Source organism: Dermacentor andersoni, chromosome 7, assembly GCF_023375885.2.
Source record: "Dermacentor andersoni chromosome 7, qqDerAnde1_hic_scaffold, whole genome shotgun sequence".
NCBI lineage: Eukaryota > Metazoa > Arthropoda > Arachnida > Ixodida > Ixodidae > Dermacentor > Dermacentor andersoni.
In genome coordinates this window covers 64465555-64706177 of record NC_092820.1, presented here as the reverse complement: position 1 = coordinate 64706177, position 240623 = coordinate 64465555, and the positions used below count along the sequence as shown (strand labels likewise).

The 240623-nt window shown below is 45.1% G+C and overlaps 2 protein-coding genes and 1 long non-coding RNA gene across 3 annotated transcripts; 1 reads left to right on the top strand and 2 right to left on the bottom strand.

Moving 5' to 3' along the window:
* Positions 1 to 17595: 17595 nt before the first annotated feature.
* On the bottom strand, positions 17596 to 77211 carry LOC126534381 (uncharacterized). The gene is made up of 5 exons (XR_011895425.1): positions 77036 to 77211; positions 33753 to 33904; positions 28874 to 28947; positions 22424 to 22501; positions 17596 to 17838 (listed from the first exon to the last, which is right to left on the bottom strand). It is a non-coding gene; the product is annotated as an uncharacterized lncRNA (long non-coding RNA).
* Positions 77212 to 98028: 20817 nt separating this feature from the next.
* LOC126534376 (uncharacterized) lies at positions 98029 to 151572 on the bottom strand. Its single transcript, XM_055072126.2, has 5 exons — positions 151510 to 151572; positions 136596 to 136744; positions 127460 to 127539; positions 106238 to 106376; positions 98029 to 98235 (listed from the first exon to the last, which is right to left on the bottom strand). Exons 1-5 carry the CDS (start codon positions 151564 to 151566, stop codon positions 98211 to 98213), a joined length of 450 nt encoding a protein of 149 aa, XP_054928101.2. The 5' UTR covers positions 151567 to 151572; the 3' UTR covers positions 98029 to 98210.
* A 61156-nt stretch (positions 151573 to 212728) lies between these two features.
* Positions 212729 to 236800, top strand: LOC126534375 (AB hydrolase superfamily protein YfhM-like). The gene is made up of 7 exons (XM_050181648.3): positions 212729 to 212917; positions 226450 to 226680; positions 227658 to 227788; positions 228974 to 229086; positions 233355 to 233532; positions 233980 to 234116; positions 236305 to 236800. Exons 2-7 carry the CDS (start codon positions 226492 to 226494, stop codon positions 236721 to 236723), a joined length of 1167 nt encoding a protein of 388 aa, XP_050037605.2. The 5' UTR covers positions 212729 to 212917; positions 226450 to 226491; the 3' UTR covers positions 236724 to 236800.
* Positions 236801 to 240623: the final 3823 nt, after the last annotated feature.

The following is a 240623-nucleotide window of genomic DNA, read 5'->3' as shown; positions in this document are numbered from 1 at the left end:
TAACAAGGCAATGTTCGTTAACGAACACCTGACTCGAGCGAATAAGCAGTTGGTCAGTGCGTCCATTCTCCGTGTGAAAGTAGCAGGTTAGAAGTCCATGTGGACAAGCAATGGCAATATTCTTGCAAGGCAAAGTGAATCGTCAATGTTTCTATGCACAACTTCAGTGCATGAGTCGGACCTGATGACGCCTGGTAGTGATCAAGACTCCACTTGAGGGCAGTTGGGTGACAACTATTCAAAACTTCAAAAAGCACAAATATGCCTGATCGAGTCATTGCTGTAGACCTAAAAAATCATCTTGGAGTTACATATGCCTCCAACGCAACCTTGAAATGTTTCGTAGTAATGCCCGGTCTCTTGGCAATAAATTTGATGATTTTACTACCCTGCTGTAAAATTTTGGCTTCGACTTTGATGTGCTCATGATATCTGAGACTTAGTATGTGAACGATTGAGATTCACGCTGCCCTCGTATGAGATATTTTTTCTTCAAGATCATCAAAACGGAGGGAAAGGTGGGGGCGTGTCCTTGCTCACCAGCCAATCTATGAAATATGAATTTCTGCATGAACTAAGCTTCATTACTGATTGTTGTGAAGTCTTGACAGTTCTCTGCAACTGTACTACTTTTTCAGATTTATACCATCCACCTAATAGTGATGATAATGGTTTTCTAGAGTCCTTGGATGCCTTATTTCAGTTCATTAATGACAAGAAGTATAATAATATATGAAGCGGTGACTTTAACATTTATATGCTGTGTAATAATGCTACTAAGAATAATTTTAATATTGTTCTTGCCTCAAATGGCTGCTCAAGTGTAATAAGAGAGCCGACTCGCATTACTGCCACCACGGCAACATTACTTGGTCTTTTTATTACTAGTTTGGATGTAGCACACAATAAAACAGGTGTGATCTGCTGTGATATCAGTGACCGTATAGAACTTTATATATGCATAGAAAAGCATCATGCAAAGAATCGCCTGATCAAGCTTATTATCGTCAAGTAATCACGGAGAATAGACTTGAGAATTTCCACAGTGCAGTAGAAAATGAGTTATGGGTCCACATATGTTGCACAATGTGTCCTAACAACGCATATGACACTTTGTTAGACAAGTTTACGGCGCTGTATAAGAATAGCTTTGGCTATACGAAGGTAAGAAAACGAAGAATTCGAAAGTCATGGATTTCAGTTTCATCGCTGCATCGTAGAGAGGAAAAAAAACAGCCTTGACGGGACATTTATTAAAACGAGAGAGCCCGATCACTGGATAGAGCAAAACGTTTATGGCAACAAATTAAATAGTGATATTAGAAATGCTGAGGAGAGATACTACACTGACATTTTTTAGAGTAGTTGTGTCTGTAATAATATCATATGGAAACAGCTGTCCATCATCATTAACCTTTCTAGCGCGTCGAAAGCTCCTGATAATTTAACGATTAGTGGTTTTGAATTAAGTAAGTCGGACTTAACTAATGCAATTTATGACTCGTTCGTTGATAACTCGCCGTCACCATATAACTCGAAAGCGACTGAATATCTTGATCCTAACAACTCTCACTGTGCATTCCTCGCTCCAGTTGACAACGCGGAAATTCAATCAGTTTTTATGGGATTACACAATAGTACCTCGAGTGATGCGAATGGACTTCAGATTGCACCTGTTAAGTGTGTTGTAGATGTAATTTCATCTCCGTTGAATCACACCTTTAACCTTTGCCTCAAAAGGAATATTTTTCCCCCGGAAATGCAACTAGCTAGAGTAGTACCAGTGTTTAAAAAAGATGATCGCGATAACATCGCCAACTATAAGCCAATATCCCTTTTACCAGTTTTTTTCCAGTGGACTTGAGAAACTAATCACTAAACGCCTACACCCGTTTTTGCGATCACCATAGTATTATCACCCGTTCTCAACACGGCTTTCAAAAACAATTTTGCGCTGAAACTGCATTAGTAGCCCAGAAAGAACTTATTTTACAAAACTTTGAAGCGAAAAGGATTGTACTTGGTGTCTTCATAGATTTTCAAAAGGCTTTTGACAGCATTAGCTATGACAACCTTTTTGCGAAAATTCAGATATATGGTATCAGAGGTCACTTTCTGGAGCTAATTCGCTCTTATTTATCACACAGATATCAGTACGCCAATATCCATGGCAGTTTCTGCGCATGACAGAAATTAAGGCTGGCGTCCCGCAAGGAAGTATTTTGGGTCCAGTTTTATTTCATTCATACATTGATGATACCATTAATATTAATCAGAATGCGTGCTTTATAATATGTGGACGACACGAGCATTTTCTTTAGCGGGGACAGCCGAGATGACCTCATTACCAGTGCAAATTAGACTCTTTCAGTCCTTGCCCACTAGGTAAAATGTAAAGCATTAAAATAAACACTTCAAAAACGAAAGCTATGTTCTTTCGACTGAAAGGAAAGTTACTAAGCTTCTCCACAAAACTTTGCTATGCCTTGAGTCAATAGAGATCGTTAAGAATTTTAAATCTTTACGAATCGGGTTTACGGAAAAAGTGCTCTGGCCTACCCATGTAGATCATGTATGTCTTAAGGTTGCTCATGTGGTCGGCATACTCTCTCGGTATCGTCATTTTCTCCCGCCTAAAATTAAACTGCTTCTGTTTCAAACCTTTTTCATTTCGCATCTCCATTACTTTAAGGTAGTGTGGGGAACTTCTCCGTCCACCACCCTTCAAAAAGGGGGAGGGGGCGTCACAGCGTGTGTATACATGACAGGAGTGAGACAGAGAGGAAAGGCGACGCTAGAAACTCGTTTTCACCTCACCGCGTAGAATGTGCAAAGTGCCCTCTGGAGCTCCATGGCCGTCGCCACATTAGCCTCTTGACAGCTGTAATTATCCGCGACTCTCTTCAGAAGCATTGTAGAAATTGCAGCGCTTCCCTTTCTACTAAGGTGCGAATCCAGAGGGGACGTAGATAGAACTGCAGGGAGGAAGGAGGAGAAGAGGCAGTTCCCATACAAAAAAGGGGGGGGGGGAGCTAACGGGAGAAGACAAGCAAATCCTACTACTTTAGGACGGCAGTTCCGCAGAAACTGCATAAGCTGACGTCAAAGTACAGTGCAATGCATTGCTGCTATTTCCGAAAAATAAACACCATGCCAATATGTCAAGCGGACAAACTACGCAGGGCGTGCAAAAGCAGAGCCGCTATAATGATAGCGCTCCGCAGAATCAAGGCGACACCACCGGAGCGGTCGACCGTCAAATCAACGCTTCTGTGCCCGCCGCGTTAGCTTTGCGGCTATGGCACTGCTAGAGGTCGTGGATTTGATCCCAACCACGGCAGCCGAGTTCCAAGGGGGCGAAATAGAAAAAAAAAAAAACACATGCACTTACATTTTGCGGCACGTTAAAGAACATAGCGGTGTCAAAAACTACGGTGTACCTCATAATCCGGTCCCTGTTTTGGCACGTAGAGCGCCATAATACAATTCAAGTTTAATACTTCTGCCACAATGCGATGCGCCATGTGAGGCAATGACTATGCTCAACCCTTTCCGAGGTTATGAAATATGGCGGACCTCAACGCCTCAAGCAAACACCTCTCCCTGTGTGTTCTGTGTACTACGCAGACAAACGGTGGTGGTGCCCGCAAGGTAACGTTTAAAATCAACTCACCACTCTCCTCTTAGACTGAGCGTTGAAGATATTAAGCTTTAGCTGTCATCATCCCCGCTAATTATTGTCAATCAAAGCATCCAGCACGGAACGCTTCGCTTACATCGCATTTCGCAGTGCGTGGAATCTGCATATTCTTTTTACCTTTATTTCGTCAATCTTTCTTTCCTGGCTACAAAAACTTCAGATACTGTTGCAGGAAAGAAATGTGTTTAGAATTACATCAACATTGCTATTATTTCTCCTGGTTTCTTTCTTGCTGCCGGCAAAGATTACGATGCTCTTGTCTTCTCAGTAAATAAAATAGCAATCATTGCTAAAGTAACTTAGGTAAATAGAAACCATTTAGATGTCATATGAAGAGTATTGAAAAAGAAAGATGATTCACGCATTCTTTATTACAAATTGGACCATGAGACGGATGGAACAGCAAACAATAAAGACAATGTATATTCCAATGCCAGTCGAGATGAGTTCTGCAATAAAATTAGGGCAACCCAGATTGGTGAACCAGATCTCTTGCAATAACAAAAAATTCTGACGAAAATTGCACCTAGCAATCATAGAACAGCACTGTAATCCATACCGACCCCAGCTGACTATCATTGGAGATTGCACCAGTCTCTTGAATTTTCAGTTATCACTGAACCAAATGTCAAATGCTTTAGTTTTGAATGCCTGTACTCATCGCCAATTATCGCGTCTAGATCTGCGTCAAGAATATTATTGCGTTGCGCGCTCTCTGGAAGTAACAGCAGAGCCCTTCCTTGTTTCCTGATTAAGCCATGTTACACATTTGATAAGTAAACACAGCTGCATAATAAGCAATATTCCCCACTAAAATGCTAATTTTGCTACGAGAAGCTTATGCGGGCATGCTCAAAATATTGTTTGACTCTTCGCTGCAAGCCTTTTTGTTTCTGGAGGCTCCAAGATATAGCACATACATTTCTTGAACTACATCGGGTATGGCTCCGATAAATACCCAGCTTACTTTGTAAAGTACACTATCGCAGCGTTTCGAAGAATAAAGCGCTACTCACAAAACTTTTACAATATATTTACACTGGGAAAAGATCGTCTAACACTAAAAATCAAGAAAATGTAACTGGCAGAGTTTTCTTGGGCCTTAATGAATTAAACACTTACGCGAACAGGATGAAGAGCTATGGAAAAGCTATAAGCAAGAGTCATAAGAAATCTTTCACTGCCCGATCCAAAGCCGAAAATGCGGTGATGCTCATGCGTCTCTACTGTCCTGCTACAACCTCGTTCGTCCGCATATAACGTGCGGTTCTTCGCATCACAAATTAAATCGTTTCAATGGCAGCGGAGCGCAACGTGATACGGTTGAGAAAACTGTCTATCTTTGAATCAATTAACAAGATGACATGACCTCTTTGTGAGAACACCACATATTTGCTACGCGTCAGAAGCATTGGTTGGCTTTGAGTGCAAATCCATTTAGCGTATTTTGTAAGCGCTAAAATAGCAATGTAGGTGCCTAGAACAAGAAACACATTTTCTTCAAAACAGTGCAACTCGACGTCTAGTTTCATCTACTCAATGCACCGAAATACTTTTTCCGATGCTTGCTTTCTTCGGCACAAATCGAAAGAAATGTGGCGTCTCGACAGCTGATTAGAAAGGCAACGCGGATCAAAATGATGACTGCGCCACCACCATGTGCGCCAAGAATAGAACATCTAGCCGCAGCTGCCTGATAACAGTTATCTCGCTTCAGGATAGTCAACACCTGAAAGGGAGTCAACGAGGTAGGTCGATGCAGACAGGCATGGGGGAAACCTGGCGTGTGCGAAATATGGCCTACTTGTGACCATGCGAAGCATTGTTGCTTCATCAGCTCCTGACAGAAGCATGTTATGGATGGAGGAAAAATATAGAAGGCAGCATGACATCACGGAGCCAGCCTTCCTCCCCCTTCCTCTTCTCTCACTTCATCTTCTTCGATGCGCCGCACGAGCACGATTTCAAACATCCTCCGCGGCCAACAATGTCACTTGCACAGTTCCAGAGGAGAAAGAAGTTGAACCAGTCTTGTGAGCTCTGTGTTGTCTGCTAGTCGAATTTCGCTTGCTCTGACGTACCCATCGCTCACTTTAACGGTTTTAACAGCTTTACCTAATTTCCAAAACGTAATGGGTACTTTGTTATCTCTAATAATGACAAGATCATCATTCTTTAAACAACATCCAAGCTTCTGTGACCTGCTGTGCGTGCTTCTTATTGTCAATATGTATTCTTTATACCAGAGCTGCCAGAAGTCGTTTAGTTTTTGTTGTCTACATCTCCTGGCGTGCAGTGTGTCTCTCCGGCCTCCCGAGTTCTCGTTAACTTGCGCTTGTGGAAGGGCAGTGAGATGTCTACCTGAGAACAAGTGCGAAGGAGTTAGTACTTCCGCTTTGGTAGCATCATCAGAAATGTATGTGAGTGGTCTAGAATTTGTCACTGCTTTGACCTCTGTTAGTAAAGTGTGGAGCTGTTCGAAGCGGAATCATCCTTTTCCTAGTGTTTTCCTGAGGCAGTTCTTAACTGTTCATATCATTCTTTCCCAAAATCCTCCCCACCATGAAGCACGCTCAGCAATGAACTTCCATGTGATGTTACTAGGTACACAAAAGTTCTGCACCTGGACATCACGTAGAACTCCTTAGGTCAGCTTAAGTTTGCGACTGGTGCCCTTAAACGTTTAATCATTGTCAGAATAAATTACACATGGCAAACCACGGTGCGAAAAAAATCGACGAAAGGCCAATAAAAAGGAATTCACAGTCATGTCACTGAAAAGTTCTAAGTGAACAGCTCGCACTACAGCACAGGTAAATACTATGATGAATGTTTTTACAGAGCCGTTTCCCTTTACAATCACTGGGCCAGCGAAGTCGACGCCCGTGACTTGAAATGGATGAGACCTCGAGATTCTGTCGATCAGAAGCAGGGCTGTAGGAGCTGAAGCCGCTTCAAGACGGTACCTCGTGCAGCCCCGCACTGGCCAAGCACCTTTTTGTCACACTGGCAACCGCGCACTACCGAAAGCATCTCAAGCAGCTTGGTGAGTGTAACACTGACACCACTGTGAAGAAGGCGTCGATGTTCGCTGTTCACGATGAGGTGCGTACAGCGATAATCTACGGGTAGAAGTACGGGTCATTTTACGTTGTCTGAAGCAGCTACGTTGTCAAGGCGAGTCTTGATCCTGATAATGCCCGTGGCATCCGTGAACAGGTGAAACTCTCGTATGGTCGACGTCTTGTCGGAAGCTTTATCCGTTGTTAGTGCAACAATCTAATTTCGAAACCTTTGTGCTTGTAAAATCCTCAGCCACGTATCTTCGCTTTCTGGAATCTCCTGAGCGGAAATTGAACACCCTCTTCTAGTATTAAAAGTTGGTTGGCAATTGTGAATGAACCTCTTCACCCAAGTCGGAATTCTAAGGACCGTCTTCCAGCGACAATTTTTGGTGACATCTAATATAGGCTCAGGAGTCCTACTCTGGGCCATCAGAACCACTTCTGCTGGTTTTCTTTCGTCGTGTAACACCTCAGGTGAGTTCTCTCATCTCTCTTCTTGTTTTCTCCATGTTTCTTGGGACGTAATTAGCCATTCGTGGTCAAGCCGCCATAAAGAATTTGTGCAAAGGCTCTGGGCTGACGCACCTCTTGTTAGTAAATCGGCTGGATTGGTTTTCCCAGTGCAGTGACCCTAGCGAACGTGGTCGGTGCGGTCTTGAATTTTCATTACTCGATTGCAAACAAAGGTTTACACTTAGTGGGTGATGACCGAATCCAGCATAAGCAAACGTTCGAATCGGTCCAGCAGATGTATTCGTCACATCTTGGTAGTGTCTCTCGTAGGAATGTCGCGATCCGTGCGCCCAGGCAAGCGCTGACGAATTGAAGACGCGGTAACGTCAGTCTCTTGACGAGAGTGACCCGAGCTTACGAGAGCAGTTGCTGGACATAGGTGTTGCCTGATCTATCTTCAACCCTTAGGGACGTATAGACACCGTATGCTTGAGGGCTCGCGTCAGTGAAGACATGTAGCTGTGAGTGAGCTCCGTCCGTGTTGACTTAGGTGAATGAGCTCCACTTCAGGGACATACCTCTTATCTCTTCACAGCGAACTTGTTCCAATCATCTTCGACAGCCTTCGGTAGTGACACATCCCAATCTTATCCTTGCTTCCACATCTCTTGAAAGAGTATTTTGGCTCTGACGGTGAATAGCAACAAAAAAACACAATGGGTCAAAAATTCTTGATGTGGCTTGGAGTACTGTTCACTTTGTGCTGTTTCCTTTGTTAATAATCTCTAGAAGTGAGTCAAGGTTCCCCCGAAATGTGTCTTCTTCGTTATTGCAGTATAGACCGAGTACCTTCGTTAGTATATGTTCCCTCGTTGATGTTTCTTCCTTTTTCCGCAGAGTCTGTTGCAGCATGTTGTCGTTAGTTGGCCATTTCTGCATATTCATCCCTGCTAGTTTCATGATCTGGGTTGTTTATTTGTACAAGTGGGGTATCTCCTCTAGTGTAGAAGTGCCAAATACTAAACCGTCCACATAGAAGCTTTCCTTGAGCTGAGCAGCTGTTTCTTGGTATTTTGAATCTACGTGGTTGAAGTGATACTGAATCGTAGCCGATAGGAGAAACGGAGTCGAAGTGGTTACGAAAGGCACCCGCGTCATACTGATCTCCTCGAGCCGTGGAAGCAGTTTGTTCTTGGTGACAACTTCCTCAAACAACAAGAAGCGAAGCGCATCCCTGTCTTCTTCCTTGATGGGTATCTGAAGGAACGCCTTTTGTACATCCGCGGCAAGTCCAAATTCGTGCAAACGAAACCTGATCATCGTCTTGAGAAGGTCAGCGTTCAAGTTAGGTCCCTTTTCAAGTCTTTCATTTAGACTGCATGATCATTTTCCGTGCGATGATGCGTCGAAAACAACGCGCAGTCTTGTAGTAGTAGACGTCTCGCGAATGTGTTCATGATGGGGCATGTAATACACGTTTTCTCGTGCTGTTTGGATGTCCTGGACCTTCTGCGCATGGCCATCCTTCTCGTACTGTCTGACTGCTCTGTCATACGCTTCCAAGGTTTCATCGTGTAACGAAAGCCTTCGAACCGACGAATACAATCGCGAAAGCGCAACTTTGCGATTGTCTGTCTTATCAGGTCCAGTTGATTTCCATGGGGGTGATACTTCATATGCGACCATCTCGAAATTTGATGGTTTCATTAAGCTTCGTCCAAACTACTCCTTCCTGTTGGGATGATGGCATATCCACCATACCAATTGCTTCGATTTCCTAGAATCGTTGCAACGGGAAGGAAAACTCTTCCTTCTCGTATGCTTCTACACGTAAAACACATATCTGACTGCTTGTTTGCCGACTAGCTTTCTTTGTGAAGGCCAAGGGCCCTTGAATAGTTCATCCGATATTCGTATCGATCGCAACCACAGGTCCGTTTTTGGTATCCCATTTCACCTAACTTGAATTCGGCATGAGATTCCAAGTCTGGTCGGAACCAATCAAAAACCTCATTCCGGGTTCACCTGTTACGCCAGGGAAAGCCATCGCGTATGCTAGTGGCTTGTCCTCCGTGACGATGGCACGGAACAACTGGTTACCTGGCGGAACTTAGATCATGGCTTCATAGATGAAAGGCAAGACGATTGCTTCTATCTGTACTGATACATTTTGTGCAAGCTCCGAAGTGTTATGCTGACAACCTTAACCCGTTGAGCATGCTGTGACCGAACTCCTCCGAACATGCTAAGCGCCAGGTCCATATCTGGTATGGGAGATAAATTGAGCTTCTTACAGACATCTTCCCGCAGCAATGTTCTTTGACTGCAATTGTCCAAAACACTGCGGACGTAACAGCAGTGGGTTGGAGTCATCAGTCAGGCACGGAACGTCTGTAGCAGAATCTCCGTAGTGAGTATAGGCTGTGTACAGTTCGTTGCAACGTGCATGGCAACGTCCGACGTCTTTTGTGGTGCTGAAGTAGGCGATGTTTTGTTAACGCCAGCGTTGCACATGGTGGAAGCATGACGACGCTTGCATGCGGTACATTGGATCCTGCGACGACGGTCTCGCGCAAGGTGGCCCCTCGTCGTGCACTTGAAGCATCGACCATCTTTTCTGAGTATGCGGTGTTTGTCTTCGAGGCCAACGCCACTGGTGCATCTTCGGTCCCGTGTTCTTTGGCTGAACAAAAAAACATGGTTCTATTATTACGTCTGCCTTGTTGTGAAGAACCCTTGCAGCAGGAGCATGCGACACATTGAAGCTGGGACTGTGTTTAGGACGTGTTTAGTTCAGCCTTGGTGTTCTAATCTGAGCTCACCTCTCTCTACATTCGACTTCTAGCTGAATAAATTTCAGCAAGCGCTCTAACTACTTTTCCGGTGAGTGCTCACAATCGCTTGAGCCTACCGATGACATAGTGGACTCACTGCTCTCACGCTTGTAATACTCTACTACCATATCTTGATGTATAGCTTCCAGAACTATTTCAACTAGCATCGAAGCTTAAGATGAAGCGCTCACCCCAAGGTTTGCGAGTCGTCGTCGGTTTAGTTGTGTGTCTTCGAGCGATTTCCGCAAGGCTGTAACGTTGTTCGAAGATGACACCGATCCGAGCATTCGTAGGTTTTCCAAGAGCTTCTGCTCGATCAACTTGTGGTTGCCGTAGCGCTGCTTCAATATTCCAAGTGCATCGCTGTAGCTTGATTCCGTCACTTGGAATCCGGCGACCGCTTGAGCAGCCGCTCCGTCAAGTAGCGAAATCAGGTAATGGAAGCGATCAGTTTCGGAGAGCCGCGGGTTCTCGTAAACAGAATGAAGAAACATATCCCAGAAAGGCAGTTATCGACAGATCGTTCCGTCGAAACGTACGAGTTCTAACTTCGGTAACCTAGCGCCAAACTCACGCTGTAAACGAGTCGTGTTCGTCGAGGAAGCAGATGCTTGGTTCCCGTCGGATGCAGTCGGTGGCTGAGTTGTCGGAGGCGAGGAGTAAACCTTCAGCACGTCGATATTGTGCTGGAGCAAGGCCAAAGCGCTGGTAGCAGCGTCTTCATATTCCATGACGGAATTATAATGTGTTGTTGCTTGCTCGACGGTCATGCATGTTTCCATACTCGGCGTTCAGTACGGATAACTCCGACTTCGTCGCCTTTACCCATCTATGCAGGACGCGAAGGGCAGAAAGGTCGAACTGTCGTGATTGAATGATCTCGTTCACCTTGGTAGTAATCCTCCTGATCTGCGCTCGGCAAGAAGTCCGCTTGTTCTCGATGCGCTCCATGACGGTCTGGCTGCAGAGGTCTCTCCCAGACGAAGCCGCAAGTTGCAAAGGCGCTGGCTGGCTTCCCGGGTTTCGGCATGAAATACGATGTGGGAAAAGTCACTTGTGCCAAGTTTATTGTTGCAGAGCGTTAAGCCCTCCTAACATGGCATACTCAAGGTGAAAAGCCTAACATCAGCATACTACCGGTCGCAAGCCCATCTCCCCCTTCCTCTTCTTCGATGCGCCGCGCGAGCACGATTTCCAATAAGGCTACAGTGGTCACTAAGACGAGACCTCTTGCATCGACCTCATGAACCAAGAATCGATAATCGTTAGGGCGTTTGGTTCGCAGTAGCTATGCCACTAATTTTTATTCAGTGCGCGCTTGTTCAGCTGCCCTGCTATGGCTCTGCCTGGAGAGCCTGAACACTAAAACAAACCGCGCAATTTGACGTGCTTGGCCACAACGTTTCGCTTCAATCGCGTTGTAGTATGCTCCCTCGTATCTTCTAACGCGACAGCATTAAGGCCTCAGTGTCGCAGAAAATCCCGTGTTTGCGTCCAGCGTCGGACGTCATTTCGACAAAAAGAGAGACCCAGACCCACCATGTGGAGCAAGGACGCTACTGAATTTTTCAAGCTAAAATGCGCAATAAATGGTAAAGTACGACTTACATACAAACTACCAATATGATAGCGTAAGATTGTAATTTGAATATCCGAGAAAACATAATTCTGTTCCGTGAAAACTAAAAAAAAAAACTCTTTTTCAGCGTTTCTACTATGCATATACCGGCCACGGCACGGTCATTTACGCGATCTGGCGCACGAATACCTCAGAGGCGACGAAGTTTCCTTATATTTCCAGATGGTGCTCACCTCCACCGCATAGCGGCCTACGGAAGAGGCCGCGTTTCTACCAGAAAGGCCGACTTCGTGCATGGCGTTCACCGCGAGCGTTTCCGTTCTTAACATTACAGTTACATACGCTGCAGTTGCCGGAAAGCGTCAGAAGCAGTCGGGGATCTTTGCATGCTACAGTGTTCCCCTCTTAAAGGCGAACCTTAAACTCCCTCCAAATTGTTTCCTTCCTGCATGCATGTTATACAAAAAGTCATCTTCATGAGCACTTGTGACAGCTTCATTCACATGGATGTGACTGGTAACTCACCGACGGCCTAAAATCCACTCAAAAGTGGCATCGTGTCCTCTTTTCCCAAGTTCAATATATTCACGTAATATTTAAAGCATTGACCGGCCTTGGGATCGAAGCAGGACGGATTGCAAATTACAGAAATTCGAAGTGTGCTACAAAAAGCAGCAACCTGTGCAGCAGCCAAATTTGCCCACTGAAATGTTTCAAACTACATGATTGTATTTTGCAGCGAAGGCTACCAGTTTGTCATACTCGCCAACACTGCTCGCGCCACCAGTGTAATTTGAAAGACGAGTCTAATTAGAAACATTTGCTTATAAATTTGCAGCGATAGTCCTGCTTGTCCCAAATTGCTGGCACTTAAAGTGGAACCAGTCTTGGCAGCAAACATCTAGAAGGTGCAATGATTTTCTGCAGAAGCAGTTATATTGTAGCGATTATGCCTCAATAGACCGATATCTTCTGATTAAGATAGGTAGAGGACTGTTCTTGTGGGTGCTAGGGAGGGTGGTGGGAAGCAAAGCAGGCACGTGGTCCAATGTGTGCTTCTAGTACTCACAGTATAATGCTAGTTGTGACTGTACAATACTGACGAATCACAGCTGTCTTTGTTGTATACCGTGGTGATGCTAGACAAGCACTGAAGGTGGTCGCCTGAACTCTTCTAGTTGTACCTATGTTACTTACGAATTTATTTGCCAGTAGCAGTCAGTTGTGCCGCAGGTGACAGCAACAAATTCAGTACCAAGATCTCAGGTACTGACATAGCGCACATTCTTCTCAGAAGGAATTTGCATTAGTGTTGCTGGTAGCTCGGTTTACAAGAGGAAAGCAATACAGCTTGAGAACGAAGAGTCGAATGGCTTTATTCCAAAGTAAAAGCAGGTTTGCCGAGTGTCTGCCGAATCAAAAGTGTTTGCCGAGTAAAAGCAGGTTTGCCGAGGCCGCCCAATCAGGCAGGCGCCTCCGTTCCAAGAAAGAACAGTAGGAAATGACCCCCGCGGCAAACAAAACTGGTCTTCCGGAGCAAGGGGCAATGACCTCCCTCCCCTTTCCCCGGCAAGGTACAGCAATGCGACGGAAAGTCGCTACAGTGGCTATGCACCCCCTAAAATGCCGCAGACTTAGGTGTGGATGGCGGAAGGAATGAAAGGGCAATATTCAAGATGGGCTGGTTAGACGCGGTCGCAAGAAATTGTCTTCTTTGCCGCGAACGTCAATCTTCAAGGTTTTCTCTTCACGCGAAACTACAGGAAAGGGGCCTCCGTATGATGGAATGGTGGTGTGATAGAGTCACACCACAGAAGGACCTCCGTGGTTGTGTCCATTGTCGACAAACTATGCACAGGCTGCCCGCGGGCGATACGTGGGGTTGTAGATCGAAGGTGGTCGAACCAGAAATGTAGTCTAAGCGCTTCGCAACTACTGCCGGAGTGCCGAAAAACTAGACTGGAATACGGATTTCTGACCCATAGGGCACCTCGGCTGCGCTGACTCCAAGGTCATCTTTGATTGTTGTTCACAGCCCCAGTAGTACTAGTAGCCTTTCCACCCAGTGCTGTCTGCCGAGCGTGGTGGTGAATGACGCCGTCAGTTTTCGGTGGAGACGCTCAATCATGCCGTTGCTCTGTGGATGGGAAGCGGTGGTGTTATGAAGGCGTGTGCCGATCAGTTTCGCCAGGGCAGAAAAAAGCGAGCTTTGAAATTGACGGCCCCTGTCAATTGTTATCCGCAAAGGGTAAACGTACCACGATACTCATGTAGCAACAAACGCTTCCTCCACTGTTTCGGCCGTGATGTCTTGTAGAGGCGTCGGCTCAGGCCACATTCAGTGTCGGTCAACACACGTGACGATGTACTTGTAACTTTGGCAAGACGAAACGGCTTTCTGGTGGTTCAAACGGCTGCACCGGTGAACGCATATGCCAGGTAACTTTCAAGGCTTGACAAGCTTCGAAGCTTCTTGCCCAGCTTTGAACGCCATTGTTCTCCCCAGTTTTAGAGGGTCCTTCCCAGTCTTTGACTATGGGACCTCCTAGAGATACTTTTTCTGTACAAAATTTCAATCGCATCAATAAACTGCCACTGAAAAATGGAAAACAAGACTGATCCCTAGCCATACGAAGCGGTCTGCGATAAACCTGTGTCACGCTGATGCCGGGGTGGCTTAGCCCGTGCAGTGAATTGATTATTGGGCGGCAAAACTGATGGGGCACGAGCGGGCAAGAAACTGACTGCGATGTGTGGCGTGTAACCAACGTTATTTAATGTAGCGGCACCTCTGCAAGCTGGAGTGATGAGCCTTGAGCTCGTCGCTTGGAAGAGCTTGAAAACCCATAGGGCCAGACGGCACAGCGCCGATCCGTGAGAGTGCGCTAGCTGCCTGATTTTCGCTTCCAGAGATATGGCGGATGTCCATAGAAAATTCGTAGATGGTGAGAGTTGCCGACGCTCACGTTCTGAGTACGATGAACTGTTGTTCTAGAAAATGAAGGCTTGACGAAGGTCAATGGCTTGTGGTCGGTCAGAATGTAAAAGCTACAGTCTTCAAGAATAAAATGGAAATGCTTTGAGAAGAAGACCAGTGGACTCCAGTCTGTGCCATCCTGCTGCTGCATTATTGCACGGCGCCGTGGCCGACGGGTCTACCCTTATGCGAGTTGGCGCATTGGGCAACGGATGAACCAGCAACACTGCAGTCGCCAACCGCGTGTTGTGTTCATAGTTGGAGTGTTCGTGCTCGGACGCCCAAAGGGACAAAGCAGCACATCAGTAAGCGGCTGAAGAAATCGCACACATGATGGTATGAAGCGCCGGTGAAAATATATGTGTGCCTCAGAACCTCGCCCAATTTTCGGAAGGAAATTGTGGAAGGGAAGTCCTCGATTGCCCGCACCAGCGATCCTAGCGGCTTGATCACTTGCAGTGAAATTAATTGGCCGACAAAATACAGGGCTTCAAAATTTATTTCTGGGGCTTCAGGAGTAGGCCGTACTCAACGAGTCGCACAAATAGAAGAAGTTTCTCTTTCTGACCTTCGTCCGTGCGACTTCCAACGAGAATGTCATCAATGTAGACAAAATGTATGGTAATCCACGGGTAAGCTCATCCACGAATTCTTGAAAAGTTTGCACCGCATTCTTCAAACTGCAAGGCATACGGCCATAGTAAAATAGGTCAAATGGAGTAGTGGTTGTTGTCTTCAGTGCGACGCTGGGTTCGACAGGAATTTGGTGGTGCGCGCTGATCGAAGCGATCTTGCTGCATATTTTGGTTCCTGCGAGACGGGCACCCAAGTCATGTATGTGGGGAAGGGGATGTTGACCCGCAGAAGTGACGGCATTCAAAGCTTGGTAATCACTACAAGGCCGCCAGTCGCCACTGCCCTGCTTTTGGAGCCAGATTGAGAGGCTAAGACCAATTGCTAGAAGAAAGACGAATAATGCTTAGCTGAAGTATGCGTGTGAAGTATGTGGGTGACTCCCAACCTTCGTTCCAGGAGCCCCCGTGGCTGTGCAGCAACACGTAGGCCGTTGGTGGTGATACCATGCGTCACCTTGTGCTTCACGGGCGGCGCATTGTTTCCGGGCTTCGTAAGTTGCAGGTGCTCAGCAAATATATTTTCGTACGTTGAGACCGATGGTAACATACGAATAACAGATGAAATTGGGTTGCACTGCTGGCCAAGTAGAATGAGGGACCTGATATTACCCTTCCGGCGCACATCTCGAACACTCACATCTAGGTTCAAATGACTGATGCAGTAAGCTACCAGTATGGAAAAGCTGATGTCAGCGATCACAAACATTCATCAGTGCATACGGTGGAGTCCGATGTCTAGCGCTACTGACCAAAGTCCATAGGACGGGATGGCAGTGGTGCTCTTTGCGCGGAGTGTGGATGTGGACTTGCCGCGTCGGCGATGTGCGGCCGTGGCGGGAAGAACAGACAGCTCGACTCCGGTGTCGACGATGAGGTGGGTGCCGGTGATTCGGTCGACTACGAAGAATAGGCGGCATGCTCGAGAGCCAATGTCATATGCCGCCATTAACGACTGGCCCCGTTCACGAACAGGGCTGAGTGCAGCGACTTGCCTTTTCGCGAAAGCGGTGGTGGTACCAGCACAACTGCCGCGTCGCGTCTCTAGGTGCGCTGGGATACCGTGAAGGCGAATGGTTGCTCAGAAGGTGGTCGCCATTGTTGCCACCCATCGTCAGCTTCTCGAGTGTACTGGTAAATTGGGCGACTGTTTCCTCCAGGCGCGAGAGCCGGTCTTCTGGCTCTGAGGCTCTCGCAGCGGCGATAGGTAGCTGTGCCGCAGACGAGCACTCGCAAAGAGACACGTCGTTGCTGCGGTTTTTATAGACTGTTGAGGCCTGTCAAATCGTCGTCAAGTGCGGCTTTCCTCTAATCAGCCGAAATCTATTTAAAAACTAAAACTGGGTTTTTCATTGATGGATTCAGTTATTTATTCCTATGGCCATTGCGCACTCTTTTAGGTAAGCTACATGCACATACCAGCGTACATGTCTTTTAATGATGACACCTAAGAAATAGCTCGTCATGGCGCAAGAATGTTTTCTTTATTGATGCAATTACTCTTTCGGTAGGTTACCTGCGCATTCCAGCATATTAGTTTATTAATTATCGTGCTTAAGAACTGGCTCGTCACGGTGTAATAATGTTCTCCCAATTGATGCTACCACTACGGAGCGACCTCGCTTGAATATTCCCTCAATAATTTGCCTTACGAACATGTTATTACTGTGGATGCATTATATATTCTATTATGCGAAATTATGGCGTCGTCGGCAGCATGTCTGAGTGAGGGTACTAAAAAAGGGCCGATGGCGCAAAGAGTAAAAACACGTAAAGAAAGAGCGCTCGCATTGACATCAGATTTGTCAGGGAGTTTTCTGTAATGAAAGTAAATTAATGGCTCTGAAAGTAAACTTTCTTGCATTTGGCCTGGGTGGAAATTGAACCCGTGACTTCAGGGCGCGAGACGAGCATGCTTCCCCGACACCACGGAGGCTCCACAGTACTGGCTGACTAAAGGTGTGCCGAATGCTTGCGTCATTACACGCGTCACGCCGCAGCCATGTGGCTGACCAAAGGTGTAGTCTGGTGCGTGCATTGTTGGTCACGTGACGGCGCAGGAAAAGAGGAGTAGGTGACGTCACGACATGACTGTATAAAGTAAGCACATTTCAACAAAGGGACTTTCATTAGTTCGCATTCCCACACAGTAGCAGTCGTGAGTGTGTCTGCCGATATTTTTCTTGCTTGGCCGTGTTTAGGCAGCAACTTTGCACTCGCATTGAACTACGGTGGACTGATGCAGGAACCCATTGTCTGGTTTACGCGCTCTTTTCCGAGTAATTATTTGGTATGTATTCAACGGAAAACTAACAGGGATGTCTAGCACGTTGGGATGAAAATGGTCAAAGAGAATAATAAGAAAACCTGACATTTATTTTAACATAAATGGCAGTTCATTACGTCTGTTGCTTATGTAGTAACGCTATAACTTAACCCACCAAAGGAGATTTGCTGGAATCATTGATTACGGGTTTCCGCACTGCGATGTGTAAACAGTGTATTGTACGCTGCAGTGACGCTTATAGGCTAAATAACACTGGGGCACCTGTCCTCGAACATGGTCACCCCACACCCACATCTCGCATTCATTCTTCCCTAAAAGAAAAAGAAAATATTATTACATCACTGTACACCTAGATCACTTTTCAGATGTAATAAAGGTTTAGAACACAGGACGATACAAGTACAGCACTGTCACAAACATGTCATTTCCTGTCAGGAGCCTATGCATTTTTACTGTGACTTATGATACACCGCTTGGCAAAAAACAATGTCAGGCCAGGAAAGTAAGTCTTTCACACCCACTATTACACTGTGCTGCGTACATTAGTACCGCATGTGACTAAGATTAACTTCAGCTGTTAAACTCCAGTAGGCTAACACCCTGATACGAAAAAGCGAAGCAACCAAGCAGGATGATAAGAACCGAGTGACTCTAAGATTCGTTACACATCATGAAAAAAAGCAGCCACAATTCTAATTTAACCGCAGCCATGGGTATGGTCTTGTATGAATAATCACACATGAGGGTTACATTTAGGGAAAACTGATACCCTTAATAAAGGTCTTGAATGGTGTGAATAAATTTTGTGAAACCAGAGTTTACTATTAAAAAAAGTTTAGGAAAACTAACGCAATGAAAAGATAACTTGCTGCTGCAAGGACCTCCAACCTTAGCATCTAAGTAGCATAAACTATGTATGTACTAATGATCTACAAACCCTTCTTTTAAAACCAGTGGATTGACTTTGTGACTTTTCTCTGTACATTTTCGGCTGACTTCACATTGTTAGGGAGTCTTGTCCTTGAACGCGGTTGCAGTTTCAGGTGTTTTAGCGGCAAGGATGTTTTTTTTTTGTTTTTATCGCAGCAAAATCTTCTGTTCGGCCAATCCTTTTGGTGATCTTACAAATGTATTTTCTGTGTACTTTTGTTTTTTTCTATCGCAAGTCCCCACACCTACATTAGGTCGAGGTGCGAGGAAATGAACGCCGCCTAACATCACGCCCTAGGGTTGGTTACTTCAATGTCTCTGTATTTCAGACGAGCGGCGTACCACTCTGCAATGTGTACATCAATGATCACTATTCCTGTTTCCTGATTTCTTCTTTGTTCCTGTTTTCTTATTTCTCCTTTTTGTTTTAAATACTTACTTAGTGTCAAAAGAACTGTTTCCTTGCACTAAATTTCAGTGTTTTGCATCGTAAAACCATTGCATCGTTGTGCATTGCATAACACGAAACTAACGTAAGTTGGCCTTACAGTATTTTTTAGAGCGTGAATTTCTTCCGCTTTTTTTAACCTTGTATATTGTTGTCACCTGTTATATGTTACCTTCGGCAATATTTCACATCCCCCCAATGTAATACCCTATAACGGAGGACCTTTAGGGTATACTAAATAAATATTTCATAATTCTCGTAAACAGGAATGCTCTCTTGTCTGGATAATGCCGACAGTTATTACTGTCTGCCCATTATCATCCCGAAATCACCTCAAGCACTGGGAACCGACACGTAAGCTGATGACTGTCGTTTGCACCCCAAACGGATGGCCAAAAAGTGGTCAGAGAACCCTGAGGACCTCCCCGCTCTCAAATACAAAATTAATAGCTTTCCACAATGAAGTAGGAAATATTCTAAACAGTTATCCGGTAACATCCACTCATAAAATGTTTAGCTACATTGGAATTAGCTCCTGCAAGCTTCTTTATCTGAAAAGGCTAACAGCACTGCCTCTGTCTGCTTGCTCAATTGACGTCATCTCATCTCGATCACCATCCTAAAGTTTGAAGCGCTCATAGAATAGAAACGGCCTTGCAAAGACTTGGAAATGATGTAAAGATAAGTATCTGTATAAAACACGCTATCAAAACAAAACAAGTTAGGTAAGGGCAGAATGTTTCGATTATCGCTTAATTGCCATTTAATATTTGTGAATACAAACAAACCAACGATTACTCAAGGACTGGAGTAACCGCTTTGTCAGATGCCTTTGCAAATGCCAGAATATTGATTGGGGCAGCATGCGTGTCGTTTCCCTTAGGACACCATGGCCAATTTATGTTTCGCCACCAAAGTCGTCGAACTAACTTCGCCGATTCTTCTTTACTATATCAGATTTACTTCATATCAGCGCCAAGCCTCCTTAAAGGGACACTAAAGCGAAACAATAAATCAGTTTAGACTAATGAAGCATTGTTTGAGAACCCTGTAGGCAGTCATTTCAAAAAAAAAAAATAGTTTGATTATTAGATGAGAAAATGGAGGTCCAAGTATGAGTATTTGAATTTCGCGCCAGAGCCCCAGTGCCGGCACGTCAGCGTGACGTCAGGGATTCCAAAGTATGTTTTAGCATTTGGTCCGCGTTGGCTGAATAAAGGTTCCCGAAACTTTCCATGTCTAATATTTGGTTTCTTTAGAACACAATGTAGTCAATCTGTGCCGCTATATATAATTAGTAGGCCCTAGAAGATGCCATCAAAGTCCAAGACGTCACAGCCCCCAGGTGCGGGAACTTAAGTAGGCGTCGCCACCCGTATTTCGTTCTTGCGCTTTTTCTGGTTTACCAAACGTCTTATTGTTGTAAGAGTGGTGTTTTTGGTGTTGTAGGACGGTAATTTACTGATACAGAAGAAATCATTTTTCACCTTAGTGTCCCTTTAATATGGCACTTCGCGGCTCTTAATAAAGTGTCTCGGTTCTGGAGAGCTATGCACAGGCATGGGAAAAAGAAGGAAGCATGTTTACAAGATATGTACAGCGTTATGAAACAGCACGGCAGAATAGCTGATCTTACAGCCTTCCTCGAAACCTTGACATCGCAATGGAATACACGGATCAACAGTCTATGAATTCATGCAGAAGCACCTAGTAATCATTTCATGAACGATGGAAGACTCTGGATAAATGAAACTCGCTTGAACGGAAACGCCGAATATATGAAAAGATGTGGCAATAACTTTGTTTGGCCACCCATGGAGTGGTATAAATTTGCCAAACTTGGCTTAAACTGAACTCACCTTTTTGTGAATGCACTCTAAAGGAACTTTAACCGCAACTCCCACTTTATACCTTATTGGCGTACTGAAGAACAAAAATACAGCAAAAAGGTCGCAGGGTTGCAGTAACTTGCAGCAACCACAACCCAACTTCCAGAGAGTAGTTGAATTTTTAGAGTAGCTGAAATAATAACTTCAGTTGCCTGTAAATAAATAACATACTTTCAGCGCTTTCAAAGCCTTTCGATGCCTGCCAACCTTCCAGTTTCCTTTGTTTGCTGTTAATATCAAATATCCCCCATTTGTAGGCTCTGCGAGGCAAATCAAGTTCCTGCTTAGATTTTTCTAAAACCGTGCTCTAAGTTTGCCGAAAACGAGGGTTTCATATGTTTTATTTGCCACCTAACTGGAGCGTACACTTGGCGCATAGCCGCTAACAATTACCACATCTCCTTGGAAAATAAATTTCCTGAATTATCTACATTTGAGTTTTGAAATACCGCAGAAAACGGCACATTACATTTTCGAGTGCTGTGAATCTGATTATCATGTTCAGTGTAGAAAAATCAGGTGATTGTGTTATATAAAATGAAAGAAGTCCATCACGTCAGGTGATTGCGGGAAAGTTATGATAAAGTAAGATTTCGAAGTAGCAACGGTGCTTTTATCACAAGAACTTCGCTAAGATGTCAATCTCAGCGCAGGAATAAAGAAGTATGAAGGAGGTAAATCTTGCACTCAGGAAGCCCCTATTGATTCGTTCACATGGCCAGTAATAAGAGACCGTAGGTAGTGTCCACATTACTTATTTTGAGGAGGCTGTTCAATATATTATCGGGGATGTTAGTCGTGTAGATATAATTATATTGACGAAGAAATTATAGTACTGCTCTAGTTCGTGTCCCTCTTTCACGCAAGATCGCAAGAGATGTAGTTGGAAGTGTACAGCGCAACTTTGGACATTAGGACTACACATAATTAACCAAAATATTTTTGCACACAAAGACAACCTTAGTCAACATAAGCTAATATATTAGAAGCAGTTGTAGGCCTACTATATTTCATAATATATGCTACACGCATGTGGTATTTGATCGTTTGAACGAGGCGCGTGGGCACTATCACTCTAAAAAAGAAGAGGAAGAACGAACTGTGCTCGGCGCTGTGAATCTAACCGGTGAGCGCTGGAACCGCTATTTAAATATAACCTGTAAATACTTGCTCGCCTTACTGACTCGTCCTTCGCGTAACATTGTGGTGGTGGTACAATTAATAAAGGGAAAATGAGACTTCCACCGAGTCGTAGCAATTGCTACAAAGGAAACAACTACGGGTTCCTCTAAAGATAAAGCCTCACATTTGAAGAAAAATTCTCCAGTTGGGTGGCAACTAAAACATCTGAAGCCCTCGGTTTCAGCGAACTTGATTTACCTCGCAGAGCCCACAAATGGCGGAGATATTATATTAACAGGAAATGAGGGTTATATCAACAGGAAATGAGTTCGAAGGTTGGCATGCACCGAAAGGCTTTGTTTCCCTTTATTTCTCATTTTCTCTGTATTAATTAATTAATTATCTCCATCTTGCGATTTCCGCAGAACTATTACAGCAATATATAAACAAGTACAAGTATACTAAAGGTAAATATATGAAAGCGTAGCATATTGGAAAATGTCTAACCTTCATATGGCCGATGGAAAACTGCACAGTGTTCCACCGGGTGCCAAAAGAGCAAGGTGTATTCAATGCCACGCGTTCCTGAAAAAAATAAACAGTGGCGGAGTTCACAATAACATAAGGATGCAGCGTTTCATAAAGTAAGATGTAACTTTTTGTTCCAGGATAAATTTCGGACACATGTTCTTATAATTTTAAGCTGCTAGTATTAAGCTGCTAGTAATTAAGCTGCTAGTAATCTTAAGCTGCACTGTGTCGGCTAGATTATTAACGTAAAACATGTAAAAGGGCGGGTGCTGATTAAAATAAACGGGAACCTAAACTGAAGCGCGCATTATCAAACATTTGCCGACGATGACGCTTCTTTCTAAAGCAACCTTTGAGCGCAGCTGCTGCCTTATTTCAACAAGAGGCAGCCGCGTACAGAACACGCACTGCCGAACGGAGGTGGTTTTGCTTTTCGGATTGGGCAGCGCACACCGCGATCTGCCGCTATCGAGTCGGCGCGGCGGCGACGCGCCGTCGTGCCATCGTATAGTGGGTCACCGCCGGGGAGAGGGGGGAGAGATTAGCAATTATTATTTCATGTTCCTTCTGAGGTGGGATGTGCAAACGGGTGGAGAACAGGGGTACTGAGTAGACCTCACAAACTCATCCGATTGCAGACGTGCCTCAATGTGGCCGCACAAGGTTGGGGGAGGTAGAAGTAAGGGGACGAAACGCTATAACGGTCTTTCGATTCACAGCAACGGAACTGCGCCGGGTGAGGGGAGGTGTATGGCAAGAGTGGAGGCGCGAAAAGGACAGCCAGTCGCAAACACTGCCAGAGGCGACAAATGCCACTGATGAAAGCATCCCGCAAACGGGGAAGCGAAAGACACGGCTGAGAACCGTACAGCCACGTGACGCCGAGACGGAGGAGCGGAGAGCCGTGTGTTTCACTCGCGAGATGGCAAGGAGCACCCGCCGCTGGCACCGCGGCAGCACCACGACAGCGGGAGCAGAGACGGCGAGGGCGGAGTGGACGGTAGCGGCGAGAGTCACCGCAACCGCGCTGCGTGGAGCAAAGGGGCGACAGGATAGGCGAGAACATTGTTATCCGGCTTTGGAGGACAAGGGGAGAGCAAGACTCGCGCCGCGCGCGAAAGATGGCAGCAGGAGCGCGCGCATCTAGAGAAACATGCGGATGATGGCCTTGGTTACGGCGAGGCCGACGGCGGCGCGAAACGCGGGAACGGAAGCCAGAGAGCTGCGCTCTAAAAACACGCATCGTGCCCCTTCACATTTATTATCGTGCATATTGCGCTTAATATGAGGAGCTTACGGAAAATATTTGAAGCATATAGAATCATATATTTGAAGGTTATTTGCCATGACATTTTTTTATGTTCACGTAGAAACTAAGGGGTTTCTCGAAACCCCTAGAAGCCCTGGTGGGAATTCGGCGCGCCTCGCCAGTGAGCTTACCACCAATCTGAAATCCTCAGGAAGCCCAATAGTCTGCCGTTATATGGGCGATGTTGAGGCGCTCTTGTCGAGCTCTTAGGCACGCGTAGGCGAAATTATGGAAACCGTTTACAAGGTGTTCTACTCAGCCATTTTCGCATTTAGCTCACAACCAAGTGGCCATTCAACTTCGAGCTTGAATTCCTGGACATTACGTTAAGGTTTCAGCGGCAGCACACCCTCTGGTGCCCCCTACTGAGGTGAGAGGAACGCCTGCTGCCATTCGCATGCGTCGGCCTACTCGAAGTTAGTTACGCGTCACATCGCGATTGCAGCCCTCCGATACAGTTGATCGTTTGTGCCCGCATCAAGTAAGACACACGATCCGCGCTCAAGTAAAGACACTTTTAGAAGTCGAATTACCCGAACCGCTCCTTCGCTGCCTCGCGCATACGCTTCTGGAAGAAAAAGCTTGGAACCAGGTCAAGAAAGCTGAAGTCATGCCAACGTTGGCGCTTCCATATGTGCACAAGCTGTCCCATGGGCTCAAAAGAATCGCAGGCCGTGTCGGCATGTTCAAGGTTGTCTCAGGCTTATAAGTTCAGACTGGCTAAAGCTTTCTCGTTGATTAGGTAGGCACGTACAAAGTGCGACATCTGCACCGCTGACGTTTTCATGACATTCACCAGAAGTGAGGCGGGTCCTACATTGGACTAATCGGTCCCTGTTTTAACTACCGGCCGCTGGAACATGCGAGTTTTTGAAGAATTTGAAGCGACAATAACCTCGTTCTACATTTTAAATAATGGGGTTACTTTGCAGATCTGAGTGATACGGCCATTCTAAAAAGTATCAATCGAAAGAACAAGCGAACTGTGTGAAACATAGAGAGAGTAAACAAAATGTGGGGATCTCATGCCATGCGGGAATCGGTTTCCATCCATCCATCCATCCATCCATCCATCCATCCATCCATCCATCCATCCATCCATCCATCCATCCATCCATCCATCCATCCATCCATCCGTCCGTCCGTCCGTCCGTCCGTCCGTCCATCCATCCATCCATCCATCCATCCATCCATCCATCCATCCATCCATCCATCCATCCATCCATCCATCCATCCATCCATCCATCCATCCATCCATCCATCCATCCATCCATCCATCAGGTGGAATGCAGGTGGAAATGCGCCTGAGTTTTCAGAGCCAACACTGAATAGTCGTCCGTATGGTACTTCGTGTCGAATCTTCCTGCGTGCAAGACTTACTGCACGCATGAAAAAGGTAGAAAATTGTGGTGCAAGATGGCTTAGAGAGACGTGGGAACAACATAATAGATCTTGGTCACACTAATGCTTATAAGACAATGTCTTTCCGCTAAATAATTATATTGAGAGTATAATGAGTAAACGAGACCATTATTCGTAGTATTCGTAGATACTAAGAAAGATTACGATCAAGTAAGCAGGAAGTTCCTAGGTACTATTCTCAAGAGAGAAGCCGTAGAATCTGTTTTATAGGAGCCGTTCAGTGAGATATGTTGGGAACACTTCGAAAGATCACCTAGAAAAGAAAGATACAAAGTAGTAGTTGAAATTGACCAAAGAATAGAGCAGTTGTTCTTTCTGTCTAGGTTGTTGTTCACGCTATATGTACATGGAATTAAACAAGCGTTGAAAAATTGTAAATAAGGTTTTAATTTCTATCTCATGCGTAAGATAAGCAGCGGACAACGGACTGTCAACGAGTTAAAGCAGGTGGACATGTTAGCGGCTTAATCAAGTATGCAACTTCGGTCACTGTACTAGGTTAGATACATACGGCAAAGTGGGTGAAGTTGTCAAAGAATGCTAATCGCAAGAGTATCAAAAATAGCAATCGTACTAGCAGTAACGTTTAGGAACGTGCTTCTTCTCTTCAAATATTGGTACAATAAGGTGTCTTCAATAGCAAAACTGGTATTTGGTTTCGTTTGGAGACCTGAAGACAAAAGCGAAAAAATGCGAATATTCGTATCAAAATAACGATTGCGAGTGTTACAGGAAAAGGCTTGAGACAACTTGCACGTTTTAATGGAATGCTAGCTTATTCACTGATCCAGAAGAATGGTTAATGTCCACATTTCAGAGGCCCTGGTGTTCAAATCTGCTAGAAATGCGCTGGTGTTGCAATCTAGAAGTCGGGTCCTGTTGTCTGGACGAGTTGCCCTGAATTTAGATTTTGAAATTCTTCCCAAGAAGATATCGCCACTTCATGGTTCACATACCATGTCCTCTCCGACTCTTCTGAAGCGAAGTACACGTTGCGAAGTTTCCGTGCTTTGTCCCACCCGATGAAATCGACCACTCACTCGAAGTGTTCTAAGCAGTCTTCCACATCTTCGAGCGTATCGCCGTGAAAGGCCTCAGGTATACGTGGAGGGTACACGATGAGCAGGGACGATGCCACCCGACTGGTTATGGTTGTGCCGTCAGTGGTAGCTGTTGCATGCACTGCTGCAGCAACACGAAGCGATGCGCACTCAGGCGCGTCTCCTCGTATGCAGCGGCTTGTGCGCTGGTGCACCTGAGTCTGTTCTCCGGGCTCCGACCACTAAGGGCCGTGGCTTCACTCTCTTGCATACTGGGCACTTCCAATCATACCCCGAATTTCCAATAGAAATGTAGCACTTTTCAGCAAAGCACCCTGAACAAACAGGTTTATTTTGTGTGAACTTCAGACTAAAACACTTTCGCACACTTTGCAAGCAGAGTTAACTGGGGCCTATTCAAAAGTCAACCACTGAACACTCTCTCACGCGGCCCGAAAACCAAGATGTGCTGTGATTTCTCATTGGACCGGGTAATCGGGCGCTGTCGCGTGCATGTGCACAAGAGACATGCGCCTAACCTAATCATAGGCAAGGCGTTTGTGACGCTCTTCTAATGGCGATTCAATGAGACGCTTGGAAGGGCACCTCGCAAGAGTGCTCGTAACTGGCATCTGGAGACAGTTCTCTGCGGCAATATCAGCTCTGAGCGAAAGATATACGCAAGAGGTATTTATTGTATTGCCGGAAAGAAAAGTGAGAAACACGTTGCCGGGATAGTCAGCGCCGTAGGTAACATTAGGTAACAAAACAGGTGGGCAGTGGTAGCGCCAGGTGGTATAGTACCTAAGTAACCTATAACCGTGATATGACTATATCTTGCCGCATTAATTCAAGGAGGATGTGATTTGAAATGCTCCTCAATCAATAGTGATAGGCTTAATATACAACAGATGTTGGCAAAAATTGTTCGCGGAATGCACGATAGCAGAATGTCTGCATAGCCGAGTCACCTAGGGGCAATTGAATTCACGGCGTCGTCAAAAGAAAGAGGGAATTTGATTGCCTAGTTGATGTCCTATTTTAAGGCTAAGATTTCTTTTAATTGAATTGTTTTCTTGTGTTTTACGTGCCAAAACCACGATTTGATTATGAGGCACGCCGTAGTGGGGGACTACAGATTAATTTTGAGCACCCGGAGATCTTAAGCATGCCCTCAATTCACCGGACATGGGCGTTGCTGCATATCGCTGCCATGCAAATGCGGCTGCCGCGGCCGGGATTTGATCCCCTGACCTCCTGCTTAGCACGCAACACCATATCACCCTAAGCCACCGGGGCTGGTTCGGCTTTCTTTGCCTACCGTTTCATGGTGTCTCGTGGGTCGGCGGGTCGCTGATGGGGTTCTCGTTGAGAAGAGTAGCATTCACTTGAAAAAATGTTGGAGGCGACCCTAATCTATGAATAAGGTGTCTCTTAGTGGCACTAGCGCCTCGGCGTTGGTGTTCTTACATTAACTATAAGCGAAAACAACGCACGAACCAAACCGGAGGCAACTGTTTCCCATTATTTGCCGTGTAAATATCATGCCACATTCTTGTGCGTGCCGTCATTAGGGTCACCATTACTTCCGCTTTCCATTTCCAGGTGTCCAGAAATTTCGCTGAAGTCATGCTCAAGTGTTATGTCTCGAAAGTCCACGATTATTTGCTTTCATGTGCCGTAAACAGTGATTTCTACTTAATTCTATTTATTCCAGACACTTCAGTAGCTCAACTTGTAACTAAACCTATGATCTTATATCATATCTACACTGACACTCGTGAATATTTTACTGCACTATTTTTTCTATTTTTTCTCATTTCTTTTGAATTTCATCCCTGGTCGTCTCAGTGATTCCTAAATAATTTAAATTATTCCAGACAGCTCAGTAACTCAACTTGTAACTAAACCTATGATCTGATATCATATGTATAAAGAAACCCGTATATATTATATTGTAATATTTTTCGCTTGTTTATTTTGTTCCTGGACGTCTCAGCGATTTTTGATTCATTCTATATATTCCACACACTTCAATAACTCACCTTGTAAATAAACTTATGCTCTGATATCATATCTATAAGGAAACTCATGAAATTTGTATTATACTATGTTTTCTTTCTGATTTACTTGAATATGGTCACCCGTCATGTGATTAATTTCTAATTATTTATAATTAATCCAGTCATTCCAGTAACTCAACTTTTAAGTAAAGATATGATCTGATATCACATCTCTAATGAAACCCATGAATTGTGTACTGTACTATTTTCTTCTCTTTTTTTCTGATTCATATTGAATTTCCTTCCCGGCATTCTCAGGAGCGGAACAGGAAGTGGCGGCGCAAGAAACCAGAGTGTCGCTCGAATCTCGTGCCACTAAAAATGAAGTGCATCCCGCGGCGCAATTTGAACCTCTGCCGCGAAGTGCAGCAGCCACATGTTCTAACGATTAGGCCACGATGCACTTTTTTTTTAATGCATGCTTTTTATAGTTTGACAGGTCACTGTTAACGTTACTGGTTCTTTCCTTGTTCTAACAGTGTGATTTACTGATTTTCACAAATTCTTTCTCCGTAATGTCTCTTTAGGATGTCAGTGTTTCCGCTACCTTTTGATGCAAGCATAACGTAAAAGGCGCATTGCTCAATACTACCTTGCTTCTGGCTGAGTCGCATTATGGGTCCACGTCGTCTTTCATACAGCAATGCGTGGGCTTCCTGGCTTCTCCTGAAATGTGCATTCATATCAGACTGACCCACGCAAAGCGTTTTAAAATAAAGTGCAAGTTAGGTTATGCAAGAAAAGATATGTTTTAAATGAGTCTCTACGTCCGCCAAGCAGAGCACATCTACCGCAAGCATAGTTGAAGCAGGAGAAGAAAAAGAATAACTGGTAGCAGAGCAACCCAAGCCCCTAACCCTTGCAGTATAGTTGCCCGAGCTACAACAAAGCCAATGTTCTCGGGTAGTGAATTAAGCCGAACTAAACGTGAACTGCAAAAAGAAAGTATGGAAGTTAATGGTTACAAAGAAAATGGTTGTGCATATCAGCCTGACTGCAAAATACGTTTGCAATGCTTCAAGCTTATTTGCTTCACTCAGCACACTCCTCTATAAGAATATTCAGCTCTCTGAGCACGTTATAACTCGGTATATGAATAGACGCTGCCTTCATGCTGGTGAGCTCATCTGGCAAGAGACGCCGCTCATTTCTACTCCAGAATGCTAGCTGAACTGTGCAAATAAAAAGCTGTTCGGCAAGCGTCCATTGAATCACCGCCGCTGTTGATTGTCACAGTCCGGCAGTTTAGTAAAGCTATAAAAGCACCAAAACTAAAAAATATGTTATCAGGAGCCATGATATCAGGAACACATCAGGAGACATGATAAACAAAAAAATATGCAGATCCCACGCACCGTGAGAATCGATGTAAGCGAAGCTTTCCGTGCTGGATACTTTGATTGACGGTAATTAGCGGTGATGTTGACGGCTAAAGCCTAATTTCTTCAGCGTTTAAGCTAACCCGATAGTGGTGAGTTGATGTTAAACGTTACCTTGCGTGCACCACTGCTGTTTGTCTGCGTAGTATTTAATAACCTGTATAATTATTATAACCTCTACAGACATAATTTTCTCACATGATACTTCGCACTGTGGCAGAAGTATTAAACTTGAATGGCATTATGGGGCTGTACGTGTCGAAAGCACACTCGGATTATGAGGCAAGCAATAGTGGTGGACTCCGGAATAATTTTCACACCATGGCGTTCTTTAACGTGTCCCAAAATATAAGTACACGTTCGTTTTCTATTTCACCCCGTAGAAATTCGGCTGCTGCAACTGGAATCAAATCCAAGACCTCTATCAATGCCATAGCCACAAAGCTAACGCGGCGGGGCAGAAGTATTGATTTAACGGTCAACTGCTTCCGTACTGTCTCCTGGATCCTGCGGTGCGCTTTAATTATTGCCGATCTGCCCAACGGACAGATGCGCAACGGCAAGTCCTGAGATATCCTGAAGCACCGTCTCGACGAAAGCGGCTCAAAGTCAGATCAGAAGCATACGTTGGCCCAGGTCCATCGCGAAGTCACCAGGTCTTACACACTTGATGAACTCGTCTCAACACTCATACACAAATACCTGCCCGTCCGACGCGACGGGGATCCGGTGACCCAACTCCAGAACTACCGAGGCCCTCGTCGTCCTGAGTGGGACGAAGTCTTTTCCGCTGCCGAGTTTAGAAGAGCACTTCCTGTTATGTCGTCTCGGGAGCGTGATTATTCGCACTTTGTTTCCGCATTTTGATAACATGGCGCGTTTGACTATGCAAATGGATCATGGTGCCCAAGGATCTCGTACAATGCTTAGTAGAGTGGCCCAGGTTCCACCTGAGGTGGCCCACCATCTTTATGTACGACCGTCAGCTGGTGATGTGAAGGCGGTATTATCTTCCAGAAGCATGGCTTGGCTCCAGGCCCAGACGGGTTGCCTGTTCAGTTTTAGCTAGCCTTCTGAGAAGATATTGGTGGCACTTGCATGTCTGGTATTAGCGCTTTCTTTGAGAAACTTAAATTCCTGGTTAGGTATTGTGGTGGTCTCATTGGGCTGATACCTAGGCACGATCCATCATCAGTTCCTCCAGAAGAACGGAGGCCCACCAGGTATCTCGGCATTCACAACAATACTTTGACAGCTTTTACTCGAAGCTTGGGAAGCCTGACGCCTTCCTTAATACTACACCATCAGGCATTCTGGGTCATTCTCAGGTCATTGTCACATTGTATCTCGTGCGTGACTAGGGACAGAATTACTAGACGTACAAGCTAGAGAGTTGAGAAAGTGGTCTTCTAGTTTCACTACATCAGGAAAAAAACATGTTTGTGAAATTTTAATGAATCTATTAGGCATGGCTATTCAAATATCCGAAGTACATTGTTGATGGTGGCGAAAGTGCATCGTTTCCTGTTAGCCCCGATGTTCGTCAAATGTGCCCTCTATACCCAGCACTGCTTGTGCTCAGCCTTGAACCATTTCTGTGCTCAGTACTTAGAGACCCATACGTGCGCGGTTTCCCAGTCCTGGTAGCAGTGTTGTGAAGGTGACAACCTTCGCCGATGACATAACATTATTTATCGGCACCGAAGATAGCCTATCCTATTGGCTTCCAATTTTCACTGAGTACGAAAATATTTCAGGTATGGCGCAAACTTCTTGCCCATTGCCCGTAGGTTCCCCACTGACAAACCCAATTCCCTTTTACCTGCTCAAAAAGTATTTCTGTTCTTATTTTAGGCCTTGATTACAGCTATGATGGTATATCACACTGTGTGGCTTGCAATTCATGAAGATGTAAGGTGAAATATTCAGGTTGCTCAAGGGCAAAATTTCCCCTATTAGAAAGATCGTTCCTCGCAGAGTCTGTATTTGCGGCCAAGTATGGCACCTTTGCCACGTTGTACAGCCACTATTACGTGTTACAAGGTAACGGCAGTCCCTTCATATTTTTTCTGGTCGGGCTGAACGAAACTAGTCTGCAGCGCGGCGCTCGGGCAACCCCGCTCTCAAGCTTGCATTCCTATCAGTGTCTTTGGCTGCCGGCTGCTTGCTTTGTGATTTCTGCTCCACCTCTTACAGTGTGAGAAGTATCCTGTGCCTGAAGTCGCCTGCTACTTCCTTGGCACAATATGCGTTACCAGTTAACGGGAGGACGCTTGAATTGCGGGCCGCACGCGTTAAAGGCACCAGCATTTTACTCTACCGCCGTCGCATTTTGTTTGCACGTACAGCAGGTATGTCCTCACGTATACGTCGTCCAAAACCATGTGGATACACTGTCAACATTACTGCTTCCTCTGTATCCCACAGCACTATGTCGTAGAGTGTCGTGGGGTGCGACAAGGCATTCAAACGTTATTTCTGTCTGGCAATTTGATGTGGTGTCTAGGTTGGCATGTGCTCCCAACTCGTGACAAACTAGAGTGGTAGGGCATAGCCCCATCTTCGCTGTGTCCTAACTGCCCCCTTCAAGAATGTAACAAGCATTCGTTGCTGCAATGCATCGTTGCTAGGGTATTTTGGAGAGCCGCGCATGCGGGTTTCCGTGGCTTTCGAATTATGCGCTTTATCACATCTGGTCGTTGCTCACGTGGTCGCTTCGTGCAACCTTTAGTTGCTGCGGCGGCCTTTTATCAATAGCGTAACCCGTGCAAGCCGGTTGCCGTGGGACATCGTCCCAATGCTCTGTTTCAACTTCTGGCAAGGTTCTACTCTGAGATACTGTCGTTTCTCTCAGAGGAGTTGTTCTTTGGGGGATAGGAGTTTGTTCGATTGTGGTCATGCCATTTACTATAGGCGGCTGATAGATGCGCTTAATCTTCGACCAGCCTAGTTGAAGCAAGGCAATCAAAAGTATTCATTGAATGGATATGATAGTAGGTGCCCGTGATTTCTGCGTGTGCGTGCTCTCATATGCATGACACTTTCAGTGTATACACATCTGCTGGCATCACTACAAAACTATGTAAAAGGCCTCGGTCACATCATCATTGTACATAACTATAGTGTACATCGTATGTACTTGACTTCATGTTATATAATGTTCCAATTAGTTTTTGTACAACTGTGCAGTTCTGTGGCTTTATCTGGCTATATGTTGGTGAAGCCATGCGGCCGGGACATTTCTTTGAAAACATGCCCTGTATACAATGCTCAGCACGTTGTATATGTTAACGCCCTGGTGGATATGTGCTGTCGTTGTGATTGAAACTGTTCGTATCGTTTTTATCGAATATTTTTTTGTAAACACTATGGTCGGCAAAATATGGGAAGGTTCCCACAGAAAGCTTCCTCTTAAAATACTTCACTGGAGCCCACGGCACATTTCAGCTATCTCGGCGAGGTCTGGAAACCTGTAAAAAATCGTTCTTCATTTTCCATTTCTTGTGGAGCACTTTCATCTTGAATGAATTATTTTAGATGAGAGCTCTATTTGAATCAACTATTTCGACAGTAACTTTGGTAACTATACCTTAGCGCTATTGAACTCGAAGTATCTATTTGGATCCCAGCCAAGGTGGCCGAATTTTCATGAACCAAAATACAAAATAACACTCGTGTACTTAGGGGCACATTAAGGAACCGCAGGTGGTCGAAAGTATTCGCAGCTTCTCTACTACGGTCTGCCTCATGTTCATATAGTTGATTTGGCGATGAGAGCCCATTATTATATTGAGGCGACAACACATGAGCTTGCGTTTGCATCTGAAATTCGTTTCCTTTAGAGTGTGCTGTCTTCATTGCAGATATTTTAAATCGTAATAGATTGATACGGGGGCTAAATAGTTGCAATGAAGTAATCTGAGCCAGGTGACTCTAATTCATGGTTACGCTCGCTGCGACAGTCAAGTAGGACTCAGAAAGTAACGTGCAACGATAGCTTTGATATTACATGTGCTATGCTTTGCTATACGACTGAATATAAACTTTTATACCGGGGAGTGTCTCTTCAATAAAGAAGATGAGAACACTTACCATCTCCAATCAACCTCATAATGCTGGATAAATAAATAAGACATCGGTCGCAGGCTACGTATTTCATTATATATGCAGGTGTGCTTATGCCCAGAAGTGTGCCTTTCAAAACTCCGGTAACGAATCCAAACTTTCTGAGGAGTATGAAGAGCCTAAAATAGAAATGATAGATACATTATTGAACGTGCGGTATTAATAAATAGTCCGACAAAAAACGAGCGTTATACTACTTGCGACATGAGCAAAGTTCATATTAGCGCTCATTCACACCGGCGACTTGAGGACGTCGCGCGACCAAATGCGACTGATGTTCACACCGGCAAGCCCGGCTGAGCACGACCCGCAAGTCGCAATCCCGGAGATTATCGCTCTCAACGAGAACTCTCGGAATCTGCGCGGGATTTGCCGCGACGCAGGAGGAGGCCGGATATAGACATATGAAAGATCACTTCTGGTGCGCCGCTGATTGGTTTATCAGTTCTCCGACCACGGTTGCGCGACTGGGCCAAAATGGTCGCTTTTAGAGAAAAGTGACCGTTTGCGACCATTTGCGACTGGTCGCTTTGTTTTCGACCAGTCGCAAATGGTCGGCTGTGTGAATGAGCCGCCTGCAGTCGGCTCATGGCTGCAGTCGGCTCAGACCGCCAGTCGGCGGTGTGAATGAGCCCTTACTGCAGCTGTATCGCTGTTTCAGGCATGTGATGACCGTAAACTGACGCCGCTCTGCAAACCGCACCACCAACAGTGTAATCACCTTAAAGCTGTTATTTATACTTCGACGTTGCAAATTTAAAGGGACCCTAAAGGTTACTATAAAGTCAAGTTAAACTGATAAAGCAATGCTCTAGAACGTCTAAGGCGTCAATATAATTGCGAACACAGCTTTAGTAACCGAGAAATTGAGGTAAATGCATGACACGATTTGAGACCCCCCCGCGACATTTCGGTACCAGCCCGATGATGAAGGCACTCCTCATCATAAGTTATGTCACTAGTACTCAACTACTCGCATTAAAAAGATCATTTCATTAGATTATAAGACGGAAGAAAATGCTACTTGTCTGCTTCTGTTCGATTCTAAGAAAAAATGACATTTTGACGTTACCATCCAGTAGCGTGGGTGGTCGAAAGGTTTCGTTTTCGCTCGACTTTGCGCGCCCTACTCTGCGCCGCGCGCGCTTTGGAGTTTCAGTTGTTTCGTTATCGCGTCGTGCTGCGCTGGTTCTGCTGGCTTGCGAAACTTGCATTTGGAACAAGCAGCGAAAATGCTACGCCCATGTGATGTCGTGGGATGCGCGAACGGTCGGCGGAACTTGGCCAAGGGCAGTTGCAGCGGCGAATCCAAAGTTACTTATCACTGTGTGCAACGAGTGAACCTCTCCGTTCGAAGTGGTTAAGTGTCGTACCTCTGCCAGAGCGCATTGACAAAGAGCCAAAAAAAAAAAAATCGCATAGTGCGTTCGCTGCACTTTCGTCCAGAGGATTGCGAGTTCAATGCCGACTAAATGAAGTCGTGTGGAGTGTCTTTCAAAGCAATGCTTTCCCGTCGCGCTGTTCCGTCGGCCTTGCCTGCATTCTCCGAAGCGCTAGAACAACTGAAGGTCGAAGGGCGGCATTTGGTTTTCACGAAGGAAAAGCTACAAATGTGCGAATGTGTACAGCAGTGACATACAGTTGCCGTCGTAGTAGTACGCAACGACGCCGGCAGCGTGAGCCCTCAGGAGCAGGTCGCGCTCATCAGTGCTTAAATCGCTGAAGTCGAGCACAGCATCGCGAGCCACTGTGTCGTTGTCAGGGTCGTCCATTGCACCGAACGTCAAAGTTGGCGTCATAAAATAAAGAACGAGCTCATCGTCGCGCGCTTTCCCTTCCGCTTGCTACCATAGTTCCGCTTTCGCACTGCTGTCGGCTCTGTCTTAGCTGTGTTCCTGGCCGCGCCTATGCCTTTTGTGCAGAAAAGCCGTAGCGCCGTCTGCGGGCGCCGTTTTACTCACCGACGGCGCAACGTCACTATGAGACCATGACGTCACCACTCCTCGATCGGAGGGCAAGGAAGTTGAACTACGCTAGAGGAACGCGGACGCTTCAGAACACTTTTTCTCTTAAAATAAGTATCTTCTTCGCATGAAACAAGCGTTTAGAGGCTTCTGGGATGGTATTTCAACAGTCCACATTGACTTAATATTAACCTTTAGAGTCCATTTAATGTTGTGTGGCATGGCACGCCTGAGGGAGTTGAAGAAGCATGAATTGTCTCAGTGACATGCGACATGCAGGTTTTACAGAAAGGCAGATTCAATCTTTACTGCATGGTTTAAAAAAGTTTGTTAAATATAACAAAATCCGGTGCAGTTCACAGATCTTCATGCATCGCCGATCTGCCATGCAGATGTATCCTGGTGATAGAGGCCTTTTTGTTCACTGCAGAAAAAGAAAAGCTTGTATGCTCTTCTTAAAACCTTCTGTCACCGCTAAATGAGTTGTTTCTCGCCGCAGCAACTTGCCTAATAAAGTTTAGAGAGCGAAAAGCTTACGTTATGCTTATAAGAAATGTATGTTTTAATGAGAAAAAATCATCATCATCATCATCATCAGCCTGGTTACGCCCACTGCAGGGCAAAGGCCTCTCCCATACTTCTCCAACAACCCCGGTCATGTACTAATTGCGGCCATGCCGTCCCTGCAAACTTCTTAATCTCATCCGCCCACCTAACTTTCTGCCGCCCCCTGCTACGCTTCCCTTCCCTTGGGATCCAGTCCGTAACCCTTAATGACCATCGGTTATCTTCCCTCCTCATTACATGTCCTGCCCATGCCCATTTCTTTTTCTTGATTTCAACTAAGATGTCATTAACTCGCGTTTGTTCCCTCACCCAATCTGCTCTTTTCTTATCCCTTAACGTTACACCTATCATTCTTCTTTCCATAGCTCGTTGCGTCGTCCTCATTTTGAGTAGAACCCTTTTCGTAAGCCTCCAGGTTTCTGCCCCGTAGGTGAGTACTGGTAAGACACAGCTATTATACACTTTTCTCTTGAGGGATAATGGCAACCTGCTGTTCATGATCTGAGAATGCCTGCCAAACGCACCCCAGCCCATTCTTATTCTTCTGATTATTTCCGTCTCATGATCCGGATCCGCCGTCACTACCTGCCCTAAGTAGATGTATTCCCTTACGACTTCCAGTGCCTCGCTGCCTATTGTAAATTGCTGTTCTCTTCCGAGACTGTTAAACATTACTTTAGTTTTCTGCAGATTAATTTTTAGACCCACTCTTCTGCTTTGCCTCTCCAGGTCAGTGAGCATGCATTGCAATTGGTCCCCTGAGTTACTAAGCAAGGCAATATCATCAGCGAATCGCAAGTTACTAAGGTATTCTCCATTAATTTTTATCCCCAATTCTTCCCAATCCAGGTCTCTGAATACCTCCTGTAAACACGCTGTGAATAGCATTGGAGAGATCGTATCTCCCTGCCTGACGCCTTTCTTTATTGGGATTTTGTTGCTTTCTTTATGGAGGACTACGGTGGCTGTGGAGCCGCTATAGATATTTTTCAGTATTTTTACATACGGCTCGTCTACACCCTGATTCCTTAATGCCTCCATGACTGCTGAGGTTTCGACAGAATCAAACGCTTTCTCATAATCAATGAAAGCTATATATAAGGGTTGGTTATATTCCGCACATTTCTCTATCACCTGATTGATAGTGTGAATATGATCTATTGTTGAGTAGCCTTTACGGAATCCTGCCTGGTCCTTTGCTTGACAGAAGTCTAAGGTGTTCCTGATTCTATTTGCGATTACCTTAGTAAATATTTTGTAGGCAACGGACAGTAAGCTGATCGGTCTATAATTTTTCAAGTCTTTGGCGTCCCCTTTCTTATGGATTAGGATTATGTTAGCGTTCTTCCAAGATTCCGGTACGCTCGACGTCATGAGGCATTGCGTATACAGGGTGGCCAGTTTCTCTAGAACAATCTGCCCACCATCCTTCAACAAATCTGCTGTTACCTGATCCTCCCCAGCTGCCTTCCCCCTTTGCATTTCTCCCAAGGCTTTCTTTACTTCTTCCGGCGTTACCTTTGGGACTTCGAATTCCTCTAGACTATTTTCTCTTCCATTATCGTCGTGGGTGCCACTGGTACTGTATAAATCTCTATAGAACTCCTCAGCCACTTGAACTATCTCATCCATATTAGTAATGATATTGCCGGCTTTGTCTCTTAACGCATACATCTGATTCTTGCCAATTCCTAGTTTCTTCTTCACTGTTTTTAGGCTTCCGCCGTTCCTGAGAGCATGTTCAATTCTATCCATATTATACTTCCTTATGTCAGCTGTCTTACGCTTGTTGATTAACTTCGAAAGTTCTGCCAGTTCTATTCTAGCTGTAGGGTTAGAGGCTTTCATACATTGGCGTTTCTTGATCAGATCTTTCGTCGCCTGCGATAGTTTACTGGTATCCTGCCTAATCGAGTTACCACCGACTTCCATTGCACACTTCTTAATGATGCCCACAAGATTGTCGTTCATTGCTTCAACACTAAGGTCCTCTTCCTGAGTTAAAGCCGAATACCTGTTCTGTAGCTTGATCTGGAATTCCTCTATTTTCCCTCTTACCGCTAACTCATTGATCGGCTTCTTATGTACCAGTTTCTTCCGTTCCCTCCTCAGGTCTAGGCTAATTCGAGTTCTTACCATCCTGTGGTCACTGCAGCGCACCTTGCCGAGCACGTCCACATCTTGTATGATGCCAGGGTTAGCGCAGAGTATGAGGTCTATTTCATTTCTAGTCTCGCCGTTCGGGCTCCTCCACGTCCACTTTCGGCTATCCCGCTTGCGGAAGAAAGTATTCATTATCCTCATATTATTCTGTTCCGCAAACTCGACTAATAACTCCCCCCTGCTATTCCTAGTGCCTATGCCATATTCCCCCACTGCCTTGTCTCCAGCCTGCTTCTTGCCTACCTTGGCATTAAAGTCGCCCATTAGTATAGTGTATTTGGTTTTCACTCTACCCATCGCCGATTCCACGTCTTCATAGAAGCATTCGACTTCCTGGTCATCATGACTGGATGTAGGGGCGTAGACCTGTACAATCTTCATTTTGTACCTCTTATTAAGTTTAACAACAAGACCTGCCACCCTCTCGTTAATGCTATAGAATTCCTGTATGTTACCAGCTATATTCTTATTAATCAGGAATCCGACTCCTAGTTCTCTTCTTTCCTCTAGGCCGCGGTAGCACAGGACGTGCCCGCTTTTTAGCACTGTATATGCTTCTTTTGGCCTCCTAACTTCACTGAGCCCTATTATATCCCATTTACTGCCCTCTAATTCCTCCAATAGCACTGCTAGACTCGCCTCACTAGATAACGTTCTAGCGTTAAACGTTGCCAGGTTCATATTCCAATGGCGGCCTGTCCGGAGCCAGTGATTCTTAGCACCCTCTGCAGCGTCGCACGTCTGACCGCCGCCGTGGTCAGTAGCTTCGCAGCTGCTGGGGACTGAGGGCCGGGGTTTGATTGTTGTGTTCATATAGGAGGTTGTGGCCAAGTACTGCACCAGGGTGGCCAATCCTGCTCTGGTGAGGGAGTGCGTTACCGGTTCTGGTCACCGGGATCAGGCCACACTCCAGGCCTGTTTGTGCAATTTTATCAACACGCGGATTTTTTTTTTTTTTTTTTTTTTAATCCGGTGGAAAATTGCCGGCACCGGGATTCGAACCACGGACCTCTTGCACGCGAGGCGGGTGTTCTACCTCTACGCCACCGCTGCACCACCCAATGAGAAAAAATATAACTCTCGTAAAGTGCGACAAGTCACGAAAACCCGCCGTGGTTGTTCAGTGGCTGTGGTGTTAGGCTGCTGAGCACGAGGCCGCGGGATCGTATCCCGGCCACGGCGGCCGCATTTCGATGAGGGCGGAATGCGAAAACACCCGTCTACTTAGATTTAGGTGCACGTGAAAAAACCCCAGGTGGTCCAAATTTCCGGAGTCCTCACTACGTCGTGCCTCATAATCAGAAAGTGGTTTTGGCACGTAAAACCCCATAATTAAATTAATTAAATGAAGAAAGCACGTATAGCCAAAATCAGCATTAAATTTTTTTGTTATACTAGCAACCCCGTGGTGAAGACAAGCGTCTTCCAGCGCCTTCCAGTCAAACTAGCGCGTTTTTGGACACTGGCGACTCTGGCACACGCTGGGATTCACAGCGACACCGGTGAGGTTCCTGGAAAAGGTTGGACGAGATGCTGGTTTCACTGTTAGTTCGCTGCGGCACCATTGCACGTTCTGTAACCATACTGGTCCTCGCTGGAGTATGCTGGTACATACTAAAAACTACGTTCATTACGTTTCTACTGCACTGGTTGCACCTGGGGGGGGGGGGGGGGGAGCAAGCACTGCTGAATAACAAATTTTTGAAACAATTTTACCACGACATAGTGCCTTTCTGTCCTAAATAACGCAATATGTTGAAATTACTTGTGCCTATTTTTTTAACACCTTGAACCAAAGGTGCGCTAGCTGCCCCCACCCTTCCAGTGCATTGTGCTCAACAGAACACCGCGCGCTTCGTCCCCGTATTGGTCACTAACGCGCTCGAGCTTGCGCCACCATCGTCGTGTCTCCCTTGCGCGCTTTCACTCTTATATGTAGCATACGGTGCGTGACGACGATGTTATCGCCGTGGACTTTATATGTAACATCATGGCGACGGCAACGTCAAAAATTCGCCTTTAGTGGCCACGTAATTACAGTTGCAATAAAGTAAGAGCAAAAACCTTATGAAGCTCAAATGCACACATTCTATCTTTTGCCAGGCACATTCGCCATGATCGTTTCCTTCTACGAAAGTAATGCATAGTGTACCGGCTGAGTTCATAAACACAAGATTAGCCTGTCGCTGCTCGAGATGAAACGTCTCACGAGGAACATCTCTCTCGCGCCGCTGTGATACTGAAATGCCATCTGCCACTACCTCATAGTCGAGTTAAAATTTCTTTCTGGGCGAGTTGGTGCATATTTGAAATAAAAATTGTAACAGCGCAAACACATGCAACCACAAAGTACCAAGGACGAGACACAAGCGCTGACTGTCAACTAAATTTTATTGACGGAATACGGGTACCTTATATAAGGGGAAAGGCAGAAGTGAAGGGGGGAGGGAGTGATATAATCGGGGAAAATGACATTGCGCATCGATGAACGAACGTGCCGGCAGATAACGGAATCAGGCGCAGGAAAACAACAAAAATAGAAAAAAAAAACAGAAAAAGTAAAAAAGTTAAAAAAAAGGCGATGGATACTAAGATACAATCAAATCAGTAAGCGGTCGCTTTCAAAAACTGAAGCTCTGCAGCAAAAAGCGATACAGAGGGGGTGCTTACGCACTTGCTGCCATATTTTTCTATGTGAAACACTTCCAAACTGACCCGCGCCTTGTGCTTGTGTCTCGTCCTTGCTACTTTGTGGTTGCATGTGTTTGCGCAGTTACAATATTTATGTCGTAGTCGACTGCGCCAATAGTTTGGATCATCTTGTAGGGTCCAAAATTGCGGCGTAAAAGTTGCTCGCTTAGTCCTCGTCGGCGTATTGGGGTCCAAATCCGAACGCGATCGTCGGGATGGTGCTCAACGTAGCGGCGACGAAGGTTGTAGTGCAGGATGGCGGTCCTCCGCTGGTTGTTATCCGCAGGCGGGCGAGCTGTCGGTCTTCTTCGGCGCGCTGGAAATACGTGGCGACGTCAAGATTCTGTTCGTCGGTGACGCGCGGCAGCATGGTATCGAGAGTCATCGTCGGGTTCCTGCCGTAAACCAGCTTGAACGGCTTGGCCTGTGTTGTTTCATGGACCGTATTCTAAGGGAAGGATACGTACTGCAGGACGTCAACCCAAGTCTTGTGTTCGATGGGGACATACATTGCTAGCATGTCGGCGAGGATCTTATTGTGGCGGTCCGTAAGACTATTCGTCTATGGGCGGTAAGCTCTTGTCCTGTGGCTTGTCTGGCTGTATTGCAGGATTGCTTGGGTGAGCTGCCATGTAAAGGCCGTTCTCCGGTCGGTGATAAATTCTGGGACACCATGCCGCAGCAAGATTTTCTCGACAAAAAAATTCGTCACTTATGCTGCAATCATCATCATCATCATCACCACCACCACCGTCATCGGCCTATTATACCCAGTGAAGGCCATCGCCCTTCATCCAGTGAACTGCGTCGCCCCACCTAGTCTTCTGCCTTCCTCGACTGCGATTCTCTTTTCTTGGCACCCAGTCTGTCACCTTAACCGTCCACTGGTTATCTAACCTGCGCAGTACATGACCTGCCCCGTTCCATGTTTTTAAAATCTTAAACTCAATTAGAATATCGGCTATACCCATTTGCTCTCTGATCCAAACCGCTGTTTTTCTGACACTTAGCGGTATGGATAGCATTCTTCGTTCCAACGCTCAATACGCGGTCCTTAATTTGTTCTCAAGCTTCTTTCTCAGTCCCCAACATTCTGCCCCATATTCCAGCCCTGGTGAAATGCACTCATTGCACACGTTCTTTTTCAATGATAATGATAGTATTCCAGTCAGGAGCTGAGAGTGTCTGCCGTATGCGCTCCGACCCATTCTTATTCTTTTGTGAACTTCCTTCTCATGGTCAGGGTTCCCTGTGTGTAATTTACCTAGGTGAACGCACTCCTTCACAGACTCTAGAGGCTGACTCGCGATCCTGAGCTCTTTTTTCCTTGCCCGGCTATTCATGATTATCTTTATCTTCTGCATATTAATCTTCAACCCCACTTTTACACTCTTTCTGTTAACGTCTTCAATCATTTCTTGTAACTGGTCTCCTGTGTTGCTCAGCAGGACAATGTCATCTGCAAACCGAAAATTGTTGAGGTGTTCGCCGTCGATCCTTACTCCTAAGCCTTCCCTTTCACACCTTGAAAACTTCTTCCAAGTACGCAGTGAATAGCATTGGAGAGATTGTGTCTCCTTGTCTTGCTCCTTTCTTTATAGGTATCTTCTTACTTTTCTTGTGTAGAATTAAGGTAGCTGCGGAATCTCCAGATATTTTCCCAGGCATTTACGTAAGTAGCCTGTATTCCTTGACTACGTAATGCCTCTTTAACTGCTGGTATCTCTGCTGAGTCAAATACCTTTCGTAAGCCATATAGAGAGGTTGATTGTACTTGCATCCTGCACTGTGCTGGGATCAGCAGAAAGTGTGAAGTCAATTTCATTTCTTGTTTCACCATCAGAGATTTTTCCAGGTGCACCTTCTTTTACTTCACTTCCTGAAGAAGGTGTTCATTTTTCACAGCTTATTACTTTCCACTAATTATACGAAGATCTCTTTTCTAGCGTTCTTAGAGTCGACGCCATAATTACCAGTTGCTGGTTCACCAGTCTGCTTTTCCCCACTTTTGCATTGAAGTCGCCCATTACTACAGTATACGGAGTTTGGACTTTTCTCATCGCTAATCCTGCATCTTCATAAAGCTGATCTACTTCATCATAATCGTGAGTGGATGTTTGAGGGTAGGCTTGTACTACCTTTGATCTATACCTCTGATTAGGTTTCATTACGACTGCTGCTACACTCTGAATAATCCTGTAGAATTTTTCAATGTTCCCCGCAATGTACTTATGTATTAGGAATCCTACCCCGTATTGCTTCCTATCTGGGAGACCTCCATAGCAGAGGACATGGCCGTAAGTCAGCACTGTATAAGCCTCTCCAGTTCTTCTAATCTAAGGCCGATTATATTTCAATGTCTGATAGTTCTTCAGAGTCCTGCTAAGCTAGCCTCATTCAACAGAGTCCGGGCTTGCCTCTCACTCGACAGAGTTCAGCGCCTGTGCCTCGTTCTTTTTATTTTGTGGATGCATCTGTTAGCGCTGTTATATTTGTCAATTCAAGTACGAATCAACTCACCCAGAACAAAGCTTTCGAGTGTTAAAAGTTGACAGGATAAGTTTTTATTGGCGACCTGTCCAGACCCAGAGGATCTTAGCACCTTCTGCTGCATTACAGGTCTCACTACCTCCTTGGAAGGGGATCCGCAGCTGCTGGGCACTGAGAGCCATGGATAACAGCCGGCGGCAGAGCTTTAGTTTAAGCGAAGTGGGTGAGGTAGACCATCGTCACGACTTATTTACGCATGTTGTCGTCGGATAGGATGCAAACAAATCCGTCCCGATCTGCTGCAATGGTCGGTAAGGACGCTCAATTGGCTGTAGTGATCCTGCTGGCCTCGTCGACGGTGTCTTGCGTGGGTAACAGTCTCGCCACGCCAAGAAAATTACCGTGACCCTCGTCATCTTGCGGTGGCGGGCCCATGACGGCGCGTAATAGAAAATAGGCATTACTGCTTTTATCTGGACTTTTAGGTTACAGTGATCTAGTATTCTTGCCGTCTGAGGTTCCATCACGCCAGGCGTCCTGAAGGGTCCCTTAAGTTCGCTAGCCAACACAACGTGTGATGGTCGCTGACTACTTTGAACGGACGGCTATATAAGAGCGGAATTTTACTGTAGCCCAAATGATGGCGAGGGATTTCTTTTTGATCGTAGAATACTTGCCTTCCGCTTTTGGCAGCAACTGGCTAGCGTAAGCTATCACCCGTTCAAGTCCGCCTTTCCTCTGGGCTAGGACGGCCCCGAGGCATAGGCTACTCGCGTCAGTGTGGATTTCTAGGTCGGCGTCCTTGTGGAAGTGGGCGAGTGCCGGTGGCGACTGCGTGCGTCGTTTGAGTTCTTGAAATGCGTCGGCCTGTGGCATTTTCCACTTGAACTCAACGTCGGATTTAGTTAGATGTGTCAGCGGCTCAGCTTTGCTTGAAAAGTCCTCGTGAAACGCCTGTAGCAGGCAAACATGTCAATGAATGGGCTGCTGGGGCTTCGGGGTGGCAGCTGTCTTCTGGGGGTCAGGGCGTACTCCTGATTTGCTGATAACGGGGCCCAGGTACAACAGTTCGTTGTAAGCGAAGCGACACTTTTCCGGCTTCAGAGAGCCCTCATGAGTCGATGACCTCTAGTACTGTCGCAAGCCGCCTAAGGCGATCGTCGAAATTCCCGGCGAAGATGACAACGTCATCCAAGTAGACATATCTGCCACTTCAACCATACTAACACCGTGTCCATGACGCGCTGGAATGTTGGAGGCGCCGAGCACATTCCGAATGACATGACCATGAGCTCATGGAGGCTGTCCGGCATGATGAAGGCGGTCTTTTCGCAATCCTTCTCGTCGACTTCTGTTTGCCATTAGCCAATCTTGCGATCCCTCGACGAGCAGTATTTGGCGTTGAAGAGCCAATCTAATGCATCGTCTATCCGTGGAAGGGGGTTACGCCCTTCTTCCTGATCTTATTCAGTCGACGATTAGATGCGGGAACTCAGAGTTCCGTCCTTTTCCTTCACCAAGACTATAGGAGATGCCCACGGGCTTAACGACGGCTAGATGATTTCATGGCGCAGCGTTTTGCCGACTTGTTGCCTTACAGCTTCGCGTTCTCGTGATCAAAACTGGGTAAAGGCTCTGCCGGAGTGGTCGAGCGTACTGTTCGGTTATTATGCGATGCTTTGCAATTGCTGTTCGTCGAATCCTCGATGAATGACTCCGAAAAGCAGTGTTTCTATCGACGGAGAAGATATCTGAGCTGTTACTGCTTACTCACGTGGAGACTTGGCTTTATGTCGAAGTCTGACTCGGGAGCTATGGTCTTCGTGGTACAGAAAACGGAATCGGAGACGACAAACACATTTGCTGGTTTCTTCAATTTCCTCGATGTATGCAATCGCCGTGCCCTTATTGACGTGCTTGAACTCCTTTCTGATGTTGCTCAGCGTCATTTTCGATTTTCCTCCATCCAGTCACGATTGAGCATAAGATATTGATGGCCCTCGATGAAGCCTTCTACGGCTGTGGATGTTTCTGTGCTGACGGAATTAACAATCGTGGAGTCAGGCGGGATGCACTCTTGACCTTCGAGCACACTCGAGGCTTGGTGACTACGACAGCTCCGGTAGTATCGCTTGGTCTTCCGACAGCGTTATCAACTTCGAGTTCAGGTCGATGATTGCGCCGTGCCGGTTCCGGAAGTCAATGCCGAGAATGACGTCTCGTGAACACTGTTGGCAGATAACGAAGGTGGCAGGGTAGGTTCAGTCATGAACCGTAATTCTTGCCATACAGACTCCAGTTGGTGTTATTACGTGTCCTCGATGTGTCCGGATTTGAGGGCCTTCCCATGTAGTCTTAGCTTTCTTCAACTGGATGGTGATGGGAAGACTCATCAAGGAGCAGTCGGCTCCTGTGTTCACTAAGGCGGTGGCTGCGTGGCTGTCGAGAAGCACGTCGAGGTCGGTGGTTCTTTGTTTTGCGTTGCAGTTAGGTCTTGGCGTCGGATCCCGGCTGCATCGCGTTGACGTGTGGCTGGTACATAGCGTCATCAAGTCTTTGATCGGTGCATTCTTTGCTTGCAGGCTTCGTTGCGACGATGGCGTGCCGTTGTTATGTCGCAGACATAGTGTCTTCGGCGGCGGTGGAGGAGCTCCGTTAGTATGACGATCAGAAACTACACCTACATCGGTTAATGATTCTAGTTTTCCGGATATGGGCTGCACCTGAGAAACTCCAAGTGATCCATGTAATTTATTATTGACCATGTCAGCGACCGATGCCACCTGGGGTTGCGACGAAGGCAAGATCTTGCGCAGTACTTGGCGCGGAATGGTCCTGATAGTCTCTTGAAAGTCATCGGAACCCAGTGCTTGGATGGCATACTGCGGCATGAGAACTTGGCGAATATATTGCCTAGTGCGGATTTCCAGAGTTTTCTGCATCGTCGATGTCTCTAGAAAACTCAGCTAGGGCCTTCGGCGGGCTGTGCATCAGTCCGGTGAACAGTTCTTGCTTGACGCCCCACATCACGAAGCGGTCTTTTTCTACTCCTACATTTCCGGGTCGGCGTGCCGGAAAAGATAGAGCATCCCCTCCGTGAAGATATATATATTCTCATCGGGCAGCTGTACTCGGGTTTCTAGTAGAGCTTGGGCTCGCTCTTTGCGCACGACGCTTCTGAAAGCACGCAGGAAGCCGCTACGGAACAGGTCCTCCATTGTCAGTGTCGACTCCCGGTTCTCAAACCACGTTCTGGCGGCTTCTTCTAAGGCGAAGTATAGGTGCCGTAACTTGTCGCCGGAGTACCAGTAGTTGAAATTCACCATTCTTTAATTGGTCTCTGGCCAGGTTTCTGGGTTTTCAGGCGAAGATCCACGGAAGGTCGGTGGCTCCCGAGGTTGTTGCTTGGCGCTGCGACAGAATGCTCGCGGCGCACGTTGCTTATATGGCCTTCGCTTGAAATCGACTGGAAGGCGGTTGGCGGAGATATTGTAGAGGCTTCGCGCGATGACTCCAAGACAACCGGAAGTAGACGACACGATGTCCTATCATGACGTAGAGGCAGTGAAGTTGGAGCTGAGCCACGATCACTGTGCGAACGAGTCGAGGAGACAACGCAAGGCTACGGAGGAGGATAACATGTAATCGTCGATAGCTCTCCTAATATGAGAAGCTTCACACAACTTGGAGTGCGAATAATTTACTGCAGCTGTAACCTAGGCGTCTACTAAATTTGTGTGAAATGCAATCTGTGCGTAGTGCACATTTATGCTGCAAGAATAGAAGAATCCCCCCCCCTTTTGAGGATACTACAGGACCTGAGTAACACGGGGAAAATCTTTTGGCATAAGTAGACGAATTCGTAGAACGGTCATTACCGTAATGAAATTTGGAGATGTGCGCATTGCATGCTTATACTGCGGACATGGAAGGAAGCCCTCTTGTCAAGATACAATTTACCTAACAGTTATATGAGAAAAGACTTTGGGTATAACAGCCCAATTCGCATGGGACGGTTGAAACCTCTGTAGAAGTTAACAAAGGCAGTAGGGCTACTAGAAGACATAAGTCTTAAACCGTACTTAAGGTTGTCCAAGTCGTGTAGACCTCTCGAACACTTGTTCTGCTTATAGAGTAGGACCATAAGCATCATTCCTAGGAGATGAGCTGACATTCATAGGATCACTGTCGTGAGGTCCTTAAGGAGGGGTATGCTGCTATGGAAGCTCAGCAGATTCTTCCGCAGAGGATGAACCCAGTTGCGAGGCTAAATAGGAGGTATAAATGGAGTCTGTGCAGCAAAGCCTGTACCAGTAGGAACTGGAAGAAAAGGTGGAAAACCATCATCAAAGGATGGGTAGTCACTCAAATGACCCTCTTCATTTAAGCTCTCAAGAGCGTTTTGACGTGCCCAATATTTTACCAGTTTGGAAGCATTCCAGAGCTTGCCAATGTACTCTGCCATATCTGTCGTCACATTATAAAAGGGCGCAAATACTTGGGACCTCTCTTCCTTGAGTTTCGCACCTCGACAAGCTCACCTGGTTGCAGCTTGGGGCGCTTCGTTGCTCGGTGTTGGTCTACACAAACCTTAGTCTTGTGCTTCTTTTGTATTCCTCACTCTCTAACTTCCGGCCGAAGCTCTGAGGAAGCAAACTCTGGATGGATGGGAGCCATTTGTGCCACATCTCACCCTAGTTCGAGGTTGACGACTATGCAGTAGCATGGCTAGAGACACACCTGTCGGCATGTGTGCTAAAAATCTGTAAATAGTTAGGTAATTCAGAACGGCTGAAGTAAGCTCACTACTCTTGAAAAGGGATACTTGGATTTATTCCTTGAGCACATGATTGAATATTTCTACCTGGCCATTTTCCTGTGGGTAGTACAGTGAACACAGGAGGTGCTTGATTCTTTTTTTTTCAGAGTTTCAAAATTTGTGTGGCACAAATTGAGAACAATTGCCGGACACAGTGACATCACGAAACTCTTCAAGACTGAAAACTGAGAGGACGAAGCGCATAACAGGATCAGAAGTGACTGAAGACATGAATCCAATTTGAGTCCACTTGGAGTAACAATCAACAATGACTAAAGCAAAACGTTCATGCTGTGGAGCACGATCAAGAGCACCTAATATGTGTTTGGCTAATTTTTCCCAGGGGCTTAATGACCACTGGAGAGTTTGAAGTGGAGATTTATCTGCTTCTTGACAAACAAAGCAATTGCTCACAACTTTCTCAACACTTCTACCCATGTGAGGTCGCTAGTAGATGCCTGTAAGTCTCATATTTCTTTTAGTGATGCTTAATTGACCTTCATGAGCAATATACTAGAGTTTCTAATGTAAGGACGTAGGAGAAATCATACGTTCTCCTTGGAGAAGCAGATTATCCACGTGTTACAGTTTTGACAGTATGGAAGCATACGCCTTTAATTTTGGTGGAAGATCGGCAGAATTTCTCTAAAGCTGATTATTTTGTTTCTTTTAACGTTTGGCAAAGTGAACGAGCCTGTGTAGCTGCTTGGAACTGTTCATTCAATGCTGAGACCAGAAGCTATATCCTGATTTCGCGCTGGTTCAGGTTTGGAAGGAACAGGTATGCGCGATAATGTATCAACTATGACAGTTTCGTCAGCCTTGCAGCACTCAGTGCTGATATTGTAACACAATACTCTTGCACTTCACCTTGAAACCCATAATGGGCACTGCCTTTTGAAGACAGTAATATAAGATCAGTTCGTAGCGCGAACTGTGTGCCCGACAAGTAACCAACCTTCACAAGCAAAACGTTCACAAGCAATAAGACATGTAAATGTCTTTCATTCCTCCGCGGAGTACTGTCGTTGATCAGGAATGAACGTTCGAGATTAAAAAGTCAGTCTAAGGACCTCATTTACGGATTTTCGTTGAAGGACGGCTCCTAAGCCAACGTCTGAAACATCAACTCTTAACAACAGGAATATGAGGTTGAAACATGCGCACCACTGAACGCGAACCAAGTACTTCCTTAATAGATGGAAAGCTGTATTCAGTTTCCTGATCCCCGACAAAGACCTGTTCTTGCTTTAGAAGTTCCCTTAGCGGTTTCACCAAGTCAGCATAGTAAGGGATCAAATTGGCGTTATATTCTATGACGCCCACGAACGAATGTAGAGCCTCTCTGTCGCTTTGTGAATTAAATTAAATTCAGTCTTAATTTTCTCTTAGACAGAGAAGGAGACAGGAATAAAAGATCGCAATCTAGACAGGGGTGCTGGCCCCTTTATCAACTTTTCAGTACAGTACACCCGGCTGTGGAGCCTCCCCAATTGCATGGATTTTGTTATCCATCGGCGAAATGCCATTCGCCGAAATTTTGTGTCCTGCATGCCTGCATTAGTTATTCTTTACAAGAGAGTTTGCAAGTTCCTGTCTAGGTCACGTTCAGTGTTACCCCTAACTAGAACGTCATCAAGGTAGCAGAAGGTACCTGGACATTCTTAAAACAGAAGACATAATTTGTTGAAAGTGGAATTTAAAACACCAATCCGAAACACACGCTTCAAGTGAAAGAAACCATCATGAGTGATTAGCGTAGTAAGCTCGTGGCTTTTCGCAGACAATAAGACCTGATAATAAGCGGACTGTAACTCATCATCATCATCAGCAGCCTGGATATGCCCACTGCAGGGCAAAGGCCTCTCCCATACTTCTCCAACTACCCCGGTCATGTACTAATTGTGGCCATGTTGTCCCTGCAAACTTCTTAATCTCATCCGCCCACCTAACTTTCTGCCGCCCTCTGCTACGCTTTCCTTCCCTTGGAATCCATTCCGTAAGTCTTAATGACCATCGGTTATCTTCCCTCCTCATTACGTGTCCTGCCCATGCCCACTTCTTTTTCTTGATTTCAACTAAGATATCATTAACTCGCGTTAGTTCCCTCACCCAATCTGCTCTTTTCTTATCCCTTAACGTTATACCAATCATTCTTCTTTCCATAGCTCGTTGCGTCGTCCTCAATTTAAGTAGAACCCTTTTCGTAAGCCTCCAGGTTTCTGCGCCGTACGTGAGTACTGGTAAGACACAGCTGTTATAAACTTTTCTCTTGAGGGATAATGGCAACCTGCTGTTCATGACCTGAGAATGCCTGCCAAGCGCACCCCAGCCCATTCTTATTCTTCTGATTATTTCAGTCTCATGATCCGGATCCGCAGTCACTACCTGTCCTAAGTATATGTATTCCCTTACCACTTCCAGTGCCTCACTACCTATTGTAAACTGCTGTTCCCTTCCGAGACTGTTAAACCATTACTTTAGTTTTCTGCAGATTAATTTTTAGACCCACCCTTCGGCTCTGCCTCTCCAGGTCAGTGAGCATGCATTGCAGTTGGTCCCCTGAGTTACTAAGCAAGGCAATATCATCAGCGAATCGCAAGTTAGTAAGGTATTCTCCATTAACTCTTATCCTCAATTCTTCCCAATCTAGGTCTCTGAATACCTCCTGTAAACACGCTGTGAATAGCAACGGAGAGATCGTATCTCCCTGCCTGACGCCTTTCTTTATTGGGATTTTGTTGCTTTCTTTATGGAGGACTACGGTGGCTGTGGAGCCGCTATAGATATCTTTCAGTATTTTTACATACGGCTTGTCTACACCCTGATTACGCAATGCCTCCATGACTGCTGAGGTTTCGACTGAATCAAACGTTTTCTCGTAATCAATGAAAGCTATATATAAGGGGTGGTTATATTCCGCACATTTTTCTATCACCTGATTGATAGTGTGAATATGGTCAATTGTTTAGTAGCCTTTACGGAATCCTGCCTGGTCCTTTGGTTGACGGAAGTCTAAGGTGTTCCTGATTCTATTTCCAATTACCTTAGTAAATACTTTGTAGGCAACGGACAGTAAACTGATCCGTCTATAATTTTTCAAGTCTTTGGCGTCCCCTTTCTTATGGATTAGGATTATGTTAGCGTTTTTCCAAGATTCCGGTACGCTCGAAGTCATGAGGCATTGCGTATACAGGGTGGCCAGTTTCTCTAGAACAATCTGCCCATCATCCCTCAACAAATCTGCTGTTACCTGATCCTCCCCAGCTGCTTTCCCCCTTTGCATAGCTCCCAAGGCTTTCTTTACTTCTTCCGGTGTTAGCTATGGGATTTCGAATTCCTCTAGACTATTCTCTCTTCCATTATCGTCGTGGGTGCCACTGGTACTGTATAAATCTCTATAGAACTCCTCAGCCACTTCGACTATCTCATCCATATTAGTAATGATATTGCCGGCTTTGTCTCTTAACGCATACATCTGATTCTTGCCAATTCCTAGGTTCTTCTTCATTGCTTTTAGGCTTCCTCCGTTCCTGAGAGCATGTTCAATTCTATCCATATTATACTTCCTTATGTCAGCTGTCTTACACTTGTTGATTAACTTCGAAAGTTCTGCCAGTTCTATTCTAGCTGTAGGGTTAGAGGCTTTCATACATTGGCGTTTCTTGATCAGATCTTTCGTCTCCTGCGATAGCTTACTGGTATCCTGTCTAACGGAGTTACCACCGACTTCTATTGCACACTCCTTAATGATGCCCACAAGATTGCCGTTCATTGCTTCAACACTAAGGTCCTCCTCCTGAGTTAAAGCCGGATACCTGTTCTGTAGCTTGATCTGGAATTCCTCTATTTTCCCTCTTACCGCTAACTCATTGATCGACTTCTTATGTACCAGTTTCTTCCGTTCCCTCCTCAGGTCTAGGCTTATTCGAGTTCTTACCATCCTATGGTCACTGCAGCGTACCTTGCTGAGCACTTCCACATCTTGTATGATGCCAGGGTTAGCGCAGAGTTTGAAGTCTATTTCATTTCTAGTCTCGCCGTTCGGGCTCCTCCACGTCCACTTTCGGCTATCTCGCTTGCGGAAGAAGGTATTCATTATCCGCATATTATTCTGTTCCGCAAACTCTACTAATAACTTTCCCCTGCTATTCCTAGTGCCTATGCCATATTCCCCCACTGCCTTGTCTCCAGCCTGCTTCTTGCCTACCTTCGCATAGAAGTCGCCCATCAGTATACTGTATTTTGTTTTGACTTTACCCAACGCCGATTGCACATCTTCATAGAAGCTTTCGACTTCCTGGTCCTCATGACTGGATGTAGGGGCGTAGACCTGTACAAACTTCATTTTGTACCTCTTATTAAGCTTCACAACAAGACCTGCCACTCTCTCGTTAATGCTATGGAATTCCTGTATGTTACCAGCTATTTTCTTATTAATCAGGAATCCGACTCCTAGTTCTCGTCTCTCCGCTAAGCCCCGGTAGCACAGGACGTGCCCGCTTTTTAGCACCGTATATGCTTCTTTTGGCCTCCTAACTTCACTGAGCCCTATTAAATCCCATTTACTGCCCTCTAATTCCTCCAATAGCACTGCTAGACTCGCCTCACTAGATAACGTTCTAGCGTTAAACGTTGCCAGGTTCATATTCCAATGGCGGCCTGTCCGGACTGTAACTCGAACTTACTGAAAACAGTAGCATCAGCAAGTCGACGCAACAATTTGTCAGCCCTCGGTACCGGAAAGGCGTTGATAACGATGGCCTTGTTGTTTTCTTGATTCCAATGGCATTGTTCTTTTTTTCGAACTACGACGAGCTGGGAAATGCACTCGGACGATGACATCCGTTCGATGGTACCAGCTCATTTCAAACCATGCAGTTCGGCGGATCCTTGCTCGCGTAGAGCCAGAGGTAGAGCAGGTAGTTTCGCGGAGACTGGTTGCAGTGCACTCCAACGCGGACGTCATGGATGAAGCCTTTTACAAGTCCCAATTGTGCTGAAAACAGATAAGAGAATTCCGTTTGTGCGGTAGAGAAGAAGGCCGGACATTTGGGTCAGCAGGAATTCTTGACACTTGCTGACAAGTGAGTGAAGATCCTTGAATGTTGATGACCAGGGCTTTAATGGCGTCTAGGCCCAGAAGAGGAGGACCCTAGTTTGTGATGTGGAATGGCACTACTGTAGCCTTATTGTGGTACTTGATAACCACGGAGAAATGTCCTGAATGCAATATTTCTTGCTATAGATAATTTTTGAGTCGGATACTCAAAGGATACAAGGCAAAAATCTTGAAATGAGCTTCCTAAGTGGTGCTGTTGATGAGAGAAACTGTAGTTCATGTATCAACGAGCAGCTTGAACGAAGTGTTTGCAATGACGACTTCGGCGTAAATTATTCTCGGGCGGGACTTCTGGGCTTAAATTGCTATCACGGATGAGACTTTACTTGCTGATTCTGTTTCAGCAGTAGACGAAACGATCTGAGTTCCTGCCGTAGACGCTCGATGCTTTCAGTTCCTCGAACGGCAAACTTTAGCGTAATATCCCACTTTTTTTAATGCACGGCAGCTAACGTGCTTAGCCGTAAAGCCAAGATCGGAAGCTAGATGATTAGTGGCTCGACACCATTAGCAATGGACTGCGGCGTATCGACTGGCTACGTGAAATTCTGGCCATGTGCCATGTTGACCGGCTTCCCCAGATCGCGGCTTTTCGCCAAGTTGCTGGGCCCATTTTGAACCCGTTCGGTCAAGGAAGAATGATGGTGAGGACCGCCATCTCGCGTACCCTGGCGATGAAGGCGACGGTTGGCGACGCCATCGTGATGCTGCATCGAGACGCGATGCACAGGCGAACCTTTGAAGTTCATTGCGAAATTGTTCTACGCCTCTTTCGATTTCCTCGGCCTTCTTGAGGCTTAATAAAGGTCCTTTGTAACGTAGCCTTTCCCGGGTCTTTGCCGACACGACGCCTTGCAAAATTTGGTCGCGGAGGAACCCGTCATGCCAAAACCTGAACGCTCAAGCAGGCGCCAACCTGTGTAGCGCGGTGACGAAGTCTTGTATGGTTTGTCCTAGCTGATCTCTTCTGTCTCCGAAAATGATACGGTTGGTGCTATCCTCATTATATCTGTCGAAAAGACCTGTATATCTTCGAATGTTGCAGCAGCAGGTTCCGCTTGCGACAAAAGGTCATAATACAAAGGTTGCCCCTCGAAAGCCAAGTTATTCAGCAAATTGACCTTCTTCCTCTCCTCTGGTTGTGCCTCGCATGCGGTCGCCTGAAGAAACGCTGAAAGGAAGGTTTCCATGTTAACCATGGTACAGTAGGAATACCGGACAATTCAAGGAAAGGCGGCGGCGGAGGTGCGACTGCATTGATCAGGAGCAGTGGTCGGGAAGACCGGTGCCGAGGCAGTCTTTATTATTTTTTTTCGGTGGATAATTGCGCGGCACCGGGATTCGAACCAAGGTCCTCTTGCACGCGAGTCGGATGCTCTCCCTCTACGCCACCGCTGCACTACTTTAATAATATTTGCCGTAATTAATACTAACCATCGCGAGTGCAACTCCTAGCTAAGGTTGTGGGTTCGAGTGTCTTAATTACCTATATCTTAATTACCTGTAGCTTAGAAACATGCGCCTTGATTAAACCCACTAGTCTCTCCAACCCATGCCCAAGTCGTGGGTTGGAGAGACTTACTTAACACGAAAGGTTGTGGGTTCAAGTGTCTTAATTAACTATATATATCTTAATAACTCTGCCCTAATTCGTCTGAACACCAATGATTGTGGGTTCGAGGACGTTAATTAACTTTGTCTTATCACGACAGGTCGTGGTCTCACTCCCACCAAAGGTTGCTTCGAGTGCCTTAATTAACATTCCCCTAATTAACACCAGTGATCATGGGTTCGACCATCAGTGGTGGCACTATCAATTTTGGTGCCATGGAATTTTGGTCCCACCAAAGCTTGAGGGTTTACTTCCCATCAAAGGTCGTGGGCTCGAGCGCCTTAATTTCCCCAATCTTAATTACCTGAGCCTTGTTTACCTTCGCCCTAATAACACCAAAGGACATGGGTTCGACAATCAATGGGGACATGATCAATATGGTGCCATTGAATTTTGATCTCAACAAAGCTCGACGGTTTCACTCCCACCGAAGGTCGTGGGTTCGAGTGCCTTAATTATTATAAAAGGTCGTGGATTGGGCTCCCACCGATGGTCGTGAGTTCGACTGCCACCAAAGGTCCTGGGTTCGAGTCCTACCAATGGTCCTGGGTGGCACCATCAATTTTGGTGCCAGTGAATATGGGTGCCATAACAGCAAACAGTCAAGTTTCGGCAATGACGGACAGCGGACTTTTTGATGCATCAGCCATTTAAGGCTCTCGCCTTAAAAATAAAGCTGGGCAAGTCATGTGCGTAAGGCAGATAAGCAGCGGATCATTCAAGTTGCAGAAAAATTGCCAAGGGAAGGAAAGCGCAGTCGAGGATGGCAGAAAATGAGGTGAGGGATGAAATTAGGAAATTCGCAGGCGCAAGTAGGTATTTGCTTGCGCAAGACAGGGGCAATTGAAGATACGCCGTGAGACGCCTTCGTACTCCAGTGGACATAAAAGAAAAATAGGTTGACAATGAGGGTGTGTCGATCCCCTTAGTTCATCCCGTTTTTGTCTCTAGGAACAAGTCCTTGTACTTAGTTGCTGCTTCGTGTCGCAACGTGATCTCCCCCTGCGTCTGTGAGCGCGAGTCAGCGTTTACCGCATACTTATTCGCAATATACTGCCACTTCCCTATTGCAAAACCCAGTGCCACTAGGACCCAGTGCGCCGGATTATGGGCCCAGTGCAGCGCGCTGGATGCTGGGGCGCTGGGAAGGTGCAGCGTGGTGGGAGGCACTGGGTACTCGCGCGAAAAAGAGCTCTAGCACGTTAAATATGTGGTGCCTGGACGCCGCATATATTTTTTGAATACAGAAAGCAACAAAGAGCGTTTTAGTACAATAAAAAAAAACGTAAAAAGAAATCTGCTCCGACCAGGATTTGATCGTCCGCCCTTCAGATCCCAAGCCCGGCACTCTACCGCTACGCTACGCCAGCAGACAGATATGCATGGATAATTTGCCATGTCAAAGCCGAGAAGCAGTTTGTTTCGCAAAGCTACGTCTCGTACAAGCATGGTTGATGCGCTATCGCCCAGCAACTAAAACTCACGCCTGTACCAGAAAAAAAAAGTTGCTGTCCGTATTCAGCAGCATGCTTGGAAGTGCCACAACATCGATTTTCACTTGCGATTGCTATTTTAACTTCGAAAAAAAGTCCTAAATGAACCGCCGACCCGGGACGGTGTATGAGCTGTTACTGCCGATTTCGATAGCCGTTTCTTGTTCTTCACGCAAAGGATATGCAACGTTTCCTTATTTCAGTGATGCCTTTCAGTCAACACGCCTGTCTAGTCATATATCTTTGTCAGAGAAGCGCAGGCTAGTGCCAGGAGGGAGTCTGCGGCGATAGCACATATACCTGTGTTTATGACGCGTCACATCGGCGGTCTTTGCTTTTTGTGCTGGCACTGTAGACATGAAAAAATTGTTTATTTAAGGACACCGATGCGAAAGCTGAAATATAGAGTGATTTATTCTTGTTAGAGTTCTTGATTCCTAAGCCTAGACGCGCCGATAGCGTGAGGACAGACTCGGCGGATACGCTAGGCCTAAGCTTCGGTGGGGACCGATCTCGGCGCGGGTATATATAGCTGGCGAAAGCTAAAATGTGTGTATTTGAGCCTCAGAACTTTTTGTTAGTACAATAGGGAAAGTGGAAGCGCACGAATCACCTCAGCTTTGTTTTCGGTGCGATAATATCAGTTAGAGATAGGCTTCGAACTCGGTGTCCGTTCGCGCGCGTCTGAACGACTTCGGCATTTCTTGTCCATTCCACAACACTGCGACAACGGCGACAGCTCCCAGTCATACGTTACGTGCGAACTACTAAAATACGCGGCGTCCTCTACGTTTACGTGGTTTCATTCAAGAATTTAGCTATCCGCCCAGTCAAAAGGGAAACTGAAAAAAAAAACGAAAGCGATTTTCAGTTTCAAATGTGCATGAATAAACAGGGCAGCTCACGCACCTTTATTCCAAGCTGTGACACGAAATAGGATTTTATAACCCCACGGTATAGCGGTATTTAGGACAAGATACTAGTATCAAGCGATGAAACTGTATAAAGCATTTAATATTCAGCAGCGCTCGTCCTTGCGTACTGGAACCAGCGTGGCACAAACACAACCAGCGCAGTTTTCAGTGCGAACCAGTGAACTGCAGCGAGAACCAGCGCCTGTACAGCACAAACCAGTGTTCCCCAGCGTCATGGCAGTGGAACCAGCGTCTCTTCCAGTGTGACCCAGCTCTTATCCAGCGTTCTCACGGGTGTCCCAGTGAGTCCAGCGAGTGCCAGCGTACCCAGTGCGACCCAGCGCCAAAAAGCGCGCTGGTTTCACACTGCAAGACGCTGGTTTTTGCAATAGGGTTTGTTTTAAAAGAAAAGTAATGCAACGATTTGTATGCAATAATTACGCGGGCTTACATTTCCGAAAAACGTTAAAGGTCACTAAGAGGCGTAAAATTAAAGTGACTGTAAATCAAGGTTCTCCCTCAAGCCATAAATGATAGAGTAAAAGGTTACTCTCAAGTAGCAGCTTGCACTGTAATGCGAGCACCGTTCCTACCAAAGCGGCCACTAAATCTGGCCATTACTATGCTAATCTATCGAAGTCACCAAGATTCCTAGAATCAATGCAGCATTTTCCTAAACATAGCAATGCACTGAGTGCCAAATCCGGGGTACTGTGGTCACAAAGGTGCTAAAATAGTAGATGTAGTCAAGATTGGAGAAATCATCTTTGCGTTGTGCTGCTCAGCATCAAGTGCTCAGTAGCAAAGCCGGCGCCGTCCGGTTTGAGAATGTTGATAATTGTGGAACAATGCATGCTGGCATCAAATAATCAAGAGAAAAAATGGCCAGGCTTAGCTTGGTTAAGCCAAGAATGCGTTGCATATTTGGGAGTTGGGAGGAGCGGGAGTCAGGTGGTGGCTGCGGCCGCGCGCGACCGCGTGAGTTGGGGCCCAGCTTTTCCTCCGTGACGTCACGCGCCGGCGCAGCGCCCCTAGCGGGAGGAGTGGGAGTCAGGTGGTGGCGGCGGCCGCGCGCGACCGCGCGAGTTGGGGCCCAGCTTTTCCTCCGGCTGTCGTGACGTCACGTCACGTGGTTGCGCTAAAGGTCAATGGTGGCTGCCCGGCCGCGCCCAAGGGCTGAACTGAGTGATTGCAATATGCAACGCATAAAAGCAAAAGCACACAGGACACCGGCGAGACTTACCTAGTCTTAACTACGCAATGATTCCCGTAAGTATAAGGAACAGCCATAGCGCGAGAAGCGACATAACAATTTGCATTAAGGGAAAAGTTCGCCATGCCCATATAAACTAGGCAACAATTGTTGAATAGATCTTGCGTCTTTCATCTTATTTTAATTATAACAACAGTTCAGGCACACGGCTGACGTCAATGTCACCTGCATCGATTATAGAATTTTATACGACTGTCTTCGAGACACAGCATTTTCACCTTTGTTGCAAACGTCCCACTATGGCTTGTGCCAGGGACTAGCGGAGAACGCCGACACAGTTGAATCCTTTAGGAAGCAGAGCAATCCGCAATGGTAGATATGCGTGGTGTAATAGAATAAGGTTGTACACACACCACGCGCACACACATACATACACACGCACGTCCATGCATATATATATATATATATATATATATATATATATATATATATATAGAGAGAGAGAGAGAGAGAGAGAGAGGGAGAGAGAAGAGAGAGGGAGAGAGAGATACCCTTCTCGCACCAATCCCGTAGGCGCTGCCATGTTTGATCATGTGGTGAAGCGTCCATTGCCTGCCTCAACTGTCTCCGTTGCCTACGCATTTACAATGGGTGTGTATGACACCGGCGCGGCATAGCAAACCTCTGTTTCGGGAGATATCGTAGACGGTTGCTGGATGGACGACACGAAGCTATGGCCACTGCTTTAGAGAACATGCAAAAGCGCTTTGCAAGCTCTTCAAGCTATCTCCAAGTGGCACCAGCACCATGTAGGGCGATTGTTTTAAAAGCGAGGCTAAGTCTATTGCAAGCTATCCAAAGTTTCTGCTCATGAATTCAATCAGGATTAGCGTGCTTCCCTCTTCGTTCTGTATTAGGCAAATATTTTGAAGCAGCCGCTTGTCACATTTCTGACTCAGTAAATTTACTTGGGGCAGGCATTGTTTGATTATTTCAGCCTAATCGCTGGCGGGTGTGCCCAGTTCCAATATATTTGTTCTTGCTGCGCGGAAGGCTCAAAATATAGCCCTTTTGTACATTGAATACCTTGCAGCAAAGATGTATTATCAAATAATTTGCTTACTCTTGTGGAACTTCACGACACACACAGCTTCGACCATTCGTGCGCTATCGGTGTAGTCCGTCATTAACATGCGTATATAGTGAGCATACATTCAGTTGTGCGCCCAGTCACTTATTTACATGTTGATAGAATAGGCGTAAGCTTCTGTGGCAGTTGGAGTAAATGTGTGTAGTACTGTGTGCGAAACGTACTATGACGGGAAGCGGTGCTACTGCCTTTCTTTACCGAACCATACTCACTCTTGCTGACGTTCCGCGGCTGGAGCATTTTGAAGGTTAGTGATAAAATCCTAAAAAAATTAAATTATGGGGTTTTACCTGCCAAAACCACTATCTGATTATGAGGCACGCCGTAGTGGAGGACTCCGGAAATTTTCACGACCTGGGGTTCATTAACGTGCACATTAATCCAAGTACACGGGTGTTTTCGCATTTCGCCCCCATCGAAATGCGGCCACCGTGGCCGGGATTGGATCCCGCGACCTCGTACTCAGCAGCCCAACACCATAACCACTGAGCAACCACAGTGGGTGATAAAATTCTCGTGGATAAGCAAATTTCTGTAACCTCGAAGAAAACCGTGCATCTCGAAGTGCCCGAAACACGTACGTAATACCACCGTAATGATTCGCGAAGTTGGTTTCACCGACTAATTTCATTCCTTGAATGAGTAAAGGCAAGGCGCAGAAGACCAGGACTGAAGAAAGACACAAACGACAGGACCAGCACCGGTCCTTCGTTGGTCCTGGTCTTTTGTGCCTTGCCTTTACTCATTCAGGCAGGAACCAACTAGCCCAAGCAAGAGTTTTACTTGATCATTTCATTCCTTAATATGCCAATCACTGTTTTGCAGCGAACTACTGCAAACGTCTTCAATCGACATGATTCAATACGGCATGATTGGAGTACAGTGCGTTAGCGAAAGCTAAGTTGCATTTCCGACAGCTTATTGCACATAAGCAACGTGGAAGCGGTAATAGTTTAGTATTCGTGAGCTGGTCGCTGAGGCGACGTGCGGCGCGCCGTTGAAAGCACCGCCTCGTTTCTTCTAGAACAAACTGCTTCGCGAAAAGGGTCCAATATAAGAAATTTTAGCTATATAAAATGATGCGTCCATTTCGTTAGCGAAAGCTGAGGTTTTGTTTTAAGAACACTGCAACCTAGTTTTAATCATTTAGCGTAATATCCACGTATCGAATGAATTCCTGAAATTTCCTCAGCGCATCATTGCTTAGTCGGACTATTTAAACTTGGTGCTGCCTCCTACTATTTCGACTGGCGTAATTTTGTTTCCAGTATGTCATGTTCCATAATACCAGAAACCAACTAGCGAATGCTTATTTATTATTTACCATAATTCGTGATATATTCAGAAACAGTAAATAACAGGGAGATTTGCGCACGTGCTTCATAAATTTGCACTATTGGATTGCTGGCAAACAGTTTCAAACACACGCAAACCACAACCGTAAAATAAAAATTGAGTGCATATTTATGAATAACAGGGCCTGGATTAATTTGAAGCACGACTGGGCTGGTTGTGCATTTTTGTAAGATAGGATTTCTTTCAGTGAATTATCGGACAGGCAAGCAGGCATTCTGGCTCACGTTCGTTTTCTCGCCCTAAAGAGTGAATTGATGTATGTTCTTTGGTATGACCTGTAATAATTTCTCCTGGCCCACCACTGACGCTCTGTACTTCATGTAAGTTACACAGTAGGCTTGTAATCTAGCTCTGTTGCAGTATAATATGCTACTGCTTTTACTTGTCCTGAATTGTTTGGCGCTAGCAACTAGGGAGCTGTTGCACACTTCAACTTTACCTCTTCTCTTCAAGTCTCATCATCATCATCATCAGCCTATTTTATTACCACTGCAGGACGAAGGCCTCTCCCTGCGATCTCTAATTACCCCTGTCCTGAGCTCATTGATTCGAACTAGCACCTGCGAATTTTCTCATTTCTTCGCCCGACTTAGCCTTGTACCGTCCTCGACTGCGCTTCCCTTTCCTTGGTGTCCGTTCTGTAACCCTAATGGTCCAGCGGTTATCTAACCTGCCCATTACATGAGCTGCCCAGCTCCATTTCTTTCTCTTATTGTCAATTAGAATATCGGCTATACCCGTTCTCTCTCTGATTGATTCCGCTCTCTTTTGTCTGGTAATGTTATGCCTAGCGTTCTTCATTCCATCGCTCTTTGCGCGGTCGCTAACCTGCTCTCAAGCTTCTTTGTCCCTCTCCAAGTCTCTGCCCTATATGTCAGCACCGGTAAAGTGCACTGATTGTACACCTTTCTTTTCAATGATAATGGTAAGCTTCCCGTCAGGACCTGACAATGCCTGCCATATGCGATGTAACTGACTTTTTTTCTTCTATGAATTTCCTTCTCATGATCACGGTTGCCTGTTAACAATTGGCCTAGGTAAACGTACTCCTTCACAGAATCTAGAGGCGGACTGGCGATCCTGAACTCTTGTTCCATTGCCTTCTCAGTTTAATAGCTTGAACACTTGTTCCAAGCATGCAGTAAATAGCGTTGGAGAGATTGTGTCTCTTTGTTTGACCCCTTTGTTTATAGGTGTCTTCCTACTTTTCTTGTGTTGAATTAAGGTAGCTGTGGAATCTCTACAAATAGTTTCCAAGATATTTGCGTAAGCGGTCTGTACTCATTGATTACGTAATGTCTCTACGACCGCTCTATCTCTACTGAATCAAACACCTTTTCTTCCAGTCTATTCTGTATTGAATATGATGATCATGATTGTGAAGAGTGTACCTCCCGTAAGGAACACGTTGTTTAACTTTACCGACACCATGGCGGCAAAATTTAGGAACGTGCATATTCTAAACAGGAGCATGCTTTGACCCTTCCGCTTAATTCGTAGGTAATGTTTTCCGGATAAATGAAAATGCGTCACTGCATATGAGGCACAGGGGACCGGACCGAATAGACAACTTGGGTCAATGGGCATCTGATACTAGGTACGTTCCAAGTTCTGCAAATTCTAGAAGCTATATCCAGCCCTGCGCATGCGCGGCCGAAGTAAAACAGCTAGTCAAGAAGTTCAAATGTCGAGAAAAGAAAACTGAGTTCGGGTACGGTGAAATCCAGGTGTGGGCAGCAATAAACGCCGATTGTGGGAAAAGGAGTGAAAAAGTAAAACATTTCCGTGATCGCTTAAAATTTCAAAAATATCGAATTGCGTTTGCTTAGATTTGCTAAATTTACATGTGCATGCTTTCTTGCGGGATTTTCCATCGTCAGCGTCACGTTGGCAAACATCTCTTATATTTGGCCACAAATGAAGAAACGCGATGCGATATATCAGTATGTATGTATTTTTCCACTACCTCTGAAAAGAATCCTTGCCTTGAATAGAAGAAATCAATAAGGTAACTTACCGATCTTTCTGTAACAAAGAATGTTAATTAATAAAAGAATGTCGGTTAAGCAAAGACCAATGTGCGAGGCTTTTGCTAGACAATTGTTTTTAAAGGTGCCATCAAGAAATTACCATGAAAGGTTGAGAAACATTCCAGAAATACGGTATTTCGTAGGTAATTTGGCCTTCTCTCAAGAACGGACAATATGCTGAAACCAGTATCCTACTACGCTCCCATTAATTCCGCCCTCGACTAGTCAATGGTACTAACTACTGCGCTCACTAGTGAGGCTACGTATTGCAACCTTCCGGATATTGCCGCACTAGCTAAAGTATGACTTGCTTAGGAGTTGGCGCAACAGACCATTGGAAAGCGGATCCGAGATAGAACCTCTAGCCGGGAAGTCTCACCTGTCGACTGCAGTAGCACCAGTGGTTTAACCGCCGCGGTAGCTTGTGAATTTCGCATTGGGCTGCTAAGCTGGTTGACCCGGGATTGATCACAGCGTCGTTGGTAACATTTCTCGAGATGCGAAACGAAAAAAAAAATCTCGTGTACATAGATGTAAATGTTGAAGTAACCCAAGGGAAGTCGACGTAGTGGCCACTCCTTATCTTATTTTCTGCTGTAAGAATTACGGTGCTACTAATGTGACGGGAGAAATCTGAGAGATTCTGTTTATCAAATCACGTGCAGGCCAGCTTACTTTCCTCATGCCCAAACAAGCCTGGGATGGGCTGTAGGCGCTGTAGGCACAGCAGATGCGGGAGGCAATCTGCAGTATGTGCTAATGGCTGAAAATGTGAGCCACCAAGTGCACAAGCATGGTCGGCAAAAGATTTGTATTGCTTCCACAAATGAATAGTGGGAGAGGGGTGTAGGATATTGACTATGTCTGCAGAGTAGCTACAATTTGTTTAGTGCGCTTCGAAGTTGATGGTGCTCTGAGATTCGTCAGGAACAAAAATAAATGTGGCGATAGCGAAATTAAGGCAATAGTTTGATTCTAACACTGTACCTGTGTTCGCCAAACTTGGCGTTAGTGTTGTGTGTCTCGACGCCGTAGTTCGAGGTCAGGAAGGCGTTATCTGACTGCCACGTTGTGGTACTAAGCGTTCTTGGGTACAAACGCAATGCTTTTTCTGTTGTGTTCTTTTTCTTTCAGTTCCGCCAAACTGCGTTGGGTGTTTAGCAAATTTACGTTAATCATTGTCGTCACACCAGTTTATTCATACAGCTTTATGTACACCTCTGTGTTACACAGGGCATGCATTCTTGAATCCTAGTACATGCCGTTAATTTCACATGGCAGGAACATTTTTGAACTTGTGAACTGTAGGCCGGATATGCTCGTCATTTGTAACGGGATTGAAAATGTTCCAAAGACTGGCTGGCGGGCTAGTTGGTTCTACGATATATCTTGCATATATGCTTCCTGCACTGGCAGAATTATGGCTCATGCTGCATTATTATAGCATATTTTTTGCGTCGGCAGAAACGAGGTTCAAGAATACAGTTTAAACTTGATAGTTTATGGGTTATAACTAAAGGTATGTGCTTAGAAAGCCATGCATGCCTCGACAATTCGATTACCTGAAGGGAGCTTGAAACCTTGTTTGTCTTATGAGAAATCCCAACTTAAAATATCAGTCAGAACACAGCTACGTCCCTCACTGTAACTTGACCAGCAGTTCAGATATTCACTGTTTATCATCAAGGATGTCACTAAATTTATTACAGCACCAGTTGATTCCAGGGTTTTTAGACCACCTTTAAATCATTGAAAACCCTTGAAATTCGAACAATATTCTGACAGGGCGTTACATACATGAAAGCGAAGCACGGTTATAAGCAGAGCGATCAAAGCAGAAAGCTGGGCTAGTTGGTGTGTCATGATTATTCAAAAGAATAGCGCAAAGTAGCAGGGACAAAGACAGAGAATACGACAGGACGAGCGCTCGTCCTGTCGTATTCTCTGTCTTTGTCCCTGCTACTTCGCGCTATTCTTTTGAATACTTATAAGCTGAGACTGTGTACAGGCATGGCCAAGATGGCTGAACACGCGCAACCTCCTTGGCATTATGGTCTTCTTCATTGGTCCAAGGAGGTAGCTCGTAAAATCCAACCTCCCAGGAGGGCGGAGCGCTGTTTCTACACAAGCTAATTACAAAAGGAAGTGGCGTAAAAGTATGGCTTCAATTGGGATACGTGCACTACGCCACGAGATGGCAGGGTAGATGGTAAAGAACTCTCTAGTGGTACGATATCATAGTTAACGTCACTGAGTTGCCCTAAAGCATATTAAGTCGGGTATAATGCCATAAAGACTTTTTGAAAAGACCTACACGAGAAAATAGGGTCCAGAGATGTAAAAGAGATCAGGAGGAAAGCAGAGGTGTTAGTGCTTGTGGTCATAGCGGTCTTTCTCAAATGATTGCGAGTCGCATAGTCGATTATGAGCAATCGGACGTGCCAGATGTGTTCCTGCGGGAGCATCGAGGGCATAATCTGTGTTTGTAACACACCAAGGGGGTAACATTTCGAAAGGCATGCTGGGCAGCGGCCAAACTCTAAGCGAAATGGTGAAAAACAGGCGGTTTCATGTCGGTTTGAGTTCTACGCGTACGTTACGTATGGCAAAGTGCGTCCCAGTCCCGGTGATCGTCAGACACGTAAATCACCAGCATATCAGATAAGGTGTGATTGAGCCTCTCAGTGATCCCGTTGGGCTGCGGGTGGTATACAGTATTGAGTTTGTGCTCTACAGACCAGGAACGAAGGAGGTCATGAGAAAACTTTGGACAAGAAGTAGCAGCCCCATTCTGTAAACAGTTGTCTAGAGGCAACATGATGAGGGATCCCCTCATGAAATAGAAAATCAGCGACCTCAGTGGCCCAACTAGTCGGCGAAGCTCGCGTGATGGCATACCGCGTACAACTACGACACTCTTGTTCCCTAAAGCAGACGTAGAGAATGGGCCGCGGAGGTCAAGACCGATTAGGTAGAACGGCTCTTTTTGCGTGTAACGGTCTGTAGAAGGCCAACAGGTAACGCAGAAGGCGGTTTACGTCGCGTGTAAAGGTCACACGCGGCAACGTGGCGCCCAAGTGATTGGTACAGACCAGGGCAGGAAAACGGGCGCCGCACGTGGTCGTATGTGCGGGATGCTCCAAGATGTGCAGTGGACGAAGCATTGTGGAGTTCTTCGAGAACAGTGGCATGAAGTTTCTTGCGCAGAAGAAGCAGAATCTCTGGGTCATCGGTATTGGTACTACGTAGGCAAAGAATGTCGCCGTGGTGCTCACACAGACCTGGCGATTGGTCGCGTTGACGAGAAGGCAGGCGGTTTATTACAGATCGTAACGCGATGTTTATTTTCTGTTCAGCGCGACTGTTGGCCAGATATGAAATAGCCATGACGAAGTCACCGGTATCACGCTCGGCGCTGTCGGGAGGGTCCACATCGTAGTATGATAAACAGCCAGCATCTTGGTGCATGCGACCAGACTTGTACACAACGTCAAAGGTGTACTCCTGTAACCATAAAGCGTAGCGATCAAGCCTTCCTATAGGATATTTCAGTGAAGAGAGCCAGCAAAGGGCGTGGTGGTCCGTGACGACCAAAAGCGCGCGGCCTTATAAGTTAGGGCGGAATTATCGCTCAATTATCGAAAAATTCCGCTCTGACGACGAAAGAAGGCGGCTGGCACAGGCAATGAAACGTTCCTCGTCGTTCTGACGCTGGACGAGCACTTCACCTACGCCATGACCACTAGCGTCAGTGCTAAGTTTTCTAAGGGCCGAGCGGTCAAAATGTACCAAAATGGGCGGTGATGTAAGTGAACTCACCAGGCTGGCGAATGCGGTAGCTTGCTCACGACCCTAAGAAGAAGTCTGTCTTGTTAGATCAGTAACCAGCCGTGAAATGTCGGCAAAATTCCTGACGAAGCGGTGGAAGTAAGAGCACAAGCTCGCAAAGCTCCGGACACATCTGTCTAAGCGAAGAACAGGAAAGTCTTGGACGGCACGCAATGTATCTGGTTCAGTTTGGACCCCAGTAGCACTAAGAAGGTCACCAAGAAAGGTGATGTGACGTCGAGCCAAGCGACACTTTGTGTCGTTTGGCTTTGTGTCGTTTGACACTTTGTGTCGTTTGACAGTTATGTTGCAGAGCCGCGCGGCGAAACACATCAGGAATGGCCGACACGCGTATCAGGTGTTTCTTAAAAGTAGGCGAAAAGAAAATCACATGATCTAGATAGCAAATACAAGTAGAGCACTTCTAATAGACCACTATATGGAGAGAATCTATCATTCACTCGAAGGTTGCCGGGGCATTACACATTCCAAAAGGCATAACCTTTAACTGGTAAAGTCCATCTGGTGTGACGAACGAAGTCTTCACGCGTTCCATGGCATCAACGGTAATTTGCCAGTACCCGGAACACAGGTCGATGGAGGAAAGGTACGTGGCTCCGTATAGGCACTCAAGGCGTCATCGATTCGGAGCCGTGGGTAGACGTCCTTGCGCATGATTTTATTTAAGTGTCGGTAGTCAACGCTAAAGGGCCAGCTGCCGTCTTTCTTCTTGTATAGCATCACAGGGGACGCCCATAAATTGTAAGGAGGTTCGATAACCCTTTGTGAGCATTTTGTCAACTTCGTATTATCACCCGACGTTCGGCGAGGGAGACACGATAGGGACGGCGGCGGATAGGAGTCGCGTCCTCTGTGTTGATTCGGTGCTGGACAATAGAAGTTTGACTCAAAGAACGACCGTTTAAGTCGAAAATGTCTCCGGGATCTCTGGTACTTCTCTGGTCACCCGTTCGCCGTGTGGGCCTTTCCGAAAAGCTGCTGTCGCGCTACACTGGCCCTTACCGTGTGGTACGACAAGTGACCGATGTCACGCATGAAATAATCCCCGCCGATCTGTCAGTGTCATCATCAGCTGCAAGTGACATCGTTCACGTGGCAAGACTAAAACCATACCACACAACTTTCACCGCGGATGTGTAGATTAAGCACCGAGACGGTGCTTCTACAGCCGGGGATGATGCTACGGAACAGCCGCCACAGTGTGGCTGCACTGAGGAGGACGAAGACACCGTGTGTGCCGGTTTGATATAGCGTCGCCATTTTGGCTCCGTGAGCTTACCTGTAAATATATTGTAAATAGTATTCGGCTTCAGCTTCACGTAACAATATGATTCCAGGATGTGGCGAAGGTCGGTAGCTTGAGCAGGAGAAAGGTCAGAAGGGATCATTTTGAGAGCGGCATCGCGCAGGTAACTGATTGTGGAACAAATGAATGATAAACTGACGGGACTGGTAGGATCCAACAAGCAAATTTCGCAGTCTTCGACTGCAGTGATGGCGGCGAGCGAATGGCAGCTGGAATCAGTTGAGGAGAGGTGCGGAAGTTTAAAGCGTGAATGCAGATGCGACTGTCGGTTAGCCACGAGAGTGTTAGGCACGGCGATATTTCTGGCGAGCAGAACATATTTTACGGGGGAGAGCACGTAATTGCCAGCAGCTACCGGAGGGATTGAGATCATGGAGATAGACATGGGGGCTTGGAGGGGGGGGGGGGGAGGCTACTTGGACGGGCCGAAGGCGTGCTTGCAGCATCAGCTAGGTGAGGTAGTTTCTGCTGCAGGAGGCTAGTCGCGCAGTTTAACTGCAGAATAAGTTGTTAGGCAAACCATTCCAAGTATAATGCAATAAAGACATTGCTCAAGAACACCAAATAAAGTAGAAGTTTGGTGATAGGCGATGGTGATGCGGGCGGTGCACGTTCAAAGGACGGCGTCAGTTCCTAATTCGGCCACTCTTACAACGCGAGATACAGCAGGTGTGACCACCTTCTTTAGACGACGGCGAAGTCCAGATCTCCGGAGAAATAGGAACCCCGGTGTCGAGAAGTGTAGAGATGGTCACGCCATCAGCCTCAACGTCCCGCATACATCGTCGAGTCGGCAGAGTAACTAGGTTATTTTTGGGCGGAGTCGTGCATGCAGTGTTACCTCCGCGCGCTCAATCGTCTAGTTTTTCGGGGTGAAGGAGCCACAGTGGCCTGACGACGTCGCACGGCGAGGTGGCGGGGGGCTGGAGGACGGACGGAGGAAAAGTGCGAACGCGAGTAGTGGTGACCTCTAGGTGAGGGCGAGTGGCTGGGCCATTCGTAGGAGCGTCATGATTCTAAGGATGCACCGCAGATGGTGGCTCAAAAGGGCCGGTATGAGGAAAAGATAGAGCATGGGGAAAGGATGGAGTACATTGCGGAAAAGACCAGCGGTTGTTACAGTAGCAAGCAACGTGCCCGACACGGTGGCAGTTAAATCAGATAGATCGACTCGCCTCCAGTTCCCCATCCAGCAGGTTTCTGAGATCGTGGAGCGTACCTTTGATAACGAAAGAAAGATGTACGATTATTTGGACAAATGAAACCGCTGGTCCGTTCGAGTCGCCGGCGTTGGAGTTAGCAAAGAGGCCAGCTGGAGCCCTCGCTTCGATCTCGCGGCGGACAATCCTAGTCAAGTCGGCCAATGGTGGTGAAAAGTGAGATGGCGGCCGCTCTGCACACGAAGACGTCGTGGCGCTGCTAGGAAGCCGGGCGAATGGTCGTTCAATACGACGGCTCTTGGCGGCTGGAAGCGCTGGCACTCTTCGATCACGGCATCGACTGTAACACACTTTCTTCACAAAAAACAGATTGAATGCGTCGTCCACTATCCGCTTCAAGACGTGACCAACGGTGCCAGACACTAGCGTGTGACTGTCAGCTTTATGGCACAGCGCCAGTCCATCCTGTATGCACGACAGGTACCGTCCCATAGACGTTTGGTCTCGAGTTGACAACCGTTTCCTCGCAAAAATTTTGCAACTTGAGGCCTTACCGAACACTTCACAGAGTCCGCTTTTGCCTAAATGAATCCCAGCTCCCAAGTTCCACCTCATGATTGTTCTACCACAACTTTGCCGTACCGCTCAGATAAAAGGCCACATTCGGCAGCATGAGCGTCAGGTCGCAGTGATTGTGATCGCTCACCCGCTCGTGTTGTCTCAGCAATTTTTCTATGTCGGTGTCATCGGTTCCGTTGAACCTTTCAGGGTTTCGGGGGTGGGCTAAAACAGTCATGGTCCGCGGCGAAGACGCAGATTCCGGCTGGTCTGCCATGGTGGTCGCACCACACCACCGACCCCTTCGGAGCTCCGTCGTGTGGGTTGAGTACCCTGCGGCTCCAGCAAAGTGTGAGGGGACGTCAAATAGATGATAAAAATCAGAGACTATTTACAGCAATGGACAAGATGGCTGAACACACGAAACGTCCCGGCCAACATCGTCTTCTTCATTAGTCCGAGGAACTGGCTCGCGACAATATATTCAAAGGCCCTTAGAACTCATTGAAAGTTCTTGAACACAATGAATTCCATCAAAATTTGACTTTTTGCCTAGTTTTTGACATGCAATGTAGCAAATTCTCTTTAGGCACTATGCAGTGAGCACGTTCTATCAGCCGGTTATAGATCATAGTAAATTTTTATAGCTGTCGTTAGACAATATGAATGTCACATGTCTACAGGCAGCAACGACATGTTAGTTCAAATCACCATTACCGTTGTAGAGCTGGACAAACCCAAATCAAGCGACCAGGCAGTGCCACTATTTTGTTATTCTGCTAGTTGGTTCAGACCACAGCCACCAGTGCTCATATGTTTAGCAATCGGCTCTATATATGTCTTAAGAAAAATAAGCATCAACCTATTGGCAATAGCACCACCAGTATCTCTGGCCTAATTCGGACATTATTAAGCAACATGCCAGAAGGCGATTGGCATTATTGCGATCGGCAATTCAACTTAGGAAAGGGACTTCAATAGCTTGAAGCATGTGCCCAATGGAGCAGCTGCTTAGCAGCAAGAAATAGCAGCTAAGAAGAGGAGATTGCAGTTTTTTTGTGTGTATATATATGTTGGAATAGAGTTTTTTCCCGCTCCTTGAATTTTCGCCTTCGGCATCCTTGAAGTACTTGCATTGTTCCTGAGCTTTGAGTCAGATGTTATGTACGTATCCGGTGTTCCTATTTTACCTTTGAAGCTTGGGCCTCTGTATGGGCATTGTTCACGTTTATCGGTATCGCTATGCAAGACCTGAAATATGACCATATTTCTAGCTATTCCGCAATTTTAAAAATGTAGTCTTCAGGTTTACATCATATTTGGTTTTTTTTTTCCTTCTAGACCATTCCTTGGGGAAGAATAGCGTCAAGGCACAATATCAAAAGCAGTACCAATAGGCAACGAAATGTGCAAAAGATTGAGCATAAGATCACAGAAAGGTATGAACATTTTGGGGCGAAATATTTTTGTCCTCAACCAGATACCCGTGAATATGTGCTGTCACATTGTGCGAGCCCACTGCGCAAAAAATCTTTATGCTCGAAAGCTTATACTCTCTCTTCAATTTCGTAAGCATCCTGCTCTTTTTCTGCGTAGTATATATCAATACTCAAACTATAACCCCAAATGCATTTTTGTTCAGCAGTGCTAGCAAACTGTTTTGTGCAACCAGTTAGTCCTTATCTTGTCACATATTCAGCATATTAGCTTATGCCACCATCGTTCGGCTTGACATGCAAACTTTATTATTTTGTTTTCAAATGTTTTGCACGTTAACTTCTTTAGACTGATACCCATCTTTCTGTCTTGAACTAGAAATGCTTCTAATATACAACAAAGCCGGGCTTGTATATTTTTTACGTGCGCATCAACTGTTGCTTTGCTTTTTGTGCCAACCATCTTTGTAAAGGCAGCATGTTGTCAATTTTTCTTGTTGCATACATAATCTATACCTGGTGAACTGAAAGGTAACTAGTAAAGCGGTAAGTGTCTACAGGTAATAGAGAACAGTTTTGTATGACAAAGATACTGCAATGACGAAGAATGCTAGGTGTAAGAGGCTCCTTCATTAAAAGACACCTTTCGAGAATTTACAGCAAATATTTTAAATTTACGGCAAACATGAGAGCGCATTTGCGAGCTGCCGTCGAGTGAAATTACAGACTTCTGCATTTTTATTGGATTTTCTCCTAACTCTGAGGGGCCGTTATTACAGAACTAAGTCAAACTACGAACTTGTGAATGTTTTACGGCAACTAGTTGGCAATCGATGCTGGCGGCAAAACTCAATCAAAGGCGACTTATTTTCTGAGCGCCGCTCCTAGGCACCCGTTCCTGCGGCAAGCCTGTTCAGTAAAGGGAGCAAAAAAGTATGCGGTGCTGCATGAGGTGGAAGGTTGAGGGGGGTTATCTCGGCTGGCTAACATCCGTAAGATTGACAAAAAGATGCTGGCGCTGCGTGGTCTCATAGGGGGTGTATCTGTGCTGGCTAGCGTCCGTAAAGTGAACAAAAATATTGTGGCGCGAGTACCGAGTAGGGGAGAACGAAAGACAGCACGGCGGTGAGGAAAGAAAGGAAACGCCATTTCACTGCGCGTGGCCACCTGCGTCGCAGCTGCGCTGGCCGCCGTTGCTGCCGGCTGCGTGTGCTGTCGACTGCCCCCAATACAACGGCGGCGGGGAAGTTGTGGCACAAAAGCATGTGCGTGTGCACCGTGCTTGCCGCCGCGGTGTGTAAGAACCTGATTGTGCATTGCAGAGGCGAGGGTCTAACCGTCAGTGTCGAGCGCAAGCTACCGACCAATGAATTTCGCACACTGGAGGCCGCTCGTACACGTCAGACTGGGTCGTTCGACTCTGCGACCATGCGGTAGAAGCACAAATTGCCATTTCCTCAGAGTTTCACCAGGGCGAATTCTAAATTCAAGTGAATGTTTATGCACGGCGAGTTTGTTTATAGTTGCTTGGTCTATGATCGACAGCTTCGTTGGCTAGTCCCCCACGAAAGGAATGGCTCAGCCTGAATTTTCTTTGTTTCGCCTGTGACCTCCACAAAAAAAGCCATGTTTGAAAGTTAGGTCTCATGAAACTGTCAGGACTTCGCGCCCGTCTCCCTTGACCTACCATACCAATAATAGCAGTAAGCCGCCTCGAGACCTTTCGAACTCCGCGGGTCTCCTACAAGATAATCGAAAATCGATTTTATACAGGGATTTTCCAATTGCATAGTGATTCCGTTCTTTAACAAATATGTGATAGCTCACGAAGGCATTGCGATGTATATCTGCTGCTGTTCGGTAGTTACAAGTCATACCGAAGTAGAAGAATTATACGCAGTCGTTCCAGTAAGCCTATGAAAATGTTTCTAATCACCCTAAATCTCGCATAAATATGACCATAACCAATGGCATGCCGCTATGATTTATTTTAGGTTAAATCAAGTCTTCTGATAAGGGCAAGAAGAACAGAGCAGATTTCTAAATTTTGCATTGAATATGACCGCCCTAAATATGTCTCGAAGAAGGATGCACGAGGCGAGGTGTGGGACCTTCTTTGCAAGGATAAGTAGTTTTGGTCATAGGATAACGCGTTTTGCTTTGATGAAACTGGATAACAGGCGTCAAAAAGAGCAGCGTTAATTAAGACGACACGTCTGTACCAATACAAAGTTATGCGAATGACGTTTCCTTCCACATCTACGGCGTGAAGTCCACTATGAAAAGCTTGTGCTCAGGCGCATGCAGACCTCTATCGCTTACATGGAAAGCAAACGCCAGAGAAGGGCGTAGTTCGAATGATGTAGTTCTGCGACTCTGTTTTGTTTGAATTGGCCTGAACCAAACAATGACGAGTGAGCTCAAGCTTCTACTATACATAGTGGACACTTTGTATGGGGCTAGCCATTGCTAAGTATTTATTCTCGATGAATGTCAGCGCTCAATATTGAGATATATAAATCGACATGAAGGTCCAAGACCACTTTTATCCATCGAAGAGTTCGTCGGATTCCGCGTGATGGAATTCGGATATAATTTTCCAAAAGGAACGAATCAGCGCATCATGGGCACATGCTTCACTGGCTTCAAGAAATCAAGCAGATTATTTTTCCGTGGGTGACGTCGCCACATTTGCCGCTTGCTTCGAAAACCACATGTGTTGATTCGCCACAGTTCCGGAGGCAATCAAGTTACGTGAATTCCCACAGAAACTATAATTAGTTAAACCTTAAGAAGGCAGTGACATTTGCACCTCAAAGGCAAACGCACACCAGCCTCCTCCAACGGGCACGCACTCTAGACTGAGGTCATCAGTCGCACGGCTGGTGACGCGGCCGACGGAGAACTTCGCGTCTCGCGTGTCGAGCTGCGCTGAGTCGGATTAGTGGGACTATTTCTGTAGCCGCGGACGCGTTGGCATGCCGCGCTTCGATCATCTGGGCAGGGCATCTCCTGCCTTCTTAAGGTGTACCCGACTATTGCAAAGTGACCGTCCTTTTAGACGAAGCTGCTGCGGTTCTGCCGTAGCTGTTGCCGCGGTTGCAAAATATGATCAAATTGCGAGCTTCTACTTGCCAAAACCATAATCATATTATGAGGAACGCCGTTCTGGAGGACTTTGGATTCTGTAGGGCAACTATAAGCTTATCACAACAAGCAGGCCAAATTAGAGCTTATTTGGTACCGTGAAACTTTATATGTAATGTGTCATTTGTAATTGTACCGTACAGCAGTCTGGCGGATGCGACAGGTGACCAAATGGTCGCTTTTGTATGGCCAACGTGCGTGGTTTACACGTAGCTTCCTTCTCACCTGTTAACCTCGGGGATGAAACTGAGTTGTTTCATGCAGAGTTATGCAATTAAAATTTGAATTATGACGTTTTACGAGACAAAATTACGACCTGATATTGAGGCTCGCCATAGTGGAAGACTCTAGAAATTTAGGCCACCTGGAGTTGTTTAACATGCACCAAAATTGATACACGGGTGTTTTCGGACTTCACCCCCATCGAAATGCGACCACTTTTGCAGGAATTTGATCCCGCGAAGCAGCCAAGGTGCGTCAAGTTATAGAATTTTGCACGCAATGTGTCGACGACGCTCTTGCGGTTGCGTTGGGTGCCAAAGTGCCCGGAGTCCAACGCGATGCATCAGTTGTTTTGGATTTTTGGAGCAGGTGACATGCTAGTGCTCGCGTGTAATTTTAAGCTTCGCACCTGCTACGATAGATTGACCTTAAAACTTTTGCGCGCAAACAAACAGGGACGAAGAAAAGGGCAACACAAGGACAAGCCCTTGTCTTCGTCCCTGTTTGTTTGCGCGCAAAAGTTTTAAGATGAATCTGTTCCAACTAGGCCGACTCGCTGTTATGATAAATTGACGGTCATTGTTGGGGGGAAGAGTTTACATGCAGCGGTATGAATATAAATTTCTAGTTAAAATGTAGGATGAACGTTAGCCCCTATACTTCAAATTAAGATAATAAGATTTCTCTATAGTTGGATGGTCATATCATTGAGCCTTTAGCTTTTCATGATCTGTACCCTAGATCAGGATAGCTGAAGAAAAGTCCAGTGAGCAATCGGAAATGCATCAAAAAATGTCGGCTGCCGAAGGTAACAGATCTAAATAAACAAAACCTTTACCGTCCACTATCGCGCTATGCTTGTGGCTCGCTACATATTACAATAATTTTGATAAAGTGATTCGTTTCTCAGGTCCCTAAAGTTGGTGTCATCAAGGTTCTACTATATAATCACGCCTGCTTACACATGGGCCTTACACCTAGTTTTGTGGTACTTCTATATGCTATTCGCGTAACTGTGAATGTCGGGTAAGAAAATATCGTATAGAATAGTCGATCCCCATGAAAGCAAACATTAGCACTGAAATTGTATTGCAGGATGTATGTTTCTGATCAAGTTTCCGAGTATAAACAATACACCTTTTCCACCCTTTCTTTTGGTTGACAGCGCTGAATGCTGTCCTCTCAGTGAAGAGCTCAAGAAAACAGTTAAACTTCTCCTATTCTATATGAGAACGTCTAACCATCTGACCATATATAGTCTGGTGGTGTCAATGGCTAGTGTCACTGTGGCCATGCGCGTGCTTTACTTTGCTGCAAGCTAAACATTTGGAGGACGCTTAAGCTTCGCATGCGCTCCATATTTCACGTGAAAAAGCTACCCGTTCAACCCCCCTAAAAATGAAAGGAGACATTGCCTGGCATCGCCCCTAACTGCAGAAGAAAGGCTTCGCAATAGATCTCCAATTACCACTGCAGCGCATACCGTCATTTATTGCTTGTTATTTCTTTATATTTGCTGAACAATTCTGAGGCTCTCTGCGTTCTTTAGAGGCGATAACAAAGATTATTAATGCAACATATGTACGGAACCTGATACAGGTAGATAAGCTAAACGTTAACTTTTCTATTACGCTTTTGGTTATGTTGAAATCGAACTCACTTTTTAAAACATTATTTTCTCCCACAGAATATTAGAAACTGTATCGTCATATTGAAATTTCGAAGAATTTCGGATGATACCTCATTTGTGCGTAAGATCAACACATATACCACAGATTGCGCAGGAAACCATTTTTTTTACTTTTCTAATTAGTTGATATTTAATTTAAAGAGCGCGTCAGATTCCTTTTACGTCTAAAATAAGCCCATCTTTTTGAGGTCATCTCTGAACGCATAGAACATTTCAAATGCACAGAAGATGAACTTAGTATAAACATTTAAATAATTTTCTACGACACTTACTTGGACACATCAAAAACAACACTTACACTTTTGAGGTCTTGAAGGGTGACTGCGTTAATTGCAACCACCATACCTATCAACACGACCAGTTTGGAAGGACGCATGTCTCGTGCGTACGTGTAATAGAGCCAACAATGCGCGAGCGTTGGATTTCCCAGAGGGCTAACATTTCATTTCAAATGATATTATATAACCTTACAACAAGCTTTTCCACCCACCTCGGTTACATGAACACTTGTGTGCCCCAACACTGCGTCCGCAGCTGCACAATGAAACATACCCAAGTAAAACAACATAGAATGCTTTCGCCACAATGAAGCCCTCTTCGTTTATCCTACATAGTCGTTCGGTCTACTCCATAAAAGTATCACCGTTTCAGCTCTGACTTTACCTATAGCACAATGCCAAGCTACGTGTCATATATCTCTACTTTTTGCGCACACTGCAGCCATGGCTTCCAGGTAGCATACAATATTTATTTTCATTATCTGGTAATTAAAAGCGGAGAACGATGCAATTTTTAATTTTAGTTTGCTAAGAAATCTTTTATTTTTAAGCGTAGCTCTTTTGTGATTTTCTTACTATTGCGGTATTATTAGGCGCGATGACGACTGCAGCATTACCAAGATGACGGGGTGGGGAAGCAATAAGGAAAGCGTGATGACGGTACCGGTATGACGACACCGGAAAGAAGACTGCGTAAAAGCAATGCAATAACAATGCCAGCGGGCGCCGCTTTCCTATCTGCTTGTTTAGTCCATGGTGGCCAGATGCTTGTCGCACCATTTTTTTTTTAAGTTGTGCCTATCCCGCAATTACGCGAGCCTGTCCAAGTGAAGCTGCGGCTAAATTGCGCTTTTCAGCGAGAACCACATTGTGGTATACGCTGACGAACGTGGCCAAAGAATTCGTACCTTCAGATGTCACAAGTTTCTCGCGCAACAGCACAATAGCTTTTCCTTGGGCGAGTCGGTGCTTTCTGAAGGGCGTTACATTGTAGCGCAAAAGTACCGAAAAGGAAGGTTAACAAAGTAACAGCGACAGAGAGAGTAAGACGGCGCTACACTGAACTGCGTATGAGACACAAAGCTTGCAATATATATATATATATATATATATATCACACACTCTTAACTCGAGGACGCGCAGCAAAGAGCAAACGGCAAGCAATCGATGTAACTCTCTAGAGTGATACTGAAGGGAACGGACGGACCGAGTTAAAATTTCTGGTCAGCGCAGGCAGCAGCGCTCAATCAATAAGCTTCTTATTTGATTTTTGCCTAAATCTAAGTACAAAAGTGTTTTCGCATTACGATGGGGGCTAATTGTGGGAACACCCATTTAATTGCATTTAGGTGCACGTTAAGTAACCTCAAATGGTCTAAATTTCCAGAATCCCGCACTACGGCGTAGCTCATAAGCAGATCGTTGTTTCGCCACGTACAGCGCAATATTCATTTCTTTCTCATTTACGTTCACTATATTCTTAAAACCGCTATGTGAACCATGAAATCTATATACATTTTTTTCTTGCCTTTCACTTTTTTTGTCTGCTCTGTTAGGTATTGTCACATGGCAGTGACGGTTCAGAAGGCAGCAAAACTCTGATTAACGAAACGAGCGCTTTATTGGATGAACTTGTGCCCTCAAAAACAGGCTGCACTCAAAGAACAACAGATTAATGTTGTAGTCTGGTTCGGGAACCATGGTCGTCGGGGTAGGGATGGCGGAATCCGAGAGGACAAACGCATTACTGGTTTCCAGAATTTCCTCGATGTACGCGATCGTCGTGCCCTTGTTGATGTGCTTGAACTCCTGGCTGAAGTTTGTCAGCAACACTTCAGTTTTCCCTCCGTGCAGTCGAGCGATCCTTCATGCGACTCAAATTTCATGGTCGAGTAGTAGACGTTGGTCACCCTCGATGACGCCTTCTACGTCGGTCGGTGTTTTGGTGCAGACGGAAACGACAATGCTGGAGCGACTTGACTTTCGAGCACGCTTAAGGCATGGTGACTACGAGAGCTCTCCGGCGATATCGCCCCATCTCCCGACAGCGTTATCGACTTCGATTTCAGGTCGATGATTGCGCCGTATTGGTTCAGAAAGTCCATGGTGAGAATGACGTCTCGTGAACACTGTTGGAATATAACGAAGGTGGCAGGGTAAGTCCGGTCTTGCCGTGCAGATTCCAGTCGGCGTGATGAGGTGTCCTCCAGCGGTCCGAATTTGAGGGCCTTCCCATGCAGTTTTTACTTTCTTCAACTGGGCGGCGATGTGTCCACTCATGACGGAGTAATCAGCCCCTGTGTCGACTAAGGCGGCGACAGCATGGCCGTCGAGAAGCACGTCGAGATCGGTGGTTCTTTGTCTTGCATTACAGTTCGGTCTTGGCGTGGGATCACAGCTGCGTCGCTTTCACCTGTGGCTGGTATGTGACGTCGTCAGGTCGTCTTTCATCGTCGTATTCTTTGCTTCCACACTTCGTCGGGACGGCGGCGTGTCGTTATGTCGTCGAGGTAGTTTCTTCGGCGTCCTCGTCGGCGGCGGAGGATATTCGTCAGTTCGACAAACAGCAACCGCACCTCCATCGGTTGCTACTTTTAGTTTTCCGGATACGGGCTCGCTGACCGGTCCTGGGCTGGGCCAGTGTATGGTCGGCACTGCGGCGACAGGTAGCGGCCTGGTGACGGCGAACGGGACGGTCATCGAGCGCTCCACTGAGTGGCGGCGAGGTAGTCTGCGATATCGCGAGGAGATTCGCCAAGCTGTGGTCGCGGTGCGTTAACGGCGAACCCTCGCAGTCCCATTTCCCGGTATGGGCATCGGTGGTACACATGGCCGGCTTCTCCGCAATGGTAGCAGAGCGGCCGGTGGTCAGGAGCGCGGTAAATGTCCGTCTTCCTCGCGTAGCGGCGCTGGGCGACGGGTGGGCGTGCTGACGGCGGCGGTGGTGGACGACGTAATTGTAGCGTTAAAGGGCCCTGGCGAAGTCGTGCACGGGGGCCTTGACGGCGGGCGACCACGGCGTAGGTCATCGCTTCCAGCTGGGGCTGCGGTGATTCTGGTTGCACCTCAGGAACTCCAAGCGATCGGTGCACCTCTTCTTTCACGATGTCGGCGATCGAGGCCACTTGAGGCTGCGACGAAGGCAAGACCTTGCGCAGTTCTTCGCGCACAATGGCCCTGATGGTCTGCGTTCCTGCGTTGTGGGTAGAGTTTGTACGGCAGTTGAATTGCCGGTTCCGCATTTCGAGTGTTTCCGCGATGCTGGTAGCCTCGCGAAGGAACTCATCTACGGTCTTCGGTGGGCTTCGTATCATTGCGCCGAAAAGTTCTTCATTCACACCACGCATGAGAAGGCGGACTTTCTTCTCCTCGGGTATATCTGGGTCGGCGTGGCGGAACAGACGGTTCATGTCTTCCGTAAAGATGGCAATGTTCTCGTTAGATAGCTGCACTCGGGCGTCCAGCATGGCTTCGGCCCTTTCCTTGCGCACGACGCTAGTAAAGGTGTGCAGGATGCCGCTACGGAAACGATCCCATGTTGTCAAGGTCGACTCCCCGTTCTCAAACCACGTTCTGGCGACATCTTCTAAGGCAAAGTATAGATGCCGCAGCTTGTCGTCGGAGTCCCAGTTTTTAAAAGTCGCGATTCGTTCTCAGGTCTCCAGCCAGGATTCCGGGTCTTCAGTCGCTGCTCCATGGAAGGTCGGTGGGTCCCGAGGTTGTTGTAGGATAACGGGGGACGCTGGGTCAGCCATTGGGGTTGTTTTGACCACGATCGTCTTCGTCGACTCAGGTAGAATCCGTGCTCTGGGGGCAGTCCTTGCAGTCTGCGGCTAGCACGCTGGTCTTGGGTGATGTTGGTTTTGTCCTCAGGCTTCGGGCTTGGATCGCGGCTTTGCGGGGGCGTTCGGTACATGAACGCACTAGCACCTCCACCAGATGTCACGTGGTAGTGACGGTTAAGAAGGCAGCAAAACTGTGATTAACGAAACGAGCGTTTTATTGGGCGAACTTGTGCCCTCAAAAACAGGCTACACTCAAAGAGCAACGGTAACGGCGAACACACTCGGCGATCGTCGAAAATCTCATCAGCGGGTCAAGCGTGTCGGCTTTTATACAGCAGTCGTCCTATGTTCCAGACTAATCGTTGGGACCCGCGTGCCTTCCCCGAAGTTCTACACCATTCGCCTCTGGCGATGAAATCAGATAACACAATGTTCGGTGACAACAGACAGCGGATGGAAGCATCGATAACTTCCCAGAAACTTCGGATACATGTAAGCGCGTCGCGCACTGTGCGATAACATTTGTTAGGTGGCGAAACGTGGTCGCCCGATAACGATAAGTACAGGTGTCAATATAATTAGGTAATGAATAATTGTATTTCTGCTTCTAGAAGAGTTGCTTTTGCAATATGGCTTCTTAGTACCAGGTGATGAACAGTACTAGGAGGAACCCGCGTGTGCATTGCAACGCGCTAGAGTAAACGGTGTTTGAGTCAGTACGCGCAGCAATTGGGACAGTTTTTACCTCTAGCATGTGTGGGCTAGTATCGCGACTAGACCGTCCAGGGCAGGAGAAGGATAAGCTAGCTAAGCGGGTTGGAAAGTTAGAAAAGGAACTCAAGCGCCAGCAGAATCAGACGAAAGTAGTAGACAATAAGCTAGCCAAGGTAGCAATGAGGTTGAGGGCTGCTATTCCAGCAAATCTATGCCTAACACTTCGATGTGAGCAAGGCGGATGGGGCTGGCACTGAAGAGAGAGCAGATAAGGAAACCGAAACCACCACGACCGAAAGCAGTGGTGGACACGCCTGTGATTGTCACGAAGGGGCTACCACTCACGTGCCGACCCCTAAAGACATCAAAGCGAACAGTGTGGATGGTGCAGGGGGAGGATGGCACGACAGCCCCAGGTGCAGTTTTCGGCGGCAAAAAGGAGAAGCATTGAGTTGTCTTTGTTCAGGATTTAAACATGCGAAAATTAGAACCGGCGATAATTAAGAGGGTATATGCAGGCGAGCGAGTCCAGGCAAGTCGATTATGGAAGTGCCAGTGAAAGCAAAGCAACACGTGTGCGACACAGTGGAGAAGTGCCTAGTGGCTATAATGGGCGAAGTGATTGACGCACTTCAAGCGGGAGAAGAGTCATCGCGAAGAACATAGCTGAAGGGGTTACCCACCTGCAGACGAAGAGGTTACCGACCAGCGGAATGTTTCAAAGGAAGTGCAAATCGCTGTGTGCACGGCGCCAGAGGTTGAAAGACAGGGGTTTCGAAACAGGGAGATTTGACGCTAGCTAAGGCAATGTATACGGTGGTCATTGGCGTCAACCGAAATATGGACAGAGTAGGCCACAAAGGCGTTTGTCTGCATGCCGGATACATTTTAGCGATAGCACAGCATCACCGGTCGTACGTCGATTCGCGAAATCGGCTTTACCTTTTTGAGGCGGACTCCAAGCAATCAGGCCGGAAGACTGAGTATTGAATGCAGCGACACACCAGTAAAGGTCACAATTAGACCACAAGGAGTTAAAAAAAGACGCACAAAGGATGAAAATAGAGAGGGTAAAATTGCTACACAAACTTGCAGGGTGGTCGCAAGCAGGAAAAAATCGTCGTAAATTCAGACGCAGCTGTTTGACGAAGCTGCAAGCTTGTATGCCTTGACCGAAACGCATCCATCAGATCTGGAGCACCCGCCTCTTATTGAAATATTTCTATGGTGGGGGGAGGGGGGGACTGCAACAGGCTGACTGAGTCAAGGAAAGATGGACACCTAGGAATGCTAATTAACAGAGGTAAAGAGCAAAGGAAGGCATGTAAGGATCATTTGTTGATTAGCGACACATGGGAAGGCAAGAAAGCCGTGGCTTCGGGTAGCTCACCTATAGTCAAGTTGCGATATCAGTGATAAATATACAGAATCTATTGATGCCATTAGAAGCGATGATAATAAGTTCAAGAAACGGGAAGAGGTGATATTATTGGGAGATATGAATGCGCACAAGGGGTGTTAGGCGGATGTACTGAATATAAGAGTTTCTAGTGCTTGATCTGTACTATGAACAGAACCTTAGTGTAGTTACCAGGGAGGATAATGTCATGGACAGGTAACATGTCAATGCGGAAATAGTCACGTATCGAGTGGGTCTTAGTCTCGGAACTGGGGTGCTATGCAGGATGCGCCGAGTTTGGCGAAACTCGGGATCTTCACGAGCTCTGGCGACACCCCAAGGTGAAAGCACAAATGGTACCGAGACACAGTTTATCTTTCGACAAGCCTCCAGTTTCATTGGTTTATCTAGATTCACTCTGGGTGGCTATCATTCCTGGAGCGTTGCCTTCTGGGCGGTCGACAAACTGGGGCTCACGTGATCATCCGTCGGTGCATGGTCGTGCCTTCGTTCACTTGTTTGTCGTTCCACCGAGTGCATTATATGCACAAGCGAGTTATAAAACAAATGCATTTAGTACAATATTATTAGTTAGTTTAACATGGTTTAAAAGCATTTTAAAGCTTACAAGATGTACACTGAATGTGTATTCTTCTAATTTGTAATTTAGCATGCTTCGCAATATACCACGAGGGAACGTTGTGGTGGCGTCATCACATACATTCATCGGGCGAGCATGGCGGCTAAACATCGAAGAGGCCCAGTGTAAACAAACTCGCACAACGAGCTTGCAGTGCGCGACGTAGTAATCAGGCTCGACGATGACCACTATTTCTTGGTTCCTCCGTGAGCAATCTTTCTGTGCACCCCGAAAGACTGCCAATAGCTTCGGTGATTTTACAGATCGCAACGCGCACCTACTGTTCACGGCACAATCCTGAACAACACCCTTATCCGGTGCTGCTTCTGTGAGTACGCTGAGTTCCTCCACTCTGCGTGACTGCGAGCGTCGCGAATATTGCATAGCGTGTGCAAAAGGAAGACAGCCGACATAGCAACGATGCGACAAGGAGGTGGTGCCGACGATGGATCTCGCAACCAACACAGTGAAGGAGACATCGAGAAGCTGCAGATAAGTATATTTCTACAGTTTCATATTTAGCATAATAATAGTGCACGGATTAAGTCACTTTCGTAGTAACGAACTGAATGTCAAGCAGTTTAAAAAAGGCATTGAGAACCAATGAGTGTTCGTGCTTTTACATGCACGTGGGCACGCGAAAATATGGAAAAGATAAAGGTAACCTTGACTAAGTTGGTGAGATAACAGAAATTCATCAGTGACATTCAGCCCGCAGAATCTATGGAAGAGTATCTTTATCCAGGTGAAATATCAATAGCAGGTACTGATATAAAGCAGGAAACTTAAAAAAAATTTCACGGGTTGAACAGCACATGGGAGGCTTTACCGAATCGTGATCGCCACGTTACCGATATCCTTGAAAAATGTTTGGAATCATTGCATTCTACCGGTTATGCAATATGGGACATGAACCTGGAGCTTAACAAAGAAACATGAGAAGTCGAGGACTGTGCAGAAAGCGAAGTAACAAAAATTGTTGGAGATAGCATTAAGGCAGGAAGACAGTGGCCTAGTAAACCGTGGCAACTGATATGCTAGTTGAAATTAAGAAAAAGAAATGGAATCGGCGGGCAGGCCATGCACATCTTCAATCACTTGTTGCTCATTCATAACGGGTGGTTACATAAGCGTGACAGAATGGATGTCAAGGAGAGAGAACTGCATCCCAGTATGGTAGAAAATTGCGTAATGGAATAAAAATATGATGTTTGTAGGCATAGGATGCAATCAGCTCGCATAAGACGGGATTGTAGGGAGCGGCATTGGTTTTGCAGTGAGCAAAAATAGGTTTGTGGTGTTGAAAGTAGAGACTCTTGAAGGTGCGAGGACACCTCAGCTGCTGGCACACTAATAAACATTACAATTGGCTCTGAAAAAAAACAACCCGTTATGAAAAATAAAGCAACGTTATCCCGACAAATTGTTTTATTATGCATACACTAAAGGCTTCCACAGTTAAGGGCATTAGTACCAATAGTGCAACGAGCATTTTCCTTTGTAAATAATGGTTTATATGCGGCTGATTCATTCCAACAATCCACTTTTTTTGCAGCAAAACATTCTGCTGCTGGAGGCACTCAATCACCTGGTGGCAGCAGGCGAGCGCTAGGCACGTGCTCTTGAAAGTGTGGCAAGGTGCACAGGGCTGCTCTGCAACAGTAGCATCAGTGCCCTCATTGCTCTCCAGTCGAGCCCCCAGAACACACCTTATAAAGGAGCTTTCAGTTGATTATTTTGTTTATTATTCAAGAGCATGAATAAAATTATTGCAGTAAACATTGTGCTGTGCATATTGGGCCACTTGTAACATGCGCTTGATGTCTCTTCAAAATGGGCAAAAACGTAAGACAACCTGTAACACTCTTGGACTGTGTAAATGAAAAAGACACTAATGCAGCATACATGTCATTGTGCTGTTTGTTCTATCTATGTGCAAGAATACAGTGGGTGTTGATTATCCACAAGATGAACGGTGTGTGTATTCCACAATGAAAAGACAGGAAATGGCATGAGCTTAATAATGCTTTCACTTATAGACTGTGCATATGAATGCAACACTCCCCGATTTAAACGTGCGATTACATGCATGTTCGATACCACATATTCTTTAACAATGTTAACAATGTCATATATTTGCATGTACTAATTTTCACACAGCTTAAGCCCATGCATAGCTCACTTGTGACGTATCCATTTCATAGGCCAAATAATTGTACACTTTGCCCTTTTGTGTTGTATGTAAAGCGGCATCCTCAAGTCGGATACAACTTCCGAAAACAGGAGAGGCCCCGCCCAGATGACCAAAGCGCTGCAGCCGATGGTCTCCACGTCTAAAGAAATAGTCCCTCTCCAATGAGCGGGTATTAGTGCGTCCGGTGGCACGACGTCAGTGTAGAGTGTGTGCCCATTGGTGCAGGCTCGTGTTCACCTGCCGTTGAAGTGCAGATTCTGCGGCCTCCTAAAGTTGTATCCTACTATAGAATCAGGCAATGCCTTGCACTGGTTGCATAGACTTTAGCATCTTGATAGCACACAATGATCAGGAACAGAAATCTATAAAGGCACCCAAGCAAAGCTGGCTGGCCCCAATTCCAATATGAGAGGCTGTAAGAAGGTCTCGCCAAATATTCCAATGACATCCTCGAAAAAGAGGTGGTGTTTGGCACTTCTTTATAATCAAAAACAGATTACAGTGAATGTTGTGTACCACGTTAAAACAAACTGAGCTTGGTTATCTGCAGAGCATGTAATGGAAGCTTGTGCTTCACATAGAAAACAAACTGCTCTTTCCAGTACAATTGTCGAGTTCGGTGTGGCACCTATTATGTCATTAGTGTCAACATACAAATTACACTTTTCAAAGGCTATTCATTTTACCATTATTTATGTATGATGGTTCTTTCAATCAGTGCTTGTATTACGTGAGCAGGTGGATTTGAAAGCAAAGCTTTGTTTGCAAACCTTCAGACTTCCATAATTGTGTGGCAAGGCACTGGCATGGTGTCTAATAGCTCACACTTCCTCGGTCCTGCACCAAAGAACAAAGAAGCCCAATGCTCTATTTGAAATTGCATCACGCAACAATTCGATGGCACACAAAGAAGAGTAACACACACAGCACAGCGTTCTGCTGTGTGTATTTCTCTTCTTTGTGTCCCGTCGAATTGTTGTACAATTCAACTTCAAGCTTCTATAGCAATACAACCAGTCTTCAACCTCACCAATTCTCTAGTTATTAAGCCACAATGGCGCACATCTTTGAAATGTCCCAACACGAATTAGCTCTCGAACAAATCACCACAAGTGTAAAATTTTGCTGCACAGGTGTATGCACATGCCATATTCTGTATCACTATACTCGCAGGAATCAAAGGGGCAAGCTTTAACCAGCCTTACTGCTGCCGTTACCATCATCATCATGACACCAATGGAAAGGGAGTGCTGCGATTCAGTAAAGGGAGTACCGGAGGGAAAGGCGTGACAGCGAGGCTTACAATAAATATAGCAGTTACAAGACATGTTCAATACCAAAATATGCTGCATATCGCTCATCCTACTTTGGCATTGCGGCAAGCTTTTACACGTTTTAGCATGTCACGGTTTGTGTAATCATTGCTCTAAAGCTGTACAACAGGTCTATTCACTCTGCAATCATTGTTTTTATCGTGGCGGGTTAAAGACCCACTTTTCATTGGCATCTGCACCACATTTCTCCCTATATGTAATTTTGCCTTGGTGGTTCATGACATCTTCACGCACACCGAGTTCTGCAGAGCATTGGATCTGCATTGTTCTACTGCTGAAGAATTAGAGCCCCATTGTGAGACGAATATACGATTTGTCCATACAGAATAAAGCTGCCCCCCCCCCAAAAGAAAATACACTGAACCACTGGCACATGCACCAACAGTGAACACAGCAAACACTCTGAAGTATTTTCGTCATGCAAGCCAGCACACTAAGATTCTCAATGCATTTTCATTTCGCCATAAATGAATAGGCACAACCGGCTTGGCGCGACATCCGCATCTCGCACTGCAACGAATTGTGCAATGCCTTGCTGTTTCATAGTGCGGCCCATAGATGACGCATGACCAAAATTCAGCATTATGCATACTAAGTAACTTGTAATAAGTAATCTCATAAAAAAACCCAATTTCTTTATGAGATTAGCTTTCACAAGGCACTTCACACAATTTGTGATGTCCATTTGTCTATTTATACTTCATTAACCTCTTTCCTAGAAAGTGAGCCATTTGGAAGGCACCCTGATAGACAAGTAGAACAATCGGTAAAAAGTCAGCAAACAGCGAAAAAGTCAGTATCATAGGCTGCCACATGTGTGACGTCGGTAACACAAGATTTAAGTCGGCTACACAGAAGTGACAAATTTGGCAATATGGTGCGTCTAGACATTGCTTCAATGCTAATCACAGTAACGCTCACATTGAAGGCGCCTTAATTCTTACGCACGTTCCGTCGACATACCAGGCTACGTTCGTAAAGTTCCCGCGAAGTAGGAAGCATTCTTATATATATGCCCGCTCAGCCGCAGTCTTCGGGAAAGTTAGCCACCGCTTCCGCACTGCCACATCAATAAGGGCATCAGACACATCTCTGACACAGAGCCTCACAGTAATTTGATGACATCCAAAGTAACGCTCGGCGCCGACGCTTCCCTGAAACCTCCCAGTCCCGTAGAAACGGAGGGCGCAGTGGACTTGCTCTTCGACGGTGAGCGAATGAAGCCCGCCACGCCGTCTCCACGGACGAGAGTCTTCGCCTAGCTCGTCACACAGCCAGCGCACTGATGTCTTCGACAGGCCAAAATGACGCTGAAACTCCACGGCGGTCATGTACGTGAACGGGCCCAGGCGGTCATACTGACGCTTGCTGCCGTTGGACGCAATAACACAGGCTGCTGCTGCCGCCGCCATGTTCCCGAGTTGAACTCGGAAGGGGTTTCGCGATGTACGAGTTTAGCACGAGTTCGCCTGTCAATCAAAACCAGAGGTCACGCCCCGCGCGAGGCATGTAACTCTTCTGCGCGCACCCACCACGGTTGGGCCACGCCCAACTTATCTTTCGGCAACAGCGACGCGGTGCCGAACTGAGAGGCATCAACAATATTCACCACCGACATAAAACACGCACAACGCACTGTCATCGGTGATGTACTGCGCACTACTATCAAAAACAAAGCGTTGACTGTCGCTGGCTTATGCATATATCTTCTCGGTCTGAGATGGCCCCACAGCACGGTTTCATTGCCTGCACTGTTGCGACGTAGCGCACAGTATATAATTATCGGCACGTCACTGTAGCTGCTTGCAAGGCGTCGATGCGCCGAGGGTGACGACGATGCTGAGGAGTGCGTATCGCAGCAGTCGTTTGAGATGGTTGCTCTGTCATCGGTGATGTATCGGAGCCACAACGTCGTAAACGCGATCAGCGTCCGAGAATCACTCGCTCTTCTAGACCCAGTGCAATGGCATTTCTTCATCCCAAGCACTGCGCACTCAACAGTTCCAACACCTTCGTCAGTTCGAAGTCTCAATTCATAACCACACACAAGAGCCCTCAGCTGCCAAAGTGCGATTGCTGCGGTGTCGTTACGATATCCTACTGCGATCGCTGCTGGCTCCAGCATAAGTAATCCGCAAACACCTTGGTGCGCACAAAACACTGAAATACTGCGTACATGCGTTCAGAGGCACTTTCACTGGGCAAGCGATAAATTGTGTCTCTGGGAAGCACGCACTTTATCGCAATGCATCACCGAGGCTTCGCGCACAAAAATAAACTGGTAAATTTTCACCGAAATTCGTCACTATGGGCACTACGGACCGCCATTTTGCAGCGACAGCCGTTGCTCCCGTGTTTATGACTAGTGTGCCGTTTTTGGTTGGTAAAGCGGGGACCTTAAAGCGCCTGCAATGAACAGCCGTACCGCGGCGCTGCGTTTCTATTTCCCTAATAGAGAAGGAGTGGCGATGACTGACTTTATTGAGAATAGCACTGTAGGGCCCCTAGGCGACTTCTCACCGTATGAACTGCCTCGTGCGTGCGACCCGCTTCAATCTATCCGCTTCTAAGCTTTCGCCTCATTGTCGCCACTCGCAGCAAGACTTGCAAAATTTAATAAGTTGCTCGATCTCCGTTTGTCATCCGAAATTTCTATCATTCAAAACAAAAAACAGACACTTAAAGAAATAAAAATGTTTGTTATTTTATTTGTTGTATTTTAACGTATTCGTTTGAGCGAAAGCGTAGGTGCAAGAATACGCCGAATGCACCCTGTTCGCATTCGGTGGAGGCTAGAAAGATAGTGCCCGAAAGAGGAGGCACGCCCTTGACGCGTCCGGGAAAGGCGTGGCAAGCGGCTCACGGCAACTGTGCAGACAGACAGCGGGACAGTCACGGTGTTGCTAAGTTGCGATAATCCGTTCATAACAATACGCGGCGCTGGCGCGTTTCGTTGTGCAGCCGTCTACGCTTGAAACGTGGAAGCAGAGTGCCGCGCAGGGTGCGCTCATGTTGTCATACGCGGCTTTTTATCTACATATTTTTTCCCTGCAGCCTTTGCGCGTTCCACGCTATCTCCGTTCACTGACTGCCGTCGAGCAAACTCGGGTAAAACTCGGGTGAACGAGAAACTCGGCGCATCCGGCATAGCACCCCTGGTCTACGAACGACTACAACAAACGATCAGAGATGAACATAGAAAATGTTGACTGCGTAGCGATAATAACGTCGAACCTTAAAATTCTGGATATTTATTAACGCATCAGACGAAGCAATAGCATTATAATTTCTAAAAATTAATGAAAAACATATAAGAGATCACAAAAGAGATAAAGAGTAGAACGGAGGCGTTTCGTACAATCGTCTGGAATTATAAGGAGCTGGAAAGAGGAAACCACGAAAGTTGTGGAACAAGAAAATAAGTCAATGTATAGAAGAGATGAGTAGGCGTCTAGAGATCATCGTGAAGCTAGAAAGTTAGGACTACACAAAGATGACGTGCTCCTTACCTGGAACAAATGCTGAGAAAAAAAAGAGTGGCAGTTGAGCTTGCACAAAAGAAACTTAAATGCACAAGCGAAGATTGGCGGCATAACATTCGCAAAAGAGACAAAGGTGCACCAAAATGATTATGGGATAAAAACGCTAACAACTTCGAAGCTGACGTGACTCCCTTAGCAACGAAAATAAAAGAAAGGAAGTGGTAATTTTTTTCTTTTCCACAAGAACGAACATTGTTCAGCGTTAAAAAAAAAATATACAAAAAAACATTATTCAATTCATTTATTACAAACACTAGTACAACTCTCAATACATTTAACGCAATAGCGCTAATGCAAGGGGTGACTCTTTCTACCTGGGCGGCTACATTATCTTGTATCCTCGTGAATTATAATATATATATATATATATATATGTATATATATATATATATATATATATATATATATATATATATATATATATATATATATATAATATATATATATGTTTCTGTGCTAACTGATGTCATACGACGACATTGTGCGATCAAGGTACAAGCATGCACACCAGTGGAAAACTAACAGCACAGGCCCGGGCTTGCTATCAAAGACCTGAAAGACCTGTGCTGGGCTCAGGCTTTAAAAAGCGGGCCCGGGACGAAAAATTAGGCCCGTGCCGTGCTCTGGTTCAGATCCGTCAGACCCCAACAGGCCCCTGAAGGCCCCTCACAATTTCCAGCAGCACTGCGAATGGGCAAGCGTTTTTCTTCTTTTTTAAAATTCTTTACAGATTCATTTCATCCTCTTGCCAGGTTTTTAAAAGAAGGCGCATAGCCCGTCGAGTTGTTCATTGTTGAGTGGTCATGGTTGTAGTGATGTTGCTACAGGCGGGTTAGCCTGGCATATTTGGAGACCTGGCCTGCAATTTCTAGACCTGAGTGTCGCTTTCTGTACGGAATCTATAACCATGTGCCCATCAGTCCAGTCTCTCGCACAAATGTGAGAAGAATGTGTGGCACTTACGCAGTGTCTCCTGTATTTCCGGGAAGCCCTACGGCCCCACACGTTCACGAGAGAATCGTGTTCCACTGCTGCTGTCCAGAAGACTCCTCCTATTGGACAGACGGGCTGGCACTACCAGATGTGTTCTATGTCGCCCACTTCACTGCACTAGTGAGAGATGCAGAACCAGTGCCGCTGACATTTAAAATCCATATAGAAGTGTAGGCCGATCCTGCTCTTACTCTGAATTGAAGGGCGGCTTTTGGCTGGCTAAGTTTTTTTTTTTACGATGCAGGGCTCATATAACAGTTTCTAAAGCGAACAAAAGTGGCAAAGAACTGCCTCTTTAGGAAGTGTCTGATTCACAGGAGCTCTTACTGTTGGTTGCGCTGAAACGCGAAGGCATCTGCCCTCTGCTTTTAAGTTATACTTGTTAGTGGTGATAAATCTGTTTTCAGTGAAATCACTAGTTTCTGATTTGATGATTTAGAGTTTGATGCTACGACAGCTTTGTGCTCCGGTCCGCTCTTCAGTCTGCGAAGAAACAGTACCAGCAGCCATGCCCACTGCTTTAGTCAAAGAGATTAGGCAGTCCCAACGGCCAGACCAGGCTATACCGAGACACGACTGCCAAAATGCGGCCACAGTGCTACAATAATCCTCGCTTACCGATCTACAAGTGTAGACGTGGAAGAAGTTCGCAAAGTTTGCCTGCGACGTCTGGAGCCCCACACAGCGGACCTCGATGAAAGTTGGGCTGCAAGCCAGAAATTATAAGGTTGCAAATGACTTCCGCAAGCAACCTGGATACATCAGTTTGTTGCGTCGGTTTTGCACTTTTCACAACGATATATACGAGGCCCAGGCTCCACCGCTAGAGCCCCTAGCCTCCCAAGTGCAGCTATGCAACCTTTTCAACCTGGGCGAGCCTTCTCAAAAGACTGAGCACTCGGCATCGATGCCACTTGTATGCTGCTCTGAATACCTTAGTTGCCTTCATTGTATGTTCATAGTGGGTTGCAATCGAAACGAAACCTCTGGAATTTATCGTGATGCGTTTTAGATTGCCACAAGCCTGTGCTTGACGCCGTGACTGACACGTTCCGTTAGGCTTGTCTGAGCACGGTACCTGATCATACCGCTGCCCCAAATGTCAAGTACATGAAACAAGTCAAAAAGTGCCTTCGCATGAAACAGTTGCACTGTCCATTGTCAGCTATACCTGAAAGCCAAAGCTGTTTGAATCATCCGTCAATGCCTCCATCATCACTTGTATTGGCAGCTTTTACATACTGCGATTTGGCGTGGTGCCTGGGTATGGATAAGCTGAAATATGCGATGTGGTCGTCGGCCTTGCTATTGCACGCTTTGTGACATGTCACACCAGCAGGCGTAGTGAATAACGCGCCGTTTGAAGGAATCCTTTGTAGCAAAGCTATGCACCTTCAGTTTAGGGTATGTCGCAGGACCCGTGATGAAAGAAGTCATAAAATTGAGTGTTTATTATAATCTATGTGTGATTCACGATGTTTTTAGCATATGGAGGTGATGTATTATTAATCGGAACGCTTAACCCCATAACTCTCACTTAATGCTTATTTTGTTGAGAACATGAAACTATATTAGATGTCTGTAAAGGGACACTAAAGGCAAATACGAAGTCGACATACCTTTCCAGAAACCTCGCAACGCTTATTTCGTGCCAAGAAAAAATTAGTTTATGAGAAAATTGTATCTGGAGGGTCCGAATACCTTTTTTCAAAATTCAAATCTCCCGCCACCCAAATGGGGGAGTGGTGACGTCGCATACGCCATCACCTCGCTTTGTTGCCGTCGGTGAGTAAAACGGCGCCCGACAGACGGTGGCACCGAGCCACAACAGTGCGGCCTATTCGTCAATGCAAATGCTTTTTGGTCAAGTAGCGTTCCCCGTTCGGGCATCTCACGACTTCAAAAAGAAATTTAATTCTCTGCTACTTGCAGTTAGTGCGAGTTTCGCGAGCCAGCAAAATCAGCGCAGCACTACGCGATCAGGAAAGTACCAAAACGTGAAAGCGAAGGCGGCGCAGAGTCGAGCGAAAACAAAACCTTTCGACCGCCAGCGTCGTTGTCAACGGTCATTTCAATGACTTCCTTTTTCTAAACATGAAATAGAACTGGAGAAGTAGCATTTTATTTCATCTTATATTACAATACGAGGATGCTTTTTTTTTAATCGAGCAGTCGAGTACTAGTGACATAATTTAACTGAGGAGAGCTTTCGTCATCGGGTAAGTGCTTGGATGTCCCACGGGAGTCTCTAAATCATGTCCTGCGTTTACCTCGATTTCTTGATTATTAAGGCTCTGGTCGCGATAATATTGACGCCATTTCATTTACTACCTTTGGAAGACGAAAGCTTGTGGCCTTGAAGAAATGAATGTTATCAAGAACACTGAAGCCTACAGCTATGTTGAATGTGGCAAGGTAGGCTGCTTGCTTTAGCACAAGGACATGACCAAGCACTCCCTTTATGTCAAAGGAGAAGTCAAAAGGTCTCAGGCATTAGATCCACTCTGGCTCAAACCTTGAGTCTGCCTTCAGCACATCGGACGTGTCGTCACAGTGTACCACTGTTGCATGACAGGTACAGCATATGCTTACAGCCACATTGGTAGGCTATTTTACGTGCTACCACCTCCTGCATTACAAAGCTATGCAATTTTGCTGCATGACGTATGCACATAGATGTGACCAGCTGCCATTTCCCTAAATGAGCGTAAAGTATCTTGTATTTTTATAGATCGCAGTAGTGCAAAAAATTTAAAGGCGTGTCTCTTATGAAGTAATGATGGGTGCACATTTTGTTTCAAGAGCCTTTTGGAAGATAGTGTTTCCTGTCAGACTTGGCTTGACCGGCACAGCATGCGCGTAAAAGAGTGCCTAATAGAATCGTAGAACAGGGAAAAATGTAGTTCGAAGAGAAATATTTCAAGGCATGGATTTCAGGTTAAGAAGGCAAACCTTGACTGCGAAACCTGTCACGAGGTCACATGACCCTCAGTTTGAGTATCTAGGTACCATATTTCGCTTTTCCAAAGCTTTGTTACTGTTCCTTTGAAAGGTCTTAGATCAGTACCGGTCACAATTTTAAATTTTACACTAAATGCACCCCCTGCAGAAACCACAGAAATCCTTGCATCCCGTAGTTTTTCGTCATGTCACAATGATGTTGCACCTGACTACTGGCAGTGCTGTACTGATTCATACAAAAGTACGTGGTAATACTCTAGATGCACAGGTTGGATTAGCCAAAAGAACTGTACAGCAATATTGCAGTGTGTGGGAGGGCAGTAAAAAGGCCAGAATAAAAGCTTCAGTCACGTCAAAAATACCAAAGCGCAAACAAAACTTTACCAGAAAAATCACTTACTTGCCTACGACGTCTAGCGCTAGAGGTAACAAGGCAACTATGCGTGGAAAACAGTGTGAACCTCTCGCCAGGTAGGTATTTGCACAAAACCTGGCCTACAAGTGGCAAAATGGGAACTGTAATATCGCAAAGCAAACCGTGCCTACCTGCAAGCCCAGACTGTGCCAACAAGCCTGGATGGGCTTGTTTGCACCGTCTACATTTCCGAAATTGAGTGCCTTTACACAAAAGACTGCTCCTCTGTTGGACAGCGGAAAATATGAAACAAGGAAAGAAGACGATGAGAATTCTTTTTCTCAATCAGACAGGCGATACACTACAGTAAAGTACAATTCAGTATGTATTGTTGCCAAAGGGAGCGTTGCCACACTTTATTGTGGACAAGCTGGCGAATTGTTCTGGCTAAGGGCGAACTATGACCCAGCATGCTTAAGCTCAAACCTTGCAGCAGTGTGCAACTTTTACTTTTTTTGTACGTTCCAGCCTTGGTAGACAACTGTCTCGCTGAAAGCTCGGCAGCACCTAAACCATGAGCCGTGTTTTAGGTACTGCTTAATAAATAATGACACCATGACGAAAGTGTTAATTTGCAGCACATTGTGTACTTATTTTAAATAAAAGAAGGTACATTGTTCTACAGCTCCTTAAACGAAACAGCAAGACTAGAGCTCTTTTTTCTTTCAAACTCGGTGTTTGCCCTGACAAAAAACAAGTGACACATCTTGCAGGTGCATACCGACCTTGTTCTCTTTACTAAATCTGGCAGAGATCTGGCGTAGGGACCATATATCCCGGCTGCTAGTGTTGCAATTGGTGGCATTACATTCAAAGCAGACAATGTAACAGTATGTATAAAATTTTTGGATACAGAAAGAAATAAATTTGTCCACAGATGTCAGCTTTGGAACCCAAATACCCGCTATATTTAATGATTCATCAATATAACATGGTTTCAAGACCTCTAAGTGACGACTTCTGCTTTTATATACTGTGAAATATTTTTTTTCGTTGAAAAGGAGAAGGTAGTGTTTGGCGACTTACCTTGATTCCTCTTTGTTAAAATCTATGAGAACAACATGCAATATTGTTCCAAATCACATGAGCGCTTGTTCGACGTGGCGTTACATGTACACTAGAAGATTGCAGTGATTAAAACAAAGCTGTATTGTTATGTGCAAAAAATTTCCATACGCATTAAGACAACTGGAAAATACAGCATCTTGCATGCTTTCCTCCTGGCATACCTTTGACTCAATCCACTGGAATACATCTTGGACTACAGAATCAAATCTTCCGCAACAAGAAAAAAGAGAAGGTTGTCGTGCTCTTTGTGAGAACCTATGGGAACATAATGCTACAATATTCTTCCAAATTACATGAGCACGTGTGCTATGGCCTTACATGCACACTTGCCAGAAAAGAAAACGTGCCCCAAGAAGCCATGAAGCCGCTATTTTTGATAATAATAATGCAACAAAGCTTTGTTTGTTTCTATACAGGAAGGAATGTTAGGTAAATATAAATTGTTCGTACTCTCGCCAACGGATTAGATGTTTTGAAGTATAATACTACGTAAAAGTGTGAAACAAAATTATCCTTGCTAACAGTGCACTACCGTTTTCTGCAGTGTTTAGAAATTTATGAGTTTTAAATTATAGACACGCTACACGGAGTGATTTTTTAACAAGGTGTTTTTATAGCCCCTGTTTCAGATAACATAAGAAGCCAACAAACATTGACACAAAGAACAATATAGGGGAAATTACTTGTGCTTAATAAATGAAATAAAGAAACGATGAATAATAGAAATGAGAGTGAATGAAAAAACAACTTGGCGCCGGTAGGGAACGATACCACAACCTTCCCATTTCGCGTGCGATGCTCTACCAATTCAGCTACCGCGGCGCCGTTTCCCCCTCTAGTTTCTTGGGTATTTATGTTTCCTAATAGAACCCTGGTAGTGTAAGCCAGTGCCACTACTCGCAGACCTTGGCGGCGGACGTGGAATGTCCTTTCTGCCGCAGGCGTCACGAGAACGTGATCTTTTTGGGGTGAAGGCGATTGGTCAATAAACCCACACATGATGTGGGAAGGTGGCGGTATCGTTGCTCACCTGCGGCAAGTTGTTTTTTCATCAACTTTCATTTCCATTATTTATCATTTCTTTATTTGATTTATTACGCACAAGTAATTTCGCCTATCTTGTACTTGGTGTCAGTGTTCGTTGGCTTCTTATGATATGACAAATAAAAATCGGGCCCCTCGATTAATCCCTCTTCTTCTCTTTCAGATAAGATAATTCTAGTTATTGAGCTGGATTACACAGACAGGGGTATAGTGCTTGCGCGAGAAATCAAATGCATATTCTACGAATTCACAAATCTAGCGCAAGTCGAAGCTACTCGTTTCTTTGTATGTGTTTATTAAGCCCATGCTGCAAACATGAATGGAGATTCCAGCAAGTAGTTAGCCCGCCTCGTCACAATGAGAATTAAGGAAAGTTCACTAAAACTTTTCAAGTATCAACTTTACGGCACATATTGCAATTTACGCATGCTAGTCGTGGGGTTCGCAAGGTGAACTCTCTGGAAAAAGGTTTCAGGATGACACCAGTTATGAGATAATCATTCTCAAAATATGTGACAAGATACACGCACATTTCTTTACTTTAGCGCTTAAATGGATAAATGGTTGTGTAATAAAAAAGATAGTGGAACAATATTGAACTTGGACCGCAACATTAACGCATAATATATGGAAAACCGTGATAATTTTATGTAGTGCGAAGTACATATGTCTTGCAGTCTCACCGGCTACAATTGCAATTTCTGCCAAAAAATAATTACCTAAAAAGGTAATACGTGAAATTTGTTGGATGAAGAATTTATGCTATTTGATTTCTACAGCAATTAATGAGTGTCGCTTCGAGTAATCTAGCTGAACGACTATGACTACGTAATCTGCCATATGCCATTTTTAACAATTCTATATGGCCGAAACGGAGCAGTCGGGAGAGCACTCATGAGCTTAGTGAAATCACGTTTATTGAGGCATAGAACAGGTTCGTCTGTTGGTTATAAGCAGCATACCAAAAATATAAGTTGACAACTATTGCTCAGCTTTATTGCGGCAGAGTAATATATTTTATTTCAACATATCAGTTTCATATGAATTATAAGCCATCCATAAAAACCATTTATTAATTACAGCTTGTCCCTATTTATTTGAAGCTTTTAGGTTATGACGCCTCCTTGCCACCTGTAAAAAGCAAAAAAAAAATTCATATTGAACATAGCTTTATTCTGTATAGTCAATGGTTTGGTAGTGGCTGTGTTGTACTTTTGCTATTTATCTTGCAGCAGTACTATTACCGTCAATTAGTGGTAACGTTTTTCTTTCAACATAGGGGTGTCGTACGTATTGAGAGAACCATGGGTACTAGCTTTGATGACAATCTTGCGTTAACGTGTGAAATGAGAAATTCATTTGATAGAAGACTCGTGAATATTTTATCGCGGAGAAATAATAATCACAGGATAAATTTCCAAGGGAAGTTTACCAATGCTGTATAAATTGCTTCCTAGTATATAAACACAAGTGATAACAACAGAACCTTCGCCGTGCTCGTCGAAGCATCCACCTGAAATTTGTCCGCATTTACTTATAATAAATTAGGGCACAAAGGCAATAACTGCTCCGAAAAGCCTTGGGAAGCAAGTGTCGCCAAAAGCACTGAAAGCTTGTAAAGATAATATCGTGGACTTTCTTGAGCCCGTGAATGCCGTATGCAATGTGACGAATTTAGGAAACTGTATTGTACAACAGTCAAATAGGATCATCAGGATTGATCCATTGGTTGTTGAGCAAGTCAATTATGCGATTATGACCCGAATATTCGGGAGAAAACATTCGCTCTCTCGTGCCTTAAAATTCACATTAAAAAAAAAGAACACATATTTCTAAAACTAAGTCAACATACCTAAAAATACGTCCAAAATAAGGACGGTGGTTTAGTACTGAGGTATGGACCGATTCATCCTTCGTGATTTCTTTCAAACGGCCAGGCTACGACGTGGTAATAGAGGAGAATTATGGTGGATCAATCTAGTTCAATGGCGTTTTTTCATTTTCATATACATTACGTACCTTTTTGTACAGGGCTACACCTAACTGTAATTTAAAGCGAAGCCTTCTTTGCGATTTTCCCTGCACATCTCTTGCTAAACCTGGCTACTTCCTGCTGCTGCTGCTGTCTCGCCGGATAGCTTACACGTAGCTGCGGAACGGTGCCCCTGTCAAGGAGCAATGGCTCCCACTACTTCACCTGCAGCAGTGGAAAGTACCGGGGGGAAGCCGGCCTGCGAGGGGGCTACGACGCTGAGAGCCGCGATGAGACGGGATTCATTGCGTTGCGCAGCCTGGCAACGGCGTGCACGTTCACATGTGCGCCTCCAAGCGGAGATCGCGTACCCCTACAGGACGGCGCAGAAAACCAGCTCGCCTTTTTCTGCCCCTCTAACGCTGCTTGTCATCAAAGGTGCATTGCATTGCAGAGCACTTCATTCGGATTATAATGGAACCGGATGAGAAGGTCCCCGTGAACACTGCTTCGTAATATCCGCCCTATACATATTCCAGTAGGACACGTTGAAACTGCTGCATTTTATATCGGCTGACCTTCCTAATGATATATTGCTGTTAGCTTTTGTAATTCCCAGGACGAAATGGAATTTAGGGGAGGAACTGGCTAAAAAACAAAACCAAATGAAACGCGGAGCCGTGCTAACTCTGACAACCACGGCTTCTTTATCGTGATCAGTAGAGGTACACTCACACATTTTTTTTTTTATTTGAGTCCGCAACCATCTGAATGTAGCCAGGGAGCAGAGAATATAACGCCTTAAGAAGTATTCAAACCAGGTTTGGAACTCATTAAGCAGGGCACTTTTTCCGCTCGGCCACTATTGTGGGCGCGGCTGAACTAGAGTAAATGACGAAGTCGAGAGTATGACAGAAGCCCGTCTGATCAAAATGATGCATACTTAGAACGGAGAGGTCAGGACACCGACCAAAATGATTTAAGATGAAGTATATACGAAAAAGTAAATATATATTTCATTTAAACCATTTTCGTCGGTATCCGGACCTCTCCCTTTTTAGAGTAAATGATGTAAGAAACTACACAAAACTCCATAAGTAGGCTGCGCTCGAAGCAATATTATTTTACTTTACCAACCATACTTTCGCAAATAAGGCATAGAGCCGCTTGCTGATGCAAGTAACAAAATTGGACGATAGGTGTAAGGCAAGTGATTTAGAAAACAACCACCCCATTTTAAGACTGACAATTTCAGATAGTTACACATAAGCAGCACCTAGCACCGGACTATATCGTTGAGCGTGATATGTAAAGTCCGCACCAATGTTGTGAGATATACCCGGCAGGAACAAGTTATAATTAATTGCTGCATTCTTTATCCCATTCTAGATCACCAGAAAGAAAATGAACTTATCAATAGCGAACACGGCAGTTTTCAGGAAGTACACCTCGCTGAAAATGATGAAACTTGCATGCACGAATGCGGTACGAATCTTCAATAGCAATGCCAGTTGAAATTCTACTCTGCTGTGTTTGATGTAGTTACGGAGCAACACCGTTTGTGCTGAGGCATTTCTAAATATTGATACGAAACAAGCCGCACCACAGCGGGGCTACATTTGGAACGATGACAAGGACAAACTGGTGCCAATTCTAGTTGATCAATACCTTGGTCGCTTTTGGAGTACCGCGTAAATATGCCTTGTGCATAATGTTGTACAAAATTTACACAATTTTACTGGCGCAGGCGCGCGTTTCCCGTAGCGGTCATGGGGTTTCACAGCGGTCGCACGCCGACAATCCAGCTTGGCTTCTGGTAAACGGAGCTGCGGCTGATACCTATGTCACAATTTCACATACTGCTCGTTCTGGTTTATTTTTCGGCATTCGCTACGGTGAGTGGGCCCTTCATAATAGTCTACGCAGTATTTTCACGAGCCTCTTCATTGATGAATTCCGAGGGTCCCTGATGGGCACACAGTTTTCCTAAGCACTGGATGGGGGAAGGGGGGGAGGTGGGCGTCTCAGTGGAGTGCACCGTAACATTACAACGCATCATTGTTAATTGTTCTGTGGCCACTAAAATGACATTTACATAAGGGCCCTATGCCCCTCTTCTTTGGCTATCCAACGGGTCGCTTCGATAATGTTCATGGAGGCAGAGTTTATTGACAGTTTAGAGGATAACTATGTGTCCAAGCCGTCGATTGCTTTACCTTCGAAGGAATTACGATACTTTCGCCGTCACTAATTGTTTTGCTAGCGTCGCTTGCGTGATGTTCGGCCAGAAAGTACTTTCATATTAGGCGCTTCACGGTTCTCTGTAAATTGTTAGTGGGTTAGCGCTCGCGTGTCTCAGTTTTGGTTCACCATCCTCGTCTGGTTGGGTCATGATTTTAAACCGTTCACACGCTTTCGAGAAATGAGGGTCATACCTTAGTGCGGGCGAGAAAAGAACGTATGACAAGTAGTTATTTGCCGTTATTAATTTTAGCAATAGCGACAAATACTAGGATATTTTTCAGTCAGCCACATTGCAACCTTTAGGTGCCGAGAGCTTTGCCAGTGCTGCGATCAAGCGAACAGCACCTACTGGTAGGCATTCATTTAGCTATAACTTTAGCTAAATTTAAAGCTAAAAGCTATATCTTTAGATATGCATGCTGCATATATTCACATCTACCTTGTAGTTGAACTCTTTGAAAAAAAGTTTCAGCAAAGCCTTTAGTGCGACTACAACAGCTGCTCGTAAAAGTTCTATGCGTGCTTTCATACTGTCCTCAACGAACTTTATTTTTGATGGAGTGTATATTTTAGGAAATTATGGACATCTTGGAAGTGATGCCTTCAGATGAGTGGGATAGAAGTGAGACTACAAATACTTGAGCTAGTTATTGACTAACTGAAAGTTTCTAAAGCATAATTTCTTGAGTTATATGCGTTACATCAAACACTTTCGATGTTTGCGTCGCTGCCTGATAGCACCGAAGGTGTTAGCAACTTTATACTTGTAGATAATTGTCCGATGTTACGGGCTATATATTCTGACAGTTCAGTGAAGTTTGTCGGGGTAACTCTGCGCTTTGGAGGGGGGGGGGAGGGCAGGAGTCATTGAATATTTTTTTTTTTTTTTGCGCGCGCTAGATGTTCTCCATATTTGTTTTTTCCGGTCTCCTCTAGGAATTCACGAACGCATGTTATTTAGATTTTTCTTACATATAAAACATTTTTACGCCAATGCACGACAAAACTTAAACCATTCTGGCGTTCCAGTGATTTATATGCGTAATTCAAAGCCCACGTAAGCAGCTTGCGTAATGTCATGGCTTAACTCAAATTTCGAGATAAAAGGGGGTATTTATAGCCATTCTGTGTGCAAAGCTTCGGAATAGTCACCTACTAAGTAGGAGTTTCGCCAAAAATTTCTTGGTGACGTGTTGGAGGGTCGTTATTAGCAAAGTCTATCATAGTCGTACTAGAACAGTTGAAGCTGCTGAGTTCACTCTTCCTGAAAACCGCAGCAATGAGAAGCAAAATGTGTTGAGAAAGTTTACTATTACATGCCGAAATTTTTTATATAGTTACTGAAACCCTGATTTATCCTTATTTTTCAAGCGTTAAACGATGTTTACAGAAGGTTTCCCCAGGGTGTTTGGGCAATTAAAAAAGCACATTGTTTAAATTGCTCCATAAATAGCTCCATAAGAATCTAGAGTGCAAATACGCTGGACAGAAATTTTAATATGCAGGCGAAGATCGAAGTATATGATTCACTTAAGGGCTGCCCCGGTAAAATACGTATGCAAGAACTACGGAGCAATAGAAGAACGTTTCCATATCAGCGCAGTATTTGCCCCATTTTGCTAAAATAAACATATCTGTCATCGAGAACAAATTTAAATAATACCGGGAGAACAATATGGGAGCTTGGTATGCGAACTTAAAAGAGCGAGAATAATTAAGAGCATTTGTAAAAATTTGCTTCTTGAAGTACTCGAAAGTGTTGTATCCCCACTATCTGCTGTGTATCCTATAGTCCAGAATGAACTATTCCTCTCACCAAGTGAACATATTTTGAAAATAGACGGTATGTTAGGTCTATTGTTTGAGCAAACTATAATGTTTCTGGCTTCTGTGTGCACTCTGTAAATTTTGACTGTATTATCGTTTTCTTCATACATAGATGCATTACATAAAGTCAGTGGTAGCTTTCTCCATTGTTTTCTATGAACAACGCAGTGACCTTTATTTGTACTAGCGGAAAATCAGGCACAGGTTATGCGCGATTCGCGAGTAAAATTAGAAGCATGTGAATTATTCACCACATTGGCAGTAACACTCCCGAGCATTTCAGCCTGTCTTGAGAATGGCGCAAACCGAAAATAACTGCAATCGCCACCACTGTGAAAACTAATGAGAATGACGGCAATAACATGGCCACAGTACCGTCGAAGCTATTGTATGTGAATAAATGACATTGGTTGAAAAAGTTTTTTGCATCAAGTGGTTCAAAACCTGATGTGCCAATATCCGTTCTATTTCCGATTGTCCGTTGTCAAATGAGGGCCAAAGCAAGTTGCCTTCGTTTAACCGAAGAAGTGGACGATTGCATGTGTTATGTGTGCCGAGATTTCTACATATCTCGCCTAAATATCAGCACGCGAAAAATTTATTGAGTCATCGCTTTCTCATCTTTAGGCGTTTCAGGTGCAGTTGGTTTCTGAACTATTACCTTTGTCATTATCCTATTTATCCTATTACTTGTGATAGAATGGGAAACTTTGAAGCATGTGGCCCAATTGCGTTACTTGCAGTAGATACCGTACTTCAGCGCTCCGCAACGTTTAAAAAGGCCGACAACCAATTTTCAGGACACCGATTTCTTTCTAATGCAATGAAAAGCCTGTCGGTCAGAATGTCTAATTATGAAGTTGTAACGCACCAAGCGCTATGTATTCTTTTTTATCAGAGTTTTTAATTTGCATTGAGAATGTATTGGTGCACGGGAAGCATGTTGAAAACAGCGAGAAGTAAGCGCGATAGCGATTATCCGCCGGGATTAGTGGGAGGCAGACGACAAGTGGTGGCCGTTACTGTGAGCAAGTATTACTTTATCAACCACGATAAAACAGCGATTCATGTTTTACAAAGTCTTAAACTATTTCTGCGATAATATCTCTGTGTTTTCGTAATTTCCTGTCGAACAGCTTTGGTATTTAACCAGTCAAAACGAAAACAATCGAATCGAAAACGGAACGACGCTTATAAATGGGATACGCAGTTCTGTTGCTGTAGCGACGCAGGCACTTTTTATTTCCAAAGCCTAGAATAAAGCGCATGTGTCTAATAATATAGGAACTAAAATTTTCAGCAATAATTATGTTGCACTAAATAACAGCCAACTTATGTACAGTAATCTCATTGAGAACATGAAGTACAGTTACTCGTTTTTGAGATTTTCTTCGCCGATTAGAAAATATAATTCTTACTTAGATCGCAAACAGCGTGCTAGGTTAAATCACTATTAATCTCACAACACATACTGACCAGCTGTCAGTCCCTTTAAGTGTGCTTTACGAATGACGATAATGGTATCCTGCATTCCTGCGAACTGTGAACGGTGTCGAGGTGGAATTTACCGAAAATTGGAAAAGTATAATAGGCGATAAGCACGCGAAAGTAAGTCTGCGGGTCAAAAATAGCATTTGAAAAAAACAATTCACTGGCGAAACGTTAGAAGGCGTTATACGAACGGTATTTCCGACAATTATCTTTTTAAGGAGAGAATGGGCAAAAGTCAGTGGAGGAAGAGGGGGGCATTATCGATGCAGTACATGAGAAAGTTTGACGTCTCTTCTCGAATTATGAAAATTGGGAATAAATGCGTTCTGCTCTCTTTCCCTCTTTTTTATGCGTTAAGCGGGGTGGCAGCGCTATCCTCGCCCAACTGAATAGTTGTCACCTAGTACAAATCTCGTGGAAAAAGCGGTAGATTATAAGTGAATTAACGCCAAAATTGTTAAACATATGGGTTCCTTACGGCGCTTGAAGTACATCGCAATGTAAGAGTTTCAGAGCGCTAATATACCTAAATAGTTGCGCAAGATTTATGTAGCTTCACAGGAAAAAGTATAATAGAAAGCGAAATAAGACTTGTTGAAAACATAAGAACTCCTGGGCTGATATGTTACCGAAGTAATTGTTTATGGGCGACGTATGGCTTTTGACGAAAATTCTTAATCCAGTGATTAAAGCGGTTATATGCCTGCAACGCCATTTATACGTGCATTTTAACTATAGAGACTGGAAATGCTTTAAGACTACTTCCATGGAAACAGCGTAGCTTGAAATTGCGCTGTGAATACGCGAGGCCGCACGAGTCTCCTGTTCATTTTTTTTTTGTCTATTTCAGTACACCATCTCAACAAAATGCCTATCTTTGGATAGAAACGTGAAACAAAGCTCAGACGAGAAATCTGGCCAGCTGGCGCTTGAAGGAAACAGCGTTAGAGACCTGCATCCACTAGGGCCTTCTGTCGATGGCTGGAGGTCGTAGAATAGATGCCATAATTCTGAGATTGCTTTTTTGGTATTTTCGTGATTTCCCTCCACAAAGCTGTCAGAATTTTTGAAGCGTCGCGATAATGTAGTTCACTACAAAATTTTGCCGAAACAACAGTATATGTCCTCTCCAAAACAAATTCCTTCATGTAGCTGTCATAGATAGCCTGTTTCACATAATTATGGTTATACCGACAAAGAGTTTGTGTTGCGTATCTACAGTGTTGCTATGCCCTTTGTGTCCATCAACAACTTCCTTCGTCGAATTCAATGGAACTACCAAAGTATTTCTTCGTTATAAGATTGGTAGAACCGGCAAACATCAAATAAATGTTTAGACGCAACCCTGTAACCCAAATTGCAATGGGCAAATTCAACTTTCGTGCCTAAGTGGAGTTCATAATTGGCATATTTCTTGCAACTAGATGCCCAGCTGTATTTATTAACGATTCAATATTGTCAAATCTATAGATAAAACATGAAAATAGATGGCCTGCTTTCTCAAGTCTGACATTTTAGTTTCGAAAAGTAGTGGGTCATCCCAACAACGCACCGTATGTGTACCCCAAATTTTAAGGTTAATCACCAAAAATAACTTACCTTTTCCATGCTGGGAGGCAGGTACGATTGTATATATTGTACTTTTTGTACCCACACAGCTTATCATAGGCCTTATCACAAGTGGGATTTTCTTTCTCAACACGATCGTCCCAAACAAACATATCACATAAGGTCTGGTCTAGAAGAAATCGAAATTTGCGTTTTTAACGAACAAATGGCAAGCTTTCGCCATAAAGGCATTTTAGGTAGCTTTAGGGTATCGCATGTTCCCTTTATCAGATGAGCAAACAGGTGATGTTTAGAGGAACATCAGTCTGAGTGTGACCACACTAGAAAAACACTTTGTCATTGAAGGGGGTATTTGGTTGTTGGCAAGTGTTGCGTCGCTGCTGTCGGCTTCAACGCGCAGTGCACGCCGACGCAAAAGAGAACGAAGGGAAGCTCGTGTTCTGTATGCATATTGAATCAGCTTCTCAATGATACGCGGTACGCCGGCGCCGCTCCGACGCCTCCCAATAAATGCAGCCACGGGAGAAATTAGCGTGTATCTGCACATATAGGTGACCTTAGATCTTAATTAACAAGGCTGTTTTAAACCGTTACTACGGAGACATCCCGTAAGTGACAATTCTATCGTTACCAGCCCTCTACAAGAAGAAACCCATCGTGGTTTGCTTCTTGCAGCTGGAGCTGTATTTTATCAATGTTCGCCTTACGCACCTGCTGGGTTTGACGGAGCCCGATGACGGGCCACATGGCCGGCTCGATATTTATTCTTAGTGAACAAGTACGTATGGGTGTACCATTAGGCCACCAGCGCAAGAATATCGCGCGCCGAAAGCATCATCCCACGACGAAAAAAACTCTCATCGCCACTGTATTTTATCGTCGCCTACACCGATGAGCTAAAAGAAAAAGCAGTTTTTATTTAAAATCCTTGGTGTGCACTGGCTTAGGATGGCCAAACATAAACACAGATCCACTGCCAACACAGACTCTATAAAGTATTCTACTTTGTTACAGGGCCTGTAGTACGACCGGGACACCGAAATACACATTAAACAAACACTTAGCGCTAAGTTTCAACAAATGGTTCTTTTACAGTTTTCGCAGCAGCACTTATAGGTCATAGAACACCGGGGAAGGCATGTGCAGATACCTCTGTTGCCAGAATGATTGTTAGAAAGCTTAGGTTACTGATATTACGGTATGTTACTGATGTTAGGTTACGATGGCGTACTGACCCATGTGTCACTAAACAATCAAGTTTATCCCCGATAATTTAGCTGGAATATCGTTGTTTGTGTTGAAAAGATACCCTTCGAACAATTGGAGTGGTTACAAAGGTGTCTGCGTGTGCTTTCCCCGGTTTTGTATACGCTTACAGAGCAATGCGCGTGTGCCCGGCTGCATTTAGAGGAGTACAGTAACCTGACGAGAACCGTAAATAAGCCTGTTGTTTTGTGCTATGTTCTTGTGTAGTCTGCCTTTCCGTGTCCCTGTCTTTGTGCGAGCGCTACAGCAATGTAGATAAGTCGATAAATTGCAGTAATAATTCGCCTAATAATACAATTAACAACCATGGTGTCATGCCCACAAACGCAAGCGTTAACAATTATCACTCGTTGTCACAACTCTGTCGTGATTAAAAGCGCCTGCAGCGGCCAGCCAACGCATCGCGCAGCTTCGGGCTTCTCAGCATTTCCGAAACTTCAGAGCACGGGACCTCCAACACTGCGCGCGAGGTAGATGGCGCGCTATTCGCCACCAGCCCTTAGGCTGTGCTTTCTTTTAACCCGGTGCGCATTACGTCCAAGATACAGCGTAGGGGCAGCGCATGCGCCAGTTGCGCGGGTAGCCACGCACAGCCGGAACCACGCTAGAAGAGTACAAGGTTGTTTTCCTCCCCTACTACGCGCATAAAACAGTGAATTCCAACATTGAGCTCCCGGAAACGGTCCCGCATCAAGCTACCATCCTCCCTGGCTCAACCGCACATAATTTACCTCGCATCTACACAATACCGCACGCGCACCGCTACCTCATCGCATTGAGGTAATATGCAGAACATCACCGTGACAGCCCCGACGACAGTGAAAATGTGCGTTGAGTGTTCATATGAACGGGTCTCACCAGAAAAGTTGGTTTCATTAAAATTTAACGGCCGATAAGTTTCGCATATGATTACCTACACTCAAAGCTGCGGCAAAATTTTTTAAAATAAACTTTAGTTCTTAGTCTTACTTAATTGACATTATTAGAGACAACGTATGAGCGCCTCACCTGGAAACTTCTATGCAAAAACGCCATTCTCGCTGAACTCACAGCGTTTTATAAAACCTGTACACTATGTCTACGGCAAACTCTGAATAAATCTCGCTGAACTCGATTTCACAGAAGATCTGTACAAAAGCAGTTCATTCTGGTTCCATATCAACTCTGTCATTTTCCCGCGAGAGCATAAGCATTGTCTCTATATTCGTACAGACAAGTGTATTATGAGCTATAACACGGTGACCAAGGCGCCCCAGCACGGTGCTTAAAGAATACACTAAAAATTTGTTTTATATATACCATTTCGCAAATAAAACTGTCCTATCGTAACACCGGCTTGTAGTATTCGGCGTTCTACAACCACGGCCACAATGTTTCATCTCATTTAGAACGCGACTGTATATGCAATCAATTAGAATCTTTATGTCGCATAATATCTTACCGATAGTCATAATGGCGCAGTGTTCTGTGGGCTCCCAGAATATCAGTTCGTAGGTATAGTCTCGGAAAACTAGAAAAAAATTATTGTAAATATTATTACACTTTCTGCCTTCAGCTAGTGGAGCAAAGCTAGGCATAAATTACAATATTTCAGTAATGATCTCGTACGGGTGTGTCAAACTACTGCCAATGACTTTTACTTTTATAACGGTAGCAACTTACTGGCCTTAGGTACGCACGCATGCTATAAATAAATGAAGTATTTACATAAACGAAAGAAGGGAAACCGAGTGGCTGGAGTTTTGTTAATCGTGACCATATAAGGCCCAAAAAAAAACAAGCCAATAAAAGGATCGGTGAAATTAACTGGGACTGAAATTGAAAATTAAATAATACTGAAAAACAATGGGGAAAGGAAAGTGGACCAAAAGGTAATGTGTCACTGGGGCGAGCCGAAGAAACAATCTTCGCATTACGCGTGGGTTGCACTGCAATTTCAGCAGCTGCGACGGCTATCGCTCCATCCACCAACTTAGATGTATATCTTTGCTAGGTCTTGAAAAGGCCTTGCGTTAGCCAGCACCATTCAGAGCAATGGGGGGCGGGTGTTGAACAATCTTTTTTGCCCGATGGCGCCACGTAAGACATCAACTTAGTAGAGCAGGCACGTGGATAAAAGCATCTTGCAGGCTACTTCAAAAGTGAGAAGAAAACTTTGCATATGCCAAGGTATGATGTATGCTTCGAAGGACAAGCAGGGGAATGTCACCAGAAATTTTGATGATATAATAAAACCGGATGAACAATTCCATACTGACCTGTAAGGTACTCAGAGCAGCCACGCTGCTTAATTCGAAGTAGTGATGAACATTGCACAGAGGCTCCTTCTATAACTATCGATGGAGCTAGAAGCTAGATGGAGCACGTCGGCTGGCCTCCTGTCAACATGAGGCTAAGTCCGTTCCTGTTCTTCATGCAGTTCCTTCTTGGCTGTACAGTGACGGTCGGCGCATTACAAGATGGAGCACAGCCGTTTATCATCGCTACCGGCCCTGCTCAAAATTACGCACATGACTGGCAGCACTACAACGACACCTGGGCGTCATCGCGCCGTGGACTATCGACTTCACCCGCAGCTATAAAGAGCCCGCCTTGGTCACGACAGTTCAGTGGGCACGTCGGCTGGCCTCCTGTCAACATGAGGCTAAATCCGTTCCTGTTCTTCATGCAGGTTAGTAACGAAGCTTGTACTGTGAAATCGGACAACCCGTGCTTTTTCCAGCTGACGTGCCCACACTGTTTTTCCATTCTCTGTTTGAATGTTCGAAATGTACTGTCGCTACTGATAAGTGGGGACGTGGAACCGAATCCTGGTCCCACGGTAGACCAACAACTCACTGAGTTACTTAAAGGGCAAAAAAGCATCCAAAACAGACTCGACGAAATTGAATCCAAGCTTAATATTGTTGAGGCAGCCACATTAGCTATCACAGAAGTTAAAACTGAGGTGCTTAGGCTTGAAGGGACTATTCGAGCTATGGAAAGTAAGCTGATAGAACTAGAAGACCGATCCAGGAGAAATAACATTATTGTGTTCGGTGTAAGAGCAAGATGATGAAACGACAGATGATTTGACTGAAAAAGTGGTTAACGGTGTTTTTAGCGAGACCCTAGACGTGACTGTTTCTTCGGTCGAACGGATTCACAGGATAGGCCGCAAGCAACTCAACAAACGCCGTCCCGTGATAATAAAACTGATGGACCACCGTGAAAAGATGGCCATTTTGAAAAATTGTCGCAGGCTGAAAGGGAAAGAGGTCTCGATTTCGGAAGATTTCTCAGCCCCAACCAGACTGAAACGTCAGAAACCCTGGAAGAGCACCTCAAAATTAAGAAAAGCAGGCGGAAAAACCCAGTTGGTCTACGACAACATTAAAGTTAATGACGAACTGTTCGAATGGGATGCTACAGAAAATAAAAGCGTTCCTGTTAGAAAGCCTGACGTCAGTAAGAAGCAATGACCTGAAACTGGCAATAAACAACCATTTTGTTGCCTGAACCTTAATGCTCGTAGCATTATGAATAAGTCCGAAGAAACAGAAAGCATCATTCTGGCGTAAAAACCAAATTTAATAATAATAACCGAGACTTGGCTGCACAGTGAAATCAGCCACGATGAGGTAACGCCACCGGGCTATCAAATTCACCGCACGAATAGGGATTCCCGAGGCGGTGGTGTCGCAATTATCTTCCAAGAAACGCTACACGTGGAGAAGCTTCCTGGCGTACCTGGTATCGAGAACGTAATCTTAAAAGTCTTTCTTGATGACCTTAGTCTCGTAGTAGCAGGATTTTACAGGCCGCCTAACTCAGGTAATTCCTTTTTTGAGAAACTTAATGAGTTTTTATGCGCTAGCAAAAGTTATTCTTGGAATTTGATTCTCGGTAGCGATTTCAACGTACCGTCCATAAACTGGAGCAGCAAATTCCCAGACCCCTTATGCAGCTCTGCCGAGCCTTTTGTTGATATTATTCTTTTCCAGGACCTAACACAACTAGTTACTGAACCAACACAGATACAAGGGGAAACCATGTCTATTTTAGATCTTTTTTTTGTCAGCAATAGCATCCTTAATCGCAGCCCGAAAACGTATGTTCTTGCCGGTATATCCGATCATAAGATGGTAAGCTTATATGTAGATTTCATTGTATAAAGAAAATCAAGAAACAGGCATCTATGGTACCAATTTTTGCACGTTCTGATGATGTGAGTATATTGGACAAGCCTGATGTCTCGCTTTCGCAATTTGCTGTCCTCTCTGAGTCTTGGGAAATTTCCGTTGATGATTTGTGGCTTTTCTTCAACAACCTTGTTTTAAGGTGCATAAAAGATTTCGTACCATTCCGAGTGGTGTGTGTGCAACGCTCAAACCCATGGGTGACCAAAGACATTGTACGCTTGGGACGAAAGACTAAAAAGATCCGAAAGAAACTTCGTCGTAGTCCCTCCTAAGATACCGCGCAAAAACTTTCCGACATGCGCAGACAGTTAAAACATACTATCCAAAATGCTAAGTTATATTATGACAGTGTAACTATGAAAAACTTTCTTCTTTCGACCCCGGCAATATTTTGGCATCATTTCAAACAAAAAAAAGAGTACGATATCGAATATATGTATTCATGGTAGACCTGTTACGGATCCATTTGCCATTGCGAGTTCATTCAATGATTACTTCTGTTCAGTGTTCACGAAAGATGACGGAAATCAGCCACACTTCACATTACCTCACGAATGCCCTGCTATAGGTGACGTATCAATAACTGAGGAAGGCGTTCTCTCGCTTCTTTTGAAAGTGGACAGCAAGAAATCCCCTGGAATAGACGGCATACCGAATACCTTCCTCATTAGGTATGCCGAATGCTGCTCGAAATATTTAACCATAATATTTAAAGAATCCTTACGGCGAGCGGAACTTCCACATGATTGGAAGTATGGAAGAATCGTCCCCGTTCCTAAATCACAAAATCCATCACATATTGCGATATACTGGCCGATCTCCATTTTATGCACATGTGTGAAGACACTTGAACATGTCATTTTTAAACATATATCGGAGTTTCTTGAAAATAACAACCTGATCGATTCCAGACAGCATGGTTTTCGTAAGAACCTGTGAACGGTAACACAACTGCTCGAAACCGTTCATGATTTTGCCGAATCATTAGATAAGCAAAGCCAGGTAGACATTATATTCTTAGATTTCGAGAAAGCCTTCGATCGCGTGTCCCATCTTAAACTGCTTATCAAAATGAAATCAATATTCAAGAACACTACATTAATATCCTGGATAGAACATATCTTTCATTGCGACAGCAGAGTGTTTCCATCGACAGCATTAGTTCCAGTCCGGCCCCAGTTTTGTCAGGCATACCGCAGGGATCCATCCTGGGACCACTGTTCTTTTTAATTTTTATTAATGACATTACTCAAGACATACCAGTGAAAACTAAGTTGTTTGCTGACGATTGTATATTGTATAATGTAATTCAGTATCCGAATGACCAGGCTCTTCTAAATTCATCTCTATCTAAAATAGACCGTTGGTGTTCTGAGTGGCAAATGAAGGTAAATGAGAAGGAAACCGTATCAATGACAATAACAAGAAAACGGATTCCCCTACACTTCCAATATTCAATAAATAGCCGCAGTCTTTCTTCAGTAGAGAGCTTTAAATACTTGGGTGTCATGATCACGCCTGATCTCAGGTGGAACACACATATCAACTACATACAAAAAATGGCCATGCAGAAGCTTGGGTATCTGAAACGTTCCCTACGTCAGTCGACAGAAGAAATAAAGTTACTGGCATATAAAACAATTATTCGGCCGATTCTTGAATATGCTTCCGTCTTATGGGCCCCATTTACTGAATTAAATATAAGTAAACTCGAAAGTATCCAAAGAAAATCAATAAGATTTGTCTTTAATTCATACAGCTGGCGCACATCTCCGACTCAGCTGCTAGAAAAAGCTAATTTAGCAACACTTCAACTAAGACGTCATCGTGATAGGTTGAAATATATGTATTTAATATATCATGATAATTTGCGTATCAATAAGGAATTGTACATTCAACAGGTGACTCGTCGTTCCACACGAGGAAATCACTCGAAAACGGTTAAAGAATTCGCCTGCAGAACCGAGTGCTTCAGTAATTCATTTTTTCCTCGAACTATTCGAGAATGGAACCGTCTCAGTGCGCGCAGTGTCGAGAAACCCACCATGCAGTCATTCTTAAGTGCTTTATAATTCCATCAGCCTTCGATTTTCAGCAACACTTATCATCTCGCGACATATGCTATGGTTCTCCCGCAAAATGCTTCGATAAGTGATGAATTACAGCAGTTTGTCATATCGAGCGACGCGCATGCGCAGCTTGAATGGTCCGTGTTCTGATTCAATCTTTCCTTGTCAAGCACTCTGTCAATATATCATTGTACAATTTTTATATCTGTAGCACGTGTTTGTATGCAAGCGACGTGCAAACTATCGGTCTTTCGCTACTTTTCAGTACGTAGTGCGAGCCTTGTGTAATGTGTTCTTGTCTTGTTATTTTTGATCATTTTTTCATATGTACTGTCCACTCCTGCTGACGGCCTTCTCTGAAGGCTGTCAGTGTTTCTCAAATAAATAAAATAAATAAAGACGACACCCGGGAAAAAGTGTCAGAAGATGGAATAACGGTCGATTTGGTCAACAATGGAGAAAATACACTGCTTGAAAAGCTTGCGGCCTTTTATAGGCAATGCCTCTACACATAGAGAGTGCCAGAGAAATGGAATAATGCCAACATTATACTAATACATAAGAAAACAGACCTTAAGGAATTGAAGAATGATAAGCCTTATAACTTGCTTAGTTTTGTATATAATATTCACCAAGACATTTTCCAATATAATGAGGGCTACACTTGACTTCAATAAACCAAGAGTTTAGCTTCAGGAAGGAATGTTCTACAACGAATCACCTTCGTGTCACCCATCTCGTAATTGAGAAATTTGCGGAGCGCGACCAAATACTTTATATGGCTTTCACAGTTTAGGACAATGCATTTGATTCAGTAGAGATACCAGCAGTCATATCTTTGCAGGTAGATAAAGAATCTTTGTACATATTTTCCAAGATATTCGCGTAAGCTGCGAATGTCTTGGAAAATATCTACAATGATCAGAGCAAGCCTACTTTTCCATAACAAAAGTAGGAAGTTACCTGTAAGGATACGCTCCAGAAAAACAGACGCAATTTCTACAATGCTATTAACTGCATGCTTAGAAGTATACGAGCTATTATATTGCGAAGGCTTGAGAGTGAGCATCAATGACGATTATCTAAGCAACATTTTGTTCGTAGACGATTGTGCTGTTCACCAATGCTGAGAAAAAATTACAGCAAACGACTGAGGGCGCTAACGAAGAAATTGTAAAAGTGCGGTCGAAGATAATACGTACAAGGCAAAGGCAAGGTTGAACAGCCTGGCAACACAACAGCAATTCATGATCGCCAGTCAGCCTCTAGAGTGTGTGCGGGAGTACATTTATGCAAGTGAAATATTCACGTAGACTCAGATCACGAGGGAAAATTTAAAAGAATACGGATGGTTTGGAGTGCACACGGCAGGCATTACCAAATCTTCACTGCGAGAATAGCATTGTTGTTGAAGAAAAAAGTGCGCATTCATTGCATTCTACCGGTGCTCACATATTGGGCAGAAACTTAGACGTCAACACAGATTCTCGAAAAGAAGTTGAGAACAGCGCAAAGAGCCATGCAGCGAAAATGTTAAGGGTAACGTTAAAAGACGGGAAAAGAGCGCTTTTAGATCAGGCAGCGAACGGGGATAGCTGGTATTGTCACGAAAAGACAATGGGAGATGTGCCTGGCGTCGGCGAGGCAGACAGTTGTACAAGATGGTGTGCAATAAATTCAAGCCGGCATCCTCAGGTTCTACTTCTACTCCAGCGCCCGTCTCTTGCTGAGCGCGCGTTCCAGTCCCAACTTCTTTTTCCAGTCCCAACTCCCCGCTTCTTTTCCTCGGACACGGTTGGGTCCACCCCGACGGAAAAGGCGCGTCATATCCTCGACGTACGACGTCACGCTCTCGTTCGGCAGATGAATGCGGGAGTGGAGCGCCCGTTCGGCTCGTTCGCGGCGATCAGCATTTGTGTAGGTCTCCAGCAAGGCACGACGGAACTCGAGCCACGATTTGATGAGCCCTTCTCGGTTGTCGTACCAAGTGCGGGCACCATCCTCCAAGCTGAAGTAGACGTTCCTTAACTTCGCCGCGTCCCTCCATTCGTTTATCTCGGCAACGCGCTCAAACTGGACTAATCAGTCTTCTACATCGTCGAAGATATCCCCGTGGAACACTTTCGGCACTCGGAGATTCTGCAGCAGATACTGAGCTGCCGTTGTGGCCGTACCATGCCTAATGGTCGGTAGGGACGTCGATGTTTCTTCCATACCGGTGTGTGGGGGCGTCGATGTTGTTGCGGAGAGATGATCAAGCTCCCGAGGCAATCCTCGGATTCTCCTGCTAGCACGGTGAACAGGGGTGTCCACTAGTATAGGGCTGGTACTCCTGCTACCAGGAGAGGTTTGTGACATCGGATGAACCGTACCCCGCACCTCCACCAGTTTTGTCACGAAAAGACAATGTAAGATGTGCCTGGCGTCGGCGAGGCAGACAGTTGTACAAGATGACATGCAATAAATTCAAGCCGGCGTCCTCAGCTTCTACTTCTACTCCAGCGCCCGTCTCTTGCTGAGCGCGTGTTCCAGTCCCAACTTCTTTTTCAGCGCTGGCTCGTGACACCTAGCGGCAATATTATATTTGACATTCAGAGGAAAGAATGGAGCTCGGTGGGCCGAGTATGCACAAAGTAGACAACCGCTGCACCATTTGAGTTACATGGTTGGTGCCAAGGCAAGGAAAGCGCAGTCGAGGATAGCAGAAAATTTGGTGACATAAACAAATTATAAAATTCCCAGGCACACGTTGGAATGAACTGGCGCAAGAAAGGGGTAATTGTAGTTTGCAGGCCTGCAGTGAACATAAAAATTGGTCGATGATGGGGATTATACCTAATGACATCAAGGGTGCCAGGCTCGAGACCCTCGTGGTGAATGAAGGAGAAGAGAAGGAAAACTGATGGGATCAATTTTAGGTAATCGTTACCCTATAATGCTGATAGACAATGAAGAAAAGGAAGACATCGTGTAAATTAGCTGCGAGTCAGAAATTGAACTGTGTAAAATCACAAAGAAAATGAAAATGAGAGTGCATGAAAGATTATGCGTCGTCGGTTGCAGCCCAATCCAAAACTTCCACATTACCCGGGCGTTGCACTAACACTTGCGCTACGGCGGCGCACATGAATCCGTCCACTAACTCGGCAATGTATTATTACTAGGTCTAACCTTGGGAGTGTTAACCAGCGCCACTCAGAGCCATGGTCGGTGGATGGGGAACATGCTTGTTTGCCCACTGGCATGATGTAACACGATCAGCAGGCACGTGGCTCAAAGACCTTCGTATGCTACCTAATGAAATCACAGCTACCAGATTAGAGACTATCACTATGAATGAACGAGAGAAGAAAGGAAACCGAAGTGCTCGGCTTTTGTAAATTACGACCAGATAAAGCCAACAGGAAATGAAGCCAAGGAAAGAGTAGTCTCAGCAATCTGTGGTTGAAGTTAAATTATGGAGGAAAAGTGAAAATGAAATTGGACCTAGATGTAATTCGTCAATGATAGGACTCAAACTCTAAACGTTCCCATTGCGATTACGCGTGCCTTGCACTGCTAAAAGTGCTACACAGGCTCCCATTGACTACTTTACCAACTTTTATACTTGTACTATGTCTAGGGCTGAGAGTGTCAGCCAGTGCCACGCAGAGCTTTGGCGGGCGGAAGTGGTACATTCTTTTTTTGCCATATGGTGTCGCTTATTAGGAAGCTTTAGCTATGGTGCTCCTGTCTAAATACATGTAAAATGAGAATTCGTTTTTCTCAGCAACCACTCCACCAAATTTGGCGAGATGTGTTGCATTTAAAAGAAAAACTTAAAAGTTAGTGACTGCTGGTTTCCGATTTTTGAGTTACGCTCTCAATTTGTATGTAAAGATTGTCAAAAATGGCAAATTTTCAGAAAACCAAACTATGAAGTTTGCAAATCTGTAACACAGCAATGAAAAATTTTGGCGCAGTTATATGAATGGCATCTAATAGTACATATAAAGCGGACAAAATCGATATGTTACACATGATTATTAAAAAAAAATGTAGTAATATGGAACTGCATATTTCGCAGAACCCTTGTACACAGCCTTACAAACTCACGTAAAATATGAAATGACAAATAAAATGTGTGCGTTTTCTTTGATCTAGTGGTTGCCGTTCACAAAACCGCGATACCTGTATTTAACGCATAGATAATAATTTGTAACCTTCGTGCTTCTATTTTCTTCAACCTTTCAAATTTTTGAATATCTTTTTAACAAAATCCAGGAATAAATAAAGATTTCGCTTTTGACAGTCACTAGAACTCTCTAAAATGCAAGACATTTTATTAAAAGTGGCCAAGGGTTTATTTAATAAAAACGTTTTTGCGTTTTAAATGTATTTGAATAGGCCGCGTCAGAGTTGCTCCCGAGCTCGAGCTTTCTCTTAACATGTGAACTTGGTCAGCAGTCGCGTAGCTAATAAACCCTTGTACGCTACGTATTTACATCAAAGCTGCCCGATTCGAGACCCTATCTAAAAGCTGAACGCGAACAAAGTTATAAGAGGGGCTCGATTTCTGTTCATCCCGAACAAGAGGAACGTGCCGCCATAGGTGTGAAAAACCATTCAGGAGTTAAAATAATTTTTACATGTTATCATTCGTCCTGTTCGAATAGCGAAGTGGCTGCAGTGACACACACACACACACATATATATACATATATATATATATATATATATATATATATATATATATATATATATATATATATATATATATATATATATATATATATATATATATATATATATATATGTGTGTGTGTGTGTGTGCGTGTACTGTGAAAATAGAAGTATAATAATGTTGGCGATACATACGGCTCCGCGTGTACCTTTTGTCCTCCTGTTTTGTACGCTGCTTGTAGCAAACTATGCTGGCCAAGTGTACACCACGTACACAGCGCGAGGAGAGGAACGACTGAGCGATATCTGCCGTCGTAAGAGCGTGAGTGCTCCCAAAAAAGAAACAAATATGAGTACGCGGCCAGAAGCTACGATTTTGGCGGCCACTTTTGGTGGCGCTGTTCCGGATCGGATACAGCCCATTGCGTCCTCTGAAGGCGTAGGCAGCCTACACGCCTCGTTGTTTCCCTCGCACCGATTGTGGACTCCTAACCCTAGCCGCCCAGTTATGAAAATTAACATGAATCTACTATCCCCATCTATTGTTATAAAGATATGGTTGTCGTCTCACTACATTGACATCCGCTCTAAAGGAAAGCTTACTAGCAAGGCTGATGAGCGCAGAATCCACCAGTGTAGGTGCTAGCACGCTACTTTGGTGAACACAATGAGCAAGGTGATGATTGCTTGGCTCGCCATCACTCGCAGCCACGAAATATGCATGGCCGTAGAGGTAGCTTACCCGCCATATACAACACGGTGCCGATGCTTCAGAATTCAAGGGAATTAAAGGGACACTAAAAAGAAAAATGATTTCTGCTACATCAGTAAATTACCTTTCTATGACACCAAAACATCACTCTTACCACGATAATACGCTTAATTAACCGGAAAAAGCGCAAGAAGGAAAGACGGGTGGCGACGCCTCCTTGAAGTTCCTACACCTCGTCGTTGTGACGTCATGGATTTTGATGGCATCTTCCAGGGCCTACTTAATTATAAAGTGGTACAGATCGACTACATTGTGGTCTAGAGGAACGAAATATTAAACATGGCAAGTTTTGGGAAGCTTTACTCAGCCAAGGCGGCCCTAAGGCGAAAACATACTTTGGAATACCTGACGTCACACGGACGTCCCGGCATCGTGGTTTCACCGCGAAATTCAAATACTGATACTTCGGCCTTCATTTACTCATCTAATAATCAAAGTATTATTTAGAAATGGCTGCCTGCAGGCTTCTAAAACAATGTTTTATTAGTCTCAACTGATTTATGGTTTCACTTTAGTGTCCATTTAAATTTAGCTTCTTGGACGGGGTCATTACACTAGACCACTCTTATAAGTCACAAGCACTTTATTTTCATGCATAATGTTGGATGCCATATGATACAAACCTTGTTCAGATGCATATCTTCCTTCCTTAGAATGAACTAAAGTCACAACGCGGGGCATCTACTCCATCGTCTTTCCTCCGCCTCTCGGTAATGCAACTGCACGGTAGGAAAATAGCTGGTAGGTAGACTTTTTAGACTTCAAGGTACCTATTAGGTTGTTCGTTTTCAAGTGTTGAACAGTGCCTGAGGTCCCCTCAGCATTAGAAAATACCAATAATGTCTTCTGAGCATTTGTGCAAATATGAGTGAATACGGCACAGGAGATTCACTCTGAGCCATAAGCGGATCATCGCTTTTAACTTGCGAGAAGAGCTTCCAAGTCTCACATACCAATAGGGACGTCTAGACGGTCATAGGTAAATTTATGTGCCTATCTTTCTTGTATTAGAAATGCTGGAAGTTGACGTTGAGATCTCCTCATATGCGTTCAAAGCTATCCGGCAGTGTAGAAGTGTTAGTGCTCTAACAGCGTGGCTTTAGACTACACAAAGTGGTTTCTGCCAAACTGAAGTCGAACAACTCGTTGTACAGGATTCCCGCCCAAAGTTTTTTTGATGTCCTTTGCATGGCGTTTTTTCTGGGCGGCACACCGTGAAGGCTGTAAGCCTTGCTAAGTTAAGCTCTTGGACGAGAAAGCGATCCATGATCTTCAATAAGTACAGCGTACGGAAACACAAGGCGCAAAGAAAGAAGACCAGCCGTATACAGTGCTGATTCATAAAGCGTTGTCAGGCCTCGCTGTGCGTAGGATATCTGAATACCATTGATTTCTTACACATTTCCCTCTATGAGCTTCGGTGAATTGTTTGACACCTTTGATAGCGAGCGCCAGTGGGCGATTTTGAAATGGCTTTGCTTAGAAATGTCATGCGCCACAATGAAGATGCCATAATGTCTTCCAGTTACTGATATTCCCGTAAATATGCTTGAAGGGTGCTTTCTTCAGTAGGAAAGTCAATATATTTTACACCAGATGAAGCATAAAGGCGGCTAATTTCAGCTCTGGCTATGTAGAATAGTAGCACGTATGCAATGGCAATTATCCGGTGACCCAAATTGGCGTGAAAGGAGTTCATTGTAAAGAGGCACGTACGCAGTTGCGCCCACGTACCGTCATTCGTTTTCAGATGAAACCCAGTAGTTCCCTATTGATGCTCCCCGAACAAAATTTAAGAAGTTCGGTGCACCACGAATGTCACCCTTTTGTAAAGGATAATAATAAATGGAAATGTTCCAAACTAATGAATGCTGCCCAGTTTTTGTGAGCAGGTAAACCAAATATATTGTGATATTTTTTTCTATATAAATATCACATGCCTCATCCTCGCTTGATACTGGATAAGAAAACTGCCATATGTAAAGGTATACTATGTTCAGTGAACGGAATGTTCGTGTTTTTTAATTAGCCGTTTTAAAGTAAATACTATATTGGCGCATTACATTGCATTTTCTGGACGTCGCCTAAGGCAAATCGTAGTTATTTGCTTGAAAACAAATTACCATAGCGGTAACGTTGCTGTGCCTTGTGAACGGTAGATGTGACGATCAGACGATGTTTCCCTAACTACTAAAATTTTGTGACTGATTTTTGTAAATGGTATTCCGTGAATTTTGTCCCAAGAGAGTGTACTGGTATTCGGTATAATGGCAACAAACAAGGGCGAAGACACCGGCAGGTGCCCCTCCCCCCTCCCTCTTTGCCAATACACGATCGTGTGTGTGATTTTGCTTGTGTAATAGAGCGTGTGTCAAAAAGAAGACCGTTATTTATAATTTTAACACCTAATCAGAAAAATCTCTACCTTTCCACTGCCGGGTAACAAACCTGCAATTTCGGTGGTTTTTGTGGCATACAGCAAGATACCCGATTTCTCCCCCTATTTCCCTCATTAAAGTAGCACCTTTTAATTAAAAAATGCCGGAAGATGCCACTCCTTGTGGAAACGGATGTTATGCGAACCAGTGTGCGGGGTGCCTACCAAGTTAACCAAACGACCACGAGAGCAACAATATGTAGGCAGCTGTTTCATTACCTACATGGCACGCATGTCATGGCCTATCCTTTATGTTCTTCATAGACTCTTGTCATATTATACCAATTTTGCTACACACGAAGTTAACGAAACGACCATGAGAGTACCAACAAGTAGGCGGCTGTTTCATGACCTACATAACACACATATCACGACATTGATGTCATGACCTATTATTTATGTTGATCATACACTTTTCTCATACTATGCAAATTGTGGTACATACCAAGTTAACGAAATGACCATGAGAGCACCAAGATCTAGGCGGATGGTTCATCACTTACATGACACACAATTGGTGATCACGTGAATGACCGATAATTTAGGTTCGGCATACACTCTTGTCATATTGTACTAATTTTGGCACATACCGAGTTAACGAAAAGGCCCTGCGAGCACCAAGACACAGGCCGCTAGGTAGACACAGTCAAAGTGGGAAATGTTTGCTAAGAAATGCTTCGCCTTTAAAAAAAACATCAAACTCGGAAACAAAGGTACCTGCACATGTGCTTTATATAACCCAAGTAGCGTCAAAGTGATTTACTGAAGTGCGGCATCAAACTAAATGTCCGAGGTTGGCATAAAAAATATTTATAGAAGAGGGGTCATAACCATGTGCGCCAAACCAGTGGCACATCAGTTGTGGCACGTGCAAAGGAAAAGATTAATTGTGCAAATAGTTTGGTAGGTACGGAAAAATATAAAAGGAATGTGAATCGATTTAAGAGGAAGCTTTAGCTCTGGCCCAACTCCAATGTTCCTTATTCAAATACATGAAAAACGCAGAAGTGCTTTTACGAGAGAACCTAGGGACCGATTTCAACAAATATGTTGTACTTGAGATAAGAACTTACATTATAGAGGCTGCACCATGCGGAATTTCGATTTAGGGTATGATAATTGTAATCAATGTCGCCATATAGTTGTAAGTTCAGAGAAATAGCAAGACGAATTTTCCGAATCCGTAACTGCACCGATAAGAGATATCGCATTCTCTAAGTGCATTGGCTAGGGCATCTAAGCAGAGAAGTTTCATTCATCAATTTACATTTTATGTTATTTTTACACTGTTTACGATGCAAATCAGATCTGGGAAAGCCCATAAAGTGGAAGAAAGTTGATAAAAGAGCAAAATTCGCCCGAATAAATTTTCCTATTGCAAAAAAGTCAGTTGAACAAATTTGGTTGAACAATTTTTCAACTGCGAGGTTTTGTTTCTGAGAGATCCAAATGGGTTTAGTTTGTTGCTTCGTGCTACAGCCGGCTCGATTACATTTTTCTTTTTCACATATGTACAAAGGTTCTGCAAAATCCCACTAACATAGAAATGGTAAACTCACGTTCTGTGTGTAATAAATTCATTAAATCTGATTCATATGCATTCTTAGGGGCTGTTTACGAAATTGCGGTATAATTTCTGTTGCTCAGGTACATAGTTGTAAAGCGATTAGTTTCGTTTTCTGAAGTTGCATTGTTTTCTACAAGATTTTAATACAATTCATGGCGTAACAAAAGAATCCGCTTCTTAAAGTCACTAGGCTTAACTTTTGGGGCCTGTGGGAATAAACGTTCCCGAATTTGTTGCGGTCCTTCCCCACAAATACGATTTCTCTATTCCCATGTATTTGGGTCGGAGGCCTCGAACTAGAGGTTCAACGCAAATCATGCCGCTTCTTTGCCACGACAGTCCAATGTAGCCCTAGCACGCTGCGGGGGGGGGGGGGGGGGGGGGGGCATTTAAGTCGCTATGATTCGAGAAACTTATTGTGCGCAACAAACAGGGACGAAGAATAGAAGAAACACAACGAAAGCGCTCGTCGTTGTGTTTCTTCTATTCTTCGTCCCTGTTTGTTGCGCACAATAAGTTTTAAGATGAATTTGTTCCAACTAGGCCGACTCGCAGTCATGATTCGAGATTCTGTGCCGGTGTTTTTGCATGTTTCGTTGATGTTTAGTAGATTATAAATTCGGCGCAGAGACAAACCAACGCCCTCAACTATGACTTCTAGTACAGCTGCATGTAAGTTTTGAGGCTGAATCCCGCCCTTTACACTCACTATATGCCGTGTTTTCCAGCCAACGTTAGGAAGAATGCCCCAGTGAGCATATTTAGTTCTAAAAGCATGTGGCATCCTCGAATAGGGCGTTACATTGATAACGATTATTTCTATTCTATGTTCCTTTCATTACACGCACTGACCTGAAACAGCGAGCGCGCAAAAGAAATCCCACTGGAAGAATGAGAGAGATAACATTTGGTAGCCTACATCCTACTAATAAATCGCCTAACAATGCCGGGATTCCATCAGCATGAGAGAAGGCAGAATGACTACACACCACTAAAATGCAAAAGTGGCGTGATAGAATATAACTCATGCATATTGTCTATTTCATTTGGGACGATTCTTTTCACTGGTTCAAAGTGTGAGGTGAACATCCAGAGAAAAATGACGGGAAGATAATGAATAATAACCTATGTCATAGAACAAACTTCTTTAAGCACACCACGGGATCATTTTGTGTAGGCCAACCTATTTAGATTTTAGAAAATATTAAACGGGGGCCTCACGCCGCAATAATAGCCTTGATTTCCCTCGTGAAAAAAATCAATTTTTGGCAGCAATAGAGGTGACTGCTCCATCTATAAAATTAACCAAATATGATCAAGTGACTACAGTGAAATAATAACCAAGAACTAGGTTATTCCAGTTGAAACGTTGAAATCATATCAAGTCATACGAGTTTTCTTGTTGTGGTTCATTGCGCAGCGAAGAATATGAGTAATAAGCGACCAAAGTTTCACTGCAAGAAAGCTTCACTGAAAAAAAAAACATTGCTCTTGTTCGTGCATCGCAAAATTTTAAAGAAAGATATGCTTTGAAGCACTAAACAACAAAATTTCACAGCAATTCATCATGTACACAAGACATGGAGGAGAGCTGAAATGCTTGATATTTGTAGGTTGTCTCATTCTGACTCATGTTCTTGTCTGTTTTTCTTTTTCTGCACCTCGTCTTCTTTTCTAGTTCGTCTCGCAACCTAAGTACCAGCATGCAACACCAGACCAAAAAGTGGCGGAGAAAGGCAGGAAAATAACTACGATCCGCCTAGCGGCAAGGTGAACGCAATAAAACCATACGTAGCTGCTGGAGAAGGAACGCTCAAAGGAGTTATACCCGGACTGGAACCGAACACGGAGCCGGTGCAGCTGAAAAACAGCTTAGCTATAACAACACAAAGCGTAGAAATGATCAACAGAAGAATGCTGGCTGAATGGAAGACAGCCATTCTAACCTACTGCTGCAAAATCCTTCCCAGGCAAGTATACAATAATGAGGATCACATGACCTGCTTTCCTTATACGAATAAAATTGGAACTTGTCAAATTTGCTGCGGAATAGGATATAGGACGGACATCTGCCCGAACCCCGGCCTTCCCGTATGCCACAAATGCAGGATACATGATCATGACTGCAACCAACAATGCGCCGCAAAATCGCATCGTGAAGAGAACATGTCACAGGTGCAAAATAATGCACTAAACCACTAAAGTCAATAAAGCTTGTCGGAATAAAACAAAAACATGGACATTGAAAAACCTGTTTCTCCAAAATGGCGCCGAGACCAACACGGTTAGCAACGGACGACTGCTACTGGGTGGACGAAATGCGGCCAAAATTGGCAAACAGGAACGCCAAGCCAGATCGAGTTCAAGATTGAGTTCCAGATCGATATCTAAGATAAAGACCTTACAAAGGCTACAAGAATCAACCAACATCAAGACCCAACTTTAAATTAAGACCGTGCACCACTGCGTCCCCACAAACTTTTTCCCTTCATCAAACCACGTTCCCAGGATCCCGAAGGCTAGTGCTCCAGGGAGGCACACACCTGGGCAAGAATAGGAGGACAATGGAAGTAGGCTAAGTTGGTTAGGGGTGGAAAAGCCGCATACATTCATAACATGCAGCATAACATGCCAGAGAGTTATCGCGTAAAACCGCACATTAAAAGAGAGCTTAGCTGAGTTCAAAAAAGCGACGCCCTCTCCTAAACAACAACCACTCGGTAAAACAGCAATTCCTAACTTTTCCACTGTGGGTGGCAGGGAAATAAAATGAGAGAGCTTAAATCAAATTTTACAAAGCAAATGTTGCAATAACTAATGCAATAGCGGCAGGGAGTATGAAGTCCCAGGCAAGAGATGTCTTACGACTTCCAAAATCTTAAAACTTACGTAGATTAATCTATCAGCAATGTACAACAAGCGAATAGGTACTGAGCTGGGCATAGCCCGGCCACTCCACAACTGTACAAAGCAAAAAACATAGTAGTGTTCAATCCAACCGATAGCGAATTGTCGACCCAACATGGTCAATAAAGCACGGACATCAGAGGAAAATATCAAATGTGGCACTGGAACAGCTGCGCCTTCGAAAATTGGGGAGCCACCCTACCAACAATTCCCTGACACATAGTTAACCCTGCAATAGATAATCTACCACCAACAGGTAGGCAGTAAACTTTTAAATCTACGTGATTGCCATATATATCAGGACCACAAGAATTCCAATGTAGCGACGTTGGTGCGAGAGGCTATCGCATCAAGTAGAGAGGAGCACTTTGAAAGCTCAGCTCATCAATAGATCATGAAAGTTTACATGAATAAGGACAGAAACCCTAAATGTTCATTGAATATATACAGCCCCCCTAAAAAACGAACTGAGGAGCCATTCCACTGCGTGACGGTGGATGACCAGCAACGCAGCAGCACATCACACCGGGTTAGACAAGGGTAAATGCATTTTCATCATTTGGTAATGGCAGTGATGAGAGCTCTGTGATCACTGTGATATACACTGATTGATTCAGTTACAATCTTAGACAGAATCTTGGTAAAAGTAAATCTATACAGGACTGTTATTGCGCAGTTTAGTGACTTGGATTCGTTTGGCACTTCAACGCAAGCTTTCCTAGCACGAACTGAGTGAACCATTTCTTCCCTGGTTTTGAGATGGCAGCAGTGAATTCTCCAATCTATTTGACTGCAGGTGACTACAGGTGTAGTGTCATCGCACTTAACCCGCGCAAAGTGACTAGCAATGAACCTTACGGGCCTATGAGCTATTGCAGTGTTTGCTTCCTTACGGGGGAATAGGTCGTAGCTTTCGGAGATATAAGCCATTGATGATGAAAGATTTCGTCATGCTGTTCTGTTTCTTCAATGTATGATTAGAAATAACGTAAGCACTGTTCCCTTCACTTGGCTGAGTGCTTGTAGCGTCTGCCTTACGGGGCTATGAGCCATTGCTTTCTTGCTTGATTGCGAAGGTATGAGTGCTTACGGAGGTATTAAGTTATTCTTGGGGGTTTCTGCAGTACACTTATATTTTTGTACCATTCTACTTATTGTAACTAGACTCAGCCTACCTGCACTTCGTTGGTAAGGTCTAACGTAGGGCAAATTCAAAAGGCGCATATGTTTATTGGGAAGGCCCAGCCGGGTAGCGTCGTAGTTCTTGTAAAAGAATGCACAGGCAACACTGATGATATTTTGTTACTTACGTTACTATTAGCTGCAAATGACGTGATGAAGCAGAGTAATCACCTCTTTACCACCTACTATAAGATACAGTTCTGACTTACTGAATTTCTTCAAAACCCACGTAGGTCCTCTATATGGCTTTTCTGGAGCCGTCGCGTATGCTTCTCGAAATATCCTTCGCCTGAAATAAACAGGCGAAATAAGTATCCTAATAAAACATGTTTTATAAACAGTAGACCTTGTTGATGTATAGTGCATTACATTGCTTACCGTTTACATCACCCACACTCGCAGTGCATACTGGCACGTGAACTTGTTTATGTTTTACGTGTGAGCGCTTTTCACCTTCTAAGAAATCTTATCGCTCAGCGAAGGACGCGCCTGCATGTATCCGAAGTTTCTGGAATGTTATCAATGCTTATATCCGCTGTCTGTTGTCGCCGAACTTTGTGTAATCTGATTTCATGCATGCGCAACGCGAATGGTGTAGAAGTTTTTGGACGACACGCGGGCACCAGTGATTACTCTGGAGCGTCTGATGGCTCTTGTATAAAAGCTGACGTGCTTTAGCCGCTGATAAGATTTTCGCCGATCGCCGACTGTGTTCGCCGCTATTGTTCCGCTTTGAGTGTAACTTCTTTTGAGGGCACAGGTTCTCCCACTAAAGCACGAGTTTGATCCATTCGCAGTTTTTCTTATTTCTTCACCGTCACTACCACGTGACAATACGTTCGAAGCTTGTATCGAGCAAATAGAGCGCAAATAACATGATACGTGAAAAGAATCATGAGAGCACAATGAAAATGTAAGTATAGGGACACCATAACGGTTGCACGACATGAATTTGACATTTATTACTCAGTCAATGGCATAACCGTGCTTACTGTCGCTGGGAAGTGGAACACATTTATGTCTCAGTTACACCCGTCCATCCGCTCTTATCTGAAGTTATGTTGGGAGGATTATCTAACCGTATGGTTAGAAAGTTTTGGGTGGGGTGTTGTCATCTAGGTTTGGTGTTAGTCCCTTCTGTGTATCATTTGCAGCGCTTCCACTCTCCCCGAGCTCATTTTCATCACAATTATCCCCAGTGCAGAAACAGCCATCCTGTCAGCTCCAGCTGCTGAAATGAGCGACAGATAATTCAGCTTGAGGTGATCGTTATGAACAATTAAGCATCCATAGCAACGAAGAATATGAGAGGGCATCTGCTTGTCTACGATGCTGTTCCTTGACGACCTACGATAAACAGTGCAATACTCTCTGTTGAACCGCGAAATAAACTTTGCAGAGGCCAACGAGGAGGTTAGAAACTAAAAGCCTCGGCAAATCACTTCTAGATGAAGCTCATGTTAGATAATGGGCGTCATCGCCCTGTTTGTAGCGCTGCTGCTGTGAAGCGATAAAACTGCGTGCTAAATTTTCCTCCTAGAGTCACTTTATATCAAGTAGGCTGAGTTTACCTTGTAGAAAGCGTATTCAAGCGTCCAAAGACAGGCAATGACACAGAAGGCGCTCGAAGAGTCTCATCGTACCCGCACAAATTGCACGCCGCACTGTGGGTCACTCCTATAAATAACGAATAGAAATTTGCAAATGCAATGAGCTGCTACACGCTACCCAGTAAAGTTGCTTCGATACGGGAAAGTCCAGGTGGTATGTGAAGCCACATGCTAGGGTCAACAAAACGCAAGCGTGAGTTGGCAAAACCCGGTTAATTCCATCGTAAAAGCGTGACGTGGCTAGCAAGTGATTCATGTTGCCGCGCAGCCCCTATTCTTAGAGTGGCATAGGCACAAGCAGATGTTTTTGAGGAGCCGAGCGAGCACCTCCATCTAATCTGTCACTGCCGACGATTCCGCAGTGGCTCGGCGACGAATGAAATACAATGCCGTTTGCTTTCTCGAGTGCTTGATGATGACCCTTCCCTATTTCGTACACTAGCCGCTTGTGGAACCGATGACGCAGGGCAAACTGCAGACTTTGTAGGGCTGCTTTCGACTCGCAGGAAATGGCCCAGTGATTTGGCGGCTACTGGGATACGTAATTGAGTGCACCTTATAGAGCTTCAAGTTCTGCAGTCGACGTGGCATTGTGAGAATATTTAACTTGCAAAGAGACAGCGTCCGATGGAACAACCACTGTTCAGGTAGAGCTGTAGAAATTCGTTGGGCCGTCCATGTTAATGTCTGTTCGGTCAAAAAAGACCCGTGTTGGCAAGGCAGACAACTGCTTCAGGGCTAGCAATGCTAATCTGTCTCCTTAGAAATCCAAAGAACTGAGAGGTACAAGTGAATTAGCCGGAGACACCACAAGACCAATATTGGGAGTTTTGCAAGCTTGGGGCCAGATAGTAGTGAGTCATGGTGTCCGGTCACAGTACCACAGAATGTAGTCTGTGGTCTTCGCCCTGGCAAACCGGTTAAATTGTGGGATGATAGCCGTGAAAGATTTCGAATGTGCGCTCTTAGCGTCTCATCGACGATATGAGTGGTGAGAGGATGCTCCTGTGCAATGACAGTTGTCGCAGCTCTCGAAGGTCCTCTCGGGAGGCCAAGACATGTCCAAAGTGCTTGGGTCTGTACGCATGTAGTGGAAGAAAATTAGTCTTGCATGCATTGGACTAGATTGCAAGAATGCTTTGATGAAATGGGAGAAAACATTCCATGTATAGGTGTAACATATAGCGGATCGATGGTCGCATGGTTTTCTAAACATGGATTTAGACATATTCGCAATGCAAGTAGTAAGTTTTTTCTTCATGTAGGGGACATCGGCAGTTGAGGTGAGCTCAATAGCCACAATGACATGTAAGATCCTTTTAGTTTATTACACGCGATCGGCCGGCCCTCGATGCACAATGGTTAGAAGGACGTCGGTTTTCATGCGAATGCCACTACTTCACATTTTCCAGTACGTATTGTCAAACCTTCTCGGTGGCGAAGGTATGCCGCAGTCAGAGTTGCCGCTTTCGGTATGGAGCGCACTTCTGGCCGTGTAACGCCGGACGCCCGGATGCAAATAGCATTGGCGTAGAGCGAGACACTAGCTGGCTGTAGTAGTGCTTCGGTGAGCCCCACTAGAAAGAGATTGAAAACAGCAGGAGTCAACAGTCCGCCATGAAGGCCACCACGACTGGAAATATATTTAGTTGTGGGCCCATCTTCGCCAAAAATTAACACCGATATCCTTGAGAGATACCTGCTACTTCGTCTAAAGACGTCGCCTCCAAGTTCTGCAGCCTCAAGAGCGTGGAGAATGATTTCGTGGTTACGTTGTTGTAGGCACATGTTACGTATAAGAAGAGTGCCACAGAGGGATGCTTCATAGCTTTTTTTGCTGCGCGGAAATCACAAGATGAATGACACTGTGAATTGAGAACAGTCCACGTCAAAAACCAGCCATAGAATCGGGGCAGATGTCAAGATATTTAAGGTACCATTTCATACGTGCCAACAACATCATCTCCATGACCTTATCAATGTAACTCGGATGTACAATTTGTTGTTACGATGTTAGGTCCAGCGGACACTTTGTAGGCTTCAGTAGTGGTACCAGTCACCCACACTTCATCCTCGGGCACTATTGCTCGATCTTAATATTTATTGAAAACATCCAGAAAACCGCATTGCGCTGTTGAACCTAGGTGCTTTAAGGCAGCGTAGATCACCCCATTGGGACCAGGTGATGACGGCCGTCTGCACGGCTCCAAAGCCATTTTCCTTTCTTCCATAGTGAAAGGCTTTTCCTTAGTTTGATTTCTCGGGACGGCGACGTCATCGAGTGGAGAATCAGTAGAACGACGTCACTAGTAAGCTTCACACAAAAATCCCCAGCGACTTGAAGCTCTGGTGCACTTTTATGTAGATCAAGCGCTGTCAATGAACGACATTTTTGTGGAAGTGATCGAAGACGCTGAAAAGTTCTCCACACGGCGGATGACGGCTTGCGGGAATCCAGGGAATCGCAGAAGCCCTTGCATCGTTTGTCGTAAAGCTTGTTTATCTTACGCTGAACTTTCTGGTGTATGTGTCGGGCTTCCCTAAGGTCATAGATGGACCTAATGCGCCTATATCATCTCTCGAGCCGCCGGCGCATCGCATGAAGCTTCTTGAATTCTTTGTCTAAAGCTGTGTTGTAGATCATGTATACGTGCGCGTAGTAGCCTGCAGCGCTTGTATGATCATGTCATCAAGGTAGTTCGGGATGTTCATGTACGCACTTCTTCTCATCCAAATTCAGTAGGCTAGCCAGTCAATCTGTCTTGAGATCACAGCGAAAAGACAACTGTCAAAGCCTATGATAGTTACGTACGTAGGCGTAAGGTAACTGCCGGGAATTTCAATGTATTTGAACCATTGAACTTTGCACCTTAAGCTATGCGACACTAATGGGAAGGCGAAACAGATGATGTAGGTCTCTCCTCGGATGTAAATCGGGCTGCCATCATTCAAAACTGTCAATACATGATCGGCAGTGAGGTCATCTAGATTTTGCCTCGTTTATTTTTCCTGAATCTGCCCCAGAGTGGATGATGGGCGTCAAAATCACGCATGATTATAAATGGATCTGTATTTGTCGTATGTCGTGTTGTCTATGTCGATCAATTGAGCGTGATGCTGATATGTAGGCGCCTATCAGTGTGAATGACACCTTCTTCTTTTTAAGACGGAGAGACACCAATTGATTGACATCGGGAGGCTGCATTGTTTCGTAAACATACATGAGCTGCTTGCGTTTGTGCACAACTTGACAAGGTTGAATACAACATGAAGAAATAAATCATTCGTAATTAGACAGTCGTATTGGCTTTGGAAAATGAGGCTCACAAATGACGATAATCGGTAACTTGTTCTCAAAAGGGTGCCGAAATTGTGACATCCATGACTGCAGACCTCTGACATTTCACTGAAGTAATTGCACTTGCTTACGGAAAGGTAGCAGTGGTTGTAGATGTCAAGCCATCTACTTACTGTACACCAGCAAGTACCAGTTCAAAGGAGTTCATGACTTGCAGTGCGCATTTAGCGGATGCTGTTTGCCTATTATTCACGAATGAGTCCATAGCATTCACCAGCCATCTCAGAACACGCGATGAAATAGATATCTTGGGCAGCTTAATTATCTGCTGTCGAACTAGCGCTGGGCGGCAGTCTATGCTGTCGCTGCTCGGAGAAGTGTGCCTGTCTTAGTGCAGCCCAAGCAGTCAGCTTCTCTTTTCTGAGCCTACGTGTTTTTCTGGTCATGTAGGTGTAGGGTACTTGGCGTTAGTGTTGGTGGCGACGGCGTAAAGGAAAGCTTCGGAGGCTAAACGGCTTTTTTTTTCTTTCTTGGAAGAGCACCGCGACCAGATCATGTTATCGCCTAGGCGGCTTGACTCTTCTGATCAGAGGAGCGCAAATATTCGATTACATAGCGCGAATGACTGGCTCTCCTCTGGGTGGATTCTAAATTCCTCCCGTATTCAACGAGCATCACGCGCTCTGCTACGTTTTGTCCCTCAAGCATCCTACCAGTCGGCTTGGTCGTTGGGTTCTGCGGCTACACGAATATTTCTACACAGTCGTGCACAAGTCAGGACGCCTACATCAAGACGCAGACTATATATCACGTTATCCACTGGACGAACCACCCGCCATTATTGACAACGATACCGACACCTTACCTTTTCTCCGTATTTCAACTTCTTCACGATGACGACGAGCAACGCCGTGACTCCATCTTCCGAGCCATCATTCATGGCTTGGAATATTCGCCTTCCGACTCTTCCCTTCAACACAAGGTTCGGCTCGATGGTCCTGCCCTAATCCTGGTCATTCCTAAGTACCTCCTGTCAATTGTTCTCAATGAATTTCACGACTTATTCACCACAGGTCAGCTCGGCGTCTCCCGCACTTGCGGCTGCATTGGCCGACGCTTCTTTTGCCCAGGCATTGCTCGCTCCATCTGGAAACACTTTGCATCGTGTGAGAAATGTCAGCGCCGAAAAACCCCATCAACCCTCACTGCTGGGTGCCTTCAATCATTCGACGTCCCACCGGAGCCGTTCTTTCGCTTTCGCTTGAACTTAGTAGGTCATTTCCCTCTGTCAGCATCTGGCAACAAGGGGGTCACTGTGACAACAGATTACACCACGCGCTGCACACTCGCCAGAGCGCTTGCAACAATATGTACCACAGATGTCGCTTATTTTTCTCTAACATGAGGCATTTTGCATCGACGACAAGTCATCGACGACATCATGCAGTCCTGCTCAGCCCAGCACGAACTGACGCCGTGTTGCCGTTCGCAAACTAATGGATTTGCGGAGATCCTGAATTGAACCCTGACAGGCATGCTTGCAAAGTATGTCTCGTCCGACTATACTGACAGTGACCATGCTCCACCCTATGTAACATTTGCACATAATTTTTCGCGCCTTGACACTGCTGGTTTTGCCCTGTTTTTATGCTGTGCGGCCGTTAACCAACATCGTCACTGCACACATTCGTTCCATCCTCCACACAAGCTAGCAAATATTCACGTGATGTTATCGCCAGAGCAGCGCAAGCATGCGAAATTTCCCACGCTCGACTCCTGACTGTCCAAGGGATCCAACGGCGTTCGTACCATCGACAACACGGATACGTGCACCTTTCGCCTGTATATATGGTACCGCTGTGGTCCCGTCAAGTTCGACTGTCAAAACATTTGTTGCGTGCCCCCAGACGCTGGCAGGATGTGGTCTAATTTTCGACGTGGTATTCATCTGATCCCCTGCAGATAGCTGGAATCCGTTGACGCAATGAGCCGCGACATAAAAGGGTGGGCATTGCCGGCGATGGTGTTGGGCGTGCATCGTCAGGTATGACGGACGGCAACATACCACTGCGGAGTTCCAGGTTTGGGGAAAGCCTAACAGCCTTTACCAAATATGTTTTGTTTACTTACAAAGCCAGAAGGAAATCTGGAGGGCGCCTAAGCTTCGCCTTTCAGAGTGGAACGCGATACCATTCAAAGACCCCTGACTGTATTTCTATCTTCCCCTCAACTGCAGCTAATGTAACCGTAACATTTACTAGGAAAGCTGCTGGCGAACTTTATGTACGAAGTAATGGTTTTTGGTAGAAACGCGGCGTCTTCTGTGGGTGGATCTTCTTTTATTGCTTCCCATTTTTAATATTTCCCTCAGAGAAGAGATAAGATAAAATATATGCGCTGTTAGTGTTTTTTATGACATTATTTTGTCGGCTGCTCTTCACAATATTCCGACGAATACCTTGTGAACGGTGAAAGAAAAGGTATGAGTAACTTTGGTGGTAGAAATGTAGTTGAGAATGTGGGGTTCGGATTTTCGTTTGAAATTATTTTTGCCAATGTGACGCCCCACTCTTGCGCCGGACGTGGTCGCCACATTTTTTGCGACATGGGGCCCCTCACGATAAATACTCCTGTCTCGGTACACAGGCCCACACGATGTGCTTCGTTGCGCGGCTCCAGTTAAGCAAGAAATAGCCCCAGTCTCTGTCAGTGCCTCGTCTGCTCATGCTCTGCGTTCTACGGACGTTGTGTACGTCGCACGCTTGAAGCCTCATTACTCCCCTGTTGACACCTACATTTAGACACGAAATGGTGTTTTGCCGCCGGGAATAATGCACATATATTGCATGGTTGATTTTGGACGATGCATGCTGGTACCTCGACGGAGAGGGCAAATCACTCCAGAGTCTCGAGCTGTCAGCTGAACTGGCCAGCGCTACAGTTGTTTTTGTAAATATACGAGGGCGAATCATAATGTTCTTGCCCGTATCTTTTTAGCCAAATAACGGCTGTAAAGGCGAAGTCAACATATCAATTCTCAGCGGTGGAATTTTCTTGGACCGACCCGGCCTAATCTGCAGGTAGTCTCGCGGCACGGCGTTGCTGTCAGTTGTTGAGGATGACGGTTGTGCTTCACACGTCCATGGCGTACGAGCAGAGAAATGTGATACGTTTTTACAGATCACGATACTAACGGCCATCGAAATTCACAGGGAAATGCAGCCCGCATATGGGGAAAAGTGCTTCGTTTTGAGAAGTGTGAGGCTAGTCACTTGCAACAATGAAGCCAACACCAATGTCGGGCGGTGTTCTACAGTCAGCCAGACGAATTCTACCAAAGAGGCATCTCCAATTTAGTGCTGCGATGGGACAAATGTCTGAACCGTTCTGGGGAATATGTGGGAAATTAATGTAGGGATCTTTGCATAGTACGTAAATTTGTAAAACCTGTATGTACCTTATTTTGGCAAAGACTTTCTGACTCGCCGTCGTACATTGTAAATAGCCTTCATTGTTTCATCCCTCGTTCGCATAACAAGATAAGCATCTACTAGACGTGATTATCATACTACAAGTAAAACGCAGCAACAGTTGTGTCACTTTCGAAGCTCTGATGAAGCTCTTAACCCTTCAAACTTGAATTTATAAAATGGACATAAACAGGTGCAGACCCTAATCAGCATGGTGGCGAACCTGTCTATAACAATAGCATGACGTAGGCCAAAAGGCAGTGATATGTAAAGCACATGTGCATTAGGATGCTAAAGTTAGTGACCGTTGAATCTTTATTTATTCGTGTGAAACTTATGAACTTGAGCATGGTCTTGAATCTGTAAAGAGTCGCTGTATTATGAAAACCCATGAAGCGCCACTGTATTATCAATAGCGGAGCATGAGTTGGAGTACAACTGTTTAAATATATCCATCATGTCAATTTATATGTTCCATTTGACTTATACCGGTATAGACAGTGTCCCTTCGTGGGCGCAATGATTCTATCCTACACATTAATACAAAATTTAATGTGATGTAAATTTGACAAACTTAAAGACATTTATATGAATGAAACTATCGATATCCCTTACTTTACCCTACCGTAATAACTTTTTGCAAATATATATATTAGGGAAGTGCACACCCTAAATACTCTGGGTCAATATTTAGGAATATTTTGTTAAGTGGAAAAGTTGAAAACACCTGCGAAGTAATTTTTTACACCTAGTGTTTCATGTATGAATCTGTACGTTCTCGAAATATATATACAGCAGGATAAAGATGGCATTATTTTTAGACAATTTAAAATGATGGTCAGTCTATATATTTAGACGTCAAGTAAACTCCCTTCATTGAATAAGGACAAAAACTATTGGTGACGTATTAGACTAACAAAAGTGATATCTTGAATCATGGCAAGTTCTAGAAGAGGCCTATACTCACCATGTCCTGCCCACCTTGTAATGTTGAACAGTTACGTATTTAGGAGGTCTTGGTCCGGCTATTTCAAAATATTCGCAGTAGTGCTGGCGTCCGATATGCTGGTCGTAATTTCTATGACGAATCCATATTACCTGATTTGCCTTCAGTACCTGCGTCAAAGTACACAAAACTATATTTTCCTGTTTGCGAAAATTCATATGCACTAATAATCTTTGTAAGACATTGCAGTAGAGAGTAGTAGACAGGTAAGACGACAGTTATCAGCATGGCTGCTTTTCAATAACTCGGCCAGTCTTTAAGAAATTTTAGTGACTACAGTTTGCCCTCTACACCATCCATATAAACCATGGACTCCTGAGGGCCTAGGATCCCCAGCAGGCGAGTGATCCCCTTCAAGCGCCCAAGTAAACACGGTACTCGGAACCAGCTTCGAGGGGGCCACCATCTGCTGCACTCCATGCAGCCCTCATCAAGGCTATAAGAAACAAGGACAGATTGGGGCCTTCCACATCTTTGCCATGTGAAGAAGAAAATTTGAAGAAATCACGACACGATGAACTGGACACAAACCTATCGACAGAGCTGTTGCCGAAGACATAGACGAGGCAAGTTCTTTAGCCGTCACGTACAAGAAACAACGACCAGCTGGAATTTCGTTTATCTTCCAGCCAACGCAGCCTAAGGATGCCCTGTGGAACGTAAACCCGAACATTTTAACATCATCGATCCTGTCGAAAGCGCCAATCAAAAGTGCTGATTCGTCGCCTCAATAAGTACGGCAACCTCATGATGCGAGAGTCTACGTTTACCGCCACTAATCGCCTGCACATTGTCACTGCGTTAGGAGAGACGGTCATGCAAGCTCGCGCCCCGTCTTCGTACTCAGCCACTTATGGACCTATTCAGGGAGTCCCTGTTGAGTACTTCGACAAAGTTACAGGAATACATCCCGTGACAAGGTCAACTCGTAGGCAAGTACCCTACATACCTAATCACTGATGTTCTATCCTACAACATCAGTGATTCTAGAATTACCCAGGATTCTCCCACGCCAAACGTGTGTTACTTGGTTTCAGCAGCTGCCCTGTGACTGATTACATGGGATCTCCAACGCAATCTTACAACTGGCAAAGGCATGGTCATCTTGAAAAATACTGCAAAGGTACTGAAACGGGGAACGCATTTATTTCGGACAACCAATATACATAGTTGCCTAGGGAGTCGGCGTATGCACAGAAAGCCTGACAGAGCGCCGATCACCCGCTTGCACACATATGAATAACCAGTCATGCATAAATACGAACATAGGTTGGAAAACGAAACATATCATGATTTTTAATGAAATCCTGCGAGTAGAAACAAAATATGTATATTGAGATGATGTGTACACCAAAAAGAAAGCCTTATACACAGCTAGAGCTAAGAAAAAAAAAGAGACAAGTCTAGCATAGGCAAGTTACATAAGGTAAAAGAAGGAATTAAAAAGGGTGTAAAGTTAGATTTTGAAAAGGTAGACATGCATCTTCATTTTAAAAGTATAAATGAAAGAGCTTTCTTCAAATAATGTCATTATCGTGGGGTGTTCGCTAAGGAACTCAGGAATTTTGGAGGGTAATTTTTGTATGCCGTAGTTACTAAGAAGCGTATCTTTCTACTAAATGATGTGTCGGAAATTGTGGCTTTGACCTTTCTCTAGAAATTGCTTTAACAGGTCAGTTGGGTTAGATTTTACTTGGTGGTATACAACCATAGCTATTTTTTATATCGGGTGTTATTAATTATGAGCAGTCCATGCTTTTTAGAAAAGTGCCACTGTATGTGATCGAAAAGGCTGCAATTCAATTAAATGCAGAGCATTTTTTGTAGCTAATGTAAATCGCCGGTGTTAGTTTTTGTTGTTGTCCTCCATATAAGTTCTGTTAATCCACTGCAGGGCATACGCTGGACCCCCTTCACACAAAGGTTGCGCTTCTCGGGCTCAGCCACGATGTGCTAACTGCGGCGGCTTACGGACGATGCCCGAAAAAGGGCAGCTACACTCTTACACGCAGTCGAACAAGTACAAGGAAACCTCCCATCGCGGGGAGAACGCCCACCGAATCCATAGGTGGTATTTATGAGCCGGACGTTTGTTGACCGCAATACGTCCCATCGCGGAATGACACTCAAAGACTGCCTTGCTGATTCTGACACACGACAACGTGGACAAACTCCAAAAAATACCTCCGCTTCATCTGTTCGAGGAATCCCGAGAACTTAACAAGTCGCTGCGGAAGACCTCACAAGACGTTACATCTAATCAACCTACAACCCCACTCCGGAATACCAGGAAAGTTCATATACAAGCTACGCCTTCGACAACAAGTGAAATTAACATCTCAAACTTGATTGTACTTCTAGTATTTGGTGCAAGCAAAGCACTCCTTCGTGCTAGTCCGGCAGTTAAGAATCTCTCTAAGATTGAGGCAGTCATGACTCTTGAGTCACAAGTGACAGCCTCTTACACGTCAAATCGCATTTCTTCATTAAACCAGCAATGACTTCTTGAAGTGCCTCAAGGCCAGCGTTTACCACATACCGTTATCTCAAATCGTGTACTATATTTTAATGGAATTCCTGAAGTCTTCGTTCGAAACTCTCTGATTTTTAGCACCTTATATGCACCTACAAATTTTCTTTAGTGGTAATATCCGAGTTCCGTGTCGACCAGATATTCCGGATAAGTGGTTCTCATTTCCCTCATTCGCAGCGGACGAATGGTGTCAGCAGGCTACTGGTTGGCTTCCGCAACCACGTTCCTGTAGCCTAGATGGTTGTCTCCGCCCATAGTTCGAATGAGTACATCTGCGCGAAGAAAATCATTAGCAAGCCGATGTTCATTCTAATAGCTGCCTACTTCGAGCCAAGGCCGGTATTTCATGTGCCAAGATTGGAAAATTTTTTCTCAACAACAGCTGATCCACACATTATCTGCGACAATTTTAACGACCATAACATAATTTGGGGTCATATGCGCACCTGTGGACGAGAATAAAGGCTGGCTAATTTACTCGCAAAGGATCGAATTGAAACAGTGAACCGTGGTAGCATTAGTTACCTGAAGGGGCCAGGAGCCAACAGCAGGATTGATCTATCTTTTGTGCCATGGTATTTCGCTAAAAGGTTTAGCTTGTGCAGTGCATTTTCATATCGGCTTCTCGTTTCCAAAAGCCTTCACTAAAAGTAAAAATGAAATGCATGGACTGGAATGCTTTTAGAGATGCCTCTAACTGAAGTATTGCAGCTGCAACTCGAGAATACGAACTTGTGTCGACAATAGCCAATTGCCCGAAGAAAACATCACGCGCTACATTTCGGCACCCTGATATTCCTGCTAATAATGAAGAGTTTGAGCACCTTTGCGCTATCGGAAGACGTGCGGACCAAAAAATCACTGTGTGCTAAGGATGTCGAATGTCTGCGTGCTTCTCGACGGGCAGAGTGTCAAATAAGACGCAATCTCACGAAATTGTGTCGACAAGGGTGGAGAGATTTCTGGCTGAGGCTGGATGTATGTAAGCCTGTAGCTATTATTTGGCGTGTCATCTGATAATTGCGCTTGCTAGCCCAGCAGTTACACCTTTTCATGGCGCCCTGATTACACGAAGGACTAAGCGTGAAACAAACTACAGAAGAGCACTATAAGCTTATTTCTGCATCTGAGCATCGCGGCACATTCAGCGTGTTTTCGCCTGACAGACAGCCACCGCGAACGTCTACGGATGAAGTGGACTTTCCCTTTACCATGGAAGAACTTTCCGTGGCTATTGTTGATACCAACAAAATGTTTTCTCCCGCCTTCACGAAGTCAGCTATCAAGCTATAGCTCACCTCTCCCGCCACTGCCGTGTCCGACGGCGTCTCCTACAATACATCGTGGACAAGTGGTACAGTGTCTGCTGAATGGAAGCTCGCTAAAACTGTACATGTCATCAAGCCTGAGAAACAGCCGACCAGCTACGCATAATTCCGACCTATTGCTCAGCTGCGTTGGAAAACTAATGGCAAAAAATTATTCGTAAGTGAATAACGTGCTTCCTCGAAACGCGAGACATCTATCCCAAAGGAATGAATGGTTTTCGGCAGAATAGATCAGCACTGGACAATATAATATCCCTGTTTTCCTCTGCAGAAGAACATTTAACTACTGGACATATTCCAATCGTCATCTTCCTTGATATTGTCATGGGTATAAAACTATTTACAAGATGTATTTACAAGGCATATATAAACAAGAGCCGAGAATCCCGAGAGATGATGATGATGATGATGATGATGATGATGATGATGATGATGACCTCATGCTATGGCTCATACCCCCACTGGGGTATTGGCCAAGAATTGCGTGCTGAAACGAACACCTATTTTTTTGAACTGCTGCTTATTCGATGCGAGAAAAAATAAGAAAGAGAGATAAGGAAGCATAATAAAGGGACAAATTACAAGCCAAAAATAAAGAAGGTATTCGTTTTGTTGACTGTATGTAACCGCAACGGTATCAAATACGTCCCTGTGGCTGACCCCTATAACTGACGCATCGAAAGATAGTATGATTTCTGATAATAACATTAACCCTCATTTAGCAAGCTGAGATTCTAGATGTCCTTTTCTTAACAATTTGTATCGTATACATACCAAAAATAATGATCTAGTGATTCTGTTTCTTGGCAGTATGGACACAGAGGCGATAGCGTCAGACCAGTCCTGTGTAAATATAGGTTTAATGGAGGGACACGGCTGCACAATCTCGTGATCGCTACTTCCAACTGTCTTGATAGTTACCACTGGATTTTCGACGGAAATTTTAGGTGCTGATATTCTGTCCATATTCTTATTGATTCACTGACATCTCTATGAATTGAATACTTTCTATATCTGATTGCTGTTATGTGCGCCACCAAAGGAAAAACAGGCATTATAGGTCCACTCAGGGATGCTCGCGCCAATGAGTCTGCCATTTCATTTGAATGTAAGCCACAATGGCCATGTAACCATAATATATTTAGAGAATTCAAATGTGAAGGAAGTAATGTTAGACACGTCTTTAGAGGTGGCGAATTGGATGAAGCTGTAAGCGAAGTACAGACCGAAAGGGAATCTGTCATAATAACCACACTTATTGAGTTCGAAGGGGGTTTCCGAAGCGCTAAAAGCACTGCTAGCAGTTCGGCTTCAAAAACTGGTCGTCTTCACCATCGACGACCTTGTCCTCTTTTTCCACCGTAACACGACCCCCGGCAGAAAAAGCACCGTCCCGGCGCTTAAGAAGGGGCCGTGGGTAATGACATAGTGAGGCTTAAGCCGAGAGACGTGTACGGCGTCAGGTGATGTGCAACCGGGTGGCATGACGAAGGTCTCGGGGATTATCTCGTAAGTGACGTTGGTCACTTGACGTAGAACACAGCAAGGGCTTTTGTAGCACGGAAGGAGTTTCTCGGAGAGCCCAACTCGGTGTCAAGGGGACTAAAGTAACACGAGAGAGCCTGATGAATAATACGTGTCACGATGGCGGCGATGGTAAGCGTGTCGTTGAGATTCCTGCGACGCCAACAGACGAGTACGGGCCAGCTGGCACGCATAGTCAGCGTGGACGATGGCGTCGCGAGCATATTCGGTTCTCGAAAGCTGTATCAAGGCGACTGAAGCGTCCAATGGCAACACTGGGTCACGACCGAAGAGTAAGTAAAAGGGGGAATACCCAGCAGTATCGTGACGCGATGAATTATAGGTGAACGTGACGTAGGGCAGTGCCACATCCCAGTCCTTGTGGTCGGTTGAAACGTATTTCAATAGCAGGTCACTAATGGTCCGATTAAGTCGCTAAGTAAGACCGTTGGTCTGGGAATGATAGGAGGTGGGATGTTGGTGCTTGGTAGAACATGAACGTAGGATATCGGCGATAACTTGGGAGAGGAAAGTGCGGCCTCGGTCAGTAAGGAGCTGTCGCGAGGCGCCATGTAATAAAATGATATCCCGGAGTAGGAAATCTGCGACGTCGATTGCGCAGCTCGTGGGAAGTGCCCGAGTGACGGCATAGCGCGTCGCCTAATCAGTAGCGGCAGCGATCCACCTGTTGCCGGAGCCAGACTCGGGGAAATCGCCAAGGAGATCCAAACCCACGCGAAAGAATGGCTCAGGCGAAATGTCGATCAGCTGTAAGTACCCGACAGGAAGCGTTGCTTGCCTCTGTCATAAAATTGACACATCCATGCCAGAGGCGGACAAGGTTGGACACATTATCAAAGGCATCGCGGACGACGCATTCAACCTTCTGGTCTTTAGAAACTTGTCGACTGCCCATGTCATCATGAAGTCATGCAGCTGCTTCGAGCAGGCGAAGAGTCGCCGTATATGCAATCAGTTTACACGGTTTCCAAATACTGCATCGACCTCTTCCTGTACTGACCCCACCGACTAATCTAGCTCTCCACCACCAAGCGAAAACGTGACCCGAATCTTACGCCGCGAACTCGAAGAAGCGTTCCCTGCCGAGCCTCAACAGACGTGGTGGAACAACACCGCTGAGACGATATCGCACATCCAGTCCGTGGTTCGCCAGAAAATCGCTAATATGGGTCTTCCCAGTGCCTGCTCCTTGAGTCGCCCTGACACCCGCCCTGCTCCTATGCCTCGGTCCTATCGCAGTCCACTTCAGTGTCCGTTGTTCCTACACTACCAGGAATCCGTCGGACTGGCGTACACCTGAGGAAAGGCCGATCTGTTTCTGCTGCGGCCGAATCGCTCATGTTTCCCATCACTGCCAGAGCCATTGGCCGTCGCCTACTCGAAACACCTTCCGAAATTCAAGTTCGCCCCGAAGTTCCTCACCCTGTCGCTTCTACGACGCTTCCGACGCCACTACCTTGACTCGTCGCTATGCTCGCTCACCCTCGCCTCAACATTGCCAGCCATGTCCGTCCCAGCTTCACCGCCCGCCGTCGCCGACCTACCCGGGACCATCCCAGCAGGAAAACTAGGCAGTGTGGCATGTCGAGGTGGTGCTGCATTGTCGAATTCGTCACAATATCCTCCTTTGCCGCTGTTTAGGAGAAATAACCTTCTTGACGTCCAAGTTGATGGAACACCCGTCACAGCCCTCATAGATACCGGAGCACACATATTGATTATGACCAGCCGCCTACGCCGCCATATAAAGAAAACTGTTACGCCTGCCGTTACTCGGTTCGTACGAATCGCCGACGGTAGCACGGTAACCGTGGTCGGAATGTGTACTGCACGTGTGAGTATTTCCGGCCGTCATACTCTCGTCCTTTTCAATGTGCTCGTCCAATGCCCCCATGACCTCATCCTAGGCCTAGACTTCCTCTCCGCCCATTCAGCGCTCATCGATTGTTCTTCAAGTACTGTGCGTCTTGACCTGCCTCTACTAGACGTTCCTCCAACACCACACGAAATTCGCCTAAGACAGACTGATTTTGTTCACGTCCAACCACAGCTCTACAGATACATATAAATGTGGCCGTCTGCGCCAGTTCCCGATACTGATTACATCTCCACTCCCATAAATTCCATCGTTCTCACCCACAGCGTTACTGTCCCGCATACAATACTGAGGGTCACAGACAACCGCAGGTACCTCCCTGTTGTGAATTTCGTGCTCGCTAAGGGAATTCTGCCTAAAGATATCACCCTGGCTACAATCACTGCTTTAGAAGTTAGTTGTGTTGAGACTTTTGCCGTCGACGCTTCCTGTGAGCCTTGCCGGTCGGTCAAATGTGCTGACAACGACATTCGGAAAATGATCGCCCCGAATCTCACTCCTGCGGAGACTGAGCAGCTGTGCAGACTATTACTTCCTACAAAGATATATTCGACCTGAACAACCGACACTTAGGCCAGACGTCACTTGTCAGACATCGTACACACACAGGCGATAATCCACCCATCCATCGGAAAGCCTACCGAGTTTCAGCTTCGGAGCGTCACGCCATCAAAACGGAAGCAGACAAGATGCTAGCGAAACACATCATAGAGGCATCTTCAAGTCCGTGGGCGTCCCCTTTCACGCTGGTCAAAAATAAGGACGGCTCATGTAGATTCTCCGTCGACTACCCCGCACCTCGACCAAAATGTCACGGGTATAAAACTATTTACAAGATGTATTTACAAGGCATATATAAACAGCAGCCGAGAATCCCGAGATTCTTTTGCCATTTCGTCGTGTTCACCATCGACGACCTTGTCCTCTTTTGCCACCGTAACAATATTAAAGCCGGCTTAGGTGTTGTTTTACATCACTCAAGTCTTAATGCCATTGAAGCTGTAGGCCATAGAGGGCGCCTTTATACATGGCTATCCAACTATCTAGAAAAATGGCAGGTGTGTGTGGTAACTCCAGAAGGTCTGACATATTGCTATGCTGTTGAAAAATTAGTTCCAGAAGGGGCAGTCCTGAGCCCCTTGCTATTCAACAACGCTCTCATTCACTTAGTATATGTCGCACTGTATGCTGATGACATCTGTACAAAGATTTCGCGTCACAATCTCGTCGAGTAACTCAGCAGCGACTACAGCGAGCGCTTTTCAACACGTCATCATGTTTTATATCGCGGGGGCTACATCTATCACCAGAGAAACGCGCCGCTATGGCCTCTACTCACAAGCGCATGTATGGCTACCGACCGATACTTCGTAGTCGAGCCCTTCCCTACGTACGAACACATCACTTTCTCTGTGTCTTCATTGATCGTAACCTCTCCTGAACACCGGAAGTGAAAGTGTTACGGGGGATAATCTCAAGCGCATCCCAAACTATTCGTTTTCGTGCTGGACCCCGGTGGCGTAGAGACTGCCGGTCGATGACGATGCTTCATAACGCTTATGTTGATGGCCTCCTGCGCTATGGCCTTCCTATCCTGCAGCGACTGTCCCAACTAATAAACCAAGCTTGGAAAACGCTCGTAACAATAGCCTGTGTGTTTGTCTCGTTTTTCCGAAGGCGCCTTCTTGTATAGGGACAGTAGCCGAGGATCACTGTTTATGTCCTGACCTGCTGCGAATTCAGGAAACCACCCGCATACATATAAGGCACGTGGTGCAAAACAAGAATGATTTCGTGAGTAATATAAAAATGCAAAGCAATTACAAATTCGGGCAAGCTGTTGGCGAAATGCGACTCACTATTCACAAACAAGCATCACAGATCATGGCACTACAGTTCCCTCTCTGCATTCTGTCTCCTCTACATATTCGAAAGTACATCCCTGTAATAGAGTCCAAGAAGAACATGCCTGAAGCCGCTATTTTACAGACAGCACTGGCCTACATGAGCGAGAAATAATCCACTACGAATTACCTGACGGCTCGTCTACGCTACATAGTTATTGCTGTCGTATTTTCATTCCTGGCACAGAGCAGATATTTTCGTGACATATAAAGCGAGTAACTTCATCAACATTATCTGAGCTGTACGCGATTAAATAGGCGCTTAAATACGTACTACGGCAACTTGAACAACAATAGACAATCTTCACAGACTCGAAAGAAGCTTTGTAATGCCTTTCCAAGTATTTTCCCTAAAAGTGAAGCTGCAGCTTTGGCGAAGCGCTATGTACTCAGTGAACGACGTAGAAGGTGGTCTTCAACTTCAGGAAATTACAACTTTTTACTCAACATCAACCCAGAACTCCAATAAAGGCTACCACAACATCTACCACCGTATCTGGAGACCCTCTATCACAGGCTTCGATTGAACGGTGCATGCACGAACAATTTTCTTTCCCGCAATAGTCCGACCACAAATGCATGTTGTCACAACTGCGGCGGGGTAGTACCTCTATAGCACACCTTGTTCGAATGCCCAGCATACAGAGACGAGCGACATCAATATGAGATGAACACGGAAAAGCTCGACCAAGGACCCGTCGCATTGACACGGATGCTGGGTCCCTGACATTCTCCAGCATCTTCCCTGCCCAGCTCACCCATTTGACCGTGCCGGCATTGATTTATACGGGCCTCTTCCATCTACTGGCGCTTGCAACCGATGAATTGTGGTCACCGTAGATTTCACGCGATATGCTGAAACCATCGCCATGGCGGCCGCATCAGCAAAAGACGTCACCACGTTCATTCTAGACAACTTTGTTCTCCGCCATGGGACACCACATGAACTGCTGAGGAATCGGGGTTGCGTATCCCTTCCGGACGCCCTGCAGTCACTCCTGAATGCCAAATTATTTCCCGCACTACTACTGCTTATCAACCACAGACCAGTGACTTAACAGTACGATTCAACAGCACTCTCGGTAACATGCTACCCATGTATGTTGCGTCTGACCACACCAACTGATATCTTGTACTTCCATTCATCACACACGCATTTAACACCATTATAACGTTATATAACATTACATAGCACCCCCAAAAACATCGCCATGCTCTTGGGTCTCACAAATTCCATACTGATGCCCTCCATTTCTCGTTATCCCCCCTGACGATCAGGGAATGGAATAACCTGACCCCCACCATTACCAGTAGGACATCTTTAGCTCATTCCTCTAAACTAATTTAAAGCGATTTGCTGGCCTCGCAATATTGCAAAAGGGATATGTTTTTGCCTTTGTCCTCGTATAAGCCAAGTGCCAATGGCATTGGTGTGTAAAATTTACTTATGTAGATTTTATTGTATGCCTTACAGGTGTCAATTGCACATTTGGTTGCATATTATTTTATTTTTTATTTATGTTCTTTTGCCTTGTACTTGCGCTCCGGTTAAAATCCCTTTTGGATTTACGGTATGCATGAACAAATAATTAAATAAATGAGTAAATAAATGAATAAATAAATAAATAAATAAACGCGTATGTAAATAAATAAACACTACCGCCCAGAACAAAATTCACTAAATTTTCTGCTCAACGGCATTACCACACCGTCTTTGAATGTGACGTCAATCTCACCATTCCAGGATGTTTTTTTTTTTTTTTTGCTGTGTACGCCGTCGGCCACTGTTTGTAACATCGATTGATCACGCCAGATTTTGGCCTCAAGGGACATCTTTTCGATTTAAAACCGTCGCATGCTAATTTTGTGGTTCTTGCGCCAAGCATTACAAATGACAGCAATGGTAGCGTGTTTGCGAAAACACTTATTTATCAACGCCATAGTTTTTTCGACACAGCCTAATTGCAAGCCTAGAATCAAAGAAATTTACGAATCTAAAAACAAAAGTAATATTTTTTAGGAATGTAGTTCTGGTAACCCAAGCATCTACTATAGTAAAGCTTTTGTGGCCATAAACGCCATCGCTGAAGGTACAACGCAATAATTGGGGCAGGAGGGAGTAATCCCGTGACACCACCACCGACTGGGTGGCAGTGCTGTTACGCTGACACCATGAAAACAGGAGTGCAATACTTGCGGCTGGGAGTCCACAGAGCGGTCGGGAAATAAACCGCGGCGACTTCACCAATACGACTGCGTTGAGGGTTTACGTTGGCTGCCGGGTAGGCCACGTTGCCACACCTGCATGGCAGCAGGTATGGCGTAGCGGACTAATCGCTATCCGCAATCCCCAACAAAAACGAAGGACTGTGAGGCTCCTCTGGGCAGACCTCGTTGGTTCTGCATAATTCGAGATCGAACGCCGGATCTCACGCGCCCACTGCTCTTGCCACACCACACTGCCACATGCACTCTACCTTCCACTGTGTCCGGACATACCATCGTGCTGCAGTGGATTCCTGGCCATTGTGGAATAGCTGCAAACGAACAGGCTGACGCAGAAGCAAAACAGGCGCACACTGACGGAACTATCATAAAAATTCATTTTTCCCGGTATGACTTTAACGCCTTGCTCCATACGTCCCTTAAAACTTCTACGGCGCAACATTGGGACAACCCCGAACATCGACAAGAGCGCCTCCATAGACTTGACGCTGGATTACAATTCCGGCATCCACTTCGGTTGCGGAGAAGCCAGGAAACGCTCATTCATCGATTACGGCTGGGTGTGGCATACACCAACCGATACCTTCACAAGATTGGACAAACGCGGGACCCTGAATGTAGCGTCTGTCACACTCTCGAGACAATAGCTCACGTACTTTGCGTGTGCCCTCAATATGCGGCCGAACGAAGAAAACTCAAATCTACAGTTGACAGCTTGGACTCCCGCCCCTTTTCAGAAGAAAAGCTTTTAGGCGCGTGGAGGAGTGTTGACTGTGCCCAACGTGCCATAAAAGCACTTTTGAACTTTTTAAGTGAGACTGGTTTAGACGATCGCCTCTAGAAGCTGTGAGACGTGTAGTCAGTGCGAAATGTGTTTGCGCAAAAACTTTTTCTGGCAAGATTACTTTTTGTATGAACAAGATTACTCTTAGTGTATTGCGTCTCCAGTGCGCATCCGCATATTGGACAACGTGTATATAGTATCTCATTGTGCCATATCATAATCATCCGCCACCTACCTTTCCCTGTATTTCCCACTTCCCCATTCCCCAGTGAGGAGTAGCAGGCTAGAGACACGCTCTCCAGGCCGACCTCTCCTCCTTTCTCTCCATTAAAATCTACTTCTCCTCCTCCACTGTGTCTCTCCCTTCTCACTCCCGTTGCCATTGCGGAAATTATTTAATTTCGCAAGCTATAAGGATGGGATTAAGACACCTAAATTCTAGATTCTCGCTGTTTGATGATTCACTAGATGAGGAATCAAGGGGCTCGATCTTTATCTGCAGCATTCTTTCTCTCCTTCCGGGCACGTTTCGCTAGGTTCTTGTGTGGCATGTTTCCAAACCTATTCAATGTCAAAAATAGGAGTGTTCGATTGTGGGACTGAACAAACACCAGCTAGCTCTTCAAGACAACTGGCACTTCCATCATAACCTATAGTGCTAACAAGAGTGCCAGTTGCCAAACTTGCCAATGTATTTCGCTTGCGGCAGTTTGCATGCAACAAGTTGCGTGTAACAGGGGGAGCACAATAATTTTCCGTATTCTGCTCTTATGGCAGATAGCGCTTTGGTATGGTGCCACGTATTTAGCATATGCCCACAGTGTCAAGTTATTTCCACGTAGCAGCTAACACTATGTAGATGTGTGCCCTTAAACCACGTTCGGTATCAACCAAGCTCGTAATAGAACAAGTTGCAATGCGTCCTCTACGCACAGAAAAAAAAGGTGTCGTCATTTTATATATGCCATCGCACACATACTGGAGTCACATATTACGTTCCTCTCCTTACATATACACGTTGGTCTGGTAGCAGTGCGCAGAAGTTTACTCCAATTGGTGCGGTAAATGCAGATGCTTGCAAATTGCTTTGCACAAAACCAATTTCCCCACTGCATGAGAACTGCACAATATTTTGTTAGTCACAATCGTACGATCCTAATCGACAATGCATTCAAGTAACCCATTTAGGAGGAAAGCAAAAATTGTGCTACAAGCACTGCACTCGCAGCAATAACAGTGTATTCGACAGCGAAACGACGTACATTTCGTAGCATTGCCATCTTTGTAGATACCAGCAAAGATTCACTTAAAATTAAAATGACCAGCAAGTTGTCACGCGCCAGCAACGAAACAAGTAACAGATCTCAGTCGTTGGCGGCGAACATTCCCTGTCACAACGCTGGCGCGCTACAGAACACCGATGGCTGGGAGGAAACACTTCATGCTACCTCTGGCTTGAACGTGTCTTCGAAATTTGAGATTGCACTATGTTCAAAACTAGGAGGGCGCCAAGATGAAGCACACGAAGACTACCGCCAACTCGGCGCCCCCACCTTTGCAGCCACCGTAGAAGAGCTACACGATAGGGTGAGCGGGCCGCGTATGCACTCAGCCGCGCAGTGCGCAGCGACAGCTGGACTAGAGGAGCAGACGCTGTGATTTTGAGCTAGAGTATATCCTCCTTCCGACACCCAAATTCAAAAAGCGCCGCCAACCTCAACGTCTACTTATCACATAAAACCACTAAGAGCTTTATCAATAACAAATACGCACAATTATAGGAATGTCTGTCGCGTCCGTGTCCCTATTTCACAATTCAGCGGGTTTAGGAGTTCAATCCCAAGTGCCCGAAGAGAATGAATTGATTTGCTGTGCCATTTGGCAATATTTATGGTGAGGGTGAAAGGTGACCGGCATATGACTTGCCATGACAAAGATGGCGCAATGGTTTGGCTGGATGGACGCATACTCAAACACAGCAAATCACACCGACGATTTTCATGTGCAACTACAGTAAATAGTAACTGATAGCGCTGTCCCTTCCAAAATACAAAGAAATTGTCAATGCAAACAATATGACAGTACGTAGCCACCCACTGATACTAAAGCAATGTGCTGTTGCGTCTTTTGTTTTAATATTAGGCTATACAGTTACCTTCACAAACGCGTCTTTTTTTTTAATATTGCAGTAAATGTATATCAATTAATAGTAGTTTAGAGTCAGCGAAGAGGAACTTTTAATGTCCTATTTAATTTTCCTATTAGCCTGGTGTAGGTAACGTGCTCAATTTCCTTTCCTACTAAAGCAAGAAAATGGCGGAACAATATAATTTTCTACCCTCAGATATCAATGTTAGCGCTCAGGTTGCCCTGAAGAATTCACCCCGCTGCTTAATACACAGCTTCAAATCAATTGGTGCGTTTCCTATAATTTGGGTATGTGCAACATACGACATTCTCTCTTACAACATATGCAAAGTAGAAGCTCATGATTGGTTATATGATAAGCAAGGTACTTATTGCAACAGAAATTGAGAATTTCATGCAGGTTTCATCAGAAAACACCATTGTATAGTCTTTATAGGGAAGGCAACCTCAGCGTATCTTAAATAAGTTGAGTATCATGATTTGAAAATGTGCAACGCGCTAAGCTGTAAAATCTTGAGTAAGAAAACTTACATTCTGAAGGTCTGTTAGATTAAGAAATTTGTACGCAAGAACCAAAGTAATCAGCATAGTTCCTCCTCAGCTTCGACCATAATGACAACGTTGCTGAAGCTATTTAAGGAATGATGTGGATGCTATTGCTTAAACCGGAGCGCTTAGTCGACGAACGTACCTTTAAGTGATGATCTTTTGTATTCTTTCAGATACGTGAACAACAATGAGCAATATTTCTGTGCACAGCAGCTGCTTGAAAAGTGCAGCTGCTTTAGCTATGGTAGCGAAAAATGGCGTACACTACATATTTTCAGCCTGTATTCGGCAAACCACATTCAATAAAGATTTCTTATTTTTCAAGTTGATTTCAAGTAATATTTTCTCACGGGTTTTAGTCATCTTTATTTCTTCACTTTCGAAGGTTGCTTCCTACAATTTCTGTTTTTAAGTATAGTGCGAAAGAAACAGATGGTATTTGTAGTTTGTGTTTGTTCGCAATCGGCACTTTGTTTTTCCAAAAAAAGTGTAACAGATTTCAGGGAGTTGAAATAGTATATTTTGTTGTTTTTCTAACGGCTCATACACTGCAATCGCTGCTATTGTTCCTTTTTACACAAGGAGCTATGCTATGCAACTTCCACTGCATAAATGTCACTTCTCAGCACACATGGTGTTATGTTCACGAAGTACGAGGCGTTTTACTTTTTACTAACCACAAGTAAAAAAACACTGCCTGCGGCACATATCGCAATTGTAACCATTGGGTTAGCTTACCAGGAAAACTGAAATTTGACATATGAACCTTTTCTAGAATTACTTTTCAAGATATAATTCCATTAGTGATTACGCAAATATCCTTGGTAACCACTTTTTGGGAGCTCGGTTTAGCGGAGTAAAAGAATACAAGTATTGACAACTTTACAACGAAGAGTCGTTTGCCTTTTTTCCGAATAAAAGCAGGTTTGCCGTTTGGCAGTGGTGCCGCTTCAGTCGGGCAGCGCTTCGGTTTGAGCAGGAGCTGTGACCCCCACGGGGAGGCAAACTGGATTTCTAGAGAAAGAGGCAATCACCCATCATGGCGGCAACGCTGTGACGGATAGTCGCTACGAACTCGTAGAGGCTGTCTGGCGTGATGAGGCTGGACGTCTCGCAATCCCTCTCGGTGACTTCTATTTGCCAGTAGCCAGTGAGATCCATTAACGAGAAGTATATAGCATTGCAGAGCCGATTCAATACGTCGTCTATCCGTGGGAGGGAATATACGTCGCTCTTGGTGATCTTGTTCAGTCGGCAATAGTCGATGACGAAACGTAGGGTCCCTTATTTTTCTTCACCAAGACTACATGATATAACCACGTGCTTTTGGACCGCTGGATGATGTCATCGTGCAGCATTTCGTTGGCTTGTTGTCTTATAGCTTCACGTTCTCGCGTCAGAACTCGGTAAGGACTCTCACGGTCTGCTCAAGTGCGCTCTTCGTTTATATGCGATCCCTCGCAACTAATTTTGCAGAATTGTTGATGACGTCGAAAAGCATTAGTTTACATATAACATGTAGGACAACTTCATTCAAGAAAGCGACGACTGTTTAGCCTTAAAAAGCGTTTCTTTAGCGAGGAACACAGCGGGAAGAAGAGGAACACAATAGCGCTATGCAAAAGTTAAATATTTCTTCCTCTCCCTTTTAGCTTCCGGACATCCCCGGAAGACGTGGAGAACGGTCAGCCTGTCGCCATATCTACCTCAGGTTGGAGGCACTTTGCCAGTACAGAGAAAGCTACAAGTGCTAAATGGGTGTCCTATTATTAGTCTAGTGAATAGGACAGGCATTTCGTAGTTGGGGTAAGAAACCTAACTTCGGATTAATCACGTGAAGCTTGTTGCTTGTTTCAGCATCCTACAACAATCGCCAGTTGTTTCGCAGTTCCTTTCGTAGCAAAGGCTTCATGCCTGTGGCAGGGACAGCAGCAGAATGAATACCCTGTGATGCTATTGATTTGGTGATTTCGTCGGCAAGCATATTACCCTCGATTCCTCTGTGGCCAGGAACCCAGCATATTACTAAATGTCTATGAGATAAATGAATATTGTGCAAGACTGAGTGAAGTTCAAGAAAAACAGGATTTGTATGATTTTGTAAAAACATTATTGTATTTACAAGATTTAACGAGTCTTTGTTATTACTGCTCTCTCAAGTTCAACTATCTTTATATGTTTCACGGCAGACAGTACAGCATAAGCTTCTGCCGGGAAGTTACTTGTTAGGGGGTTCAATACTTCAAATTTAGAAAAACAGCGACCAACAGCAGTGTAAGATACGCCAGCAAGGGATTTTGAGGTATCTGTGCAGTATTAGGAGGAAGACGCAATCACCTGAGCGTGTGTTGGTGGGCTAGTTGGTTAAGAATGATTACAAAGACGGCGCCGAATAAAACAACACACGAAGAAGGGGGACACGAGAAAGCACGTAGGCGCACTAACAACTGAGTGTTTTATTTCTTGACATAGTAATATATAGCTGCTGTCAGGGATCAAAACAACAAGAATAAACAGGGCAGTCATCTGCATCGCACAAGGAAGCCAAGATACAGGATAATGAGAGCAGCATTCCGGGCAAGTTGGTAATCCATTGCTTAAATGATATTGCGCGACATAAAAAACGACACCGACGTGAAAGAAGATGACACACCAAGCGCAAACTTTCAACTAAAAAGTTTGCGCTTGGTGTGTCGTCTTCTCTCATGTCCGTGTCGTTTGTTATGTCGCGCAATATCTTTTAAGAAATACAGGATAACCTTTAAGTGTCACTCTCTAGATACGCCAGTTCCTTTGTCGAAAGCGAAACTGAGGCTTCACTGATACAATCAACACCGCGCTTTTTTATCTCAAGCGCTTCCAATATCTCCCTTGTCAGTTGATGGTCAGCTCTGTACAGAACACTGGTTCTATCGAAATCTGGGATGCACTTGTGAGCCTTATAATGCGCACTTATATGACCGGAGAGCTGGTTTTCCATCTTATATCTATGCTCATGTAATCTGTCATTCAGACATCTGCCGGTTTGGCCTACATATGATGAACCGCACGACAAGGGGACCGAATAAACTACTTTCTGTACACATCCGACATGTTTCTGCCCATGTTTTTTTTGATAACTTGCCCCATTGAGGTGGCTGACCTGACAATGAAAACTGCTTTGCAACTGATGCACGCATGACTTGTTAAGTGCGTTGGTTAAACATGATCGAATGATGCCTCGTTTTATTACTTTTGAATGAGCTGAATGGTAGGAGAGGATAGGTTTGCTAGCCCTTGGCTTGAACTGCCAGCATACATGACACGATGAAAAAGTGAACTCTAAATGTAAGAATCTTAAACAGTTATCAGCCGGAAGCTCATAGGTCAGGGTTAGAGGATGCAAGGCTGTTTTAAACTCTGTCAATACTAATGATGACTGGGTCTCCAATTCTGGACTGTCACAATCTAAGAACACTAAAAATCATCGACAAATCTAGAGATCTGCATAACATTTGTCCCCGATATGCACTGCTTTAACAGGTTGTCGTTTGAAGCTAAAAAGATGTCGCTTAAAACAGGGGCTATACACGAACCTATACAGACACCCTCTTTCTGTAGAAAGACGTCCTCGTTCCATTTTATGTGCGTGGACTTCAGGTAAACGAACAGCAGTTCCAAAAAGGAACCTACTGCTATGCCAGAGGCATTCTGGAAAGCAATTGCTCCAAATTTATCGATGCAGTCATTGACGCTTTCCATCAAATCATTTTGTGGTATCGAGTAATACAAGTCTTTTATGTCAACAGAGAAGGCGGATAGCATTTTGTTCTCATTCTGTGCCATGTATTTTACGACGCTTTCCGAATTCTTCACGCGAAACGGGTCGTCAATGGGTAGTGTACTCAAATTTTGCTGGAGAAACAAGGATACCTGTTTTTGCCATGACCCATTTTCTGAGACTATGACGCGGAAGGGACAGTTATAATTATGAGTTTTTGCCGTGAAGAATACATCAAGGCTCAACTTTTTCTCCGACTCTATTGCAGTCACAAGTTTCCTTAAATTCAGATTCTTACACAGCTTTTTGGCGTTGCTTTTTACTTTTGCAAGAGACACTTTTTCGCACTTCTTAAAAAAACCCGAGAGAGCTTCTGAGGCTTTTGATTCAAACAACCGTTTCGGCATTTGAACAAAGCCACCTTCCTTATCGGAGGTTAAAAGTGAACGAAAAAGTGTGCCAATGTGAACGCAGGAAATCGGAAAAACAAACAGGTGTGCGCAAAAAAACATGGGCAGAAACATGTCGGATGTGTACAGAAAGTAGTTTATTCGGTCCCCTTGTCGTGCGGTTCATCATATGTAGGCCAAACGGGCAGATGTCTGAATGACAGATTACATGAGCATGGATATAAGATGGAAAACCAGCTCTCCGGTCATATAAGTGCGCATTGTAAGGCTCACAAGTGCATCCCAGATTTCGATAGAACCAGTGTTCTGTACGGAGCTGACCATCAACTGACAAGGGAGATATTGGAAGCGCTTGAGATAAAAAAGCGCGGTGTTGATTGTATCAGTGAAGCCTCAGTTTCGCTTTCGACAAAGGAACTGGCATATCTAGAGAGTGACACTTAAAGGTTATCCTGTATCTTGGCTTCCTTGTGCGATGCAGGTGACTGCCCTGTTTATTCTTGTTGTTTCGATCCTTGACAGCAGCTATATATTACTATGTCAAGAAATAAAACACTCAGTTGTTAGTGCGCCTACGTGATTTCTCGTGTCCCCCTTCTTCGTGTGTTGTTTTACTCGGCGCCGTCTTTGTAATCAGCAATCACCTGCCACTCTCAGGCCGGAAATACCTTAGATGGAGGCATAAGGGGATGTTGGAGAATTGCGACATCCATTTCTTCTTTAGGTTCTCTCAAACGCAAGGAGAAAGGCAGTGTCATAATACGTGTATTGCGGAAAATTTTTTTACTCGTGAAGTCGTTAACGGTTATGGAACACGGATGTTCCTGATTAGAGTAGACTTTCAGAAAATAGGTGACGTTTATGTATCTTCTCTGAAAATGAAGTGACCACTCTCTGACTGTACATATAGACTTTCGATAGGGCTCGCTTAAATATACCAGTGGCCAGGCGGATACGCAGATGGTGGACACGATTTAGCACCTTAAAAGCACTCAACGCGGCAGAGTGATATATCACGGCAGCATATTCCAATTGTGATCGAATTAGGCGCCTATAAGGACTCAATGAACACTTCCTGTCACTTCCCTGCATCGTATCACAGAAGATTTTAAGAAAGTTCGCTGTTGTTAGACATTATGTTTAAGATATCTTATGTGAGGAATGGAAGTAAGCCTAGAGTGAAGTAGCACCCCTAGAAATTCGTGCTCTTTTTTGAGAGCTATTTGTTGTACACATAGTTCGACCAAATAATGTGGAATCTTGCCTCTCTTACTTGTAAAGAGGGGACAAGAACTTTTGTAGGGTTGATTTTCAATCCATTTTTGTCTGCCCAGTTGGACACCTTCTTTAAGCCCTGCTGTCTCTCGTGCACTGTAAGGTTGCAGGATTTGAAGCCTATTTCTTTGTCCCGCACGTAGTCGCAATAAAAAATAGCTGGCCCAGCGATGTACGAAGCGTTTTCATCTAAACGAAAAACAGCGTGCAACAGAGTACGCCCCCCCCCCTGAGATACCAGTTTCCTGTATGAAATTAGGCGACAGTGCGTTATCTATTTTACACGGAATGCACGGTTGGGTAGGTAGCTTTCTATAATGTTTAACATAATGCATCGGTTGCCCATCACTGAGTCACAGCGCAGAATTCCTTAACGCAAAGCTGTACCGTACGCCTTTTCCATATCAAGAAACATGGATAAGAAGGATTCTTTATGTACGAAGGCGTCACGAATGTTTGCGTCGATGCGCACGAAGTGGTATGCCACGCTGATATGGATCAAGAATTTCGTTTGACTCAAGGAAGTGTAAAAGCCGGCGGTTTATCATTTTGCGATTCAAATACAACTGATGAGGGCGATTGGGCGGTAACTTGTAACTAATTTGGGTCTTTCCATTGTTTCAGAATCTGGATGACAAGTTATTCTTTCCAACCAGTAGAAAGGTACTCGGCTGTTCATATAGCGTTGAAAAGTGCGAGTAGCGTTATTTGAGTGTGTTTGGGGAGGTGTTTATTTATGTTGTACATGATCCCATCATATCGAGGTGCAGAGCTCTGACATGCCGTCAAGGAGGCTCTCAACTCGGAAATGTTAAAAGGCAGGCTATACGATACGTTATGTCTGCATTTGCGGTGGGTGACCTCGGGTTCTGCTATTTGTTTGTGCTTTAGGAGTGCCTAAGAATAATGATTAGAACTAAAAACCTGCTCAGAGGGTTCTCCAAGAGCACCAGCTTAGTCTTCCGAGCTGTTCCCTTCATAGTTCACTAGGGTCAACGGATGAATTTCTTGTCCCTTTAGTCTTCTAAGCGCGTCCCATACTTTAGCTTCTTGAGTATACGAATTTCTACCTGAGAGAAGCCTCTGCCAGCTTGCCCTCTTTCTCTGTCGTCGTGTCATTCTTTCCTGGTATTTAACCTGTTTAGATTATATTAGATTTTGGCCGCAACACATTCACGTAGTTTGCCTCAAGCTTTATTTTGCCTCCTCCGTGCCTCTTTACAATCGTCTTTCCACCAGCGTACCCGTCTTTTCAATGGAGTGCCACTTGTTTGAGGAATGAACTTTGCAGCGGCGTCAATGGGAAAAGCGGTGAAGTATGAAACAGCATGAGCTATACTAAAATTATCTATGAAATGGTGTGATGAATGGGGGTATTCCTTAAAACGTTCCCAGTCAGCTGAGGCTAGTTTCCAGTATGGGACATGTGGAGGGAAATCATGTTGGTTTACTAAGCTAAGCGTTACTGGGAACTGATCGCTTCCGAGTGGATATTAAATTACAGCCATTCTCAATCAGGGAAGGTAAACGCGAAGCCGATCGCCAGGTGTATTGAAGAGTACGAATTATGATGTGGATTATAATACGTTGGTTATTTGTTATTGAAGATGCATGCACCCGAGGTTAAAAGGCAATTTTAAATGAGCGAACCTCTCGCGTTGCATAATGACTCTCCCCACATCGTGTTATGGGCGTTAAAATCTCCCACAATTACGTAAGGCTCGGGAACTGATCAATGAGGCTATAAAAGTATGTTGTTGCTATATTACGTTTGGTATTTAAATGGAACATACAGCTACCAATTTCTTAAAGAGAAGGACCCGAACTGGCACTGCCTTAAGGGGCGTCTGAAAGGTGAGGTGTCGGCAAGCTACAGACTTGTCGGCTGCTATGGCTACACCGTTAGGCGGGCTAGCATCGTCGCAACCTATTCAAAAGATGCTGTAATGCTAAAGAAAATTGGTGTTTGTAGGTTTCAGATGTGTCTCTTGAAAACGCAGCAACCTTGCATTATGCTTGTGTAGTAGTCCTTTAATATCGTTGAGGTTTTGAAGAAGTCCTCTGACATTCCATTGTAGTATTTGTTTCCATTATGATAAATGAGTTTAGAGCTGTGTGTTTAAGAGATGAGGATCAGCTCACCAGCCCTTTCATGGCCTCATGAGTGTGAGGTTTGTCTTTTTTCGAGAGATTAGTCTCGCCGCTCATTGGGCACTGGTTGTTGTGTCCATTGCCTTTTGCGAGGCGGTGGACATGCACTATTCCGAGCTCTGCGTTTGACGTGAAGGCCTCAACACTTCGAACAAGACCTTTGAGGCTACCGGCCCGAAGGTCGATGGTACCTTCTGCTGGGGTGGCGGAACAGCACTAGCTGCAGCTTCCAGGTGGCGGATGGGGTCGCCGCCGGCTCACTGCGTGTGGGCCCATCAGTCGCCGGAGGCCATTCTGTCGCTGCCCCTGACGCGCGACATCGGCATAGCTGTTCTTGGGTAGGTATGAAGCCCACCAGCGTGCCTTCTAGAGAGATATGATCGATTTTACTTTGAGTGCCAGTATTTTTTTTCCACGATCGGCAGGACCGCAAGTACGCGGCGTGCCCCCATCACAGCTGACACAATGAAAAAACATTTGACATGGTTCAGTTATATGTTCGTTAGCACTGCATTTCGCACAAGTCTGACGGCCTCGGTAGTTCTGTGAACTGGGGCCGAATCGCTGGCACTCAAAGCATCGGAGAGGATTTGGGATGTACGGTCTTGCTCGGACTTTCACATACCCTTTCTCAACAGTGTGGAGTAGGTTCATTGAGGAAAATCTAAATATTAGGTGCTTGGTATTGATTTCTTTTCCGTCAGGCCTCATTTTATTCATTTAGACATTCATAACGTTCTGATCCTTCCTACCGTCTAGAAGTTCGCCTTCAGACAATCCTATTAGATAAGCCTAGGAGACAACGCCGAGGGTAGTAATCATGGTACTGTGTGGGCCACTGTTACTGGAACTGCCCCAGCAGATGCAACAATGGGCAGTTTTCTTATGTTGTTTCTGATGACGGAGCTCTAGAAGTAGCTCACTGCTTGCCATTCTCGATGCTTCGTAAACAGAACCGAAAGCTTCGGTCAGAGATTTAAGGACGACGAAGGGTGAGACCATTCTCACTTTCTTATCAGGTTTATCAGAGTGGATTATGTCAAAGCCGGGAATGTCTTGCGTTCGATCGCCAAAAAACTTACAGATGTCTTCGGTGCGCCCTCGTTTCTGAGGGCGATCAGGAAGTGAGGGAAGGAAGCCGCTATGAACACGCATAAAAAATTCGGCAGGGGCGCCAGCCACCGACCACGGAGTACAATGGTGGGAGGCGGCAGCACCTTCAAAGGGCAGGTCCTGCATCGCCAGCTGTAGTACACTACCACAACAAAATATGGCGTACCCAAGGTTGGCTAAACAAACGAACTTAACCCTCGCTACGTAGAAAAATGGAAGTAAGAAGAAGTAAGGAAAAGACAGGAAAGATTAGAAGAGTTGGAAAAGGCAACTACCGATTTTCCCCGGGTGGGTCAGTCCAGGGATTCCATCTGTGCGCGACAGAGGCCGAAGAGATGTGTTGCCTCCGGCAGGGGCCTTAAAGTTCCAAACACCCAGCATCGGCTCAACCTCCAGGATTCGTCTTTCCCCAGACATGGCTAAGCCGTGCACGGCTACACGCAGGATGGTCCGTCCCTCGTGTGCTAGGGCACGTGGTGTCGCAACACACCAAGCGCCTGCTAATGCAGACGTCCCTGCGGGGCACTAGAAGGCATGTGCGTCTCTATCGCTTGGTCTGTGGACAGCGTTACCGACTTCGACCTCCAGTTGATATTCCCGCCGTGTTGGTTAAGGAAGTCCATGCCAGGAATGACGTCTTGTGACCACCGATCGAGGACAACGACAGTCGCAGGGTAGGTCGGACGATAAAATGTAATGCTTGCCATGTAGTTTCGAGGAGGTGCCCTCCAGCTGTCCGAATTCGAGGGCCCTCCCATACAGTCTTGAGTTTTTTAACTTGACGGTGAATAATCTACTGATGGCGGAGTAGCCGGTTCCAGTGTCTACAAGCGCGGCGGATTCGTGGCCGTAGAAAACCAGGTAAAGGTCGGTGGTTCTTTGTTTCGTTTCAGTTAGGTCTTGGATGTCACATCACAACTCCAACACATAGGCCTGTGGCTGGTGAGTGGCATCGTCAGGTCATTTTTCCTCAGCATATTCTTGACTTCCAGGCATCGTCGGATAAGCGGTGTGTCATTGCTGCGTCGTCAAAATATATCGGGAAGGATCATCGTGGGCGGGATGATATGCGTCATTTCGACGTACTGCAACCGCACCTCGATCAGTTGGTGCTTATAATTTTCCGGATAGGGGCTCACGGACCGGCCACAGCCTGGGCCAGTGTATGGTCGGTGCTGCAGCGACAGATAGCGCTCTGGTGACATCGAGCCGGCATTAACAATGCCGCAAACAATAACGATACCTACGCTTACTGCCAATACCCATACAAGTAATCATCCCAAGACTTCCAAGTTTAAATTTTTCCACGTCACTGCCCTTAATTAGACCATGCATGAGATTTACACAACGTGCGAAATTACTAGCATGTGGACAGGAGTGTTGGGAAACTGGGTGATACCGTGTGTCATATAAATTAATTTTCAAGAACATTCACTAAAACTTTTTCTGCGTTTTTTGTACCTATTTCGTCGGCACTACTAAGAAGATATTCTACAGCATGAGCAAGCGGCACCGTTTTGTTTAGCGTGTCTCTCATTAGTGCAAATCCCTATCACTTTGGACCACTACCTCTTGAAAGCGCACTTTGGCATCCATTTGCTACGTAAGCCACCATACAGATTCTGTATTTCAGATAATGACATCCTCACATTACCACTTATCTCCAATTGCATCTGCAAGCTCATGTGCGTGCGCGCTCCTGCGCTAATGCGGATCCGTATGTCTATCTATGCGTATGAATGAAGATTTGCAGCCCCTGGGACTGTTCTACTTTATCATGGCGGCTGTAGTCGATAAACTTTCCGCCTAGCACAGTGCTACACGCATTTCAAAACAATGAGGGTGACAATAGATTCTGAGAGGGCTTGCTGCAACAGAGAGTCTTTTGTGGCCAGAATGTGCCCGGGGTCAGATCACTTGACCTTCTTTGATATGGTGCACTTTCGAGGCGAGTACAAAAGGATGGTGCCCTAATTTTCCGCAATTAATATTTTTATGCGTTGTAGAAGCCCTGGACATTATGAAACATTCGCCACATTTCTATGACAGCGCCCACAGCGCTACGTAATAAAAGATCGTTTCGCCTATACTTTCAGTAGAATACTAGCCCGAACTGACAGGATTCTCACCCGTCTTCTCGACTCACCTGTGGCGACAGTAAAGAAAGCTTTTTACGGCAAATGTCACGGCCATTTCAAATGCACAAGTGCGTACCTGATCAATTGAATATGCGTAAATTGTGTTTGACCATCCCAAAACTACATAAGCGGCTACGAAAAAGCCATATCGGTTAAGCTGCAGAATAATTTTTACCAATTGGCGTTTTTTATGGTAGCCGAAATCCATGTCCGCAATCGTTATAGCCCCTCACTCTGATTGAAATGCAGACGCCCCAGCGAGCAATCGAACACGTGAACTCGTACTGAACAGCAAAGCGCCGTAGCCGCTGAGCAAAGGCAGAGCGGGTGAGAGAAAGGAGTGCTGGTGATGCACCAGTATTACGTGTACTGCGGCATGTATTCGGTGAGGTCTTTCTCGTTTAGTTCTCGCTACATATTATATTGACGAACTCATATTTACGAATAGAAAAAATTCCAAAGCGAGAGCGACATATAACGCTTGTTACCCACTCACTGTCGCTCACAATTCAGCAATGAGAAGTGAATTCAAAGGTGCTTGGGATAGAATTCGTAGGATTTCATATCAACAACGACCACTATAAGCGCCAACAGGGCCAAGACTTGCCCAACTTACTAACTACCCATTTAATTGCCGCGCGAAAGAGTTTATTCACGAATCAATTTAATGCGTTATAGCGAATAAAATTTGGGCTAATTTATTGGGGTAAAAAAATAGGTCCCAAATTTGCGTCGTTTGAGCACTGCAGGAAGAATAGAACTAACAAATAGGTATACAACTAGCATGTTTTTGGCAATCATATCAGTCTGCAAAGCGCCCATTGCAATTTCAAGAAACTTTGTGGATGATACCATATCTTTTTCTCATGATGATACCGCGACGTATTATTTCAAAAGACTTAGAAACTGTAAACCCCAAAACTTCTCCTGAATCATGAATCATATCTTTAACGACAGGGTGCCTCTAGATCCTCTGTGGTTATGGTAGATTTCCAAGGACCGGGTAGCTATCAGATTTGTGCTTGTGTATTGAAAAAGAAATCCATAGAACTGTGATGGCGCATTCGTTCCTTAGTGAACGCAAATGAGCGTTTCCATAGACTCTAGCCACGAGCACCCGATAGGTAAAACAAAAGTCGAAAGTCTTAGATTTGTTGTTACTATAGGGGATATAAACGTGAACCTTCTGGAGGAAGCCAATTATAAGATGGTTGAATACTCGAACGGTTTTGAAGACTTCTGTTATAAGCAGCTCTTTACATTGCGGACACGAAGTATCGCAGGTGGCTCAAGTACGCTAATTGACCAATGCTTACTCTACTAAATATCTTGCGATGATTATGGTGTATTACCACTTGTCATTACAGATCCCTGCCCATATTTTGTGACTTGTCATTCGGCTCACCCCGAACTGAGCGTCCTTCCCATAAGACTTTGTTTACCAAAGTTCAATTGATAGATTGCATCTCTTCTTTTGAAAAGTAGAAGAGAAAACTGTAACAAAACGGAGAACTAGGTTTTCCAACTTTTAATCCCTAATACAGCAATGTGTCCATGATGCAACAGCTTTTGTTAGATGTAATAAGAAGTATCCAGTCTCACATAACCCATGGCTCACAGACAGTTTGCTTGTGGGCAAGTGCACGAGAGGCCACATGTAGAAAAAAAAAGCTAACGTGTCCCATTTAACTTCAAATTGCATAATCGGTATTGTTGCTAGAAAAATATGCTACACAGATTGTTGAAAGATGGCAAAAGGAGGTACTACGAAAAGAAAATAATGAAACTGGGGGTCTTACTAAACTGTGGAGCCCCTTAAACTCATTTTGAACCGGACATCAAGATGACCCCCAAGTTGGTGATATTTCCAACCCTAGGGCTACCTGGCGCAATCCATCAGACATCGCAAACGAATTTATTAATTTATTTCAGGTATTAGTAAGCCCCTTCCTAACAGCCCTGTAACAACACCCAAGAGACTTCCACAATCATTCGTTTGTTTTGATCTATTCACATGAAATACAGCATGGTTTTTAACAAATAAACGCCACAAGTGCGCGTCTTGAACAAGTACACCCAAAATATTTTACCGATATCACTGCTGACCCATTTTCATTCGTAAAAGCTTCGTATTTACACATGGTTAAAAAACACATAAAATAAAAAAAGCCAACATCATTCCTGTACTTAAAAAGGCCGATAAGGGGTGGATTTCTAATGATCGCCATATTGCTATGTTTTCCGTATTCAGCAAAATTATAGAGAAATGTATTGTAAAGCGTCTAACTTATTATTTAACAAAATTTGATAATCTTTGTACCAAACAGTTTGGCTACCGTGCACATACTCTACAAATCTTGCGCTTCTTTCATTCACTAATCGAATTAGTGTCTACATTGACGAAAGCAAATATACTGCAGCATTGTGTACTGACCTTACAAAAGCGTTTGATTCCATGTTTTTATAATACCATATTGCTAAAATTAATGCAATGGTTTTAGTAGGACTCACGCTGACTTTTTTTAACGATTATTTAACTAACAGACAACAGGCTGTTAGCATTCTTAAACACCTTTCTAATTTTTAATTAATTAATGGGTGAGTTTCTGTAGGGTCAAAATTGGGCCGTTACCCTTCACTACTTGCGTTAACGACTTTCTTGTACATAGTAACTCTCATCGCTATGCGGATGACACTACGATCTCAACAGTTGAAGCATGTGTTAGTAGCTTAGCATCTAAGCTCAATAGCTATCTCAAAACATATTATTTGTTGTTGTCGTTGGCTTAAAAAATTACCCACGGTAAAACAGCATTTATGCTCTTTCACTCCACTCAAATGAAGGTATTACATGTTCCGTCTATAACTATCGATAATAATCACATTAATACTTCTAAACATGGTCGATTCGTGTGTGTTGCCCTCGATATTTAGCCTAGAGTGCAGTACCATATTTCACAAGTAAATTGAAAAACTCCTATTGCACCGGGTTCTAATCAAAACATGTCCATAATTTCAAACACAAGTATTGCTTTCTCTTTATCATGCGTTCCTTCACAGTCATTACACCTACTCCATTGCGGCTTGGGGCATCACATATAGATCTAATCTTGCTCCTCTACAATATCTTCATAACCAGGCTATCCGCATTATTACGTCATAGCCACCGCGATGTAGTGCATCTGCTCTTTCGCACGATCAACGCATTCCTGCAATTCGTGAAATAGTGATATTAAACATGGCAATCCTCGTTTACAATTGCCATTACTCAAATACTGTGCCAATAATTTTTAACACTAAACTACTTGCTAATCTCAATAAAGCTGGATTTGTACGAGCGAACAGCTTGTTATCGCCTAAAAATAGAAATATTTATGGTAAATTCACTTCTGCGTTCACAGCGATCTCCTTCATGAACTATATTCCAACTGACACAATGCTGCGTCGGGGTGTAGGCAGCTTGCAAAAGCATTCATTATCCTATTTACTGAACTTGTGACTCCTGTGGGGTAATTCAGAATGCTTCGTTTGCATTATTTGTGTCACACGATATATCTGTATAACGTTTCTCCACATCCCCGTTCACTTGTTTTCTTATATTAGTACTTGTTTCAACTCTTACTCTTTGCTACATTGCACTTAACCTCTAATTTTTAACGTAGTAGAAATTGTAAGCCTGTAAAGCGTGATACCATGTTTCCAGTTCGTTGCTTTTCTTGCATTAGCACGCGTAAAGAATTCTACCTGCTGCTGCATTAGCATTAACCTCGTTTGTTTTGTTCTCTTTCAGTTGTAGAAGGCGTGTTGTTTTTTTACTATCATATGATGTTTCGGTTTTTTTTTTTGCTTTCGTGCGTAATTTTTTATCACAACTTTACATATTTCCTGCATTTGCTTTACCCAAAGTGGTTTTGTTATTTTTACTTATAACGGCAGGTCCCCTTACAGCCTTGAGCTTCGAGACCTGCTTCTGTATACTTTGTTCCTGTGCTTTTATTGTCTTCAGTGCACGAATAAAACTTTTCTTCTTCTTCTTCCTCTTCTTCTCAACGACAACTTCTCTTGTTTTCCGATAACTGTACCGAATGAAAACACCCCGCGCTACCTAATTGTGGACATTTAAAGATTTTCTACATGTTTACGGGGATATATGCAATTACTTGTATTCTAAATAGCGCCAGCAGCAGATTTTAAACAATACATTTCTAAAACGCACACAAAAGTAGTTTCATTCCTTCGGAAGGTGGATTTCCTCCTGTCAGTTCGTGTATTGAAACCAATAAGGATTGCGCGTTGTGTAAGTTTGTAACGATCCGTATTCAACAGCACCAATTACGACAAAGACAAGGAAGTAAACACAAGACATCTACCATTTACTAACTCAGTTTCTCACTTCAGAACATAAGCTGCGGAATGTAACCGGCTGCTTGCACGTAATAAACTCAGTTGCAAATGAGCACATGTCTTTTTATTCGAGCTAGGCCAACATAATTTTTCGCGAATACGAATCAAATGGTAAGAGGAAGTATTGCATATTCACAAGAATACTAAAGAATTCTACACAGACGCATAAATATATACACAGCAGGAATAATAATCTTGTATAATGTCGTGCCATGTATCTACTATCATGTGCAAGAAAGCCAGCTAACTATCAAGGATGACATGTATGTTCTAAACAAAAGCTTTATAAAAATGTCTTGTAGCTCTCCTTGCTGCTGGCATGTGCAGCACATAGCAGAAGAACAAGGGAAGTTCTACATAAGAAAGAAGGTTTTTGTAAGCAGCAACCGAGATGTATTTTATACAAAGACGTCTCAACTGCGATCAAATCAAAGATTGAGGCGAGTTTTTGGTACCGTTTGAAATCCAGCGAATTTGCGTGCTATTTTCTCGTTACAGAGTGTGCCTTTAACTAAGGCCTCCTGAAGAAGTGCCACGGACTTCTGATATGGCGCTCACCATTTTTGGCCAAGCGCTGTTCTTCGCCATAGCAACCGCTATGGGCCTTTGGATGCAGGGATACGTTAAGATGCAGATCGCTGTGCACGGTCCTTCAGTTCTCATTCCCGCTAACCGAACGGAACCGGCCGAGTTCTACAGCGAGGAGTTCGGAAAGCACGCATATTTGACGGCAAACGTACGTTCACTGTCGTTGACAACGTTGCCTGAGTCTGTGAGCCTATTGAATGCACAGGGTGTCGAAAATGGCCAAAATTGAGATTTTAGTAAGGTATTGTGGCGGGTAAATCTGCGACAGATTCTTCTTAGTTTTGTTATTCCTGAAAAAAAAAAGACGTACATGACAAGGTGCTCGTCATCAGTAAGCGAACGTCAAACGTCTCCCAAGAGGGATCCTGTATTAGGAGGAAACAGTTTTTCTCGGATAAAAAGTGCTAGCCTTCTGGACTTAAGTTTTCCCTGGATATCATGGGAAGAAAATGGTGTGAGTCGGAAAGAATTTTCGTCGAACAGCCCACAGAACTAAATATGAACTTTCATATTGTTAGCTGCTGGGCAAATTGGTGATACATTCTTCGTAGCTGTGGTACAACACATCACACGCCTCCTGTAACTCTCTTGGTTATATTTTACTTAGTGAAAATTTCTTCTTCACTGACCTCTCGCGTTCAAAAGCATTCTGTTTGTCTTTTGTACAATTTTAACACCACATTATTGCATGTTAGTGCATTTCTTACACTGAATTTGTTGTATATATATTCACAAATGTATTCTAATTATTGTATAATCTTTGGGTGTAGTCACCCCCTTAAACAATGCCTCTACGTGCCTGTAAGGTATCTTTAAATAAAATAAATAAATAAACGCGCCCGATGAATCAATGGGGAAAAGTTGAGTATTGACACACAGCGAGGGCTTCTGACTTGCGATGCATATCATGGTACAAAATAAATATCACAAAATGATGTGAGCGTGACAAGAAAGTGGTACAATATATTCTTAGACATAAATTGAATGATCATATTGCAATAGGTGGTATTTCCTTCATTTACTTGTTAGAGATCTGTCTGGAGGGAGGGGGATTTGGAAGGAATATCGTTTAGTTAGGTTGGAATTTTAGAGAATCAAACATGGCTCATCTTGTAATGTCGAGATTATTTAGGTTCTTTCGCTTAACACAGAGCTGTACGGCAGTATGAGGTAAGGTGCTTAAAAACAACCACCTGCAAATAACTTGGCCACAGAAATTCGCAATTATGTAATATTGTTGAATCTTAACATGTAAATGTATATATTTTCTTAGAGTAGATAATAGCACCTGAATGATTAGTACAAGACACTGTAGTCTAAGATATTCTAGATGTTGTCTCTATCCCCATAAAAATATTTTAGGTACATTTTACGTGCTCTCTTCTCTTCTTTAGGACATTACATTCCATTATGTGACCAAGGGTTGTGACGTTGAAAACCGTACAATGCTGCTGCTCTTGCACAGTTTCCTGGACTTCTGGTTCATCTGGAACAGACAGATACCAGAGCTCAGCAAAGAATTCTGGTATTTCTGACGTCTCTGCCTTTCCTTCCTTTCCTGAAAAATAGACACTGCAAATAAAAAAAAAATCCTGAAAATAAAAATGTGGCTAGGCCCGTCTGCTGTTTGAGACAATACAGGAGTATCAGGATATGCAGCGCTTCAGCCAAAGTTTTACCAAACATTAAACGAATCTCTCATTTTCATTTCTTCAAGGTTAACGCGGCCTTGTCCCTCCCATGAGCTATTCCTTACGTCTTGGTTAAGCGACGTCTCAGTATACGTGCAATAGTTGTGCAAGTATGGTAATAGAAGGATGCTTGTAAGTTTTCAGTATCACCGCATGGAAAATGGGTGACTTTTCCTTTAAATGAGACATTGCAGCTCCAGCAGCCTAAATTATTTAAGCAATTGTGCGTGTTTCAGAAAACACATTAAATTTTAAGATTGCCTTTGGCAGATAACATAATTTTGGATCACGAGCTGGTCGAGTCGAAGCTGCACACAACTTGAAAAAAAGCATATATATGAGATTAAGAAATAACAAGATATACCTAATTATGTATTGGATAACTGCGTTATGCGTTATGACTCAGGTTGCAAGGTTTCAATTCTTGTAGGAGACTGCAAGCCATATCATCTTCGAAGGAATTGCGTGCATAGCACCAATTACGAGATATAACGGGATATTACGAGATAATAGGAGATACCAATACGAAACTTGCAGTTCAAATCACTGTAATACCACTTACTTTCTAAGAAAAACATCGTTTTATGCATTTAAGCTCAAAAGTAATCGAAAGGCCAATGTATTTCTACACAGAGTTCGGGAATCATTATCTGTAAACTGGTGTCACCCTGAGAATTTCTTCCATGTGGATTCGTCTTCCGAAAGCCCATGGCTTATAAATTCGCGCCATAAGTTGGTTATTTAGTTAGAAACTTACTTTGTAATTTTCTTAATTAAATGATGATGCATTTGTTTTTCCTGCAAGTATTGCCCGCCTCTAGCAGTAGACCAGGTCAAGAACTAGAACGCTGCTATGTACCATACGGCATTTTACAAAATTCATGAAAGTTCGCTGAAACACGCAGTGTACAAGAGGACATCAAGCTTTCTGGAACATACCTGTCGCAAGGTAAAGCAGACATTGAAAAGAGAAGCGTACTTTTAACTTTCATATTTAGCTGTTTTTGTCGACGCTGTTCGATTGTTACTATTACTGGTGGTAATCTGAACCAACGTTTTCTTATAAAGATTGCTTACATGAGTTGCACCTTTCCTGCAGTGTTGTGGCTCCGGACATGCGCGGTTACGGTAAGACCACACGACCAAACGACACTGCCGAATATCTCATGCCAAAACTAATCGGAGACGTCAAAGGACGTCTTGACAAACTGAGCAAGTATCTGTTTATTTTTTCGTTTCTTTTTTTTTTTTTGACACAAGCATTCAGCGACACATAGGGCATGTCCTAAGAAGGGGGCCGCAAGTGCTTAACGAAGAGTCAAAAATAAAATTGTACTGGCATATACCATTTGTCTTCATTCGTCGGCGCAAAAACATCAATATGTCATTATTTTTACGCAAAGGGTGCCCGTGTATGTGCTTGTAAATATCGCGCAGAAATGAATGGGTAATACAAGGTGCTCGCTGAAGTTTTTTGTGTTCTTGATGCGGCTAAGGCTCATGACCAAATATTTCTAGGCAGATCTTCACAACCATTGCTTTGCGCTACTGCGAGGGTAAATTCTTCATGCGCTTCAACCAGTATATTGCGCAGCGACCGCGGAAATTACAATGTGGCACTTCTAGGAAATATGTGGGCCTGGAATGGTAGAGGGCCGGAAGAAAACGCATCATAATCATTGTTCAATGTAGAGTTAAGGTAACCTTAGTCACTGATTTTTTTTCTGATACCTTGCAGCCTTCCATGCTACATTACTTACTCACATCTCAGTCAGAAGTTAACACCCACTGTTTCAGCAATAGTATGTTTAAGTGGTACTTGATATAGACATCTATGGAGAAGCTTGTCATTTTAGAAATTTATTTTTTGCTGTAAAGTATGTGAGAACACGAGAGATACGAGACTAAAGCTGGTGTTTTCTCGGATACAAGTCGCAAGTTACTCACCGTGAAATCATAGCGCTACCGTTGTGAGGCTAGATCCGACTCCTGGTGCAACTAGCCAAGGAGCAGGGAATATACAGCCTGACTAAGCTTACAAATAGGGTTTCAAACTCATAAACCAGGACGCTTTCTCCGCTTAGCCGCAATGGTGGATGCGGCTGAACTAGAATAAATGTTGAAGTTGAGAGTATGAAGGAAGCCTGCCTGATCGCGATGGTTCATACTTAAAAGGGAGAGGTCAGGACACCGACCAAAATGGTTTAAAGTGAAACATATACGAGAACGTATATATATATATATATATATATACAGAGAGAGAGAGAGAGGGAGGGTTGAAGGAAGTTGGTCTTAGATTTCAATTAGAGCTGAAATATTGGGAAAACACCTTGTGTAGGCAAACGGCATACGAATTACGCCACCGTATTCGTAGGTATACTGGAATCAATGTTTCTTTAGAGCTGCTCGTTATCACCATTGTTTTGCAAAACGTCCCCAAACGACGCATTCCTAATTTGGTCCCGCGGCGAGGAAGAATTTTGAACTTCATATCTTAGATAATGCAATCCATCTAACCATCGTACTTTCCTACATATATTAGGCTTCCGCCATCTCGTTTTAGACGTTAGAGCAAGTACTCACAACAAAAGCGTCACGTCAGTTTGCAGATATCCATGCGATAATCACCAATGCTTACATTCTTAGTAGAAGTCTAAAACATGGTAAAAGAGCATTCCCGTAGAGCGAAACTCTCCGTTTTAAGCGGACGTGCAAAAAACGTGCGACTTTGCATCGAACTATGAAGAATTCCGCAAGGACTTACTAGGCCGACGTTATCCTCCCGCTGTTACAATGACGCGATTGAAAAAACAGACAGCCTTCATTGTCATGCGCTCATCAAAAGTGAACCTGCTCCCACAGATTTACAGGCTAACTTTGCCCTGATTTATTTAGCATCAAATGCTAACATGAACCGCTTCCTCCGGTAACATCATACCAGACTCTTGCAGAGTTAGCATTGCCCTTGAACTTCCACGGGGTGCTGTACAGACGTGCTACGAACATCAGAGATGTTGTCACATGTTCCAAAATTAACTCAGGTAACTTCAAAGGTTGCGCGCAATCTGTAAAACTTCGATGCATTTTGTGCCCCAAGATAAGTAATGCTAGCATTGTCGAGATCAACGTGTTTTTACTGTCATTGAAAATCCGACGGCATTACAACTACGACACTTGTAACCTCCTACATCTGTTGGAATACACTATGCGCCTCGTACAATACATCGGGCAAACGAAAATTGCCCTTAGTCTAACATTTAGTATTCACATATCACATGTAAAATCAATACCGCAGCTCTTCTAAGCTAACGTCTGAATGGTCAAGGCTACCTTTCCGAAAAATTAAACGCCGCCACTTTAAGATCAGGATTCACCACATACCACGACAGAGAAGCCTTGACTTCATTTATAATAAACAAGATCAGCACACATTCTGGGGCAATATTGATAGAATAGGCAGACTGTCACGTGCTGTGCCTCGTCTCATGTGCAAGAGACGAGTTTCCAACAATGCCTACATGGTTGTTGCACCAATGAATATTTTGCCATCTGCATTATACATTCACTGATGGGTATATTGTTTTATATAGCATGCTTTGGAAGCCATATTATATTTCTACAGTACTTGCTAGACATTTTTCTCACCGTGCTTCTATATTGATGTTCATTACTTCGCGTTGTCATGAAATATTTTATTTATTTGTGGCAGTCGTAGGCTTCACGTACTTTTGCATTTAGTGTTTATGTATTCACAGGATACAAGGCTTCTGTTTACTTGAGTTATTGTGCGCGTCCTGGTATTCGTGACGCCAATGAATGTTTGCGCGCTCTTATTCATGCAGCCGTACGGTTGTTCATCTTTTCTTTTAATGAATATGTCTGCAACAGCACATTTGATAAAGGCCTCATGCGGACCGAAACGTCGAAATTATGTTTTTCCTGGCGTTTCTGCACGCGTCTGCAGTTCATTTAACTTAAAAACACCGCATCCGAAGAAAAACTGCGGCGAGGGTACCCCACAACATCAGTTAGCATCGATTTCCGACGAATATACGTATATATACATATGCGTCCGGAATCATGGGTAACTGATGTTGTGAGGTTTTGGGATCCTTGATTCAATGAAGGACCAGTGGTGTGACTGCTATATTATGGAGAGCCGGTGAAGTGAAACATCAAAGCGTTTATCATGCCGTTCGCATTTGTTCTGCATTTTACAATATGTGTTACTTAATCCTAGCGAGTGGTTTTGCGATACAACGTTCAGGAACTGCAACGACGAATTGTTTCTTATGCAGAGCACTTCTCACTACATGAATGACTACTGTATTTATGACAATGCTAAGCAAATACCACATTTCCTTGCTCACGTTCAGACCCCGGCCACAAGCGAGAAGTTGTGCTTGTCGGCCACGACTGGGGCGGCATGATCAGCTTGTGCCTCGCTACCTTGCACGAGGAAATGATCGACAAGATGGTGCTCATCAATAGCATGCATCCCAAGGCCTTCATAAAGCAGCTTTTTAGCAGCCCTACGCAAATGAGGATGTCATGGTGAGGCTTCTTGCCGCTCTGAAGCAGCGTGCTGTCTATACGTCTTTTTGTTTAAAGGGTCCTTAAACACTTGAGTCTTCACTTTTTTTTTCGTTATTGATACTTCTGCTCATAAAAAAAGATGCCAGAAATGCCCGCACAAACATATCGCTCGCAAAAATTATTAGGGGCTGCCAAACCGGCAGATCACATTCGAAGAAAGTAGCATTGTATTGGAAAGGCACAACCTCCTCTCACAAAGATATAAAAATTTTGGAGCTGCCGCATATTATGATCGTAAGTTCTGATTGTCGCAAAAAGCTTTTTATTGTCTCGTTTGCTCTTAACCCTTAGCAGAACTACGGAATCCATTTGCAGAAGTATTACTGACACACTTTTTTGACAACACATTCATCAATAGCACGCTTGTCACTTCGCAAAAATATGTCTTATGTCCGCAGGTACCAGCTTCCGTTCCGACACCCTGTCGTGCCCGAGCAGTACCTGATCATGAAAGACTTTGCCTTCTTTGATATGGTACACGAGGGATTCACGAAGGAGGAGGAATACGCCCACAAGTACACCTACTCCAAACCTGGTATGCCTCCTCTCAGTTATTGAGATTTCACGTCTCAGATCACCGGTAACACTATAGCGAAAACTGGATGAAAGTGCGCGGTAAAGTTAAAGTGCTAGATGAGGTAGTACTGGCTTATTTAAGTGTCCGGCCCTACTTTAACTAGAAGAATATTTAGAAGGCACATAGAAGTTCAACGAAAGAGCAATCTACATACCATTCCGCCTTATAGGAAATAAAATCATGCGTTAATACGTGGCACATTCATGATCTGATTATGAGGCGCGCCGTAGGGAGGGAGGCTAAGAATTTTGACCACCTGGGGTTCTATAACGCGCACCTAAATCTAAGTACACGGTTGTTTTTGCACTTCGCCCCCATTGAAATGCGGCTACCGCGGCCGGGATTTATAGAAAACAAGTGAGCGAGAACTGGATTGGAATAAGCAACCTAGTACTCTACAACCTGAACAGCATACATATTGCGGTATTCAGCCTCACTAGCACGCGAGGTACTGCAAAAGTTCAGATAATAGAAAGGCTGTCATTCAATGTCAAAATTTACAATTAACTGCGCAAGCTGACGTGCCGCTAATTGGCCAAGTAAATGTTTACGTTAGTTCAATAATTACAAAAAAATTGCTATTTAAATAAGAAAAAATGGGTGCTGTAAGCGACCAGGGCCCAAAAGGGCGAAAGCAAAATGTACAATCACGCTAGGAAATAGATGATGCCGCGCAACCAAACCTGAGACGCCAAGATATAGCAAGAAAAAAATGTCAGCTCAAAAAATTTTACGATTGCTTCCGTAACCCTAATCAGCGCCCTTATAACAACGTCTTGCACTGATTAACGACCCTGATTTCGGCACAGCTCAAGGGCGCTGATTTATGGGCTCAGCATTCGCGTTTCTGCCCTGCACATTCCTTCTAAGCTTCATTGATACTCATTTCCGCACATCTAAATAAAACCTGGTCCTGGAACCCTTATTATCAAGTTGCCTGCTGCATTGAGGAGCAACTGTACGTTCGTAGATGTGTATGTGTATGCATACTTCAACGCACTGAAAAGTTCCTTTCTGAGGGGCTCTAAATTCGAACGTTGCTTCTTCCTACAGGAGCACTGACGGGTACCATCAACTACTACCGCGCCTTCAACAATGACAGTGACCAGTTGAACAAAATACCCTACCGCAAAATCAACGTCACTACACTCATCCTTTGGGGCAAGAAAGACGAGTTCATTACCACGCCCAGGAATACAACCAGGAATGGTTGTCGAAGTCGCTGGCGGTCTACTACGAGGGAGCGGGTCACTTTGCCCAGCGGGAATGCCCAAATCATGTGACCGAGCGCATCCGCGAATTTTCTACCACGGGCAACGTTACTGTGGCCGAGGACCCACGTTTGTCATGGTCGAAGTGGGCAAAACCTCCATGCAGCGAGTCCACGGTAGCGGGCACTGGGTGGACCTCTCAAAGTCTTCCTTTCATTCCTGATGGCGCGGAGCTTCCCCAGTCGATGAGAGCATAGACCACTTCAACCTACGGAGCTTTGCTATTTTTAGCCGTCAGAAACTAAAGCTTTAAATAAAGGCGCTTTGGCACAAAAGCTTCGGATATAAAATGTGACTATCACCCTTGGCACATGTTTGCGTATGTTACGCAGTAACTACTCTCTGCGGCAAAAAAAAATTTTGTTACAAAAGCTTTTCCCTACTTTATGAACGGACATCTTGGTCACGGTTGCTTTCAATGCTATGCGTGAAGCAAAGACAACATCTTAATTATGTGGTACAGCGCCACAAATGTTTATATGGGAACATCTCTTTCCTTTAATACCTCATTCTTTTGCCGTATAGGAAGTTCACTAACAATATTTAAACACTTTACCTCTACAGCTTCTCGCTAAGCGCTGACGAATGTAAAAGTGAACTCCAATAAAAGCACAGTTCACAAAAATATGTCAAGAGAGGGCTCGTATTCTTGATGACGAGTGCTTAGAGAAAACCCACAGAAGTGAGCAACAGACCCACTGTCGTTCTTATTAGTGCGCTTCATCCTATAGGAGGTCTTTCGGGATCTGAACGATGCTACACCACTCCGACCAAATTTTTATGGAGTTGGAGGGCAAGGGACGCCACCAGAAAACCTCCGGCCTTATATGTGTAAGATAAAACATAGGATGTTAGAAGACGCACTGAAGCAAACTAGCGTTTCCAGTTTGCTACCCTATCGATGGATTAGGAAAACAAGAAAGAGGGCAGAAAGATTGTCTTCAATGACAGAATTCGTTAAGCTACGCTCTTCGTACGCAATTTCTTAGCCAAAACGTCTTTACGCTGAGACAGCGGTGCAACCTAAGGGCAGCGCATTTAATTTGTGGCGCTGTATCAGAGGGAGTAGGAAGCATAGCTCGGATTGCACGGCAACAAATGGAAAAAGTGCGGTATACTGACACCGTTATCGCAAATCCTCCATGTGTAGTTGAGGCCATATTCCTACGGCCTGTCAATGCACACACCTATTCGACCGCGCGGTTGCACCTGTAGTCGCAACCGCGCTCATCCCTTCACTGCATCACCATAAAAAGAATGGAAGTTGAAGTGTTACTCATTCGTCTGACATATCTGCGAGAGACTGGACTGATGGACGCGTGGTGACATATTTGGCACAGAGGGGGACGCTCAATAGGAGCGATTGTCGGCCACATCAGCCAGGCTGTCCCAGCCTGTATACGTCATCACTACCACCACCACCTTATTACAGAGCGACTGTATGTCTTTATTGCGATACCAATTACGGGAATGAAAAAACAACTGCCGTATGTATAGTTCGTACGGAATCAAGGTGAGGCGACCAGAACCCGTACCTTTAGAGGTAATAAATATGATAACGCTGCACATGGCTATAGGTGCGCTATAATCCCGCGCATAGGCTCAAGATCAGCTCCCTTGACAGCCGGTGCCTTCGAAGACGCGGTTCGACGGTGTCGTCGACCGCCAAGCGACGATGAAACACACGCTCCATTCGAATAGGGAGATTTTCGAGGGCATTGAGAGCCCATATGCCATGCCTAACGTTGAGAAGAAGCCTCACTTTAATATCGAATAAGGAAAGCATCTGCTATTACACAGCCGTGGTTATTCAAGACGCGGCCTATGAGCTGGCCGAACATCACGACACGTCACGAGACAGGAGGCATTCATCACTTTGTGTGGTCGTGCCCGAAATTCCAAGATAAAAGGGACGCTCTGCAGGAAAATTTGCAACAAAAGGACCTTCGCATGCGCGCTGCAGAAGCTTGTGTTCTCGAATGGAAAAGATAGACGCCGCGAAGTAATGTCACGTCTCCTTATCCCATTCTTAAGAGAGACTGGTCTGATGCGCATGTGCTGAAAGAACAGAGTGATTCAGTAAGATACGCTTGGGCGGACCGATTGCTATACTTGATCGCCAGGCAACCCTGCGTAGCAACCCGCCTGTTGCTACAGCTCACCGCCACCTCCAACACCACTACTATGAAAGCAGCCCTTCAAAATGCAGAAAGAAGCCGTGGCTACCGAGACTCCCAAATTATGATAAAAAACTACAATATGTAACATCAACACCTCAATGTTTCGCTGTTGGTCACATTTTCACATCGTATCAGCGTTCGTTACTTCTGCTTGGCTTCTTCCAGCTGATCAAATACAATGATGTCTTTCACCAGCTCGAAAGTTTCTTTTGCAGCGTCAGGCGGCGGCCCTCCGACACAGGCGAAACGCACAAAGGCGCGCACACAGCAATTTTGTTTAATTGGTAATAAATGCTAGATAGGTGATTTAAGGCCCTGGAGACGCTAGCTACGCTATGTTTCATAACCGAAGCGGCACCTTGAAGAAGTAAAAGCTAATCAGTGCCAACGTTGCCATAAATTAAGCACTCTCATGAGAACACACGCTTAAATTTCCGTCAGAGAACTGCACAGAACCGTACACGATGCACATAACGGTTCAACAATCTAGTCGCTTTGAGATAAAATTGGTTCAAGTCGTCGATCTGGTAACATTGACGCTCTATGCTAAGAGCCGTTGTTCCACATAGAGTGCGATGCCAAGTAGTGTAAGCGAAATGCAGGCGGCGCCCGACGCCGTTCTGTAAACACGCGAACACGGCATCGCACTGCGAAGCGAACTGCGGCAAAAGGCCAACAGCCCGTTAAAATTGCAGCACGAATTTTGAATGTTGCAAAACGTCCCCAGCGTCATTCTATGCTCACTGCTGGACGAAACACTCTGCCAGTGATCTCTAATTACCCCTGATCTGGCCCTGCTGATTCGAAGTTATACCTGCAAATTTCCTGATTTTGAAACCCCACCTACATATCTGCCGGCCTTAGCATCGTTTCCTTTCCCCCAGCATCCACTCGGTATTTTTTATGCACCACTGATTATAATAGATTTTTTTATTTACGCGGCTTGCACAGCTCCTATTTTTGCGCATAATTTCAACTATTAGTATGCCCGTATGCTCTATGATCCACACCGCTCTCTTCCTCTCTCTTAGCATTACGCCTATTATTTTCCGTTCCAACACTTGTTTTACCGGTGCATAGCTTATCCTGAAGCTTCTTCGATAACGTCTTCGTTTCTGCCCCATATGACAGTACTGGAAGAATGGGATGACCATACACACATAATTTCAACGACTGCGATGAACTCCCGGTCACCATTTCGTAATGCCAACCGTATGCACTCTGACCTCCCTTAAATTCTCCCTTAAATTCATGATGAGCGTTCCGTGTGAGTAATTGGCCTGGATAATCTTGCTCCTGTACACACTCTAAAGGCTGACTGCCAATTACAGATTCTTTTTTTTCTTGACGGGTCATTCAACAGCTTTGTCTTCTGCATATTATTATTCAACCTACCCGCGTACTTTCGTGTTCAAGGTCCTCAATCAATTGTTTCGATGTGTCCCCAGTGATGCTGAACAGGACAGTGTCATCGGCAAGCAGAACGTGGTGGAGATATTTGCCGTTGACCATCGCCACGAATCCATCCCTGTCTAACAGCTGGAATATTTCTTCTAACCACGCAGCGAACATAACTGGATAGATTGTGTGTCTTGGTCTGACCGCTTTCTTGATGTGTATTTTTACACTTTTCTTGCAGATATGAAACATGTGATGCCGGAACATGTGATGCTACTGAGGCCGAGACAAATCCCGAGGAGTTTCGTGTACATGTGCCGTGGCTGAACCTAAACATAGAATATACACATATATGACGTAATTTTTGATTTGCTAGATGAATGGCGCTAGCATCACGTCCTTCATGTGAGGTTCCTTCTGTTACTCAGTAGAATCCCTACTATATGCACTTGCGCGTGTGTGTGTGTGCGCGTGTGTGCGCGTGTGTGCGCGTGCCGTGCTTGTGTGTGTGTGCGTGTGTGTGTGTGTGTGTGTGTGTGTGTGTGTATCTCTTGTAAAAGCAGCATCTCTCTTGTAAAAGTCGTCCAAATGATTTTGGTAGAAATGGCAGTACTTGATTTTAATCACCAGCTCCTTTTATTTTGATGTCATTATATTTATACCCCCTTAATCCCATTAAAAGGATTGCCATCTGTCGTACGCATACGTTACTTCACCTCGTGGGCCACAGATTGAGCAGAACAGTATGCACAGAGACTACTTCACTTCGACTTAGTGCTGAATTGAAGCTATGTGATATATAATATACGGCTGTTTCTAACAGCACGGAAGACGGCAGCGAATCGGTCAACAGCGACAAGATTTGAAACTTAGAAATCGTCAGGCGTTTTTTCATTGTTTCGCAGGAAAAACAATAACCCGCGGCCTAAGAGCAAGATAATGCTCAACCCCCCAAAAATATACAACGATAGAAATGTTCAAAATACATCAATGACAAACTTGACAGTATTTAATGACGGGCACTACACTTCTGTTAGCAAACACCCAAAAAACTGTCATGACCACTAATAAAATCAAGTTATTCCGCGCATGCATGCACTCTCAGGCAAGTCATCCTCAAGGCTGCGCGGATCCCCATCTCCGAGCGCACCAGTTCTGACAAAATTCGTGTCAACACCGTCAACAATACCGTCCTAATCAGCACACGAGACATGTGTTGTGTAGATCTATAACACAACATCCAGAGTCTGCAATTAAACGGTACCCCTTACGAAGTCGCCACCCATGTGGCCGAACTCATCGACACCTGCAGAGGATGCGTTCACTTGCCTCCAGATTACTCCGAAGACGACATCGCCTCAACTCTCCGCAGATGCATCCCACCATTACTCTTGGAGGTGCACGCTGCCTAGGCAATACTGAAACCATCATCGTCATATTCCAAGGCAAAATTATCCCTTTCTGAGTCAACTACGATGGCTGTGTACTCCGATGCCGCCCCTTCATGCAGAAGGTAGAAGCCGGCACCCGGTGCCGCGACATTGGTCATCTACAGGTCGTCTACAACAATGCCACCGACGCACTCTGCCCCAAGTGTGGAATGAAAGACGCAACCATATACCGTGAATGTGACCCCATGTGTGTTGTGTGCAGCGGAAACCATCAAAGCGGCTCCTCATTGTGCAAATAAAGGTTCAAACCGCGCCCTACGCATCACAGGCATAAACAAGAGACTCCCCCCCCCCCCCAACAGAACTCCCAGTCTCGCCCGCACTCACGACTCAAGCCAGCGAAGAAGTCGCAGCAAAAGCAAGGAATGCGGGTCTGGCTCCGCGATCCAAGACATCACCTGGCCAGCTCTCTCACCAAGCCCTCCCCTAACTCTTCGCGAAACCCACCCCATGTAAGCTGGGCTTTGGTAGCCTCTTCTAGGTGCTCCTCAAGCCACACTGCTAACAATCAATCCCTCCTTATGAAAATTCAATTCGAAGAGCCGAACTTCAAAGACTTAAACTAGAACTCCAATCTCATTATCTCTCTGCTTCAACCTCTGAAACCTCTCCCTCTACAACCAACCCTTCGACTCATCATCTATCAGCCCTACCTGAAACCTCTTCATAGCGCCCTATGGACACTAGCCACTCCACTGAACGGATATCACCAGATATCAGCTCCCACAAACATTCAAGACATCTCAGAATGGGTTCACCAAGTACACTCTGACACCCAGACGCACACTACAAATCTGCCTACCGAAACCGCTCTCACTACGGTTTATTCCAAGCTTCTGCACACGTGGGAAGCCAAACAGTCCCTTCTAAAAAGGTGGAAGAGACGACGTCACAACCGAGGACTAAGACTCCGAATTGCCAAATTAGACCTCCAGATCCCGGAGTACGCCACGCAACTGGCCTGCTAGCAGTGGGACCAGGTATGTGAAAGCATGCATGAAAACCTCGATAACAAGCCCACATGGCAACTCTTGCGACACTTATTAGACCCTGCCACATCGCGCACGCACCACAACCACAGCGTAAACAAACTGCTACGTGAACACAAAAATAATCTCACTGGACTGTTCGACGACCTCCACCATAAAAATATGTCTCACGCTCAGTAATATGACATGCCAAACTACACTGGCGAACTCAACAAGCTACTAAGCGCCGCTATCACGGAAGCAGAGGTTCGCCATGCCCAAGCCACCCTGCGCACAATGGCAGCGCCAGGCCCCGACCTTATTAACAACAAAATACTCCGCAATCTAGATGACAGCACCGTCAGAGCCATCACGGCGTACTTCAATCACTGCTTTGACACTGGAACCCCCCCTAGTCCGTGGAAAGATTCCAGGGTAATCTTATCCCAGATACAAAGAATCCACTGAACACTTCTAATCTCAGGCCTATATGACTAACCTCTTGTCTAGGTAAAACACTCGAACACGTCATCTTCAACCGACTAAGTAAATACATAGAAGACAACAAGCTTTATCCATCAGAAATGGTAGGTTTGTGAAAATCTCTCTCATTCCGAGATGTCATGCTTCGAATTAAGCATGACATCATTACACCAAATAGCAGTCTAGATACGCAAGCAATTGTCAGTCGGGGCCCCCACGGCGGAGCCTTCAATTCCGTTTCACACTCCGCCATCCTCCGAAAGCTTAGTCTCATTTGGCTTGGCGGAAAGACATGTGACTACAGACGTACTTTGTTAGCCAACCGTACCTCAACCATACACACAGGCACAGAGCAATTACCTTCGTACGTTTTAGGTAGCTACGCCACCCCCCAAGGCTCAGTGATCTCCCCTTTTCTTTTTTATCTTTCTATGATGCAAATGGCGCGAGCATTGAGATCTATTCCTGATCTCAAATTTTCGCTCTATGCCAATGATATCTCTCTTTAGACGACTGCCGGCTCCGATGGAGAGATTCAAGACACTCTACAGGCCGCAGCAAATGCCATCATGGCTCATGCAGGGGCTATGAATCTCACATGCTCCCCTCAACAGTCTGATGTCTTTCTTGCACCATCCCACCGGGGGGCCGTAAAACACATGTCTAGTACACAGGTCATCCTAAACAACATCCCTGTTACTAGAGTGGACAGGCTCCGGGTGCTCGTTTTACACGTTCAAAGCAACCGGCTCAACACATATACCTACATACAATCTACACCAAAGGTAATCTCGCCCTGTGCCATCTAGGGCCAGCCTCCAATAAACATGGCGGACTAACGGAGGCCGAGCTTCTCCGCTTGGTACAGGCCTTCGTTATCAGTCAGTAAGATTACATTCGCAACCCCATATCTACATTTTCTTAAATCAGAATCAGCTAAGATCGACACTCGTTTACGCAAGATATATAAGTTCGCCCTGAGCGTCCCCATACGTACCTCCACTGAAAGGCTAATGCTTACTAGCACCTTCAACATACTTACTGAACTCACAGAAGCCCACCTCACATCCGAATATGGCAGACTTTATAGCACCGCAACAGGTCGACACATTCTAGAACTCTTTCTATCACTTCGGCACCCATCATCAAGACTAAACTCACCATTCCACATCACATACAGGAGAAACACTGCATCCCCCACTTCCTAAAAACATGCGCCCTGTGCACCACAAACAGCGCTGGAGGGAGCGAGCAAAGGCTCTCCAAAACAATTCTCCACCTCAAACGACGTGCTCTATGTTGATGCCGCCCAATATCAGAACAGAAATCAATATGCAATATCAGTGATTAACACTCACGGTTAGGTCGCTGCGGCCGCCTCCATTCCAGGCTCTTCCTCGGAGGAGGCGAAGGAGGCGGCCATAGCCCTCACCCTCACAATCGCAAATTCATCAGTTACCGTTACCGGCTCCAAAGCAGCCATACATAACATCGGAGCGGGCAGGGTGTCTAAGCCAGCTCTTTCTCTTCTCTTCGCCCATTCTTTCCATCAAATTGTGGCTACAATCTGGACTCCCGCCCATGCGGGCCATGTCGGAAACGAGGCGACTAATGCCAGGGCCCGAGAACTTAAAGTCCAGGCTCAGGCATCACAGGTCTCGTGCCTCGCCACGGAGGAGGTGCCGTTTACAGCGTGGGATTGGGTTATTACCCACCACGACATCTGCACACACTACCGATTAGACCGTTTAACCTTTCCGACACTCATGTCCAAATAACCGCGCACGGTTCTTTGGCGACAGGTGCAAACTCGCACCTTTCCCTCCTCTTACCTCCTCCACAGCATTCATTCCTCTATTTACCTTTCTCCCTCTTGCAAACTCTGCGTCTCTCCCAAAGCAGAATTACACCACATCGTTGGGGGTGCCCTAAGCAACCCCTTCCCCCTTTCCTCAAGCAATTAATGTCTAGTGAGGAGCAGTGGGAGGCTGCCTTGAGCAGCTCGAGGTCCGACATTCAGGAGGCCACCCTGGAGTGGGCTTAGAGGATAGAGAAGGCTAGCTTCATATAGTTCCGCCCCCACCCTCTATTCAGTTGCCCCTTTCCTTTAATGAGGGATAAAGTTTTGCATTGTCATCATCAACGCCAAAAAATATAAACGATAGAACTGCTCAAAAGACATGAATGACAAACTTGACAGCATTTAGGAACGGACACTACACTTCTGTTTGCTAACACCGAATAAACTTGTAGGACCACTAATAAAATCAGGTTATTGCGCACATGTACAAAGAAACGCTATCAGAAATTACACAGAAGTTCGCCGCACTGCATCAATGTTATGATATCCCACAGCAGCGCACCTTCAATGGAATTGTGCACTGAACAGCTCAATGCACTTTGACATGGCAAATCAAAGCGCTCCACAAATATATAAGCACGCCCCATCGTCAGCTCTCAGCTGTGGCCGTTGCAGAATCGCGGCAATCGCGCATTCCAACGCTAATCCGCGTCAGCTCCATCATCGCAGATAGAGATAATTATATTCGCAAGACTGCTACTCACTTATAATAAAAAGAAATTCTGAAGTCCTCATTTGCGATGGCTCTTTACGCATCATGGACTTACTTACGTTTACTATTGGTGTAAGTACTGAAGTTCGCAATTGTGCTACTCTTATACATACTCATTTTTTCGACTATATCTTTGCATCGGGGGCACGGCAAGCTTGCTGATCTTACAAACAGTTTTAGCTATGTGAATACATTTTTGATAAGATTGCCTTATGCCAAAATTTGTTCGTGACATCGCACAGTGAATTCCCCCCTCTGACACATGGGCGAGGGCCACTGGTCTTTCTACGCCCTATTCTCCCACTTGGCTTAATACAGCACCAGCCAGCACTGAGACGCATCACAGGCCAGCCTTATAGGGCGTGACACATCAAAGTGTTCTAGGACGGCTGATGATTCCAGCTGGCTTTTGGCACTCTGCTACGCCCTTGCTTCAGTCTCCGTTCAACTTCATGACTTGCACTTGTCCAGGAGGAGGTGAAGTTGCTCCAACACATCTGAAACTCCTTTCAGGAAACGGCCATAAGAATTTAAGTGCCCCAAGAACGACTGCAGCTCCTTCTTGCTCGTTAATTCCAGAGCATGCGTGATGGCTTTCACCTTTTCAAGCAAAGGACTTACTCTGCCCTTTCTCATACGGTACACCAGGGACGTCACTTGTTTCTCCCTGAATGCATAGTTTTCGGCATTCACACAAAGCCCATCGTCTAGGATACACTGCCGTCCTTTCCGCAGCTGTTCGTCGTGCTCAGCGACTGTTCTTTCACCAATGCGGATGTCATCCAGACACATTGAACCCCTTCAATTACCTTCAGTAGTCCTTCCACATTACGTCTAAAGATGGGTACGCCCACTGGCACACCAAACTACAACAGGGTCGCCTCTAACAGGCCCTTGCGAGTCGTCACTGTCTGCAGCATTGCCGCGTCGTCGTAGACCCAGAGTTGCTGGTAAGCTTGGCCTAATTAAAGCCATAAAACACTGAATGGCCTTTCAGTCTTGAGAGCAGTTGCTCTGGAGTGGACAGTCGGTTAATCTCACACTTGACAACTGGGTTGAGTGCTCGCTTGTAGTATTCGCCAATTCACATCTTCCCATTCTTCTATAGAAATGGAACAATAGGTGTTGATGGCTACATCCACCTTCGGCGGAAGTGCGAAAGTTTTGCCGTAACTTGTGTAACTTCGACGTGGCTTGCTTCTTCACATCAACCCGCAGCTGAGGACCCGTGCTTTCGCCTTGGCCTGGTTTGAGCACATCTGAATTGCCATACAGCAGAGTTTCCACACTCGTCACCGCCTTGCTCTGGTTGTGTACAGCTGGCTGGATTTCTCCGCTGGAACTCTTGGAAATCGGAGCTCAGTTGAGCTATTGCAGTCAATCTTGGAATATTTCTAGCTGTTGAAAAGAGTTGCTCCCCAGGAAGCTGATTCCTAACCCCTTCGGGAGGAGTAAAGGCAGCTTGCTCTCTCTACCGTTGTATTTGACACGAACATCCGTTTCGCCCACGACCCAAACAGCTTGCTCTTAGCCCTGCTGCTTGCCTATTCCTTTTGACGACAGGCACGAAGAATGTGTTATTTCGCTTGCAGAAATGACACTCTGCCTAGCCGAAGCCACAGCTTGTAACGTCGTGGTCGCTGTTTCGATGAAAACACCACTCGGTTCTTGTCGCTCTTTGCTCCGTGAAGGGCTTTTATGTTTCGCCTGTCTTTGCCCTGTTTGGCGCTTTATCAATCCGATGTATGCCAGACGCTGAAGGCAGCGCTCCTCTGATCGTTTTTGTTTGCCGCGTGTCACACTCGGCAGCGGCGGCCATTTCGTACGTCTTCTTGAAATCCGACGTATTCTCAGCGAGGAAAAGCGTCTGCAGCCCTTCGTCCCAAACTCCGCAGACGCAAATGGAGGTGCATGTCTTCCACGAAGACGGCAAACTCGCAATGCTTAATCCGCGACAAAATTGGCGATGCTTTCACCGGGCTGCCTAGTACGTTTGTAAAAGGAGAAACGCTGTACAATTACTTACAGCCTCAGCGTGAAGCTGTTTGAGAACTTTGAAACAATGTCCACGTACGTCACCTCAGCCGGGTTCGTCGGCGAACACATCGATCAAAGGATAGTGTACGTAGCCGGACCGCAAACGCTGCACTGCACTGTTTACTGCTGCTGCTTCTCCACCACGCCGTTCGGCGAGAAATAGAGGTGTAGGCGTTCGATTTATGTAAGCCAGGCTTCAGCGTGGTCTGGCGAAAACTATTGGTTGTGGCGCAGTCTGCTATGAACACGTTCAGAACTCTAGGCTTTGCTTCAGAGGCCATCTGTTTCAGCCTGCAGCGGCCTCCGCTCACTTTCGCTCACCGCCATAGACCACTGCTTACCTTCGCTGCCATCTCGACACTTCCTTTTGATTCCTTAAGCGGTCATCCCTGCCTCACTCCGGTTTGCGACTTTGTCGTCATATGTTATGAATGCATAATAGTTTATTAACAGCCCACTGGGGCTGGGTACATGCGTAGAGAGGCCCCAATTCCCAGAGGTTGTCCATCGGAATCCCCGTCCATGGAGAGAGTGGCGCAGCGCTCATGCTTTTCGACCATCTTCTCTGTTGAATACACAACAGTTAACAACTCATTACCCCCTGCCAGAAGTGAAGACCTCGGCAACAAAGATATAAACAAAATTTTGGCAACCCAAGCAACCAATCGGCCATAGTGTGTAAACCGCATTGCAAGGGAAAAAGCAAAAGTCAAGAATGCGGCCAAACCATGCAAAGAAAATGCTGTGCCTTTAAAGGGGCACTGAAATAATTTTGATGGCTTCGTATAAGCGTACCGAGTCGCTAGAGCTGGTTCCTCTGATCATTAGGTGAAGCATTTAGACACTCGACCTAATGCGCCTAATTTATGATAAAGCTTTAAAATGTTCATTCCTACCAATCGCAGCAGCGCCTCTCTCTTGTGCTTTCACCCGCCCCCTCCCAATTGATTTGGTTAGCGCTATCGACATTAGTTGGCGAGCAATTCAACTGGTTAGCCAGGTAGCGTCAGTGGCAACCTTGCTTAACCTATGGGGAACATATGTTCTTCGTAATAGTTCGACTGTTGGTTTATTTGCTGCTATAAAATATTCACGCAGCAACGCCGTATTTCTACGCTTACCAAACGAGGAAGCGCGACAGTCCTACATGTAAGATGATCGTTTTCAATGTAAGTTCCATAATAGTTCAATGCGTTTGAATAAGGCGCTATAGAGTGTTAACGACGTATGAGCATAGGAACGTCATCGGCGCGCCTGGCACCGCCACCTGCAGCAGCTTTTTTACCTCATAAATTGACCTTGCGCAGCGTTCCGCAGCAGTTAATTCGCCGCAGCGCACTCGTTTATACGGGTCGGATCGAATTTCGTACCATTCATAATGCACCGGACTATGTGGAGATGAGCAAGAGGCACAATGCTGACTCACACTGAGGCGACTCGCAGTGGAGGTTTTGCGCGAATATTGTATAGCAGCAAATAAACCCACAAAAATATCGTTTGGCTTTGAAAATAATGGTAAAGAAAGGCCTCGCCTTTATTTTCCATTCCTTTAAATTATTGTATTCTTTTGAAGCCAGAGGCACCACGAAGGTCCGATCGCTTGCTGATGCGGGACCTACATTGAAAACGATCATCTTACATGAATGACGGACGGGTTCTTTGTTTGGCAGGGGTAGAAATGTTCACATTTAAAAAGTAAATGCAGGACAATACAAAACAGCAAATTATTGCTACCCTCGAGCACTTCGGGCACAGGGCAAGGGCCGTCTGCATGTGTTACAATATTCCCTGTATTGACGCTAGTTGCCCGGTTATTTCTTGTCTCGAGCTACCTCTTGGCCAGCACCATGGATCGCCCTTCCTGCGTAGTCGGCTATATATCCAGCGACCGACATGTGAAGATGCGACATCATGTCACTCCGCCAGGCGACATGTAAACCGCGAGGCTTCAACCGATCCGGTCATCGATATCCAATCAGCTACAGCATCTATGCGTTTGCGGCCGCCACTTCCCAGATGAGGATTATTACCACAATGGAAAGGTTTAGCATGCCCGGTATTCGGGTAAACGCAAGCGCAAGGAGATTGTGCCCGGGAATTTTTCTGGATAAGCGTGGGCGCAAACACGAATGGCCTGCATGGTGCCGCCATGCAGGCCATTACGCACAAAGCTGAACCAGACAGAAAAAGCGGTAATATAGCAGTAACCAAGTGCTTTCTGATTGGCCACTGGCGTAACTTTTCGGCAGGCACGAATACATGGACTGTTTGATCCTTTAAAATGTTTCACACTTGGTTACAGCAATAGTCTGTGTTTTGCTGGTAAAGCTCTAGGCCACTACGTTGCTGCACTGTCCTAGCCACTCAGCCCGTTCAAATTTTCCCTAAATCCCTTCATTACAGCGGTAGTAATATGGAGGTACTTTATTGTACGCCTCCGCCCGTCCGTCAAAAGGCCCAGCACGCCTGTGGGTGCCGGAATGCCATGCCCACTCTGTGCTGAGACACAACGCTCCCAATGCACGCTGCTTGGACTGCTCTCGCAGGGTATTTACGGCAAGGCGGCTAGCGTGGAGGTTGGAGAGGCTTCGCGTGCTGGCTCCAATAAAATTGGAAGTAGACGAGAACACGTCACATCATGATGCAGAGCGAGTGAATGGAGAATATAGCCCGATCGATCGGCGGACGAGCTGAGGAGAAAAAAAAAACGCCTAGGGCGGAAGGTAACTTGTAATCGTCTGCAGCTCTCTATATCGTAGCGCTAATTTTTTCCTATACCTGTAACCTACGGGTCTAGAAAATTTATCCAAACCGTTGGAAAGACCCTTAAATATGTATTTCTGTGGCACTGAAACAGAAGCCACGCCTGCATTATAACAATTGCCTCATTATGTAACACATACGCGACCGCGTTGTGTCTGCTCAAACATTGTAGTGACCTTGTGTCGTTAGCATTTTATTCGCGAAAAATAATATTTCTTTTACGTCTATTCCTGCGTACACCTTGGTCATCAGCCTTACAGCCATATAACATCTACCGTTATCTGCATTAACAATCCCGCAAACAATAACGAAAGGTACGCTTAATACCAATAACCATACAAGTAATGAAGCCAAGATTTCTCAATTTAAATTTTTTCCATGGCATTGCCTCCAATGAGAACATGCTTGAAATTTACACAACATGCGAATTCCTAGCATGTGGGCACGACCGTTGGGATATTGCGCATACCGTGTGTCATATAAATTAATTTTCAAGAACATTCAGTAAATTTTTTTCTGCATTTTTTTTACATATTTTGTGGGCACTACTAAGTAGATATTTTACACCATGAGCCAACGGCACCGTTTAATTTAGCGTGTCTCTCATTAGTTACAATCCCTATAACTTTGTACCGCTACCCCTTGAATGCGCACTTTGCCAACCATTTGTTTCGTAAGCCAAGATACACATTCTTTATCCCAGATAGAAGCACCCCCACATTATCACTTATCTCCAATTGTATCAGCGAACGTTTGTCCACATGTGCGCGTCTGCTAATCCGGATCCGTGTCCGTGTGCGTATCCGGGTCCGTATCTTTGCCCGTGTGAAAGAAGATTTGCAGCGCCTGGGAGTGTTGTACTTTATCACGGCGGGTGTAGTCGATAAACTTTTCGCCTAGTACAGTCTTACACGTATTTCGAGAACAATGACGGTGGCAGTAGATACCGAGAGGGGCTGCTGCAAAATAGCGACCTTTTATGGGCTAAATATGTCCACGGTCAGGTAACTTGACCTTCCTCGATATGGTGGACATGCCGAGACGAGGGAAAAATGATGTTGCCCTAATTTTCCAGAATTCACATTTATTAGGCGTTATGCAAGCCCTGGACAATATGAAACGTTACTCACATTTCTATAACAACGCCCATAGCTATACGTAATAAAATGTCTTTTCTTCTATGCTTTCAGTACAATGCTCGCCGAAACTGACAGGATTCTGACCCTGTCTTCCCGACTCACCTGTGACGCCAGTAAAGAAATCTTTTCACGGCGGGTGTAACGGCCATTTCAGAAGTACGTGTGGCTACCAGACCAATTACGAGTGCGTAAATTGTTTGTCCATCCCAAACCTAAATGATCGGCTGCGAGAAAAGCCGTATCGAATGGCTCCGGAATAATTTTGCCAATTGGTGTTTTTTATGGTGCACCAAAATCCAAGTCCACAATTGTTATTGCCCCTCGCTCTGATTGAAGTGCAGATGCCCCAGCCAGTGATCGAACAAGAGACGCCGTATTGAACAGCAAAAGGCCACAGCCGCTGAGCCAACAAGCGGATCAGAGAAAGGAGTGCTAATGATGCACTAGTGTTACGCGTATTGAAGCGCGTATTCGGTGAGGTTTTTTCGCGTTCAGTTCTCGCTACATATAATTTTACGAACTCTTATTTCCTATAATAAAATATTGTACAAGCGTGAGGGAAATATACCGCTTGTTACCCACTGACTGTCGCTCACAAGTTGGCAATCAGAAGGGAATTCATCAGAGATGCTTCCAATCTTCGGAATGAATTCGTAGGATTTCATATGGGCCAACAGTGGCAAAAATATGGCCACACCTAGTAAAGCGCGAATGAGTGAGAAAATATCACTGAGAATAAACTCGTAAAATTAAAGAGGAGAAACCGCCTATTTAATTTCCGCGCGGAAGAGTTCCTTCGCTCATCAATAGAACACGTTCTAACGAAAAAGAAATTTGGACTCTTTGATTGCGGTACTAAAGTATGTCCCAAACCTTACGTCTTTTGAGCACCGCAAGAGCAATAGCAATAACAAATAGGTACGCAACTAGCATGTTGTTGGCGATAATATCACTCTGCAAAGCGGCCATTGCATATTTCGAAAAACCTCATGTCGGTGATACCACACCCTTTTCTCACGATGATACTGCGACGTATTATGCGAATAGACATAGAAACTATGAACCCAAAAACTTTTCTTCAATCATGAATCGTGTCTTTAACGGCAGAGTACCTCTAGATCTTTTGTGGTCATGCTGGATTTCAAAGAACCAGGTGGCTATCAAACGTGTGCATATATATTGAGAAAAAAACCATACAACTGTTATGACGCATTCGTGGCTTAGTGAATGCAAAAGAGCGTTTTCATTGACTCTAGACACGAGCTCCCTGTGAGCCCACAAGAGCTGAAAGCCTGAGATGAGTTGGCGCGTTTCATGTGTCTTTACGAGTTTTGCAATAGACTAAGCCTTGAACTACATAGTAGCTTTGCCGAAGCACGCAAAAAAGAGTATGAGTGTCTGAATCACCTCACTGACAGTGCATTGCAAAGAGAATAAAGCTACGTGTTTTTACCGGTTTGCGTGTATTTGAGTGCTGGAATACTTTGAAGGTGCGAGCTATCACCAACGAATCAATGTGTATGCTGCCCTAAGCCATGCCAATCCAAGCCATTCAAAAAGAGAGACAATTCCTGTGGTGGTGTGAACTGGGCACACATGCTCATAACGATTACGACGTAGTTGACTTTGAGAAAGGGTGGCCCACTAGCCGAAACGTCAGTGCAATACAGTGTGCAAATCCAACGTAGAGCGTACTCTCTTTCTCTTCATTATATATATATATATATATATATATATATATATGCATATATGGGCTCCTGCACAACACGTTGCAATGTGTTGACCATAGTCTCCAAATTGATCCGGGATATCAATGAGCTGCGACGTAAAGTTGGCTCATTTTCCTTCGCTTGAAAGCCAAATAGCCAATGTCTCTCTCTACATTTTTTTTATAATATTCTTGTCGTTAATCAGGATTTTAAGTGGGCACTGTCTGTTTCCCATGATTTCCGTCATACAGTAAACTCTCAGTTGTACGAACGTCGGTTTATCGAATATTTCAGAATAACGAACTTTTTAAAAATCCCCGGCAGTTTTCTTATAGATTCTATGCAAAAATGTTTCACTTAAACAAATTTCGGAACAGTCAATATTTCAGTTTAACGAACTCGCTCAGAGGGCCAAGGCTTGGACTGCACTGCGGTGCAGGCGCAACCAATACCCGCCCTCATCAAACCGCCGCTCCAGCGGCAATGTAACGTGGCTGGCGCTACAGCACCCCTGGGACAAAGCGGCGGCCCGGAAAATGAACGGCAACAAGGCATGGCCTGCGAGATCGCCTGCACAAAACGAGCAAGCATGTAATCTCGGAGGCCATGAACAAAGTAACATTACTGGCGCTTCAACGCCGCCAGAGCAAAGTGGCGATCTGTCACAGCACAAACCACGTGGTGTGTGTTTTTTTCCTACCGGCTAGTCGCGGCATGGTCGTCGTCTCTTTCTTTCCAGTCTCGTCGGTTCCGCGTGTGCACACAAACGACCGACCTAGTGTGTTTTTCATTGATAAGTGCAAATTCTATTTCACGCATTTCTAACACTATGGATGCCATGTCTTTTGCTCCATGAATTGCACTTTAAACTTTTGACTCTGTATGCCATGTCTTATGCTGGTCTAGTGAAAATTCAGTTTAGTGAACTTTCAGTTAAGTGAACTATTTCCTTCGGTCCCTTGAAGTTCACTGAAGTGAGAGTTCACTGTATTGCGCTTTCATCGGCTTAACCCTTCCGTAGACTTTTGTTTCCTCTATTTACCTTACCACTCACGCTTTCAAGTTATCGTAAATTTTAACAGCTATAGTTCGTCTGAAGCTGCGGTAGATGTTTGTTATATCTCAGTGTTCAATGAAAGAACAGCTTTCCTAGCAATGAAAACACATCCCTGGCGTTACGCGTGATTCAATATTACTAACACAGTGGTCAAGCCGCCGCACTTGCTCTAGGAATGGTTGGCATGCAATACATCATTTCGATAAGTTCTTATTATAAGCAGAACACGCACACATATATACACATTATAGTGAGGCAGAAATCAGAATAGTTGATTATCAATGTCAGCGCTAGCTTTGTCGCGGTACCCTCTGCCTGTCGGGATGCCTACCCGCTGTTGTTGGTGTCCATAGAGCTGTGCTGCTAAGCACGAGATCGCGCTATGGAATGCCGGCCATGGCGGCCGCATTCTGTCGGTGTCCCTCATTACGGCGTACATCATAACCAGATCGTGGGTTTGGCTCGTAAAGCCCTATAATGTATTATCCCTGTGCTAATCGCGAATCACGAAGCCTCATGGGCAGGTCTGCAGACACACGAAGTCGCAACGTCATTCGGAACCACCTAGTAAACCATACCATAAATTAGTATATCGTATAATCGCAGCACCGAAGTCGAAGCATTATAGCAAACTCGCCTATTACTAGTACACCTATTACTATACAGGAAGGATTAACCAAGGGCCGGGCTAAGGAGGCTGCAGCTTAGGGCCTCATCTCGGACAGTAGGAGAAGGGGGCCCATTCATTCTAACCTGCTTAGTATATGGAACCATGGGCAACGGAACTTCGTCGATTCGAGAGACATGTATGAAGCGAGAAAACCAGAATGAGCAGAACGCCCCCCCCCCCCCCCCCCCTCCCCGCCTAATGCAACAGCAAGCGTTTAGCCTGATCATTTGGGGAGAGCTTGTCGAGCTGTAAAAACAGGAATCCCCCGCAGCCATGGTGGGGCACTCTTTCTTACGAAGCGAGGTGCGCCTACTTGGAAGAGTTTCTGTGGTTTCCTGTCAGTTCGTCCGTCCAGTGCTGTCTGGAAAGAAGGGGCAAGGGGGAAACAACTAAAACACGTAATATGGTATGAGCACCTAAATCTCCCATGCCCCTCGTCACCACCACGCCACTCTCCACCTCTCAAATAGTTCCGCCGCTGTCCTTCTCATAGAAAGCATGTGCTGCAGTACCCAACAGTGCCTCCCATTCGACTTTTTTTACCGTGATGGTTATTTGGGCGGGGGAGGATGAGTCCGATAGCAGATGATGTTGAGTATGTAGGCAGAGTCTAGGCAGGAAAGGAAAGAAGACGTCACACGTGCTTTTGTCCGCGTGCCATGGGGCATGGATTGTTCACTGTTTGGAGCTAGGGTTGTGGAAGCGTGAAGGGGTAAGTTGGAGAGCTGGACACAAAGGCCTGTCTGCAGGGCCCATGCCTGCCTAGTGGCTGCGCTCCCTCGCATGAGCTCGACAGAAAAAGTAGGTCAGACTGGCCGCTGAACTTTCCAGAAAGAAGTAGAAAAAGCTGACCTAGAGGCGACGGAGGGCGCGTAACTTCGCCCGCGCTAGGAGTCGCCCTCTCCGCTGCGTTCTCGCGCTCGGCGTCGACGGGGCGAAAGAAAAATCGAGAACCTCCAAGAACAGATGATTGCTCCTAGCCAATAGGAAGACGAGACCGGAGCGGGAGAAGGAGTGGGTTTGTAAGGAGAAGGAGGGAAATTGTACAAGGAACTCCATGCGTATGTGAACGCCTGCTTTGGCGCTAGTAACAGACAGAGGTGGCGCGCGTATATAAAAGGAAGTTGGACGAGGGCTGCGATTCAGCCCCGAGCCGCCGGTTAAGCTTGCATAAGCCCACCCGCTGAGGAGCTCCCGGAGGACGCAGCACTCTCGGCCAGCCACGTACCATCCAGGCGGCGTGCACCAGTCATCGGGACGGCCAGCGTTGGACACCCGCGGTCGCGTCGGACTGACGAAGGCCCGGTGAATAATTATCATCCATTCATGCGAAAATGCTGGGTCGGAAGCATCAAAGTGGTGCGTCTAAACGAAAGGCAAAGTTAGAAAGACAAGAGCGTGAAGAGAGGCTACCAAAGATGACAAAGTACCTACTGAATGCAGCTTCCGCAGAGCAGTATGATCGCTCTACCCAGAGTCCATGTTAAACTCCCAATAGTACCGACTGTGGTTCTGTGAAGGACTTGCCAACTCCATCGCCACAGTTCCCTGGCAAGAAGCAAGGTTTGACTCATCTTGGTTGTCTGGATTCTGTGAAAACGGTGCCAACCTCGGTCGTCCATATTTCTGAGCAACCGATGCTATGAGAGCCCTGTCCTGTTCGTGAGTCAGCAACGTCTATGCTACTCGGCCGGGCCCATGCCACAAAGATGCAGGTGTCCGGTCCGCCACGCCCGATTTCTACTACTGCTTATCAACAGGTGCCAAAGCTCCTCGATGAGTTTCCTTCATCTGACGAGCGCCAGGAAACAACGCTCCAAGAACCGACTCACTTGTTTCCTGTTAGTTCGGCTTCAAATAATCATGTTCCCACCCACAAAATGTGCCTCGACAGGACGAATAAGTCGGCTTCTCGTTGCGGTAAGAGAGAAGTACAGACACTCCAGCAGCAATAGGTACGTTGGGAGATTCTCGGAAGTGACCCTGCTAAGTGGTCGGACGTAATTACTGGCAGCTTTCGGAGTATATGCCTTGAGACAGGTCCGTTGTATTTTCGAAATCGGGCAGAAAATTTTCCGTCTTCCGAAGGGCAATACAAAACTCAGAAACGCCAGAAATGTCACAGAAATGTCACCTCATCTTTTCGTGTGAAAGGCTGTGAATGGGGAGGCGTACGAGCGACACTGGTTAATATAATCGGAGTCCAAAGGTTCCATTTACTGTTTCATGTGCAAACTATTTTCGATTTCAAGCAACCCCAGTGCTTTCACCAGGAACGGCTTTTCTGATTGGAAAAGAGCAGATAAAGAAATTTTGCGCACAGGAAAATAGAGTCGAGCACGGTACAACGTGGTAGCATGGCTCGCCCGCTTTAACTCGAGCAGCACAATTCACCAGGTTCTAGTTAAGCATCTTGTCACTGAGACCGCTTACTGGACAGAGGTGTTGAAGCACGTAATCGTTTTAGTGCCCCTCCGTTGTAGCTCCTCACTGCCCCTAAACTAGAGTTTAGGGGCAGTGAGAAACTTTTTGATTCACCGAGAAATGACAATTATATGGGAGCGTTAGAGCCCATCGCCAAATTTGATCCCTTTCTAGAGGAGCACATCACACGCTACGGGAACTCAGGAAAAGGTCACCCATCGCATCTTTCAAAGACCATTTGTGATGAACTTATCGAGCATATGGCAAACGCTGTCAAGGAACGTCTCATTGACGAAGTGAACCGCACAAAATACTTCTCTTTAATTGTTGATTCGACTCCAAACCTTACACACGTTGATCAGCTGTCAGATGTTTTACAATACTATTTAAATGGGAAAGTTTACGAATGCTTTCTTGGATTTCTTCCGATTGAATCGCATACCGGCTTGTATCTTGTTGTTACCATGATGTCCCTCTTGAAGACCAATGGCATCTCCATTGATGATTGTAGGGGCCCAGCTTACGCTTATGCGAGTAATATGTCAGGAAAATACAAAGGACTGCAAGCTCAAGTCAAACACCTGAACTAATTGGCAGTCTACGTTCCGTGTGCTGGTGATTCACTGAACTTAGTTGGCGCGCCTAGCGTTGACAGTTGCCTTGAGGCAGTCAAATTTTTCCCTGTAATTCAGAGACTGTATTTGTTCTTTGCTGCCTCACCTAAGCGATGGAGGTATCTTTTGGACAGCATGGGCGGAACTTGCCAGCAGCTTGTTTTGAAAAGTTTTTCTGAGACCAAGTGGTCAAGACACGCTGAATCATGTAAGGCCATTCTGAAAAGTTTCAATGCAGTCTTGTGTTGCCTTGAAGCTATATCAAAGAACAAGGAAGAAAACGGTGACACTAGGAACGAAGCGCGCTCTCTCTTCAAGAATATGACAAAACTAGACACTGCAGTCATGGCGGTTTTCTGGAGTGAAATCTTGGAGCGCTTTGACAAAACGAGCGTAGCACTTCAGGAACCAGGCCTAGACATTTCAACTGCTGTACACCTGCTGAGCTCTCTAGAAGGCTTTGTTAATTCTTTGCGACCTTTCTTTGATACCTTCGAAGATAGAGCACACACGCTAAGTACCAATCAATGTTATCAGGATGAAGGAAAACGCATCGTTTTGAGTAAGCACCCGGACGGAAAAAGCGATAGTGCGCTATAAGGTAGAAGAAAGATTATCCCAGAGACCTACAATGTTATACTTCACAGTCTAGGCTCTGCTTTGCGAGTGGGAAGGCTGCCTACACTGAACTCTGGGAGAGGTTCGGATTCCTAAAATTGCTGACATAATTTGGGAGCGAGGCCTCTCTGGCAAAGCAGGCTGAGAAGTTGGTGAAAACCTACAAAAATTATGTGGAGCCAGCATTTTCCGTTGAAATCGTTCAGTTTGCGAATTTTCTGCACAACTCTGTGTGTCAGGACACGAGTACCCTGGGAATAATGAAGTTGCTGCACGAAAGAAAGCTTATTGATAATGTTTCCGAACCTTTCTATTGCTTTTCGAATGCACTTAAGCATACCCGTGGCAAACTGTGAGACCGAACAATCGTTTTCCAAGTTGTCGATGATAAAAAATCGCCTTCGTTCGAGTCTCCTTGACGACAAAGTGAACTCGCTTGCTGTCATGTACATTGAATGTGACCTCCTCCGCGATCTATCCTTCGAACAGACTATATCTGATTTCGCCAAATTGAAGTCGCGAATGATGCCATCCTAAAAGAGGACTGTTTGAGCTATACCTGAATAGTTGCAATAAGTTCGTTGTACAGCCTCCCAGCCTCCATGTAATTCAAGCTATGCAAATCTTCGTTGTTCGTCTCCTATTTGTTCTTCTTGTGATATTTAGCGTGCTTATGAAGAACTGTATTTTTGTTGTTTTTGAAAGTGCCACGTTTATTTGGTGTCGTCCTTGCTTGTCTTCCCGTTAACGAAAATGTTTTCAAATAATGTTTTGTAATTACAGTTGGTAAATTTCCTTTGTATTTCAGTGCATCTTATGGTGTTTGTATTGCCTTAAGTATTGTATATATGTAATTAATATTTATAGGGTAACGTGTATAAAGCTTACTGCAGTCTGATGCTTGAATTTTAATAAAGAATGTTTTGGATACAACAATGCGTCTCCTCACGGGATTAAACTTAGGGATGAAAACAAAGCCTAGCTTCAGAAGGATCGACATCTGATCTGTGTTGTCTTTTCTACGTTCTTGTTCGGCTCGAGTGCACTAAACTTTTCCTTAAAAACAGAATGCAGATTAATCACAAAGTGAACATATGTTGTTTACAGCAGCACGCGTTTCAAGCAAGTTTTGTTGTTATGCTTAGAATAATAACAATAAAAATAATCCTGTTGATCGCACTTCGTTCTTTTTAATTTGATGGAATTAAAATGAAACATGGCATATTTCCAGTAGCGTAGCAGGCGACAGGGGGGGGGGGGGGGCGGTCAGTATAGGGAAAGGGGACCTGTATGCGCATTAGCCCAGGGCCCCCATTTTTCTTACTCTGGCCCTGGTCATATCGGCCCTGACGCCGCTACTTAGTAGCGGCGTCAGGGTAGCAGTCTAAGAGCGACGACACCTTCACAAAGCTCCGTCGTTTCCTAATGTCTCCGCTCATTTCGCGCCATTACAACCCGACAGCCCCTACCGAGGGGCACACATATTCTAACGGTGTTGGCCTCGGCACTGTGCTTGCCCAGCTCAAACAAGGATTTCCTGAGTTTGTCAGGGTTTATGGAAGTCGTAAACATACGAAATCTTAGAATAATTACGCAGCGACAGAAAAAGACTGCCTGGCCATCATCTAGGCTGCTACTAAGTTCCGGCCTTATTTGTACGACCTTCCATTTCATGTAGTCACGGACCACCATGCACTATGTTAGATGTCGTCGTTGAAAGATCTGTCAGGCCCCTGTTGCCCGATGGGCACTTCGCCTGCAAGACAACAATATCCGTGTGCTTTACAGCAGTGTACGCCAGCACTCTGACGCCGACAACCTCTCAGGCTCTCTCTTACCTGACGACAACGCCTGCTGCTCAATGTCACATTTTACCGTTTCTTTGCTCAACCTTACCACCATCGGTTCTAAGCAGCGCAAGAACTATTAGGTTACCTCCCAGTGGATTGCCTCCCCTATAGACTTCTTTCTCTTTCATCGCCAGAGTCAACCACTCGCGCATTGCATTGTCAAGTTCAATATTTCATCATTCGTGACAACCTCCTTCATTGACGCATTTCTAACCCCGACGGACACGAGTGGTTGTGAGTATTGCCTCGCAGTCTGTTTGAGGTATGCATAGCTCTCCATGCGGATCTACAGTGTGCACACTCGGTAGTTTTGAAAACGTACCAGCGCGATCTGCTACGCTACCACAGGCGAGCGATGTACAGCTGCGTTCGGAAGTTTGTTCGCTCTTGCCCCGATTGTCAGTGCCACCGTTGCCAGCCCTTCTAAAACCTTTACCTTGCCATACCCGGCCTTTGGGCGCATTGGCATAGATTTGTACCGGTCCTACCCCTGCAAACAGAAGCAAACCGGTGGGCCATTGTGGCAGTCGACCACCTCACGCGATACGCCGAAACTACCGCTGCCTCGGCAGCTACAGCGTGTTATGTTGCATCATTCCTGATTCGTCGATTCATCCTGCGTGATCGAACACCTCTGGAACTGCTTAGACATCACGGACGTAGGTCCTGTCTGAAGTAGGTGAAGCAATTCTGATAGTGCCACATTGTTCATCGTACAACTACGGCGTACTATCCTCAAACGAATGACCTTACAGAACGCTTGAACCATACGCTCGGTGACATGCTTGCTTAGTACGTCGCCTCCGACCACACAAATCAGGACATCATTCTACCCTTCGTGAATTACCCGTACAACACCGCTACTCAGAGCACCACCGGCTTTTGACCCTTTCTCTTACTATACCGTCAGCACAAGTCAAGCACCATTAACAGAATTCTACCATGCCAGCCGGACACCTCTGAATATGCCCCGTTTTCGCCACAGCAAGACATGCTGAAGAGTGCCGCGATCTCGCTCGGGCGTTTACCTCCAATGACCAAGAGCGCCAGAAGAGTACTCGCGATGACACCACTTCTGGGATCCACCTTCCTTCTTGTATCCTTGCGTGGTTCTCTGTTCGTTCCACAGCATCTGGTCCCTCGTCAAAACTACTACCCAATTATCAAAGGCCCTACTGTGTCGTCCAACGCGCATTCCCCGTCAACTACGTGATTGAACCGGCTGAACCGTCTTCGGAGAGAAGCCGTCGTGGATGAGACATTATCAACGTCGAGCGCCTCAAGCAGTACTATTATCCACTGATAGTGAGGAGTTGCTATGACGCTGGATGGTTCCTTTTCGTTCTCGGGGGTAATAGCAACAAAGAGGGATGCTACAGGGGGCCATTCTCTCCAGCTTTTCTCGTGGGTCATTCTCTCCACCGCATTTGCTCGGGGAACGCCGCTCGTATTGGGAGTCCCTGGCCTGCTCTAGCGGTCGATCGCAAATGCGGGTGACTAATAAACGCCTTTACAACCTATTGGTCCACCTATTCGATAACGTGGTCTACTAGGTGTGCTTACGAACTATGACAATGAAAGCAAGACAAGAACCAGATGCCGAAGGGGTAAGGACGGTGATGGAACAACGACGACGGCATCTGTTTCACGAGTACATACGTTGTGACCCAAGCTACCCGACAACTTGAACAACTGGTTCGGGGCAGAAGGCCTGACGACGACTGATGGACGAAGCTGAGATTAGAAAGCTGGAGGGAGAACAATGAATCAAAGACAACGGACTCATGAACAAGGCCACATACCTAGTCGCGCAAGCTGGCAGACAACTTGAGGCACTGGGTTAGGGTGAGCAGATAGATAGATAGATAGATAGATAGATAGATAGATAGATAGATAGATAGATAGATAGATAGATAGATAGATAGATAGATAGATAGATAGATAGATAGATAGATAGATAGATAGATAGATAGATAGATAGATAGATAGATAGATAGATAGATAGATAGATAGATAGATAGATAGATAGATAGATAGATAGATAGATAGATAGATTCTCAAACATTTGAAGTTGGCAAAGAACGCTAATCGCATTGAAGACCTGTCGTGCTACATCGATATCATTCACGTTAAGATCACACGGAAGCAGGTTCTAGTAAACTAGTATAGCTGCTCATAGGGATGGGCAAGAACTCCGTTGTTCCCTGCCGACGTTAGCGTTATTATTTACGTAGATTTCACATAGAAATCACTATAACATAGCTATGCGTTAAGCCGCCTTTGGACTCGTATTTGACGCCGCAAGACTAATTGATGGTATTCGTTTCAGAATAAAGGGAGGAGCAAGTTCGCAAGGCGCATCCTTACAAAGCCAACAAGGCGCTTTAATGGTTCCTTCGGAGCATAGTGCTGTCTTCCGCATAGTGTGAGGTGTCTAGCCAATCATAAAACTTCGCAGATGCATAAAGGTATGCAAATTGCTTACCCGTCACCGCTTCTTGCTTATAATAATACAAATATATGCGCACATTTTGCTGACTTTGTTCAAGAATGAATATGCTTTTCTCCTATCGTGTATATGGGTAAATTTATTGTGCGTTCACGATCACCATCACCATCATTATCACTACGTTGTCTTCACACCGTTTTTATGCATTCGTGAAGCCTTCGTAATCATGCAGTCTTCGTCATTCAGCTCTCGTCATGCCATCGTTGTCAAACCATGGTTTTCAGGACCACGTGGTTTCATTGTGACGATTCCGTTGTCGCTATTCTAATGTTGCTCTCAGCAACATCATTTCATTGTCGTCATGCCGTCGGTATCGCTAGAAGTATATTCACATTGCCGTACGCTCTGGCTACTGCTATTTAGGTTAGTTTTATGCATGCATAACCGTTGATTACCAGCCGACTTGGGCTGGGTGCAAGCGTAGAGAGACCCCAAACCCCAGAGTTCGTCCACAGAGAGGGTGGCCCTGCTCGCACTGACGGTGGCCAATCATCACCTCTGCTGTATACACAACATCCCTTCCCCCTTACAGAACATGGTCCTGGTAACGCCGAGGAGGTTTTCTCTCAGGTTGAGCGCACCTATAGTTGGGTACAACATTAGGAAAAAGAGGGCCTTTACTCCGCCAAGGCGGATGCACACGAGCCTCCACCAATCAGCCTGCACTTTATACTGACGTCATGAGCCGGACGGCCGGTGACCACACCCATGGAGAAGGTGACCGCACGTGCTTTGAACTGGTCCGAATCCGCGTCAGTCGCGTGCGTCTCCCTTTGGCAAGAGTGAATTCCCAAAAGCATTTCTTGTTGGGCTAGTTGGTAGCTGTTCATTATAAAATATGAAGACGCCAAATAAACAGACACACACAAGAGAAGAGAACGGGACAGGGCGCCACTCGCAACTGTTTTATTTACAAAACGCAGGCACATATATAATGTCAGTCAGCACATGCGCACACAGCGAACATGCATTCACACATCTAATCAAGCAATCATGACGCACCACGCTCAAGAAACCTCGTCTCAGCCTTATATAATGTTATCGAAGTATCGCTAACGCACAAGCTGCCTTTCTTGCCTATGTGATAGGGTTCAACCAGTTCCCTTGCTCTAGTATCCTTACTTCGGGCAAGAATCCGCACGTCTGAAAAACGTGGTTCACAAGAGCGTGAGGAACAGGTCCCGATGTGCTTAGGCAACACAATGCGTTGGCGGGCTAGTTGGTGCGAATCCATGAATACTTTGTTTAGCGCAAAACGACAGAGACAAGAAAGACGACAGGACAAGGCGCTACTCTGCGCTACGCAAGGCAAATTTGGGCCCTCTTTCATTTGCTCAACATTTCTTTCATGCACCCTGACACGCTCATTAACACAGCGCCCGATCTGACCTATATAGGAACGACCGTACGAAGGGGGTCGTGTCAGGGAGCATGAAAGAAATGTTGAGCAAATGAAAGAGGGCCCAAATTTGCCAAAGCACATCGGGACCTGTCCCTCACGCTCTTGTGAACCACGTTTTTCAGACGTGCGGATTCTTGCCCGAAGTAAATATACTAGAGCAAGGGAACTGGTTGAAGCCTATCACATAGGTAAGAAAGGCAGCTTGTGCGTTAGCGATACTTCGATAACATTATATAAGGCCGAGACGAGGTGTCGTGAGCTTGGTGCGTCATGAATGCTTGATTAGATGCGTGAATGAATGTTTGCTCGGTGCGCATGTGTTGACTGACAGTATATATGTGCCTGCGTTCTGTAAATAAAACAGGGGCCCTCTAACGTAAAACTATTCCAATATATTTCTATTCCAATCTCGTGACGTCAAATTTGCGTAACCGCCAACGCAAACACCGGGCGGGCACCCGCAGGGTTGTCAGAACAGACCAATCAAACGCTTTCCTCGTTCATAGGAGGTCATTTTTGTTTGCTTGAAAAACGAATAACATTGCCTACACTGAGCGGCTTGTCGTATCTAATTGGCTGACAAGAGGCGACGAGAACGCTTAAGGGTAGAGGGATTCGATGGGGCAGAGCCACTGCACTGAAAGTCGATAACCGGACGAAGAGGGTGGTGCCGGCGTTCACGATTGGTCGGCTTTCCCTTACTTAGCTTGCGGTGGCTGGTCGAAAATCGCGGCGGCATGCAACGGAAGCTCAAGAATGACGCTAAAACGGACCCTCAGCAAAGAAGAGTTAGCAGAATGAGGGGGTAAACGTGCCGAAAGTGCTCGAAAACGTTACATGGCCACGCAAAAAACTTTATTATACGCAAATACACCCATGCTCTCCGGCAGCTGCGAGTAGCCAGCGTCTGAGCGATCGGCGGCAGCCATCTTCTATTCCTTTCGGAACGGGGCAGCCTGCGGCTATTCCGAAGAAAATTCAGTTTTGTTCGGCATATTAATGCATCTTTATCGCGTACACGTCACTTTGACGCGGTGAGTTCTTGCGGTTTTGTGACGTCGCGTGACAGACAGGTGAAGTGGGTGCAGCCCGAAAACTTTTTACCAATAGCCGAGGGCTAATGGCGAAAAGGGGTCGAATCAGAAATAACTGTTTTTCTTTTTTCTGTCAAATCATGCATAATCAGTGTGTACACATCATATCAGATGGGGAGGTATCGCGGTTTTCGTAACGTCGCGTGACAGACAGGTGAAGTGGGGGTGGTCGAAAAAAGTTTTTGACCAATCGTGGAGGGCTGATAGCAGAATTGGAATAGAAAAGTTTGGAATAGTTTTACGTTATAGCGCCCCAGCTGCGAGTGGCGCCCTGTCCCGTTCTCTTCTCTGGTGTGTGTCTGTTTATTTCACGTCTTCACATATTATAATGAATTCCCAAGCAGTTTGTGGTGGTCTACCTGCAGAAAATATTGCGAGCTAATGATGCACCATTCGTGCCGCGTTCGTTTATTCCGACCCGCGATCCGGCTACGAAAGCGTGCAGCGAGCATCGCTGACGCTGCGCTACGCTTTGTCTGGGAAGGCAATTCAGCTACGACACAAACAGACATCCTGCGTGTTTGTTTCATGGAGTTTTGTTTTGCTCCGAAGTGACGCTACGATGAGAAACGTTTGCCAAAGTCTGGTGCCTATTGATAGCGGCGGTTGTATTCGTGTGCTCTGTCGCAGTACACAAATGAAAACGTGAGAAGGAAGGAAAAAACATAGCGGATCACATTCCTGAAGATAAGTTTGTGAAAGCACAACCAAAAAATATAAATAATATGCTATTTAAATACAAGAGTATTTATTGAAAGCGATGATTGAAGCATTCTGTTCCTTTCCTGCCTCGAGCGCCTTCTCGGCCCATGTTTGTAATGGTTTCGATAAATTCTTTGTTTTCTAAGTACTTGTTAAATAGCAACTGATCCATTTTAAGCTAGGAGAAAGAGTAGTAATTGTACTGCGTTACGTGTAAACCAGCGCATAAGGTATGCAGAGCTGCTCTTTGTTCTTTTTTTTCCTTGCAATAAAGCTATAAAGCAGCCGACGCGCTGTGTTGTAGAAGGCATGTGGTTATTTTTTTCTCGCGATCCGGTATGTGCTGCAGCATTCCAATCACGAGAGCTCTACCAAAACAGTCAAAAAATGCAAAGGTCTTTATTTATACCGAGAATTAGACGTTTAAGACGCACAGTCTTTTCAGCCGGCCTATTTCAGTCGCGGAGGCAATGGGCTGTCGCGCTTGAGTCGTCTGGGCGGGGCCTCGCCTTGATTTTAAAACTGTTCCCGTCTATAGAAGCTTCTGCCTATGCAGGTTAGATGGAAGAACTCAGCTCTTAGGAAAGGCTTCCAGGCCGGTCAGTACCGTCGGGCCTAGGTGGGCGTATGGCTGATGAGTAGACTTGAACTTGGGAAGTAATAATAATAATAATAATAATAATAATAATAATAATAATAATAATAATAATGATGATGATGATGATGATGATGATGATGGTGGTGGTGGTGGTGGTGATAATGATGATGATAACTTTATTTGCATCTGAAGTACACGATGCCGGAGGCCTATAGAAAAAGCTGTCGCATTGCAGCTTGACAAAGCCGCAGGCGCCGCACTGACAATTTCACGTACCAGTCAGCAAATTATATAATATATATGAGCTATAGTCAGCACTCACTGAAATCCATGCATATAAAAAAGATCATTCCATATTCAGACATCATCATACCAATTACAGGTTATTAAGTACAAACATTCAGCTTTCAAGACACTGTTTATCCATACAAGATCTCCACCAAAGACCAGCGCACACAAAATGCACCGCAGAAAGCGCAGATAACTCCGCAGTGAAAGTGCAGCAAAATTATATACTAACTATACTATTCTTGTTTGCCTTTTTGTTTTCTTCTTCTACGTACTAAAGTATTTTCGAAGGTCCACAAAAGTAATATTGTCGGGCTCTATATTTTGTTTCTGTAGCGTTTTCAATAACATTGGCAGCCGGTTTTTTAATATTTGTAAGCCATATGTTGTCCTACAAGGTACTATTGCCCATGTTTCAAAATTTCGTGTATTGTATGTAGTAGAGTGATATTTCAACTTCGCTAACTGACGCAAGAAACAAGTATTATTTTTTATCTCTGCTTTATATCGCTTGTAAGGGCAATAATCATAAATATTTCTTACTGGCATTATGTTGTAGATGCGAAATAAGGGTTCAGATGGATAGTACCTGGGTACATCCGCAATAACTCGCAGAAACTTTTTTTTTTGCAAAACATGGATCTTTTGCAGATTGGTTTGCGTCAGGAAGGCCCAAACTAGGTGACAATAATTAAGCCTGGAACAAAATAGTGTATTGTAGATTAGCATCATTACACTGCGTGGTAGTATGCTTGCGTTCCGATATATGACGCCAATTACTTGGGAGAGTTTTGTTGCTAACGGATCCATGTGCTTGTCCCAATCTTCACTCACCCCCGGCAGTGGTGGGTCCTGGGGCCCTATAACGAAAAACTATTCCAATATAATTTTATTCCAATCCCCTGGTGTCAAATATGCGTAATCGCCGAGGCAAGCATCGGGCGGTCACCAGCAAGGTGACCGCCTGATGCTTGCCTCGATGCTTGCCCGATGCTGCCCTGACCGCCCGATGCTTGCCATTTATTGGTCTGCCTGAACAGACCAATAAAACGATCTCCTCGTTCATAGGAGTTCACTTTTGTTTGCTTGAAACACGAACAATATTGCCGACACTGAGCCCGTTGTCTTATCTATTTGGCTGACAAGAGGCCAGGAGCACACTCATTTGAAGAGGGCTTCGATGGGGCCGAGCCGCTGCACTGAAAAGCGATAACCGGATAAAGAGGGTGGTACCAGCGTCTGTGATTGATCCGCCTTCTTTTGTTTAGATTGTGGTGGCTGGTCGAAAATCACGGCGGCATGCAATGGAAGCTCAAGAATGACGCTAAAACGGATCCTCAACAAAAAACAGTCGGCAGAATGAGGTCCTAAACATGCTGAAAGTGCTCGAGTATGTAACACGGCCACGCAAACAAAGCCATGATCTCGGGCACGTACGACTAGCCAATGACTGAGCAATCGGCGGCAGCCATCTTCTATTCCTTTCGGAACGGGGCAGCCTGCGGGTATTCAGAATAATATTCAGTTTTGTTGGGCATATAATAGCATATTTAACGCGTACACATCATTTTGACGCGGCGAGTTTTTGCGGTTTTTTGACGTCGCGTGACAGGTAGGTGAAGTAGGTGTCGCCTGAAAGCTTTCGACGAAACGCCGAGGGTTAATGCTGAAAATGCGTCGAATCAGAAATAACTATTTTTCTTTTGTTCCGTCAGATCATGCATAATCAGTCTGTACATCATCATCATCAGTTTCGTTACGCCAACTGCAGGGCAAAGGCCTGTCCTATACTTTTCCAACTACCCTGGTCATGTACTAATTGTGGTCATGGGTGTACACGGTAGGAGTGCCTTACTCGAGATTCCCATCTTGCTCAGTTCCTCAGATTGACAATGGAACAAATGATCCAAAGCCCAGTTACATCCATAACTGGCTTCCGCTCAGTGTGACAGCTGGCAGTGCACTGGCGGTATGGTAGAGTCGACACAGTCTTAAGCATCCCACCTTGCCTGGGCGTTCTTTATCGCTCTCAGCCCTGCTCCTTGCCTTTTTCTTTTGACGGCAGGTGCGAATATTGTGCCCTACCGCTTGCAGAAATGGCACTCTGCGTAGCGGAAACCACAGCTTCTAGCGTCGTGGTCGCCGTTGCCACGAAAACGCCACCCGGTTCTGGTCGTTCTTTGCTCCTTGAAGGGCTCTGGCTTTCGCCCGTCTTTGCCCCCTTTGGCGTTTGATCTACCCTGTGTATGTTTGATGCTGAAGGCAACGTTCCTCTGATGGTTACAGTTTGCCGCATGGCATACTTGGCAAGGTGGCTTTTTCGTATGCCTTGTTGAAAGCCAACCTATAGTCAACCAGGAAACGCGGCTGTAGCAATTCATCCCGAACGCCGCAGACGCAGATCACGTAGGACGTCTTCCAGGAAGACAGCGAACTCGCAATGCTTCGAGAGTCGGCACAAATCCGCCTCAAAATTGGCGATACTTTCACCGGTCTGCTGACTACGTTTGTGAAGTGAGAAACGCTGTACGATTGCCGAAGGCATCAGCGTGAAGTTCTTTGTGAGCTTGGAAACAATGGCCACGTACGGCATCTCAACCGGCATTGTCGCCGAACACATCGATCAAAGCATAGTGAATGTAGCCGGACCGCAGACGCTCCACTGCACTGCCTACTGCTGTTGCTCCTCCACCATGCCATTCGTCGTGAAATAGGATGACGTGCTACAGTCACACGTCCAGCACGGCGTCAGTGCCCAGCTCATACGCAGCTCGCATTCCACGTGCGGCGTTCGCACGTGAGGACCTCGGCTAGCACAGCAAGATCTGTGCCAGACTGCAACGCTGCTCGGCACAGCTCACGTGCGGAAGCTCGGGGACTGGCCGCCCTCGGCTTACCCAGCGTCTTGAGCACTAGCACCAGGCGCCCGGCTTCCTCGGACGCCCTCGTCCACGCTCAGCTCCGCGATCCTCCGCACCTTGCCACGGACGTCTCGCCTGGTACGAACTCTTTCCTCGTTCACCCCAGGAGCTCGGAACTGCTGCCCGCCTGGTTTCAACAGTGCGAGATCGCGTCTCTTCCCGTGCTCGCGAACCCCATTTCCTTCTTCGTTCATCATGGAGCTTGGGTGGCCGCTCCGATCTTCTAGTGGCCACCTCGCGGCCCTTACATCCGGCACAATCTTTTTCAGACAGCTGCTGCTGCCGCTCACTGCCGCTCACGACCGTACACCACCACTCACCTTCGCTTCCCTTTGATTCCCTAAGCGGTTATGTGTCGCTCTCCACTGTGGTTTGTCACTTTGTCTGCAAATGTTTTGCATGCATAATAGTTCATTAACAGCCGGCTGGGCGCTGGGTACGAGCGTAGAGAGACCCCAATACCCAGTGGTTGTCAATAGGTATCCCCGTCCACGGTGAGAGTGGCGCTGCTCGCGCTCACCGTTGGCGACAATTTTCCCTGCTGAATACGCAACAGTTAACACAACCTCATTACTCCATGGTAGAAGTGAAGGCATGGCCAGCAATGAGGTAAACAAAAATTTGGCAACCCAACCAGCCAATCGACCATAGTGTGTAACAGCCATGAATAAAGGAACAAGCAACAGCAAAGAATGCGACCAAAGCGTGCCAGGAAATTGTGGGTTTTAACGGACACTGAAATAATTTTTACGGCTTTGTATAAAAGTACTGAGTCGTCAGCGCTGGTTCTTCTGATCATTAGGTGACGAACTTAGACACTCGTTGTAAAGTGCCTATCTTATGTAAATCATTAAAATGTTCGTTCCTATCAATCACAGCGGCGCCGCTCCCTTGTGTTTTCAGCCGCCCCCTCCCAATTGACGTTGTTATCCCAATCAGCGCTAGTTGGCGAGCTATTCAGCTGGTTAGCCAGGTCGCGTCATTGATAATATTTCTTAACTTATGGTTAATTTATGCTGTTCGTAATAGTTGGACTGTTGGTTTATTTTTGCTATAGAAATCACACAGAAACTGCTCAGGGAGTTGTCTAAGTATGCGTAAGCATTGTGCCTCTTGCTGATCTCCACGCAGTCTGGTGTATTTTCAATGTTATGAAACTTGATACAACAATATAAAGACAAGCGCTTCTGCGAAGTAACTGCTGCAGACAGCTGCGCAAGGTGAATTGATGACGCAAACAAACTACTGCAGGTGCCGCTTCCAGGTGCGCTGATGACGTTCCTATCATGATAGGCCGTTACCACTATGCAGCTCCAATCCAACCGCGTTCAACCATAATTCACCGTTATCAACCTTTGACTCCTTTGACGGCTTTGTATATGGTGGCCGCGTGAGCCCTTTTTTGAAAGAGATCTGCGATGGGGACAGATTGCGCAGAGTGCTGATAGTTTTGTGCGTGCTGTGTTCACGGCGCTTAGTTCACGTTGAAGCCAGAGGGAGCACGAAGGACAGTTCACTTGCTTCTGTGGGCCCTACAATGAAAACGTTCACCTTAAATTATGGACGGACGTCTTTCCTCGTTTGGTAGATGTACACTTGTTTGCGCATTCAAACAGTAAAAGCCGGACAATACAAAACGGCAAATTATCGCTATACAGAAGCACTTACGGCACACAGCAAGTGTCGCCTGCATGTGTTACAGTGTTGCCTGGGTTGACACAAGTTGCACATTCAGTTCTTGTCTCTAGCTTTTTCTTCGCAAGCACCATGGAACGCCTTTCCTGCGTTGTCGGCTATATATACACCGATGGACAACATGCGAGGATGCGACTTCATGCCACTCCAGGAGGCGATATGTCAGCACTGTGTCTTCAACCCATCGCATCATCGTTATCAGATCGCCGCCAGCATCTATGCGTTTGCGGCCGCCACTTAACGCGGGAGGATTATTACCACAATGGAGAGTTTTAGCATGCCCGCTATTCGGGTAAATGCAAGCGCAAGCGGAGTGGGTCTGGGAATTTCGCCTTATGAGCGTAGGCGCAAACACCAATGGCCTGCATGGTGCACAGCCATCTAGCCGCACAGAGCTGAACCAGAAAAAACAAAGAGGTTGTTTAGCAGTAACGAAGTGCTTTCTGCTTGGCGTAAATTATCGGCAGGAACGTAACTCTGAAGACATCGACTTTTCGAGCTTTTAAAACGTTTCACACTTGCTTACAGCAATAGTACGTCTGTATTCGGCAGGTAAAGCTCTAGGCCACCACGTCGCTCCACTGTGGAAACCACTCAGCCCGTTCAAGTTTTCGATAATTCCCTTCATTACAGCTGTAGTAGCATGGAGATACTTTACGCCTACGCCCGTCCGTCAAAACGCCCAGCTCGCTTGCGGATACCGGTATGGCGTGCCCACTCTGTGCTGCGACAGAATTCTCGCATCGCACGCACCTTGCACAGCTTTCGCGGGGTATTCACGGAATGGCGGTTAGCGTGGAAGTTGGGGAGGCTTCGCGTGCTAACTCCAAAAAGCCGAAAGTAGATGACAAGATGTAAAATCATGATGCAGAGCGAGTGAAGGCGGAGTTTAGCCCGATTACTCGGCGGAGGAGTTGAAGAGAAAAAAAATAACTAGAAAAGACGGTAACTCGTAATCGTCTGTTCCTCTCTTAATATGAGACGCTTCACCTAAATGGTAGCGTTAATGTTTTACTGTGCCTGTAGCTCACGGCGCAACAAAATTTGTCCAAGCCCTTACAGGTGCCCACCCGAAAATCTGTATTTCTGTCGCACTGAAACGCAAGCCACGCTGCATCAAAACTATTGTGTCAATATGTAATGCCCACGTGACCACGGCACGTCTGCTCAAACGCTGCATGGTACTTTGTCGCTATCAATTTATTCGCGAAAAATACTATTTCATTTGCGTCTGTCCCTGCATACATTTTGGTCATTAGCCTTACATTCCTATAACATCTGCCGTTATCTGCAATAACAATGCCGTAAACAATAACGAAAGCTATGCTTACTACCGATACTCATCCAAGTAATGAACCCAAGATTTCTAATTTTAAATTTTTTACACGGCGTTGCCTCCAATGAGAACATGCTTGAAATTTACACAACATGCAAATTCCTAGCATGGGGGCAGGACCGTTGGGAAATTGCGAATACCGTATGTGATACAAATGAATTTTCAAGAACATTCAGCAAAAGTTTTTCGACGTTTCTTGGACCTATTTTGTGAGCACTACTAAGAAGATATTTTACACCATGAGCCAACGGCACCGTTTAATTTAGCATGTCTCTCCATAGTTACAATCCTTATCACTTTGTACCGCTAGCCCTTGAAACCGCACTTCGCCAACCGTTTGTTCGTAAGCCAACATACACATTCTATATCCCAGATAGCAGTATCCCCACATTATCACTTATCTCCAATTGTACCAGCGAGCGTATGTCCACATGTGCGCGTCTGCTAATCCGGATCCATGTCCGTGTGCGTATCCGTGTCTGTATCTGTGCCCGTGTGAAACATCTGCAGCGCCTGGGAGTGTTGTACTTTATCACGGCGGCTATAGTCGATAAACTTTCCGCCTAGTACAGTCCTACACGTGTTTGAAGAACAATGACGTTGGCAATACATTCTGACAAGGGCTGCTGCAACATAGCCACCTTTTGTGGCCTGATTGTGTCAAGGGTCAGATAACTTGACCCTCCTTGATATAGTGCATCTGCTGAGGCGATTGCCAAAGGATGTTGCTCTAATTTCCCGCAATTCACATTTATTAGGCGTTATGTAGCCCTGCAAATTATGAAACGTTAGTCGCATCACAAAGATAACGCCCACAGCGATACGTAATAAAAGGTCCGTTCTCCTATGCTTTAAGTACAACACTGGCCCGAATTGACAGGGGTCTTACCCTGTCGTCTCGACTCGCCTTTGACGCAAGTAAAGAAAACATTTCACGGTAAGTGTGACGGCCACTTCAGGTGCACCTGTGCCTACCAGATCAATTACGAGTGCGTAAATTGCAAGTGTGTCCATCCCCAAACTACACAATCGGTTAAGAGAAAAGCCGTATCGGATAGCTTCGGAATAATTTTTAACAATTGGTGTTTTCTATGGTACACCAAAATCCAAGTGCACAAGCTTTATTACCCTCTCATTCTCATCGAAATGCGGACGCCCCAACCGAGCAGCTAAAAGCCATAGCCGCTTAGCCACCAAGCAGGTAAGAATAAGGAGTGCTAGTGATGCATTAGTTTTGCGTTTTTTGCAGCACGTTTTCGGTGAGGTCTTTTGAGTTCAGTTCTGGCCACATGTCATTTTTATGAGATCATATTTTCTATTATAAAACAGTGCACAAGCGTGAGCGAGATTTAGCGCTTGTTACCCACCGACTGCGAAAATATTGCCACCCCTAGTAAAGTGCAACTGAATGAGAAAACATAACTGAGAATAAACTCGTAAAAGTAAAGGGGAGAAACCGCCTATTTAATTGGCGCGCGGAACAGTTCATTCGCGCATCAATAGAATGCGTTATAACGAAAAAAAATGTGTGCTCTTTTACTGCTGCACTAAAATAGGTCCGAAATCTGACGTCTTTTCAGCACCACAGGAACAAAAGAAATACAAAATAGGTATAGAACTAGCATGTTGTTGGCAATGATGACAGTCTGCAAAGCGACCATTGCATATTTCCAAGAACCACTGTCGATGATACCATATCCTTTTCTCACAGTGATGTTGCGACGTACTATGTCAATAGAAACTGCGAACCCCATAACTTCTCCTGAATCATGAATCGTATCTTTCACGGCAGGGTGCCTGTAGATTCTCTGTGGTCATGGTAGATTTTCAAGGACTTGGTTGCTATCAAACGTGCGCTGATTAATTGAGGAAAAATTCCTGCAACTGTTAAGACGCATTCGTCCCTTAGTGAACGCAAATTAGCGTTTCTATTGACTCTAGGCAGGAGCACCCTGTGGGTGAAACGAAGCTGAAAGCCTCAGATTTGTGGGTTCGTTGCATGTGTCCTTAAGCGTTTTGCAAGTAGGCCTTGGGCTACTTCAGAGATAAGCTAGAAGCACGCAACAAAGAGCAGTGTTGTTTTCATGGCCTCGCTGACCGTGCGTCGTGAACAGAATAAACCTACCCGTTTTTACCTGTTCTTGTGAATTTGAGTGCTTGGATACTTTGAAGGGGCCAGCTATCACGAACGAATCAATGTGTATGCTGCTCTAAGCCATACCAATCAAAGCAGTCAAATGACGAGACAATTTATTTGGTAATATAAGCTGGAGATATATGCACGTAACGATTTACACGTATTTGATACTTGAAGAAACTAGGAATTGACGAGAATCAGCTGTATGCGTTAAGAGACAAAGCCGGCAATATCATTACTATTATGGGTGAGATAGTTCAAGTGGCTGAGGAGTTCTATAGAGATTTATACAGTACCAGTGGCACCCACGAGGATAATGGAAGAGAGAATAGTCTAGAGGAATTCGAAATCCCACAGGTAACGCCGGAAGAAGCAAAGAAAGCCTTGGCAGCTATGCAAAGGGGAAAGGCAGGTGGGGAGGATCAGGTAACAGCAGATTTGTTGAAGGATTGTAGGCAGATTGTTCTAGAGAAACTGGCCACCCTGTATACTCAATGCCTTATGACCTCGAGCGTACCGGAACCTTGGAAGAACGCTAACATAATCCTAATCCATAAGGATGGGGACGCCAAAGACTTGAAAAATTAGAGACCGATCAGCTTACTGTCAGTTGCCTACAAATTATTTACTAAGATAATCGCAAATAGAATCAGGAACACCTTAGACGTCTTTCAAGCAAAGGACCAGGCAGGATTTCGTAAAGGCTACTCAATAAGAGACCATATTCACACTATCAATCAGGTGATAGAGAAATGTGCGGAATATAACCAACCCTTATATATAGCTTTCATTGATTACGAGAAAGCGTTTGATTCTGTCCAAACCTCAGCAGTCATGGAGGCATTACTGAATCAGGGTAAGAATACTGAAAGATATGTATAGCGGCTCCACAGCCACCGCAGTCCTCCATAATGAAAGCAACAAAATCCCAATAAAGAAAGGCATCAGGCAGGGAGATACGATCTCTCCGATGCTATTCACAGCGTGTTTACAGGAGGTATTCAGAGACCTGGATTGGGAAGAATTGGGGATAAAAGTTATTGGAGAATACCTTACTAACTTGCGATTCGCTGATGATATTGTCTTGCTTAGTAACTCGGAGGACCAATTGCAATGCATGCTCACTGACCTGGAGAGGCAAAGCAAAAGAGTGGGTCTAAAAATTAATCTGCAGAAAACTAAAGTAATGTTTAACAGTCTCGGAAGAGAACAGCAATTTACAATAGGTAGCCAGGCAGTGGAAGTGGTAACGGAATATATCTACTAAGGGCAGGTAGTGAAGGCGGATCCGGATCATGAGACGGAAATAATCAGAAGAATCAGATTGGTCAGGGGTGCATTTGGCAAGCATTCTCAGATCATGAACAGATGGTTGCCATTATCCCACAAGAGAAAAGTGTATAATAGCTGTGTCTTACCAGTACACACCTACGGGGCGGAAACCTGGAGGCTTACGAAAGGGTTCTACTTAAATTGAGGACGACGCAACGAGCTATGGAAAGAAGAATGATGGGTGTAACGTCAAGGGATAAGAAAGGAGCAGATTTGGGTGAGGGAACAAACGCGAGTTACTGACATCTTAGTTGAAATCAAGAAAAAGAAGTGGGCATGGGCAGGACATGTAATGAGGAGGGAAGATAACCGATGGTCATTAAAAGTTACGGACTGGATTCCAAGCGAAGGGAAGCGTAGCAGGGGGCGGCAGAAAGTTAGATCGGCGGATGAGATTAAGAAGTTTGCAGGGGTGACATGGCCACAATTACTACATGACCGGGGTTGTTGGAGAAGTATGGGAGAGGCCTTTGCCCTGCAGGGGGGGTAACCAGGCTATGATGATGATGATGATGATAATACTTGTAATAGATTAGATTTCTGGGTAATTGTCTATTTTCCCAATTACATTGTTTACGTGGCCGCGCTCACTGCATTTCAATTACATTTTTGTTTTCTTATTGCGTGTAACCATTTACTTTATGGAAGAGAGAAGCTGCAATTACAGACGCTCGTTTGAGAGCAGGAATTTAATGGGAGCTGCAGTAGCTGGGGGGGGAGGTGGGGGGAGGTGCTGAACGTCCGAGATCGTGCCATGCATCAACCTAGCAGCCTGTTTGCGCATCTTCAGACTGGCAAAGGCGGGTGCTCAGTATTTGTTTCTCATATTGACTCTTGTCGGCCGATGAATTTTTCTAGTAATGCTATTTCTCGATAGTAATGGGCACTTAGGTAGTCAATGCTACTAAATCGCAAAAGGATGTTGTTTTTTTCCTTTTCATGGGCTCAAATTAGATCGTCCTCTGAAAGTGCAACAAAAATAATACTCTGTGCTTGATAGTTAAAGGATCCAGAGGCTGAGTAAACGCAATATTGTGTGCAAATTCTGTATGCGGTAAACCATCGCGTTCCGCCCCAGCGTCCTCATTGATTCTACTGAGTGTTCTGGCGTTTTCACCCTTTCCCTCCAACATCACACTTTCATTGTGGCTTCTGATGAAGTCATCAGAAGCCACAAACGGATAGGAACAGCAACGGATAGGAAGAACCACCAAAAGAATCTTTAAATGCATTTGTTAGTGTACGTAGGTAAGCAATTAATCAAAGGCTGCTGCAGTGGGCAAACAGAAAGCGCGATGCCAGCTCCGTGTATTGCTTGATTCTTGCTTACCACCTTCCGTGAGGAAACCGCAGGCGCGTCGCCTGCATTCCCGGCGCTCGCAGCTCTCGACCGGCTCCCTTCCAGCCATTCTGATACGTTTGCCTCTAGCCAACGTAATGACTCCTACTGCCACTCCGTTATGGAGCGTATTCGCGGATCATCTTGCCCACCTACACCGGCTCCGTCGGCAATCGAAGAAGTTCAAGATAGAAAATTCTATATTATACCGATACGTGTTTCATACCGAATTTTGTCTCTCGGGTGTGTGAAGAAGGTAACGTGGTATATGTATATACTTGTTTTCGAGAGCGCGGAAGAGCGTGCATATTGCTGGTATATATATATATATATATATATATATATATATATATGTGTGTGTGTGTGTGTTTGTACATGTGTGAGCTCCTGAACAACACTTTGCAATGTATTTACCATGGCGCAAATCGTTGAACCGGATCATCGAAGAGGTACGGCGTGCAGTTGACTCATTTTCCTCTCCTTAATTGGCATGGAAATAGCCACTGTCTCTCTCTATGTACTTTTTATGCGAAGCATATTACGAGAGCTCAACCCAGCTCCTCAAGCGCGGCGGTGTCGCCTTCAATACCACGTGACACCGTGACGTCACGACAGAGAAGAAACAGGGCTCCAACTCGCGCCGTCGCTCGCGGCGTCGCGGCGGTATATGGACAAGAACGGCACCGAGAGCGGCGCTGCTGCGCCGGCGTTGAGAGCGCCGCATGCGACGCAAAATTCTATTAGCGGGTGGTACCCCTCTCCCATCTCTCGTTCGCGCCGCCTTGATTGCCTCCTGCACTGCGCGTGTTTAGGCACGTTTCGCGCCGCGCGCGGTGTGTGCTTACGTGTGTGCGCGTGGAGATTTCGTTCGAAGGGCGGTGTACAGTCTGTTTCATTTAGGGGAAAACTCGGAGCGCATTGCATCGCGATGCGGAGAGCGCTTGAGTCAGGCGGCGGCAGCAGCTCGCGCAGGTGCTCGAGGGGCGGGATCTTGAACGGCGTCGTCTGCTACGGCGGCGCGCGCTGACCGCATTGTCGGGAAACGTTCTACTATCAGTAGAACGGCGTTCTACTCATCTCATCGTTACGGCGTGAAATGAGCCGGTATTCTTTACTATGCGTTGTGCGACGCCAACTGATACGCCTCGAAGGTAAGTTCATCGCTGCAGGGCAGTCATAGACGACGTACTGATTCCATACATTATTGACAGCCCGTTTCTGGAAGGCGACTATATATTCTAACGCGATAGGTCGCCGATCCACACTGCACGTGTGGTGCAACAACAGCTAGAAGAGCGCGCCAGGCACTCTCTTGGAGTGGCCGCCTCAATCCCCGGGCGCCAACATCATTTAAAATGTCTGGGGGTTGAAAGTATCGCTGGCGCATCATGCCCTCTATCTGTCGCCCGAGGATAGGCTTCGATCTACCATCGTCAGCGACTGAGACGTGCTGCGAATGAACACATCCCTGATCAAGTCATTCTGCACTTCACTGCCTTCCAGGACGAGCGCTGTCATCGCTGCCGCTGGGGTCATGACGAGATACTAACTGAAGTTCCGAGCGTGACGTGTCCAATTCCCCGCCGGCGGGCAGAGTCTGTCTGGTGTAGCGAATGATTGTCGAGAAAAATCATTTCCAGCTCATTGTCTGAACCTAAAACATTCATTTAATAGTATCCGTTTGTTTCATCGTGTTCGACTCCCATAGTTATCATTGTTGAGTGCTTTGTTTTCCTTTCGAGTCAAAGACTGAACACGTTGCGCGCACATCTTGGTGCGTCTTGTCGCTGCTTATTACGGTAGCACACACAGTGAAGAAATATACGTGCACTGCCCCTGACAGTAGCACGCTTCCCGACAAATGCGGCCAGCGCGCGCCGCAGTAGCAGACGACGCAGATCACGACTCCGGCCCTCGAGCGTCTGCGCCTGCTCGAGCTGCTGCCACCGCACGACTCCATTGCTTGCCGCATCGCGATGCAATAGGTTCCGAGTTTTCCCCTAAGTGTGAAACAGACTGTACACGCTTCTCTTTGCCTTTAAGAAGATCGGTACGCTTGACGATTATTTTTATGGCTGCAATGCGGCGAAAGGGCAGCGTCTGCTTAACCATGTAAGTGACGCTGAGCAGGTGATTGGAAACGACATCGTATGTACCGCCGGAAAAATCGTCAGCACATACGATGCGGCACATACATGCGGCACATACGAGCTAAAGTCATTTTTGCAGTTTCTCACAATATGTTTGCTACAAATCCGTGTAGTCTCTGATGGCGACAACGGTCTTCCATCGACACTGTGCGGAAATAAACAAAATATATCGCTGCATAGCACAAGTACGACATGCGCACACAACTTTAACTAGTGCGTCCCCTACAATATGGAATAGAAGCAGCAATGTAGACAGCTTGGCCATTTTTTAACAGTGCTCAAGAGACGGAAGTTGAAAGTATTAGTAATCATTCCTGCTTCAGCAATGCCGGCGCGGCCAAGACGCGGGCGCGTATCGTCCAGTAACTCGATCGATCGGTGCAGTGGTGAAGCGGGAATGAACTCCGGTCATGTTCAATGCATCGTTCACATATTCAATTTCTCGGCACGCGTGAACTTCGGCCACTGCTAGCGCATACAACAGAAGTGGTTTCCATTCTTGGGCAGCGCACACATAAACGAAACACGAGAAAGAAGACAGGACAAGCGCTCGTCGAAAAACTTAGTTTTTATATGAATAAAAGGATTATGTACCGAGTAATTATTAAATTCATGTGGATTACATATAAAAACCGTCATACACTCAGGAGTGATCAATGAACGAGCTCGCTTCGTTTGCCAGTTGTTTACTTCGCTCGGCGCACCGCAGTAATCCATGTGTGTCGTCTGCTTTTTTCGTACCATTTTCTTGTGAATCGGCAGAATTTCACTGGTGGCATCAACCCTTTCGTGTTTACATTGCTGTCGTGACAGTTAACAACAAAATAATAATTTCCGGTCATCCGAAGAGGCGCCGTCGCAAACAAGAGACGTTTGGCGCGCAGCGCGAACTGAACGCGGGCGCGAAAGGGAAGCGGCGGCGGAAACCTACACCCGTTGGAGATGAAATCGTTCCGCCAGGGGAGAAACGAGCGCTGGCGTCTAGGATGAAACTTGGCGTGCGGTCGTCCATAAGCAGCTGCGCTTGCCTCTGCTAGACACTCACGAGGTGAGATGCCTCCTGGAGACAGCTGCTCGTTGGAATGAGAAGCGAAGGTTGCGGCGTGCTACAGAGACTGATTTTCTAGGTGGCTTTGGCTCAACTCTTGCAAGATGGGCTGGGTGGGAACCGAACCAGGGTCTCCGGAGTGTGAGACGGAGACGCTACCACTGAGCCACGAGTACGATGCTTCAAAGCGGTACAAAAGCGCCTCTAGTGAATGCGGTGTTGCCTTAGAAACGAGCTGTTTGTAAGGCTCAGGCGTGCATCGCTTGCTCAGGCGCACATTTCGTTGCCGCGCCGAACGCTGCGTTGCTCGACGCTCACCGCGTCCAATGCGGGGCGCGTAGTCGCTGCGCCGTAGCCCATTGTCTTACACCCCTTGGCGGGTCGACGGGAACGCTGTCGCGTTCCACTCTTGAAGGCGAAGCAGAGTAACGCATGAGTTGTTTCTTCGTCTAGCCGAACCAAATATAGCCAAGCAACAGCAGTTCACCAGACCAAACAGTGGTTCAACAACTAAAATAAAGGCTAGTATGCTTCGCATCCTGGGCTTAACCTTAGCTAAGCCACAGCTATTTTTTTTTATTTTCCCGCGGTTATCCAGGATTTCAAATGGGTATTCTCTGTTTCCAATTCTTTCGGTCACATTGCGCTTTCGTCGATTTTAACCCTTCCACGGACTTGTATTTTGTCTATTTACCCTGCTGCTCACGCTGTTAACTAATCGTAAATCTTCACAACCTTAGTTCGTCTCAAGCTGCGGTTGATGTTTGTTATATCCTAGTGTTCAATGGGAGAAAAGCTTTCCTAGCAATGAAACCGCATCCCTGGCGTCGCGGGTGATTTAATATTACTAACACAGCGGTCAAGCCGCAACACTTGCTATAGGCTTGATTGGCATGCAAAACAGCACTTCGATAGGTCCTTAATATAAGCGGAACACGCACACATACATAGATGATATACTGAGGCAGAAATCACGATGGATGATCATCAATGTATGCGCTAGCTTTCTCGTGGGACCCGCTGCTTATCCGTACACCTACCCGACGTGGTTGCTTAGTGCTTGTGGAGCTGAGCTGTTAAGCACGATGTTGCGGTATCGTATGCCGGCCACGGCAGCCGCATTGCGATGAGGGACAAATGCGAACACACCCGTATACATAGATTTAGGTGTACGTTAAAGAAGCCCTGGCTGGCCAAATATCCAGAGTCCATCACTATGGCGTACATCGTAAGCAGATCGTGGGTTTGGCACGTAAAAGCCTAGAATGCATTATCCCCATGCCATCCGCGAATCACCAAGCCCCATGGACACATCTGCAGACACACGGAGTGGTAGCCTCATTAGGAACCACCTCGTAAATGACACCATGAATTAGTATATCTCGCGATCGCAGCACCGCAGTCGAAGCCCTGTAGCAACTTTCCCTATTTCTAGTATCCGTACTACTACACATGAAGCGGCCGCACTCACTGCGGAGTTGTTCGTTACAAATAGGCGCTATCAATTTAATATATGCAAAGCTATCTACCCTTGTCCTTCCATGTGGACTATTCGTTTCGTAGCCGCACACCTTAATATTTGTTTCTGTTTCACGTAACACGCCAACATCCGATTGGTGTAAGGAAATTGGAAACGACGAAATCTATTTCACCTATGCACTGGAAGCAGTTAAAGATATACTGCGCAAAATATTTCAGCTGCTATCTCTTGACTATTTCTTGTTACACGTCACATTGTAGGTTCATACAATCTAACTGAATTTACTGCGCGACATTTGAGGGACTCCAGCACTTTGAAGTCTTCGATTTTAATTCCTACAAGGGAATTCAAACCCGAGTTCACGGTTCTCCTGCACTCGTTACTATGGAAACACAGGCATGTTGCAAGCTCTCGAGTTCTCGCAACTGTAGTTGATTTATGGTGTGCGGAGATAAATATCGGCCGCTTTGCTTACAACCGTTGTTTGAGCTTGCGTAAGATAATTTAGTGCAAGTTTTACGCGGTATATTGCTTTTGGTGTATTGGTATCTTCAAGAAACGCGTCACCTGTAAAAAAAACAGCATCCGAGGCCACTATTGTTTTCCAGCGACCTCATAAAATGTCGATAACAAAATCAAAATACCCATATTTTAGCGATTTGCAAGTTTGTTGAAAAGCATAACCAACCGCAGCAGGCGACAAGGATCATTCGTTGCTGCACTTGCTTCCTCAATTTGCAAAGGTGATAAGGCGTGCAGATGACACTCCCCACTGCACAACGGGAACTTTACGGTAGTGTGCACTGCTTCTAAGGAAGTTGCTTGATGAAGTAAAGCCAGGCTGAAGGGACGTTGTACCCTTTATCGCGTCGCTGCTGAGATAGGCACGTGCATGCGACATTTCTTAGGACACAATGTGACTAACTGCGCCTGCTGACAAAGCGACGCACTGCCCGGAGCACCACTTGCCAGCACCGGTCAGTTCGGTACTTTTCTTTTCTCGGCAGCAAAAACACCTTTGCTAGTAGTTATTCTAAGCGATCTCTCCTTGTTGGCGTGACAGTGCTCTGCATACGTGGCTACAACTATCCTGGCCCGACGTTACGAAACTATGTCGCTCTAATTCTTTTAGAAACTGGGGTGTTTCAGTTGTCATCGACTCTTACTGTATCCTATATTCAGTTCTTCTAAACCATGTCCTTCTTCATTCACACATTTATTTTACTCTAATCATATCAGTCACTTGGAGCCTCCTTTCAGTCACTTGGAGCACTGACAAAAATATAAAGCCAGCTATGTCTATAGGAGCCGAGTGCGGTGGCGAGCCCACATATCCCAAGTTCTGGCGTTTTTGTGTTTTACATCGCATTTGAGTGTTTAAATGTCAAGAGTACCACGCTTAACCCGTTGGCCTATACGAAATTCCTTAGGTAAAATTTTCATGCGAGCATCTTGTTCAGATGCGTGAAACGAGTGAGATTAATTTCAGCATGCTTCTTGTATTCGTCACAACGAAACGCTGAATTCTCTTGCGGGAAATTGAAGTCAGAGAAGGAGCGCCTAATAGCTTTTAATCAAGCTCTACAATCACAGAATGAAACCGAGACAGCAAACGTGATGATAGTTCAGCGGTACTCTTGGCTGAACAATGTTGAATTGAAGAATAAACCCTGTACACTTGAAGAATAACCCCTGTAACTATAAAAGCTGTAGGTGCCAAACCTAATTGTCCCATCATGGATAGCGATATTGATGTCGTAGACCAAGTTCCAGGGAAGCTTGCAACGGCTGAGGAAACTGTCATTGCAAGCTATTGCTCACGAACTAAGAATGAAGATTCCGTCTCTAAGACACGAAAAGCTAGACTGAACGCTAATGACCTCGGCTTTGGCGGATCTAAAAGGCGCCATTTTTATGTTAACGACCACATGATGCTGAAAAAAAGGATGTTCCCTAAAGCGTTGAAGCTTGAAGCTAAGGGGGGAACATGGCTGGATGTATCTGTGGAGGGATAACTGCCGCATCAAGGCGAGAAAGTCAGCTGACAGTCGGGTATTCCGCATCGCAAAGGACACAGACCTTTCTGTATTTAGCCAGACGACGTAGTTAGTCTCTGCCAATCAGCTATTGCAAGTTAACCTTCATAACACTTTAACACGTATTAGTCAACAAAACTTCGTCACCGTTTTTTTTGAAAGCCAAGGTTTATCGGCTATCCACTTTAACGCACGCACTCTAAGAAAGCATTGTGATGGCATTTATGCTTACCTGGCATCCTGTGACTACCACAATTCCTTCATCTGTATGCCTGAGACATGGCTCTTATCTCACAATAAAAACTATTCCCTGCAAGACTACCTGATTACTGTCAGTCACAATTTAAAAGTTATTGTACCTCTGCTATTGTTGTATCATCTTGCATAATATACAAACGCCCAAACGACCTCCACTTCTGAGCTCACAACACTGAATCTATTTGGATTGCAATTGATGTCTAACAGACACAATCTGTAACAGAGTGGATAGCTGGGCATTTGGTTTGCATGCATCTTGAAACTGTAAAAGCACTTCGTCCTGTCCACTATCTTCGTTCTCGTCTTCGTGCGCTTTTACAGTTTCTAGTTACACAATCTGGTGCTGACAAAGCTATCCTAGCTTGCATATATCGCTCACCATCATCATGTGTCTCTTAGTTCTGCTCAGCACTATACGAAAACCTACACAAGATACCTGGCGAAAGGAAAAAAATGTTTTTACTATAGGCAATGTAAACGTGACCCTTCTGGATGAAGCCAAACATATTGCGGTTGAATGTTCGAACTGTTTTGAAGGCTTCTGTAATCAGCAGCTGTTTACACTGCCAACAAGATGTATCACAGGTGGCTAAAATATGCTCATTGACCTAGATCTACCTTACTAAATATCTTGCGATGAGTGTGGTTTAATACCACTTGTCATTACAGGTTGCAATCCCATATTTTGTCGCTTGTGATTTGCATCACCACGAGCTCAGCGTCCTTTCCATAGGTACTTGTTTACCAAAGTTCAATTCATAGATTCAAACTCTTCTTTTGACTAGTCGACGATAAAGCTGCAATGAAATGCAGAGCTAGCTATTGTAACTTTTTAATCCGTAATACAGCAATGTGTCCATGATGCGAACAATTTTGTTAAATGTACTAAGATGTATCCCGTGCCACATAACCGATGGCTCACAGACACTTTGCTAGTGCGCATGCGTAAGAAGGGCAATATGTAGGACAAAAGCTAAACCTTGCCCATTTACTTTGAATTGCAGAATTGACATTCTTGAACAAAAATATGCTAAACAAATTGCTGAAAGATGGCACAAGGAGGTACTGCTAAATTAAAATAATGAAGCTGGAAGTATTACTATACAGCGGAGTCTCTTAAACTCATTTTTGAATAAGAACTCAAAAAGACTGGCAAATAAGTGAGATTTGCGACCCTAGGGCTGCTTTCTACAATCCATCAGACATTGCAAATGAATTTAACAATTTATTTCAGTTAATAGTAAGCCCCTTCCTAACAGCCCTGTAACAACAGCCCAGAGACGACCGCAATCATTTTTTGTCAGTGCATTCAGGATAAAATACACAATGTTACAGAACCAATAAAGGCACAGAGTGCTGATCTTGAATCAGTACATCCAAAATATTTTACTGATATCGCTGCTCACCCATTTTTATGCGTAACAACCTTGTATTTAAACACGGTATATTTCCATATAAACTTAAGAAAAAGCCACAATCGTTCCTGTACTTAAAAATGCCGATAGGGGGTGGATTTCTAACTATCGTCCTATTGCTTTGCTTTCCGTATTCAGCAAAATTATAGAGAAATGTTTTGTAAGGCGTCTAACTTATTATTTAGAAATATTTGACCTTGTTTGCACCAGACAGTTTGGCTACCATGCAGGTTGCTCTACTAATCTTGCGCTTCTTTCATTCACTGGTCGAATTAAGGACTTCATTGGCGAAGGTAAATATACTGCAGCAGTGTGCATTGACCCCACACAAAAGCGTTTGGTTCAATTCTGTATAGTGTATTATTGCTAAATAAAATGCTATCGGTGAAGTAGAACTGGCGCTGGCTTTTGATCACGATTATTTAACTAGCTGGAAACCAGGCTGTTAGCATTTCTAAACAGCTTTCTAATTTTAAATAATTGATAGGAGAGTTACTCATGGGTCAGTATTTGGCCCATTACCCTTCGCTATTTGCATTGAAGATTTTCGTGCACATTGTGGATCTTCTGTATGTTTGTGGCAGTTTTCTTATTTTCTTGAGTGAATAAATAAAACTTTTCTTCTTCACCATATTCTACTCAACGACAAATTCCGGTATTTTGAGATAACTGTACCGAATGTAAACAGACATACCCCATAGTACCTATGGTTGTACATTTATCAAGGATGACATGTGTGTTTTAACCACAAGACCACCAATTGTCATGAAAGCACTGCACGAATAGCCTGTGACAATATTGAAAACTTCTTTGCATACAACCTTCCCAAGAATAAATACTTCTTGTATTTAATGAAGCGTTAGAAAAACATTTAGGTAAGTGGTTGTCGAAAAACGATCAGAAGTTGTGAACAGAAGTTGCGATAGGTGCCATAAACCGATGTAAACAGGCCAGTAAAATATCGCTAAGAAATAGTTCTCTTTTGAATACAAATGCGTCACCCCTTTTTGTGGTATTTTATTCGCCCTTGTTATAATTAGTGCTGTTGAATTTGTCTTTGGCGTCTTTGTTGGCGTTGCTCTCTTTACTGCTCGCGTGTATTGCACGTACCACAAGAACATCGGAAGTTAAAATAATGAACGTTTTCGTAAGAAGCAGCGAAGTGTATTTCGCACACACACACACGTCATAACTGTAATCAGATCAGAGATTGAGGCGAGTCTTGGGTACCGCTTCACATCCAGAGAATTTGCACGCTGTTTTTTTCGTTACAGAGAGTGTCTATAAGCAAAGCCACCTGAAGAACTGCCACTGAGATGGCTCTCACCATTTTCGGCCAAGCGCTGTTCTTCGCCATAGCAACCGCTATGGGCCTCTGGATGCAGGGATACGTGAAGCTGCAGATCGCTGTGCACGGTCCCTCTGTTCTCGTTCCCGCAAACAGAACGGAACCGGCAGAATTCTACAGCGAGAAGTTCGGAAAGCACGCATATTTGACGGCAAACGTAAGTACACTGTCGTTGACAGCGTTGCCCGCGTCTATACGCCTATTGAATCCATTGGGTGTCGATAATGACCAAAATTGAGATTTCAGTAATGTTTGGTGGCGGGTATATCAGCGATGGATTATTTTTAGTTTTGTTACTGCTGAGTCAAAGAGGCACATGACAGAGTGCTTTTCATCAGCAAGCGAAGGTCAAACGTCTCCGCACAAGGATCGTATATTAAGAGTAAACAGTTTTTCTCGGATACATATGCTACCCTTCTGGACTTAGTTTTTACTGGAAATTAGGGGAACAAAGTGGTGTGAGTCGGAGAGAAATATTCCACAAACAGCTCGCACAACTAAATATAAGCTTTCATAATGTTAGTTCCTGGACAACTTGGTGCTACAGTCTTCATAACTGTGGTACAACACTTAAACGCACGGGAATAATCAATAAGGGAGAGTTTAGAAAGCTATTGACACGCAGAAAGTGCTTGTCACTTGCGATGCATCTTATGGTACCAAATACATATGAGAAAAATATATAACTGCGACAAGAAAGTGATAAAATATATGCTGAGAAGTTAATTACGATATTGCAACATATGGTATTTTCTTCATTGACTTACAGATCTTTGTAGAGGGAGGGGGATCCGGAAGGAAAATCGTTCAGTTACGTAAGAAGTTCAGAGAATCAAACATGGCCACTCTTGTAATGTCGACATTATTCAGGTTCTTTCGCTTAACACAGAGCTGTCCGGCGGTATGAGGTAAGGTGCTTCCGAACAACAACGTGGCCACTGACGCTTACAATTTTTTTAATATTGTTCAATCTTAACATGTAAATTCCTGCAAGCCATATATATTTTCTTAGAGTGGGTAATGACATCTGAATGATTATTGCAAGACACTGTAGTCGAAGATATACTAGAACTAGTCTATATGCCCATTAAGAACATTGTTGGTACATTTTGCCTTCTCTCTTCTCTTCTTTAGAACATTACATTCCACTATGTGACCAAGGGCTGCGATGTTGAAAGCCGTACAATGCTGTTGTTCTTGCACGGTTTCCTGGACTTCTGGTTCATCTGGAACAGACAGATACCAGAGCTCAGCAAGGAATTCTGGTACTTACAACGTCTCTGCCTTTCCTTCCTTTCCCGAAAAAGAAAGACACGACAAATAAAAAAAACAATCCTGCAAATAAAGAAGTGGCTAGGCCCGTACCGTGTTTTAGATAATACAGGAGTATCCCCATAAGCAGAGCTTTAGCAAACGTTTTAGTAACAATTGACGGAATCTCCCGTTTTCCTTTCTTCAAGCTTAGGTGGGCCTTGTCCTTCCCAAGAGCTATTCCTTACGTATCATTTAGGCGACGTCTAAATGTACGAGTAATCCCTGTGCAAGTATGTTAATGGAAGAGTGATCGTAAATTTTCAGGATCGATGCATGCGAAATGAATTACTTTTCCCTTGAATTAACACATCGCTGCTCTAGCAACCCTACATTATGATAAACGCTGTTGCCTGTTTCAGCGAACACACTCAATTTTTAAAAATTGCCTTCAGAGGCTGCACAATTCTAGATCGGCAGCTAGTCCCAGTCAAAGAGGTGCACATTACGTGCAGAAAACGTTGAAATGCGTAATCAAGGACTCAACAAAAATTAACTAATTCTCTCTTACCTAATTACGTTTTGGCTCATGCTGCAAGTTATAAATTCTAGCAGAAGAGATTGTAAGCCATATCTTCTTGAAAATAATTGTGTTGATATCGCCACTTGAGAGGTATGCGTCGTCGAACTTGCAGCGAAAATGCGCTGTAATACCGCTTACTTTCTTAATAAAACACCGTTTTCTACATTGAAACTCAAAAGTAACGGGAACGCCAATGCATTTCTCCACAAATGTCGGATTCATCCTGCATGCGGATTCACCCTGCAAACACACACGGCTGGTATTTGTAAATTTCAATATCTTTCATAAGGTAATTAGTGTGAAACTTAGTTTTTTATTTACTCATTACGTGGCCTTTTGGAGTACGTCCGGTCAGCAACTAGATTGGTTTTACGTAACAAATCTCATTTTAAAAAAATTGAAATTTCGCTGGCACACCCTGTATTGCGTAGGAAATCAAACTTTCTGAGACATCCCTCTCAAAAGTTAATGCAAATATAGAAGCCTGAAACGTTCTTTGTCACTTTCACACTTAGCAGCTTTTGTCGACGCTGCTCGATTGTCGCCGTTACTGCTGGTAATCTGAACCAACGTTTTCATATAACAAATGATTACATGACTTACATCTTTCCTGCAGTGTTGTGGCCCCGGACATGCGCGGTTACGGTAACACCACACGACCGAGCGACACCGCCGAATATCTCATGCCGAAATTAATCGGTGACGTCAAAGGACTTCTGGACAAACTGAGTAAGTATCGCTTTGTTTTTCGTCATGAGTGTTCAGAGACACAGTAGGCATGTGCTAAGAAGGGGGCCGTAAGTGTTCAACAAAGTTTAACAAATAAACTTGTACTAGTACATACCAGTTCTCTTAATGTATCTGCCCAAAACCCTAATCAGTAGGTCATCACTTTCATGCAAAGGGTGCCAATGTATCTGCTTGTAAAAATCGCGCAGAGATGAATGGGTAAGAGAAGAATCTAGGTCAAACTTGTTGCACTCTGGATGCTGTTAACGCCGATTACCACATATTTACTGCGAGACCTTTAGTAGGTGTATTGCTTCTGCAAGGGTGAATTCTTCATGCATTTCGCCAAGTATATTGCACAGCAAACGCGGACACTAAAATGCGGCATGTCTCCGAAACAAACAGGCCGGCAAGATTGCAGGGCCAGACGAAAACGCGCCATAATCATTATTCACTGTACAGTTAAGGAAAGCATAGTCACCAAAGTCATTCGGGTATCTTGCAGCCTTTAATGCTACATTACTTCTCTTGAGCACACATTCTTTTTTCACATCTCAGGTGGAAGAGAACACACACTGCTTCAGTAATACTGCGAGTGGCATTTCATATAGACATCCATGGAGAAGCTGAGCATTCTAGAAATTAATCTTTTTTGCTGTAACGTAACTGATAAACACGATAGACCGGAGACTGTTGTGGGTGTTTTCTCAGATACAAGTCACACGGTGCTCACCTTGAAATCATAGCGCTATCGTTGTGAGGCTAGTTCCGACTCTTAGTGTCACAAGCACAAATCTATGGTAGTATTATTGCCGGAGAGAATCAGTACTCCAGACATTACAATAAAAACTGCGAGAGCCCAAGAAAAGGGATAATAGTTAGCATTCATAGTCGGCGGTGTAGTAAGCATACTTGCAGCTAGATGCATCCTTTTAAGGCTGTCGGTTAAAAGGATTACGCTGCTGTTTCCAAATGTTGTTCCCTGAGAAAATTTTTACCTGGACCCAATATAGAGAGAGCCGAAGAAGAAATTCCAGGGCTCTGAACGCACCAGCTCGGCAGGAGGCACTGAGGAATTATGACGAAAGAGAGTCTTCTGTTACCGCGTGTAGCCTCAAGCTATTCACGCTGATTTTCTGGTAGTTTAAGAAAACGTCTACAAGGGAGGCGCCGAAGCGTGCTGACGTTGTAAAAAGCGGAATTTTAAAGCGCTACACAGGAATCAAAATTAACGCCGGCCAAAATGACAGCACTTCTTTGGAACGTGTAGTGACGGGAAATTATCCTACCTCCAATGACGTGCGAGACAGCACGAATGATCATGCTGTTATCACATGCACTGCTCTAGCGCTTTTTGCGTGACCTTAACCTTTGCCTGATCTTTGCCTGATGTTTTTACTTGATCTTAGATAACGCGAGAACGAAAACAGCACGTGGTGTGCTACTGTGCCGTTTTCTCATCGTTCTTCATGTATGCAGAGCATCGAATATAGTTGAACGCTTGTAAAAATTAGATACTCAGTTCTTATTATGGGGCATATTTGTATTGTGAGACGAAATACAAGCACCTAAATTGAACACAAAAAGCGCTTCGAATTGAAGACAACAAGCACCGAAATTCAGCCGCAACGGCCTGTATAAAACGGGAACTGGATCACAACTGCGCAACACTAAACGGCACTTTATTGACAACTGATCGCAACTGCGCTTTATTCCATCATACATTAGTGGGAGTTCGTGTTGGAGCTCAATGGTCTCGAATTTACTGGAAAGCACTTCATGCAAGTCAACGGCATGTCAGTTGAAACTAAAATCGGTAATAATTACGCCAGCGTATTCATAGGCATACTGGAATCAGTGTTTCCTAAAGCTGCTCGTTATACTCACTGTTTTACAAAAGGTTAACAAACCACGCGTTTCTAATCTGGTCCCACGGCGACGAACAGTTTCTTAAGTTTATTTGTCAGTTCAACTCAGTAAACCCAATCATCACGTTTTCCTCTACATATGAGGCCTCCGCAATAACCTTTTTGGATGTTAGAATTAGTGTGCACAAAAACAAGCCTATAACATCAGTTTACACAAATTCAACCGATAATCACCAAATCTTCTACAAAGAGGAATTGTTACATTACAAACAGCAAGCCCGTACAGCCAAGCTCTGCGTTTTAAGCGGATATGCGCTAAAAAAGAGGACTTTGCATCGTACTATGAAGAAGTCGGTAACAACTTACTACACCAGCGTTATACTGCCTCTTTTTACAGCGACGCGATTGAAAAACCGGCCTCGTTGTCATGCGCTCCTCAAAAGCAAACCAGCTTCCCCCGATTTGCAGACTAACCTTATGGTGAAGAATTGAGCATTACCAGATAGCATAAATCGTTTCCTCCAGGAACAACATACCAGACTCTTACAGAGCGATCAAATGCTTCAAATTGCCCTTGAACCTCTGCGGCCTGTATACAGACGTGTCACCAACCTCACAGATGTTGCCACGTCTTCCAAAATTAACTCAGCTAACTTCAAAAGCTGCCACAATGTGGAAATCTTCGATGCAAATTCTGCGCGAAGATGGGTATCATTAACAATGAGAAAAGCAACGTGTGTTCATATTAATGAAAAATCTAAGCCCATTCCAAATGTAACCCTTGTGACCTAGTATATCTCCTTGAATACATCATTTTCCGCGCATAACATATCGGACAGACGGAAACCCCTTTGGGGCTACGCCTAATTAATCACATATAACATGTACAATCTATACCTGAGCTCCTTATAACCTAACATGTGAACAAACATGGCTACCCTTTGCCAAACCATAAGAGGCCACTACTTTAAAATGAGGATTCTTCATGTACTATGACAGAGAGCTTGCGACTCATTTCGAACACATAAGTTTAGCACACTTTCAAGAGGAATTACTGAAAGTAGAGGTAAGCTCTCATGCGTACCCAAGTACCAAGTGACTTGTTTCTAAGTGGCCCTACATGTCTGGGGCAGCAATGAATATATTTCCTCTTTGCTTTGTGCATTTACAAGTTGTTATTTAATCTCGCCTAGCATGTTTAAGAAGCTATATGCATATCTCCGCAGCTTTCATTGGAAATTCTTCCCCACCTCTTTCTCTAATATTGGTCATTATTATTTTAATTTATCACATATTTCCATATTGCATTCATAGGCTACCTGTATTTTTGAATTTGGTGTATATGCCTACGCATCTGTTAACTTGAGTTAATGTGCGGGTCTTGATATTATTGACGCCGCTGAATGTTTGCGCGCTTTTATTCATGAAGCCGTAGGTTTCTTCTTCTTTTCTTTTATTGGATATGCTCCAGTCTTACGCACGAAATGTATAAGTCGAAGTCAGGGTGCTTGCAATGGCACTTTTGATAAAGGCTCGACCGCGACCGAAACAATAAAATTCAGTTTGTGCTTGCTTTTCTACGTGCGTCTGCAGTTATCTTACTTTAATCGACACCACATCGGAATAAACACTCGCATTAAATATATATATATATATATATATATATATATATATATATATATATTATAGGAGCGCGAAATGCGTACGCTATAGACAGACGCACGCAGAGAGCAGAGAACGAACTTTGAGAGCAACCGACGAGGAGCCGAGTGGCGGTGGCACCGGAATTGGATCCTCTACATATATATATATATATATATATATATATATATATATATATATATATATATATATATATATATATATACTGGGAACTTTAATTGCGAGAGAACGTCCTGTCGCACACTGTCGGCACACCCGGGAATAGGGAACGCAGCCCTCTCTTATTTGACAAAGCCTGCGCGCACTCTCGAGCAAATCGTCTTTGTCGTCACCATCGGGTCTCAATTGAGACAGTGGCGCGGCAATAAATACATCATAAAGAATGTTTCTGCGTAATTTAGCACAGGGCCTTTTAATGCGCCTGAAACCATGGCTAACTGATGTTGCCAGGCAACTTCATCATTTTTTGTGATCCTTGATTCAATGACGGAGCGGTGTCACGAAAACCAGCTTCTTGAGAGCCGCTGAGGGGAAACGTTAGAGTTTTATAATACTTTTTCCACCTGTTTGCCTTTTACAATATTTCCTACCTAAATCGAGCAAGTGGCTTTCCCATAAAATTTTTCGAAGTGATTACGACTTGTTTTGTTTTTTGTGCCAAGCGCTTTTCCCGCCGTGGATAATTGAAGTACTTGTCAAAAAACTAAGCAAATACTACATTTCCTTGCTCACGTTCAGACCCCGACCACAAGCGAGAAGTTGTGCTCGTGGGCCACGACTGGGGTGGCATGATCAGCATGTGCTTCGCTACTTTGCACGAGAAGATGATCGACAAGATGGTGCTCATCAACAGCATGCATCCCAAGGCCTTCATTAAGCAGCTTTTCCGCAGCCCTACGCAAATGAGGATGTCATGGTGAGGCTTCTTGCCGCTCTGAAGGAGAGTGATGATTGTAAGCCTCTGTGTTAAAAGGGTCTTTAAAAAAAGTTTTCACTGAACATATTTTTTTATTATCAACACTTCAACTCCTAATAAAAGAGTCAGGAAATGTGCACAGAAAGATATCGCTCGCTACAATGTTTAGAACCAGACAAAATTCGAAGAAAAGACCACTGTATTGGAAAGGCACAAACTCCTCTCACACAGATAACAACAAAATTATAGGGCTACCTCAAATCTGTATCGTAAGTTTTCATTGGCGCAAGAACATTTTCATTTTGTCGTTTATTTTTAGCCATAAGCAGATTGTCGTTGGCCGCAGTGGGGAATCCATTTGCAGAAGTGTTACTGACACAGTTTCTTCACAATACGTGCATCAACAACATGTTGGTCGCCTCAGATATGTACGTTGTCTTTGCGCAGGTACCAGCTTCCGTTCCGACGCCCTGTAGTGCCCGAGCAGTACCTGATCCTGAAAGACTTTGCCTTCTTTGATATGGTACACAAGGGCTTCACGAAGGAGGAGGAATACGCCCACAAGTACACCTACTCCAAACCGGGTATGCCTCCTCTCAGTTATTGAGCTTTCACGTCTCAGATTGGCATATTGACTTGTAACAGAAAAGTGAAAACTCTGGATGGAAATCGGTGGCAGAGTCAAAACGCTAGAGGAAGTACTACTGGCATATTTGAGCGCCCTGCAGTAGTTCAATTACAAGGGTATCTAGAAGGCACGCAGAAACTTAAAAGAAAAAACAATCGACCATTCTGCCTTATAGAAAACAAGCAAAGGAGAAGTGGACTAGAACTAGATAACTGGTTCTCTATACCTTAACAACATACACATTCAGAAATACAGCCTCACTGGAGCGTGATTACTGCGAAGTTGGCTAATAAAATAAAATACGCTGTGATTCAAAATCAACATTTATGACTCATGGATTGAATTGACGGGCCCTAAAAAGCGAGCGGAATTTCAATATTAGTTCAATACTAAAAAATAATATAAAATCAACGAAAAAAATATTTCCGTCATTGGTCACGGCTCAAATTATCCAGAGTGAAACGTAGAATTAGGCTCAGAAATAGGTGACGTCACGCAGCCAAACCTGAGACGCCAAGGCATAGTGAGAGAAAAATGTCGGATGAAAAAATTTCCCCATTGTTACCCCAACCGAACAACTTACCCTTATAGCAGATGAATGCACTGATTACCGGCACTGATTTCGGCACAGCTCAAGAGGGCTGATTTCTGGGCCTAGCATTCGCTTTTGTCTCCTATACATTACTGCCAACCTTCGTTGATACGCATCTCCACACATCTAAAATAAAACGTGGCCATGCAAGCCTACTTATAAAGTTCCGTGCTGCATTTAGGAGAGAATTTTTGTTTATATATGTATCATGATCATTAAAATAATTATAATAATAATAAAAATAAATAATAATAATAATAATAATAATCAGCCTGGCTACGCCCACTGCAGGGCAAAGGCCTCTCCCATATTTCTCCAACTACCCCGGTCATGTGCTAATTCTGGCCATGTTGTCCTTGAAAACAACTTAATCTCATCCGTACACCTAACTTTCTGCCGCCCACTGCTACGCTTCCATTCCCTTGGAATCCAGTCCGTAACCCTTAACGACCACCGGTTATCTTGCCTCCTCATGAAACGCCCTGCCTATGGCCATTTCTTCTTCTTGATTTCAACTAAGCTGTCAATAACTCACGTTTGTTCCCTCACCCAATCTGCTGTCTTCTTATCCCCCATAACGTTATACCCATAATTATTCTTTCCATAGCTCATTGCGTCGTCCTCAATTTAAGTAGAACACTTTTCTTAAGCCTCCAGCTTTCTGCCCCGTAGGTGAGTACTGGTAAGACACAGCTGTTATACACTTTTCTCTTGAGGGATAATGGCAACCTGCTGTTCATGATCTGAGAATACCTGCCAAACGCACCCCAGCCCATTCTTATTTTCTTGATTATTTGAGCCTCATGATCCGGATCCGCTGTCCCTACCGGCCCTAAGCAGACGTATTCCCTTACCACTTCCAGTGCCTTGCTACCTATTGTAAACTGCTGTTCTCTTCCGAGACTGTTAAACAGTACTTTAGTGTTTTGCAGAATAATTTTAGACCCACCCTTCTGCTTTACCTCTCCAGGTCAGGGAGCATGCATTGCAATTGGTCCCCTCAGTTACAAAGCAAGGCAATATCATCAGCGAATCGCAGGTTACTAAGGTATTCTCCATTAACTCTTATTCCCAGTTCTTCCCCATCCAGGTCCCTGAATACCTCCTGTAAAAACGCTGTGAATAGCATTGGAGACATCGTACATCGCTGCCTGACGCCCTTCCTTATTGGGATTTTGTTTCTTTCTTTATGGAAGACTGCGGTGGCTGTGGAGCTGCTATAGATATCTTTCAGTATTACTATATACGGCTCGTCTACACCCTGATACCGTAATGCCTGCATGACTGCTGAGGTTTCAACTGAATCAAACGCTTTATCGTAATCCATGAAAGCTATATATAAGGGTTGGTTATATTCCGCACATTTCTCTATCACCTGATTGATCGTGTGAATAGGGTCAATTGCTGAGCAGCCTTTACTATATCCTGCCTGGTGTACGTACGGTATACGTATAATCCTGTCTGGTAGATGTATATGTGTATGCATATGATCCACGCAATGAAAAGTTCCTTTCTTAGGGGCTCTAAACTTTACCATTGCTTCTTCCCGCAGGAGCACTGACTGGTACCATCAACTACTACCGCGCCTTCAACAACGACAGTGACCAGTTGAACAAAATACCCTACCGCAAAATCAACGTCACTACACTCATGCTTTGGGGCAAGAAAGACGAGTTCATTACCACGCCCGTCGCCCAATACAACCAGGAGTGGTTGTCGAATTCGCTGGTGGTCTACTACGAGGGGGCGGGTCACTTTGCCCAGCGGGAATGCCCCGAGCATGTGACCGAGCGCATCCGCGAATTTGCTAGCACGGGCAACGTGAATGTGTCCGAGGACAGACGTTGGTCGTGGTGGCAGTCTGCTAAACCTCCATGCAGCGAGTCCAAGGTAGCAGGTGCTGGGTGGACACCCCAGGGTCTTCCTTTCGTTCCTGATGGTGCGGAACTTCCCGAGTCTATGAGAGCATAGATAACTTCAGTCTCCGCGACTTTACTGTTTGCAGTCGTCAGAAACTAAAGCTTTGAATAAAGGCGCTAAAACACAAAGGCTTCTGATATTACAAAATGAGCCTATGGCCCTTTACTCGTGGCTGTGCATGCTATGGAATATCAGTACTCCCTGCAGCAAAAAATAGAAAAAATACGAGACACACAACTTTTTCTTACTGGTAATAACGGGCATTGTGGTAACGGTTCCTTTCAATGCTATGCGGCAGCTAAAACAACAGACTTCACAATTACGAGCTACAGGGCCACAACTATGTGTACAGCAATGGCTCTTTTTGAATACGTCATTCTTATGCGGTAGAGTAAGTGCGCTAGCAACGCAATTAAACACTTTATGTCTGCAGTTCCTGGCTAAGCACTAATATATGTAAATATTAGCGCTGTAAAACCACAGTTCACAAAAATATGGCAAGTCAGTTCGCATTCTCGATGACCAGTGTCCAGACTAAACACACAGAAGTTAGCAACCGACTGAACGTAGTTATTAATGTGCTTCATCTCAGAGGTGGTCTTTCGGAATCTGAACTATGCTACTCGACTGTGCCGAAATTTCTATAGTATGGCAGGGCAACGGGGGTCACTAGATTACCTCGCGCCTTACATGTGTAAGATGGAGACATAGAAAGTTTGAAGACGCTGCGAAGCAAACTAGCGCTTCCAGTTTGCTACTCTGCGCAGGCATGCTGTAAATGGTTTAGAAAATTTATGAAAGGGCCCGTACGATTGATTTCCCACACCGAATTCACTTAGCTAAGCTGTTGGTGCGCAATTTATTAGCCAGAAAGACCTCTCGCTTAGATAAGTGTGCTCCCGAAGAGGCAGCGTAACCGAGGCCTGGAAATTTCCTCCGGGAAATGCGCACTAGTGCCATTTACGCGCAAACCCATGACAAACTAGAGCGTAATGATAAATGGCCAAATATTACCACGTGTTCGATCGTACAAGATTTTAAGTGTCATAATCGGCAGGGACTTCTCACGGAGCCTCCAGGTATCATACGTGAAAAAACGGTTGACACGCATCTGCCAGCTGTTCAAATTTTTCACTGGCAAGACCTGGGGAATGTCGACGAGTGCCATGTTACAACTGTACAGGGTGCCTTTTTTCGGCTTTCTGCGATACCGCTTGCCAGCAATAACAACGCCGGTAAAACTAATCTACGCACAATATAAAGTCTTCAGGCTCAAGCGCTCCGGATCTGTCTAGGCCTGCCTCAGAGTGCATCAACAGTGGCTACGATAGCAATCGCTAGCGAGACCACCTTGGCAAGACCCACATTGAAATTGACGTACTCAGGACCCAGACAAGGCACCTAGCCAAGGTCACCACGTAGCCTCTCTAGCAGCCGAGAGACCACGCATATCTTTCAGCCAAACGATTACCGCACATGATGAATCATTGCCAGCTTGTTTCACTCCGTTTGCGAGACCTTCGATTCCTCCACGGTGCCTCACTCAGCCAAAAATCAACCTCACAATACCTGGCATCGCGCAAACAGCTGATCTATCATCACCAGCTCTTAAAAAGCTCAAGCTACTATTTTTTTCCGAGAACTACCACGACTCTACGCATATCTACATTGGTGGATCTGTCCTACCAAACAGCTCCGCGGCGGCAGTCGTGATACCAGCGAAAGTTAGAACAGTCAAATTTAAGACGACTCAGGCGATAACGTCGACGGCAGCAGAGCTCGCAGAGCTCGCAGCGTTCTTTACTGCCCTTCATTACATTGGTGAAGAACCGTCACACACGCGGACAGTATTTTGCGATTCGAAGGCGGCACTGCAGTCTCTACTGTCACCTTTACGACGCGGACCACGCGAGCAGCTAATATTTCACATTACAGAGACATTCCACCATATAAGTGAAGCAGGCCACGAAATAACCTTCCAATGGCTTCCAAGTCACTGCGGCATTACCGGCAATGAACGGGCCGATCAAGCTGCCCGCTCAGCCCATACTTAGGAGCACCACGTCCCAATTCCACTTCCTAGAACTGACGCAGCACGGAAGCTCCATCTACTTGCTCGGCAGTGCACCGCGTCGCAATAGAATGAGCCACATTTAAGAAATACGCGACTGTATTCACTTGATCCCACATAAGTCTTCCAGCGCCATAACGGCTTCGCCGACCAGACGCCACGCTTTTGTATCGACTGTGGTTGGGCGTTGCCTTTACCATAGCCTATGCTTTCCGCATAGCGATGACCGACACCGACACCTGTGACCACTGCGGCCATGGCGAATCGATTGACCATATTTTGTGCGCTTTACGCAGTACAGTCCACAGAGGTGTGCCTTAGTCACGAATTTCACCAGCTGGACGACCAACCGCTATGGAAAAAAATAAATTTACACCATCGAAAGGACCTAACATCACAGAAGAAGGGCCTGCAAGCACTATTGCGCTTTTTACGATCTACCGGTCTTTGTGAACGTCTAACTGGAACGCCCTTTGTTTGCGTGTGTCTCAGTGTGTGCGCGTTTTTTTTTTTTAACGCTTTCCTCTCTGTCTCCATTCTAACCCCTATCTCCCATCCCCAGTGCAAGGTAGCAAATCGGAGACTGATATCTGGTTAACCTCCCTGTCATTCTTCTTCATCTCTCTCTCTCTCTCTCTACTCATGTTACCATACGAGAGCGAGGAGGAAGCATAGCTCGGATTAGGGCAGACGAAATGGAAGAAGTGCGGTCAACTGATAGCGTTATGGCACATAATGCATATGTTGTTGAGGCTATATTCTTACCACAAATCACTGCGCACTCCCATTCGACAGCGCATTCGCCCCTTCAGCGCACCACCATTAGAAGAATTACTGTGGAAGTGTTACGCATTATTTCGACATTTCTGCGAGAGTCTGGAATGACGAAAACAGGGTGACATATTAGGCGCAATAGCGACGCTCCATCGCAGGAATTGCCGGCCAGGTCAGCGAGGCTATCCAAGCCTGTATACATGACCAGTACCACCGCCACTGTAGTACAAAGCTGACTGTACGCTTTTATTGCAGTACTAATTACGGATATAAAAAAACTCCATATTTATACGGGCCTATAACTAACTGGCCATAAATATATTTGTGCGGGCGCAAGCACCCGTCCCTTCGTAGGTATTATATGTGATCGCGCTGCACACGGCTCAAGTTCAGCTGCCTCGGCAACCAGTACCCTTTAAGGAGCTGGTCGGCGATGTCGTCGACCGCCAACCGACGACAAAATGCCTGCTCCATTCGCATAGAATGACTGTTTCGAAATAAATAAAATACGACGGCCCGTCGATCGCTTTGCCGCTGTCTGCTCAAAGCCACAGGCGAGAACCAACTTCCTTGTCTATAATAAAAATTCATCTCGCGATTACTGCCCACGCTAATTACATTACCACTCAATCAATCTAGTGGCACACTTATTGAAGTCATGCTAATTTTAAATGCGTAGCGGTGATACTGAAGCTGACGTTGTTTCCGGTACATGCCACGTTGGCTGTCTTCGTTATTGGCCAACTTTGCCATGAAATTCGTTTGCCAAGGTCACCCATAAGCATGAAGACAATACTACGACGTAGTGACAATGATGTAATTACGAAGAAGAAATGAGGGTGATAGAATGACGAAGTGGTATGAGGATCATTTCATATCAACAATGAGATGCTGATGCTGAAGGGACGATGGCATAAGGACAATTTCTTGATGACTATAACACGAGGACATTGGTATGACTGCGAAGGCATGGCGTCGATGGTGTGACAATGACGATATGATGAAAGCCGGAAGGTGAAGCTGGACGGACGACGATGATGCGGCAACGAAGGCATGGCGACGACACTGTGGAAATGAATGCATGAGAGCGGCTGCGTGAAGATGAT

Coding starts and splice junctions, on each gene's coding strand:
- LOC126534376 (XM_055072126.2), bottom strand. CDS start 151,566: ATGCTGATTACTTTGGTTCTTGCGTACAAATTTCTTAATCTAACAGAC. Junction 136,745..151,509: donor ATCTAACAGACCTTCAGAAT/GTAAGTTTTCTT, acceptor ACTTTGACGCAG/GTACTGAAGGCAAATCAGGT. Junction 127,540..136,595: donor TACAAGGTGGGCAGGACATG/GTGAGTATAGGC, acceptor TGTTTATTTCAG/GCGAAGGATATTTCGAGAAG.
- LOC126534375 (XM_050181648.3), top strand. CDS start 226,492: ATGGCTCTCACCATTTTCGGCCAAGCGCTGTTCTTCGCCATAGCAACC. Junction 226,681..227,657: donor ACGCATATTTGACGGCAAAC/GTAAGTACACTG, acceptor TCTCTTCTTTAG/AACATTACATTCCACTATGT. Junction 227,789..228,973: donor GAGCTCAGCAAGGAATTCTG/GTACTTACAACG, acceptor TCTTTCCTGCAG/TGTTGTGGCCCCGGACATGC.